This window comes from Haemaphysalis longicornis, unplaced genomic scaffold (assembly GCF_048455015.1).
Source record: "Haemaphysalis longicornis isolate Haplotype H1 unplaced genomic scaffold, Haemaphysalis longicornis Haplotype H1 scaffold_12, whole genome shotgun sequence".
NCBI classification, from domain to species: Eukaryota; Metazoa; Arthropoda; class Arachnida; order Ixodida; family Ixodidae; genus Haemaphysalis; species Haemaphysalis longicornis.
The window spans coordinates 19,592,344-19,809,332 of record NW_027526225.1 but is presented as its reverse complement, the minus strand read 5'-3'; the positions used below and the strand labels follow the sequence as shown (position 1 = coordinate 19,809,332).

Here is a 216,989-nt window from a genome sequence, read left to right as displayed (position 1 = left end):
CCCTTTCTTCAGAGTACAAAATAAGTTCGTTTCAGAGTTATATATATATATATATATATACAGAAAATGTAGCAAGGGCGAGGGCAAGGTAAGAGGGGGGAGAGTTTGTACAAATGGATCATGGTTGGTGGGTAGCAAAAGAATGAAGAGAGAGCGGGAAAATAAATTATAAAAAGGATAATAACAACACACAGTCAGGCGGCATGAACATGGGAAAAAAAAGAGGGAGAGAGAAAAACCAAACACAGAGAAAAAATAAATAATTAAAAAAAATAATAAACACACAGGTAATTTTCCCCTACCCCGGGGCAACGGGGGTGAAAGAGGGGTCAAAACAAGCAAAAAAAATAAATAATTAAAAAAATAATAAACACACAGGTAATTTTCCCCTCCCCCGGGGCAACAGGGGTGAAAGAGGGGTCAAAAAAGAGGGAGAGAGAAGAACCAAACACAGAGAAAAAATACATAATTAAAAAAATAATAAACACACAGGTAATTTTCCCCTCCCCCGGGGCAACGGGGGTGAAAGAGGGGTCAAAACAAGCCAAACACAGAGAAAAAATAAATAATTTAAAAAATGAACGCACAGGTAATTTTCCCCTCCCCTGGGGCAACAGGGGTGAAAGAGGGGTCAAAATCTTGAGAGAAGAACCAAACACAGAGAAAAAATAAATAATTAAAAAAATAATAAACACACAGGTAATTTTCCCCTCCCCCGGGGCAACAGGGGTGAAAGAGGGGTCAAAATCTTGAGAGAAGAACCAAACACAGAGAAAAAATAAATAATTAAAAAAATATAAACACACAGGTAATTTTCCCCTCTCCCGGGGCAACGGGGGTGAAAGAGGGGTCAAAACAAGCCAAACACAGAGAAAAAATAAATAATTAAAAAAAAATCAACGCACAGGTAATTTTCCCCTCCCCCGGGGCAACAGGGGTGAAAGAGGGGTCAAAATCTTGAGAGAAGAACCAAACACAGAGAAAAAATAAATAATTAACAAAGTAATAAACACACAGGTAATTTTCCCCTCCCCGGAGCAACAGGGGTGAAAGAGGGGTCAAAACAAGCCAAACACAGAGACAAAATAAATAATTAAAAAAATAATAAACACACAGGTAATTTTCCCCTCCCCCGGGGCAACAGGGGTGAAAGAGGGGTCAAAATCTTGAGAGAAGAACCAAACACAGAGAAAAAATAAATAATTAAGAAAAATAATAAACACACAGGTAATTTTCCCCTCCCCCGGGGCAACGGAGGTGAAAGAGGGGTCAAAACAAGCCAAACACAGAGAAAAAATAAATAATTAAAAAAAATAATAAACACACAGGTAATTTTTTCCTTCCCCGGGGCAACATGGGTGAAAGAGGGGTCAAAATCTTGAGAGAAGAACCAAACACAGAGAAAAAATAAATAATTAAAAACATAATAAACACACAGGTAATTTTCCCCTCCCCCGGGGCAACAGGGGTGAAAGAGGGGTCAAAATCTTGAGAGAAGAACCAAACACAGAGAAAAAATAAATAATTAAAAACATAATAAACACACAGGTAATTTTCTGCTCCCCCCGGGGCAACGGGGGAGAAAGAGGGGTCAAAACAAGCCAGGCACAGAGAAAAAATAAATAATTAAAAAATAATAAACACACAGGTAATTTTCCCCTCCCCCGGGGCAACAGGGGTGAAAGAGGGGTCAAAAATCTTGAGAGAAGAACCAAACACAGAGAAAAAATAAATAATTAAAAAAATAATAAACACAAGTCAAGTCAAGTCAAATTTTATTGACCAGATACACACAAGTGTAGCTCTGGATGGTCTCCTGGGCTAAAAGCTGCAATGAGCAGCTTGACAGGGGCCCAGGAGCCTTTGTACATAATGGCAACAATCCAACATTGACAATTTAGAAGAAAAAGAAAATAAATTACGGTACGCTTACATCTCGCTCGAAGTAACGAAACAAACACAAAAAAATACCGATACATTCTCACTGACCTAAGTAATGTTCATACAATCAATGTACACTCATACATTGAGAATTCTATACAGGGACATAAAACATACATGCGTCATAAGTACGCAACGTCACAAGCAATAAAATTTTATAACACAAACACACTAAGGTACACATGGTAAGTTAATAAAATACTCGCGTAAACACTTGCGACTAACGATACTTACATTTTTATATTTATTAAGTAGCACAGGGAGGTTGTGTTTTAATGATTGCATTTTGTATTGTGTACGAAAACGGGGAACGAACCATGGTTCAGGATCTCTAGTGTGGACAGCTGTATCGTGTGGCCGTAGGGATGATAACAGTATTAAAAAATCTTTTAAAATACATTGGGAAAAGAAGAAACAGTGCATCAACCTGTAGTTATAGTGGTTTTCAAATCGAATGATATTATATTTTTGAAATAGTTCTCGAGTGCTAGCCATTCGGTCAACACGTGCTATATGGCGTAAAGCTGCTTTCTGAAGCACAGTGATTTTATCTATATTATTTTTTGTAGCCGAACTCCAAACGAAACTGCAGTAGTTAGCCTGAGATGCAAATAGAGCATAGTATAGTTGAATTTTGACATTAACCGGCACCAATGCTCTACTGCAAGATAATGCGGCCACCGCGACAGATAGGCGTCGACACAGAGATTGTATATGACTATTCCAACTCAGATTGCAAGTAAGTATAACTCCAAGAACTTTATGTTCGTCAACAAGCCCAATGTCCCTGTCACAGAGTGATATTTTCTGATGTAAGATGAACCCCTTATTTTTAGGCCTGAAAAGCATAGCCTTCGTTTTTAGTGGATTTATTTTAATAGAGTTTGACTTAGACCATTTGTGTAATTTCTCCAAAGTGTTATTACATTGTAGCACTAGGAAGTCAGGGTCACTGCCAGTAAAAAGCAGGGTGCTGTCATCTGCATATATATAGTAGTGTGGAGTGAGGTCAATATTCACTACGTCATTAATATAGATATTAAACAATAACGGACCCAGTATACTACCCTGTGGTACACCGCTTTGCACTGGGAGAGACGATGAGTTTTGATCCCCTATACATACGCATTGAGTTCTATATTTTAGGTAGGATGTCATCAAACTTAGGGGGCTTCCGCGTATGCCGTAAAACGAAAGTTTATTGATTAAGATATCGTGATTAAGGCAATCGAACGCTTTGGTAAAATCGATAAAAAGGCCAAGCGAAAATAATCCAGAGTCAATATTTTGGGCTATACGCTCTTTAAGTGCTAAAAGGGCGGTTTCGGAAGATCTTCCCTTCCGAAAACCGAACTGCGAAGCAGTGAGTGTTTGGTTCTTATCAAGAAAATCGGTTACGCGGCAAGAGATAATTTTTTCTAAACCTTTAGAAAAAGTGGGAAGCACAGATATCGGCCTATAGTTATTCTTATCGTTTTTATGACCGCCTTTATGAATTACACGAACTCTAGCTTCCTTCATATCATTGGGAAACGTACCCGATTCAAGAGCTAAATTATAAATATAGGACAATACTGAAGCAACTGATTCGAGGACATACTTTACTGGTCTGATTTGTATATCGTCCTTGTCTAAAGCTTTGCTGTTGTTTAAGCTCCTGAATGTTTTGAAAACTTCAGTTTCGTCAGTCGGTTCGAGGAACAAGCTATTTATGGAACTGTGTTTTAGCGTGGTTAGATCCTGATGATATTGCTCATCAGATAACGCTGCGCTTACAAAGTGCGAATTGAAGTAGTCGGCAAGTTGCGTTCCGCGAAATTCATGGCCATTTACGTTTATCGTTTGAAGAAAATGGCTTTCTTTATTTCGACCAAGAATAGTATTCATGACCTTCCATACTGTATCAGGGCGTACTCTACCATTGCTGGTTAAGAGGTTGTTATAATACACTGCTTTGGCTTGCTTCAGTGTTCTATTAAGTTTATTCCTAATTGCTTTAAATTCCTTCAATTTTTCCTGCGAACGTGTCCTCAAGAAAGTATGGTAAAGGCGGTTTTTTTTTTATAGCTTTTTTATGCTCTTGCGTTATCCATGGCTTCCTGAGTCTTTTCGAGCGTTTAACGGTAGTGAAAGGAAAATGTTTCCTATAAATGCGGATGAAAGGTTCGATAAAACTTGCGTACGCTTCATTGACATCCCTTTTCTGCATCACGCAGCTCCAATCATACGTGCTTATTTCCTGTTTAAATGATTCTAATCCGTTCTCGGAAACCAATTGAAACGTGAATGAATTGCTGGTATTTCTTTTGTTTGTACCAGGGTAAATCATAAACACCGGGCAATGGTCACTAATGTCTGACGAAATTGTTCCTGCCGTTGAAATATCAGCATTAAAGTTCGTAATGAGCAGGTCAAGACAAGACGAGCTCGAAGGTGTAACACGCGTAGGCGTGGTTATCGTGCTCATGAAGCCAGACGAAAAAAGCCTCGTAATAAATACGTGTGAATAATTGTTATCATTAAGAATGTCGATATTAAAATCACCTCCACATACAAGAAGAAAACGGTTGAGGGAAACATATTCCAGAAGCCCGTCAAAGAAATTCAAAAACCTTTCAATGTTTCCAGTTGGGGGGCGATATACTGTTGAAATAATTTAATTGCCAGTTTTTACCGTTATTATTTCGTAATCCGGCATTAATGAGCAAAACTTTGGTACTACTTCACAGTGGCGACAATTTATCGCGTAAAGTGCTACACCGCCGCCTCGTTTACTTGTTCGGTTCATGGAAAAAGGGTGGTATCCGCTTATGGTAGGCAGGCCAACATCATTTTGACACCACGTTTCCGATACCAATATGAAGTCAAATTTAAAACTGAACTGGTGAAGTAATAGATCTATTTCATCAACTTTGTTTCTTACAGAACGTGCGTTGAAGTGTAATGCAGACGCATTGGAAGGTTGAAACTGTTTAACTTGAGAGGGCGAGGCAAGTTTGAGATAGCGCATTTTAGAATTGGTCTGGTGCGCTATCTGCTGCGCTCTTTTCAGCAGATCTTTTCTAGGTCCCTTTCGTTATTAATCTGTATCATGCGCGAGTCGTCCGTCTTTTTCGCAAAAATTTTTCCATTGAATGTCCAGGCCGACTTCCACGCATATTCTCGTTTCCTGCTGACGGTCATGCCTAGCAGTTTCTTAAGAGCCGGGCAGAGGTGTTCGTTTACGTATATTGGCTCGCTGTTTTGCAGTTCCAAGGCATCATTTGTGAGCCGCGCTTTTTTAGCCTTCTGTAGTATCGCATTGCGCTTTTCCCTTGACTTGAGCTGCACAATAATGTTGCCATTATCGGAGTTCCGGACCGGTACACGGTGACAGCATTCAACGTCGAGCTTCGTTATGGGCTCTTTGATAGCTTCGCCAATCTTTGCTACGACCGCAAAAGTATTCTCGTTCTCGCACTCGACAACTCCTCGGATTTCAATGTTCTTGTTTCTCGAGTACTGCTCTGACTGCACAACGCGGCTCTCCAGTCCTTCAGTTTTACCTTCTAGGTCGTGGTACGATTTCTGGAGGGCTTTATTTTCGTTGTTAAGTGCGACATTCTTTTGTTGCTCTTTCTTTAACTGCTGTTGAAGCTCCTTGATTGAAGCGTGGGCAAACTCTAGGCTTTGAGTGATTGCTTTGTGTTCGTTTTTTATTTCTCTTAGATCGTTGCGTAGTTCTCTTTCGACAGAGTCTTGAAATACCTTCATCTCTTGTTTCATTTCATCTTTAAGGCGAGCAAATTCAACTTTCATTTCCTCTTTCACCTTGGCAATGTCTTTGCTCATCCTGAACAGTGGTTACACGCAACACTCCCAACAAAAGAACAACCATTTTTGGCAGCAGCAGCGACGACTACATTAATGACAATATCCCTTTAGGCAATAGACTGACCTGCACGAAGAAGAGCGTTCAGCGTGGCCGTACTGTGCGTCGCCGCTGCTGCCAAATGAGGGGCAGCTGAAGGAGCACTCCTTTTCTATCCGATGAAGCTGTGACGTAGGGCTCGATGCAGCAGGTGATGGCCAGGCTGATAGTCTCGCCCCTTGGTCGCCGCTGGGCTATCACTGTTGCTTCAGCGGGGGCGGGCATTACCCAGGTAATTTTCCCCTCCCCCCCCCCCGGGCAACGGGGGTGAAAGAGGGGTCAAAACAAGCCAAACACAGAGAAAAAATAAATAATTAAAAATAATAATAAACACACAGGTAATTTTCCCCTCCCCCGGGGCAACAGGGGTGAAAGAGGGGTCAAAATCTTGAGAGAAGAACCAAACACAGAGAAAAAATAAATAATTAAAAAAATAATAAACACACAGGTAATTTTCCCCTCCCCCGGGGCAACAGGGGTGAAAGAGGGGTCAAAATCTCGAGAGAAGAACCAAACACAGAGAAAAAATAAATAATAAAAAAAAATAATGAACACACAGGTAATTTTCCCCTCCCCCCCCCCCCCCGGGGGCAACGGGGGTGAAATAGGGGTCAAAACAAGCAAAACACAGAGAAAAAATAAATAATTAAAAATAATAACAAACTCAGGTAATTTCCTCTCCACGGGGGCACAGGGGTGAAAGAGGGGTCAAAAAAAAAGGGAGAGAGAAGAACCAAAAACAGAGAAAAAATAAATAATTAAAAAAAAATAATAAACACACAGGCAATTTTCCCCTCGAGGGGTCAAACAAGCCAAACACAGAGAAAAAATAAATAATAAAAAAATAACAAAAACACAGGTAATTTTCCCCTCTCCCGGGGCAACAGGGGAGGGGAAAATTACCTGTGTGTTTATTATTATTTTTAAATATTTATTTTTTCTCTGTGTTTGGTTCTTCTCTCTCGCTTTTTTTTCCCATGTTCGAGCCGCCTGACTGTGTGTTGTTATTATACTTTTTATAATTTATTTTCCCGCTCTCTCTTCATTCTTTTGCTACCCGCCAACCATGATCCATTTGTTCAAACTCTCCCCCCTCTTACCTTGCCCCCGCCGTTGCTACATTTTCTGTATATATATATATATATATATATATAACTCTGAAACAAACTTATTTTGTACTCTGAAGAAAGGGAGTCCTCTCCCTGAAACGTCAGTAAACTTATTTCTATTTTCTACGTCTTTCTCGTTTGTCTCTGCCTCTACTAACCTTACGTTTTTCGCGCTCTATGTGAGTTTTTATCTGTTCAGACAATATATATATATATATATATATATATATATATATATATAGATATATATATATATATATATATATATATATATATATATATATACCAGACTTGAAAAAGGCTGGTTTCCAGCCGAAACGTCGTATTAAATATTGTTATGTTTTTCGTGGTGACTCTAATTTAATATATATATATATATATATATATATATATATATATATATATATATATATATATATATATGACTGTGTTGAACAACAACAAAATACCGGCTCGATGAGTTAAGTTATCACTGAAATTAGAAAAAAGTTAGTAGTTAAAACGAGTCAAATAAAAATACAAACAAAAATTAAAAATGCTGCTGTTCTCCAAGGGCAGGGTGCAATTGCAAAGCAAACTTTAAACAATTATGAGATATTATAAAAACAGATGAAGTGGCGACGATTTACCACCTACTTCCCCGCCCAGACTTTATGTTGTCCTAGTGACTATTCATAGAGCCACCGCCAACTGATATGACGGTTGGATATATTTTCTGCCCTTTCCTTTTTAAAGCAAAGCTAGGGCCGCTCGGTCACGACGTGAGAGGCCACGTCCAAAAACAGCCGGTGTCTAATAAAGTTGTTTCTGTCTCTCTCTACCTGTACCCCCCAAGGGTTCTTTCGTGACCGTTGGTGTCACCAGAAAACTCCAGCGAAGAGTAAAAGATTTTACTGTCATCGCCGGGAATCGAACCTGGAACTAATAGACTAACAAAGCGAGAGCCCGTTGTCTTACCGATTTAGCTACGAGCCCACGTTAAAACGGGGAAGACAGGTGGTGCACTCACCAAGCACATCTACGGGTTTACCGTCTGCGTTCTCGCTGAATGCCACGTGAAACCGTCACGGGACCACTAACGCCCGTCTAGCGGCCCTGTGCGCACCTTGCTCATGTGCTAAGAGTTACAAAAATTAACGGAAGTTCCCACCAATGCATGGCATCCCACTTCTAGTACGCCAATGTGCTAAAGCCTGTGGCCTCCAGTGTTCACGTAAAAATCAGCTACATTGTCGTCCGCCCTCACGCCAAATCAAGGAATACATTCAAATACTCATTGATGGCCAGGCCATCACTCCAAGCCCCAGAATCAAGATCCTGGGCCTACATTTCGAGGCTAACACCAAGAGTGACGTCTCCTTGCAGCGCCTCAAAAACAGCATTAATCAAATCATACACATGGTTAGGCGAGTTGCCACCAAGAAGCGAGGCCTAAAGGAATCCGGTACCTTTCGATTAATTGAAGCTTTTGTCCTCTCGAGAGTCACTTACGTCAACCCCCTGTCTTCTTCTCGACAAGGAAGACTAAATAATGATTAGAAAGGCGGTCGAGCAGACCATTGGTCTTCTCATGAGTGCGTCCACACAGAGGCTGCTTAGCACGGGACTCCACAATACGGTGGAAAAGCTGATAGAAGGGCATTTTTCTAACCAGAAGATCCGACTCAGAACTACGGTGGGTAACCGCATGCTTCACCAGGTTAGCTGGGCAGCCCAGAATGTCACTCCCCTTGACGTGCTCCCAGACTCTTGGTGACTAAAATAAACATGCTCCCTTTGCTTAGAAATATGAACCCCTCACATGACGAGGGTCACCGAAAAGCACGGGCTCAAGCGCTAAACACCACCCTCGGTGGGGATCATGCAGTTATCTACACAGACGCCTCCAAATATTGAGGGCAGCAATACGTCATCATCGTGGCTACCTCCATAACCAACCTCCTTGCGTGTACCTCGCTTAGGACTCAAGAAATGACGGCAGCAGAAGAGGCAGCCATCACCTTGGCTCTCACTCAACCAGGGGTTCGGAGGGTAGTCACCGATTCCAAGCAAGCCTACTGGAATTATCAGTCGGGTTGGGTGTCTTGACCTGCACTGCGCGTGCTAAAAAACCACTCCCCAAACCGTTCCATACAGCTCATCTGGACACCCCCTCACGCTTGAATAGAGGGCAACAAATATGCCCACCAAACAAGCCTGCGCTTTTACCTCCCGTGCTACGGAGCAGCACGAGGACAATCACCCGCTTGTCACGTTCAGGGAGATAACCCAGCAGTATCGCCTTCCGAGACAGACCGTACCTTCGCCTTACCCTGACCTTTCCAGAGAGCAACAAACTACCCTACGGCTCATACAATCCCGGCTCCTTCCCAAAGCCTACTCGTCTTCACTCAATGCATCCGAATCGCTACGACGCTGAATGTAAATTTTGCTCAGAAGTAGGAATACTCCGCCCCGTAATCGGTGTGTGCGACTTTAGCCCTGAGCACCCTCCTCTCTTTCCGTCAAATACCCAACAAGAGCAATGGGAGATGCCGCTGTCCAGGCCCTCTCTACATACCCAGCTTCAGCGGGTGGACAGAACACAGGCCGCACGGACTGCATATGGGCCCCACAGAAGAAGGAATCACTCCCCAGGGCTGCACTCTGGGCCGTTCAGAAATCTGAACAGAATGTTTCTTCCTCCTCCTTCTCTGCCACAAGTCTGGTCGCCTCCGTCTGTGGCGCAGAGACGGAGAAGTCAGATCGTCTAACACCGGGTCGGAGCTTACTTTGATTTTATAAAAAAAAGTTTCCACTATTGTGCTACACCCATACAACTCAACCAAACACCGTTAATGCATCATGCATTGATTTAACCTTACCATGAATATCTCTTTTAGGTAATAAATGGTGTGGTTAAGTGCATTTCACTTCTCTCTGGTTTTACTATTTGTAAAGGGATGTGAGTGAATTTAAGTGACGTCGCATGGGTAATCGTTATGGCTGCCGTTTACGGCTTTGCTTTCCAACCACATTCACGGGGTGGATTGGCGCGATTTTTTTGATGTGCTATTTTCCACTGGGGCTAGGGTACGAGAGAGAGGAATAATTATAGAAGGTATGAGAAATAGGCTCCGGTCTTTTCGGTACAGGACGTTTCGGTACAGGACGTTTCGGTACGGTCTTTTCGGTGCACGGGCGTTTCGGGACACGGACCTTTCGGGACACGGGTGTTTCGGTACAAAGACGAATTCCGGCGAGCGCTTCAGGCTGCGCGCGTTGTCGACGTGGTGTTGCAAGCACGCAATTGGTACCTATTTATTACATATGTTTTTGTTCCCAATTCTGCGTTATTTTAGGCAAGGAGGTGGTGATACGGCCTTGCCAGAAAAAAAAAAAACGCCTGTTTATGTATTGAATATCATACACAACCTATTGTTCATTATTTTTTTAGCGACTTATTATCACCAGTATTTTATAGACCAAATCAGAGACAGTATCGTTGTGTTTTTCACCTGTTTTTGACGAATTATTATCACCTGTTTTTTTTTTATCGAGAATGAGTGAGATCAAGTATTTTTGTATCACTTTGTGCAGTCCCTACGACACCAGCTGCGTAAATTAGTGCCACCACACGGGGAAAGGAGCCTGTGACGGGTGGGTGCGAGAGGGACTGCAAAGCCAGGATGCCTCGTGCACGGGTTCCCCGAAAGCCAAACATTTTTGGGGGCGTGCCTTACTGCCAGCTTAGGTTCGCCGTGGCAACCGCGAGAGGGACCGGTACGGCAAAAAGGTTCATAGCTACGTTTTGCCTATTTTAGGCAAAAAGCGAAAATTTCTAAGCTGCAAGGTGCCAAATTTTCGATGTCTGAAATCTTCATTCGTACCTCTTCGCTGATCCGAACTGAAGATATAGAAGCATTTCAGGTGGCGAGCACAGTAATTTGGCTCAGCTAACGCAGTAAACCGTTCATCGGGTAAAGTTCTTTGAAATATGGGTAAATCGTTGAGCGTGATGCACCAGTACAGGTCTATGTTGAGTGACGGTCAGCAGTATCGGCCCACTCACATTTTTGATACTTTACATAACCTAAATGGTACCGTCACTGTAAATAAACTAACCGCGTAGGCTCAAGTGGGAGTCGCTTCCGAAGCGTCAATAAACCTTTATATCCCTCAGAGTATTGCGCACCAGCCAGGTAAATTAACGCAACAGCTGCTTTGCCCCGCTTTATAAAAAAACTGCATGGATGACGAGAATTAATGTGGCATCCTTTAGTGTTTTCTCTTTAACCACTATGCGGGGGTTGCTAAGGGCACACAGGCTTTGATGAGAAAAAAAGAAATTAGCAAAGGAAGCACGGGAGGACAAACACGTGCGACGAATTATCGGGTGTTTGTATACATCATTTAACTTGCTTGAATTCGATATATCTAGCAGTTCGAGTATTCTGGTGTGAGTAGATGAGTAGATCGTCAGGGAAATTGGCAGCGACTAACACCTGAGCTTGAACCAATGCGTCCTGCAATAAAAAGACGGGCGTCTCCCCTGGGGACGAAGCCAGAAAAAGATGAACCCCGGCCCGAGCCATTGCGCTTCCGCGGGGTGTTTGTGCCCAGAGTGGCCTGACAGATCCGCTGCCTTTACGGCCCGAGTACGTTTAAAGTACCCGCGAATGTATGAAGCGAGCTAATCAACACAATCACAACACGTTATTCAACAACGCGTTTATAAAATGCTACCTATAATCGTATCACTTTAGCCAGGCGGCTGAATCGAGGGACATACAGACAGGCAGTCAAACTGACATACAGAGAGGCCAAATTTTCCGCCATTAATGAACCCAAGAAAGACTATCGTCTTTAAAAATACTGATGGTGCGGAGGTGCAGGTGCCATTTATCTCTGATAGGAATAAAACCCCACCAAATTATGGCAAGTATAATTTCTGGCAGAACGGTGAAAATCACAAACGAACAGTCCTCGCAAAAATACTATATCGACGTAGGTTGCAGAAAACGTTGCAGATAGCTTTCAATATTATACCAGAGACTTTTTAACTTCTAAATTACGAATACAGTACGCCCAGCATATACTGCTAATGACGATAAGGCCGGGACGGACGCATGTACAACAGGTGCCTTCAGGAAGAAATTGATAATAACTCGGTATGTGCATTGCGTCCTCGGCGTTAGAAATACCCAGCTTCCTTAGCCCCTTGCGGTGGCGCTTAATTACGCAGCTGTTATTGTGGTTTCTGGAAAGGGGAGAAAATAGTTACTGTCGCTGATTTTTCATAAAAAACGAGAGAAAATACATGATGATACTGTCGCTAAAGAAACGAAGTAATGAACGAGCTATACTATGCTTTTTCTGGCTACTGTTACGCAAATAGTTAGGCATTTTTTGGCAAGGCCGCATAAATTTACCTGGCCTAAAATAACGCAAAAATACGAGCAACGACAGTTGTAATAAACACCTTCGATTTGCGTGCTTGCAACTGTCATGTTAACAACGCGCGCGGATTTTGCTGCCTCCAACTCTCGCTCGAATTCGTTTTCGTACCGAAACGACCTGTACCGAACCGCCCTGTACCGAAATGTCCTGTACCGAAACGCCCGTGGCGGCTCCGGTCTTTTCGGTACAGGACGTTTCTCTAGAGGGCGTTTCGGTACGGTCTTTTCGGTGCACGGACCTTTCGGGACACGGACCTTTCAGGACAGGGGTGTTTCGGTACAAAGACACATTTCGGCGAACGCTTTAGGCTGCGCGCGTTGTTTACGGGGTGGATGCAAGCACGCAATTCGTACCTATTTATTACCGATGTTCTTGTTCGCAATTCTGCGTTATTTTGCGAACAATTCTGCGACAGTATCATTGTGTTTTTCACTCGTTTTTTGACGACTTATTATCCCGTTTTTTTTCCAAAATCAGTGAGATCAAAAACTTTTTTTATCAGTTTGCGGAGTCCCTGCAACAACGGCGGCGTAAACGAGTGCCACCGCACGGGGAAAGGAACCTTTGCCTTTGTAACGTAATGGCGAAGAGGTTCCAATTTCTTTGCTTTCTGCGTTTGTGGGCGTTACTTTCTTTTGATAACGCAAGTACTTAAGGCGTTATTAGCAATGCATTACTGAAGGCACCTATTGTATCTTGCCTCACGCTTCCGTCCCGACTTCTTCGTATAGTTAGCAGGGACTGCAGTGGGTTTATGGTGTTTATGAATCAAAAGTTGGAAATGCAGTGTTATAGCGCTGAAAGCACACTGGGATGTTTGCTGCAGACTACATACAGATATTCATCTTCGCAAGGACTCCTCATATGGAATTGTTAACGTTTTGCCGCAGAGTATTATAATTGCCACAATATGGTGGTGATCTGATACCAATATCACCTGCAGCTCCTCATCATCAGTACTTTTTTGTTCCGCTCAACAATACCCATTAAAAAGACGTTCACAGAAGCACGTGTCGGCGCGACATTATACATGGTGTAGAAAAAGGGATACGGCCCGTTCGTCACATGACCTTTCGTCATAGGCCGGTTCGTAATAAGCCGTTTGGTCACATAGGGTCATTCGTCATAGGGCGGTTCTACACCTGGGAAAGTTCGTTATAGGTGCGCAAAACGAATGTCCACGTGATTTTTTTGTACGCAAGTGGGTCTCAGCGAAGTAGGTAGGACGGTTCGACACAAAAGAAAGAAGCGAGGCACATGTTTTCTTTTTTTCTCTCTTTTCGGCCGTGCATCTGGGAAAGTTCAGCAAAGAATGCAAGCCGGTGTGGGCAAGTAGGGTGGTCTTGGTGGGTCAAAACTCGCTTCAAAATCTGACCCCGCGGTGACGGTTATCGGGCGCCCGTAAACTGTCAAAGCGGGGCTGATAAGAAGCTGCTCTACACAAGGACTTGTCAATAGGCTCCGTGCGCTGGTATAGTGGCGACACCAGCGCCTGAACAACTAGCGGCATCTACGGCTACTGGAGGCATTAATCAGATGTTGTCATTGCTTGCGCCCTTCCCCGTATTGCCTGTGCTACGCTGCGATGACTGCTCAAACCAGCGCGCTCGTTTTAACGGTTTTAGAGAGATGGAATATATTGGCTCGTTTTCTTTTTCATATAAGAAAACCTCAAAACGTGGTCTCCAGCTAGACGCCACAAACGATGTTTAATGCATCCGGGAGGAGCTAGCGAACGCAACAGAGCCGTCCGATGTTTCCAGCAATGGCGTTGGGCACATGCCAGACGTGACCCTGGGCTGCGACTTTTAGTTAGAGGCGGGTACAGTGAATCGTTGTGAGTTCTGTTGTAAACACGTGGCTCACGCATCTCTGCACTTTATTATGAGTTCATTGAGTCTAAGCGAGGTAGTCGGGGGAAGCTGCACGCGCAAAGCCGGGTGCCACGGCTCGCGTAGACATGCCGATGCAGTTGCTATGTTCGTCAACTCATAACTGTGAGCACCGGGCAGCTATTGCCAAATTTTAGCGCCGTTATCAACGCCGGTGTTCCAGCTCTGTCCGAATCAACGAAATGTTAGTCGCATGGAGTTGGCCGCGATATCTGCGTCAAAGCAGCCGCCGAGGCCGCACGGACAGAACCTCCGCGCTTACAACTAGGAAGGGGTAAGCAGCAATGAACACCATAATACCGAAGAGGAATAACCGATACAGATTGGTAAAGCATAAGCAACACGTAATGCTAAAATGCCGCGGAAGCATAAGCTAAGCGACAAAAAGAAAAAAGAAAACGCCCGACACCGTCACTGCTTCAAGATGACTGACGCGCATATTAATGGCCCATTCGTTTAGCTGCGGTGGTTGCCTGTGGGATCACTGCAGTTTCGTGTCAACCGTTACTGTGCGTCTTATTGCGTAGCACTCAGGTAAGATTGGCGCGCTGTTTTTGTTCCTGATGAAGTTCGCGTTGCCTATGCAAGTTTCGCCGGGCGCCGGCTGTCGCAGGTCCCCTGCGAAGTTGATGGCGGGTGTGCACAGCAACAAGATCCCAGAGTATAAACCACATTCACACAAAACAGCAAAACGAACGCTTATGGCCTGAAGTCGATCGGCGTTGTTTACATTGCCCGTCGCACTGCGCGGGTTCATCGCTGTCGCCTTTCCGCTTCATTTCAAGGGAATCTAGATAAACTATTTTTTCGTCAGCCTCCTCGCGACCTTTTTAAAATGTTGCGGAGCCGTAGACCCAGCAATAGTACAGAAATGCGCATTACTAGCTCGACTTTTTCACAACGACTGCGGAATCTCCGCTCAGTAAGCCACTCTTTCGGGGTGACCAACATCTGATTTTCGACGGCGCCGCTGTTCGGTGCGCTGCGGTCGCGCTCGAAATATCAGCGCACGGAGCCTATACTCTTTCGGCCCGGCACGTGGCTGAAATGTTTCGGCTGGTATCGGGAGGGAGGTGCGCGCGTGTGTTGATCGGATGACTGCAAAGTCCGGGGTGAGGGAGGTCACTCGAAAGAGTTCTGCTTTAGCGAGTGACCACAAATTTGTGCACAAAGAGAGGCTCGCGTCGCGGCGGCCGGACTGACGAGTTGTAAGGGGGCGGAGAGAAGGAAAGAAAAAAAGGGGACCCCCAGGAATTTAAAATTTGGCGTCGCGCGCTTCGAAGCAGCGACGAGGCAGCAAGTAGAGATAGCCCCAATAAATGATTGTTTTCTTTCCGGGAAAGTGGCGTATCAGCGTTCGCTCATGACTCCGCCGGCAGGATTGCTCTCATGTAAGTTTTTTTTTGCTTCACTTTCTATATCGATTTTTTTGCTATATCGAACTATTTTACAATCCTCGCGCTGTTCGATGTAAGCGGGCTTCACTGTAGATACTAGGCGGTCTGTAGGAGTCACCAGACCACCGGATGCCGCTTACTGAGGGATGCCTGCGCGGGTGGGAAGCGGGCCCGGCCTAACTCGTAATGACCGCTATTGTCACTGTAAAAAAAACAAAAAAAAAACACGATGGCAGGCGGGGCAGTATAGCGTGATCCCCTTGTAATTTTTGTTTTCGAAGTGTGAAAAGCACTTCAGTGTCATGTGTGAATGTTGTATTACTAAATATATGGGAATGCTTCACAACAACACAAGTTGGTGTGTCGCCCGAGTCATTTTTATGAGGACTTCTGATAATTCAAACAAAATGGGTACGGTTCCTTGGAGTTTCGATTATCGCGAGTCTGTACTGTATATTATCGACTGGCACCGGCAACACCGCGGAATATTGGCTTCGCAATTTGGCGTCGCTACAGGCTGTTTCAAGTGGCATATACGTTCGAGGTGATCTGAATTAGCGTGTAAATGGTTGTGACAAACAGCCTTGCTCGCCAAGCCCAAATTACATCCATGTACTGCGCAAGTTGTTAATTGAAAAGGCTGATAAGACGGCGAGGGTCAGCCATTTTGTTTAGAACGTATACTTCGCTGTAACGTACCAACCATAACCTGTTTACAGTGAAAAAAAGAGAGACCGAAAGCATGTGTCCTAATAACTTTTGGAAGCAACCGTCCCAGACTGGTTAGACTGTTATGATGCAGTGTAGAAGGACAATAATATAGGTAGAAGGATAACTAGAAAGCGCAGGGTATGCCCGAGATTGAGGGGTAAAGAGGGCCGGTAAGATGTATAGGTAGGAGGATGAAATAATAGGGCATGATGAGATCATTCACGGTAAATAATCAAACGCTGACATGGAGTCGGGGCAGTTGGCGTCCGTCGCGTGAGACATTCAAATTGCAGCAGTCAATGAACAGTTGATTACTGTGATTTGCCATTGCCAAAGGATAGCGTCTTACGCCACGGACAAGTTGGCCCGTGAAGCGACATCTCGCACTCCTTTTCTTAAAGTGGCTCCAGACGAATGGCGAATTGTAAAAACCATCATTAAAGAGCACTTCAGATCTCTTTGGTGACCACAACATCAACCTTGTGTTACCAAAGGAATGGAGAGGACAGAGGCATCCATACTGTTCCGCACCCGGACCAACTAAGCGCGGACACCGGCGTGGCTTCATAAGCTGAACCTTATCTCATCACCTCTGTGAACAACGTGTTGTGTAACAGATGACATCAGACATTTTCTTATGGACTGCGGAGAGCATGCGACGGAGATATCAGCTTCGTTTAAAGAACTTCGAATGAGAGCCGCGCCGCATGCCTCTTTGCATGTTCATATAGGACATTGGATAGCCAGGAGAGACATTTTGCGCTTGATTCTTGGGTTTTTAAGTGACACACGCCTTAGTGACTCCTGGTGATTTCCCTCGCATAGCGGCAAGAAGGTTTCGATCGGGGCAGCAATTGCCGGCATATCACGCAAGGCTAGATCCACCCGTCAATAAACATCATCAGCACAACCACCACGACGCCATCCAAGGCAGCGCTCCCTCAAGTAGGAGGCTGTCGCTTGAGAATGTATTTCTCCAATTTCCTGCCAGTTGCCATAAATCACCCACATTAAACCACTTACGCTGTTTGAAGAACGTCTGTGATCGCGGATTAGATTTTGACTGCATCGAGAGCATGAACATACGTCAGTATATACGGTATATCCCCGAGGTGCTCTCATCAAAAGCAGAGCGACTTTATCACATCAGCAAGCGTTGTTAATAGACGCAGTTCATGCGACTGCGTTGCGTCTCACCGGTGACTTTGTTTAGCAAATCTCTGGTGTTTTGTTATGGAGGGGGTTTGCTTTCATTGACTGCTGCCAAAAGAAAGGAACACTCCAACATCAATTTGGGGATTTTATTCGCTATCTTACTTTTCCGTATGTTGAAAACGAATTTGCTACTGGCATTATTGCGTGATACTTTGTTCAGACAAACGTTGCCGTCCTTGTGGTGCGATGTTAGCAGAACTGAACAGTCAACGGAACAGTTAAAAGGGTCATGAAGACAAAATGCTGCTTGTATCAGTTTCAAAGAACCAGGTTTTCCCGCTCAATTTAATCCAATCGCCATACAATTTAATCCAAGCGCCAGTCAATTTAATCCAAGTGCCATCTAATTTAATCCAAACACCATCTAATTTAATCCAGGTGCCAGGGAATTTAATCCAAGTGCCAACCAATTTAATCCAAGTGCCAACCAATTTAATCCAGCTGTTGGAAGGTTGTTCAGGGGTGTTTTGTGCGGCATTAGGCGAGCTTTGCGGGCTTTGATGCCTGTGGTGTGATGAAAACGTGGGGTTCCTTGATGTCTTACGTGCGAAATATCATATGAGCGTAGCTTAATGGACATTTACGAACATCCGCAAATCGGGAGAGCGGTCTCGTTTGATCCGTAGGTGGCGTGGGGTGATCGTCTGCGAGATCGTCAGAAGTGTCGTCTGCTCGCGTATTGTTACCCCAGCAGATTTGCCAGCGCATTTTTACGCGAGCAAACGACGCTTCTGTCGCCAGCAGGCGACATTTCTGACGATCTCGCAGACGATATTATAATTCGGAAATATTTCTTAACACTGCAAAAAAGCATTAATGAGTTTTTACCAACGAAATGTCTTAAAGCATTATTACGCAAGGAGCAGACGATAATTCTGACGCGCGTTACACTACAGTTACACTACGCTGGCAAGTCGGGTGGCGTAACAATACCGGAACAGACGATACGTCTAAGAAACTCGCAGACGATCACCACACGGCACCGACGGAGTAAAAAGACCGCTGTCCTGGCCTGCGGGTGTTTGAAAATGTCCCGAGGAAGACCGAAGAAAGCACCGGGTGAAGGAAAGAAGAAGTACAACTCCGTTTCAAATGTCGACAGAGCCCGGATAGTTGAGGTTTATCGGCGTGGTGGCGACTTAAAACTTCTCGCTGAGACGCTTGGCATAAACGTCAAGACGGCTAGATCCATTGCAGCAACGGACCGCAGCACCGCAAGAAAACGTGGCGGTTCGTCAAAGAAGTTCGACATGACCGTCGTACACGCGCTGACCGAGATTGTTGACAATAACCCATCTTTCACGCTTTCTCAGATTCGGTCTGCCCTCATCGAAACCATGCCAGACCTTGAGATTAGTTTCTCCAGCATCGACCGGTTGTTAGATGGTCACGGCTATTCCCTGAAGTTGGCCACGCTAAGACCGGTAGAGAGAAACAGCCCGGAAGTCAAGGCGAAGCGCCGGGAGTACGCAGAATGGCTTCAAAATGAAGGCACGACGGTGTCACGCTACTACATTGATGAGACCAATTTTAATGTGTGGTGTGCGCGGAGTTTTGCAAGAGCGAAGAGAGGTGCTCCAGCCGTAAAACTTGTGACGGGCACCAGAGGGGCAAATGTAAACATCCTGCTCTGTATGTCGGCCAACGGCATCGTCCATTGGAGTATCGCCGACAAAGTACACTGGGCAGGCTTCAACGAATTTCTTGAAGAAGCGTCACAGCAAGCACATGAACAGGACCCCGACGGCGAGGCGGTCTTTATTTTTGACAATGCTCCAGCCCATCGACGGGCGGAAGTGGCGGCTTTGGCCGTGAGCCAACACACGATCCAAAGACTGCCGCCCTACAGCCCTTTCTTCAATCCAACTGAAGAGGTATTTTCGAAGTTCAAGTTCAATGTCAAGGCCTACCTAGAGGAACATCGACAGGCGCTCCTGAACGCGCCAGCAGGTGTGACAAAAAAACAACACCGGCGCTCCATGCTTGTCAACGCCGCGAAAGAGGCCATTGAGAACATCAGTCGCGTTGAATGTGCAGCGTATGACAGACACAACTTTTCGTTTGTTCGCGCTGCCATTAACATGGAGAATATGTAACCACATTCGTACGATCGCTACATAATACAACTCGAGATATCGCGAGGTGTCGTAAGACTGTTCACTTGTTCCTTGTGTGCTGTAATGTGAAAGACCCACTAAATAAAGAATTTCTTTCACATGGTCGAGTCATATAGCTGCTATGACCGCATGCAATTTTATAATATGCGCGGATCGTGTGTCATGAAAACGAGTAAATTAAAGGGGCCTATTTCAAATCAGTTAGGCCAAAACCGGGTAACGGCAGTATCGGCTGGGGGGGGGGGGGGGGTGTAAAAGTGATGAGATGTCTAAGTGATTATTTACCACTCTCAAGTCTGACTACAACTACAGGTTTTCCGGCTCAGGTAATCAAATGTCCATAGAATATTTAATTCAAGCGCCAACCACTTTCATTTCTGCGCCAACAAAATTAATCCAGGTACCACAAGAATGTTCAGGAGAGTTTTGGGCGAAATTGGGCACAGCTTTGCGGACTTTGTTGCGAGTGGTGTCGTGAAAACGTGGTGTTTCTTGATCCATTATGGGCAAAATGTCTTATGCGAACAGCTCAATATACATTTACCAACACAAGCAGACCGTTGCTGTGAGCTGGTCGTGTGCAACAGTGCCATCGATAACACACGTCAGAAGTACCGTCTCATCTTCGCGTAACAATGCATTCATAACTTCATTTGATAAAGACACATTACATAAAGGTCTTTTGCATTTTGATTTTCAAGAATTCATTGCTTTTATGCAGTGTTAAACAATATTTACGAATGATAATATCGTCTGCGAGATCGTCAGAAATATCGCCTGCTGGCGACAGAAGCGTCGTCTGCTCGCGTAAAAATGCGCTGGAAAATCTGCTTGGGTAACAATACGCGAGCAGACGACACTTCTGACGATCTCTCAGACGATCACCACACGCCGCCTACGGATCAAACGCGACCGCTCTCCTGATCTGCGGATGTTAGTAAATGTCCATTAAGAACACCACGTTTTCATCCCAACACGCGCATCAAAGCCCGCAAAGCTCGCCGAATTCCGCACAAAACACCCCTGAACAACCTTCAAACAGCTGGATTAAATTGGTTGGCACTTGGATTAAATTGGTTGACATTTGGATTAAATTCGCTGGCACCTGGATTAAATTCGATGGCGGTTGGATTAAATTAGATGGCACTTGGATTAAATTGGCTGGCGCTTGGATTAAATTGTATGGCGATTGGATTAAACTGAGCGGGAAAACCTGTAGAATCTGGTAACTTACTCAGCTTTATGACAGCCACGAAAGACGTTTATCAACAACAACAACAACAAAAAAAAAACCGTAACAGCTACTGAAAAAGTTTCAAATTTCTCACTACAGTGATTGAATGTTTATTTATTTCGTCCGCAAATGTTTTCGCCCTCAATTGTTACAGACGTATTTGTTGAGTACCCACGTGTAATGGCGTTAGCGGACACGGGCGCTGCCGTTTCAGTTATTCATGCCGACCTTCGCCATGCCCTTAGAAAAGTCACAACGCCGTTGGGTGGCTTTTCGCTACGTACCACAAACGCGTAACACATCCATGCGTCTGCAGCGTGCACGGTGCGAGTGACGATTCAGGATGCTTTGTTCATTGTCGAGTTTATCGTTCTTCCTTCTTGTTCCCATGACCTCGTATTGGGGTGGGACTAGCTCGCTAGTCACCACGCCGACATCGATTGCGCCAGTGCGGAAGTTGAATTTGCACCAGATTGCGACGCGCACCATGATGAAACAACTGCTGCTCAAGTGGTCGTCAGCGAAGATACGAAAATTCCGCCGCACTGCTATGTTTCAGTGCCGCTGCATTGGGTGTGCACTGCTGAGACAACCGTGCTTTTTGCGCCGTCCGAACTCTTCAGCCGACGGAGACGTCTTCCGCTGCCGTCCGCTCTTTTAACCACCCATGCTGGTACGAGCCGTATGCTTGTTAGTAACTGGACCTATGATGAAATTTCCCGGCTGCAAGGGGAGTCTGTCGGCTGGATTGAGCCTGTCGAGTCCAGTGCTGTCATCGATGTGGACGATGATACTACCATCATCACTGGTGTCGCAGGATTGACTGCTACATCCGAAGCAGAGGTTTTACAATCCGACGTTTTAGATGAAAGGCATCTCTTAGTCGACCCTCCGTCGTCCGTCGGCGTCCGGCGTCCGCACCTCTCCTCCCCGTCCCCCTCTCCACGCCAGCTATGATAACGCCGCTCTCCTCGCCGCTCGGCTCGTCTCCTGCCGGCTCAGGAAGACACCGGCAACACTGTCGCTCCAGGAGCCCTAACCAGCTGTGATAACGCCGCTTTCCTCCTCGACGCTCGGCTCATCTCGTGCCGGCTCAGGAAGACACCGGCAACACTGTCGATCCAGGAGCCCTAACCGGCTATGATCACGCCGCTCTCCTCCTCGCCGCTAGGAGCGTCTCATGCCGGCTCAGGAAGACACCGGCGACACGTCGCTTCAGGAGTCATCTCGTGGTTGGGGCTTTGTCCCTCCCTTGTTGTTGCGCCGTCCACACCCCCACTGCGCGTGCGCGTCTCTCCTCCATTTTCCTCTCCTCCAGATGTATAAAAGCAGGTGCGCGCGCTGCGCGGCGTTCAGTCTGCTCCGAGACACCGCCTGCGCCGGTTATGCTCCGGTGTGGAACCTACACGGAACCCCCCCGCTTTGCATCACCACATAGTTCCCTTCGGGGAGATGGTGTAATGTTTTTAACCAGGCTATCGCTGCGGATCTCACGCCCACACAACGAGCTCAACTGCTGGCACTACTCCACAGGTTTCGGTTGTCCTTTGACTGCTTGAAAGCTCCGCTAAGTAGAACATCAACAGTCGAACACACGATAGACACTGGGTCGCACCCGCCGCTACGACAAAGACCTTATCGCGTTCCCCAAAAAGAACGACGTATACTGGGATGAAAATGTGCTTGATCGAGCCGTCATTCGCCCCTTCAACAGTCCCTGGGCGTCTCCCGTAGTTCTTGTGATCAAGAAGGGTGGTTCTAAACGCTTTTGCGGCGACTATCGGAGCCTCAGTAGGATAACCATGAAGGATGTCTACCCTTTCCCGCGTATTGATAGCGCCCTTGACAGTTTGCAGGGAGCCGAATATTTATCGTCACTCGACTTGCGCTCGGGGTACTGGCAGGAACCTATGGCAGAGGCTGGTCACGCAAAGACAGCTTTCATAGCACCTGACGGACTCTATGAGTTCAATGTCATGCCGTACGACCTTTGTAATGCGCCTGCCACTTTCGAGTGCATGATGGACAGTATTTTGAGCAAACTAAAATGCAAAGCGTGTCTATGCCACCTTGACGACATCATCGTTTTTCTCCGGATTTCGAGACACGTTTACGCCACCTGGAATAAGTTTTGACTTGTCTTGCCGATGCAAAGCCGCAGCTCAACCTCAAGAAATGTCGCTTCGCCACTCGGAAGCTCACTACTTTTGGGCCACGTCGTTTCGAAAGATGGAGTTATGCCCGACACGTCGAAGATTATGGCAGTTCCCAAGTTTCCAAAGCCGACATCTTATGAACGCCCTGCGGAGCTTCCTGTTTCTGTTCTTACTTCAGGCGCTTCGTCCGCAGCTTTGCGACCATCGTTGGACCATTGACGCAACTTTTCTCTGGTACCTCTAAAGACCTCACTTCGTGGTCCCCTGCTTGTGAAAACGCGTTCGTGACGTTGCAGAAGCTGCTTCCGTAGCCAACTATCCTGTGGCATTTTGACCCGAAAGCGCCCACCGAGGTTCATACTGGGGCTATTCGATTTACAGTCCCGGACTCACCGCGGATAGTCCGTGGGCAGTCCGAGGATTCGCCGAAGCCATAGGGATACACGGGAAAATCGAATGCCGTACTGCTTCTCGGGGAGTCCGCGGTGAGTCCGAGACTGTAAATCGAAGAGCCCCACTGATGACAGCGGGGTTGGTCTTGGCGCTGTGCTTGCTCAGCGAAAGTCTTGTGTGTGAGTGCAGGCTTCCCTGGATGTTCAAACTATTTTTATCTACATACCTTCACCATTAACGCTGAGTAGGCTGATGTGACAACTGGTAAACCAAGTGGTACCTCATAGTTTTTCTTGATGCTGGTATTATTATTCTGTAGAAATTCACAGCGTCGTTCACGGATGTTGCAGGTCAAGATCGCGCCAGAAATCGTATGCCATGGGCAGCACGATTTATTCCAGCTCCGGGAGAGCAAGTCTTGCTACGTCTGCGCCGCAGTATGGGCCTTATGCAACAAACTAGTACTAAGAGCAAACTTGAGCGCAGTTATGGCTGTAATGTTCCCGTACCGGGGCTATTACAGCCACATACCTTGTCGGTACGGAGCTCTAATGGTCCCGTACCGAAAATCCACATTGCTTCGAGTAGGGGCAGTGTGCAGGCACTAGAGGTGCGCGAATATTCGAAACATTTGAAGAATATTCGGTTCGGCCTCGAATCGAATACAGTTGAACCTGGTTGTAACGAACCTCTATGTAACGAATTCATAGATTTAACGAAGTTTTTTTTTATTCTCCATAGCCAATCCCATTGAAGCCCACGTGTTTGCGACCTGTATGTAATATGGGAGAAGTGCATGGCAGCTGCATCTTATCGGTACTCACCTACGAGGCAGAAACTTGGAGGCTCACTAAGAGGGTTCAACTTAAATTGAGGACGACTCAGCTCGCAATGGAACGGAAGACGATAGGTGTAACGTTAAGGGACAAGAAGGGAGCAGAATGGGTCAGGGAACAAACGTGTGTTAAGGACATATTATAAGAAATTAAGAAGAAATAGACGTGGGCAGGGCATGTAATGCGAAGCCAATATAACCGTTGGTCATTAAGGGTAGCAGAGTGGATCTCTAGAGAAGGCAAGCATGGCAGGGGGCGGCAGAAAGTTAGCAAGAGAGATAGAGAGAGAGAGAGAAACAACTTTATTTTATTTTTTTTCAGAAAGCCAGAAGGAGAAGGACTGGGATTTGTTTGCCCTTCTTTTCAGTGGTCGGCCAGGAGTCCTTGACCCCTGGCGGCTTCTTCAGCTTCTTGGATCAGTAGTTGCTGTAGTAGTTCTTCGGAGCTGAGCAGCGCCGCCTCGCATTGCTCATGAATAAAGATGTTTATTCTTTGTGTGTCTTTTTGCTTTTCTCTGCATGCCCATATAATGTGTTTGAGGTCTGCCCTTGGCCGCATGTTTTGTAGAGATCAAGAAGTTTGCGGGGATAAATTGGTCACAGTTAGCAGAGGGCCGGGATAATTGTATAATAGTGGGAGAGGCCTTTGTCCTGCAGTGGGCGTAGATAGGCTGATGATGATGATGATGTAACGAAATATCGCGGCAGTTGACCTTGATGTAACAAAGTGTTCAAGATCATCAGTCATTGTTTTTGCCACTTTTACTCAAAAATCGGCCGCAGAAAAGAAGTATTCGCGCGTCTCTACTGCTATCTGTGCTGTTGGTTCATGGGCAATGAGTTGTGCTGCCAGAAAACGAAAAGTTGTGCCTTTTCAAGACAAGCGCAAACGCTTAAATGCCGTCTGCGCCGGCGAGAAAGGAGAATGTCGCCGCCTCGTACAGTATCCCAGCTAGTACCCTGTCAGCAAATCTGAGTGCGTTAAAGAGCATCAAGTTCGCAAAAAGGCACTCTTTCAGCGCAAGTTTGGTTGTTGAAACGCGTTAAGGCGCAAAAAAGTGCCAAAAGGCAGAAGTGATACTTAAGTAACGTTTTTGAACGCGGGGGTAAGTGACTTTGCTTTTCCGGGGCCTAGTGTCGCGCCTAAGCTAATGCGAAAGGAACAGGCGCAACTTGCGCAGTTTTTAGCTGTGAAATAGGTCCATAAAGGGAGAGTTCACCTTAACTGATGTCTAGTATTTGGGCTTCGTTTCTGCTGCATTCACGGGAGCCTTTTTTCGAAACCTGCTTTTAACGAAAAATTTAACGTAACGAAAACTGGCGAGCTTTTGTAAACTTTGTTACATCCAGGTTTAACTGTAACACTAATTCAAAATTTCGAATAAACTCTTGGAGAATTTCGACGTTCGAAAACATTTGCTGGCGTTCTCCGCTAGCCGTGGCGGGCTTTTTCGCATTGCTCTGGTGACGTGCGGCAAAAGAGCGAAGGTGCATTTAGGGAGCGTCTCTCACCTTTTTGGCACTCCTGATAACTTGGACGTGCTCAAACAGCCCTGGTCGGCACTCTCTAGATAAGACCGTTCAGCTGCAAACAAGCCTCCGGTTTTCTGAGAAAATGATGGGCAAATCTGATCTTTTTTAAAGCCTGCGATGTTCCTTTCTTTTTCTACTTGAAACTTAAAAAAAATCGTGAACTTCTCTAGCGTGTAGCTCCTACACACCAAAATAAAGCGGGCTTGACAAAAAGGCCTTGACACCACCTAACTCGCGAAGGGGGTTTGCCGGGCACGTTTAGTACACACCCTTTAAGGGGAACCCGTATTTAAGATTCTGCTTCGGAAGGGGGGGGGGGTGCATTTGTGGTTGAAGCGCTTTTAAAAATAAAATTCATGTCTTGTTATACAGGGAAATGTACCCGCCAGTAAGTGCAAAGCGCGGATGCTACCCCGACGCCATCAATGTATGCCGATGAGGAGTGAAAAATCAGGTGAATTTTCAATGCCTTTTCTTTCATGCCGAGAACCTACATGATAGCACGTTAAACTGCCGTCAATGTTTTTCACAAGATAAATGTGTCAATCTCCAGATAATTTACTCTCGTTACGCTAATACTGAAAGGCTTGTGGTTTAGGTCATCACAAGAGATGAAAGTTGCCCCCATATAAATTATAATATCATATTTAAAGCTGGAATCAGCAGTACAACTTCTGTATGCTTGTATTGTGCCATTTAAGATTTGCCAATCATGTTAAGTGGGCCCTTTATTTTTCTACGAGCGGTAACTACTGAAGAATGCTTGAGAAATTGCGAATTGCAGTTTCCTTCTCGGAAATCGCTAAATTCTCATTGATTCGAAAATACTCCCTTCGCTTCGCAACTACTCAAACAAAATCATTTTTTTCTTCGTACTCACATCCAAACCACAACTTACTATTCCCACACCCCTACTAGACACACGCAGGAAATTGTAAACAATTTTTCTTCTTGCCACGACCTACCTGTTCGCTAGCTCGTAGTTACCGTGATTGAAACGCATTGCAAAAAAAAAAAAAAAGGAACGGACTGCTTCCGTCTGTATTTATACGAACCGTTTCACTTGAGGGCCTTGCTGAAATCGCTCATCAAAGTGCGCATTGGGCACCGACACCAAAGAGAGAGAGAGAGAGAGCTCTTGATTAGAAGAAAGGAGAGAGGTCTGCAGGCATGAATTCGCCTACATGCTACTCTGCGGGGATGGGGTGGAGGAAGTAAAGGCCCTAAAGGGAGTAGGGCGAAAGAGAGGGGAAAAAAGGAGAGGTAAAAAAGAAGGCAACATGGAGTGTTCCGTGGGTCACGTAAAAGTCCAGGTGTTCTCACAGGATGACGATGTGGAGTTGTACAGTGTCTCTGCGACGCCGATGTCGTGTAAATAACCAAACAGTGCATCTAACACTTTTCGCTGGGATGATGGAGATGACCATGGTCCAAGAAGAGCTTTCAGTGATAAAAGTCCATTGTTGAGGCACTCGATCTTCTTGGCGAGGTCGTTCCTTTCCTGTTTGTACGCCGGACACTCTAATAAAACGTGTTCAGTAGTTTCTGGCAAACCACAGTTATCACAGTAAGGGTTTGTGGTTTGACCGAGGCGATGTCGGTAGGAGTTCGTAAGTGCTGCGTTGAGGCGCAGCCGATGGTAGAGCGTCTCAAGTCGACGTGGGATTCGCTCTGGGAGCCTCATTCTCAGGTCAGAGTCTATGTCATACAGAAAAGGGTGGTGAGTTCTTTGGTACCTGTCTGGGGTACACTTTGTGGTACACTGTGCTACCTCTCTGCGTACACTCTGTGGTACACTAAGACAGCAGATGTCATTGACTCACGTTCTGGTTTCTTTCGCGACAGGCCATAACATGGATTGTGGCAGAACTAGCGGTCAATCAAATGATGTCCGGCAGCTATTTGAATTTCCCGCGTCGTATAAACGTCATGATCCATACATTCGACTCTTCTTCAATCTGGATGAATACGAAGCGTGTACAGGCACAGCCAAAGTTAAACGAAACACGAGTTTATAAGTTAAGGGAACTTCTTCTGCTATATACAGAAGCAGCAACCTTCACGTGAGTGTGTCTGAGTTAAAAGCCACTTATTTGATATCGAACTCGCAGTGTAGAAGTTTTCTTGCGCTCGTGAGCTTGTGCTCGCTTTTTAATAGTTTCTCACCTTTTAGCTCATGCGATGCCGCACCATCGACTAATAAAAGTTTTGTATTTCCATCCCTAGAAATAAAATATTTTATTCTTTCCACATCAGTATAAAAATTTTGACCTTCAAAGAAGTTTTGTGAATGCAAAGTACGAAAGTAGCAAATGTTAGTGTAAAGCGTGATGGCGGCTGCACTGATAAGTAAATAAGGAAGCATTGCGGTATTTCGGTAATATTTATTGCAACGGTAGTTATTTTAGGGGCGAAGCACCTTAGGACCTCGCTTTGTCCGTGGCTTGTCCTTTGGCGTCCGTGTACACAGTGTTGCGCATGCGCGAGGAGCATTGGATTGAATTGGATTGGATTAAATTAAATTGGATCGGATTGGATTGGAATTGTATATACTGTAAACACGCGTTGTCATTTATTTACACGTGCGAGTGGGCAATGCCACGGGTGATTTACGCTAAGAACGATCCCCAGTGCTTCGCCCACTCATGCGGATTCACTTCTTGGAGATGCGTGAATTTTTTCGTGACTGGCACAGTCGTTCGTGTTTGGTATTGCGAAAATTCTCTTTATGTCACAGATTTGAGATATTCACAAAATAAAGAAAAAAAAATTCGTTGAGAGTCGTTCTCCTGGCGGTGGCTTCCAGGTGTAGCAGCTTGGTCGTTTTTTTTTGTTTTTTTTCGCATTCCAGTCATCCGGGCACTTTCAAACCAAAAGGAATTCGTACTTCCTGTACAATTTCCCACTGATGTCAACAGAATCGCCTGCAGTAAAAGAGAACCACCTTAAACTTGCCACCCTGGAGTACAAGTATGTGTTAAAACACAAAATGCAACTTAGTTCAGTCAGAAAGAACTAGCTTTTGGTTATCAACTCCGCTCATCTTCAGCCCTGAAAGACGTGTTTTAACAGAAAAAATTGTAACAATATTGAAAAGTTTTCAGATTTCGCGCTGCAGTGACGTAATATGTACAGGAGTGACGTAGTACGAACCAGCAATGAAAGCATCGTTTACAGTGTGTTAACTGAACGTTAGTATTCATGATATGATCAAACGGAAATAGAGGCCGCATTACAATGACAAAGTCATGTTTTTTGGCGGTAGCGTAGATTGGCGGACACCTATCGCTCAAACAAGATTGTGTGACGTCATCAAAAGCTGCGGGAAAGTGGCTAAGGAGTCGTCACTGGTGCATACGCAGGGTTGTTCGTTTTCGGGTTTAATATTTTTTTTTTTAATCGGGGATAAGAATGGGGTGCTGTTTTTGAAACTGATAATCGGGGAGAATTGTGTTGTGTTGTGTTGTGTTTTATGGCACATAAGCAACTTAGGCTATCATGCGCCAAACAGAAGGTTTTGTGTATTTTGTGGATAATAACGGTTACATCACGTTACAGCTTTACAGCTTGCTTAGAATCCCTGCTTCCTTGATAAAACTAAAAACGGAGGAAATTTTAACAAGTGCGTTTTCTCCTAAAAGTAGACTGGGGTGAAATGGAATGTGTTCGTCGTAGAACAGCCTAAAATGCTTTTTTCTCAGGACCTCAAATTTCGTACATGAGAGTAACATGTGGTTTACTGTTAGCTCTTGGTCGCATTCCTCACATCTCGGTTTATCTTCTTTCATTAGAAGGAAGTTATGTGTCAGGTGTGTATGTCCGATGCGGAGACGACATAAAATGACTTCTGTGTAGCGCTCCTCATGTTTGCTTGATTCCCACTCTGCTATGGTGGGCTTAACTATGTGAAGTTTGTTGTCTGTTTCGTTATCCCATGAGGACTGCCATGTTTCTCTGAGTTTACTCCGTATAAATTTCATACAGTCGCTATGAGGAATATGTACTTGTGTTACTGTTTTACTACCAGCCTGCGCAGCACATGCATCGGCTCTCTCATTACCATTGATCCCAACATGGCTAGGAACCCAGCACAACTTAATTTCCTGTCCCTGTGTTTTTGCTGTCACTAAATTGTGTATTATGTCTCCTATTATGGGTTGAGCTGCATTTTTGTAATGTAGGGCTGTGATCGCGCTGAGCGAGTCTGTGTAGATAACACTTTTCGGAATGCTTTCCTTCCTTATTCTTTCCACAGCAACAGCAATTGCATAAGACTCCGCTGTGAAAACCGAGGCGCACTGAGGTAGTCTGATCACCTTCTCCCATTTACCTTGTATTATTGCACTCCCAGCATAGCATGCTGTTTTGGAACCGTCTGTGTAAAATGAGGTGTAGCCTTTGTATTTTTCGTTTAGTGCCAAAAACTCCTGTAATATGTGTTCACGCGGTGTCTTCTTTTTTTGAAAGTGTGTCAGTGTAAAATCGCACACAGCAGGGAATGTATACCAAGGTGGTAGTTGTTTTGTTCTATGGGCAGTCCCAGGTAATGTGTCCAGCATACCAAGTTCTTGGCATTTCTCTTCAAACCGAAGGAGCAACGGTCTAATAGCTTGGGGTTTGTTATTAAACAGTGTCCTAGATGGGCATTTCGTGACTATGGGATAGCACAGATGTTTCGGTAGTGAACGGATCTTTAGGATGTATGAGCACGTGAGCATGAGTCTTCTGTATGTAAGTGGCGGTTCATTGGTTTCAACATAAAGACTGCTAATGGGTGATGTCCTATATGCACCAGACGAGAGTCGTAAACCTAAATTATGTACGGGATCCAGTCGTTTTAAGTAGGACTGCCTTGCTGAGCCATACACAATGCAACCATAGTCTAAGCAAGAGCGTACAACGGAGCGATAAACTTGTAGGAGGCATGACCTGTCGGAACCCCAGTGTTTTCGAGACAGAACCTTAAGTATATTTAGAGCCCCGGATGCTTTCTTTTTCAAGATATTGATGTGAGGCAGGAAAGTGAGTTTTTTGTCAAATGTCACGCCGAGAAATTTGTGTTCATTTTGTATGGGCAAATTTATTTCTTTTAGGTGTAGGGTGGGGTCTGTCTGCAGGCCTCGTTTGAGTGAGAAAAGAATGGCGACTGTTTTGTGTGGTGAAAACTGGAAACCATTTCTGTCTGCCCATGTTGTCAGTTTATTTATGGTCAACTGTACTTGTCTCTCGCATGTCGTTACATTGGACGATGTGCAAGCTATTTGAAGGTCATCAACATAAACAGAATACATAATCGACCTTGGAATTATTTTTGATATGGAGTTCATTTTGACAACAAACAATGTTGTGCTAAGAATACAGCCCTGAGGGACCCCGTTCTCCTGTACGAAATTCCTCGACAGGGTTGAGCCCAGGCGCACTTGAAATGAACGATTTGTCAAGAAATCATTCAAGCAGTTCAGCATTCTTCCACGTATGCCTAATTCTACTAAATCCCGCATTATTCCAAACCTCCATGTAGTGTCATAGGCCTTCTCGAGATCAAAAAAGACAGCAAGACAGTGTTGTTTGTGTATAAATGCTTCTCGTACGGCATTTTCAAGGCGGACAAGATGGTCAGTTGTTGAGCATGCTTTTTTGAAGCCGCACTGGTGAATGTCTATAAGTTCATTTGATTGTAGGACAAAATTTAACCTGGTATTCACAACTAGTTCAAAAGTTTTGGCCAGACAGCTCGTAAGGGCTATTGGTCTATAACTACTAGGGGAGGTTGGCGGCTTTCCGGGTTTTAAGAATGCTACAATAAAAGCTTTTTTCCAAGCTCCCGGCATTTTTCCCGATACCCAAATTTTGTTAAAAAACTTCAAAAGTGCTTCTACAGCAGGACCAGACAGATGAGCGAGCATTTCGTAATGTATATCATCTGGCCCGGGGGCGGTCTGCTTACCAGCCAAAAGAGCTCTCTTTAATTCTTGGAGTGTAATTAAACTGTTGTACGTTTCGTTTGTGCCACCAAATGTTGGCAGTCGTTTCTCAGCTGTGTTTTTATACTTTAAGAAAGCTTGTGTGTAGTGTGCGGAACTTGATACTTTGGCAAAGTGTTCACCCAGTATATCTGCCTGTTCTTCTATGCTTGTTTGCACATCTGGTGCTGTTAAAAGGGGAAGTGTGTAGGGGGAGTACGTCCCGTTTAGCTTATGAATTTGCTCCCATACCTTCTTTGATGTTACGGAGCTGTTTATGGACGAGACATAATTTTGCCATGAGGCTCTCTCAGCTTTTCGGCGAATGTACCTTGCTTTAGCTCTTACCTTTTTAAAATTTATTAAATTTTCCTGGGTTGGGTACCTTCTAAAGACTCCCCATGCTTTATTTTGCTGCTTTTTTGCCTCCTTACATTCTTGAGTCCACCATACTTTGTGGTTCTGCCTCACCACTCCCGTGGACTGTGGGATAGCTATGCGTGCAGCATTAACAATGCGGGATGTAAACACTTCATTCAATTCGTCAATACTAAGAGTGTCTGAAAAAACTTGGTCTAAATTTGCTTCCGAAGCAAAAAGTCCCCAGTCGGCAAACTGAAGTTTCCACCTGCGTGGTTTCGTCGGGATAATAGTTGGTGAAGATGTTACGCTAATGAGTACAGGTAGATGATCGCTCCCATATGGGTTGTTTATGATATCCCATTTAAAATCGCTAAAAACAGATGGTGAACTAAAGGATAAATCTAAGCAGCTCATCTTTCCTGAGCTTGGGGAGCAGTATGTAGGCTTACCAGTATTCAGTAAGCAGACATTATTGGTCAAAATCAAATCTTCTAAAATCTGGCCTCTTACATCAGTTTTTTCACTTCCCCAAAAGGATGAGTGGGCATTAAAATCACCTACTATTAGGAACGGTTCTGGTAACTGATTTACTAGGTCTTCTAAATCAAGCAGTGTTACCGTGAGTTGTGGTTCCAAGTACACACAGCAGACTGTGATTGTTTTGAATACAAGCATGGTGGCAGCTACTGCTTCTAGCCTAGTTTTCAGTTTATGTTCTTTAGCTGCAATACCATTTTGCACAATTATGGCGACACCACCAGAGAGCCTATTCGCCTGCTCTCGGTCACAACGAAAGACCTGGTATCCTTTCAGTATGTTCTTATGTTTAGGACCCAAGTTTGTTTCTTGAACGCACAAGACTGCAGGTGAATGAGTCGCGAATATTTCTATCACGTCATTTAAATTATTTAAAAGTCCTCTACAATTCCAGTGGACTAGGAATGCCATGTTATTTTTGTATCAGGTGAAAACTACGTTTTCGGTCCCGTGATACGGTTTTTGCCTTTCTTTCCATTTTCAAGGGAGTTCCGCCGCACCACCGAAGTAGACGGCCGAGAACCTCCCTCAGTTGTGTCCATTGTCTCCTCCGAGACGCTGGAGGTTCGTGCAGAATGCACGGGTGTTGAAGTGTTGGACCTAGCCGTGTGGGCAGAGGTCTTCGGGACTGCCAAACCAGGGGTCCGTGCAGCCCGCTTTGGGGGTGGTGGAGCAGCACTAGCTGCTTCCACCGGGGGCGCGGGGGGCCTTGCTTCAGCCTCACTCTGTGTGGCTTCAGCAGGCGCCGAAGACAGCTGTGATGCCGCGCCCTGTTGCACCACAACGGAGTAGGATCGGGTATGCGCTGGTGTCAGTCGCCTCCGTGCTTCACGAAATGTAAGGTTTTCAGTCACTTTCAGCGTGATAATCTCTTTTTCTTTTTTCCACGCTGGGCAAACACGAGAGTATGCTGCGTGGTTGCCCTTGCAGTTCACACACAGTTGTTGTTCGGATTCACAGTTCTCAGTAAGGTGTTCATTGGAGGCACATTTGACGCAGGTGTCTTGGCCCCGGCAGCTTAGCGAGCCGTGACCGTATCGTTGGCACTTGTAGCATCGGCGAGGATTTGGAATATACGGTCTCAGTTTCATTTTTGTGTATCCTACCTCTACGGATTCTGGAAGTATGCTGGATGCGAAGGTAAGGACCATGTGTTTAGTCTGGATTTCTTTGTTTTCTCTTCTGATTTTGATTCTATACACATTTGTGACGCTCTGTTCTTTCAGACCTTCGAGAAGTTCCTCCTCAGACACGTACTTTAGGTCGTCATCGGATATGACTCCGCGGACCGTGTTGAGTGACCTGTGTTCGCTTATAGTTATAGGGATCTCACCAAAAGATGTTAGTCCTGGCAGTTTGTCACACTGGTGTTTGTAGAGCAGTTCGAGTAGGAGGTCTCCATTAGCTAGTTTTTTTACTTTGTAGCCTTCGCCAATGGTGGCAGTTAGGGTTTTTGCGACAAGAAATGGTGAGACAAGTCGGGCAGTTTTCTCTTCATCGTTGCTGTGAACCACGTGGAAGCGTGGGAAGTTCGTAACGTTCTTCGTGAAAAACTTAGCAGTTACGTCGGTGCCCCCTCTTTTACGAGAGGGATCAGTTGTGCGAAAAAAAGAAGCCATAAAATGAAAAATCTGTTCGGCCATGGTGCCAGCCGCCCACCATGGAGCCCAACAAGGGGACGGGACAGGAACTCGCGAGCAAGTCCTGCCCACGCCAGCTGTACACCACGACTATAACCTAATATGGCTGAACTCAGGGTCGTCCGCCACACAAGGTTAACCCTAGCCGCCAGGAAAAAGGGAAACTGAGAAAGAATGAGACGACAGGAAAGTTGTTAGAAAGGAGACAGGAAAGCGAAAGGTGAAGGGAAGGACAGGAAAAGGCGACTGCCGATTCCCCCCGGGCGGGTCAGACCGGAGGTGCCGTCTACGGGAAGCGGAGGCCAAAGTGGTGTGTTGCCTCCGCCAAGGGGCCTTAAAGGTCCAAGCACTCGGCGTCGGCTCAACCACCAGGACCCTCTTTTCCCCGGTCACGGCGCTGCCACGCACGGCTAAACGTGGGTGCTCGGGGTCCGTGGTGTCGCACAGTACACGCAAACATCTGCTTTAGCAGATGCCCCCTGCGGGGATAATCGGGGAGAAATCAGGTTTTTTTTGGTGAAACCGCTCCGAAATTCGGGGTTTTTTTCGGGTTAAATCTACAGATGTACGAAGTAATGCGCTCAGTTTATTTTAGGTGTCACGAGGTCCTTAACTCTAAGGCGTTAAAATTGGGGTTTGCTTCAAGCTGGTAATCGGGAGGATATCATGGTTTTCTAGCAGATATTCTCCGAAATTTCGCGTTTGTTTGGAAAAGGTTCAGTAATGATGGCAGTAAAGAGCATCGATAACTTCTAAGAAATGAAACATTTTATTCACAAAAAGCTGGTCACCGATTTTTTACGAATCCTTGCTTACGTACAGGTGCCGTCAGAAGTAATTGGAGCACGCGAGCTGTGGCCGAACCGCATGGGAGCGCCGTGTAGCTACACCGGCGGTAAACGAAAGGAGCAGAACACGCATGCGCGCCTGCCGACGGTGATAGCCCCTCTATACTTCTCAACCCACTTCTTTTAACGCGGCTTCGAGCGTTTTTTGCAGCATACTGGTCTCGGCGATGGCGCTGATAGCAGACCCACCTAAAACTAACAGAAAAGGAAAATTGTCACTCCAGATCCTTGCGATTGCGACTCTTCTCCAGCAGCTCGCGTGCGCTGATAGTGTGAGCACGCTGCCAGATCCCGCCTATGCTATCAGCGCCATCGCCAAGACCAGTATGGTGCAAACAACGCTCGAAGCCGCGTCAAAAGAAGTGGGTTGAGAAGTATTGAGGGGTTATCAACGTCGGCAGGAGCGCATGCGTGTCCTGGGGCGGTATTCTCGTGCTTTGTCCCTGTTCTGTCCCTTTCAAAAGTGTCCCTTCTGAGCGATCCCTGATTGGCTAAAAGAAAACAACTGGATGGGACGTAACGCAAGCGCGGCGGACCCTCTGCGTTTGACCGCGGCTTTTTCAAACAGGCGATTTGAATTTCTACAGACGGTTTTTGGAAGCAGTCATGAATGCGCCGATTATCGCCTTGTTGTTGGCTCGCCGGCGGAACAAGCAACCGAGAAGCAATGTAGACGCGTTCGATATGCCCCGAGATGCATTCCGCCAGCATTTCCGCCTCTCAAAGAGGACCGTGCGGTGGCTGTGCGACGAGCTCCGGGACAAACTTCTTCGGCGGGCACCGGGGCTCAGCGTCGAGGAGCAAGTGCTATGCGCCCTTCGTTTCTTCGCTACCGGTGGCTTTCAGTCAGCGGCGGGTAACGAAGAAACGATATCGCTGTCGCAGCCCTCCACGAGCCTGTGCATCATACGCCTCTACCACACAGTGAAATAAAGGATCATCTCTGAGCTAGCTAACGGTCAGCAGGTGCAATGGAATAAACGATCGTCTGCGAGCTTGATAGCTGCCGATCATACGACCACATTACACAAGCACTCCACATGACATTTATAACCTTTTATTGGTACTTTGCGCATACACATACCAGCCTAATGCTCGTAGACTTCTCGCGCAACAGGTACGTCGTTAAGAAACGAAAATTCCCCCCTCTTACACATTTTTTCACTTGTAGAGCACCACAAAAATGTCAGCGACGTAAAGCACAATTCCAGGTCCTCCGAAAAGCCCGCGTCGGCATGCCACAAGTGCGTCGATGCCAAAATACGTAACTGGACGGTTGTCTTGATGCACGGACATTGTCACCGACCTCAAAACGGAGTCCAACCGCGAAAAAATGAGCAGCCGCAGCATTGTTTACACTTCGCTGTCACAAGAAAACATAGAGATAATCAAGAAAACAGCTGACTGCAGCTGCCATCTTTGGACATTCCTCCCCTTGCGGAGAAAACTTTCAACGTCGCAACAAAAAAATTTAATGCGTTTAGTTTTTCAAAATACGTTCAAACAAACAAATAAAAGATACTCTGATACGGTTTCAGTTTTCGTTAAAATGTGCTTGCAAGAACAGTTACGATATTTAAATGAAAGGCCCACTACTTAACCGGAAGTACGTCACGATGAAAGCGACGAAAAAGGGACGATTTCAAAAGGGGCAGTTACGAGAATACCGCCCCTGTCTGTCTGAAAAACTTTATTGCTGATATATACAAGGAAGATGTTTGAGGTGGCCCGGAGGACGCCACCTCTCACAATCACTAGGTAGCGAGGCGTAGCGAGGCAGCCACATACCAAGCGCCTTAAAAATTTTTCCGTTCTATTTGCCCAAATTTGGCCCCCGCAGTTGTAAACAAGTAAGCAACATTGTCCATGGGCTCAAGAAAAATGACTTCACTTCCTCCACACTTTTTGCAATGCATTGGGATGCTAGGGGCCTCTCCTGAGTATTCTTTCCTCCATGGCTTCTCATTACAGAAGCCCATTGGCGATCGCCGCGGCTCGGGCTCGGTCGACCAGGGCCTTCTGGCTGACCAAGTCGGAGCAGCCGAGCAGGGCTGCCTCCCAGTCCTCCCGGGTGGGGTTGGGTTTTGGGGCGAGGTTCGGAGTTGATTGGCATGCCCACACCATGTGGAAGATGTCCGAATACTTCTCCGCACAGTACGGGCATTGTCCTGTATAGGCAGGATCAAAGTGTTTTAAAACTGCCGGGCACAGCAGTGTTTTGGTGAAAAGACGGAGGAGGGTGCGTTCCTCTGCCTTTGTAAGGCCCTTAGAGGGCTTAGGATAAATTGCGTGGCCGAATAGGTATAATTCAGTAATTTCTCGATAAGTGAGTGCCGGTTTGGGTTCGGGATCCATTTCGGAAGGGTCTGAAGACGTTGCCCGGAGAGTGAGCGCACGGGCAGCGGCGTCTGCCGTTTCGTTGCCTTCGAGGCCCATGTGAGCAGGAGCCCATACGATCGTTCGAGACGCGGGGGGCACCCGCGTCTCGAACGATCGTATGGGCTCCTATCACGGGGCTCGTGATAGTCGCTATTTTGAAGGATGCGATACGCAAAGTAAGGAATGTACCCCTGTTCAATGTTTCTGCAGGCCCCTCTCTAGTCGGTGATGATGATGCCTCGCGACTCCTGGTCTGCGTTTGCTAGCGCGATGGCGACTTCCTCCGCATGTGTTATGTGTTGAGCTCTGAATGTTAGGCCATTCACCGCGACGTTTTGGTGGACGACTGCGGCAGTGTACCATCCCCCATGGTGAGGGACGGAGGCGTCCACGTAAAAGATTCCGTGTTTGTTCCCATAGTGGCGGGCCAGTGCCTCCGCCCGCGCCAGGCGCCTGCCACTGTGGTCGTCACGTGTCATGTTGGCCGGAAGAGGGCGCACGTGCAGGGCGTATCTCCAGTCTTCGGGGATGCGTACGCACTCTTCCGTTAGTGTTGTGTGGTGGATGTGTAGTCGGGCTAATAGGCGGCGTCCCGACGGCTTCTTTGAAAGTCTTGTATATTGATTAGTCAAGTGTGCCTCCCAGAGCTCCGCGAAAGTGTTTACCATCCCCAGGCCCGTGATGGACTGGTTTGACGTGTTTATCGGGAGGTCGAGGGCACGCTTGTACATCTTTCTGAGAATCACTTCGAGTGCGTTCTCGTCAAAATTGCGCAGGTAAAGGTAAGGCGTCGAGTAGAGGACTCGACTGATCACGAATGCATGCGCCAGCCGCAAGGCCTCTTTGCACCGTAGTCCCCCGCGTTGGTTGGAAACCCGGCGGACCATCCGGCCCACCTGGTCCTCCACCTTACGCAGTTTGGCTATTGTTGTATCTACCCGTCGATGTTTGTGGATAAAGAGGCCAAGGAATCTTATCTCATCGTGTTCGGGTATCGGGCCGCTGGCGAGGGTGACTTCCATTGTGATGGTGCACTTAGGCGACGGGCGAATGTGCACAAATGCGTATGTGGACGGGGAGCATTGAAGGCCGCAGCGGCGGGCGTAGGCGTCCACAATTTCCGCCGCTTGCTGCAGGTTGGCCTCAATGTCTCCAACCGATCCGTGTTTAGCCCAGATGGTAATGTCGTCGGCGTACAGCGCAGGCTGGACGCCTTCGACCTTCGCTAGCTGAGCCGGAAGTTTCATCATAGCCAGATTGAAAAGTAACGGCGAGAGGACCGCACCCTGTGGGGTTCTCCTCGTTCCCAGTTGATAGGGGCCATGTTCTTCGTCTTGTATTCGGATGAAAGATTGACGATCCGAGAAAAATTGCTTGATATACCGAGAGGTGTTATGTCCACAGTCGGTCTGGGAGAGATTTTGCAGGATAATTTCATGTGTGACGTTGTCGAAAGCCCCCCTGAAGTCTAGGGCGAGTATTGCCTTATCGTTGAGGGGGTATTCGACAGGGTTGAGAATTTCTCGGTCGAGTTGAAGCAGAACATCCTGCGCGGACCGGTGCGGGCGGAAACCGAACATGGTGTCTGCGAATGCAGTTTGGTTTTCCAGAAACCGAGACAGCCTGTACCGCACCATGGTCTCCATCAGCTTTCCCGCACAAGACGTGAGGGAGATGGGGCGGAGGTTGTCTGTGTATGGCTTCGCCGGTTTTCGGAATGAAAGTTACCAGGGCGGTCTTCCATTCGATTGGGAGGGGTGCCTCACCAATCCAAATCGAGTTGATGAAAGCGAGGAGGATCTCATAGGCGGGGTCCGGAAGATTAGCAAGCAGTTTCAGAGTTATCTTGTCCCGGCCCGGTGCCGTCCCTCGTTTCATTTTAGCTAGGGCCGCCTTCAGGTCATGCAGCTGGAACAGCTGATCCAGCTCCGCGTTCTCGGAACCTGCATACGAGTAGGCGGGCCTTCGGGGGTCCTGCTGAGTGCAAAGATACTGGTCACGTAGTTTGCACGCTAATTTCGAGGTATCTCCATCGAAGTTGTGAATAGCTCGTTGAAGATGTTCTTGTGTCTCGGCGCGGGTTTGAGTCGGGTCAATTAGGGCGGGGAAGAGGCGCAACGTGCCCCGGCTAGACATTTGTCTCGCCGCCGTGTTACAGCGGTCCAGCCAGTTCGAGTCGGCGAGTTGGGCCGCGTACTCTGCCGCTCGCTGGGTGAGCTCTGCGATTCGAATTTTAACCTTTCTATTATGTTTTGGGTGGCGCCATCTGCAAGAGGCTGTGCCGCGCCTCCCAGATATGCAGAAGGTGGATGTCCACCTCCGGCGTTGCCTCCGAGAGTTGAATTTTAGTTTAGTCTAATTTAGTTTAGTTTAATTTAAGTCTCCGCTTTTCTCGAAGCTACAGTTCCTGGTGAGGTCAACGACGTGAGGATAAATTCCCGGCGGAACATCTTGGCGATCGACGTGGAGCATCGGAGTGCACTGGAGGTTTTGCGGAAGATCACATCACTGCTTGACATAAAAGTGCGAGTCCATGCCACTCCGTAGGGAGACACGACGATAGGCGTCCTTTACGACGTCGATACGTCTATCCCCGAGAAGGACCTACCAATACTGATCAAACCTGCGGATGAAGGTATTGTCATCAGACAAGTAAGCCGCATTGGTACATCAAGGTGCCTGAAGATTGTTTTTAGGGGCGACAGCCTTCCCGCCCATGTTAAGGTGGGTCACTTCCGTCAGCGTGTCCGACCTTATGTGCCGAAACCCCTCCAGTGCTACAAGTCCATGAAAATAGGCCATGTCGCTGCAGTCTGCGGAAGCGCCACTGTATGTCCCAAACGCGCTGGGCCGCACAAGGCTAGCGACTGCAGTGAAGGCACCCTGAAGTGCGCCAACTGTGAGGGACCTCATGATGCCTCACCGAAGAAGTGTCCATGCATGAAGAGGGAGGTTGCTGTCTTGAAGCAGATGGTGAGGGACCACTCCACGCACAAGGAGGCTGCTGCGACGGTACGACAGCGGCGGCGTCACCGGTCTCGACGCCGGAGATCTTCAAACAAGGCTGGCCATTCTCCATCGAACGCCTCTACGCAAGCGGGTCCGCCACTAGTTCAACTACTTCCACCACCGCTACCCCCGCGGCCGCCGGCAGCCCCCCCCCCCACCCCCCCCGCCCCGCCTCCGCCGCCTCCGGCCTCGCAGGATTCGCCCAGTTGTCGCAACGAGGTAGAACAAACCTCGCCGGTTGACGCGTGGCCCCCGCTGTCACCGAGTTTACCTCCTTCTGAGCCCCAACGCTCAGTACAGAAGACAGTCGCGAGATCTCCCACCCCGACTTCGTCTTCAGATCGGCAAGTCGTCGCGGTCCTGAGGTCCCTCATGAATGCCATTCGCACATTGCTCACCAGTCTGAATACACCTTCTGCGTTGAGTGCACTTCAGATACTGGAGGCCCTGGATCCAGTACTTGCAAGTCTCGGATAAGCAAGCACCACGGCGAACGTACGTTCTTCATTGAGAGCGGATATCAAGGAGGCTTCCATTTTTCAGTGGAACGCCAGAGGACTAATGTCGCGTTTTTGAGATCTTCGCCAGTTTGTCTTTATGAAATGTATTCCTATACTTGTCATCTGCGAACCGAACATATCCAAACCTAGTCGGATATCTTGCTATGAACTTTTTTTATCAGCTACACTAGGGGAGCCCAGCAAAGTCGCAGTCTTCATCAGGCGTGAACTGTCCTATGTTCACCATTTTGTGCAACCTTACAGGGGTAATGAGTACGTCTGTCTTACCATCAGAAAGCGCCAGCTCACTTTCACTCTGGTGGGTGTATACCTACACCCGACATCTCGCTTTCAACGGAAGAGGCTGGATGACATATGAAGCACAACAACGGGTCCGTGGGTAATTACCGGTGATTTCAATGCACACCACATGCTTTGGGGAAGCCCAGACACCAACAGGCGACGTCGGAGCTTAGTATCTTTTGCCTCAGACCATGGGCTGCGCCTACTAAACGACGGAAGCCCCACTTATTTACGTGGAACGAAATACTGTAGTTGCTAAGACTTGACGTTTGTGTCACGATGTTTATCGGCACGTGCACAGTGGTTCCCAGACATAGAAACTCGTGGAAGCGACCACATTCCAACCTATTTAAAGATAAATGGATTACGAAGTTCCTTCGATACTAATGTTATTCGGGTAACCGATTGGTCGAAATTCCAATCAAGGATGGACGAAATTTGCCGGAGCGATGAGCTTGAAAGTCTAGAGACCGTCATTGAAAGCACACTCCAAGCCTGCAAGCCTTCCGTCCGGCTGTCTCCAAAAGTGACCGAGTTTGACGTGGAGCTGGAGCGCCTTCGTGCTGTTCGTCGCCGCGCCGAACGAAGATACCGGCGAACGAAATGTATCGAAGATTTTAAAAATTTCAGACGAACGCAAAAGAAGATCCAGCGACGCACTGCCCAAGTGCAAGCACAACGTTGGAAATCTTTGTGACATGCTGGACCCTCGCAAGCCTTTGTCGATGATATGGAAAACTGTGCAAGGGCTAATGACTCCTGTAGAGCAGCGCTCCCAATTGAAGGCCCCGGGTATTCACCAGAACCGCCGAGAGCTCGAAGTGGCCGAGGACTTCTGCATGAGGATAGCCAGTGGAGCAGGCCCTTCTGGACTACTGCTCGCCAGTGACATCCCTGCATGGCGGGATTCAAGGATGGACGTTCCATTTAGCGCGGAAGAACTGCATGCGGCATTGGCTGCATGCAAGCGATCTTCGTCTCCTGGGCCTGTTGGAGTCACATATGCTGCTCTCCGTCACCTTGGCAAGGATACCCGACAAGCCTTGCTGGAATATTTCAACGACCTATGGTGTGATGGTTCCGTTCCTCAAAAATGGAAGACCAGCCGCTTCGTTCCGCTCCTGAAGCCTGGAAAATCTATGCTGGATCCAATGGCACACCGACCAATTGCACTTGCAAGTTGCGTTGGAAAGCTGATGGAGCGAATCATTCTCGCACGTCTGGAGTGGTTCCTGGAGCGTTACAATGTCTACCCTGATGTCATGGCTGGATTCCGTCGTGGACGCTCATCCATTGACTGCGTGCGTTATTGATTTGGTGACTTTTGTGCAGCAGCGGAAAAGTGCGAAGCGGATATGTGCTGCGTTGTTCCTCGACGTTAAAGGGGCCTACGATAACGTGGAGCACGATGCGATTCTTAAAGTACTGCAGGCTGTGGGGCTCGGTGGCCGGGCCTACCAGTGGATACGGAACTACCTAACAGAGAGGTCATTCTTTGTTATGATTGCAGATGGGCCGACATCAGCTCACTATACTCACCGTGGTGTTCCCCAAGGAGGCGTCCTGAGCCCAACACTGTTCACCACCACCACCACCAGCCTATCTACGCCCACTGCAGGGCAAAGGCCTCTCCCATTATTCTCCAATTACCTCTGTCATGTGCCAACTGTGTCCAATTTATCCCCGCAAACTTCTTGATCTCATCTGCCCATCTAACTTTCTGCCGCCCCCTGCGGCGCTTGCCTTCTCTAGGGATCCACTCTGTTACCCTTAATGACCAGCGGTTATCTTGCCTTCGCATTACATGCCCTGCCCACGTCCATTTCTTCTTCTTAATTTCAACTAATATGTCTTTAACACCAGTTTGCTCTCTGACCCACTCCGCTCTCTTCTTGTCCCTTAATGTTACACCTATCATTTTCCGCTCCATTGCCCGCTGAGTCGTTCTAAATTTAAGTTGAACCCTCTTAGTGAGCCTCCAAGTTTCTGCCCCGTAGGTGTTCAACCCTGTTCAACCTTACACTAATTGGCCTGATTTCTCGCCTTCCAAGGAGAGTTCACGCGTCGATATACGCCGACAATATATCTGTTTGGGCAGATGGCGTGACTCGTCGGCATGTGCGCGCCCGACTGCAAAATGCCGCAGTCTTGACGACCTCATATCTACACGGACAAGGGTTGGAAATATCCAGAAGCAAGTGCGCCGTGCTTCCTTTCGCACGAAAGCCTATGCATGCATACCCTTTTGTATATTAATGGTGAAAGGGTGTCTTATGTGAGAAATCACAACTTTCTCGGCATAGCTGTCGACAGAGGCCTTTCTTGGAGCGCTCATGTAACGTTCTAAAGAAGAGGCTCTCTGCAGTGGTGCATGTGCTCAAACTCATCGGCGGCAAGACGCGGGAAACACCACTGAAGTCGATGTTAAAGCTCTACAACGCGCTGTTCTTGGGCTATCTGCGATACAGTGCCCCTGTCCTTTCTGGAGCGTGCCGCACAACTACTCGGTCACTTCAGGGTATACAAGCTCAGGCCCTGCGTACCTGTCTTGGCCTACCACGATGTACATCCACAGCAGCGACCATTGCCTTGGCTCGAAATCACCCTTTGGCAACCTTTGTGGACGTTGAAATACTCAGGACACATATCAGGCACCTCGCCCGTCTACCTGATCATCACCTCGCGGGAATACCAGCGACCCGTCCCCGGGCGTCGTTCGCAAGGGTAGTAGCTGCCCACAACACCAGCATTCCATCAAACTACACGCCGGCGATGAGACCGCTCGTTCCGCTGTGGTGTGTGATGCAGCCCCGAGTGTGCCTAGATATCCCAAGAGTGACAAAAAAACGTGATCTTCCACTTCCGGCCCTGCAACAGCTCGCTTTGACGTACATGCACGAGACATACAGTGACCGAACCCATGTATACACTGCTGGCTCGGTAACATCGTCGGGTTCTGCCGGAGCTGTTGTTATACCACGACTGTCACTGTGCAGCAAATTTAAGATAGCCAATATTACAACATCCACGGATACAGAACGTACGGCCATCCGTAGCGCTCTTCACACCATCGAGCAAAGTTCGTGACGCAGATGGGCTATCTTCTGTGATTCGAAGCCTGCACTTCAGTCACTCCAGTCAGCGCTGTGCCGGGGACCTCACGAACAGCTCCTGACAGAAATAAGAATGGTGTACGACCGTGCTGCCCGGCGGGTCATGATGTCACCCTACAGTGGCTTCCTAGCCACTGCGGCATTATCGGCAACGAAAGTGCGGACGCTGCCGCCCGGCTGGCGCATCAAACAGCGACAACTGTGCTCATCCCATTGTCTAGGACGGACGCAGCTAGGGCCCTCCGCATTCTTGCCCGGGAAACAGCTATCTCCCAATGGTCTCCAGAAGATTTCACATGTGCACGCATTGGTGCCTTTGACCCGCACCTGCAACGTCCCCTTCCGCTAGGCCTCCCACGGTCTGACGCAACTCTTCTTTGCCGTCTCTGGCTGGGGGTGGCATTCACAAATGCTTACTCGTACTTAATAGGAATGGCAGCAAGGGCGGACTGCGAAACGTGCGGCACATCGGAGACGATACGCCACGTTTTATGCGAGTGCCCACGCTACTCGCCTGCAAGGAAGAAGCTGTCATCAGCACTGAGGAACTTAGACTTTCGGCGGCCATTTACGGAGGAGAAGATTCTGTGCAACTGGCCTTCTCAGTCATCCGCTCAGAAGGCGACTAAGGAACTATTACGTTTTCTACGGGCGACGAACTTGAACACTAGGCTATAGACTGAGAGCCTCCAGTGTCAATCACTGTCAGTGCCTCAGTGCTGGGCATACGTGTCTGGTCCAACTTTTCCTGTTTTTTTTCCTACCTCTTTTTTGCCCATTTCCTCTTTCCCACGTGCAGGATAGCAAACTAGGCTCTAGCCAGGTTAACTTTCCTGCCTTTCTTCTACATTCTTCCTTCCTTCCTTCCTTCCTTCCTTCCTTCCTTCCTTCCTTCCTTCCTTCCTTCCCTCCTTCCACGGAACGAAGGTGTGTAACCATTCCTCGTGCCCATGCGGGGTATCCTTGTTCGTGAATAGAGGCCAAATTGATGTAACTTTGCCGGAACTTATTCCAGTCGGGGAGCCGAGCTTGTGCGTGGGGCCGTGCCAATGGTTTAGTCCTTACGGTGGTATTGATAAGGCAGTGGTCACTACCGAGGGTTTCCTCGGTGTTGGCCCATCCTGCGTGTGAAATATTTTTGGTAAAGGTAAGATTCGGACACGTATCCCGGGTCACGGAGTTACCCACCCGCGTTGGATATGCAGGGTCGGTGTGGAGAGTCAGGCCCAGCGTGGACGCAAGTTCCGCTAGCTTGCGTCCCCGCTTTTCCTCACGCACGTACCCCCAGAGAGTAGTTGGCGTTGAAATCGCCCACAATCACCAGGGGCTCCCTTCCCGCAGCCTTTAGAGCGCGGCTAGAGTGCTACGAAGGTTACATTTTTTAGTCGGGGGGAACAGCAGACGTTGAGTATGTGGAGTGGTACATCTTGTTTCTTGAATGGAAGAAGTGTCACCATCACATACGAATATTCAGTTTGAAGTTCCAAGTCGACTAAATTAGCTGTATAATTTTTATGCACACATACGCAGGAAGAGGGGTCCTGTTGGAAGGTGATGTAGTTTGTAAGGGTGGCGCCGCTCCCTGGCTCCTGGAGGGCAACCACCGCCGGAAGCGAGTCGAGAGCTGAAAGGAAAAGTCGGAGATTCGCCTGCTTTGCGCGGGAGCGGAAGCTTCGACAGTTCCACAGGACAATTTGCACAGGGGTGGTCGAATTGGTTCTTCGGGAGCGCCTGACCTTAGGGCTGCTCGCCATGGTCAGTTAGGTTGAGGCGGGATTGTAGCGACGCTGCTCCGGAGCCAGCTCTCGCGGTGAGGGGGGTGTCCTCTATACGGGAGAGCGAGCAGCTGTCGTCATCATCTGCCTCTGTGAGGCGTCTAGAAGCTTTGACAGGGCGGCCGGATACGTCCTTATAGGGACCGCCGGTCCTGCGCGAGGGGCGCAAGGAATGCGCAATTTGGTGGGCAATCATCGTGGGGATTGTCTCTTGCAATTTGGAGATGGCGTTGACCATCAGCAAGATTTGGTTTGCCATGGCGGCGAATCGAGCGTCTATGGCCCGGAATTGGGCGTCGAAACAGGCCTCGAATGCAGCCTCCGCGCTTGTTGCCGCTTTCGGCGCCACGAGCTCTTCCATTACCTCAGCCGCGGGAGGGGAGGTGGGAGAAGGAGACTGGTTGATTTTGGATTCCAATTCGTTAATTTTCTTTAGCAGCATCTCGTTTTGGGACCTGAGTGCTGCTATTTAATCTTGCTCGGCGCTCCGCGCCCTTGGGAGGGGAGTGAGAAGGGCGGTGGAGGAAGCAGCCCCACCCGAACCGCCCACATGGAGTCCGTTTTTTGACAATAGACAGTTTTAGTTGAGCGTACGCAGAGAGTTGCGCGCGCACGTAGCGGAAGCGCTGCGCGCGCAGCGAAGTTCACGCGAAGACCAGTTTTAGTCATAGAGTTTCATACAATAATAACTAGAGGGGAAACTGGCGCTAGTGTCAACGCGAATATGGCAGCGGCGCTTACGCTTCAATGGGAATGATGGGTAATTGTGGAACCGGATTGCGTAGGATCGAAACAAGCTTCTGGCTGCGCAAATTGTGTTTTTTGACAAAAAAACTCTTATTGTCCGGTTCTCCGTTTACAAATTACATGGCGAACAAAAAAGTTAGTGACAAGAAATTGGTTTTGTACGAAATAAAACGCCGCGTTAAATAAAAAGCAGACGCGGAGTCGAGGAGGTTTGCGGAGCAGGTTTGCCATTTGCCGCCAACTACAGCAGGACGCGGACTTCTTTAAAAACTACTTGTAAAAAGTTTCGGCACTGGTGGTTTGTAATAGGAAGCGAAAAGTTTTGTGCTCATAAAAAAAAAAGAAACCGATTACCTTTGGAGAAGTTATTCTTGCCTGAATTAGTGACATTCATCAAGCTGCGTTCCTATCAACCGCCGATACTGCTGGTCTACGTTGTAGGAGCCGGCGTTCGCACGGAAGGTGTGGCTGTTCCAAGCGATTCGCAACCGTCGTCAGCTTCGACAATACATTGCTCTGCCGAATAAGCAGCGCCGCAACTCCTTATTCGCAGACAACTTCACCGCACAGAGCGCCGTCATTTGTGTTTTCGTGCTCGCTGTGCCGGCAACGAATTGATAACCCACCCAATTCGCAACTCTAGTTAAAACTTTCTACTCAGGGTGGCGTCAGTGCGCGCGCGGCATGCAGTTCAAGCAGAAACGTATTTTTGATAGCTTCTTCCAACACACCGCATAGGCAAATGCGTTCATGTAAATCCAAAACGAAAACGAAACTGCCTGCAATCCATAGTAACTTCCGCAAGCCATTGAGCGCCAATCCGAATCCACAACTACCCATCACGCCCATTGAGGCGTACGATCGCAGCGCCAGTTTCCCCTCTAGTTATTTGTATGAAACTCTATGGTTTTAGTTGAGCGCACGCAGAAGTCGATGCATGGATAAACCAGTAGCGTGAAAAAGTGCGCTTTGTGCGTCACGCAGCGCCACTAAACGGCATATTGGCGAACCATAAATGCCGTTGCCGGCCAGCGCCAGGCCTATCCCAAGCCAGCAGAAGCCGTAAGCCGGTTTGGGGCGAGTCACTTTCGTTTCGCGGGCTTTTCCGCGAATCGTCACTTTCGCGGGCTTTCCCTGTTAGCGCTTTCGCTTTCTGATCTCCTTGAACGCGATGCCTTCCAGCATTCTTTGCGACCGCTTCACGGCGTGGAACCTGACTTGGTCCGAAATAGAAGATTATATGCTGACCAGCGAAGAGAAGCGACTGCTGAAAGGGGACCTAGCTTACGCTCGAAGATATCGATTACGAACTGAGGCGCGGTCGCGAGTCAGAACTGCTGAGGTACCGGTCGCGGTCTGGACTGCTAGACATCAACCGGATCGAGCGCAGTCTTTTTGAACAGCAGTTCAGGTTTCAAAAGGACGACATCGATGTGCTTGTTGAGGCACTTCTGATACCCGAAGTGGTGGTGAGTGCACAGAAAGTGACCGTGCCGGGCCGCGACGCTCTGTGCTTAGCACTTCGCCGCCTCGCCTACCCGAATAGGTGGTGTGATTTGCAGAACATTTTCGGGTTGCACTACTCCGTCATGTCTAGCGTGACTTCAAAAGTGCTGAAGCACATAGTTGGCACATTCGGCCACCTTCTGAAGGACTGCAACAACCACACCTGGCTGTCGCCAAGCGCTCTCGCATACGTAAGTACGCTTTGCTATTTTACTTGCATACTCTTGCTTTCATAACGCTGCAATTTCACTTTATATGCCCCTCTTTCTCTCGCGCACACACGTACAAGGGCTGTGCTATCATGGCCTTGCAGCACCTAGTCAATAAGCGACTGTCCATTTAAAGAGGAGAAATAAACGTTTAATCGAGCAGTTTGTGGGTTAATTGCCAGGTGGGGAACCTCCTAGTCCAGGAAGCCCAGGGTCTTGGCGGCCTGTCTCGCCCGTTCTACCATATGTTGTTGGGGATCCGAATAGGAGCTGGTCAACCGACCCTCCCACTGCTCAAATAGCAATTTAAAGGAATGTATTTTCAGCGTATACAAACAAGGCCGCCTAAAACCCGAAGTGTGCAAGCATCTTCATTAAGTGTAAACTACGAAATGGGTAAAAAAAGGCACCAAAGCCAGCAAGTGCCTTATTATTTTTTTTTTGCATTTACATCATCAGAACCATCAGAACATCAGAACCAAACCGTACACTAATACTGTTATACAGACAACTGCTTAACCTGATTCGAGTGCATCAGCTTTGAAAAAGCAAAGTGCCAAAGCATATTTTGTTTTCTGTTGCAGGCTGTGCAACGCAAAGGTGCGCCCCTAACCAACTGTTGGGCCTTCATCGATGGCACCGGCCGCCTCATCTGTCGGCCGAAGAGGAACCAGAAGGCGTACTTTTCAGGCCACAAACGGGTACATTGCCTGAAGTACCAGTCGCTGATGTGCCCAAATGGCATTATATGCCAGTTGGATGGTCCGTACCCGGGAAGGCGGCACGATGCAGGCAATTTGGGTAGACTATGTTGCATTCTCATATAAATTATCACAGCCGTTCGATTGCACGCACGAGGTGCGGCTTGCGACGTTGCCCAAAACCAGCGTCACAAACCTAGTTTTTCGTGAAACTGCCACGGAGCCACTGCTACGGGACAAACGCGCATGAAAGGAGCCGCGCGATTACATTTTGTTGGCGCGCGCGCCTTAGTGTATTGGATTTCCAGAAAAAAAATCATATTACCTCAACGCTACTTGCAAGGACATCAACATACAGAGGAGGTCGGTATTGGGCTGCTAATGGACCCCCATGAGCCCGAACAGCCCACTTTTGCCGTTGGTTTCGAGCCACACGACCGCCGTTCAAGATCACTAGCAAGTTCTTTATGGCCTGCTTGATTACCTACTTCGCTTGATGGGCTTGTTTTCTGGTGAAAGAAAAACCCGTAAAATAGCATTCCTACAAACCCCTGAAAAGCGACTTATAGGTTACAACAAATAATTTTCTGATTAAGTTTTTAGTTCCAGCTTTGTAGAAAAATGAGGTCGAAGTCTAAAACGGATCGCACATTTAACCGCATTATAGACATGTTTGCATCCCTATATAAACATGATGCTGTGAAGAAAAATTTATTGGGCGTGAATTGAGTAATCACCACGTTAACACAAAAAAGAAAGAGATCAAGAAAGGTTGAGTCAAGTTCACTTTATTTACAATATGTGCAGCCATGGAAAGCGCCTCGTTGCCTCAAAATCACACCACCTTCCGTGATAGAGGCTTGTAGGCAAGCAGGGCCGTACCCAGAGGGGGGGTTTGGGGGTTCAAACCCCTCCCGAAATCTTTTCCTGGCAGCACGTCAACAATACTTACTGTTGCTTTCAGCAAAACTACCCCCTTCCAAAAATTCATAACCCCCCCCCCCCGAAAAAAATTTCTGGGTACGGCCCTGTAGGCAAGTTTCATCCGCTCTTCAGTTGCATTCAGGTCTCCGGCTCAGTTTGCCAGCAGTGGCTGCAACAATTTTTTCAGAAACACTCTACAGAGTTCCTCGGTGTAGCCTTTATCATCCCTGTAACATGTCGGTTCATGCCATTTTGCAAGATGGGGTAGACGTGTTGATACCAAGCGTTGGCAAAGCTTGCCAATTCGCCTGACCTCTGGACACTTCATAACTTTTCCAACAAAGTTGCAGGTGAGCTTGGAGAGACCAGTTACCTGCATTGTCAGGTATTTCAGCGTTCTGTTGTCAAGGCTTTTGACTAACCTGTATACCGCTTCAGTCGGTTTCGTAAGCTGCATTAAGGCTTTGCAACTGAGTCGGGAAAACCGTTGGAACAGCTGTTGGAAGCAAAATATTGAGCTTTGCGGACTTCTGATAGTCACCATCGACGAAATGAACTGTCATTTGGCTCCCACATGCTTGCTTTTCCAGTTATCCCTTCTCGACAAATGTTCTTTGGCATTGATTTATGGCGCTGTTCGTTGCACGGAAACTCGTGGTACCGTATTGGTGGGCCTTTCCTTCCTTTTGTAGCACGCAACAGTTGCGCGGCATAGTGCTGTGTACTACACAAGAAGGGCCTCGACACGTTTATACCATTTATACTGCCATGTATGCGGTCGCACGGTCTGCAAGCGAAATGCAGAATTTCTCCGACAAAAACAAAAAACTTGTCCCGTACTGATTCGCGGCGCCTTTTCAAAGGGAGAGCCGGGGGACTTGTCCCGTAGCAGTGCCCCCCCCCGATAGAGCGGTGGCAACTGTCAACTTTCGCTTCACGGCTCCACCTTTTGTTTGCCCCGCGATGTAGCAGGCTCCACCTCATGCGGAGCAGCTGTGACATTAGTATTCAAGGCGTCTTACTTGTGTAAGACCAGTTTAATCTGCAAACTGGCCACACGGTTCCTGTAAACATTTTCCTTTAATTAATTAATCACTGATTCAAAGCCTATTTAATTTGAGAAAATTTCAACTTTCTTTCAATTAAAATTAACAACACTTTATAGCATTGTTAAAAAAATTCTTTGGGGCACTTATTGAAAGGACTTGCCTTCAAACCTTGAGTGCTTTTAATTCTTTGCTGCAACATCGTATTTGCATCTTCTTCCTCGCTTTCATTTTTTTGTCTTGGCACGTATTATTTCAATCAGCTTTTTCGTGCTACACCATGTATGCGTCTTTGCTTTCGTTTCTTTGTCTTATAGAGCAAGCTATGTCAGCAAGCAGGCTGGCAGAGTGTCGAACGGAACCAAAACCAGAAATGAAAAGCAAAAAAAAAAACAGTATTTTTGGCTGGAACAAAAATGAAAACGGCGCATGATTTATTATTTTGCTAAGGAGTGAAACCGAAAAGAAAATTCAGGTTTTCCAGCATTCCTTTCAAATGCCATGAAGAGAAATGGGAGATTGGCACCCCCCTCAAAATTGCCTTTCATCTTGCTGGTGTGCTCTCTTCTTGGGATTGCTTGCTGCCTGATTCTATATTCTCTCCGTCTGTTTTGATGGTTAGTGCTTGGCTCTTGGCGTGAGCACCACACTAAGCTGGCTGCAAAGCAGACTCTGCAGCAGTGTTTATTTATTATTCTATTGATTTTGTAGCAACGATATTGGGTACATATACCACCATCAGGCCATTGGGGTACCTTTCACAGGCAGGTGTAAGCCATGTGGATACGTGCCATCTTATGTTCTGCAAGGCTGTCCAACTTACCCGTATGGGTACGCGTTCACGCTTATGTCCTCTAGAGAAGAAGCACCACAGGAGGCTTTTGACAAGCGAGAACGGCCATTATCTGTACACTCAGACCTTCTTGGCTCTCGTCTAAAAATAAACCGTATTAGCAATCCACCGGAGCGTCAACTATCTACCTTACACTTTATTTATTAACATACCTTCATTATCCCAAAATCATTGTGTGGGCTGAATAAACACATGTCACAAGCATGGCATAACAATTGCAAAAAAGAAAAAAATAGTGTTTGGCATGATTGCACTTGCATGTACATATTGCAGCTAAAACAACAGATTACAGCGGCACACCGAATGAAATCAGTTCAAATCATGTTTATGCCCGAATGCAGTGGAAACTGTATTTCAGAACTGGCATAACAGCACTGTCGGGCATAGCGTTTCACTCTTTATTAGTTTTAAGAAAAAATTACGCTTCGAAGCCCGAACATTCACTAAAGTTCCTGCTGCTGTCTCTGTCTGTGTGTATACTTAGGAAGCGGGGTGAAGCTACAGATATCAAACTGCTGCTATATCTTCACGTTCAATCTGTTTTAAAAAGGAACCCGTAGAGAACGTGCACTGGATTTTTAGATTGTTGCATTAGACAGACAGTTTTAAACTTGCATCACTATTGGCATATTTATGCCAATTAGTAAAAAATGCAGAACACTATTTAAAATTGCCTCCAAGTTATTCATGAGCATTTTAGCGTTTCAGCCCAAGAAAAATATTCAGGTATGCTGGTTCTTCAGAGGGTTGGAGTGTTCGCACCTAACAAGTGTACACTTATCTCAATAGAGCGCCCCTAAACAATTCGCTCCCAGAGATCCTTTTAGCTACGATTCGCAGTTTTGTAAATTTTGTGAAGTAAGCATAATGACCCTTAGTGTTCCTTATTCTTGTCCGATACCCCAGGCATGCATGTGCCACAAAAAATTGAAGGATAACTTTTTTTTCTATGCTGGCAATGGTTGGAAATAGCATAGTCTAAAATCATTTTGGTCACAGTACGCTTTTAGTATAATTATCATCTGACTAAAGTGCGACTTGGAAGATACCATCAGCTCAGTGTTTTGGCCTTGCATGCATGCGCTTTTTCCGTAAACTGTGTAGGGCCATCTGAAAAAACAGGTCATAAAACAGGGCAAATGTCATCAAATCACATTTTTCATTTATTTGCTCATTACTGCACCTATTGTTCCTATCATTTACCCTGGTGGCTGTCTTTTTGCACAGGAATCCTGAAGGACAGTGGCCTGTACTTTAAGCTGGAGCAGCTTGTGAAGGATGATTACTATGTCATCTACGGCGATCCGGCGTATCCCCTGCAGCCACTCATCATGAAGCCGTACGGTGGGTTCAGCCTGACTGCAGTTCAGGAAGCCTTCAACAAGGGCATGAGCTCTGTGCGGCAAGCTGTCGAGTGGGGGTTTGGAAAAGTTGTAAACGAGTTTGCCTTTCTTGACTTCAAGAAAAACCAAAAACTCCTTCGGCAGCAGGTGGGTGAGATGTACAAGGCTGCTGTGATCCTAACTAACTGTCACACATGCATGTACGGAAGTCAAGTGTCAATGTACTTTGACTTAGAGCCACCTCACCTGCAAACCTATCTGACGCTACGTGCCACTTAATTGTGGAATCGCCACCATTTGTTTTCCCCATAATGCCCAATTGAAATTTTTTTACGTTGTACTGTATGGCGGCAGCATATGTTTTTTGTTCAGTACATCAGGCTACCTGACACCCGACTACATCATGTTTAGTGGAGGAGTACACGAACAATTAATTGTAACCTTTTTCTAATGCTGTATTGTGTGGCAGTAGCAGATTTATTTTGTTCAGTACCTGAGGCTGCGTGACACGTGGCACTGTCATGTATAGTGGAGGATTTTGCAGACAACCAATTGTAACTATTTTTTTAGTGGTGCACTGTGTGGTAACAGCATGTATATTTTATTCAGTACCTCATTGATTGATTATGAGGTTTAATGCACTGACACTACACAGGAGATTAGGTGCCCTATAGTGGAGGGCTCCAGATTAATATTGACCACCTGGGTATCTTTAACAGGCACCGAAATCTCAAATACATGGGCGTTTCGCTTTTCGAATCCATCATTTTGTTCAGTATGTCAGACTGCATGACACCTGACTGTGTTGTGCATTGTTGATCGCTTATTGGAATAGAGGCTGATATATATTCTGTTATTGTTTTAGGCTGAATGTCAGAGCCTTGCCAACCACGTAATGGTAGCAGAGCATATGCTGCTGTTTTGAACACTTGATGCTTGTTTTGAAGTTCATTGTGGTATCTGTGTAGTACACTGTCATGGTATAAGTTCTTGTTGAAAGCTTGACAATTTTTTTTAACTGGCACTAGTATTGCTTGTCCATTCATTTGGTTTCAAAACAAATGGTTGAAGTGGGATATAGTGTTAGCAGTTCCTGCCCTGGACTGCACTTTGAGGAGGTGGTCCCATTTTGTAATGCTGTAAAAAATTTTTCGCAAAGTTGTTTACCATGCCTGCTCCTTTTTGCATTGTTTGGTTGTAATGCATAGCTTTATGCTTTCATTATTTGTCTTGCAGGTAGTACTCAAGTGGGTTTCTTTTTCTGGGTTTCTTTTTCTGAGCAGAACTATGTATGTATAAGTATGTATATTGTCACGACAAAACAATTGATGACGGCCAGTAGGAGAGAGAAAAGAGGGTATTTCGGGAAACTTGTGCCTGATGCCTGGCAGCGGTCACACCAAGAACACGCGCTCACGTAGGGGCACGTTCTCGTCTTTTTCACGGCTTAGGCAGTGATGATCATACTTGTGATTTCCATGATGAGGATGAGGATGATGGATACACGCCAGAACGGTGCACACCGGCTCCGGACAATTGGCGTCTGCGCTCTATTGCTGGTTACACACGTAACAATATGTAGACAAATATTCATTTTTATACAGTTGAACCCCTTTATAAGAGACACATACCGGGGAGCAGTTTCTGTCTCTTATACGAGATGTATCTTATAAGCAGGGAGCCATGTTTTCACTTACTAATCAGGCCCTAGTTCAACGTGGGCACCGTATGACTAAAATAAGCTCAAAAGAACGCTGCAGCATGTTGCAAAAGATTCATTCTAATTTATGCTTGGCCCTCAGAATTTATGAAACAGTTCTGAATCTTTGCTTCATGACTGTATTTACACTGTTTTTTACAATCGATTCTACAAGCTTTTTTTACTTTCACATACGACGAGGCGTGGACACCTCGTCCTATGATTGTTTTTTGACAGCACCTGTGTTCTGTGTGATTTTGTGTTGTAATATTATTCTTTCGCACACCTCATTTCTCATACTCTCCTTTTGGCTGCTTCATAGTTTTTACTTTTTTCTTCATTGGTGATAGCGATTGCCCTGTCACAGACAGGCGTACCATGATATACATCCCGTGAAATATTTGCTGATGTTGCAATGCTGCTGACACAGTGTGTAGGGAGCTGAGGAGCTCTATCAGGCCATCTGTGCCTTTAGTCCCAGTCTCCTCTTGCATAGCTGAGAATCAAAGGTTTATCATGTTATTGACAAATTTGCTTTGCTCAGATAGCACAGTGTATGTATATGCAGTGGTGGAAGTTGCACTTGTGTATAAAGATGTGATCCACAGAAGGGTATCTAATGTATTTCACTTATTCAATCCACAGTAGCATGTTTTGAGAAATAGAAACGTCAACTTTCATTTTTATTTTTTCAGGTTTATGTACATGGGAGTTGAAATAAAAATGAGGTCGAACTTCAAATGCATCAATGCTGCAGAAGTGAATAAACAATTCTGTGACAATTTCTCGTCACATTAAAAAAGTTTTGGCCTCAACTACTTCTTTTGAATGAGCTTTTCTATAATTTCTAGGAAGGCTTTTCTTTCTTCGGCCCTTTCTGACCGTTCAATTTCTCGTTCTTCAGCACGCAGCCGGCGTTCCTCTGCACGCTCTATAGCACGCTCTTCTGCCATGTGCTGTCTCATCTCCTCCATCTGTTTTCGCATTTCATGTGCGACACGAAGTTCGCGTTCAGCCGCATCCTTCTCCAGCTGGAGCCGTTTTTCTTCTAAAGCGATGCGCTTTGATTCTATTGCGGCTTCCTTCTCCTTAATTATAATTTCATGCCGCATCCTCTTTTAAAAAAACTCGTAGCGAGCCTCTTGATCGTTTTTCCTTCTTCCTGAAAGGAAACGTGTTACAAAATGACTTAAAATGAGGCACAAAACGAAAATTGGGTGCAAGCGAGATGCTGCAGTTAACAAGAGCAACAAAGAACACTGATGTAGAAATCTGAACCTGAAAGCAAATGGCTACTATGAGAACAAAATAAACAAATGTTGAGACTGGAACCTTAGTGTAAAATCAGATACATGACCATTGTTACAACCAGAGGTCTAATAGGAGCCCTTACCACGAACCACCTCGTTTCGTGTAGGTGTCGGGCCCAAGCTAGCAGCAGGGTCGGGAAGCCGGCTTGTGCTTGGTGTGCCTGCTTGGTGTGCCTGCTCCGTTGTCATAGGCACCTGGTTCACCGACAGTGCCTGGCTTGCTGGGTCTGCCTGGCTGGGGCTGTTCCAGGGGGTCAGGTCCTGTTGGTCGTCTGGGTGTTCATCCATGTGCTGAACCGTGAAGTCGTCTTCAGCATGGTTGCTGCTGGCGTCGTCGTGGTTCACAATTCGGTTGAGCACCTCCGTCGCTGTCTCAGTGCCATTGGTGCCTGCAAACAAATCGTACAATGTAAGCACCTGCTGCATCGATGATTACCAAATGCAGCTATAGGTGGCTCACAAACATGAATAGTATTCATCTCTCTCTCTCTCTCACTCTCTCTCACAAGTGCACACACACACACACACACACATACAAACATAGAAATCTCAAAAAATGAGTCAATGAACAAGGACGCAAGTGAGTCCCCTTGTGAGGAGAGAGAACATTTATGGAAAGCATTTATGGTGTTCTTGTAGGAGTGGGATCGCTTTAAGTAAGCCTCTTGAAGTATCTGCTCTTTTCTTTAAGTTTTAAGCAAACAGACAGAGTTCTGTCAAAGATGTTCGCATTCATCACTTCAATTAAGCAGCATTGATGAACCGCCAAAAATATATACCCAAGGCACCAGCAAAAAAAAAATGTCATGATGTCACATTTCACTTTTGAGAAGCTCATCGTATTAAAGCCAGATACTCAGTTTCATTTTTGGGGAGGACGATAAACCGCACGCTGGTGCAACGGTCACCCAGCCGTTGTAGGTTGCAAGCCCTTACAATTTCACGGGTGAACAAAAACCTCCACTTTATCATGTTTTGCATGGATGCAATATTCATGACCATTTCTAATCCTTCCATTTCCTGACAAGGGGTTTCCTAGGCACACTAGCGGCTGGAATGTACCCGTAAGGGGCAGCAGCTAGTCTTATGCCACTGTGAATGGGAATACGTACGTGTAGGTTTGCAATTTTACGTCCAAGGAGTGTTCCACTTAAGTTGACATACGTAAGGTTAGCACACATTTGTTTGGCGCAATTTCTACATGAGTTAGCTTTCCTGCACAACACCGCTGTTGTGCAGGAAAGCCAGGAAAGCTCGAATAGCAGACGCTTTTTGCAAACCAATCGAAGTTTCGATTATTAGCGTAACTCTAACGTTTACACTGTTAACGAGGCAAGAGCACGTAAGTAACTCGGTGACAGTGGTGTCTCAGCATATCGCAAATGGGTACTCACCAGCGCGGCGGGTGTCCGCGTTGCGAGCCGAGTGCTGCGCGGCGAAGATGTCCCTCGACTGCGCCGCCGAGATGCGCACGGAGGCCGTCGTAGATGCAGCTTGCTGCTCCCGTGTGCGTACTGCCCGTACTGCTGGTGCAGTGCTCGTTCTACGAGGGGCACGAATTCGCACTCCGTGCTCCCGCGCCATGTCGAGCAGCTCCTGCAGGAGGCTTTCCCGTTTCTCATAGTTTTCCTCGGTTCCCGACCTACGAAAAGATGTCATGTATTGGTACACCGGTAGTTTTAGGCACCTTTTCTTAGCGTAAGCTACAGTTATGCAGTCACCGCACTCACCTGCGTAGGTTGGTCCGGTCGGCCGATGCGTACTGCCCGAGTAGCAGCTCCGTGCGGTCGCGCACAGCACGGGCCGTGAACGGCTGCTGAAGCAGCTCTTGCATCTTGGATGCTATTTCCGTCCACTCCATGGGGTCTTTGAAAGGATTTAAATTTCGAACGTAAGCTAACATTTCCAAATCGATATGTATATTAAACCGAATCCGAGCTGTCCCGTTTGAGCCGTTCCGTGGGGATGCCATGTTGGAATGTGAGGTGTTCAAGTGGTTGTGTCCGGGCTGTCGCGACTCGCGAGGGAGACCGGAGGAAACGAGGGGTGTCGTTAACGAGGCCCCTCGGGCCCCGTTAACGACACGCAAAGCCCGCAAAACCCGCAACGCAAGTTTCCCAAACTTGCGGGCGCACGCAAAGCGCGCGGCTGCCGCTTACGTACTGCGCATGCGCTCTCGCGCCCCCGCAAGTTCCCTGCGTGCGCAGAGCTCCTGCGTGCGCTCAACTAAAACTGTCTAATACCGCCCGTGATCCCGGCGATCGAGACGCTTCTCCAGCAGCTCGCGAGCGCTGAAAGTGTGTGAGCGACGCTGCCAGATCCCGCCTCTGCTATCAGCACCATCTCCAAGACCCGTATGCTGCAAACAACGATCGAAGCCGCGTCAAAAGAAGTGGTTTGAGAAGTATAGAGGGGCTAGCACCGTCGGCAGGCGCGCATGCGTGTTCTCCTCCTTTAGTTTACCGCCGGTGCAGCTACACGGCGCTCCTATGTGGTTCGGCCACAGCTCCCGTGCTCCAGTTACTTGTGACGGCATCTGTACATTATCATCTGCATGCGCAACATGTCGGTCGGTCTCCATTCAAGACCTGTCCTATCGTTGAACATATCTCAGCTGTGAAGGTTCTCTCGGCATCACAGCTTCCATTAGCTAGGCACAACAATTTCAGTACAGCATTTGATTCTCTGGGGAAGCGAGCGGTAGAGACATGTCAATACTCAAAAAGTTCGAAAGCTGTGTTTGTGGGGCTTACTTCCAGCAAGTATTGGTTGAGAACGGCGGACGGTCAGCCGACGATTGTGCAGATCGCTACTTTGAAAGGGAGCAATTCGGAAAGCAATTCGGGGAGCAAATCGTAGAAAAGGTCCAAAACGGGTTTCACCCCAAAACGAACAACCCTATGCATATGTTTTGTTTCGTACTTCAAATAATTGTTTGGAAACAAGACAAACAAAACAAGTCTTAGAGAACAGTTTTTGGCAACATCATGACTACATCACAAGCCAAGTAGTAGTCAGGTTCCATCTCAAACTTGACTACTAAATATTAAATTCCAAATAAACAGGCACAGCCCCTAAAATACTTTATAATCTGTAAGGGCCTAGGGAAACATTGCTTGAAATGCTAATGGAAATAAGCATACCCTGTATGCAGTACAGAAGTTAGAAGACTTAAAATGTAGCAACGGCATGATCCGTTGTACTCTTGTTATCGTACCTTGTGGTTCGGTCGGGTATGTCTCCTGGCCGAAGGTGAATGGCTCTTCCACATGCTCAAAGACCTCTTTCAAAAATGCCGTCCGATTATAGGGCGTGTGCTGCTCCAGGGAATTCTGAAGCGACTTCAGGAATAGCTCCCAACGGGGCAGGTAGTAGCTGCAGGAAACGCCAGCACACAAGACGACGATAAATACAAGCAGTCTCAGCAAAAACGTAGAGATTTTGGGTGAGTAGTTGGAACTTGTGAATATGGGGACGGCCTGTCGTTTGTGCAGGCAAACAAGGACACTTTCACAATATCTGTTTTTCTTTAACTACCCTTCCCAGTAAATTCAATGCATCCAGGTCTTTCATTTTATTCTCACGTACTAGGGGCGAAGCCCCTTAGGGGCTCGGACTGTTGGCGTCTCGTGTCGCCGTCATAATCGTCGTATCATGTAGTCACGGTACTAGAACACCGGGGAAGCTCGTTTGTGCCTCGCGCTAGAACGTAACGCGTACTAAAAAAACATCGGGACACTCGTTTACGCCTCGCGCTAGAACACTTCGTACTTCAAAGACGCGAGACTTTTACAGCGAAGCTGTATACCTCTACCCCCCAATGGTTGATTCTCCGTTGGCAAAAACGCCAAGGCGCCAAGAATACACTTATACACTGCATGCTTCGCCCCTCCAAGGTTTCATGGTAGTAGACATGGCCGGGATTTGTTTTTTGCAGCCCTCATTTGTAATGTTTTGCTTACGAACCTGCCTAAACTATCTGATTTTTAGTAGCGAGTCTTAGAAACATATTCCGCAATAATTACCAGTATTTAGAATTTATTGATGTAAGACCAGTTACACAGCCCCCCGAATGCTTGGAAAAGGAAAGAAAACCAGCGAAATTCCGTCACCATCAGCCTTGCTTTGGGCGCAACATTGCCACCACATTTCTTCTTTGACAATAATCGACACTCACCTGCGTACAAGTCCTGACCACTGTTTGGCCGCGTAGTCTCTAATCTGAAATGCGAGTGGGATGCGGACAGGCAATGCGAACCAACAAAACCACTGTGAACAAACAGCTATGGTAAGCAGCCTGTGAAGCTTACCTCTCCCTTCGGTCCCCACAGGGTGATCTGGTTGCGCGCGTTGTATTCGTACAAGTCAGACTCCTGTTATGAAAGAATAAACAAGGCCAGACATTTACTTTTTAAAAGCCAAGCACAGTTTTCGGACACACGACAACAATATGAGTGCGATCTAAATGATTTTAGCATTACTGTGATATCAACTAACAAGCTCAGATATGCACATCAAGGGAGCATTTTTAACCGGTAAGCAGAAGGGGAAGTGGATTCATGTTATAATTTGTTCACAGGTTTGTAGTTTATATGGCCTAATAACACAATTCGGAAGACTTTGCAGTGTTAGTAGAGGCTGCCGCATCTTTTTGCACAACATGACGGTGCGTTGATGATACCATGGCCGAAATTGTCAGGAAACAGTTGCGGCTCCTTCTTCAGCCGCTACCACACCACCGATAATTCTGGCCTGACATGTCAACCACCGTCCCTTATTATCAAAGTCCTTTACGTAAACGACGTTGATAATAAGGGAGGAATGAGGAAGATAATAAGGGACGAAGGAGGAATGCGTATACGCATTCCTTTTTCAGCCCTTTGTGGACTGTGTGTCCGCAATAGAGACACCTTACGTGTGAAAACGTAACAAATTTTAGCAGAACAAAATACAAACTTAACTGCATTCCTAGTGAATCTCTCATCATGGCGAATTTATGGTAAGAGCAAATTTTGCAGCGAAGAACATCTCACAATTGCGCAACAAACAGCCAACGCTTGACAACTAACGGCCTTACTTCGCACTTCGGCCATACGTGTTTGGAGTAAGATGGCAAGTTGGGCTAGTTGGAACGCAGGGAACGCAGGGACAAAAAGGAAGGCTGTGCGTCGTCTACTCTTCCTTTTTGTCCCTGTGTTCCTTGCGCTGTTTTTCGCATGTTTGGATCATTTCAAGTATCCTTAGATATCTGGCGCCGCAATACGCATGGGAGGAATTACACTGAATGACAGTTACATAAAACATTACCGACGATTATTATACTCCTAATGCGAAATTTCTGTGTAGCGTGAGCTGCAGTCTTCTCGGTCACGGCGTATAGCTGCTGTGCCTCAGGAAGTGATCGCGTGATCAGCGAACGCATGGCGGCGCGTGCTAGTGTGCTGTTATCTCGCAGCGCGTCGCCACCGCCGACCATGTTGTAAATCGGGTTTGAATCTCCCGCGCAAATGTCACGTGGTTCGCATGAGCCACGAAACAAAGAGGACGACATAGGACCCATGTACGTGCAGCACCTAGTGCGGTCTGAGCTTCTGGGGCTCCGCCACGGCATACTGCCCTTCCCCTCACAGTTTCGCCATAATTTAATCTTCCGCTTCCTTTCTGTCTTCGTTGTCCCATTTGTTCGCTCGGTTACGAGGCACGGCGACGCCGTGAAACAGCAGTAGCAGATGCTTAAGCGCTGCGTACTTAACCGTGGACCTAAGGTTCGTTGCTTAGTTGTTTGGGGGTTGTTGCACCAGATGGCGCTCGCCTTGCAAAATATGCCAGCAACTCCTCCGCCTGAGCGGCACCTGACGCGTTAAACATGTGGCTGCTTCACGATAAAACAATAAGTCACGTAATTGAGTGAACCGTAGAAAACTAATAAGACGTGGCACATCTCTAGCAGTTTGTAATGCCAATTTGAGAAGACGATGTTGTTCAGCCTGGCGTGTGAGGCTGCTGGGTTGCGTATCGCTGATAACAAGGTCGCCCGATCTGCAGCATACCCCGGGCAGCACATCAGAGTGTGTTGTGCACCTACCACCGCAAGTGAAAAGCACCGAGGCGATCGTACAGTGGCCATCTTGAATTGCCCAGCCGTATATTTTGCTGAGCAAGTGCGGGTGTGATACAGTAAAGATGCTTTTCTCTTGTTAGTCTCTTTGTGGGTCGTTTTCGAAGCGGGAAACCTGCCGATTACAGTTGTATGTTTTAGGAGCGAAGCAGGTTAGCGGCTCGAGCTGTCGGCGTCACCTGTCGTCGTCGTCTTATGTCGTCACTGTAAGCCAAGTTGTCAAACAATGGTAAAAAAACAAGTTAATAATGAATAAAATCCGTTCAAAATAAACTAACATGATTTCACTTGATTTAAAATAGAGGACTAATCAGGATTTAATTGCATTGATAACAGAAATTTGTTAAATTCTGTCTCAGAATTGGTTTCAAACGCCAGGTTTTCTCCTGTTAAGCATACTTCTTAGCATGCTGTGGCGAGTGACATGAAGACAACTTACGGCCAGTCTGTCCATATCGAATTGCTTAAATCCGGTTAAACGCAAGAGAGGGCGCCACCGCCTCAGCAAGCGCGCGATTGCTCCTCCCACCAGCGCTCCTTCGGTGCCGAATCAGCGCGCGCCGTTTGGCAAGAGAGAGAGAGTTACAATCTTTGAATACACTTATACACTTCATGCTTCGCCCCTTCCCAGGTTTCAGGTTGGTGGAGTAGCCCGGAATTTGTTTAAAGCGAAGCTTATATGCTTCACTGGTGGCGTTGAATGCCAAAATGCACTGCAGAAAAGCCAACATTACACAATTGGTGGGTACTTAATTACAATGATGATGATGATGATGACGGTGATGATGCACATCAAGCATCCAGGAAAAAAACGCTTCCAGTGGTGGGAATCGAATCTGGGTCCCTCACGTTATGAATCCGAGGTATTGCGCAATTGCGCAATTCCGATTGCGCAATTCCGACATTGTCGAAGCAGGTTGGTTTTTTGGACTTTGACATTGACTCAGGGTGCACGAAAAGAAAGCTCCACATTCTAACCACCTTTCCCTCAAGAAAGGGGCATTGAATTCTTTGTGGGTTTGACATTGTTGGCGATAGTGCAAAACAGATGCGTTTTTATCTTTTTGTGTTTGTTTTACTTTTATTGCTCCTCACCTTGACTCCGACCTTTTCTACCGGTTTTCTTTGTGTTGTATTTGTGCTCTCATGAAAGCGCTAATCGGGGTCATGTTATATCTTATGCTTTTCTGGTTTTATGTAAGCTTATTTTTAACGAGAAATTTGTTCATTTTCACAAAACCCATTCATACTTCAACATTTAGGGAAAAGAACGCTGTAATTTTCACTACTGTACTTGTGTTTTGCCTTTTGTAATTTTCATTAGTGTACTGGTGTTTTGGTTTTTGTAATTTTCACTACTGTACTTGTGTTTCGTTTTTTGTAATTTCACTACTGAGTGTTTTGCTTTTTGTATTTTCACTACTGTACTTGTGTTTTGCCTTAATTCTGCCCAACGCAAACATTTATGCTCAGCACTGTTGGCATATAGGACGTGCCAGCAGTTGTGGCGGCCTGGGAAGGCCCCGCCTATATAAGATTAGTCCTTAGGCTCATTAGTAAGTTCGTGGTCCTGATCCCTTTTGACGCAGGGCGGGCGCATCAAGCGCCACAGGAAGTTAAAACACACGTTTGGACATGGGGAGAAATTGTCAAGAAATTGTTGCCACCCGTGGTGTGGTGTTTGGGATCGAGTATTTGCCCCAGCACCACCAGAGCTTTTCCTGGCACAGTAGTTCTCTTCTGCACCGTCAGGAGGCACCACGGGTGTCAAAGAGTACACAGTGCACACACGTACTCTGTGTGTACGTGTGGAAAGCCGGTCCCACATGGCCGGTCTGGTTGTGGAAGTAAAATGAGGCTGTAGGCAGGTCCGGCGGGTCGGTCATATATAAGGAATATAGATGGCACAAGTTGTTTTTCAGGTGACGAAAAACAATGCGGCAAGGAGAGCGTGGATAGAAATTCAATCTGAATCCCGTAAAAACCTGCGTTGCTAGTGAAAAAGTGCTACGCATTGGAAGAAACTTTCTGTGGCGAATTACTCGAGCACTAAGCGAGCTATTTGCGCACTCTTTTTATATCAAAGTGTGAACAAACCAGTTCGGTACCTCCTTCGTAGTTCCCAAGTTTCTCGCATCTCTCAGCCATGTTCCAAGAAGGAAGTGGGAGTCAGATGCCAGCAAAGTATCAAGATCAAGCAGCACATTCATCATCTGACCAGCGAACTTCCTGAAAAGCGAAGACTAATGGTTGTTTTGTGAACTTATACAACGAAAATCCTAATGCACGTACTAGTCGCCCATTGCACGACTGGCTCACGTAAAACGCAGTTCCACACTAATTTTTCCTTTTACTAAAGTTTTTCACACAATTGGCTGAGGCTGGGAAGCTTGATGGACATCAAATTATTTCCCAGATCTCCACGCAAATAGATTGACAAAGCCTCTTTATACAAAAAACGGTTTTAATTTGCTGTATTCGGTTGTTATTCCTCACTCCGAACGCAGGTCGCAGTGCTGGGACCATATGACGTCTTACTGCAGGGTATCGTTTTACAAACCACAATTATCTAAGGTGGTTCTATTTGTTCGATTCAAAAACACGAAATCTGCTGCATCCCGCTCAGGTTTATCTCTGCCTGGTATAATGCAGGATTCTTTAAAGGGAAAGTTCTGAAGGGTAGGCTCTGAGTTCGAGACTGCGAAGAGCCTCATTGACTACCTACACATTTCCTGATCATGCGAGAAAATGGGCCTCATTGCATTCACATGTCAAAATTGGTAAAACTTAAGGGAATGTTCTTTTGATATCATTTCATGTCCTGTTTAAGGCACTCGCTATCTAATGACCATGCACAAATGAAACATCTCTTGTGGCAGTCCTTCAAATTAAACGAACAGGTCATAGCGATATTGTCGTATTCTTCACAAAAATGGAAGCATAATTATGGAAACGTACACCATTCTCAACGAATGCTGGCCAAATTTTGGCGCATGTCGAAAGTTTTTTTTACAAAAAGCTGCAGCGGCAGTTATGGGAAGCTTTGTGTGCTGTTTTTTTTTCAGGTGCACTAACTCAATCTAAGAAAATGACATGGTAAAAATTTTAACCCACCTGAATTTGTTTTTCATCTTCCGCAAGTAACATTTTCTAACCTGAGTGTAGATATTGTCAAACAACAATTGAAGCGACTGGCGTGTTACGTCTACCAAATCATATCTGAAAAATAAAGATCACGTAAACTATTACAGCACTTACACGTAATATCAGGTCACTCCTTTTGGTTGGCTGAGCCCCAATCCACCCAAAATCGGTGCGATCAAAAACGAAATTTGAGCGAACTTGAAGGCCCGGTACCTGAATGGCCACCAAAGGACCAGAGGTAGGGGAACTGGGATAAATGGAAGGATAAGGTAAGAAAGATGACAGGTGTAACCTTAAGGGACAAGAAGAGAGCGGAGTGGGTCAGGGAACAAACGCGTGTTAAGGACATATTAGTAGAAATTAAGAAGAAAAAATGGACTTGGGCAGGGCCAGCAGGAAAGGTAATGCAAAGGCAATATAACCTTGGTCATTAAGGGTGATAGAGTGGATCCCTAGAGAAGGCAACCGCGGCAGGGGGCGGCTAAATGTTAGATGGGCCGATGAGATCAAAAAGTTTGCAGGGATGAATTGGTCGCAGTTAGCACACGACCGGGGTAATTGGAGATTAATGGGAGAGGCCTTTGCCCTGAAGTGGGCGTAGATAGGATGGTGGTGGTGATGATGACGATGATGATGATGATGAATGTAAGAAGATTTGGGGGCGCAAAGTGGATTCGGACAACGCAGGACAGGAGCAGTTGGAAGTCGAAGGGCAAGACGTTCATCCTGGTGTGTGCAGAAATCGGCAGATGATGATAATGATCATAATCATCATCAGAAGCAGAAGCAGCAGCGTATTTAAGTCCACTGCAGGACGAAAGCCTCTCCCAGTGACATCTATCTGCTCCTGTCCTGCGCTGTTCGAGTCCATTTCCTGCCTCCGAAATTCCTTCATTTCTCCGTCGAGTTGTTGGCCCTTCCCTTCTGCTATACCCGTCGCCATGGTGTTCCACCGATAACCATTGCATCTAACTTAATTTCTTTTTCTTAATTTGGAGTATGATACCTTCTTCTCAAGTGTGTTCCCTGATCCAGGAAGCTCGTTTCCTCTACCTTGGCGTTACTCCGATTATTCTTCGTTCCATGGCCCGTTGAGCTGATCTAGGTTTGATTTCTAGTTGTTTATTAAGGCGCCAAGTTCCTATTAAAATAACAACGACGAAGATGGTGGCAATACTGTGAACTGTACTATTGCTCTACTACATATGATCGGAGCTGAGGCGTTGCATTAGAGAAAAGCAAAAGCATCATGCTGCCATTGTTATTGCCCAGTCACTGCCCACTTTTTAGAGCCATATCATACGCTTGGCCTAGTTATGCACGAATTTCCTCAGCTTCCGCAGTGAAAAGTCATTCGGGTAAGTTACTCTGAGAATAATTTACTGGAGTATGTCGCAATTCAGTTATCAGGCTTCAGTTCCGCATCACTGACACGTACAACTTGATTTTCGAGTTGAATTTTGAGTCCCATTCTCACAGCAGAATTATGAACACCTTATGCAACCAGTTCTTATCCTAAAACTACTCTACCTGACAATATTAATGCACCTGAAAGTGACATTACCACTTTCAGTGAATAGATTCAGGAGGTTTTCCTTTCTCTTTTGGGACATGCTGAGGAAAGGCCAAACTAAACATAGCAGGGAGTATGTTGTATGGCTCTTTGCTGAACGGACGGAACACGGGCTTGTATTATTTCCGCAATGAATAAAAAAACAGCACCAGCAAAATATGCCAGACAAAAACAAAATCACACAACAAATTTTCTATCCCGCCTGCGCGTTCTTCAAAGAAGTGCTTTGAATTTGAAAATGTGTACTTCGTAGCTATCGCAAAACACACGTCAACTGGTAGTCATACGGATGTTTACCCGGACAGTTGAGTGGAAAGTATAGGTTAGACATGCCTGAACGTCGCTTGCGGCGCAATGTCAGGATCGTTAGCCGCGTTTAATAGATGTTCCCAGGCAGCATAGACATCGCTTGGATCATACCATGTCTGCAAAACGTTGAGGAAAATTTGTTACAACCCAACAACACACGTCAAATCTCATCTCACCTTATCGCAGCACTAAAAGTAAAAAAACAAAGAAACTCAGCGTGTTTCCATATGTAACATGTCTGACCAGTTCAATTTAAAGGGACACTGAAGTGATATGTAAACATTGCGGGATTACTTGCGCAAATTGTAGTCCGGAGTCCCCAGGCCATGTTTCGACCACCCTGGGCGCGTTTACGCGATTTTATTTAGTAGAAAAATTAATTCGAAAATGCTGTCCTCCTCTCTTTACGCTCGCCCATTTTCTGCGGCGTTTTCGTGTGACGTCAGGAGGGGATAAGCTGGCAATTGGCTGAGCTACTGCACGGCTCCCCGGCCTTCAGACAGAGTCAGTCGGCCCAGCGTTTCGTCCGCCGGCCGCCGACGGGTCGTCGCAATTCGTTCGCTCAGTTGAAACGAAGCCAGGACACGTTTGTGAATGGTAGAATTTGCCTTTCTTTACTTGGTTAGTTTGTACACTGTATCTAGCTCCAAGTCAAGGCGCTTCACACAAGCGCTGCACAAGCGCACATGCGACGCTTCGCTGACTGGTATGCCAGTAGGAAAATATAAGGCCTCTTGAAGGCGGGAGAAGAGTCAGCGAAGTCAATATAGGTACTAAGGAAATAAAATCAACTGATATTTTTACCGTACAGCGTAAAACTAGGGTGCGGGAAGCACTTTGTTTGCGCTGGGCGAACAAGCACAGCGGTCAGCAGCACGACTACGCATCTGATAACGCTTTTCCGTCTACGAAATGCAATTGCTAGACGTGAGCTATTGTGGAAACTCGGGCGACGCTTACTGCACGAGCGCAATACAAGAAATAGTCACTTAAGCTGCTTGAAATGCCAAAACTAAAGAAAAGTGTAAACTGGTGGTACAATATATACCCTATATTACCAGCGCCAGCCGAAACCGCTCCGTGGCCGAGCGGTCTGGGTTGCTAGGTATGCCACCGCAAGTATTTTGAAAGTCACGAGTTCGAATCCCCGCGGGTACGTGCTTTTTTTTTTGTAAGTTAACTTTTTTGTTTTCCGCCGATGTTTTCTATATTGAGTTCACCTTTTTTTGGGCCGCAACGTTCACGGCTCCACGAACTAGTTCACAAAACGCGCGGAGGCTGGCACTGGCGCGCTAGCGAGTTCTCGTTGGCGTGCTGTTGCCATAAGCACCGACTGCTTGCAGGCAGTGGGCACAGGCCAGAATGAACAGACCCTTGGTCTGGTGCGAACACGCTTTTTACGGTACAGGCATGAGGGAGGCAAGCTCCAAATATGGGGGAAAAGCGCATGACATTTGGGCGTCTGCGGGTACGCGGAGGGCGTTCCTGCACTGCGTAGGTTTCGGCTGGTGAATGCTACGATTCCAATCCGTCCTAGGAGGCTTATCTTTATGCATTTTTACAGCTGCCAACATGGCAGAAGCGCGGTACGATGATTACTGAGATATTGAGAATGCCCATCCAACAACGCCAACGGTTGTGTTTTACAGAACAGAAACCGAAACCGAAACTTGTTTGGTTGCTCACCATGGGCATCGTCCAATCACGGTGCCCGCTCCTCCCAACGTCACAGCCTTAGTTGGTGCGGCCGCCGCAAACCGCGCATGGTAGTTTTTCTTCTTTCGCGCTTTGTAAAATAATTACCGATTTGTCAACCGAATAAACGATGAAAAGTGTGCTAATTTGAGCCAGTCTACGCAGTGCAAGCAAAAACGGGAGCTTGACAAATTCACTTCAGTGTCCCTTTAAAGCTTGTACTATAACTCTGGCACAATGACCACGAAGTCTGAACTTCGTCCCTCAGTGAAGTAACAGCACTTTATTTTTAATATGAGCATTACAATCTGTCAATGAACGTAAGTGGTCGCATTTTGACTACTGCGGGCAGCCATTATTGCGCAACGTGAATCTATCCCCCGATGTTCGTGTGCTCTACTTCCCTTCAGGCCAGCTACATGATAACATCCAGCACTTTGGTAATTTACCGTAAATTAAAGAAAAAATGGCCAAAAGTCCTCCTCTGAAAAATTTTCCTCCACACTTATCATGGAGGGTAGAACCTTTGAATCGTTTGCACTGCCAGGATTAAGGATTATCCTACCAGGCGGTTCCAGGGATATTGAACGCGCCAGGCACAACTGCAATGACGGCTTTTTTTTGCAGATGAGTTACGCAGAAGCCGTGAAGATCTGGTTTTCAACATTATCTTGCCGAGCTAATGCATTGGATCTCGGTTTTGCAAAACCCCAGCTTGCGAATTTCCCAATTCACGAAACGTTCGGATTTGCCCGTACTGTTATTGCTTTTTCCCCGATTTTACGAAGTTTCGGATTTAAAACAACAATTTTGAGATCTGAGTGACTTCAATAAAACATGGTTCAATTTTTCGCACAACAAACTTGGCTTATGCTAAACAAATCTACTAAGATTTTTAAAAAGTAGCGCGCTTAGTACACAATTTCTGAATATCAGATTATGTGGGGAACAAACGCAGCACTGCATAGACAGTGCCTATGAACCACGTCTCGAGTATTTTTTAAATGCACGTGAGAACACTGGTACAGGCCCTGTTCTAAACCGTATGAAGTGTCTATTTGCATGAAGGGTTTCGTTTCGTGGTTTGCATAATTTTTTGACGTGTTGTTATTATTACATTCTGTAATTACTTGTATTACGCCTGTTGTGACGATGTGCCTTCCACATGTGCTTCATTTGTAAATCAACTTGCTGAAGATGTTTTAAAATGTTCAAAAATGGCATGAAGTTCATTGTTGTTGTTTCCTTGCAAGAACGCCTGCAAGTCCCCTCGCACCGAATGCCCTACTGGGCCTGTAAGGTATTTTTCGTAAATAAATAGTTGAGGGCCGCTGTTTTGCCCACATCTGTTTTGGTGCAGCTTCGCGTCCATTACGCGCTTCCTTCGCACGGCTTGATTAACTTGTTCGACACCCCCTCCAGGGTAACCCGCACCCGACGGAATTAAGTGGTCGTACGGCAAACATACGTTAAGTATTGGTTTGCAGAGCGGGAAAACAAAGTGTACAAACCACCTACAGACATCTGGCCGCTAGAGAAACGCTACCTTTTGAGCACTGCTTGCCACGACTAGGACTCCGTTTTCTAAATTGTGAATACCAATTCGGTTGCGTTTTAGGAGGTATTGCAAAAGGAGAAAAGGGCAGCTGGTTCCGATAAAAAGCGATTATAAAAGTTCCCTCCTCTTTCTCGCAATTCTCAAACTTAGTGAACTAAATAGTTTAAATCGGTATAAATGGGAATCACTTAAGCTCACATGTCGAATTGTTTCGGTATCTGCGCTTGTGTCGCGCGGTGGTGTAGCCCCAAGATAGCACATAAGAATGGCTAGGTTCCCCTGTCTAACCCTGCGAAAGACAGTCGTCTCCGTTTTCTTTCCGCCGACGCACGGCCGGGCTACAGCGGCGGCGTCCACTGCTCTAGCCCGGCCGTGGCCGACGCTGCTGCTGCGTTCGGGACGCCGCCCCCGCGAATTCCAGGTAACGGCTGGCAGATTCTGGTTTCACTCTTTATAGAGCCACGTGGGTGAATTGAGGTGACTTCGCATGGGCAATTGGTGTGTCGTTTACAGCTTCGCTTTCCAACCACCTTCACAGTGTGGATTAAGCCAATTTTTTAAATGCAGAGCATTTCAGTAACTCACGATGTCACCCGCGTTGTCCCGTCGTAGTCCGCACCGTCGCTGTCCGCACCCCTCCCCCTACACTATATAAAAGAAAATACTATCCGGCGCCAGGTTTCGATCCCTCGACCCTGCGGGCGGAACGCAATGTAATGGTACTCTACCCACTGCGGGACACAGAATGGGACGCTACGGACGCGTCTTATATCGTTGACTCATTCAAATTACTGCTGACGAGAGAGCGCTCGTCAGCAGTTGCCACAAGTGCAACAACATTAACGTAACGCAAACTACTTAACGTCGTGCGCCCCCGGAAATGCTCTGCATTTGATCGTGCCCCTCGCGAGGGGGATGTTTATACAGGAACTCCTACTTCTAGCGGACTCCTGGCGCCCTCTTTCTGCCATTGTAGAGACTATGAGGTGGTCTTCGAAGGGCGCCAAATTTGAATTCTACAAAATTTCTGCTTGCTTTTTTTCGATTGGAAATTTCGCGGCAATTAAAGCATCTTTCACTCCCGAATGAACACTGAGATGGCTTCGGGGCAGTTGAACTTTATTTTAATTATATGTATTGCTGTTATATGTTTCCCACCTGCATGGTCCATCGTGACCGCAGTATACTGTAAATAAATAAACAGGCCATTTTCATTTACTAAACAAGCAGGTATTCGCGTTGTTGTGTGACATAGAAACAATATAGGTACTAAAAAGCGCTCATACTTTAAGTGCAGCCTGTATAATGTTATCACTCAGGTGGATTTAGGGGATTCATATCTGAAATATAAACCAACGGTACGCGCTTACCTTGTTTTTCAGGCGGAGTGAAGGCCGTACCACGACGGCATATTGTCCGTGATCCTTGATAGCTGTGCTCGGCTCCAGACCGTAAACGCTTCCCTAGAGTGAATAAAAATGATTTGATCGATTGATGTAGGGTTTATCTCCTTTGATAGCGAGAATGTTTCGCCCCAACGCCACTATCCTAGAATAGTCTTCTTTTATCTGCAGTGTTCTTGATCTAATTCGACGGTTCAAAAACCACCCACGCCGAAAGATCAATGCCCGCAGAGCATCCGATTCCCGACACTCGCTTGCTCACGTCACTTTGTTCACTGCTGCTTCGCCGCCTCTGAATTCTTTCAGTTGTTAGGGGAGCACAAGTTCACACTAATAAACTTGCTTTTCCTTCAAGACACCTGCGTCGTCTTTGGCTACGTGACAATACCAGATGGGCACGTAAGACAGCGACAGGGACAATCAGCGGGGGGTACCATAGTATTATCCGGTAATCTAAAAATAATAATAAAAAATAGTCTATGAGAATGTTATCCCGAATGATCAAAGCAGACAGGCTCACCGCAAGCCGGGCCCAAGCAGACGACGCATTTCCGTTCGCTTTGCCATATCTCCTCAACGCGTAGTTCTCTATCCTGCAAGAAATTTATGGAACAGTTGTAAATTATCATCCAGCTACAGTACAAGTGCATCCTGTGAAATATGAGTTTGTTTCCCACGTGACTGTGTGTGCTCTGGTATGAATGTACAGTCAAGGCAAACGGATCAAGAGTCCGTAGACAAAAGCGAATCTCTTTTACGCTGCGTAGCAAATACTGCAGGTGTATGAACAGTTTTAAATTCAGAAACCCTAACGCAAGCACATGCTTGATAGTCATTGGCTCGAAAACTGGGAAATTCGGGTAAATTTATGCGCCCGTGCTATGGCTACTTTTGACAGAACTTGTACATCACCGTTCCAACCAATAAAGCCTGAAGTTTAACATTAAAGGGTAGCCCTAAACAGACTGAAATCAATCAATCAATCAATCAATCAATCAATCAATCAATCAATCAATCAATCAATCAATCAATCAATCAATCAATCAATCAATCAATCAATCAATCAATCAATCAATCAAGTGAAATTGCATAAGAAACTATTTTACCATTTACTAATGTTGACGGGGGAGCTTCTCCAGGCATTTTCATTCATCAATTCAAACATCACTTCGTTTTGGTTGATTCCTTCCGCCGTCAGACCGGTTCCAACCATTGTGGAATCATTCGCTTTGCGAGCAGCGAAGGGGCCCTGAATAAGAGAAGGTAATTGCAAATGTCAGTGGGTACATAGGCGCCCGACTCTGCAAGACACCTCAGAATGCATATTGTAACGTGGCGGCAGGACAGACGGCATGAACGATGAGACAGTCGAACGATCTATTTACAGATTATTTACATGGCGGCCAAGCCAGAGCCCGCGCAGGCAGAGCGCACAGACAGATCTTCTTCGTCGTCGTAGGTTGGGATTACCGAGCCACGCTGCGTTGCCCTCTTCATCGTCTTCTCGTGACAATATCTTGTGGTTTCCCTAACCGAAAAATTACCGTTCATGGGGTAATTTTTCTGCTTTACTTACATTGATATTCAACGGTTTCATCTCCCTGGGCAAAAGCGCCGAGAAGCGACGAATACACTTATACACTGCTTCCTTCGCCCCTTCCCGGGTTTCACGTTAGTGGAGATGACGCGGGATTTAAAAAAAAATAAAAATTGGCGTTCAAAAATACCTGCGCGCGACAATCGGACTCAAAACTCCAAAACCTCGGAACCAAAACGAAGCGCCTCAATGAATGACGGAGGCTTTGTTTAAACGCAAAGTAGTCATCTTGCTAGAAATTGAAGAGAGCCGGGCAGCGTCCAGTGCATAAGGCGTCCTGGAGCCGGGTGTTCGCAATTGGAAAAAACAAACGGACTACATTTTTAAGTACAGCCGGTAAAACGCTTGTCTATAACAGCGATTTCAACTTCAACCAGCTACATCCGAAAACTGCCGAAACATACTCGTTCCAAACATGTCGGAGGCAAAAGCGAAGGGCTAAGACTTCAGAATTCCGCAGTAGTTTTATACAAATCCCGCTCCGGCGGGGCAGGATAGGGCTGAGAGTACGAACGCTGTGTTATAGACAAGCCTTTTACCGGCTGTACAGAGCTTCACGGAACGGCTTTAGCTACACACAGCGTGTGCCGATTTATGTTTAATAAATGTATTGTACAATTCTGAGGCGCATGTTAAGGGCAATATTTCATGTACGCGGTGGAAGCGCGGCCAAGATATTTTAGATGCAAGGCATCTCTTGCACTCGGCCTGTGCCTCCATCCGGCGTGCGTCCGCAACCCTCCTCCTTTCCCCTCGCCTGCCAGCTGCGTTAGCGCGTTCTCCTCGCCATGCCAGCTGTGCGTTAGTGCGCATGCCTGTCTCTCTCTCATCACTCTCTCTCGCAGAGCGGCTATATAACCGCGGTAACTGCAGCGCGCTCCTTAGTCGCTCCGTCAGTCGCTCTTGCTGCTACTGCTCCGACTGCTGCTCCGATGAGTTGAAATGGACACTAACATGCCTGCTACCGCGTAATTGGAAATGTACGTGTGATTGAGCATCATTTAAGGTTCGCTACACTTCAACCACATTTGGGTAACCAACATAACGGAAACGCGAATTGAACCCCGTGAGATGCCTTGCATCACCCCAGGGTTCCCCTCGCGGAAGATGGTGGCAATTTTTTTGTGCGTGGATTCGTATTTCAATCGGGGCTGCGTTAGAATCTTGCAAATATGGAACATTTCTACGTCTGCATTCCACATGATATTTGATAGATTTCATTCAGCGCACATTTGACTAGGAACAAAATCAAACAGCGGACTGGGAGTATTTTTGTTCAAGTAATTCCCCCTGCGCCACCCTTTGACGTATTTTCTGTGAATGCGTCAGTGGGTGTCCGCTGTTCGTTTTTAATTGCCATCAGACTGCACGTTCTACTGTATGCTGTATCTCAGATCATATATTTGCGTTCCACGCAGAAAAAACAAAATAGCTTTATTTTTTTTCTACATAGTAGCAGTCAATCAGCGTTATTATTAAATAGCTACGGCCCAGCATGTGCTCACTTACCTCATTAACGGACTTCAGAGAGCCGTGCAACCCAAGCACGCCTCCGTAATTGAGCAGCATGTTCCAGATGAACGGCTGGCCGTAAAACATCGACAAATTTTTGTATGCAGGCGACACTTCAGCACTCAAGTCGAGAACGAGCATTTTACCCTGCAAAATAGGGAAAAGTGCCACTTTGGTTGATTTGTTCTGAGCTCAGTCAACTCCAATAATAAACAATCAGGAAATATAGTTTTAAAGAGAAAATACATAGAATTTGCCGTTTTCAAAGTTGTGTGTGCCTTATGTATGCTGTAAGTCAGTATAACAAGAAACGTATTCAAAACGCCTGTGCGCAGTTTATGCGGTTTCCCCTCCAATCTGCGAAGAAAGTGTACCAATAGCAGCCATTTCTGTCAAACTTATTTACGGATATTTTTGCCACCAGTAAAACATTGTTGTTGATTTGCGGTTCGTTGTTTGGTGAAGTTGGTCAAAAACAATGTACACTAAAAGCACGTAATAAGGATATAAACGATAGAAAATAGGCTTGCCAATAAAACTTAAGTTTACCTGCATTAACCAAGATGCCAGACAACTGCAGTTATTGTCTGAGAAGCTAGAGCACACTGGCGAAGTGTCAATATTTGCTGTGATTTTTAAACCTTTGTAAGAAACCAACTAGTGCTAGAGGCACGATTAGGAAGGGCATTCAAGGGACCTTGCAACACTTTTGATAACCGCTTTCACTCTTTCCTTCGCGTCTGGAAGCACTCCGAAAGCTATAGCTATCGCCAGTACGGAGCGGCAATGGGTGATTTGCTCGTCGCACCAGATACGCCTTCCATTTATGCTTTATTTTTGGGGTTTTATTTTTAAAGTTGCTATCGAAAAGCGTTCATTGCTGCCACTTAAGAAAAACCAGCCAACAGCTGCTACATGGCCTTAGTGACGTAATCCGGGCCGTCGAAGAACGTCAAGACCGGGAAAGAGAGAAAAATATTTTGAGCGAGTTTCCAAGTTATCTTATGGGTATAGAGCAGTAATTTTTGACTGAGGTACTTCTTGATCCCCTAATCTAAATACTGGGTGTGTTGGGTGACTAGGTTGTGCAAGCATTTAACTTTAGAAAAAAGTTGAAGAAAGTGTTGCAGGGTCACTTTAAAGCGAAACAAAGTTACTCTCTAATAGCAGGAATAAGATATATGTAATGAAGGGACAGGTAAAGCACTTGTTTTGCAACAAATGCTCTCATAGAGCGAACTGTCTACTTATCGCGAGCTGTCGGCTGCTGCGAGTGCATTGTTCCAAAGTCATTGGACTAGCATACCGGTAAAACACACGCACAAAATATACTGTGACGCAGCATAATGCAGTTTGTGCCGGGATGTTTTTTCCGCAGTACTGCGCATCCTCCTTCAAGCACTCGCGACATTTCGAGCCAGGGAGGGACGCCTCAGAGGTAAAAAAATAAGCATCAACCTGAGTGGTTTGGTGAACCTATCAGTCCGTTCATCTTTATGTTACAACGCCCGAGGTACATTCAATAAATACAACAAATATAAGGTGCTTACAACAGATATAATTCTAGAGGTTTTCTTTTAGAGAACGAACAAGATAACGATTCAGCGCCTAACAGTGCACGAAACCCAGTGAAAGCGTCCAGTATTAAAAAGACATAAAAGTTCAAGTTACAGCAACGTACAGTCGAACACGGATATATCGAACACGGGTATATCGAATTATTGTCTATATCGAACTCATGAATTATCCCCTTGAAAACTCTGTGTAAAAGTATAGGAATTCGTACGTTTATATCGAACGGTATTTTTCCCGACATTGGGTATATCGAACACCGCACGAGCTGGAAGGTGCTCTTCGGCGGTCGCTGCACCCCCGATTTCCGCGGTCGCTTAGTGCCTTCGCCGAAACCCAACAGGGACAGAAGCCGGGGCGGGGCGTCGGAGCGTCACGCTTGCCTTCTCATGGATAACTGCTCGGCCAACCAAACCACCTGCGAGCTAGACAACATAGAGCTCAAGTTTCTGCCTCTGAACACAACAGCCAGGCTGCAGCCGCTCGACCGCTCGACTAAGTCGTTCAAGGTTGGGTACAGGAGGCGACTCCTCGATAGGCTTTTGAAGAACCTCCGCGTGGGCACCGAGGTTAAAGTTGACCAGTTGGGGGCCATACACATGATGACGGGTGCTTGGAACAGCGTAAAGCAGAGCATGGCCAACTGCTTCCGGAAGGCAGGCTTCGTGACCGCCAAACATTCGGAAGCTTGCGAAGACGACGACGACGACGAATAGGGCATGGACGACACGTTTCGCGAGCTGTCGTCCCTTTTCCCGGCTACTGTTCCAGCCGGACTGTCTGCTGGCGACATCGTGAACGCTGACAGCAATGTTTAGGCTGTTGCGAGCGTCGGTGACGAGGATATCCTAGCTGCGGTTGCAGGAACCCAGGCTGATAGCTCGAGTGGAGAAGATCGTCCGGACGAGGATGCGGCTACACGATCGTACTCCGCCGGTAAACTGGCGGCTGCGTTCAGCTTGATTTTGCGTAGTTGCGGCGACATGGGAGGAACTGGGCTGTCACACCTGGATAGCCTCGAGAATATCGAGACCAGCGTCTTTAATTCCATGTACAGGACGAAGAAGCAGGCCAAGATCAGCGATTTCTTTTCACGCAAATAAAGCATCCTGTTGCGTCGTTAGTGCGGAATTAGTTGTCATTCTTGAATGCGCCGATCGGTAAGTGGCCCTCCGCCACAGGTGAGGTCTCAGAGCCCATATTTTTTATATCGAATTTTTTATATATCGAACTATTTCGCGATCCCTTTGGAGTTCGATATATCCGTGTTCGACTGTATACCAATACCGGCGTGAAACAAACAAATATTAACGGTTTTAAAGTCTTTTAAGCAATGACATGATTTCTACGCTTTCTCTGACACGACTGTAAACAGAGAAAGCAAGCGAAAAGAAAAATGTAACTCGGCTAGATATTGTCACGTAGCCAAAAACGGCGCAGCTGTCTTGAAGGAAAAGCAGGTTTATTGGAGCGAACTTGTGCTCCCCTAACAACTCAAAGAATACACAGGCGGCGAAGAAGGAGTCAACAAAGTGACGTGCGCAGGCGAGTGTCAGTGATTCGAATGCCGTGGCGTGTGCCCTGGGGGTATTTATCTTTCGGCGCGACTGTTTCTCGAAACGTCGTATTACAATGAGAGCACTGGAGATCAAGGAAGATTATTCAAGGCTAGCGACGTCAGTCACTATCCCTGCGGGATGAGATAGCCCGTGCGGCATTAAAAAAAAGAGAAATGCACTTTGCTTGGAACACTGATAACACAGCCGGGCGCGGCCGCGGATGGAAAAAAAGAAAACAGAAGTATGCAAACAGAATGCCTGGTTCGCGGCAATTTCATCGCGTAACCTTGCGGGCCTTTAACATTGCTAATGGAGGTACGGCTTATGAAATGTTGATGGTAGTTGCTGTTTTCAATGAAGGATATTGCCAAAGATGACAGCATTTCATCTGTCATAGTCGATCCTAACTAAGCCTTTACGAGTCCTCATTTAGAGAAACTTTCCTCCGCTGTCAACACTGAACCTACAGTAAAGCAACACTGTGGAGACCCACGTGTGTAAAAGCGTGGTAGACACCACCACGCACCCCACTTTTTTTTTTAAGTGCGAATGCACTTTATAAGCGACCCCAAACCTTCCACCGCCGGCGGCGGCGGCGGCGGCGGCGGCGTCCGCAGTCCTCCTCTCCCTAGCAACGGCGTGGAGCGGAGAGGAGCGTCGGTAGCAACGGCGCGGTGACGTCACTTCACCACGTGACCACGCTCGCTCCGCCTCCTCGCCGTGGCTGCGCGGGTGCGCGCCGCTCCCCGCACCGCTCCTCGCGCCGTGACGTCATGGTATGACGTCACAGCGCGCCTCCTCTCCCCAGCAGCTGCCGCGCGCCTCTCTCTCCACCGTGACGTCACACTCTCTCCTCTCCCCCTCGCTCGGCTGCAGCTGCCGTGCGCCGCTGTCCCTCTCCCCTTGCGCTCGCCTCCTCTCTCAGCCACCTGGCTCGGCGCGCTCGGCGCGGCGTACCCCCCTATATATGCAGCGATAAACTGCCAGACCTCCGTGGGTCGGCTCGCGCGCGCTCACGGGCGAATGCCAACGGATTTTAACTTTACTCCCCCTCATAGCATCACCCCGTGCATTCGCACTTAACCATGTTCACCCTCGGGGAAATTCTTGGGAGTTTTTGCTTTTCGCGAACCAAAAACGGACGCTCCGTGCGTCTTCTAAAAAGTGACAACGGCGTCCGCTTTTTTTTTTTACGAAGAATGCGCCCGTAAAATTACGAGATTTTTTTTTTTGCGGTACCACGCACGCGCACATCCTCGTTAGTTGATAATTATAAGGTTTAACGCGCCGAAGCTACGCCTGGTGGCGCGCTGTAGTACAGGGCTCAGGAATAATGTTAACCACGTGGGAATCTTTAATGAGCGCCGAAATCTCGAACACAAGGGCGTTTCCGCTTTTCGTCCTCATCAGAAAAGTAGCCGCCGTGGCCGGGCATTGAACACGCGTTCTTGGGCTCGCCTCCTCATTGGTTAAACGTGTTGCGCAGAGAAAACAGCAGCGAAATGCGAAAGTGGAGGTCTTTGTAACTAGCGAACAGATCGGACCCGCTTTGTCTCTACTAAGTCCTGAGGCTATTAAATAAACGAACAAACAACAACACAACAAAAACAGCGGAAGCGCTAGTTCCCGGTACATGTATCCCAAGTAACACATTGACAGAAGGACACAGTTTCAGCGTTAACCTTTCATACTTAATAGGAATGGCCGCAAGTGAGGAGTGGGAAACGCGCGGCAGGCCGGAGACGATACGCCACGTTTTATGCGAGTGCACAAGCTACTCGCCTGAAAGAAAGAAGCTGTCGTCAGCACTGAGGAACCTGGACTCTCGGCGGCCATTTGCGGAGGAGAAGATTTTGTGTCACTGGCCTTCTCTGTTATCCTCTCAGAATGCGACTAATGAACTTTTCTACGGGACACGAACTTAAACAGCAGACTATAGACTGAAAGTCTCCAGTGGCAACCGATGGACTTGAACGTTGAGTTCTTCTGCGCTGGACATACCTGTCTGCTCCAACTTTTCTTCATTCGCTTATTTGTCTTTCTTGCCTATTTTTCCCCTTCCCACGTGCAGGATAGCAAATTAGGCTCTAGCCAGATTATCTTCCCTGACTGTTTTCTACATCCTTCCTTCCTTGGTGACAGTGGAGTTGAGACATAGTTGGGCTTTTAAATTTAAAATGTCACAGATATTACATTTATAATTATCATTTTATTTGGTGCTCAACAGAATGCCTCGGCTGTGGTCCGGGGGGAAGAAAGTTTGGCGCACCACTTTTCTTCACACACATGGGAACATGTCTGGGGGGGGGGGGAGTGATTGTTGTCAACATGAGCTCAACCTGCTCAAGTAACGTTGGAGACCATGCGAGGTTCGCAAAGATAGATCAGGTTAGTTGAGCCTAATACAGAAATTCGGCTTCCTCTCGTACTTTTAAGGGCGTACTTCAGTTTTTTTTTCAGTTTCTCATGAAAAGCTTTCTCCACACGCCAGTAATTTTAGCATTTCTGCCTTTCTTTTCTTTTGCAGATGGCAGGTGTAACCACGGGTTGCCATAAGAAGGCTTTTTTTCAGTATGTTTGCAACACGGGACGGAGGAGATTTCAATCGAAGCCACGGAATCCCGGGCTAGGAAGGCCTTCACCGGGGCGAGGGCCATAACACCAGGAACTGCTCGGTAAATAAAGATTCATTTGCTTTTTCTCTAAAAATAAACCAAACCAGACGTTAAAATAATGCCTGATCCACGAAATGCGACCTCTCTTTCGGAAATATTATAGACCATTATTGTCATACTATTGTCCGATATTTTGTCCTTGTCAATGCACACACCAATAATACTAGCAATAAAATCGTTCTTTATTCAAAAATAAGATCAATTCAATTCCGTACGTCACTTGCTTGCACATCAAGTATAGCTTACTTTTCGGGCCGATAACTTCGCGACAAGGCGTCCGTTCAGCACAAGTTTTGCTCTTGAAACAAGTTAAGGCGCCGAAAAGTGTCGGAAGGCAAAAGTTTTCTTTAGTTATGTCTGTGATTACGGATGCCATGACTCGTAGCCTCCTCAGGCCACTTCTGGGGAGGCCAGTTTCCCCTTTGCTCCCTCGTTTAGGGATGATGCACCCAAGAAGTCTCTTCTTTTGATGGACGGAACACAGGGAGCAGGGTGGAGTGGCAGAGAAAGGGAAGGGGGCGTTCAGTGCAGGTCGGCGCCCCCGTCTCACTGGCATTCTGTGCGACTGGTCGTCCAATTCTAAGACCGGCCCTGTTCGCGCGCCCCTACCTGCGGCGCATTAAAGCGCTAGACACATGGACGACTGGTGCACGCGATTCGCACGCGACTGATCGTTACGACGGTCGCCACGACTAGTCGTACGCGTGAATTTGAGACACATGCTCCAAAGTGCGCGTGCGATGCGTCGTCGCCGTCGCTCCGCCCACTGTTTTCGCTCCATGGTTGCGTCCCTGTCTAGGCGCATTCCGGCCGATTTAGAGATGTGCAAGAGAAATCCGAGCAGGGAAAGAAAACATTTATCAACTGGAAGTGAAACTGAATGCTGCTATTACGTTATACATTGCATTTGTATATGTTAAGTACGGCGGTGTGGGAACATTTAGCGCCCATGATTCCGCCCGGCCATGCTGTAGGTACCGCTGGCAACATGTGTCTACCAGGCGGACAGCGCACGGGTCGGCGGCGGCGGCCGCGGCGGCGGTGAGCTGTTCCCCACAAAATACAGTCTAGTCCACTTATAACAATATCCAAGGGCCAAGGAAATCCCATCGTTATAACCCATAATTGTTATAAGCGGGTTGCGAAATAAAAAGAAGGAACACAGCTCAAAACATCTTATTCGCATGCCAGCAAGGCCGTACTACTACTAATTTGCAGAAAAGAAGCCACAGTCGGTCACCTTTGTTTGCCGCGTGTGAAGCTAGCGCAAATCTTTTCCAAGAGCATTTATAGGTGCTTCACCTAGCTGAGGTAAGTACCCTTGGAGGAAACAAAGTCCCCAAGGGACTGTGTCACGCATTGGGCCTCCTACGAAGACATACCTGAGTAGGCTGCGCAACCGTGTCCTTAGAGTCATCACTGTTGCACTTTTGGTGCAAAATATAACCGAATTCAATCGTTATATCCGATATCGCGGCACTGGGGCGTCGTAATAAGCAGTTTATTTTACCATAGAAAGAATACAAAAGTTGACGGTGCAATAGCTGTTCATCGTTATACGCGATATGTTGTTATAAACGGTATCGTTATAAGTGGACTCGACTGTACTCGGAATTGCCCAAAATGGCGCCTCCTCGGGGCTTTGAAAGAAACTTTCTTAGCGACGACACCTTCGGGTTCTCATTGGCTGTGGCCCCACGACGATCGCAACGATGGCACGAATGCATCTGGCTTGCCAGTCGAACGTCGTGAGCCTCTTCCGACCAGCGAACGACGCCGAAATGGGACCTAACGATCAATCATAACGATCAGTCGCATGCGAATCGCGTGCACTAGTCGTCCACGTGTCTCGCGCTTTATCCTCTTTTGTGTGTGCTATCAGTTGCAGAGCGGTTCTTACCTGTGGAACGCTGGTCAACAACGCTTCCGCTCTTTTCGGAGTCCAGAATACAGGGTCGCTTATAAACAGCCACCCTTGCATCACCCTAATGCGGGAAGCAACACACAACGCAAGAAAAAAAAAATCAGAAACAGCCTTTCACCTCATTTGCCCTTCTACTAAAAATAAACTGAACGAATGATGCCAGTATACTCGGTGACAACTTAAGAACGGCACCGAAATTAGCCGCTGTGCCTTATCACCGTAGCCGGATGTTTCTCCGCGCGGCGCAAGTAGGGCGTTACTGGGAATATTTTGAACCTGGTGTGAGCCGTTCCCGTGATTTTTTGGACTTATTATGCTTATAAACGACTCCAGTGACGACAAACAAACTGCGCGAGACAAGGCAGACGATCTCACGCATTCATAGCAAACCCCTTTCAAAACGCGCGCGCACTGACATCACGGGTCCGCCGCTTTGGCGGAGTGATACACTACATGAGGTGGTGCCGTTCTTGAGTTGTAACCGAGTATAGCACTGGTTATGTTTGCTGCGGCATGAACTCCAAATATCCGACTGTGGGAATTTATTTCAGAGATAACCAGTCAAGTTTCGACACTTTTTGCTTGAATTATCAAATCAGTCCGTCATGTCTTTGTATTGTCTCGCGTTTTGCTCGTACTAGCAGCAAACCAACCAAGCTGCGTGCAATTATGGCGTCTGCTTTACCGCAGCGGTGTGTTTAATATAGAAAGTTTCTTACCAAACAGCATCTGGATCTGCTTCCGTGAGAGCTTTGTACACGGCCTTTCCGGAATTCCGCAGAAAAGTCAAGTTTCTGGAAAACAAGTGAGCTTAAATAGGCGCACCGTCAAATGACTTAGGGTAGTGCTGACAATGTTGTGAAACCTTTCAAAGGAGATTTTAAACATTCAGGCGGCGAAGAAGGGAGTTTTGAAGTAGTGCATCGATCGCTTGGATTTTGGCGAGCATCCGAAACGTTGTATGCGATTCGAATAGTTGTTGCTATTTGATTAGCATTCCGTTTGAAAATTTGAGATTAACCATCTTCGAACATTCGGTACGGTCAAGTATTAGTGCTTGAATCGACTGATAAACAAGCCGTGGTGGGATGGCGTGCTTAAAAACCCCCCGTTATTGTGAATCATGCCAGCGTGCCTGACTGGGGTCGTATACAAACACAAATAGGAATTCAAGTTTTTTAAAGGACGGTAACCTTTTTTGGGCTATCTTGAACGCAAAAAAATTGTCAGCCGCGGGGCCAAGAGTTAAAATGAAATCTTGAATGAAATGTGTAAATGGTGCGGTAGTCTTGGGCACAAGGGCCCACCAGGCTAATTAAATTTCAGAAAAAAAATTCTTCGAATCTTTACGAATTACAAAGGTCTTATAATCAACCTAAGAAAAGAACCACTTTTTTTTTAAATATAGCATGCTTAGAGCCGATCAGGTATTTTCTCTAAATATACTATAAATTGTGTACAACGACAAGTTGGCCTTGGCAACTGGCTCTGCATCAACTACGCAGTACTCACTCCGGCGCAAAAAAGAAAAGAAGGCATGCGCCCAAAGCAAGGACAAACTACGGCAGGCAAACCTTCTTGTTTCAGAGCGTCAGCCTAATTATTAAAACTACAGGAATAATTAATTTCTCTTGCGCTCCCGGTGTTGTTAAGAAAAAATAAACCAATCCATATTAGAAAATAACCTATGCTGTACTTCGTAGAATCCTAATGTGAATTTGCACTGTTACCGTGAGAGTGTATATGACGTTTTGTTTTCTTTTTATATTTGACTTTCGCATGTTGTTGCGGATCTTGGAGGCAATGATGATTATATAAATTATTTTATAAACCTCTAAAGAAACAGATTTAGTTATGTAAATATTTAACTTGGTAAATGGTGACGTATGTCACAAGATGTTTCTTCTTTTCTGAGTAATTTGTGCTTCATTATGTGTGTACTTTATAGATGAGAGGATGCAATGGGATACACATATGCCGCTAGTGCTGTTTCAATTTGTCTCGTATTTATCAATGTATGTAACCTTGCGCCTGCGTCCGGGGCAGTCACCTCGTCAAGCGGCCTCAACCAGCGGCTTCTTGCGGCTGCCCCCTCCTCTGTCAAAAAGGAAAATAAAGACTTTTGACTTCGACTATATAGGCAAAACTTTTCCAAACCACTAATCTGAGAGAGGGAGGGAAAATAATGATTTAAAAGGGAGCTGGCTACTTCCAACTTTGGAGTAATTAAAAGGTAGAATGGTTGCCTTAATGAACCACAAGGTTAGCACAAGTATATTCAAAGAGCAACGGCTGAAAGATCACAGGCGTCCTCTGTAGTATATATACTATAATATATAATAATATACTATATACTATATACTATAAATAATATACTAATATACTATAATACAGTATATATAACTATAATATATCTGAAAACACGCTTCATACTTTTCGCCATTATTCCGCAAAAAAGACAACATTGGGCATAATTGAGGCAAAACAAAATGTAGCGTTTACTCGGATTTTGAAGTTTGGAGCAAATTGTGAAGCAAATTTAATTTCTTATTCTGGTTTGGTCTCAGTGCTTTTAAAGGGACACTGAAGTGATATGTAAACATTGCGGGATTACTAGCGCAAATTGTAGTCCGGAGTCCCCAGGCCATGTTTCGACCACTCTAGGCGCGTTTACGCGATTTTATTTAGTAGAAAAACTAATTCGAAAACGCTGTCCTCCTCTCTTTACGCTCGCCCATTTTCTGTGGCGTTTTCGTGTGACGTCAGGAGGGGATGAGCTGGCAATTGGCTGCGCCACGGCTGCGCTACTGCACGGCTCCCCGGCCGACAGAGCCAGTCGGCCCAGCGTTTCGTCCGCCGGCCGCCGGCGGGTCGTCGCAATCAAGGAGGTTAAAAAAAATTGCTTGGTCGTAATTCGTTCGCTTAGTTGAAACGAAGCCAGGACACGTTTGTGAATGGAAGAATGTGCCTTTCTTTACTTGGTTTGTTTGTACACTGTATCTAGCTCCAAGTCAAGGTCGCTTCACACAAGCGCTGCACATGCGACGCTTCGCTGACTGGTACGTCAGTAGGAAAATATAAGGCCTCTTGAAGGCGGGAGAAGAGTCAGCGAAGTCAATATAGGTACTAAGCAAATAAAATCAACTGATATTTTTACCGTACAGCGTAAAACTAGGGCGCGGGAAGCAATGTTTTGCGCTGGGCGAACAAGCAGAGCGGTCAGCAGCACGACTACGCATCTGCGAACGCTTTTCCGTCTACGAAATGCAATTGCTAGACGTGAGCTACTGTGGAAACTCGGGCGACGCTTACTGCACGATCGCAGTACAACAAATAGTCACCTAAGCGGCTTGAAATGCCAAAACTAAATAAAAGTGTAAACCGGTTGTATAATATATACCGTATATTAGCAAGGCGTTGGCGTCCCGCTCCGTGGCCTAGCGGTCTGAGGCTCCAGCAATTCACGGCAAATGTTTTGCGAGTCACGAGTTCGAATCCCCGCGGGTACGTGCTTTTTTTTTTTTGTAAGTTAACTTTTTTGTTTTCCGCCGTTGTTTTCTATATTGAGTTCACCTTTTTTGGGGCCGCAACGTTCATGGCTACATGAACTAGTTCACAAAACGCGCGCAGGCTGGCACTGGCGCGCTAGCGAGTTCTCGTTGGCGTGCTGTTGCCATAAGCACCGACTGCTTGCAGGCAGTGGGCACAGGCCAGAATGAACAGACCCTTGGCCTGGTGCGAACACGCTTTTTACGATACAGGCATGAGGGAGGCAAGCTCCAAATATGGGGGAAAAGCGCATGACATTTGGGCGTCTGCGGGTACGCGGAGTCTCGGCTAGTGAATGCTACGACTACAAGCCGTCCTGGGAGGCTTATCTTGTGCATTTTACAGCCGACAACATGGCAGAAGCGCGGTACGATGATTACTGAGATATTGAGAATGCCCATCCAACAAAGCCATTGGTTATGTTTTACAGAACCGAAACCGAAACTTGTGTGATTGCTAACCTTGGGCATCGTCCAATCACGGCGCCCCTCCTCTCAACGTCACAGCCTTAGTTGGTGCGGCCGCCGCAAACCGCGCATGGTAGTTTTTCTTCTTTCGCGCTTTGTAAAATAATTACCGATTTGTCAACCGGATAAACGATGAAAAGTGTGCTAATTTGAGCCAGTCTACGCAGTGCAAGCAAAAACGGGATCTTGACAAATTCACTTCAGTGTCCCTTTAAACTTGAAAGCAAAAAAAAAAAATGCTGCGGTCCTGATGACCTTCCGATTGTGTTTCTTTGGCATTATGCCGAATGCATTGCCGAATTTCTTGTTGTCATATTCCAAGCGTCTTTGTTAACTGCAACATTACCGCGTGACTGCAGGATAGCTAGAGTCATCCAAATCTTAAAAAAAGGGGATCGACTAATTCCTGATAACTACCATCCTATATATTTAACTTCAACATGCTGCAAATTAATTGAACATATCATAGCCTACAGTATTATTGAATTTCTTGAAAGACACTCGATTCTAACAGGCTTCCAACGTGGTCTTAGGAAAGGCTATTCGACTGTGACTCAACTGGTCCCCGTCACACACGAGTTTGCGAAGGCCCTTGATAATAATGTCCAGGTAGACACAATTTTTCTTGATCTTAGCAAAGCATTTAATAAAGTTCCGCATGACAAATTAATTCAAAAATAAAAAAATTATAAATCTTCTAGAAAGTTTTAGCATTGGTGTCTAGGTACTTGATGAATAGAGAGCAGTATGTTTTGATTGATGGTCATACCTCGAGCTGTCTTGCCGGCACATCCGGAATGCCCCAAGGTAGTGTTCTGGGGCCATTGCTTTTTCTTTTATACATCAATGATATCGTCACTGTAGTTTGCAGATGACTGTATTTTATTCCGTGAAATCTCAAGCATGCAAGATCAAATAGAACTTACCATAAACCAGGACAATATATACAGTTGGTGCAAGGAATGGGGCATGGTTGTCAAGCCGAGAAAACTGTTTCCCTCCACATAACGCGTAAAAAATCTGCATTTGAATTTCAGTACACACTGGGATCGTGTGCTGTGAACCAAGTCAACAGCTTCAAATATTTAGGCGTAACGTTTACTAATAATCTTTCCCGGAACTTGAACATCGACAACATCTGCTCCTCCGATTTTCGAGAACTGTGTTTCTTGAGACACAAACTTCGTAAATCGCCTCCAAGTGTAAAAACTTCTTTGCTACCATTGATACGTTAGACCAAAACTTGAGTATGCTGCTGTAGTAGGGGATCCGTATACCAAAAAAATTGGCCGCGTATCTTCTCCTTTCGTTGCAAATGTCGTCAAAAGATGATAGTCTTTATCGACTTTTGTCAAGTAAATGCCTCCCTTCGCTTTCCCGCTCACCTCTCATGTTGTTCCTCTTGCGTCGCGCTCCTCCCAAGGTAAAGACGCCAAAGGTTTGCCTAAATCATTTTAAATTTCCCGCGTTCCACTGCTCCAAACCGGGTGTCCCGATGCCGACGCTGCCGTACGGCGAAGACGCGCGTGAATCGAGGCGCCCTACTTCAATGTTTATAGAACCGCGTTTCCCTAGTCCACGTGCGTTGCAAGCAGAACGTGGAACCTATCTAGTGGAACCTTTCGTAACTGTTGCCGGTTGATTTCTTAAAATGGCACCAGAAGCTATAGTAGCGCGGGCGACAGCAGGCGACGGAGTAGTGAATTTTATTTCTGCAGTTGATGAAGTACTTACTTTCGCAAAAGTCAAGCATGTATGATTGTTTATAAAGGAACACTGCAAATATCACTTCTGTATTAATTTCTTGTCTTATATTTGCGTAATGTCTTGTTCTCCTACAACAATGTTGAAAAGTATGAACATTACACCGGACTTAGACCGGTACATTTAGCTGTGACTATATAAGACTATTGCGCAGGCATTGTTTTACTGTGGCCGGGTGGCTGAATCGAGTCACAGACAGATAGACGGACAGACAGACAGACAGACCAAAATTTCTGGGTTTAGGTAGCCCAAGAAAAAACTATTGTCTTTAAAATAACATCGATAAATTGGAAAACATTCAGAGTTAGGTTCATTTTTTCAAAATTGCGTCGCACAGATTCCCCCTCTGAATTAATGATTGCCAATAAAATTCCCAAGTTTCAGTTAAGAAGACAGAAACTTCATCTTGATTTCCTCTGCTCACGTACTAACCATGAATTGGATATCGACCCCTCCCTGTATATGTCCGCCCTGACTACAAGACACACGCAGCAGCACCACCCGAGATCACTAACACCATACCATGCGCGTACTGATACTTACAAGTTTTTATTTTCCCACGTATCGTGGCTGAGTGGAATTCGTTACCGAAACATACTCGTTATATTCTGTATAACCCTGTTTTTTGTTATTGTTGTTGCTGTTTGTGTCTTGGCATTTGGCAATTTCAATGCAATGTAGGCCGTTTCATTTTTGTCCCTTTTGCTCTTTTTGTAATACCTTTTGTAATTGTGATATTCAAGTGTTCGTCCTGCCGGGGGTACAACTGTGGTCTGCAGTATTAAATCAAAATAAATAAATAAATAAATAAATAAATAAATAAATAAATAAATAAATAAATAAATAAATAAATAAATAAATAAATAAATAAATAAATAAATAAATAAATAAATAAATAAATAAATAAATAAATAAATAAATAAATAAATAAATAAATAAATAAATAAATAAATAAATAAATAAATAAATAAATAAATAAATAAATAAATAAATAAATAAATAAATATTGGTTGGGACGATCCTCCTGTACCGGACTTGCGCCGTGCGTGAGACTGTAAACCACTTGCTGTGCGTCTGCCCTCGATTCGCTGCTGCGCGAAAAGCGAGCCCCCTGTCTCGTGTACGTCATGGAGGCAGGCTCGAACTTGGTCATTTTCTTGGACCTCGGGCCAATAGTGTTGACAGTACCTTGGATACAAAAGTTCTGCTCCAGTTCCCACGATACTCTGAACTCGGCAAATATCTCTAGAAGATCATAGACAGCGCAAGTGTCTCGCGATGTGTACTCTTTCGCGCTGCGGTGTTCAGCTATTTATTTTTCTTCGGTTGGTGTTGTTAGTTTTGCGCCGTTTACTTTGCATTTTTAGTCATCGTTTACATTGAATATTTTCTTTTCAATTGTATTTTTTATGTAAGGACTCTGCTAGCACCATTCCCTTGTTTCTCGCTTTTAACATTTCGTGTTTGTATTCTTCCTGCCGTACCCCTAATGTCTAACTTTCAACACTCATCATTGTAGTCCCCCCCATCTGGCGTAGCAAGCCTTGTTCCTAGCAGAGCTGACCTCACCAGTTTCCATTAAGGAGCTCTCTCTCCCTTTCTCTCTTCTCTCTTCGCTCCTCTTTATCTCTTTCCTCTCTCTCTTTCTCTCTCTCCTCTCGCTCTCCTCTCTTCTCTGCTCTCTATCTCTCCCCTCACTCTCTCTCCTCTCTCTCTCTCCTCTCGTTCTCCTTTTTCTCTCTTCTCTATCTCCTCTCTGTCTTTCTCTCTCATCTTAGTCCCCCTTTTTCTCTCCTCTCTCCCCCTCTCTCTTTCTCACTCTCTCTTACTCTCTGTCTCTCTCTTTCTCTCTCGTTTTCTCTCTTCTCTCTCCCTCGCTCTCTCATCTTTCTCCTTTCTTACTCTCCTTTCTTACTCTCCTCTCTCTTTCTGACTCTCTCACTCACTCTCTTTTTCTCTCCCCTTCTCTCTTATCTGTCCCTCTTTCTCTCTGTCTCTTCTCTCTCACTCTTTCACTCTCCCCCTCTCTCTCAATACATAAGTGGTATTCACAGTATTCTTTTTATTAAAAATACACGGGTGCTTGACATTGGCTTTATAACAATAAATACGCTTTGAAAATAAAGTTTTGACCCAAAAATACAAAAAGAGCACGTTGCAGGGCGGTAGAAAACTCCTCTTTCAACGACACTTGCTGCGACGTGAGCAGATACGCGGCCAATATCTTTCTTTAATTCGTATACACCGCAGACCGATAATACATGCCCTTGAAATCCATCATTACATGTATTGAAAAATAAACTGTGGCGAAAAAAAATATTCGGTGCTTGATTCAATATTTGAAGTCAATTTTCTTTCCAAGCGCTTCTATCCGATAGAGGAAATGCGCCGTTGAACAACCCTACAAATTAGTGGTCATTGATTAGCGTTAGACACTATTATGTGCGCGGCATGCCAATAAAAGCTTTACCATCCTCTCCTAAAGAAAGTTGAGAGAAGGGCGAGAGCTATCTCACATCAAAACCGCGCCAAAAGTGCGTCAAAACCTTTACTTGAAAAGAGCGTCCAAATCGATCGTCTAACCTTCAAAGTCCCAAATTGCAAACAAAGAACGGACACATGCGACGGTTTTCAGCGCACTAAGTAAACGCATCTACGAACGATCTAGATGTATACCGGTACGCGGTTTATGAGACGATACAAAGGTATACTATTTTGCTCCAACGTGATAGATCCGTGTATTGTCTTATCTAGAACCGTTGCTTTTTCGCGATTTTCAAGTAATCGTTTTGACCACTGGAAGCCCGATTTCACGCACGCGCCGTGTGTCCAGAGACCTTACAAGAGCTTTCCGGTCGACCAACGGGTCCACGGGGAAATGCATTAGTTGTTTGACGGGACGCATCGATCCCGCCAAGAAAGCTGTCGCTTTCAAAGTGGCAGCAATGGACATAAGAAAATGACACACAATAGTGCCCAACTTACGCGGAGGGTGGGTTGAGCTCGTTGAACAGATCAGCGTTGTAGTAATGGTCCGTGCCGAACTCTTTAATGTACTGGAAAACAAGATTTAACGTGAATGCTGGAAGTCGGCTTAGCATAGTTTAATTATTTTGAGAAAGCTGTTTGAGGTAAGGCTCTGGGTAAAATATCGCAAAGCAGAACCGGATTTCGCACAGGTCATAAAAATCTTCCTGTGGGCTTCTTTGGTGGCACAAGGAAACGCCATGCACAAAAAAAGCATAACGTTCCACGACGTGCCATGAATGCATTTCACTGAAGCCAGCTTAGGTGTCACAAACATACGCCGGAAAATCACGGAGAAATGAAAAAGAAGTTTCATAAGCATAGAACAAACACAGCAGCTACTGCTACATCTTATATAACTTCTGTGCCTTCTAAGCTCGTGTCCAGTGTTTATACGGTTGAAAATGTCAGTGGTTAACAATATTTACGCTTTTCTCCAAAGCGTTTTATGTTATGTTTAAAAGCAGAGCTTATGTCATACCTCATCGTAACAGCCAATAACATATCTGCATGACATCGTAATTTACGTCCCTACTTAGTGTTTAACAGAGACAATTGACACGACAAAGAAAAGCGAGTCGAGTAATGGATAAACGTTTCCTAGAGATATTTGTATTTGACATTAGGGGTGTGCGATAATTCGAACATTCCTAATATGTAAGCGGGTGACGCAATATCTTATACGGCTTCGAATAAATTTTTGAAATATTTCGGTGTTTGAAAACATGCACCCACGTTTCCCGTTAGCCGAGGGGGGCTTTCCCGCTGTGCCTTGGTGACGTGCGGCCAAACGGCGAGGAGAAGGTGCTTAAGCGCTTCTTATCTCCTTGTAATTGGGCAAACAACGCCTCCATTCGGCTTCTGTCTTTCCATCCTGACATCCTGACCATGTGGTGGGGTCAAACCGCCCTGAACTTTCTCGACAAGGAAGCACAGCTCTGTATTGACTTCCACTCTTGTGAAGTCGATTGTTCTTTTACACCTGTAATATTCCTTTTTTTATATTGGACATGGGCCAAAAACTGGCGCAGCTTGCGCTAGTGGTGCGAGCCTAGAGAAACGGCAGAGCTGGCGGCCCCTCTCCCTTCGTCGGAGACCCGGCTGTTGCGCCTCGCATGAATTTCCGGACTGAAAGTACTCCATGACTGGCAGGCCCGCATCGTTTTGTCCACAGCCTTTCACATCTCTCACAAAGTGGACCGCGTCAGCACGCGCGGAAACTGGCTTCACGAAATCGGCGTCTGTAACGCGAGCTCGGCGCCTGTGGTCCCCACTGCAGGCGCAAACGCACGTGAACTGGCGAGGAGAACCGCACGCGAGAGATCACGCCACGAACGCTGGACAGAGTGTTCTAGAAGGGCGAGCGGGCCGACGCCGGGCGCCCCTCACGAGGCGCACACTCAAGTGCGATCGGTATTTTTTCTTGGTATTTTTTGCGAGCTTCTCACGTGGGGCGAGCTCACGCGCAAGCCTGGACGACGCCGGGCGCTCCTCACGAGGCACACGCTCAAGTGCACTCGGCTGGGCTTTATGTTCTGGTAACGCTCCACGGCGTAACGAAAAGCTTAAAAAGCTCTGCTGTTAAAACGACGAACTTGTCTATCTCCGCGCTCCTAGGCATCGAAATAAAGTTTATTGACAAAGAGGCGTTGACCCCGCGGCACTGCGGATGCGGCCGACCAATCCCGCAGATGTTATGAGGCACTTGCTTTTGTTAGTTTGTTATCACGCGCTTGCGCCAACTATGGTGGCAGCTATTTTATAAATTTGTATAAAGCATCAAACTTCCTTCGCATACCCAAGATTCCTGGGTATACCATAATTTACCAGAACTGTTGGGTAACCAAATATAACCATAACCAAAAATGCACCATAACTGTCGGGTGACGTTAAGAGTTTAAAAGATCAATTATAACAGGAAGTGGCTTGTGTTAACTCCTGTGTTTTCATTCCACTCACCTCTTGCACAAACAACTTTCCGATAGTGACAAACAATGTCTCGTTCGGGTACACGAACGTGGGGCTGGAAAACACAAGAACTCGGCAAGGTAAGTTTTTATGACTCACGCACAATGATTCTAGTTTAACCACAGAAATCCAAGTACAAATAAGAAATTATTTTAGGTATAATGCAAGTTACGCTAGATTATTGGCTCATGCAAGGAGTGCTCATTTTTGAGACAACGTTTCTATAAATTCGGACAAAGGTATTACAAAGTTCCCACAATTCAATTTTGCAAAAAAGAAAACCATCTTACCAAGCATATTTGTCATCAAAATGTGATATCCAGCATGTCCTAGTCATTTTTGTGTTGGGAAACAATCTGTGTGTGTTGGGGAGAGAGCAGAAGAAAAGCGAAAAGTTCTTTTTTTAAATTAGCTCTGAGACATGCAATGACCTAAGGAACTAGTACAATAATTCTAGTGTTACATTATATGGCATACATAAAACATTGAAACTGCAGTTTCTAATCTTGCAATTCGTTTCTCATTTTACAATTCCACGCGCGTTTTGTTTTTTCAGCAACAATTGGCAATTTTCGGCCCAGCTCACCACTGGCTACTTCAGCGATCCGTATCCACATTTAAGCTCATGTTCTTTCCGACATTAAAAGGACCATTGCCAGAACGTACACATTCAAGGTGTGCCATACACACAGCAATTTCACTTTAACTTTGAGCAAGTGTTAGGCGAAGGTTTTTTTGTTCAAGGACAGACACACGCACGCACACGCTCGCAAAGTTACTTCCTACATAGAACACAGCACAAAACTCTTGTACTCCATATCGAAAGTAACTCGGTACCCTTATTGCGTATAAAAGATATTTTTACGATGCCTTGCGCCGTTCCAAGCACATTCCTCCATTCGGGCATTATCTGGCTAAACGATGGTACGATCTCTTTCTAGACGATGTCGTGAAAAGTCTGTGCTCTCTCAGACTCTAAACATTCCACCAATATTTACTTTGTTCAGGTTCTACACAAACATGTATATCGGCGAACCATTAGTACTGAGACTATGTATCAGCAACAGAGAAATGACCATGCGTTTTGTCCATTCTGTGCCACCAAGCGTTTTTAGAGTATCTTCGAGGCAAGCAGCCGCCAACTGACAAGAATGTATAACACCCATCACCCCGTGAAGATTGCAAACAAATTTGTGCCCTCACAGCACCTATACTCCGCGCCATCTACCTTGCCCTCCACCCCGCCGCATGGAATTTTCCCCCTTCCGCCCTCACCCCATACGTCTCTGTATATAGGGGTGAACTATTTCCGGACCACCCTCTGAACCCCACGCATTCCTACGAGCAGCGGATGGCTCGGCTGGCTAACACGGACCTCCACATTCAGCAAGAACTCGCGAAGAGTACGTGGACAGCATGCTGAATCCAGGCCATCCACTTCTACCACACGGGCACCCCACGACACAAAATCGTTGTGTAATCAAAGTTTATGCAGTCAAATCAGTCACAATCTCCGCTGTATCCGGGCAAGCGACTGGCTATCCCAAGGCTGTTCACAGAGTCGCATATTGAGGTATCAAGATTTGAAAGCCCCAATAACTGGTCCAAAAGTCGTTTAGCAAGGATGGCTGAGTGGCTCAGTACTTAAATCGACTTCGAAGAGTCAGATAAACACTGCGCAAGTACGTTACGAGATTACATTTCCGAAAGCACAGGCCGGCGTTCTGGATTATTTCAGCTAATTCACACACATTGTTGTTTTTAACAGTAAAAGAGCGGTGAAAAGCGGTGTTTCGTTCGCACCATACTCTGGAAAGATTTGGTGACGTCAACTTTGATGACGCACTCGAATGTCACATTAGACTTCGTCGGTCTAAACATTTCTCAGGAGGGAGACGGGAGCCAGAGAAACACACGTCTGGCAGATTACAAACTTTCTGCTGGCAGGTACACACTTATAAGGCACAAATAAGCCTATCATTAACGATTTAACAGAGTGTGCACCACCCTAGACTACTCTCCGTCATGTTAGCGAAGCAGGATTACATCCTTGCACGCCGTAACACAGCCGCACATGCTACACTCTTGCTAGCCGGGTCCCCATATTGGCGGGTACCTTCGTTTTAATCTTGCAGAAAGTGCAAAACCTGAATGCTGCATAATTTAGAATTGTGGGAAGTGACTGTCCAGTCCTTGTTAGATGTCTTGCAGATGACATAGCGTAGTTCTGTGGCCTCCTGCGCACCCCTTAGCGTACGAGTGTCCTGCTTGACGCTAACCGTATAATGGGCTACAGTGCGTTTCACTATGTGTTACCTCCCTTACGCTAAATCTGCACGAATAGCGCTACGCTACACTAGCGGCGCCGCACTGCATGGCACTGCGGTAAGAATTCACTTCTTTGAGCGCAACTGCGCACGCCCTTTGTACCACATGCTTACTTCTCCATAGCCCGTGGAACATGACCGGCAAAGGCTGGCAGCACTGGTGTCATGCCAAACTCGCGCATGCGCTTCAGGATGCGATGCTGCAGTGCAACTTGCTGGGCGTGCCACGATTCCGGAAGTGGACCACCGAAACCGCGCAAGTTCCCCATTCGTTGCCTGCACAGAAGGTGGTAAAAAGGCGGCATGCGGTTTCAGTTTTATTATCTTGTCTGAGCCAAGACGCGAGGGAAATAGGCCCGCGAAGGTGTACATGTGACTGCTGCTCAACAAATGGAATTATTCATGGTAGCACAATTAAATTTGTCAAGCAGGATAAAGACGAACTGCATGCATTTACTATACATCGCTATATATAAAAAATTAGCAGTGGCTTAGCTTGACTACGCCAGGATATACGTAGCGTGAGCTAAAGTTCAGCTGGTTATTCTTAGGTTTCCTGGTTGTCTAGGATTAGCTAATTATCATGCTTACTGCTGCAAAAACGATTTACAATCCAATCCAATCCAGTCCAGTCCAGTCCAGTCACTGCTCCTCGAGCATGCGCAGTACGGCTCTCCAGGAGCCACGCGAAACGGCTATCAAGCGGCTCCGGCGCAGTGAGAGACTTGGCTACTGTGCAACGGAGCCGACAGCTGGGCACGCGCCGGCGGCAGTGCGTCTGCCGCGGCTATGACATCACTCCTCTGGAATGCGCAGACTGGCGAATGTGGAGACCCACTTCTCTACACACCCGTACTACAGATGGATTGGATTTCCAATACAATCCCATTTAATCCAATCCAATCCAATCTAAGCCAAGACAAGCCAATATAATCCAAATCCAATCCCATGGAGGAAAAAAAAGCTTTCCAATCTCATGCTATTCGCGCTTGCGCACTACGGCCCTTCACGGCCCACGCGAAACTGCTCAACCTCGGCCAGTGTAGCTTACGCTACAAAAGAAACTCCGCCTCGAGAACCTCACCCACCTGGGTTCATCTCTGCTCTACGTAAACTCCCTGCTGAGGTGCTCCTAAACAAGTACAAGTACCTATAGCTAATGCCAGCCATGCACCCGAAGCCCTACGCAAATGGTACGCGCCTACCACCACACCACGCAGCCAAAAGCGCCACTCCGTTACCAAAGCTTACCTGCACAGCCTCATTTGGTCTTTCCCTAGAATAACTCGCTATCGAAATTTCTCTCGCCCCAACGATCCCAGAATACGCATAAATCCTCATTCCGTGGACACGCCCACACTTCACGTAATCGCACGTCCGAACTCTCGAGAAGTCTTGCTCGGGCAGTATAGAACGATGGGTCTGCTTCATTCTTTCTTTACCGATATCCACAACGCTCATCCTTCTCACAGTAGACTCACGAACAGAGCAAGATGCTCTCGATTCTATAGCCCACTTCGTCGTCCCATAATTAAACGAGCTTCTTCCAATGAGCCTACAGCCCGCCTTGCGTCCAAAAGTCGCTCTTCTCTCTCTTTATTTTATATTAGTTGAATTAAAAAGACACACGGAGACAGAGTATGGAGATATAACAGAACAGGCTCCACAAACCTCTCCCAAAAACGGAGTAAATGAGGCCCAGAGTAGCTGTGAAACCAATTTGGTAGTCACCCCGATAGAATCGGGTGGGTTTATAGCACCGCAAAATGGTTCTCTCTTCATCCGTCTCTATTCAGGTGTGAAACGAACGCTGCCTTCCCCCTGGAACGACACGTGGCGTTTAGAAACACTCTTTACACGTTTCGGTCGCCCTTGGCATGTGGGACTCAGTAGTTCCGTCGCCACTACCGCTTCACTGCGCTGCACTAAAGTCGCAGGTAATGACCCTCCAGACGTTAAATCATCAAGCTAGCGACATCATAAGGTGCGAAAACTGCGCGGGCATTACGCTCTTCACTCGTGCGCTATTCGACCCTTATGTTGCCACTAACGCTTTTTTTGTAGCGCAAGCTACGCTGGCCGAGGTTGAGCAGTTTCGCGTGGACCTTGACGGACAGTGCTGCGCAAGCGCGTGGAGAAGTAGATTGGATTGGATTTGGATTGGATTTGAAATCCAATCAAAGTGTAGTACGGGTGTGTAGAGAATTGGGTCTGCACATTCGCCTGTCTGCGCATTCGGAGAAGTGACGTCATAGCCGCGGCAGACGCACTGGCGCCGGCGCGTGCCCAGCTGTGCGCCTCCGTTGCGCAGTAGCCACATTTGACGCTGCGCCGGAGCCGCTTGATAGCCGTTTCGCGTGGCTCCTGGAAAGCCGTGCTGCGCATGCGCGAGGATAAGTGAGCGGACTGGACTGGACTGGATTGGATTGGATTTCCGAACCTTAGCTCACGCTACGTATATCCTGGCATAGCCGAGCTAAGCCACTGCTAATTTTTAAAGCGAAGCTCTCCGTGCCTCGCTGGTGGCATTCGATGTGGTGCCCGAACGCACTGCAGGAAAGCCAACTTCAAACACTGGGTTTCACAAAAAGTTTCCGGTGGCCGGAATCGAACCTGCGTCCCCCGCGTTATTCAGCCAACGTTTATCTGATTGCGCCATTCCCACACGGTCGAAGCAGTTTGGATTTCGGACTTCGACTCAGGTTGCACGGGAGGAGGCTTTGCGTTTTAAATGCGGAGCATTTCTTAGTCGCACGATGTCACGCTTCGGCGTCGGCGCCGTCCACACGCTCACTGCGCATGCGCGTCGCGTCGAGGCGCTGGTGCGCGTCTCTCCCCCGTACCCTCCTCGCTCTCAACAACAGGTGCGGCGGTGCGGGAGGAGCGCGTGTACCCCGTGCGCTCCGTCGCTCTCAACAACAGCGCCGGCGGTGCGGGGCGAGCGCGTCTGTGCGCGCATGCGTCATAGCTACCCGTGCGCTGCGTCGCGCTCAACAGTAACGGCGGCAGGGCGTGTACACGTGATAACGGCGTGGTGGGTGCGTGGAAAGTTCGCGCGCTTGTGTACGGAAGTGTGCGCATGCGCGTCTCTCCCCCGTGCTCCTCTCCCTCGAACGTGGGCGGTGTGTATATAAGCGGCGGAGCGCGCGTTCGGAATTCAGTCAAGGGCGTCTTTGCTTGGTTTTCGCTTGACTTGACGCTTTGCTTGACTCGAGTAGATGCGATGGAAGCAACGTCTTCACCAGTTACGCAATCGCATGACCGCTCCTAAAAGACCCCTTGACAGTGCACTTTAGCGACCACAAAGCAGTCATCCTCTTCGTCCAATACAACCACGGCACCAAGCAATAAAGACCGACTTTAACTTTACACTCCTTGCCTTCGCTTCTCCTTCATTCAATAAATAAGAATAATAAAGACGAAATAACAATTAAGCATTCCCAAACCATACGCAATTACGCAACATTCACGCGATACCCCCACCACTCTGCGACGCATTTACTCGAGTTCCCCCGTGGGAAGATGCGGGCGGTTTTTTTTTTTTTTCAACCATCTTTGTCTTAAGACAGGGGCTTTTTAACGCGCCACGCGTTTAAAACAACGTACCAGGTCAAGAACGCAGGGCCAGAAAAGAAGTCATCCAGCTGATCCTGGGTCACGCCGAGCTTCAAAAAAGTCTGAAAAACAAGCATGGGATTTTTTTTCAGCTTCGTCTGCTCCGACAGACTTATTTCTCCCACCCAGCAGACAAAAGGCATCACTATGCCAAGGGGGCATTAAAGGTGTTGCAAATATGTTCACCCCGCGCGTAATTAGTATGGTTGTGTTGTGCACATTCATGCTACCAACACGTTTCCATGTGTAGAAACGTATCGAAACAGCACCCCGTACATTTAGTAGCACGACAGGCTAATATTTAGTGATACGAGAAGATAAGACCACTATAGATGCCTGCACGTCCGCTGTCAGTGCACTCGGACCTAGATGTGAAACTGTCGCTGGACACTGTACATTTTGATTGGATATAATGGATGAGTTGTATGCTCATTTGGAGGAAGGAACAGCTGAAATAAACGAAAGAGGAATAAACGGCCGAGCTTTGCTAAGGGAGCAGATGTTTGTGTCACCAATGTTTTCTCTGTAAAATGCGTGAAATAAAATATTTGAAATTGAAATTTCATTTACACGCGTACGCACGAACATCCATCCATCCATACATACATACATATATACATACATACCGCACACACATACATACATACACACATGCATGTAAACATACATACACACATACACATGCCTACATACATACACACATGCCTGCATACATACATGCATACATACACACATGCCTGCATACATACATACATACATACATACATACATACATACATACATACATACATACATGCATGCATACACACATACATACATACATACATACACACATACATACATACACACATGCATGTAAACATACATACATACATACATACATACATACATACATACATACATACATACATACATACATACATACCTGCATGCGTACACACACATACATACATACATACATACATACATACATACATGCATGCATACATACATACATACATGCATGCATACACACATACATACATACATACATACATACACACATACATACATACACACATGCATGTAAACATACATACATACATACATACATACATACATACATACATACCTGCATGCGTACACATACATACATACATACATACATACATACATACATACATACATACATGCATGCATACATACATACATACATACATACATGCATGTAAACATACACACATACATGCATACATACATACATACATACATACATACATACATACATACATACATACATACATACATACATGCATGTAAACATACATACATACATACATACATACATACATACATACATACATACATACATACATACATACATACATACATACATACTGTGGGATAAAAGAGGGGTTAAAGTAGGTCAGTTAGTTGCCCCACGCAATAGCAAAGCCGGCGACGAGCGAGACTAATCAGTCTGTCTTCTCGTTTCTCCCAGCTAGCAAGCTATCTCCCACCCCGCGAGTGCGCGCTGTACCGCGCCAGCCGCGGCGGGCCGTGGCTCGACGGAACAAAGGAAGCAAGCGACAAGTGTTTTCGCTCATTGACATTTATTACTAAAGAATAAACATACAAAGAGCATGCAGGCTAGCTGGTTGACGGCGAGGATGTAGTTCCTCGCCCGGGCAGTTTAAGGGAATCGAGAGGTTAGACTCACCGCGACAGCAGTCATCTCCGGGGGCGCCTCAGCGCGCTCGCGTTTGCCTCGCTGGGACGCCGATGGCAGTCATTGTCGCCGTCCTTTTTGCCCGAACCTCGAAGGAAGGAGGTCACCAGGCGCGTCCTGACGTCTCGCTTCCCGAACTCTTCTCCCGCATCCCGCACGCGCTCGCCGGCCGCAAGACACTCGTTCGGCGAGGAGGTAGATCCCCCTAGCCGACGTCTCGCCAAGCAAGTTCTCGCGAGGAGCAAGCAGCGTGGTGAAGCCGAACCAAAGGGAACGCGCTAAGATCGCGTTCCCGCAATACATACATACATACATACATAAATACATACATACACACACACACACACACACACACACACACACACACACACACACACACACACACACACACACACACACACACACACACACACACACACACACACACACACACAGGCTTATGGGGTATCGAGGCGGCGCATACGGCAGCTGGAGATTTTGCCGTCCGAGTTACCCCTAATCACGGAGCGCAATTCAATCGAGATAGCCTTATTACGCCAATTCGTATAGGAAAAGGTCTTTTAGTAAGAAAATCCTGGGTGAAATAGCACAGCTTGTCTGGGAGAAAAAGGCTTGGGAGAGTTCTCAGGATGACGTTATCGTAGGCCTTGTGGATGTCCATGGCAAGGACTGTCCGCACTTTGTGTGAACGACCGCCTAGTAACACCATTGACGACAAATGGCCAAGCCCATCCTCTGTACCCAGACGAGGTCTAAAGACAATCTGGGCCGGGTGGTACCATAGGAAGATGTACAACAACCATTGAAGGCGGGCGCATGCGCTCCAAAAGCTTGCAAAGCGTGGATGTAAGGCGATTGGGCTCAAATGAGGAAGAAGATCGGGTGGCTTCCCTAGTTTCTGTATAGGCACAATGTCAGCGTGAAGCCACTATTCTGGTATTTACTCATCTGAAAAGCCACATTCGGGGAGAAATTGGGCTTAACCCGATTCTCCTGAAACATGTTCGGGGTGCGAGCATTACATAAAATCGGGTTTTACCGGGAAGCGTATAACCCCATAGGAGCACATTATTGCAACACACGAACGCACGTGCGCGCGCGCTACCCTCGACCCCACAAGCGGCGCCAAATCGCGTTAAAGTAGTAATTTAGCCCGGATGTTCTCACAGGGGGTGTCCCGCGGAGTAATCCACGGGGTCGCTCACATAGCCGAATCGGTAAGGCATCGCACATCCAATCGCAAGGCAAGGGTTCGTTGCCCACTGTGGACGCGTCATTTAAAGCGAAGCTTTCTACGTCTCACCCATAGCGTGGGTCGTCTGCGTGAAAATGCGCTGCATGAAAGCCAACATTACGCAATGGGTTTCACAAAACGTTGATGATGATAAGCGAAGACACTTGAAGGGCCTCAAAAGAAAAAATGAACGCTTCTCGTAGTCGGAATCTAGCCTAAGTACCCCGCGTTATGAAGCCGACGTCTATATAATTGCGCCATCCTGAGACGGCTGAATCAGTTCGGATTTTGTCTTTCACTCAGGTGGCATAGGAGAAAGCTTCGCGTTTTAACCAACTTTCTTTTTAGGGGCTTTCAATTTTGTAGCGTGAGCTACACTGGCCGAGGTTGAGCAGTTTCGCATGGCTCCTGGAGAGCCGTGCTGCGTATGCGCGAGGATCAGAGACGTCACACGGCGCACAGAACGTGGCTCGCTTCCCGGCGTCTCTCACACACACCACGCGCCCATCGTCTTCGCCGACCTCCGTTCCGCACGTTGCGGCCCGGTCTACTTGATGATCATGCGAGGGGTGGCCAGGTGTGGAACCAATTGCTCATGCGTCGCAGCAACCCCGGCGTACGCCTGTGGAACTAGCTTAGCTATGGGGCGATTGGTGACGCTGCGCCGGAGCCGCTTGATAAATATACATGTGTCAGATAATGCGTATACCGTGTGTGTGTCATTGAAGCAGCAGTAAACATGATAATCAAGCAAATCCTAGACAATCAGGGAAGCTAAGCATAACCAGCTGAACCTTACCCCACGCTACGTATATCCTGACATAGCCGACCTAAGCCACTGCTAATTTCTTTCCCTGCGCCCAAGGTTGGATTGGTATCGGCAGTCCTGCTTTTTGCGGCCAGGTACGCCTGGCTCCAGCCGTCCGGGGTGCAAATTAAAGTGTTGCTGTTATTATTGTCTCCTACCCCGCTTCTTTTAAACCTAAGCGGCGAGGTGAAAGGGTGGCTTTGCCGCTTTGCGTGTACACATTTCCTAACTTCTTCGCATAGCACGTGCTGTTAGGGGGCTTTTCGCAGAACGCAATTGACATGCAAAAAAGCCACCTGCACAAGAGGTGCGTTCAAAAATGGTGTACGAGTGACATTCACCGCAAAAACAAATTAGTCAAAAATTCTGTTTGCAAGATAGCAAGATCAGAATGGTTGGAGGGGATATTTTCAAAGTATAAAGCTAATACATATAACTTTATTTTTTGTCTACGGATATCTCAAACGAACCGGTTGCGATGAATTTTAAATTTTTTCACTGCAGCTGCCTCCAATGCTGTGGCCTGAAATACGTTTGCGGTGTGAAAAATGTAAAGAGGTCGATTAACGCTATCGACGACTCCTTAGCACCTTGCGGAAACGCGCGATTGGATGCGTGGTGCTCAAGCGAGAGAAAGAAACCGACAGACAGACAGACAGACAGACAGACAGACAGACAGACAGACAGACAGACAGACAGACAGACAGACAGACAGACAGACAGACAGACAGACGCAAAGAAAAGGTATCGAGTTCGTGTTATAGAGAGGGGGCCCTTGCAGTTATTTGCTTCAATGCATAAGGAGAACCATGACCCCAGTTAATTTGGAGCTAACACTTTAAATCTCTGGCTTCTTCAAAATAACTCTCGGTATAAGGAAGATTCATCGGGGCCTCACCCTTCTCCAAATTTCCTCCTGACCGTTAAAGGCGAGGGGGAGGTTGATGCCATTCAGCGCCATCCAGTCGATCTCCTGCTCCCAGCGTGTCCAGTTCCACCACACCATGGAGTAGCTGGCCGTGCACACGTTCTCGTAGTAGCGGAACCTGGAGATGGGGAAAACGAGTCAGACAACAGATCGTGCGTCATTCGCCTCTGTGAAGTAGGATGAGACCGACGAAGCTCTTTTTATTTAACCCATGCCACAGAGGTTACACTGAATTTTTAAACAAAATATAAACACATCCATTGTCTTGGTCGGTGGTAATCATGACAACATTATATATGCACGCACATTTATTGTCTTGTCTTTCTGGTTTTATATACAGGGTGGTGCCACGATAATTGGAACACTACAAAAAAAAATCCTGAGCGAACCGCCGCTCTGTTCGCGCTCAAACTTCACACGAAGGTCGTATTTTGTAGTCTATTTTGTTTGACACCGGGAACAGCGACGATACTTACCTGTTTTTTTCTGAAAACAAAATAAAACCGATTTTCGCCTGTGGGAAAATAGCGGCCGATTTGAACGTGCGATCCAGCGCAAGCTGCTGTTGGAACGACGGCGCCACCTGGGGTATGCAGAGCGAAACGCACGTTTGGGGTTCACGGTAGGAAGGAGCCAAGTGGTGCAGCAGACGACCAGAAAATGCGCCCTGGAATGAGCTAGCAGACGATCGGAAAACCCGGTTTCACATTTTCTGGTCGCCTGGTGGCAAGTATTTACGGAAAACCAGTCCGAGTACGAAGGCAAGGTGGCCGCGGTACGAGCGAGAGACAAATCCTCGTCTTCCTACTTGTTCCCCGGCAGCGCTAGGCGCATAGCCGGCATAGCGCGGGCACATTGCCCCAGGGTCTCTCAAGCGGGAAGCATGTGGTTTCGCTACATCTTCTTCGGAACAATATACTTGGTGTCCCAGCTATCATGCACCAAGATTTTAAAAAAGAGCAATGGCGTTACTCGAAGAAAACCTTGTGCGCCATGTTTGCAGTACTGTGGAGAAGCGGACAGTAATTTTTTTCAGTTATGATATTTAACTCATTAATTATAATTAATGATCTAACTCGAGAATTACAGTCCTAATCAGTGAAGTATCAATGAGGCACTTGTAGGTACCCGCGAGGGGCATCTAACTGCGGTATTTTCAGCGTCGAACTAATTGCGTACCCATTTATTCTGACTGTTAAAGAAAACCCACGAAATATGAAAAATACCACGTGACGGCGCCTCCGCGCGCATTGTAAAGCAGCGTCCCTAAACAAGCTGATTGAAAGCAACTGCTTCGCCTGTCACCCGCCCCAAGAGACAGCGCATCACCTTGATAAAGGCATGCATGGAAGGAGCAGCAACCATAGAGTTTCTTGCAGTACGCAATTAGTTCGATGCTGAAAATACGGCAGTTAGATGCCCCTCGTGGGTACCTACAAGTGCCTCATTGACACTTCAGTGATTAGGACTGTAATTCTCGAGTTATATAATTATTACAATTAATTAGTTAAATATCATTAACGAAAACATTACTGACCGCTTCTCCACAGTACTGCAAACATTGCGCGCACTAGGCTTTCTTCGAGTAACGCCATTGCTCTTTTTTTAAATCTTGGTGCATGATAGCTGGGACACCAAGTATATATATATATATATATATATATATATATATATATATATATATATATATATATATATATATATATATATATATATATATATATATATATATATATATATATATATATATAGGGTTTGGAAAATGAGGGGCTCGTTAGGAAATACAGAAAGAAATGCCGGCAGTCTACAACGCCAAAGAAGGCATAGGGGAAGGTTAGACAATTTTTTTACCGTTAGTGACGTTACATTATTATTAATTTTTTATTAATTACGTGAGAAAGAAAGAAAGAAAAATACGCGCCCAGAGTGGGGACCGAACCCACGCCTTTCGATTAGATCTCGAATGCCTCTCTAAGGAGCAGCAGACAGTCTTTCGCCTCATTCAATCTGGATCCTTCCCCCACCCAACAAGGCTACACCTCATGTTCCCGGAACAGTACTCGGCCGAATGCAAATTTTGTAAAAAACCAGGATCACTCCGCCACATAATTGGGGAGTGCGACTTCAGCTCAGAAAATCCACCCCTCCTCCATCCCCCCGCCCCCTCTTTTAGAGAGCAATGGGAGATTTTGATGTCCAGCTCCTCACTCGCGACCCAGCTAGCGCTGGTCGACCGGGCGCACGCGGCCATGACATCATATGGGCTCCAGTGAATAAGGAACCACTCCCAATTTAGACGCTCAATAAATGTATTCTCTCTCTCTCTCTCTCGAATGCCTTACCAATTCGGCTATCTGGGCGACTGTTTTCTGCTTCACTTTCTGGGGTATTTATATTTACTACAACTGTATCTGACGCTTGAGGGTGGTAGCCAGCGCCACTCAGACTACACGGGGAGAAGGGGACTTTCTTTTTCAACCCCGGGGCGTGACGCGAACGTCTACAGCCTGTCATGAGCGGTCAACTGGCGGGAAACCCTCTTATGCTACCTTGGCATAAACGTTGCTTGGCATCAAGGCATTCGAGATCTAATCGAAAGGCGTGGGTTCGGTCCCCACTCTGGGCGCGCGTTTTTCTTTCTTTCTTACGTAATTAATAAAAAATTAATAATAATGTAACGTCACTAACGGTAAAAAAATTGTCTAACCTTCCCCTATGCCTTCTTTGGCGTTGTAGACTGCCGGCATTTCTTTCTGTATTTCCTAACGAGCCCCTCATTTTCCAAACCCTATTATCGCGCGAAAAGCTTAGCGAGGGCCTCGGTTCTGGCAGCCTTGATGCCAAGGTAGCATAAGAGGGTTTCCCGCCAGTTGACCGCTCATGACAGGCTGTAGACGTTCGCGTCACGCCCCGGGGGTTGAAAAAAAAGGTCCCCTTCTCCCCGTGTAGTCTGAGTGGCGCTGGCTACCACCCTCAAGCGTCAGATACAGTTGTAGTAAATATAAATACCCCAGAAAGTGAAGCAGAACACAGTCGCCCAGATAGCCGAATTGGTAAGGCATTCGAGATCTAATCGAAAGGCGTGGGTTCGGTCCCCACTCTGGGCGCGTGTTTTTCTTTCTTTCTTTCTCACGTAATTAATAAAAAATTAATAATAATGTAACGTCACTAACGGTAAAAAAATTGTCTAACCTTCCCCTATGCCTTCTTTGGCGTTGTAGACTGCCGGCATTTCTTTCTGTATTTCCTAACGAGCCCCTCATTTTCCAAACCCTATTATCGCACGAAAAGCTTAGCGAGGGCCTCGGTTCTGGCAGCCTTGATGCCAAGGTAGCATAAGAGGGTTTCCCGCCAGTTGACCGCTCATGACATGCTGTAGACGTTCGCGTCACGCCCCGGGGGTTGAAAAAGAAGGTCCCCTTCTCCCCGTGTAGTCTGAGTGGCGCTGGGTACCACCCTCAAGCGTCAGATACAGTTGTAGTAAATATAAATACCCCAGAAAGTGAAGCAGAACACAGTCGCCCAGATAGCCGAATTGGTAAGGCATTCGAGATCTAATCGAAAGGCGTGGGTTCGGTCCCCACTCTGGGCGCGTGTTTTTCTTTCTTTCTTTCTCACGTAATTAATAAAAAATTAATAATAATGTAACGTCACTAACGGTAAAAAAATTGTCTAACCTTCCCCTATGCCTTCTTTGGCGTTGTAGACTGCCGGCATTTCTTTCTGTATTTCTTAACGAGCCCCTCATTTTCCAAACCCTATTATCGCACGAAAAGCTTAGCGAGGGCCTCGGTTCTGGCAGCCTTGATGCCAAGGTAGCATAAGAGGGTTTCCCGCCAGTTGACCGCTCATGACAGGCTGTAGACGTTCGCGTCACGCCCCGGGGGTTGAAAAAGAAGGTCCCCTTCTCCCCGTGTAGTCTGAGTGGCGCTGGCTACCACCCTCAAGCGTCAGATACAGTTGTAGTAAATATAAATACCCCAGAAAGTGAAGCAGAACACAGTCGCCCAGATAGCAGAATTGGTAAGGCATTCGAGATCTAATCGAAAGGCGTGGGTTCGGTCCCCACTCTGGGCGCGTGTTTTTCTTTCTTTCTTTCTCACGTAATTAATAAAAAATTAATAATAATGTAACGTCACGAACGGTAAAAAAATTGTCTGATCTTCCCCTATGCCTTCTTTGGCGTTGTAGACTGCCGGCATTTCTTTCTGTATATATATATATATATATATATATATATATATATATATATATATATATATATATATATATGTATATTCGAACAAACAGAATGGGCGAGAGTTCTAATAAGCGAGTAAATTCTTTAATATCACAGAAAATACTTGGGGAAAGCGCACCGTTGGTCTTAAATATGTATGAGTGGATAAGACTCACTTGTTGAGCGGGACAACAATTCGATCTTGAACCAAAGGTGGCGTCCCCGAGGCCGTTTTCGTCTGGACGCCCGACCAGGACACATGAACGTTGCAGTATTTCTTCAGGTAATAGTAAAGGCCAGTGGCCACGGCGACGCCGCTCGTTCCCGCTATAGATACGCTGTTGTTGAAGGTGTCGATCTGCGAAGTAAAGGACAACTGCAGTGAGAGTATCGGACCTCTTCAAAACGCTTTTTTATTTCGCATAGTGTGACAAAAAGCAGGAGCAAGTGTCCATGAAGACAAAATGCGAGTTTGGTTCATTAGAAAGCTCGCTTTTTAATTCTAATGAAAGGGAGCGGAGTCTCCCACAGTCCATGGAGTACTATATTCCATAGCAAAGGGCTCAAAGGAGAACCCTGCGGGTTGCCGCAATTTTGCCGCAACTTCGAACAAATAATCGAGATATTAAAGAAAACAGATGAAGCAGTGGCGACTCTCTAGCCGCTCACCAGCAACTTTCTTTGACGTCACTGAACACTTTGACGTCACTTTGACGTCACTTTGACATCAGCTCCATTCGATTCAGACGCGGTTCCCTGCAACGCCTGCACCGTTGCACTGTGCGCTGCACCAAAGCGCTCGATTCGCCACTGCAGGAATGGTGCCGCGCACCGCATCGCTTGATTGCTCACGGTGCAGCAGCGGTGCCGCCGTGGTGCAGAGAACCGCTGCACCTGCTACGGAAGAAGTGCAGCAATTCGGCGCCGTGAGCGTAGGCGCGTTGTGGGTTGGCAGGCGGCTACCGGAAGTTGCGGCGACCGCGTGAAAATGTCCGTCGAGCTCGAAGATGCGTGGGACAAACTTTTCGTCGCCGCTGATGCGCACGACGCAACCCAGATGGCCGTAAACATCCAGTTGTAGAGGACGACAGGCGAGTATGATTAGCAGACGATTATGCCTGCACCTCGCTCGATTGTAAACACGCAGGGGTGCTACTGACGGTGCAACCGTGATTTTCGGCACCGCGGAACCACGCTGCTGCACTGCACCGGCACCACAGAACTTTCTCTGCAACGTTGCCGTGCACCCTTTCTGAATCGAATGGAGCTTTCATGTTTGTGCGATCGGTGGCCGCCAAAACAAGCCCCCACCAAGAAAGATGACTGGGTTATTGTAGTGGGGCTTCCAGTTTCATTTGGTCGAACCACTAGAGTGCTAACTTGCAGCTAATGCACTGGTAACTACGTTTTTAGTTCTGGCTCATGTTACATCAGTCGTGCCCATAACATGTCACTGTAGCGGGAGATTTGAAGATTTTTGAAGATTTATTCCGGTTTTTTTCGCTTCAAACAAAGTCTTTCATGCATGGCGCTGAGTGATTTACCAAAGTCTAGTTATTTCAAATTAAACTTGCCTTTTGTCTTCAAGGGACTTGGAGCCCTTTTTTAACTTTTTTCCAAATCTTAAATGCTTGCAGAACGTAGTTCTGCAAGCAACGCGTCCAGCACTTATCTTGGGGATTGCGTAGTACCTCGGCGAAAAAATTACTGATCTATGCCCATCAGGTAACTTAGAAATTAGCTCAAACGAATTTTCCTCTTTCTCAGAACCATGACCATACTCCCGTGATCCTTCTTACAGTATCATGATTTGCATAGCTGAGACAAAAGGTCGCAAACCTACCTAGTCACGTGCTGATGCTCTTATATGACGGATGTTTTAGTTAACACAGTGACAGCGTCTCTGCTACCTTGCTACACTGCCGGCATGGCTGCGCGCAACCGCAAATTGCGTTCGTTCTAACAACGGTGAAATTGTACAGGTGCCGTCAGAAGTAATTGGAGCACTGTAGCTGTGCCCAAACCGCATAGTGGCGCCGTGTAACTGAACCGGCGGCAAACGAAAGGGCGAGAACACACATGCGCACCCGCCCACGGCGATAGCCCGCCTATGGATTTCAAACCACTTCTTTTAGCCTGGGTTCGAGTATTCTTCGCAGCGTACTGGTCTCGGCGATGGCGCTGAGAGGAGAGACACATCTGACAACATTTTTGGCACATTTCCAGTGCACGCGAGCTGCTCTCACAGGGATCTGCATTGAAAATGTTTTTCTTCAAATATTTTTAGGTGTGTAGGCTATCAGCGCCATCGCCGAGACCAGCATGCTGTGAAGAATGCTCGAACACAGGCTAAAAGAAGTGTTTTGAGATGTATAGGTGCATGGGCTATCTCCTTCTCCAGGCGCGCATGCGTGTTCTCGTCTTTTAGTTTGCCGCCGGTGCAACTACTCGGCGCTCCTATGTGGTTCGGCCACAGCTCCCGTGCTTCAATTACTTCTGACGGCACCTACGTACACGGTTACTGCGTTGTGTCAAGCAAGGAACCGCGTTAGTTATGAGGAATCAGCCTGTCATTTGCTAGATGTGCGCCGGGTGCGCAGTAAAACATCGTCTGTGTAGAAGACGCACCACAAACATGTCTTGTCGCTGGTCTTTCGGTCTGGCAAAGACGTGAAGCGTGATCTGGGACTGCCAGTGGGGCACGAGTCTGCGCAGAAGACCTTCCACGGCTGCCTGCTGATCAGCCGTAGAGTACGACGCGTCAGCTGCGGGAGACCGCGACCCCCAGAGGGCACTGCCTGCAGTCATAAAGATAAAACGGCACTGAAATGGTCATCTAATGAGCAAAAACTTACAGGAAGCCAGTGTCTCGGGTAAAAAAGATGTTGCACGAAAGCGAAAACACCAAACACTGGGGTGGCACCTGTTAACACCCCCAACTGCGTTTGCGTGTACTCCCCTATTTATCCACACACACACACACACACACACACACACACACACACACACACACACACACACACACACACACACACACACACACACACACACACACACACACACACACACACACACGCACACACATATATATATATATATATATATATATATATATATATAGAGAGAGAGAGAGAGAGAGAGAGAGAGTAAAAAATGGGTATAGCTTCTAACAAAAATGTTTATTGGTCGACGTTTCGATCGGATGCCGATCTTTCTTGATCGGCATCCGATCGAAACGTCGACCAATAAACAGTTTTGTTAGAAGCTATTATACCCATTTTTTACTATTTGCTACGGCAACCAAAGACAGCCCTTCTCGCAATCTATATATATATATATATATATATATATTGTAAATGGGAATAGCAGTCACGACGGTAGTTGATCGTGGGGGTTTATTCAAGGCGTCGCGTAAGGCAACGGGACGAGCGCAGGTCCAGCCGGTATGAGCTCGTAAGCATGAACGTCCGAGTCGGCCCTTCGTCGTCTTCACGATAATCCTCGGGGCATACCCGATATGGCAAATGGCGCTTCGGTATCTAATATTGTTGTGCAGCGTTAACTCTTTTTGTTACAATTGCCCCCGATGCAAAAGGAGCCATCCTGGCTACTCAAGGGCACGACGAAACTAGAGGGTCGTAGTAGGGCTTTAACCGATCCACGTAAACAATTTAACGCCCTCGGCGGCGATGATCTGTAGTTCGTGCAACTGGTTCCACAAGGTAATTGACGGGCGGAGTCCGCTCAATGACTCTGTACGCGCCATGGTACTTGGTGGTCAGTTTTGGGGAGAGACCGGGTGTTGAGCAGGGCACCCAAAGCCACACAAGGGAGCCGGGATCAAAACTGCGATCTTTGACGCATTCGTCATGACGATGCTTCTGGCGCTGCTGATCGGTCAATGTAAACGAACGAACCATGGAGTCGACGGCATTCCTCGGCGCGACGAGCATGGTCTGAAATCGGCGTAAATTCACTTGCGTCGGGCTTGTAGGGGAGTATCGTGTCGATTGTGCAGGACGGCTCTCGCCCATACAACAAGAAAAACGGCGAGAATCCCGTGGTCGTCTGTTTTGCCGTATAGTAAGCAAATGTTACAAACGGGAGTGCGAGGTCCCACTTCGACTGGTTGGCAGACACGTACATGGAGAGCATGTCACCGAGGGTGCGATTGAAGCGTTCCCTGATCCCGTTCGTTTGTGGATCGTATGATGTGGTAGTCCGATGAACGACGTGGCACTCAGAGAGCAGGGCTTCAATAACCTCAGACAAGAAAACCCGCCCTCGGTCACTGAGAAGCTCCTGAGGTGCCCGTGTCGAAGAACAAAGCGGCGAAGCAGGAAGGACGCTACGTCGCGAGCCGTGGCGGCCGGAAGAGCATCTGTTTCGGCGTACCGAGTAAGGTGATCCACGGCGACAATGATCCATCGGTTTCCGGCTGCAGAAGACGGAAGTGGGCCATACAGGTCGATGCCCACACGTTCGAATGGCTTTGCTGGGCATGGTAGTGGCTGCAAAGGACCGGCAAGGCGGGGCGGCGGCGATTTTCGGCGTTGACATTCAGGGCAAAAGCGCACGTACTTGCGCACGAAGGTATACATGCCACGCCAGTAGTATCGGAGGCGAAGACGCTCATAGGTCTTTAGTACGCCAGCATGACCGCAACTTGGATCAGCGTGAAATGAGGAGCATATGTCGCTGCGCAAATGACGGGGTATGACCAGCAGCCACTTTCGGCCGTCGGAGCAGTAGTTGCGGCGGTAGAGTAGCTCGTCACGGAGGGCAAAGTGAGAAACCTGCCGGCGTAGGGCCCGAGATCCCCCGGCAGGCGATGTACCGGAGAGCATCCCAATAAGAGAAGCAATCCACGGGTCCTTGCGTTACTCGGTTGACATGTTGCTGACTGCAAGAGGCGACAGATCACTTGAGGCAAGGCAGGAAACTTCAGCAGGCACGGGTGAGCGTGAAAGAGCATCAGCATCGGAGTGCTTGCGACCTGAACTGTAAATGACCCGGATGTCGTATTCTTGCAGTCGGAGAGCCAACCGGCCAAGACGACCTGATGGATCCTTGAGGGAGGAGAGCCAACAGAGCGCATGATGATCGGTGACGACGTCGAATGGGCGACCATACAAGTACGGGCGGAACTTTCCCAGTGCCCAAATTATCGCCAAGCACTCCTTCTTTGTTACAGAGTAGTTCGACTCGGCTTTCGTCAGTACACGGCTCGCGTATGCTACGACGTACTCGACAAAACCGGGCTTTCGCTGGGCAAGCACAGCACCGAGGCCGACCCCACTAGCATCAGTGTGGACCTTGGTTGGGGAGGACGGGTCGAAGTGCCGCAGTATCGGCGGGGATGTGAGTAGACGCCGTAGCGTCACAAAGGCTTCGTCGCAGGAGAGTGACCACGCAGATATGTCGCTGGCACCACCGAGGAGCCGAGTTAAAGGCGAAATTATGCTGGCGAAGTTTCGTACGAAGCGTCTAAAATACGAGCAAAGATCGATAAAGCTCCGAAGCGCCTTTATAGTGGTCGGCTTCGGAAATTCGGCTACGGCTCTCAGCTTCGTATCATCTGGGAGGATCCCGTCCTTCGAAACGACGTGGCCCAGGATCGTCAGTTTGCGCGCAGCAAAACGACACTTTTTAGATGCAGAGCATCTGATTCACTCGCCTTGTCCCTCCGGCGTCGTCGTCGTTGTTGTCGGCGTTGTCCACCCCTCTGCCATTCTCCTCGCCGCGCGAGCTGCGCTCTCCGCCGCTCTCCGCCGCTCACCCCCTCTCCTCTCCGATAACGAACACTCTTTCGCGAGGGGCTTTGGATTGGATTGGATTTGATTTGATTGGATTGGATTGGATTGGATTGGCTTGGCTTGGCTTGGCTTGGATTCGGTTGGATTGGATTTGGATTGGATTGGATTAAAGTGGACTGTGTTGGATTGTGTTGCGTCATAGCCGCGGCACGTTGCGTCATAGCCGCGGCAGACGCGCTGGGGCCGGCGCATGTGCAGTACTCTCTCTTCCGCGGTTTCTTCTCCTTCGGGCGCGCTGCGCATATAACCGGTGTTCCGTTCTCCGGCGAAGCAACATACACGCTTGGCTCAAACACCTAGAGTCCACGCCGCTTTACAAGTACGCCAACGTCGTCATCGACTGGGACCAGCTTACGCAGTCCCCTCAACGTTATGCGCGCTATAAAACGCGTTCCCTTCGCCGCTCCGCCTATGCGTCGCATCTACACAGAAGTTCCCGCGAGGGGAGGTGGGAGTTTTTGAGATTCAGCTGCAGCCCAGCTCTTGCAAGGCACGTCAAAACTTGCTGCAGGTGGGCGAGGTGCGTTTTGAAGTCCGAAGAGAAAACAACGACGTCATCCAGATAGCAAAGACACGTCTTCCACTTTAGCCCGCTCATCATTCGCTCGAAGGTGGCAGGAGCGTTGCAAAGCCCGAACGGCAATACATTAAATTCATAAAGACGGTAAGGGGTAACAAAAGCAGTTTTCTCTCGATCTGCTTCCGCCTTAGGGATCTGCCAGTACCCGGATCGAAGGTCTAACGACGAGAAGTATTCTGCTCCCTGCAAACAGTCGAGGGCGTCGTCGATGCGGGGGAGGGGATACACGTCCTTGCGGGTTATGGTGTTCAAACGGCGGTAGTCGACGCAAAACCGAATGGACCCATCTTTCTTTTTCACAAGAACAACGGGTGACACCCAGGGACTCTTGTAGGGACGAATAATGTCACGCTGAAGCATGTCATTCACGTGGTCTTCAATGATGCGTCGCTCTGCCGGTGACACACGATACGGTCGTTGTCAAAGCGGGGAATGCGAGCCAGTATCGATGGCGTGGCTCACAACGGACGTGCGGCCAAGAGAACTTTGCCCACTACCGAAAGACGAAGAAAACTGGCTCAGAAGTGCAGTAAGCTGGGCTCGTTGGGTGGCGTCCAAACTTTCGTCAATTGAGCGGCAGAAAATGCCGGAACATGTTTCGTCCCGTGTGCATGGAGTAGTAGTGCTCAGCTCGTCGACTTGGATATGGGGCGCATCATCAAGAAGCTCCGTAACAAGACGGGGATCGACCGGCTCTACAAAGCCGAGTGTTTCGCCGTGTTAAAAGGCGCACGAAGTCGTCGACTGGTTCATAATCATCAGTGCACTCACGCCATTGCAAATTGTCAAAAGGGCGAGGGGTAGCGGAAGACATCTGCGGCGGAAGAAAATGTCGGACGGCGTAAAAAGCACCGTAGCCTCAGGAATAGATGTGCAGGAAAGAGGAACAAGAACGGAAGAACGGGGTTGGACGACAGTGTCTTCGGCGATGACCACCTTGGCGTTGGGACCACAGAAAGAATCTTCCAAGAGAGGCGAAAACTCGACTTCGGCAGGTGCACACCGTATGACGGCATGATGGCGCGACAGAAAGTCCCAACCCAGGATTACATGAGAGCAAGACGGCAATACGACAAATTCAACGGTGTACAGAATATTCTGAATAACGACACGGGCCGTGCAGGCTGCTATGGGCTTAATGTGTTGTGCACTGGCAGTGCGCAAGGATAGTCCGGAAAGTGGCGTCAGAACCTTTCGAATTGAGCGGCATAGGTCGGCGTGAACGACAAAAACAGCAGCTCCAGTGTCGATTAGGGCAGTAGTGGGGATACCTTCAACAAACACATCAATAACATTTTCGGGCGGGACGTGAGGACTTTTAGCTTTCGCGGGCGACACAGCTCTTGCCTCGGGAACTGAGGCTGTTAGTTTTCCTCCCCAGTGCTGGCAGAGAGGCGCGGCATAGGTGACAGCGAGCGACGACGTGGAGAAGGAGATTGGCGGTTGGTGGACGTAGTAAAGCGGGCAGGCGGCAGCGACGTCATCGGCGGATCAGAGGCGACTGGGTACATTGGCTGCGGAACAATATACGGCTGGGCGTAAGTGGGGTCGTAGTACGGAACCTGTTGGAAGGTGTTCGGAGGCGGCATGCGACGACGGCAGTAGCGAGCTACATGTCCAGCAATTCCGCATACAAAGCATATAGGGCGATTGTCCTGCGTACGCCACGTGCGCGTAAGAGGACTACCCACAGCCGTTGGAAGACGGCTCGCCGGCACGACATTCAGAATCGCATTGGTCTGCAACGGACGCAGTGGCACGGCATGCTTGGCTGGTGGAGCAGGCGGGTGCACCACTCGAGGGTTGACCGAAGGAGCAGGCGGCGGAGGTGACCTCCCTGTAGCTTCGACGTATGTTAAGGGGCCGGCGACCGGTGCTTGGTAGTGGGCAGTTGGTAGTGCCTCAGCGACCTCTTTTTGTACCACGTGCCTCAGTGCAGGAGCTAGAGGGGACGATGGTTCCACTTTGTACGGCAGGAGGGACACCTGGCGAGCCACCTCTTCCCGAATAAAATCTTTTATCCGGGTGAACAGCGTCGGGTCCTTTGTGTAGGTCGCAGCCAAACTCGGCAGGGGCTCCACCTGAGCGCAAGCTTGCCGAGTTAGGGCCCGTTGCTTTCGAAGCTCCTCGAAGCTCTGACACAAACGTACGACGGCGGCTATCGTTTGGGGATCCTTGGACAGCAGCATCTGGAACGCGTCATCGTCCACTCCTTTAAGGACATGCCTGACCTTGTCCGTTTCCGTCATCAACGGGTCGACCCGCTAGCACAAGTCAACCACGTCCTCTATGTAACTGGTGACTGTTTCCCCGGCTTGTTGGCCGCGTACACGCAACTGCTGCTCGGCATGAAGCTTGCGTACAGCTGGGCGGCCGAATGCTGCCACAAAGCGGGTGCGGAACGCAGACCAGGTAGTAATGTCTGACTCATTATTCGCGTACCACCGCCCGGCGAGCTTATCAAGGGCGTAAAACACGTTATGCAGCTTAGTCGGATCATTCCATTTGTTGTAGGCACTCACACGCTCATAGGACGACAGCCAGTCTTCGACATCAGTGTCGTCCTCGCCAGTGAACATGGTTGGGTCCCACTGTCGCATCGCGCAAGAGCAGATCACGGGTGCGCCCGATGGCGCAGGGTGCTGGCTGGTCTCTCGGTGGTTCATCTCGGGCAGTGTCCGGTTGCGAAGCTCCAGTGTGCAACGAAGACCCTTGACCGCCACCACTTGTAAAGGGGAATAGCAGTCACGACGGTAGTTGATCTTGGGGGTTTATTGAAGGCGTAGCGTAAGGCCACGGGCCGAGCGCAGGTCCAGCCGGTATGAGCTCGTGAGCATGAACGTCCGAGTCGTTCGTCGTCTTCACGATAATCCTCGGGGCATACCCGATTGGGCAAATGGCGCTTCGGTATCTAATATTGTTGTGCAGCGTTAACTCTTCTTGTTACAATATATATATATATATATATATATATATATATATATATATATATATATATATATATATATATATATATATGCGTGCGCATGCGCGTGTGTGTGCGTGTGTGTGTGCGTGCGTGCGCGTGCGTGTGCGCGCACGTGCGTGCGCGCGCGACGAGAAATCCCGTAACAAAACACATCAAAGGTGCCGTCCTTATTTCCAGTGATATTCGGCTAGTAATCGAAGGAATGTAGAAACGCCTTCAGAATAAATACGTAGTAGTTTTGTGTACAAGCCCGTTTTGTTGTACCTAGCAAAGAAAAACTTTCCAGAAATAACACATGCCCTAGAGTGTGGACCCATTCTCAATTTCAGTAGTGAAATCTGTTGAGCGCGGCAGTGATAACTGACTTTTCAATACGGTATGAGGGTTTTGTTTATTTTAAACATCTATTATTCTGCCAGGAAAGGGTTACTCATATCCTGATAATTTGAGTGTATGTTCCAACGAGGACGTAACAGTCACGCATGGGCGTTATTGGTACGCATTTATATCCTCAATATTAAGCATACGTTTAAGGATACACAATCTTGATTGATTGATTTATGATTGGGTTTTGATAGCACAAGGCCGACTGGGGCAAATAGCGCCGAAACAGTTTTATATATGAGAGATGAACAGGTAAACGCTAAAACCTGTTAGAAAAACAAAAGTGACACACAATCTTGATGCCCCACGCGCTTGAACTTTTACACAGGTAATGTTCCTGCAGTTGTATTGAGCACGTGTTATAGTAACATCGACTACCGCTTCGTGTAAAGCAGTATACAAGCTCAATTACAAATGGTGTCATATTACGAATGGTAATTTTGATGAGTTTCCGAGAACGTCACTAAACATTATTCAAGGTCGGAAAACACTGAGAAAAAGACCTGCAAGAATCCTCATGATCGTCCCTCCTAGGCCTTGACTGGTGGCCCGGCAGGTAAGTCCTATCTTTAACGCTGTGTAACTGGTGACCCACTATTTCCAGTCGCATCACCAGCGGATGCTGATCGCAAACGCCAAAGAGTACCTGTTTGGCTCCCTGTGGCGACAGAGACAAACAGGTGAAGAAGCTGGTAGGCGGAAACACAGAGAGACACAGAGACAGAACAAAAACATAGAAGTTCCATCGGTGCATAAAGGAAAAGGTCAATAGCCTCACAACATTTAAAGACGTAGTTTTAGGCGAACCAGATTGCTCGTACCTTCGTAGTTTCTGTGTTGCGCATGTATCTCCTGACTAAGCTGCGTAGCCAACATAGTCCCGCATTTTGCAATATTTGTTCCGTGGCCTCCGCGATCGGCTAACGGCGGGGCGCCGTTGCTCCGGCCGTCCCATTCGGCGCGGAAGCAAGGGGAGCGGTGGAATTTTGCTAACTCCGACACACGCCGCGAGGCGGCGCCGTTAGCCTAAGGTTGAAGCGAGGCTCGTCTGGCCGACGCTGCCTGCGCTATGAGTTGTAAATCACCCTTTGTTGTCACGTTTTCGGGATAGAAAACTTGAATATATGGTCTATGTATTTTGACTCGATCCTACAAGTACAAAGTTGTTTAACGTACGTTGTTTAACACCCACGATTGCCTCTGCACGCAGCTTTAGTGGTCGTTTGCTTGAAAGGCGAATGCCGAGAAGGGTTCTGTCATCTCGGGCAGAGTGAATGTCAGCGTGCTGAATTCTGTTTTCGCTGTTACATCATTTTCGCGCGATACCGCTGTGTGAAAATATGCTTTTTTTGCCTTTTAAGTTGTTTCGAACGCTCTGGGTATCCGTTGTGTGTGTGTGTGTGTTTGTGTGTGTGTGTGTGTGTGTGTGCGTGTGCATGTGCGTGTGCGTGCGCGTGCGCGTGCGTGTGCGCGTGCGTGTGCGTGTGTGTGTGTGTGTGTGTGTGTGTGCGTGCGTGTGTGTGTGTGTGCGCGCGTGTGCGTGCGTGCGTGCGTGCGTGCGTGCGTGCGTGCGTGCGCGAAAACAGCGTAATACCGCTAAGCTCTCGTGTAATGCTTATAGGCAGGCGACTACGATAGTCAAATAATCTGTTAGGCTCCCACGGGTACGAATCAATCATATTTTTGCGTTTTATTTAATATGCTTAGGGGTTTCAAGTAGCTACTGCCATCACGCTACCAAATTATTAGCCGTGAGTGAAAAAAGTCGTGATATTCCGCGGTGCCTTTCATATCGCTATCGACTCTACATATGTATTTTTTCGAAAGACTGTTTCTGAATTTATAGATTTGCTAATTTGTTGTCATGACATATTAAGGGCATTATTTTTTTCGGTGAGCAGTTCGGCTGATCACTAATATCTGTATGCACAACATCGGCTGTAAGTAAGTTGTTCGGGATATTAGTGAATAAACACATCAAGTGGAGAACTATACCAAACATAACTCGGGTAATGATTTTTATAACATTACTTAGACCACGTCCATTTATGGTAGACTGGAAGTCTCTCGGTACGCTTGTATATGCAAGCATGCATGCCAATAAACGGCACCAGCAAGTTTACCCTGTCTATTGCGGAAGAAATACCGATAGCCATTTGGACAGTATACACTTCAGATGCTGAAGTGTACGACGTCTCTGTTAATAGTATCGCGGTAAAAGTTACGCCAAACGTTTCAAGTAGTGTTGCCATGTCATCTACTTTATCTGTCAAAGACCGCACGTTTAAAGGAGAAAAAAGGAAACGACATAGTGGGTATTTTCGTGTTTACTAATGGTTGGATTTCGGTCGGTTGAATTCCCATAATTTGATTCTTGCTTGGAACGCACGGAATATGCGTTCCGTGCATTCCAAACAACATGTGCGAGATTTTTAGAAACAAAACCGGAAAACGTGTTGTGTTTTGGAACCATGCGTGACTACAAAAAAGAATACTGCTGTGCAATTAATTCACTTATGCATCACCCCGGGCATAGTCCGCGTCAAAACTTCAAAGCACCAGTAACTACCCTAATGGTACCAGTAAGTACTTCTACCTTTCACCTGCATTGGTGTGCGTAACTTTTTTATTAAACATCACACACAGGCGGCGAAGGCCGAGTTTTCGTCCTCTGCACCCGCCCGCGCCAGGGAAAACGACCTTAGGCTACGCGCGCCGCGGTGCGGCGGAAAACGGCGAAACAGCCTCTTCGGAATTACGCTCTCTCCGGGCGATTGGAACGGCCGGAGCAACGGCGCGCCGCCGGTAGCCGATCGCGGAGGCCACGTTTATTCATACGGACGATCGCGTTTCTGTTGTGGTCCTCTTGTTTGAGCTGTCCTTTAAGTTCTAGCCGCAAAATACTACCTCAAACAGCCTCGTCCGGATTAGCTGCTACCACGAGCTCTGCTTCTCGACACGTTCACGCAACAGGTAGCCATTTTCTGAGGAAAATCTGAAGTGGAAAGAATTAAGTGCGTTTTAATTTTGCGGCGATTTAGAGTTGGGCACGCTCAAGAAATAAATTGCTAAGGGTCCTTTTGGTAAGTATCGAAGCATGAAAGGCGAATATGAGCGCAGTTCAGGGAGTGCACATAAGAAAGTTTCGGATAATTGGCGATTAAGAGTACTTTCAATCTGAATAGGTGAACTTAACTGGGAAGTACTGCAGATCTATTCTAGCGCACACGCACGGGGCGGGCCGCTTCGCGCCAGCTTCCTGCACGTCTTACTCTCCTGTGGAAGAGACTAATCTAAACTCCTCCACCAAAGCGGAGCAGTCATCTTCAATACGTCGTCAATACGTCCACATTGAAATGTCCATCAGAACAAGGGCCATCTCATCGAGCTTGTCGGTGCGTTTAATTTGCTAATAAGGAGATGGGCAGCGGAGACTGCAATGCGGACACTATTGCGAGCAGTCAGAGGGGGCACCTGTAGCCAACTCAGTGCGGGGAAGGAAAATATATTAGGGCGGAAGGGCGAAAGTACAAAGTCTCTCCATCGGCCGTAGTCAATAATCAAGACGGGCGAGCACAGCTCCGACGCAGTACCATAGCACCAGATGTGCACAGCTCATTTAGCGTGCATGAGTGTCACGCCCCCTCTAACGCCTTCTCCGCAGGCCAAACCTGCAGAACGGGGATGCGCGTGCGCGATGGATGTGAAAGACGCTCTCCGAAACAGCGCTGGTGAAGCAGTTCAAGAGAAAAGGTCCAAGACGTCGAACCACGCGTGTTTCTAGACGAGAACACAAAAGACTAGCTCATGGTTGCCATTACGCGTTGTGTATACCCGGGTGAATGTGAAATACTGACAAGCGTATTTGCCCGAGAAACTTGGTCTCTATAACTTACCTCTTGAAAACCTACTCCATTTGTGTATTTACACTGCTAGTTACCGATGTTAATGCCCACTGGCTTTTATCTCGAGAAGCACTATGTCACATAAGTGTGTAGTGGTATCATCATCACCAAAGCAGCGCCCATCGTCAACATCGCCTACGCTTCATCATCATCATCATGGACCGCGGGTGGTTGCGTGAGCAGTCCGAGCCACGCTCAGAGAATAAAAATCACGTCCGGGTCACCAGTTGTAGAGCGCCGATCAGGCGCCGCCCTGAAACCATTGCCCTCGACAGGCTCAAGCCCGCCCGCATGGCTAACGCCATTCTGGATCCTCCACAAGAGCCTCTACATACAGGCGCTCCTCAGGCGCCCCACGTGCATACCGGAGCCCGCCACGTTCATTGACGTGTGCCGCTCATAAAACAACCACCACAGACAATTAATTGCGCCGGACATTCTCACGTACTTAACAAACTACAGCCGCTCTCCTGTGCTACGTCCTGAATTCCTCTACCGCGCTCCGCGCTTGGGGGAGGGGGGGGTCCCCTGTAGCCGCATCATCATCATCACCACAGCAGCGCCGATCATCAACATCGCATATGCTTCATCATCATCACCATCAACAGTGGGTGCTTGCGTGAGAAGTCTGAGCCACGCGCAGAGAATAACAATCAGGTTCTGGTTGCAGGAAGTTCTCTGGTGCCGTCTCTCTCCATGATGCACTCTCTACAAGCTTAAAGGACCCTTTTTGGCAGGTTACCGGGAGTGCAGAACTATGTGCCGTCTGTCATAATGATAAAAGTTACGAATTATCACCGGAACGCCAATACTGGACAGCTCTACATGCACCTGGCTTCTCCCTTAATTGTCGCAGGCTCGCATAAAAATGCCTAAGAGCTTCGAGCAAGAAATGAATACGAGCATGCCAGAAAATCAGCTTGGGCGTGGAAGTTACCAATAGGAAGACATTAAACGTCACACTCCATCGAAACGTAAACAGACATAAGTGCTTACGAGAGTGACGGGAGTACAGAGCCCATATCTTGGTATGTGAAGCAGGATCAGTAGTTAGATGGTAGATACCCAGGTTGACTGCCACAAGCACGAATGCAAGGAAACCTATGCAAGCACCGACGTGTGCTGTACGCGAGAGCATGCTGACGGATGCCTTCAAAGATTGTGGTGAATGTGATGATGATGCCCTAACATTTTTGGTCAAGTATCTACAAGGGGGATTGGCCATGGCTGACTCGGTTGAAATTCGTGACGATCTCGAAATAAAATTTATTTCTTTACAGACAGAGGCCGTAAAATGAAACTTTATTAAGAATAAAACCCGAATTACCCCTTATTCAGCACCATTCAGGATTTCAAATGGCCTGAAGCAGGAATAAAATCTTGAATACATTTATATATATATCCCTTTTCGCATACCCAAAATTTCTTGCACTAAGAGATAATATAAGAGGAATCAATAAAGTCAACACATGTATATATATATATATAGGGGATCGTGACTTTCACGCGAATCCCTTCTGGCTAGCTTCCCATCGCGGCCGGCGTGCACACGCGACGGGAACCATACGTGAGGGCGCCAGCGACCGGACGGTTTGTTGTCGCCCTGGTGGAGGCGTTGACCCTTTTCCCCTCTGCCTTACCCGAGAACCAGTTCTTCCTCGATACTAGCGCCACCAAAAGGCGAGGTCTGGTGGGTTGTCGCATGACGAGAGGACGCTCTCTTGTCTTGGGGATCCGGTAGCGCGCGGACGATTCGACGCGCTGGTCCTGACCTAGGGAACGCGCCACAAAGGACGCGTCCGGGCGAGCTGGGAGACTGCAACCGCCCTCGCACTGCGCAGCGCTCCGCTACTCCGGTATGCCATGGGTGAGTCGAACCATCTCGATCTCTAGCGTTGTTTATTGCCTCGCTCCCAATGTTACCGTTATGGCCTACGATCAGTCTGTATGCAGTGTATTTGATTCGCACTTTGCAATAAATGCTACCATTGATGTTTTGCCCTCCCCGCCTCCTGACTTTGTCTTGTCTCTGCAAACAACGGACCTGTCCGCAGCCGGCGCTCCCAAGGCATGTTTGCTGAGCGCGGATGGCTGCGGGGTGGGAAATCACTTGTGTGTGAAATGTAGAATCCCACAATATACATATATATATAATTCAAAAATAACTCCTGAAGAAGAAAGGTTCTCCTTTCGGAACTGTTGGGAACAATAAAACCCTTGTTCAGTGTTTTCCAAGTGTCTACTCCCAAGTTTTGACCTATTGCTACGGTATTACGGAACTTCTTACCTGTTATATATATATATATATATATATATATATATATATATTATCAGAAAAGAAATCTTTGAACAAGGTAAAAGCAAGATTGTTGCCAACGTTTCAGTAAAGCGACTAGCTTTCGTGAGGGCAATCTCTCGCCTGGCTGGCACGCTTTATATAGAGGTAGGTCCCCAGGTGAGAGGGGAGAAGGAAAGAAGAAAGTGAAATTTAGAAAGCGGATTGCTTTGGGAGTATGTCGGGGGAGATATTTTGGGGCAAAGAAGGTTGTATAGTTTGAGCCGCGAAGTAGGTCACAGGGAAGTCAGCCGGGGGTTGATATTCGGGGAATTTTTGGAGAGAAAGGATCAGAGGGTGTTTGTTGACCCGCCGCGGGGCATACGGAAAGGTTCTCAGAACCGCCGGAAACAGACCAGGCGGTGAGAGTGGGGTCCTTATCAGAAACTATCTGCAAGCATCAGGTCAAAAGAAAAGGTAGAGAAGGGGGGAATTAACTAGGTCAAGGAAAAAAGAAAAAAAGAGAAAAAAAACAGGAGGGAAACCACACAAACCCACACACAAAAGAAAAAGCAATGACCCGGCAACTGAAATGGCACGTGTCACTCACGGCAACATTCCTGGAAGAGGACTGTCCTGAAACTCAACAACGAAAAGATAAAGTTAGAGTGACGTACGGGGCACAAGACCACCCGGAGTAAAAAAATGACATAAATAAAATGGAATTCCAAAAGCAAAGGTTGGTGGGATGCGGGCGTTTACCTTGTTCAAAGTTTTCTTTTCTTATATATATATATATATATATATATATAAATATATATATATATATATATATATATATATATATATAGATATATATATATACACGCAAAGTAGAAGTACGCTCATCGGAGACTTTATTTCCAACGTTTCGGCCCGAGACAGGTCTTCCTCAGGAATAACAGATTTGGGTGAAATCGTACGGACTCAGAGTGGGGGCGGCGCCCCGAAACACAAGCCACATGGGAAACAAACACACAAACGACCACACACTCCATACAGAGCTTATTGTGCCAAAGTCAAGCGACAAACAGAAAAAAAAGAAAACGGAAGGAGGAGGGAGCAACAAGGTGGCAAGGAGGAGGCAAGAAAGAGGCAAGGAGGAACACACTGCATGAACGGTTGGTAGTTAATCCTTGTTACCGGTGAGGCGCATGTAAACTCAGTGCTCGTGGCAGCGTGGGCTTTGTAGGTTTTCCCTCTGGGAGACACCGGATTTTTTTGGGCCTTTCGCCACCCGTGAACTCGTCGCATTTCCTGTTATCCCCACCACTCGCGTTCATGCAATGTGTTCCTCCTTCTTCTTAGCAACTAAGGACTCTACGTCACGACTATATATATATCCATTATATATCCATTATATATATATATAAAACCTAATCCATTTGTGTATTTACACTGCTAGTTACCGATGTTAATGCCCACTGGCTTTTATCTCGCAAAGCACTATGTCACATAAGTGTGTAGTGGTATCATCATCATCACCAAAGCAGCGCCCATCGTCAACATCGCCTACGCTTCATCATCATCATCATGGACCGCGGGTGGTTGCGTGAGCAGGCCGAGCCACGCTCAGAGAATAAAAATCACGTCCGGGTCACCAGTTGTAGAGCGCCGATCAGGCGCCGCCCTGAATCCATTGCCCTCGAGAGGCTCAAGCCCGCCCGCATGGCTAACGCCATTCTGGATCCTCCACAAGAGCCTCTACATACAGGCGCTCCTCAGGCGCCCCACGTGCATACCGGAGCCCGCCACGTTCACTGACGTGTGCCGCCCATAAAACAACCACCACAGACAATTAATTGCGCCGGACATTCTCACGTACTTAACAAACTACAGCCGCTCTCCTGTGCTACGTCCCGAATTCCTCTACCGCGCTTGGGGGAGGGGGAGGGGGGGGGGTCCCCTGTAGCCGCATCATCATCATCACCACAGCGCGCCGATCATCAACATCGCCTATGCTTCATCATCATCATCAACAACAACAACAGTGGGTGCTTGCGTGAGAAGTCCGAGCCACGCGCAGAGAATAACAATCAGGTTCTGGTTGCGGGAAGATGTCTGGTGCCGTCTCTCTCCATGATGCGCTCTCTACAAGCTTAAATGACCCTTTGTTGGCAGGTTACCGGGAGTGCAGCACTATGTGCCGTCTTTCATAATGATAAAAGTTACGAATTATCACCGGAACGCCAATACTGGAAAGCTCTACATGCACCTGGCTTCTCCCTTATTTGTCGCAGGCTCGCATAAAAATGCCTAAGAGCTTCGAGCAAGAAATGAATACGAGCATGCCAGAAAATCAGCTTGGGCGTGGAAGTTACCAATAGGAAGACATTAAACGTCACACTCCATCGAAACGTAAACAGACATAAGTGCTTACGAGAGTGACGGGAGTACAGAGCCCATATCTTGGTATGTGAAGCAGGATCAGTAGTTAGATGGTAGATACCCAGGCTGACTGCCACAAGCACGAATGCAAGGAAACCTATGCAAGCACCGACGTGTGCTGTACGCGAGAGCATGCTGACGGATGCCTTCAAAGATTGTGGTGAATGTGATGATGATGCCCTAACATTTTTGGTCAAATATCTACAAGGGGGATTGGCCATGGCTGATTCGATTGAAATTCGTGACGATCTCGAAATAAAATTTATTTCTTTACAGACAGAGGCCGTAAAATGAAACTTTATTAAGAATAAAACCCGAATTACCCCTTATTCAGCACCATTCAGGATTTCAAATGGCCTGAAGCAGGAATAAAATCTTGAATACATTTATATATATATCCCTTTTCGCATACCCAAAATTTCTTGCACTAAGAGATAATATAAGAGGATTCAATAAAGTCAACACATGTATATATATATATATATATATAGGGGATCGTGACTTTCACGCGAATCCCTTCTGGCTAGCTTCCCATCGCGGCCGGCGTGCACACGCGACGGGAACCATACGTGAGGGCGCCAGCGACCGGACGGTTTGTTGTCGCCCTGGTGGAGGCGTTGACCCTTTTCCCCTCTGCCTTACCCGAGAACCAGTTCTTCCTCGATACTAGCGCCACCAAAAGGCGAGGTCTGGTGGGTTGTCGCATGACGGGAGGACGCTCTCTTGTCTTGGGGATCTGGTAGCACGCGGACGATTCGACGCGCTGGTCCTGACCTAGGGAACGCGCCACAAAGGACGCGTCCGGGCGAGCTGGGAGACTGCAACCGCCCTCGCACTGCGCAGCGCTCCGCTACTCCGGTATGCCATGGGTGAGTCGAACCATCTCGATCTCTAGCGTTGTTTAATGCCTCGCTCCCAATGTTACTGTTATGGCCTACGATCAGTCTGTATGCAGTGTATTTGATTCGCACTTTGCAATAAATGCTACCATTGATGTTTTGCCCTCCCCGCCTCCTGACTTTGTCTTGTCTCCGCAAACAACGGACCTGTCCGCAGCCGGCGCTCCCAAGGCATGTTTGCTGAGCGCGGATGGCTGCGGGGTGGGAAATCACTTGTGTGTGAAATGTAGAATCCCACAATATACATATATATATATAATTCAAAAATAACTCCTGAAGAAGAAAGGTTCTCCTTTCGGAACTGTTGGGAACAATAAAACCCTTGTTCAGTGTTTTCCAAGTGTCTGCTCCCAAGTTTTGACCTATTGCTACGGTATTACGGAACTTTATATATTATCAGAAAAGAAATCTTTGAACAAGGTAAAAGCAAGATTGTTGCCAACGTTTCAGTAAAGCGACTAGGTTTCGTCAGGGCAATCTCTCGCCTGGCTGGCACGCTTTATATAGAGGTAGGTCCCCAGGTGAGAGGGGAGAAGGAAAGAAGAAAGTGAAATTTAGAAAGCGGATTGCTTTGGGAGTATGTCGGGGGAGATATTTTGGGGCAAAGAAGGTTGTATAGTTTGAGCCGCGAAGTAGGTCACAGGGAAGTCAGCCGGGGGGTGATATTCGGGGAATTTTTGGAGAGAAAGGATGAGAGGGTGTTTGTTGACCCGCCGCGGTGCATACGGAAAGGTTCTCAGAACCGCCGGAAACAGACCAGGCGGTGAGAGTGGGGTCCTTATCAGAAACTATCTGCAAGCATCAGGTCAAAAGAAAAGGTAGAGAAGGGGGAATTAACTAGGTCAAGGAAAAAAGAAAAAAAGAGAAAAAAAAACAGGAGGGAAACCACACAAACCCACACACAAAAGAAAAAGCAATGACCCGGCAACTGAAATGGCACGTGTCACTCACGGCAACATTCCTGGAAGAGGACTGTCCTGAAACTCAACAACGAAAAGATAAAGTTAGAGTGACGTACGGGGCACAAGACCACCCGGAGTAAAAAAATGAAATAAATAAAATGGAATTCCAAAAGCAAAGGTTGGTGGGATGCGGGCGTTTACCTTGTTCAAAGTTTTCTTGTCTTATATATATATATATATATATATATATATATATATATATATATATATATACATATAGCGAATCAGAATAGGAAATGAGGGGCTCGTTGAAAATAACACAGAAATAAGGGTTGGCAGTCGAGAAAACCTCGGAAAGCAAAGGGGAGGATGTGGTAGATTATTGAAACAGATTAAGAATTTGGAAAGAAAGAAAGAAAGTGAAGAAAAAATGCCCGCCAGGTGGGATCCGAACCCACGACCTCCAGAATACCGGTCTGGTGCGATAACCACTACGCTACCGGCGGGGCGATTTTCCCATTCACTTTCTGGGGTATTTATGTTAGGTGTGTTTGTTTCCTGTGCTTGGGGGTGGTAGCCAGCGCCATTCGGACTAATCGGGGTGAAGGGGACCTTCTTTTTAACCCCCGGGTCGTGACTCGAGTGTCTACGACATGTCCAGAGTGGTCGACCAGCTTTGAACCCTCTTAAGCTCCCTTTGGCAACAAGACTGCCAGAACAGAGGCCCTCGCTATGCATGTAGCGAATCAGAATAGGAAATGAGGGGCTCGTTGAAAATAACACAGAAATAAGGGTTGGCAGTCGAGAAAACCTCGGAAAGCAAAGGGGAGGATGTGGTAGATTATTGAAACAGATTAAGAATTTGGAAAGAAAGAAAGAAAGTGAAGAAAAAATGCCCGCCAGGTGGGATCCGAACCCACGACCTCCAGAATACCGGTCTGGTGCGATAACCACTACGCTACCGGCGGGGCGATTTTCCCATTCACTTTCTGGGGTATTTATGTTAGGTATGTTTGTTTCCTGTGCTTGGGGGTGGTAGCCAGCGCCATTCGGACTAATCGGGGTGAAGGGGACCTTCTTTTTAACCCCCGGGTCGTGACTCGAGTGTCTACGACATGTCCAGAGTGGTCGACCAGCTTTGAACCCTCTTAAGCTCCCTTTGGCAACAAGACTGCCAGAACAGAGGCCCTCGCTATGCATGTAGCGAATCAGAATAGGAAATGAGGGGCTCGTTGAAAATAACACAGAAATAAGGGTTGGCAGTCGAGAAAACCTCGGAAAGCAAAGGGGAGGATGTGGTAGATTATTGAAACAGATTAAGAATTTGGAAAGAAAGAAAGAAATTGAAGAAAAAATGCCCGCCAGGTGGGATCCGAACCCACGACCTCCAGAATACCGGTCTGGTGCGATAACCACTACGCTACCGGCGGGGCTATTTTCCCATTCACTTTCTGGGGTATTTATGTTAGGTATGTTTGTTTCCTGTGCTTGGGGGTGGTAGCCAGCGCCATTCGGACTAGTCGGGGTGAAGGGGACCTTCTTTTTAACCCCCGGGTCGTGACTCGAGTGTCTACGACATGTCCAGAGTGGTCGACCAGCTTTGAACCCTCTTAAGCTCCCTTTGGCAACAAGACTGCCAGAACAGAGGCCCTCGCTATGCATGTAGCGAATCAGAATAGGAAATGAGGGGCTCGTTGAAAATAACACAGAAATAAGGGTTGGCAGTCGAGAAAACCTCGGAAAGCAAAGGGGAGGATGTGGTAGATTATTGAAACAGATTAAGAATTTGGAAAGAAAGAAAGAAAGTGAAGAAAAAATGCCCGCCAGGTGGGATCCGAACCCACGACCTCCAGAATACCGGTCTGGTGCGATAACCACTACGCTACCGGCGGGGCGATTTTCCCATTCACTTTCTGGGGTATTTATGTTAGGTATGTTTGTTTCCTGTGCTTGGGGGTGGTAGCCAGCGCCATTTCTGGTAGCCAGCGCCAACCCTTATTTCTGTGTTATTTTCAACGAGCCCCTCATTTCCTATTCTGATTCGCTACATGCATAGCGAGGGCCTCTGTTCTGGCAGTCTTGTTGCCAAAGGGAGCTTAAGAGGGTTCAAAGCTGGTCGACCACTCTGGACATGTCGTAGACACTCGAGTCACGACCCGGGGGTTAAAAAGAAGGTCCCCTTCACCCCGATTAGTCCGAATGGCGCTGGCTACCACCCCCAAGCACAGGAAACAAACATACCTAACATAAATACCCCAGAAAGTGAATGGGAAAATCGCCCCGCCGGTAGCGTAGTGGTTATCGCACCAGACCGGTATTCTGGAGGTCGTGGGTTCGGATCCCACCTGGCGGGCATTTTTTCTTCACTTTCTTTCTTTCTTTCCAAATTCTTAATCTGTTTCAATAATCTACCACATCCTCCCCTTTGCTTTCCGAGGTTTTCTCGACTGCCAACCCTTATTTCTGTGTTATTTTCAACGAGCCCCTCATTTCCTATTCTGATTCGCTACATGCATAGCGAGGGCCTCTGTTCTGGCAGTCTTGTTGCCAAAGGGAGCTTAAGAGGGTTCAAAGCTGGTCGACCACTCTGGACATGTCGTAGACACTCGAGTCACGACCCGGGGGTTAAAAAGAAGGTCCCCTTCACCCCGATTAGTCCGAATGGCGCTGGCTACCACCCCCAAGCACAGGAAACAAACATACCTAACATAAATACCCCAGAAAGTGAATGGGAAAATCGCCCCGCCGGTAGCGTAGTGGTTATCGCCCCAGACCGGTATTCTGGAGGTCGTGGGTTCGGATCCCATCTGGCGGGCATTTTTTCTTCACTTTCTTTCTTTCTTTCCAAATTCTTAATCTGTTTCAATAATCTACCACATCCTCCCCTTTGCTTTCCGAGGTTTTCTCGACTGCCAACCCTTATTTCTGTGTTATTTTCAACCAGCCCCTCATTTCCTATTCTGATTCGCTACATGCATAGCGAGGGCCTCTGTTCTGGCAGTCTTGTTGCCAAAGGGAGCTTAAGAGGGTTCAAAGCTGGTCGACCACTCTGGACATGTCGTAGACACTCGAGTCACGACCCGGGGGTTAAAAAGAAGGTCCCCTTCACCCCGATTAGTCCGAATGGCGCTGGCTACCACCCCCAAGCACAGGAAACAAACATACCTAACATAAATACCCCAGAAAGTGAATGGGAAAATCGCCCCGCCGGTAGCGTAGTGGTTATCGCACCAGACCGGTATTCTGGAGGTCGTGGGTTCGGATCCCACCTGGCGGGCATTTTTTCTTCACTTTCTTTCTTTCTTTCCAAATTCTTAATCTGTTTCAATAATCTACCACATCCTCCCCTTTGCTTTCCGAGGTTTTCTCGACTGCCAACCCTTATTTCTGTGTTATTTTCAACGAGCCCCTCATTTCCTATTCTGATTCGCTACATGCATAGCGAGGGCCTCTGTTCTGGCAGTCTTGTTGCCAAAGGGAGCTTAAGAGGGTTCAAAGCTGGTCGACCACTCTGGACATGTCGTAGACACTCGAGTCACGACCCGGGGGTTAAAAAGAAGGTCCCCTTCACCCCGATTAGTCCGAATGGCGCTGGCTACCACCCCCAAGCACAGGAAACAAACATACCTAACATAAATACCCCAGAAAGTGAATGGGAAAATCGCCCCGCCGGTAGCGTAGTGGTTATCGCACCAGACCGGTATTCTGGAGGTCGTGGGTTCGGATCCCACCTGGCGGGCATTTTTTCTTCACTTTCTTTCTTTCTTTCCAAATTCTTAATCTGTTTCAATAATCTACCACATCCTCCCCTTTGCTTTCCGAGGTTTCTCTACCCAGGTCAATTTGAACCCAAATGCAAACATTGCGACAGCCTGGCAAGCATGGTCCACATGATATGGACGTGCCCACAGATATCCGGTGGCACACATACCATAGACACTTGGGAGGCTCTGATGCTCAGCTCAGACCTAGAAGGCCAACGGTCAATCATCAATCAAGCTCAGGCAGCCGCCAGGTCCCAAGGGATACTGGCCGACTCCTAGCAAGGGTATTAAAAACCCAGTGATTGATACTAAATAAAAGTTTTTTCATTCATCCATTCTCGACTGCCAACCCTTATTTCTGTGTTATTTTCAACGAGCCCCTCATTTCCTATTCTGATTCGCTACATGCATAGCGAGGGCCTCTGTTCTGGCAGTCTTGTTGCCAAAGGGAGCTTAAGAGGGTTCAAAGCTGGTCGTCCACTCTGGACATGTCGTAGACACTCGAGTCACGACCCGGGGGTTAAAAAGAAGGTCCCCTTCACCCCGATTAGTCCGAATGGCGCTGGCTACCACCCCCAAGCACAGGAAACAAACATACCTAACATAAATACCCCAGAAAGTGAATGGGAAAATCGCCCCGCCGGTAGCGTAGTGGTTATCGCACCAGACCGGTATTCTGGAGGTCGTGGGTTCGGATCCCACCTGGCGGGCATTTTTTCTTCACTTTCTTTCTTTCTTTCCAAATTCTTAATCTGTTTCAATAATCTACCACATCCTCCCCTTTGCTTTCCGAGGTTTTCTCGACTGCCAACCCTTATTTCTGTGTTATTTTCAACGAGCCCCTCATTTCCTATTCTGATTCGCTACATGCATAGCGAGGGCCTCTGTTCTGGCAGTCTTGTTGCCAAAGGGAGCTTAAGAGGGTTCAAAGCTGGTCGACCACTCTGGACATGTCGTAGACACTCGAGTCACGACCCGGGGGTTAAAAAGAAGGTCCCCTTCACCCCGATTAGTCCGAATGGCGCTGGCTACCACCCCCAAGCACAGGAAACAAACATACCTAACATAAATACCCCAGAAAGTGAATGGGAAAATCGCCCCGCCGGTAGCGTAGTGGTTATCGCACCAGACCGGTATTCTGGAGGTCGTGGGTTCGGATCCCACCTGGCGGGCATTTTTTCTTCACTTTCTTTCTTTCTTTCCAAATTCTTAATCTGTTTCAATAATCTACCACATCCTCCCCTTTGCTTTCCGAGGTTTTCTCGACTGCCAACCCTTATTTCTGTGTTATTTTCAACGAGCCCCTCATTTCCTATTCTGATTCGCTACATGCATAGCGAGGGCCTCTGTTCTGGCAGTCTTGTTGCCAAAGGGAGCTTAAGAGGGTTCAAAGCTGGTCGACCACTCTGGACATGTCGTAGACACTCGAGTCACGACCCGGGGGTTAAAAAGAAGGTCCCCTTCACCCCGATTAGTCCGAATGGCGCTGGCTACCACCCCCAAGCACAGGAAACAAACATACCTAACATAAATACCCCAGAAAGTGAATGGGAAAATCGCCCCGCCGGTAGCGTAGTGGTTATCGCACCAGACCGGTATTCTGGAGGTCGTGGGTTCGGATCCCACCTGGCGGGCATTTTTTCTTCACTTTCTTTCTTTCTTTCCAAATTCTTAATCTGTTTCAATAATCTACCACATCCTCCCCTTTGCTTTCCGAGGTTTTCTCGACTGCCAACCCTTATTTCTGTGTTATTTTCAACGAGCCCCTCATTTCCTATTCTGATTCGCTACATGCATAGCGAGGGCCTCTGTTCTGGCAGTCTTGTTGCCAAAGGGAGCTTAAGAGGGTTCAAAGCTGGTCGACCACTCTGGACATGTCGTAGACACTCGAGTCACGACCCGGGGGTTAAAAAGAAGGTCCCCTTCACCCCGATTAGTCCGAATGGCGCTGGCTACCACCCCCAAGCACAGGAAACAAACATACCTAACATAAATACCCCAGAAAGTGAATGGGAAAATCGCCCCGCCGGTAGCGTAGTGGTTATCGCACCAGACCGGTATTCTGGAGGTCGTGGGTTCGGATCCCACCTGGCGGGCATTTTTTCTTCACTTTCTTTCTTTCTTTCCAAATTCTTAATCTGTTTCAATAATCTACCACATCCTCCCCTTTGCTTTCCGAGGTTTTCTCGACTGCCAACCCTTATTTCTGTGTTATTTTCAACGAGCCCCTCATTTCCTATTCTGATTCGCTACATGCATAGCGAGGGCCTCTGTTCTGGCAGTCTTGTTGCCAAAGGGAGCTTAAGAGGGTTCAAAGCTGGTCGACCACTCTGGACATGTCGTAGACACTCGAGTCACGACCCGGGGGTTAAAAAGAAGGTCCCCTTCACCCCGATTAGTCCGAATGGCGCTGGCTACCACCCCCAAGCACAGGAAACAAACATACCTAACATAAATACCCCAGAAAGTGAATGGGAAAATCGCCCCGCCGGTAGCGTAGTGGTTATCGCACCAGACCGGTATTCTGGAGGTCGTGGGTTCGGATCCCACCTGGCGGGCATTTTTTCTTCACTTTCTTTCTTTCTTTCCAAATTCTTAATCTGTTTCAATAATCTACCACATCCTCCCCTTTGCTTTCCGAGGTTTTCTCGACTGCCAACCCTTATTTCTGTGTTATTTTCAACGAGCCCCTCATTTCCTATTCTGATTCGCTACATGCATAGCGAGGGCCTCTGTTCTGGCAGTCTTGTTGCCAAAGGGAGCTTAAGAGGGTTCAAAGCTGGTCGACCACTCTGGACATGTCGTAGACACTCGAGTCACGACCCGGGGGTTAAAAAGAAGGTCCCCTTCACCCCGATTAGTCCGAATGGCGCTGGCTACCACCCCCAAGCACAGGAAACAAACATACCTAACATAAATACCCCAGAAAGTGAATGGGAAAATCGCCCCGCCGGTAGCGTAGTGGTTATCGCACCAGACCGGTATTCTGGAGGTCGTGGGTTCGGATCCCACCTGGCGGGCATTTTTTCTTCACTTTCTTTCTTTCTTTCCAAATTCTTAATCTGTTTCAATAATCTACCACATCCTCCCCTTTGCTTTCCGAGGTTTTCTCGACTGCCAACCCTTATTTCTGTGTTATTTTCAACGAGCCCCTCATTTCCTATTCTGATTCGCTACATGCATAGCGAGGGCCTCTGTTCTGGCAGTCTTGTTGCCAAAGGGAGCTTAAGAGGGTTCAAAGCTGGTCGACCACTCTGGACATGTCGTAGACACTCGAGTCACGACCCGGGGGTTAAAAAGAAGGTCCCCTTCACCCCGATTAGTCCGAATGGCGCTGGCTACCACCCCCAAGCACAGGAAACAAACATACCTAACATAAATACCCCAGAAAGTGAATGGGAAAATCGCCCCGCCGGTAGCGTAGTGGTTATCGCACCAGACCGGTATTCTGGAGGTCGTGGGTTCGGATCCCACCTGGCGGGCATTTTTCTTCACTTTCTTTCTTTCTTTCCAAATTCTTAATCTGTTTCAATAATCTACCACATCCTCCCCTTTGCTTTCCGAGGTTTTCTCGACTGCCAACCCTTATTTCTGTGTTATATATATACATATATATATATATATATATATATATATATATATATATATATATATATATATATATATATATATATATATATATATATATATATATATATATATATATATATATACACGCAAAGTAGAAGTACGCCCATCGGAGACTTTATTTCCAACGTTTCGGCCCGAGACAGGTCTTCCTCAGGAATAACAGATTTGGGTGAAATCGTACGGACTCAGAGTGGGGGCGGCGCCCCGAAACACAATCCACATGGGAAACAAACACACAAACGACCACACACACCATACAGAGCTTATTGTGCCAAAGTCAAGCGACAAACAGAAAAAAAAAGAAAACGGAAGGAGGAGGGAGCAACAAGGTGGCAAGGAGGAGGCAAGAAAGAGGCAAGGAGGAACACACTGCATGAACGGTTGGTAGTTAATCCTTGTTACCGGTGACGCGCATGCAAACTCAGTGCTCGTGGCGGCGTGGGCTTTGTAGGTTTTCCCTCTGGGAGACACCGGATTTTTTGGGGCCTTTCGCCACCCGTGAACTCGTCGCATTTCCTGTTATCCCCACCACTCGCGTTCATGCAATGTGTTCCTCCTTCTTCCTAGCAACTAAGGACTCTACGTCACGACTATATATATATATATATATATATATATATATATATATATATATATATATATATGTGTGTGTGTGTGTGTGTGTGTGTGTGTGTGCGCGACGAGCAATCCCGTAAGAAAACACCTCAAAGATGCCGTCCTTGTTTCCAGTGATATTCCGCTAGTAATCGAAGGAATGTAGAAACGCCTTCAGAGTAAATACGTAGTAGTTTTGTGTACAAGCTCGTTTTGTTGTACCTAGTAATGAAAAACTTTACAGAAATAATACATGCCCCAGAGTGTGGACCGATTCTCAATTCCAGTAGTAAAATTTGTTGAGCGCGCCAGTGATGACTGACGTTTCAATACGCTACGGGGGTTTTGTTTATTTTAAACATCTATTATTCTGCCAGGAAAGGGTTACTCATATCCTGATAATTTGAGTGTACGTTCCAACGAGGACGTAACAGCAGGAAGTCACGCATGGGCGTTATTAGTACGCATTTATATCCTCAATATTAAGCATACGTTTAAGGATACACAATCTTGATTGATTGATTTATGATTGGGTTTTGACAGCACAAGGCCGACTGGGGCAAATAGCGCCGAAACAGTTTTATATATGAGAGATGAACAGGTAAACGCTAAAATCTGTTAGAAAAAGGTAAGTGACACACAATCTTGATGCCCCACGAGCTTGAACTTTTACACAGATAATGTTCCTGCAGTTGTATTGAGCACGTGTTATAGTAACATCGACTACCGATTCGTGTAAAGCAGTATACAAGCTCAATTACAGACGGTGTCATAATAGGAATGGTAATTTTGATGAGTTTCGGAGAACGTCACTAAACATTAGTCGAGGTCGGAAAACAGTGAGAAAAAGACCTGCAAGAATCGGCATGATCGTCCCTGCTCGGCCTTAACTGGTGGCCCGGCAGGTAAGGCTTATCTTTAACGCTGTGTAACTGGTGACCCACTATTTTCAGTCGCATCACCAGCGGATGCTGATCGCAAACGCCAAAGAGTACCTGTTTGGCTCCCTGTGGCGACAGAGACAAACAGGCGAAGAAGCTGGTAGGCGGAAACACAGAGAGACACAGAGACAGAACAAAAACTTTGAAGTTCCATCGGTGTATAAAGGAAAAGGTCAATAGCCTCACAACATTTAAAGACGTAGTTTTAGGCGAACCAGATTGCTCGTACCTTCGTAGTTTCTGTGTTGCGCATGTATCTCCTGACTAAGCTGCGCAGCCAACACAGTCCCGCATTTTGCTATATTTGTTCATACTGACGATCGCGTTTCTGTTGTGGTCTCTTGTTTGAGCTGTCCTTTAAGTTCTAGCCGCAAAATACTACCTAAAACAGCCTCATCCAGATTAGCTGCTACCACGAGCTCTGCTTCTCGACACGTTCACGCAATAGGTAGCCATTTTCTGGGGAAAATCTGAAGTGGAAAGAATTAAGTGCGTTTTAATTTTGCGGCGATTTAGAGTTGGGCACGCTCAAGAAATAAATTGCTAAGGGTCCTTTTGGTAAGTATCGAAGCATGAAAGGCGAATATGAGCGCAGTTCAGGGAGTGCACATAAGAAAGTTTCGGATAATTGGCGATTAAGAGTACTTTCAATCTGAATAGGTGAACTTAACTGGGAAGTATTGCAGATATATTCTAGCGCCCACGCACGGGGCGGGCCGCTTCGCGCCAGCTTCCTGCACGTCTTACTCTCCTGTGGAAGAGACTAATCTAAACTCCTCCACCAAAGCGGAGCAGTCATCTTCAATACGTCGTCAATACGTCCACATTGAAATGTCCACCAGAACAAGGGCCATCTCATCGATCTTGTCGGTGCGTTTAATTTGTTAAAAAGGAGATGGGCAGCGGAGACTGCAATGCGGACGCTATTGCGAGCAGTCGCAGGGGGCATCTGTAGCCAACTCAGTGCGGGGAAGGAAACTATATTAGGGCGGAAGGGCGAAAGTACAAAGTCTCTCCATCGGCCGTAGCCAATATCAAGACGGGCGAGCACAGCTCCGACGCAGTAGCATAGCACCAGATGTGCACAGCTCATTGAGCGTACATGAGCGTCACGCACCCTCTAACGCCTTCTCCGCAGGCCAAACCTGCAGAACGGCGATGCGCGTGCGCGATGGATGTGAAAGACGCTCTCCGAAACAGCGCTGGTGAAGCAGTTCAAGAGAAAAGGTCCAAGACGTTGAACCACGCGTGTTTCTAGACGAGAACACAAAATACCAGCTCATGGTTGCCATTATGCGCTGTGTATACCCGGGTGAATGTGAAATACTGACAAGCGTATTTGCCCGAGAAACTTGGTCTCTATAACTTACCTCTTGAAAACCTACTCCATTTGTGTATTCACACTGCTAGTTGCCGATGTTAATGCCCACTGGTGTACCACTGTAACTGCTTTAATCTCGCAAAGCACTATGTCACGTGAGCTTGTAGTGGTATCATCATCATCAACAAAGCAGCGCCCATCGTCAACATCGCCTACGCTTCATCATCATCATCATGGACCGCGGGTGGTTGCGTGAGCAGTCCGAGCCACGCTCAGAGAATAAAAATCACGTCCGGGTCACTAGTTGTAGAGCGCCGATCAGGCGCCGCCCTGAAACCATTGCCCTCGAGAGGCTCAAGCCCGCCCGCATGGCTAACGCCATTCTGGATCCTCCACAAGAGCCTCTACATACCGGCGCTCCTCAGGCGCCCCACGTGCATACCGGAGCCCGCCACGTTCATTGACGTGTGCCGCCCATAAAACAACCACCACAGACAATTAATTGCGCCGGACATTCTCACGTACTTAACAAACTACAGCCGCTCTCCTGTGCTACGTCCCGAATTCCTCTACCGCGCTCCGCGCTTGGGGGAGGGGGGGTCCCCTGTAGCCGCATCATCATCATCACCACAGCAGCGCCGATCATCAACATCGCATATGCTTCATCATCACCACCATCAACAGTGGGTGCTTGCGTGAGAAGTCTGAGCCACGCGCAGAGAATAACAATCAGGTTCTGGTTGCAGGAAGTTCTCTGGTGCCGTCTCTCTCCATAATGCGCTCTCTACAAGCTTAAAGGACCCTTTTTGGCAGGTTACCGGGAGTGCAGAACTATGTGCCGTCTTTCATAATGATAAAAGTTACGAATTATCACCGGAACGCCAATACTGGACAGCTCTACATGCACCTGGCTTCTCCCTTAATTGTCGCAGGCTCGCATAAAAATGCCTAAGAGCTTCGAGCAAGAAATGAATACGAGCAGGCCAGAAAATCAGCTTGGGCGTGGAAGTTACCAATAGGAAGACATTAAACGTCACACTCCATCGAAACGTAAACAGACATAAGTGCTTACGAGAGTGACGGGAGTACACAGCCCATATCTTGGTATGTGAAGCAGGATCAGTTGTTAGATGGTAGATACCCAGGTTGACTGCCACAACCAGGAATGAAAAGAAACCTATGCAAGCACCGACGTGTGCTGTACGCGAGAGCATGCTGACGGATGCCTTCAAAGATTGTGGTGAATGTGATGATGATGCCCTAACATTTTTGGTCAAGTATCTACAAGGGGGATTGGCCATGGCTGACTCGGTTGAAATTCGTGACGATCTCGAAATCAAATTTATTTCTTTACAGACAGAGGCCGTAAAATGAAACTTTATTAAGAATAAAACCCGAATTACCCCTTATTCAGCCCCATTCAGGATTTCAAATGGCCTGAAGAAGGAATAAAATCTTGAATACATTTATATATATATCCCTTTTCGCATACCCAAAATTTCTTGCACTAAGAGATAATATAAGAGGAATCAATAAAGTCAACACATGTATATATATATATATATATATATATATATATATATATTTATATATATATATATATATATATATATATATATATATATATATATATATATATATATATATATATATATATATATATATATATATATATATATATATATAGGGGATCGTGACTTTCACGCGAATCCCTTTCTGGCTAGCTTCCCATCGCGGCCGGCGTGCACACGCGACGGGAACCATACGTGAGGGCGCCAGCGACCGGACGGTTTGTTGTCGCCCTGGTGGAGGCGTTGACCCTTTTCTCCTCTGCCTTACCCGAGAACCAGTTCTTCCAGGGGCTTTAGTTCTTCCGCGATACGAGCGCCACTAAAAGGCGAGGTCTGGTGGGTTGTCGCATTACGAGAGGACGCTCTCTTGTCTTGGGGGTCCGGTAGCGCGCGGACGATTCGACGCGCTGGTACTGACCTAGGGAACGCGCCACAAAGGACGCGTCCAGGCGAGCTGGGAGACTGCAACCGCCCTCGCACTACGCAGCGCTCCGCTACTCCGGTATGCCATGGGTGAGTCAAACCATCTCGATCTCTAGCGTTGTTTAATGCCTCGCTCCCAATGTTACCGTTATGGCCTACGATCAGTCTGTATGCAGTGTATTTGATTCGCACTTTGCAATAAATGCTACCATTGATGTTTTCCCCTCCCCGCCTCCTGACTTTGTCTTTTCTCCGCAAACAACGGACCTGTCCGCAGCCGGCGCTCCCAAGGCATGTTTGCTGAGCGCGGATTGCTGCGGGGTGGGAAATCACTTGTGTGTGAAATGTAGAATCCCACAATATACATAATTCCAAGTGTCTGCTCCCAAGTTTTGACCTATTGCTACGGTATTACGGAACTTCTTACCTGCTATATATATATATATATATATATATATATATATATATTTATATATATATATATATATATATATATATATATATATATATATATATATATATATATATATATATATATATATATATATATATATATATTATCAGAAAAGAAATCTTTGAACAAGGTAAAAGCAAGATTGTTGCCAACATTTCAGTAAAGCGACTAGCTTTCGTCAGGGCAATCTCTCGCCTGGCTGGCACGCTTTATATAGAGGTAGGTCCCCAGGTGAGAGGGGAGAAGGAAAGAAGAAAGTGAAATTTAGAAAGCGGATTGCTTTGGGAGTATGTCGGGGGAGATATTTAGGGGCAAAGAAGGTTGTATAGTTTGAGCCGCGAAGTAGGTCACAGGGAAGTCAGGCGGGGGTTGATATTCGGGGAATTTTTGGAGAGAAAGGATGAGAGGGCGTTTGTTGACCCGCCGCGGGGCATACGGAAAGGTTCTCAGAACCGCCGGAAACAGACCAGGCTGTGAGAGTGGGGACCTTATCAAAAACTATCTGCAAGCATCAGGTCAAAAGAAAAGGTAGAGAAGGGGGGAATTAACTAGGTCAAGGAAAAAAGAAAAAAAGAGAAAAAAAAACAGGAGGGAAACCACACAAACCCACACACAAAAGAAAAAGCAATGACCTGGCAACTGAAATGGCACGTGTCACTCACGGCAACATTCCTGGAAGAGGACTGTCCTGAAACTCAACAACGAAAAGATAAAGTTAGAGTGACGTACGGGGCACAAGACCACCCGGAGTAAAAAAATGAAATAAATAAAATGGAATTCCAAAAGCAAAGGTTGGTGGGATGCGGGCGTTTACCTTGTTCAAAGTTTTCTTTTCTTATATATATATATATATATATATATATATATATATATATATATATATATATACACACGCAAAGTAGAAGTACGCTCATCGGAGACTTTATTTCCAACGTTTCATCCCGAGACAGGTCTTCCTCAGGAATGACAGATTTGAGTGAAATCGTACGGACTCAGAGTGGGGGCGGCGCCCCGAAACACAAGCCACATGGGAAACAAACACACAAACGACCACACACACCATACAGAGCTTATTGTGCCAAAGTCAAGCGACAAACAGAAAAAAAAAGAAAACGGAAGGAGGAGGGAGCAACAAGGTGGCAAGGAGGAGGCAAGAAAGAGGCAAGGAGGAACACACTGCATGAACGGTTGGTAGTTAATCCTTGTTTCCGGTGACGCGCATGTAAACTCAGTGCTCGTGGCGGCGTGGGCTTTGTAGTTTTTCCCTCTGGGAGACACCGGATTTTTTTTGGGCCTTTCGCCACCCGTGAACTCGTCGCATTTCCTGTTATCCCCACCACTCGCGTTCATGCAGTGTGTTCCTCCTTCCTCCTAGAAACTAAGGACTCTACTTCACGACTATATATATATATGTATATATATATATATATATATATATATATATATATATATATATATATATATATATATATATATATAAATATATATATATATATATATATATGTGTGTGTGTGTGTGTGTGTGCGCGACGAGCAATCCCGTAAGAAAACACCTCAAAGATGCCGTCCTTGTTTCCAGTGATATTCAGCTAGTAATCGAAGGAATGTAGAAACGCCTTCAGAGTAAATACGTAGTAGTTTTGTGTACAAGCTCGTTTTGTTGTACCTAGTAATGAAAAACTTTACAGAAATAATACATGCCCCAGAGTGTGGACCCATTCTCAATTCCAGTAGTAAAATTTGTTGAGCGTGCCAGTGATGACTGACGTTTCAATACGCTACGGGGGTTTTGTTTATTTTAAACATCTATTATTCTGCCAGGAAAGGGTTACTCATATCCTGATAATTTGAGTGTACGTTCCAACGAGGACGTAACAGCAGGAAGTCACGCATGGGCGTTATTAGTACGCATTTATATCCTCAATATTAAGCATACGTTTAAGGATACACAATCTTGATTGATTGATTGATGATTGGGTTTTGACAGCACAAGGCCGACTGGGGCAAATAGCGCCGAAACAGTTTTATATATGAGAGATGAACAGGTAAACGCTAAAATCTGTTAGAAAAAGGTAAGTGACACACAATCTTGATGCCCCACGAGCTTGAACTTTTACACAGATAATGTTCCTGCAGTTGTATTCAGCACGTGTTATAGTAACATCGACTACCGATTCGTGTAAAGCAGTATACAAGCTCAATTACAAACGGTGTCATAATAGGAATGGTAATTTTGATGAGTTTCGGAGAACGTCACTAAACATTAGTCGAGGTCGGAAAACAGTGAGAAAAAGACCTGCAAGAATCGGCATGATCGTCCCTGCTCGGCCTTGACTGGTGGCCCGGCAGGTAAGGCTTATCTTTAACGCTGTGTAACTGGTGACCCACTATTTCCAGTCGCATCACAAGCGGATGCTGATCGCAAACGCCAAAGAGTACCTGTTTGGCTCCCTGTGGCGACAGAGACAAACAGGTGAAGAAGCTGGTAGGCGAAAACACAGAGAGACACAGAGACAGAACAAAAAATTAGAAGTTCCATCGGTGCATAAAGGAAAAGGTCAATAGCCTCACAACATTTAAAGGCGTAGTTTTAGGCGAACCAGATTGCTCGCAGCTTCGTAGTTTCTGTGTTGCGCATGTATCTCCTGACTAAGCTGCGTAGCCAACATGCATAGTGCCGCATTTTGCAATATTTGTTCATACTGACGATCGCGTTCCTGTTGTGGTCCTCTTGTTTGAGCTGTCCTTTAAGTTCTAGCCGCAAAATACTACCTAAAACAGCCTCATCCAGATTAGCTGCTACCACGAGCTCCGCTTCTCGACACGTTCACGCAATAGGTAGCCATTTTCGGGAAAAAATCGGAAGTGGAAAGAATTAAGTGCGTTTCAATTTTGCGGTGATTTAGATTTCGGCACGCTCAAAAAATAAATTGCCAAGGGTCCTTTTGGTAAGTATCGAAGCATGAAGTTCATGGAGTGCACATAAGAAAGTTTTCGGATAATTGGCGATTCAGAGTACTTTCTATCTGAATAGGTGAACTTAACTGGGAAGTACTGCAGATCTATTCTAGCGCACACGCACGGGGCGGTCCGCTTCGCGCCAGCTTCCTGCACGTCTTACTTTCCTGTAGAAGAGACTAATCTAAACTCCTCCACCAAAGCGGAGCAGTCATCTTCAATACGTCGTCAAAACGTCCACATTGAAATGTCCACCAGAACAAAGGCCATCTCATCGAGGTTGTCGGTGCGTTTAATTTGCTAAAAAGGAGGTGGGCAGCGGAGACTGCATTGCGGACATTATTGCGAGCAGTCACAGGGGGCACCTGTAGCCTGTAGTGCAGGGAAGGAAAATATGTAGTGCGGGGAAGGAAAATAGGCACCTGTAGTGCGGGGAAGGAAAATATATTAGGGCGGAAGGGCGAAAGTACAAAGTCTCTCCATCGGCCGTAGCGAATAATCAAGACGGGCGAGCACAGCTCCGACGCAGTAGCATAGCACCAGATGTGCACAGCTCATTGAGCGTGCATGAGCGTCACGCCCCCTCTAACGCCTTCTCCGCAGGCCAAACCTGCAGAACGGGGATGCGCGTGCGCGATGGATGTGAAAGACGCTCTCCGAAACAGCGCTGGTGAAGCAGTTCAAGAGAAAAGGTCCCAGACGTTGAACCACGCGTGTTTCTAGACGAGAACACAAAAGACTAGCTCATGGTTGCCATTACGCGTTGTGTATACCCGGGTGAATGTGAAATACTGACAAGCGTATTTGCCCGAGAAACTTGGTCTCTATAACTTACCTCTTGAAAACCTAATCCATTTGTGTATTTACACTGCTAGTTACCGATGTTAATGCCCACTGGCTTTTATCTCGCAAAGCACTATGTCACATAAGCGTGTAGTGGTATCATCATCATCACCAAAGCAGCGCCCATCTTCAACATCGCCTACGCTTCATCATCATCATCATGGACCGCGGGTGGTTGCGTGAGCAGTCCGAGCCACGCTCAGAGAATAAAAGTCACGTCCGCGTCACCAATTGTAGAGCGCCGATCAGGCGCCGCCCTGAAACCATTGCCCTCGAGAGGCTCAAGCCCGCCCGCATGGCTAACGCCATTCTGGATCCTCTACAAGAGCCTCTACATACAGGCGCTCCTCAGGCGCCCCACGTGCATACCGGAGCCCGCCACGTTCATTGACGTGTGCCGCCCATAAAACAACCACCACAGACAATTAATTGCGCCGGACATTCTCACGTACTTAACAAACTACAGCCGCTCTCCTGTGCTACGTCCCGAATTCCTCTACCGCGCTCCGCGCTTGGGGGAGGGGGGGGTCCCCTGTAGCCGCATCATCATCATCATCACCACAGCAGCGCCGATCATCAACATCGCATATGCTTCATCATCATCATCATCAACAGTGGGTGCTTGCGGGAGAAGTCCGAGCCACGCCCAGAGAATAACAATCAGGTTCTGGTTGCGGGAAGATGTCTGGTGCCGTCTCTCTCCATGATGCGCTCTCTACAAGCTTAAATGACCCTTTGTTGGCAGGTTACCGGGAGTGCAGCACTATGTGCCGTCTCCCCTGGCTTCTCCCTTATTTGTCGCAGGCTCGCACAAAAATGCCTAAGAGCTTCGAGCAAGAAATGAATACGAGCATGCCAGAAAATCAGCTTGTGCGTGGAAGTTGCCTATAGGAAGACATTAAACGTCACACTCCATCGAAACGTAAACAGACATAAGTGCTTACGAGAGGGACGGCAGTACAGAGCCCATGTCTTGGTATGTGAAGCAGGATCAGTTGTTATATGGTAGATACCCAGGTTGACTGCCACAACCAGGAATGCAAAGAAACGTATGCAAGCACCGAAGTGTGCTGTACGCGAGGACATGCTGACGAAGGCCTTCAAAGATTGTGGTGAATTTGATGATGATGCCCTAACCTTTTTAGGGGGATTGGCCAGGGCTGACTCGGTTGACATTCGTGACGATCTCAAAATAAAATTGATTTCTTTACAGACAGAGGCTGTAAAATGAAACTTTGTTATGAATAAAACCCGAATTACCCCTTATTCAGCACCATTCAGGAATTCAAACGGCCTGAAGCAGGAATAAAATCTTGAATACATTTATATATACCTATATCCCTTTTTGCATACCCAAAATTTCTTGCACTAACAGATAATATAAGAGGAACCAATAAAGTCAACACCAAACGCTTGATTGGGCGCTTCAAACGCAGTTGTCTAGCTGCCGAGGAACGTAGACAGGCGAGAAAAGAGACGATGACAACGATGGCGATTATGATGTCCACCACGGCGTCTCGTAGCCGCAAGAGGGAATGCGCCAGCTAAATTTTCTGCTGTAAGTCAGTGTGAGGGGATAGGTAAAATTGTATTTGCAAAACAAACAAGTTAACTGGTGCCGCGAGAGTGTTCCTTAGCCGAATCACCTCATAACGTCCCAATTCTTAGCAACCAAATATACCTTCCACATTACTGTAACCTTCGGTGAAGTTACCGATAAATTAAGCTTACTCCTCCCAGAATTCATATACAAACAAGTTTACAAAAAACTGGAAGCATCATATTACTAGGTTCTTCACTGAATTACCTAGTGAATCCATATAACCTCCCTGAAACCTCGTGGGGCGGGCGCGAAACATAGGTACTGTTTTGAGCGATTGCTCTTGTCCCCTGTGGATTTAGGGGATCATGGAAGTGGTCGACAGCGCATTGGACAATAATCGCAAGAAAGCGCAGCTACCTAAAATATTGTAGGGGTGAAGCCCCTTGGGGGATGGGGCTGTCGGCGTCTCCAGTCGTCGTCTTAATCGCCGTCTGAGTTAGTCACGGTACTGAAACACCGGAAAACTCGTTCACGCCTCACCCTAGGACGTAATACGTGCAAAACAAACACCGGAACACACGTTTACGCGTCGCGCTATTGAGCTTCGGGCTTAAAATTCAAGAGACTTTTACAGCAAAGCTGCATACCTCTACCCCCAAATGGTTTCATCTCCATTGGAAAAAGCTCCAAGGAGCCAAGAATACACTTTTAGGAAGCAGACTCGGTCTTTGTGGTTGATGAGGCTTCCTACATTTTATTGGAGAGAGCGTAGGCCCGGCCAGGAGTGGCAGTGGTGCAGCCATGCAGCCGCCCAGGCGCTCGGTCTTGTTCGATCTGTGTCGCGTGTCACTGCTCACGCGGCCGGGCAAGCCCTGCTGATGGTGATGGTGGGATAATGCAGATGATGAAGGCTTGCCCGGCCGCGTGAGCGGTGACGCGCGACACACAGATCGAACACGACCGAGCGCCTGGGCGGCCGCATGTCTGCACCGCTGCCACTCCTGGCCGGTCAAGCCCCGCTGATGATGACGGTGGGATACTGCAGATGATGATAGTGGCGCTGCTAGAAAATGAGGTGCACGGCACTACACACTAATACACTGCATGCTTCGCCCAGGGTTCGTACAGGCTTCAAAAGCAAAAATTCAAGGGTTTTCAAGGACTTTCAAGGACCACAAAACACATTTTCAAGGTCCCCGTCTAATGTTTTATCTGAGATTATTTATAACTTTTCCAACACAGTGCAAAAGTTTTTTATTGCACAATATCTAAGCACATTAGTGCACATTTAGATAGGTGCTAACGGGTTTGTAAATGCTCCCCCAGCTTTATTTTTTTATTTCATGGCTGGTAGTTAGAGGTTTTTCTTTTTTCTTGGTGTTTTGCTGAGACTGATTGATTTCAAAACTTAGTTAATGCTGCGTGCATCTCCTGCTTTGTCAGCAAGAGTATCAGCTGAAATTAAATCAAGCAAGTGTTGCTTCAAGGCAGGATGAACTATGTACACGTCCACCATTTTCACGTAAAAGCAAAGGTCGACGGAGCGTATGAGTATATTCTAGGCACTATAGTATGAGGAGCAGCAAACATGCAATGAGCAACTGTCCATGGACTAGATGGAAGATGCAAGATAGAGAACAGAAGCTGGCTTTCAGTGGATTGTATCGTGATATAGATTGGATTGACAAGTGCCTGCTCCTAATGTTGCTTCGTAATAATGAAAATCTACCAAACTTGTAATTTCACGCAATACACTGAAACTTGATTGTTACAATGTTTTTTTTTACATTTGTTAACACCTAAAATCCACGACAAACACTAAATTCTTGTGAAAAGACTGGGCCATTGATTCTCTCTGGAATAATCAAGGGTTTTCAAGGACCACTTAAAAATTCCAGGATTTTCCAGGCCTTGAAATTGACACTTCTAAATTCAAGGGTTTTCAAGGTTTTCAAGGACCTGTGCGAACCCTGTTCGCCCCTCACCGCGTTTTAGGTTAGTGGAGATGGCCCTGGATTTTTTTATCATCTCTTCCTCGCAATCCTGACTAAACAGTGACCCTCTTGTTTTCATTTTTTATTTCTTCTCCGGTTCAAAATATTCGTATTACTACAATTGTAAGAACACGTTCATGATGTAAATTAGCACGGATATTACAAGTTTACAAAAAATTCATAAAGAAAAGAATGCTTTTTGGCCAACTGGGAAATTTTATTGAAGCTTCAGTCTGACGACGACAAAGTTTACAAGGAGAACCAAGCGCGAAAAACTGTTTATCTATAAACATTCTGAGAACACACGATTGTCCAGAGATCAGGCGTGTTTCCTCGCACATGGACAAAAAAAGAGAAAAACCGCACAGGAAGGGATCCTTATTTTCTAGACGGCTCCGTTGGCAATCCAGGGATCAGTATGTGACATGCGTTGAGGCTTTTACCATCGAAGTTGTTTTTGCAACGTCGTTCATCCTCCAAAATGGCCAGCACTAGCTCCACTCTTTTAAAGTGTAACGAGATGCACGGCCCTTCTTATGCAACATCCATCCGCCTCTTGAGAATACATACAGAAACTCAGTTGTCTGGCCTAGGAAAACTCTTTTCGAGCATACCGCCTAGGTCCTACCGCAACCCTGCTGCTTTCTTATTCGCACAGCGCACGGTATCCCAAACCTAAATGTCGCTCAAAGGTATGCATTTTGCCGAGTGGACCAGTGCAACATGTGTTCTATGGGCCATCTATTTCAAACGGCATACAGTGGCTCTTCGCCGTAGCCAGCATCACAGAGAATCTTTATGTGCTGACCCATGAATGCCCATGTGCAGACAGCCGCCCACGGCCTATTAAACACGTTCAAACACTTGAGAATGCCCAAGCCTAGGACTACGGTTCAGGGCTAATCTTGGTCTAAACGGTTCGCTTTCGCAGCATTTTGCTGTATTTCCTGGTATGTCCAATCACTGTTTTCTAGACTGTGACACACGAGATTGTTTATTCTCAGGAACAGTTTAGGAAATATTTCCCTATCTGCTCGAACCGTATTGAGTTCCAAGTAGCTCTCAAACTTTCCGATGCAGTTTTGAAAAGGAGACTCTTGTCTAACACAATATCTGGCAATACATCTTCGCCCTAAGCAGAAATCAAAGACATCAAAATGTCCAGCGCCTGAATTACGGAAAAACCCTTAGGTGGACTGCTCGTAGGACCGCTCTCTGACAGAGGTCTCCTGTCTGTACTTGAAGTCGGAGTTTTCAACATTCACACACCAGCACATAAACATTGTCTGTGATGCTGGATACGGCGCAGTATTACTGTGCGCCTTTTGGAATTGACGGCATATAGAAACAACTTTACGCTGCCATTCGGCCACACTGTACATTGTGTGGATTTTATTGATATAAACGGCCTGCGGAATAATTATCGAAGAAACTTTCGCTCTCTTGCTCATACAGAAGCACAGGATAAGATCACAATGTAGGGTGTCTTCGACCCATCTCCATCTGGATTTCACTTCGGGATGTTAAACTAAACACCTATGTCACCGAACGGATAATATTTTGGTATTATATGCCTTCTAGGAGTGGTAAATCACTGTCCGTCTGGCTTACGAGAACGGCGTACAAGCAGATCCCCGCGTCTGTTATTGAGAACTTTTAGCGTCGTAGCCCGTTCGAGGCTCGGGATGTCGGCATCTCCTGTCGTCGACGTCAGCATCTCATGTAGGCTAGGCCTGATAAAACCCCGCGACATTCGTTTCCAAAGCCTCGCGTTACAGGGTAACGCGTACGAAAAGAAAAGTGTATAATAGATAAACCCGGTTCAAAATAAACCAGCATAAATTACGATTTGTCGAACGCTCTCTGTTACGCTTCAGTAATCGTAAAGCACAAACAGAAGCTTTTTGTAGTCGTTGTAGACTTGTTTGTAGATTTTGTGTTTGTAGAATTTATGTTGCACTCATGTACCCACCGGCTTTCGACGCTAGGCAGAATTGGGTCGGGTGGTCGGTCGAAGCAAAAAAAGCACAAACACCTGGCGCAGCTCCTCGTTCATCACCGAGAACTTCAGCAGGCTTTGCGCCCACCCGAACAAGAGCGCCAGGAGCTGTAGCGATCGAGGAAGGCCAGCTGGAGCTGATGCAGCTAGCATACGCTCAAGCCTCTCCTCAGAGAGGCCTCAGCGTGGTGCCGGGATGCGCTTATAACTGGTGCTACCTAGATACATGGTGCCAGCCCCTTCCTTCTGGACGCCATCTGCCCTGCTGCCGACTGGACCGCCTCTTGGACATTTGAGGACACGTCTTAGGAGGTTTGTCAAACACCGCCCAAGGCCCATGTCTTCTACTTCACGGCCCCTAAGGACGTCACCGTGGATGACCTGGTGAATGGCCTCGAGGAAATCGTAGGCCGTTATGGCCTGGACACCCTGATGCACATAGGTGGTTTCATGTTCTGCGCAGTGGCTGCTTCGGCTGCTGCTGCTGCTCGCAAGATCGCCGATAAAAGAGCCGTCCTCGTGAACGGTTTTTTGTGTCCTGTGGCCTGCATGGGGCCACAGGTTGTCTACGTGACGATGTACCTATCAACCCCGTCGTTAGGAACGCGGATTTCGCTGCAGCACTCAGAACGTATGAAAGGTCCTCAACGTCAGCCAGCTGACATGGAGCAGTCTTCAGCACATCAAGACCGGCAAGCGACAAGGCTGTTCCCAGCTTCACGAAGATACAAGCGTCCAAGGCCCAGTTTGAGTACAAAGGTGTGCGAGGGGTATGCGCCCGCTGCGGTCTGAGCGGCCACCAAGTTAGCGACTGGAAGACCCCTGGTACAGCCGCTTCTCGGAGCACTGCCACGACGAAGTCGATTGTAACGCCAAGTGTCGTCCCTGAAAGGGCAACCATGCAACCGCGGACTGCCTGCGGCCCGGTCTTATGCGGACGCTGCAAGCAATTTCTCCGAGACGCCTTGTGCGCACCGAAGTCAGCAGGCTGCCGAGATCGCAAGTGAATGTCCTGAAGTACCCCCATCCCCCTCCAGCCAGCCAGAAGAGGTGTCAAGTGGTAGTATCAAAGCTCGTATAAGGGCAAGCGAATTTCCTGAACTGCCCCGGACCTCCTCAAGCCAGCTGGCAGAGGCGTCAAGCGGGAGCACTGCTGTGGGTGACGCCACGACGATCGAGAAATCTGCGAGCGACCGCCAAGAGATGGACTTCGAGGGCTACACGTCGCTTTCGGAGGAGGCGATTGCACCTGCTGGGGATGCCACCCCATCGTCTTCGAGGAGGAGGAGGATAAACATCTTTATTGAGGGAAAAGGTTGCGTGGACTCTTCAGGAGGTGAAGTCCTCAGTCCAGGACCCCATATGCCTTGCCAGCCGCTACAGCCCGCTCCACCAGCCGAAGCTGGTCGGACAGGCATGAGCTGGATAGGGCGCGCCTCCAGAGCTCGGGAGAGTTGTAAGGATTCGGCTTAGGGAGAGGGTGGGAGGGGCATCCACCAACCATGTGGAAGAGAGTACACTCTGCTCCACAGAAGGGGCAGCTAGGGGACGTAATTTCTTCGGAGTAGTGGCAGACTCTTTTTGGGTGGGGAAAGGTGTTTGTTTGCAAGGCACGGTAGTGGTGTGCCTGCTCGATAGAGAGGTGTCGGTGCGGTGGGGGAAGGGTGCGTCGGGCCAGGCGTAGATGTTGCGTCATTTCTGTATATGTCAGGAGGGGAGTAAATCTCTCCGAGGCGGTGTCTGCACTCCTCGTGCGGCGTGTCATTTCTCGCGCGAGGTCGTGCGCCATCTCGTTCCCATTCACTCCCAGATGGGCTGGAGTCCATATTATGTGGATCTGTCGCTGCGGCGGGTGGCGGAGTAGCATTGCGCGGGCCGCAGCGTGAACGGTTCCGGCCTGAAAGTGTCGGCAGGCCTGTTGGCTGTCCGTCACAACAGTAGTAGCCTGGGTGGAGCAGATGGCAAGTGCGATTGCCGCCTCTTCAGCTTCAGCTGGTGAAAGTGTTTTGACAGAGGCAGTGATAGCCTGTCCTCCTTGGGCGGGGCTTACTGCCAAGGCGAACGCTGGATAGGAGGAGTATGCTGCCGCGTCTGTGAAGACCGCGTCAGCATCTCGACTGTACTGTCGTGAGATGGCCTCCGCGCGAGCCTTGCGCCGTCCACTGTGGTGCGCAGGGTGCATATTACGCGGCAAGGGTTGTACTTTAATGAGTTCTTGAGTAGGTCGGGGGAGGGGCTCTAGAAGGGGGCCATTGTAGCCCGGTGTATTTATTCCCAGTCCTGAGAGGACCTGGCGGCCCGCGTTGGTTAGAGAAAGCCGTCGGTATTGTTGTAAAAGATGTCCTTCAACTAGTTCAGACGACGTATTGTGGATACCGAGTTGAAGAAGTAGCAAGGTGGATGTGTTTGTGGGAAGGCACAGTGCGCGCTTGTATGATTTTCGAATTATTGCATTGACACTTTCTTCTTCGTGCTTGTTGAGAAGTGCATATGGGATCGCGTACGTGATGCGGGAAATAATGAAGGCGTGCACGAGACGTAGCGCCGCATTCTCCCCGAAGCCGCGCCTCTTCGTGATGATTCGGCGCAGCATATGGGATACCTGGTCCGTAGTGTGCTTCAGCCGAGTTATGAGGGTGGAGTTCCGTTTATCTTGCTGGAAGACCATCCCAAGGATCTTGATTTGAGGAGTGGGGCGGATAATGTGGCCCTCGAGGTGTATTTCGACCGGTGGAGGTGGGTCACGCTTGGGTCTTCCTGGTTGGACCACGAGTAGCTCAGACTTTTGCGGGGCGCACGAGAGTCCGCAGTATTTGGCGTACTCAGTGACCACATCGGCCGCTTCTTGAAGGCGAGCTTCCATGTCCCCCCACGAGCCTGTGCCCGTCCAAACTGTCACATCGTCGGCGTAGAGCGCATGCTTGGTGTTCGGAAGAGCTGCAAGGCGTTGTGGCAGTTTGATTAGGGCGATATTAAATAGCATCGGGGAGAGCACTGCTCCTTGTGGAGTGCCTCTGCTCGCCAGGTTGATGGGGTTGGACTTCGCTTCGCCAACGTGGAGTACCGCTTGCCTCTTAGTAAGGAAGTCTCGCACGTAAGTGTACGTGCGTTCCCCGCAATGTAGCTCTCGCAGGTGGGCCAAAATGACTGAATGGGACACATTGTCAAAGGCCCCCTTGAAGTCCAATGCCAGCATTGCCGTGGGGGAGTGTCGGGTGGCAGGGGTCATGACCTCTTCTTTAATCTGGAGGAGAATGTCCTGGGTGGAGAGGTGGGGTCTGAATCCAAACATCGAGGTTGGTATGAGGTTCCGATCGTCTAGGTGACGCTGGAGGCGAGCGAGGACGATATGCTCCATGAGTTTACCGACGCAGGACGTTAGCGATATAGGTCGTAGGTTGTCAATAGAAGGGGTCTTGTTCGGTTTGGGGATGAGGTGAACGTAGGCGAGCTTCCATTCTGCAGGGATCTTGCCCTCTCGCCACACTCTATTGAGGCACGCGGTGAGGGACACGAGAGAGTCGTCATCGAGATTGGCTAGTAGCCTGTTGGAAATTCCATCAGGACCTGGCGCGGTGTTTTTCCGTATCCGGGACAGTGCTGCTCGTACCTCCGAGATGAGGATGTCTTGATCCAATGAGGGGTTCGGCGATCCATCGTAGTCTGTGTGGCTCTGTTGCGGACCGGGCGGGAAGAATTTTGCCTCGAGGTTCGTTAAAAGTGTGTCGGTTGAGTGATTGTGCAGGAGGGCTCGTAGTTGGTTTGATGACGTTGCCTTCGAAGAGGAGGGGTCCAGGAGGTAACGAAGAATTTTCCAAGTTTTTGACGTGCTCACGTGGTTTCCCATGGCGTCGCAAAGGGAGAGCCAACTCTCACGGCACAGTTCGCGTGCGTATTTGGCCGCCTTTTCATTGAGCTGCGCAATGCGGATGCGGAGTTTTTATTGTGCCGCTGCTTTTTCCAGCGCTTTTGCAGGCTGCGTCTAGCTTCCCATATGTGTAGAAGGTGCGTGTCTACGCAGGGATTGTCGGTATTTGTCTTTATGTTAGTAGTAAAAGCGGCCTGGTCCTGAATAAGTTGGGCTATCCATGCGGAATATTGATCTTCCTCTGCCGGATCTGCGGTGTCCTCTGTGCTGCGCGCTGACCTCAGTTTTCGGAAACCGGACCAATCTGTCAGGGCAGCACGTCCCACTGTGCGGACTAGCTCCGGGCCTGAAATGATTAATTCAATAAGGAAATGATCGCTGCCCAGTGCCTCTTGCTTGTTTCGCCATACGCACGTCACCTGCTGGTTGCTCAGGGCGAGGTCTGGCGTAGTATCGCGAGAGACGCTTGTGCCCGTGCGAGTGGGTATGCTGAGCTCGTTGAGTATCTGCCACGCCTTCTCGTCTACGTACTTGTGAAGGTAGTTGCCCCTTGGATTAGCGTAAGTGTAACCCCAAAGGGGGTGCGCCGCATTGAAGTCTCCACTTACAATGAGTTGGTGCTTCCCAGCTTTCTTTCGCGCCAGTTCCAGCGTGTCATTTAGGGCCTGCGGAGAACATTTGGGCCTGCAATAGACATTAAGGTGGAAGATAGGTAAGGAAGTCTTTGATGCCTTGGCGGGGAGTAGTTCTAGTAGTACGCCTGGGGCTCCTGCTAATGGAAGGGAGTGCTGTATAGCGGTGATAGACCTGGATACCAGCGTGTGTAACACCCGCGTGCCATCCGCATGAAAAGTGATATAGCCGGGGAGCGAAGCGTGGGTGTTGCTTTCTTGCAATGCGACAACGTGTGGAGGTGTTTCTTGTGTTGTAATATACTGGATCAGTTCTGAGCGTTTTTCGCGGAATCCGCGGCAGTTCCACTGCCAAACAATTGTTTCGCCGCGGCTCCGACTATTCTTATTAGGAGGACCCATCTTCTTCCATGGCATCTTTGGGTGGAGGAGGAAAGGAGGTAGTGACGCGAGTGCACTGAGGCATAAATGCTTCCATTTTCGAGAGGCGTTCTTCGAAATTGGTATTCATTTCTTTGAGGGCTTGCATGGTCTGGTTCAGTTGGTCAGTAATAGTTTGTTGCGAGGCGGTCAGCTGCTGTAGCATAGAACGTATTCCCACCACCTCGTCTCGAGTGATAAATGGCGTGGGGTTTGCTGGCATCGCCTGGCCCGAAATTGGTGGGAGGGTTGTGGGAAGAGGGGGGGTTGCATCACTGCCCGGTGGGAGGGAAGTTCGGGGACGCTTGATAGCGGGAGAAAGTTGTTGCGGGGAGGGTGCAGGGGGGTTGGCTGCTGTTTTTGTTAAGGACGCACGCAGTTCTGCAAGTTCCTGTCTGAGAGCCGCGTTCTCAGCTTGTAATTGAGTTATGAGTGCGCCATACTTATTATCAGCTCTGGAGGCCGCTACTCCTGCCCAGCTCACCTTGGGTGCGTCCTCGTGGCGTGGTTCTTTGTGCGCGGAGCTCCTGTTGACTGAGGAGCTGGCCGAGCGTTGGTCTCTGGGTGGCTTGCGTTGCGTCCCTGGGGTCTGATCTCGATTGCGTGCCTGGCTGGGCGCGCGTTCCTTGGTGGTTGACCGTCCGTGTTGTGGCCCTCGACCGTGATCTCGGCTCGGTCTTGAGCTCGAACGGTGAGGTCCCCGGTTGCGTCGCGAGCCAGGAGAGGGGGAGCGCGACCGGCAGGGCCCATCCGATGTGGACTTGTTCGGAGTTTTCTTGGCCTTGTACACTGTGGGCAGGTACCGCTTGGGGCAGTCTTTAGATGCGGTGGTGTGTGGGCCTTTACAAAGCCCACACCGCGGTGTGCAGATGTGCTGAGGCTCGTTGAGGGGGGCACCGCACACGTTGCACTTGGGCGTGGCTGGAGGAGAGGGGCAAACGTCCGCTCGGTGGTCCGTTTGATGACAGAGGGTGCAAAAGGCGACCGTGCGGCGATAAGGGTAGCATCGGAGCAGGGCTTGGTTGACGTAAACGTAGTACGGCACTCGCTTGCCTCGAAATGTTATGACGAAGGCTTTGGACTCTCCGAGGCGACGAGCTGTGAGAACCTCGTATCCGAAAGCAGTAATGAGTGACTTGACGTACTCTTCTGGATGTTCTTGTGCGATGTTGTGAATGACGCCACGGCAGGAATTGTCCGGAGTGATTGGGTAGACTGAGACCTCGTGTCGGTTGCCGAAGACCACAATCTTCTGGAGGCTTTCGAGCACTCGTGCAGCTGCTGGAGAAGGTGTGCTGACGACTATGACGTTCTGCTCTGCACCAACGCGGAGCTGGAAAGGTGCTGGTGTAGTGGGGAGCCCGATCTCCCGAGCGATTGACGCAGTGAGAGAAATGGGGTCCGCACGGGAAAGCTGGAGGCCGTTTCTTGGGCGGATGCCTATTTTGAAGTCGTCCGATGGTAGAGGTGGTTGCCTTGGTTGACGCGTCGACGGGCGATGGCGGAGCGCTGGTGTCGGTGGCGATTCGGGAGTAGACTTCGACGGGGAAGGAGGACGTCGCCGGAGGGAGCGGCGTACTACCTCAATCCATGGGCTGGATATTTCTTCCTCGGTTGTGGTTGCGGGCGGGGATGTAATATCTATGTCGTTGGCTTCCATCATGTCTTCAGGTCGGTTTGAGGGAGGTGCCAAATTTGCATTTGGACCGTCGGTGGGGGTGCGCGCTGACGCCATGCGCACCGGCAGAGGAGCCGGCGGCGTGGTTGCGTCGCCGGTGATGTTAGGCTTAGCGCGTCTGTCCTCTTGAGATGCTTGTAAAATTACGACTTTTGGACTCACAGGGATGTAGATGGTATCCTCGTCTTCCTGGTGACGTTAGGAAGAATGTCCGGTAGTCAGTTTTAGTCGCCGGGGTGATTTTTCATTGACATTAAACGATTTCAGTGGAGCCGACGTGACGCTCATTCGAACACCCCGAGCGGGCACCATCGTCTTCGACGCACACCTCCCTCTTCACGAGTCTGAGCTCCACAGCTCTACCAAGTGCAGCGACACCACCGAGCAGCCTCAACGCAAGCAAGGGCATGCCCCGGTCAAAAACCACGTTCTTTTTAGAACCTCCAGAGGCTCGTGCAGCCGCCGAAAGGAGACAAGCAACCCGGGACGAGCACTGTTTTCTGAATAAATCACCACCCTCCAAGACGGCGCTTGCTGCAAAGCCGCCTGCCATGGGCCTTCATACACCCAGAACAGTGTTTTGCTTCCGCCAAAGATCAACGACCCCCGTCTGGTCAATCCTATCAGCCAGGACAGCGACCTACTGCACTCCCCATCCCTCCTGGACTGGCCCGACTCGTCCAAGGGGAGTCTGTCTTCCTCCACGGACTTATGTGATGCGGATGACTCTAAGAAATTGTGTGTTGAAGTGTACTCTGACGACAGCGAAATGTACATGGGAGCGTCAGCATTAACTAGCGCATTAATACAATCATGGTGGTGAATTTTCTTCCCCCGACTGTCCAGGGGTTTCGAAGCTTTGACAAACAGAGATACATTGAATTATGCGTGGGTTCAAAACGTCGACGTTCTCTTCCTACAGTAATGTAATTTCCGCTCGCCGAGCGATGTGTTTGCTTTTCGCGAACAGTTTTCAGTAGAGGCGTTTCTCGCATTGGCTGATCTGGGAGCTTAGGGGTGGAGTTGTTTTACTGCGCGAGGGCCTACTTCGCAAGGCTCACTGCAGGTTTGGCTTTGACGAGCGCGTACTTGCAGGGCATGCCGTGGTTGTTTATGCAGTGGCGCGACACTTCTATTCATCAGCCTTTTTAGCATCTCTATGCATTCATGGTGGAACCATACCCCACCTTTTAGTAGGGTACTTTAACTGCGTTCTCGATCCTCAGCGAGATGTGGGCGGTCCTGGACAGGGGAAACCTTATGTCGCACGCGGACACTAAAGGATCTTGTAAGCCAGTTCCAACTCCGCGACGCGTACACTCTAAGAACTCGAGGAGTGCTGGGCACTCTGTCTAGGAGTAAAAACTTTTGTCCCATATTTCACTCCCTTTGGAAGCATTGGGCGACTCTTCCGAGGAGTAGCGCGTGGCGGCCGAACGAGAGGCGAAACACTCCCCGTGGGATTTACTTGCTGCTTTCGAAGCGGAGTACTTGAACTCTGTGTGGGAATTGCAATGCCATCTCCAAGGCAGCGTTCCGTCACTCCCTTTAGGCGTAAATAAGCTCTATTGGCGGCGTTCCCGGATACTGCAGACGGGTACTACTACTCTCTCTTGGAAAGCATCTCGTTACGCCTCAAGAGCGTTCTGCTATTCCCCGCGAGGCAGCGTGCTTTCGCTCCACCTGCTACTAGACCCCCCCCCCCCCTCCCCACGATGGTACTATAGGCAGTTACAAGCAAACAAAACAGGACAAGCTATTTTGAAACATGGAAAAGAAGAAAAAACAAGCTCAGACTTTATTTTTCAAAATACCACAACAATCGGTTCATTCTGCAATTTAACACAAAATGCAATTTATTGGGAATTAAAATATCACGGCATAAAAACGGTTCGTACTCCACATGCACACAGGAGACGTAGCGCCTATTTAGGATACATCCAAGAAAAAATTCACGAATAAAAATGCAGCAAACCAATTGAAAACACTGAAATACAAACATTAAATTATGACAATAAAAATGACATTAACATCCACAAATTAAAAAGGTAATGGCATTAGCACGAAAAGCGTCAGTAGAAATACAGCAGTGGGAGAATAGTTAACAGTATTAACATAAAACAAAATGGCCTTAGTACATCAGTGAGTGCTTCACATGGACTGAAAAAGCCAGCTCTTAGTTAACACACAAAAATATTTACAAATAAATTTTGCGAAAGAAAAATCTGGGACTAAAACAATTCAGCGTGGATTACTATTAACGCATTACAAGGTGCAATCAACACAAATATAAAAGTCATTGACACGGCAACTTTGCAACAGATATATTTTGGTGGTACAAAAGGGAACCGCAGAAAACATTCCCACTGGGTTTTTTAGGCGGGTGGTTCTCAAATGAGGATGCGCTAGTAAGATTTAAAAAGGCATAACTTGGTATTAAAAACAAACACGTTCGAGCTGACTGCTTCATAATGTTGGTGGCGGCCTTCAGAACAGTACCGACCAGGGCACCGTGCTTGAGCCAAAGTAACGTCTACAGAAGCAAGAAGGTGCGCTTCGCCTTTGAAGCGTATTACACAATGAACGGCCAAAACACAGACAGCAGCAATGGGAACCCATCCACGATGTCCAAGGGTGTGAGGAGAAGTGTCTTGAATGCGACGGCCACTGCTGCTGACGCCTCGGGGATCTCTCCCTCTCTCTCAAAAAAAAAATCTTCGGGCAAGTAGCGTCTTCCCGTGGTTCCTACATAGACAGAAAGAGGGGGACAGCAAAGATAAGTTCTACAATGAAAAAAATATTAACGAGTTTGACAACGTTAAATGAAGTTTATTGGGTGATAGATTAGTTTTTGCGCCGAGAGCACGCACTTAACCCGTATTGTAATGCCATACTGCTTGGCGCAGTAACCAGTCTAGATGCGGATGTGGTGACCTTGGATGCCACCACGCTCATTGTACCACTTGGCCAATGTCATGTCAGACAGCGCGCCCTACTGTCTGCCTACGCACTGCGCCCCAAACCCATTAGTGCTTACGTGTCCGTAGCTTCAACTGTTTACCCCGCTATCGTTCCCGGTATAAAAATATTGCACAAAATTTAAGGAAACATAACTCTTTTTGTAAGGTTATAATCCCTGAATAATTTGCATTGGATTTTGTCCTCAGCCGACTGCAACGTAGGGCCAATTATACGTCCACAAGACTAGTGTGGAAACGTTGCTAATGGGTCATATAGCTACTGTTTTCTTCATTCTCGAGTACGCTTCGTTGCATGCACGCTGCAGATCGCAACATTTGATGAGAACCAATAGGCTCGTTATTGAACGATCAGAACGCTCGAACCACGGCGACAACCGACGCGAAAAAAGTGATGTAATGGGTACAACAAACAGTGTGGGCGACAGCGACAAACGAAAAAAAGTAATGCATTGCTGCCAATGCCCTTCTTCGTCGTTGCTGCCGCTCGCTTGCGGGCTGCTTCTGTCCGGGAGTAAACCCGCGACGGCGACGGCCCGTCGCCTGCCGCCGTCGCCGCCGTCAGCGGCCTGTGTAAAACATTTTCGCTTGTTTGTGTCGCACACAATACCTGTTTGCCGTACACATTGAGTGAGGTTTCTCGCGTCGCTCATCGCCTTAGACGCATGTAATTACCCCTTAACAGTGCGGTGAGTACGCCACGAAAAGTCCCATTTCCGTCCATCCTGCCCTCAAGCAAAGCGTAAAAAAACTTGTCTGAACAGCATTTCAGTCTGCTGCTGTACGCGCGGCGGTCACTAAAATTATTGTAATTTAGTGACTACCACACGCTAGACGCGCTTCTATCACTCAGCCTATTTATTGTACGCAATTCTTTGGAGCCGCGCAGGTAGCCACAGCTACTGCACGGCCGCCACTCTAAGCCTAGCCGCCGAGCTATGAGTACAGCGTAGCGCTGCGACTACTCGCGCGACCATGCTTCCTACCTGCGAAAACATTCCGCAAGGATACCAACACTTCACGAATCACAGGGATTGAAACGGTGCAAGAATCGACGCTGTTTGCACACGGGTACTAAAGCCGCCCTTCAAAACTAAGCAACGGTCAAAATCAGTCACGAAAACGTTAGGACTAACCGCTCCCGCGGACCGAAGTACCGATAGTAACTCTGCTTCGTTAAATACACAAGACAAGAATACGAGGTTAACTAATGGCTTACCTCTACTTCCCGCCAGCGTTTCTTCGTCCGGTAGATAAATCCAAGGTCGTAATAGCTGCGAAAGATCCCAAGCTCAAGGCGCGAAGCCTGCGACGGCCGCGGATACAGTCCGGCCATAGCGCGCATCGCTACACAGTGCGCACTGCGCATAGTTCCGAAATCGGCCTCAGCGCTGTCGCCGCTGTGATGTTCGTCCGAAAGAAAAACTACTACCACGCACGCACGCACGCACGAATGAACGAACGAATATACGACTTGCTCGCGTGCGCATGATGTCGCGCTGACGCACAAGCGGCCAGCGGTTAGCCAACACGCGTTGTATACTGTGTCCAAGCAAGTATGACGATAAGGGCAGGTCCAACTTCCCATGTTGCACGAAGCGTCTGCTTGAAAGCCCACTTCGTTCGTAGCACATTGACATCACGGTCTGGCGCGGCCTGGGCGGCCTGTAAGTCGCCCGTCCGGCCTTGGCGGGTTCACCGCCTGTGTAGGTTTTTGCAGAACACGCGCACTTCGTGGCGCGCTGAAGGTGCCTTTCTCACGCTTGCTCGGGCGGTCCGCGCACAGAACAGGGAGGATTTTAGAGAAGCAAAGGTCTAGCTTAAGGTCCCTGAAAGAACTAAGGTAGCGCCAACTGCTCCCTCCTTCTCCGCTGCCCTCCTCTTTTTTCTCTCCCCTCACCCGCGGCGCCGCCGTCCCTTTAACTCCGCGGCGGGGCCGCCATATTTGTTGGCCACTTGAGAGCAGACGCCCTCGCTACGCTTCAGGGCGCTCGCTGCAGTTTGCTCTTGTTTTCGCGCCGAAATCGCTCTTTGGTAGCATTTATAGGATTTATAGAGCCCCGTTAATTTCTAGAGGATTTCTAGAGCCCCGTCTAGAGTTAATTAATCATGCAATACGTTTTTTCACCGGGCGCGGTCGTTTACAGCCGTTATTAATGGAGGCGCCTGGACAGAATTGTTTTGTGCTGGAATATATTCTGGCAGATTTGCACATTGCACTAACACAGGGATACACCCGAAAGAAATTCGAAAGAGGACAAATGTCACGATGATTATCAAGAGAAAACAATAAATCACAAAAATGAATTGGTGCCAGGAGGAGGAGGAAAAAACGTTTTTATTTGAGCCGACAAAAAAAAGAAGCAAATAGATATTTTATTGGAACAAACGTCCGTAATGACGTGCAGGTGGCTTGTGCTACTGACGTGGCTTCCCGTGAGAAAAAATGTTGGGAGTGGCATTTGGGTTTAGTTTTTTTAACGCCAAGCTTCTCCAATATCCGTTGCTCAAATTGATCCGTGAAAAAATCCTATTGAGAAGGGGAAAAAAATGTCGCCACCGAGTTTGAGATGCGCCACAAACACTCCGCAAATATAGGCAATAATGCATTGCAGAAGGGAGTTAGTGACTGTTCTACCGTAGCATGGTCAAATTCGTGTTCGTGCATCTGCTCAGTGCCGCGTCCGCTCAACTCGCTACACTAAACCCGTTTAGCAAGCGCTTTGCTGGACAAAAATACGTCTGCTGAAAATAATATAGTCGCCCAGTGTGTTTTGGTTCAAATCGCAATGACTGAATACGCTGCGCCATTGACTACTACGATGAAGTAAGCGCGCACACTGCAAATGTACGGCATCGCGTGTAATGCAAACGTAAGTCGTAATTAACGTTCCTCTGTGCATACACGGAAGAAAGGGCGTACAGCCGTTACGGTGCGAATATGCATTTGAAGTGCTCATTCAAACGTGCGCGAATTTAATAAAGCGATAACAGAAATTGCGCATCAAACGTACGTCAACGGCGCGAATATGCATTTGAAGTGCTAATTCAAACGTGCGCGAATTTAATAAAGCGATAACAGAAATTGCGCATCAAACGTACGTCAACGGCGCGGTCACTATATTAGCTGACCTTAAATTGTTTTACCTAGCCGCAATTTTTTTTTCTCGAAACAGCCTCAATTTGCGCCGCACCGACCAAGCCCATATTACGCAGCAAATCACTCCGATGTCATAACAACGGGATTATAATACCACCCGGGTAGCTAACACACATAACATGACTTCACGCCAAAAACGAGCGTACACGCACTCGGAACGCACACGATACATGGTCAGACGCAAGCTGCCGTCGGCCAAAACAAGCATGGATTCAGGTGAACAATTCTCGCGTCACGAAAACCTTACGACAACTGACTGAACATGCTACGCCGCTGATATTGATGCTGGAAGTTAAGCGCGCACATGACAAATACACGGCCTCTTATCCAAACCAAAGCTTACGACGGGACGAACTCGGCGCTGCGCGCAATGCCTACTCAGAACAAAGCGTGGACGACGGTCGCGAAGGGAATACGCATTTCTTCGTAAGTGACCGCTCAAGCTCGCGCAGAATTTAACAGAGCAAGAACAAGCATTCAGAAACCTACCTCGCAAAAGAGTGATGGTAGCGTCGGCCTGAAGTATGCCCGTTCAAATCTATGCAACCAAACTTTTCTCCTTTCTGCGTCGCGTTTCCCGGACGGAATAACGAAGTCTTCTGCCCTGCCTGACGATATTCGCGCTGCCTAAGGCACAACACATCGACACCGAGAAGCAACCTAAAACGACACCGGTGCGACATTTTTTCGAAACGAGCAGCTAATTCTTACTTTGCTATTAGCTAGCGCCTACGATAAAGCCGGTACTGAAGCACGGTGGCGACGGTGGCTCGGAAGCCAGCAATGGCGTCGCAGCGGCGGCGTTGCGCAATGTCCCAGCCGGCGAGGCATCGGCGAGGCGACCCGGCGGCGGAGCAAAAAAAACAAAACCACGTGACTTTTCCCTTGGCCAATGGCGCGCGGCGTTCGCCGGCGAAAAAGAAAATGGCAAAAAACGAAGTAAGAGAGGAGCGCGGGCGAGGGCGAAAGGCGGCGAGATCTAAAGATGGCGCTACCTTAGTAATTTCAGGGACCTTAGTCTAGCTTTGCCTGTAGTGCCAGAAAAAGCGTAGTGGCGGCGTCGTGAACTACCCAGTACGCCCGCTTGATGGCGCTGTAAACACGGCTTTGTAAACATGGCGGATGCTTTTTGCACAGGCCGCTTGAGCTCCTTAATAACATGGCTGCCCTCGTACGGCGGCCGCCGGCTCGCTGCTCCACGGCCGGACTCGACTCTCCTCCTCCCGCGCGCGAAAGGGGCGTCGAGTCCGGCCGTGGCTGCTCCTGCTGGCTGGCACGCTGGTCGCGTGTTTACTTGCGCCGCGCTAGTGAAGTGATGTTACGCCAGGTGACCAGATGGCCTCGACTGGCACAGACCACAGTGAGCAGCAAGTGAGAACAAATCGTTTATTGACATCCGCAAGTTTACAGAGGCCAGGACATCATTTCATTTCGATCGCTGCAATTGTACGTCGCTTTCGTGACAACATTTTTTTTTTTTTGCCATAACAACTCGTTCACTTGCGCTAAGATTTCGAACGAAGGGCACAAATGAAGTATTGACGGCGACAACGGTTTCCTTTGCACCGTCTTTCTAGCGGAGTGCATAACACTCACCTTCTGTTGGAAGAATCGAATATTCTGGCCTCGACAGCTGCCTTCCGATGCGGAATTTCCCACATTTGTCATTCCACAAGCACTCAATTCCCGTGTTTTGCCAGTCCTCTCAACAACTGATGGACGCAAAAGCACATAACAGCAATAACAGTCACGAAACCGGTGCTCCGCGCACATTGAAACGGTCGGCCGTTGCAGCGGTTTCAATTTGAATTGGCGGCTTTGTGGTTGCGAATTCAGAAACGAGGTGGTGCACCAGTCGGCTGTTCGTAAAAAGTTGCGTACATTTTTGCTCAACGGATGTTTGATGCGGAACTTGTTAATAGTATTTTGAAATAACACATTGTAAGCGAACTGTGTGGGCTCTTTGAGTCACGGAATGAATGTTTTGTATTCTATACCAAAAGTAACATTTTGCCTGCGCCGTCTGGTGGGCTTGATGGTCGAAAACAGCGCTTTAGGTTGGTCACGTGGGGCGTCGATTTTTACGCCGCCTATAGTGAAGACAGGGAACGTCCAAGCTTGAGAGGCCTGGTCCGCGTTACCTGATCCCCCGGATGTATGACGCGTTACGTATCGTGATCCACGCCTGCGCCGCCGCGCGGGGGGGGGGGGGGTCACCATTTTTCTTTGCTTAACAAAGGCGCTGAGTTCCAGCAACCGATCGGTGTGTACGCTTTTATCGTCGCTCGTCAGCCGACGAGATAGTTTTCACCGTAGAGGGTGTATTTGAGATGCCCTCGCAGTGATATCGCCTGTTCCTCACAATCCGATCTTGCAGATAGGCCCCATATTGTTGTTCATACCAGTTATGTATACGGATTTCCTTTATTTAACCTAGTAAAAGCTATCGTATGTACATGCCTATCTCGGCGACACTAGCCACGGTTGTTGGGTCGCGTTCGTGTTGTGCGTGCAGCTTGAGCTATCAGAAGAGCGCGGACTTCACTTCTTGCAACACCATTTTTCTCAATCGATCTCAGATTTACAATCCGTTTTTTTTAGCTCGATTAGGCGCGGGACAAGCGTACGTCTATAGATCAAACTCTTTCAAAGCGACCGTCTGCAGCGGTCCGTAGATTAGTTCCTTCGGTTTGCCGCCTGCCGCCACTGAACGCTGCGAGCAATCGTTACACGAATTCATATTCTTGCACGTTTAGAATGCGCGGCAGAAGTAATCGGGCGCTTTTTACACAACCGCTTTATATAATATATTCGTATGCAAATAAAACATCGCTGATGAGTTGGTGTGCGCAGATGGCAGGAGTGCATCTCCATGCTTACTCTCGCACTGGACAAGAATGAAATTGCAATTCTACTCTTCACTCTTAGTCAATTCCTGGTTATACGATCCGCATGCAGGCGGGCCGCCGCGTCAATTTAAAGCCGCTTATAAAGCGGCAGTTCAGGCGGCCTCGAGCACAAGCGGCCCGCAAAACACGCGGCCCACCGAACACGCGGCCCGGCGTTTAAGCGACCATATTGAGGGCCGCCTAACTAGAGGGCCACCTAAATCCCGGGCCATGTGTTCGGCGGGCCGCTAGCCGTAATTTTTCTACCGTAGCCGTAATTTTTCTATTAGCCCGTTAGGCTAATATATTCCCGCTTACGAGCGGCCCCCAAATCATACGGCCCCTCAAATAAGCGGCCTTGTTGCTTTTCATAAAAAAAAGAAAGAAAAACAATCAATGCACTCAGCCAGGATCGGTTCTATCCGTTTTTTTTTTCGTCCGCATTGACAGGCCAACGCCAGCACCCCGTGGTGAATGCTCTAATATACGCTACGTTATACAAGACACACAAAGTATTCATAACCACATTCACGTAACCCTACGGGGAATCGAACCTGGGTCTACTACAACACATCAAGGGGCGATCAAGAGGCAGACATCATAACCACTGCGCCACGACCCACCGGCTGCTGGGTAGTGCAAGCGTGGGCTTATAAGTATTCTGCATGCTGTTGCGCGTCAAGCATGAGTCTTAAATAACACATTCGGCGGCGGGTGGCTTTCTTTAGACCACCGTTTTTGAATCGCTCTACCAAAGAGGCATAATACTATATGGTTTGCGGGAATTTAAGTACACTGGTACGAGCGGAAACCTTTTGTCATGCTGTGTGCCCGTTCCAACAGTATGATGCGCCGTGCGGGGATTTATTCAATCGATGCAAACGGAATTGATAACAGGTATTCTGCCTGGTTACCGAAAGTATTCTTGGCCATTGGTGGAAAGTGTCCCATATGACAATGCTTGCAAATAACTAACACGTAAGGCGCACTGTTGTACTGCAAATAAGAGCTGTCTCGTCACGAGTGGCAAGTATACCAAACATGAAATGGTGTACTGAATTTTTTCTGCTCGTCGTAGCTCTTCTGTTTTTGTAATAGGGGTGCGGTAGTAAAATACGCATCTGGTAATGTAATGAAGCAATATTAAATCACCCACTCTACCTAACATTGTGTCGCGACGCCTGCAGAATTGCTGCGTCGACGCCCAGGTAAAGAGCCGTTGGGAGGCCAGATACTGCGTTTTCTTTTATGGATCGTGAGCACACAACAAATATCTTAGCGTTTTCTCGCGCAGGCCAGATAAGCGCCCGGCCGTGTAACTTGTAACGTCCTGCATTTCCAGACAAATGCTGGTTTCGCGGAAGTTTCACCTTTATTCATTATAATATCGTAAATGAAGATCATTGGTCAAACAAAATTTTGAGAAACTAAAAATTAGGAAAAATATAAAACAATGAGAAAAAATGGCGACCTGTAAAACGATTTGCATTTCCACAATAATGCAGATTTAGCTGAAATTACGCTTTTAATCGTTATCATAGCGTAGATGGAGATAATTGGTCGAACAGAATTATGAAAAACTAAAGAACAAGGACAGTAAAAAATACGGAAATGCTGAGCCTTGTTACGCCCTTCATTTACAAAAAATGCAGATTTGGCGCAAGTAAGTGATTGATAGGGTAAATGGAGATAATTGGACGGACCGGGCTTTGAAAAACCAATAAAATTGGCTCTAACAGACTTACACTCAAGAGAAGCGCCATAAAAATGCGGCGCATTAGCAGACAATTCTCGGAATTCGTGCAAATTTTTTTAAGTGGCCTCGTTTCATTCGCGCTTCCGTTATTAACGAGTTATATTATTGTACGCCGAAGCGCAAGGTCGCGGTTCAGCATTTTCAATACTTTCAAGGCAGTTCACCAAAACCATAGCACTTGGGGATGAACGCACCCTAGAGCATCGAAAGTTTAAGCCGTATAAAACAATGCCACAAATAAATGGGTTGCAATGGCTGCAATTTCCCTAAATCATTTTTAAGTTGTGCCCTTCTGGAACATCTTCATGACCTGTTTTTATGCAATGAGGTTTTACCTTCATAATCTCAGTATATTGCAACCTGATTTATCAGGCCTCAATGCGCATACCACGAAAAAAAACTCCCGTTATTTATAATGCCATGTTACAAGTAAAGCTGTAAAGCAAGTATCTGTATACCTAAAACCTATCCGGATGTTGAACTGATAGTTTATATTCATACAAGCTTGGGACACGAACAGAGAACTGAGTTGGGTAGGTAACTGTTAAGTATTTTGTCATTCTCGAATTCATGAGCATGCACAAGTGTGAGATGAAAATTACAAAATGAGAGCATGTCGAAGTAGCGATGTTTTCTTTTTATTTGATATCCAAAATACAAATATGAACACAAATGACTTATACTGAAATAACAAATACAAATATTAGCAGATTGCCCTTATGGAACACACAAATGAAAATATTTTTGTGCAAGAGCAAATAACGGCCTGTCAAGATAAAATTTTTGTTTTTATTTATAGAATTTTCAGCAGCTTGCTGTTTACAAAACAGGGAGGAAACTCGTCTTCTTTCAGGCTACTGACTGTATAACGCCCAACGTTTGGCCTAAAGCTGACGGGTATCTCATGTCCTTCATGCAATATAATACCAAACAAATAAAAAGTACATTCTCTGGGCTTCAATTATGGTCCAGGTACACCACTTCCGATGATGTAGATGGCCTTTGTAGAATCGCCCCAAGCAATCTTTGGGCCGGGAGCTGCTGCTTCTGGAATTTCGCATCACTGGAATTGAAACAGCGTTGTAAACATCTCAAAAACGTTGAGTCACGGGTTGCAATTTGTTGTGTTGGCACTGCGTGAAGAAACGGCAGGTGAATAAGTGACCAGGTACAAAAGGGTGGCGTTATTTATCGGTGGTAAAACAGTATAGCCTGAAGGGGCGCAGAAGTATTACCAACGCGTTAGCAGATATGCGAAAATATAAATCAGGTAAGTGCATCGCTGTAGTTTAGGCAATTATTTCTTTCTTACTGCTTGTAGATTCAAACGCACTCCAAAAGGATGTTTTCTTCATATACATAGGAAGGCCGAGCGCTTTTTCAGTGCAAAGGCGTGCGATAAAACGTTGCCATAATTTTATATGACGGAGACACGTCAATTGCACGTCGAGAAGAAAGTCTGTTCGCTGTTACATACGGAGGGTAATGTGCCCTAGTTTATTTTTATGTAACAATTGGCACCAATAGTATGGCGCAAAACATTTTATTAAAGATGGAAGAAAATTGCTAGCAATATCTTTTGATACAGCATAGGTAAACTGCGCGCACCGAGCAACAGCCAGCTCATCTGTAACAACATTAGAAGCCACAACTTCGAGCGACCTCCACGCCGGCGACGCGCCGCGTGTGCGCTGCCAATGCTATCATGTTTCTGCAAAATGCGAGTTGACACTCCAGACAGACGACAGCTGTGGCGAACACAACAAGATCGGTGCTGGTGTTACTCATACATGTTGCTTCATGTGAAAACTTTACCACTTAAACGCACCGTAATGAACTTTACAAATCGCCGCAGAAGCCAGACTACTCAACGCGCCAGAAAAGTCACGAGTCGAAACGATGACGCGAAAACCTAGTTATAAAAAAACGTTACATAACTTTTTGCTACGCCTACCGAAAATGGCAAGCAGTGGCCATGGAATATTGAAAAATACAAAATTCAAGCTGGGTTTTATGTGCCTTGACCTGGACAATGAAACGCATGGAAAAATGCAATTTCTTTACGACACCACGGTACTCTTTACGGCAATGGAAGTGCATCACATGTGCAAGCGTTTTCATTTTTCGCCTGGATCCCAAAACGGCCGTCGCACAGGGAAACCAAATCATCTCTATAAAGCCCTTCAAATTTACCGTACAGCCCCGGGTATCGGAGAACGGTTTTGGCGCAGGCTTCTTACGACGACTAAAAAGGCATAATTTCATGGCCTTTACTAATTGTCTGCAAACACCTATTTTTTACAGTCTGCGCCCCCCACCCCTCGGAAAAAAAAACAAGAAGTCCAGGGATCTATCCTTTCGTGTTCAACCGGGCTATGGCCGCAATACACACACGAGCCGGCTTGAAATGTCGTCGCTGTTCGGCTTGCGTGACCGGTGGCCCTAATATTCCCATCGCATTTGCAGTTGTTTCCACTGTTGCACGAACCTCGAAGCACACATTCGATGTCAGCGGAAGCGAACGTGGTCAAGGAAACGCTCGGAACTAAGTATGAACTACACAGAGCAGGAGTCAAAGCGCGGGACCCCAACTTGCTCCACGGTCAAATTCCTCGCACGTGCGCGATAGAGACAAATCACCGTACGACAACTCGCCGCGCGCGAACTTTTTTCCACTCCTACTGCGCATGTGCGCGCGAGACATTTTTGAAGGTTTTTCGGCTTTCGCCGCGTCGTCGGGCGCGCGTCGTCGGCCACCGCAAAAGTAGCTCGTGGGCGATTGTGTGAGGAGGAATACGCGCATGCGCCGCAAGCCACACATATCGCTCGGAGCTTCACGATTGCCCCCCTTTTTTATTTTATTTCTGGCGTCAGGCTGTCTGCTAGTTTATAGCCGTGACACTGGCCGTTGGTGCAGCATATAAGCGTGATGCAACCACCTGAGGTTTTGTCACGGAAAAGAAACCTGTCAGGGCCTCTTATATCACGGTATTGAGACTGCCCACCGCATACAACTAGGACGCCATCCGGGACGCGACTAAGAGTGTTCGTACTGGAGATGGGAGACGATGCGCAGGTTTACTCTTCACTGGTGCGGGAGCAGAACTGGGGCTGCACTCCGCCGCGCACGAGAAGAGTACGCGGTCAGTTTTGCTCTCCTCCTCATGGGGAGCGAGCATTGCATCCAACTCCCCGCAGCTTTCGAGGGGAGTCCACCGACGCTTGCAAGAGTACAATGACGGTTGGACTCTTCAACTGCTCCCCCGATTTCTTAGAGTGTAGGTGCCGCTGCTTGGTGAAAGCTTTGCCGCCACGTGGGAGAGGGCGCGGTTGGGCCGTCGGTTGAATAAGTTGTACTTCCCGCCCTATCTAAGCTATGACTCAGAGCGCTGTGACGTGTTCTCGTTTCTTGCGGGCACTCCCCGTATCTCCGATCACAAGCCCTTCTTATCGACTGTAAACCTCGGCGAGTGTATGCGACGTCACCAGATGTGGCGGATGGACGAGAGTTTGCTTACACTTGAGGTTAAGGGACGCGTTGCGCCCACCGCGTCGCGACTCGAAGAACCCACTATCAGGGGATGAGTTAAAGTTCTCCTGGCGCGACGTGTTGGCCCGGGAGGGGACAGCGTATAAAGGCCGCGTCATGCCCGCGCTCAACAAAACACTGTGGAGGATTCGGATCGTCAAAAAGGGTGGCGCTTTTAACTTCACCAGGCGTGACTACGTCAATGTATTGAGGGCGCGATATGAACACTTGTTACAGCACTCCTCTCGCGCTGCTAGTCGTGCCCAGTGTTTAAGCCTGCCGGTTTCAGACCCATCCGTGTTACGGTACGTCAAAACAGGCTCGCTTGACGGACCAGTATTGGCTCAAGTGCCAGAGGTTATGTTTTCGGATGACTCAAAAAGCGCTAATAACGACGACATTTGGGAGGTGTTTACGGCACATTTTTCTCGCCTGCCCACCTCAGAGAATTCGTTGCCGAATGAATTCTTTGAGAAACGCCTACCGACTTTTTGTGGGCGCTGCCCCTGGTACCCGATGAAATGGCGAGCAGGTCGGTTTCGACAGTGGAGCTGCATCAGTGCGTCAGACGCCGAAACGGCGCATCAGCGCCGGGCCGTGAAGGCATCCATGCAAGGTTCTACAAGACCTTTTTTTCCGTTCTTGGGGGTGCGCTTCTTGCCATGGTGAACGGCTTTCTTCTTCATGGAGAGCGGCCTGAATCCTTTCGCGAGGGTCCTGTAGTACTGATAGCAAATCCCGGAGAAAGCCCAGAGAGAGACCGAGGTGTATAAATACCATTAACGCTCCTAAACACAGATTATAAGATTGTTCCCTCCGATCTAGCCCGCCGAATGAACCATGTACCCCTGAATATCTTAAGCAGCGCGCAAACGTGCAGCGTGCGGGGTCGGTCATTTTTTAATCCTTAGCCGTCACCCGCGACCTATTTGACTTCGCGTCGAGAACCGGAAATTCCGGTTGCTTTATATCGGTCGATCAGGCGAAAGCTTTCGATAGAATGGAGCACCGGTATATGCTCGGTGGCTTAGGTTTCTACGGTTTGCCGCCAGAGTATTTGTCTTGCCTTTGGGTAGCTTACCCGAACGTGACCCCCCGGCTACTTGTTAATGGCTGCCTCAGTGAGCGATTCACAGTTACGCACAGGATCAGACAGGGTTGTATCTGTTCCCCCTCCTTCTTTGCAATATGCCTGAACCCCCCTCTGCGTCGCGTGGCAGCGTGTCCTTCCATCCGTGGCTTCCCGCTTCCCGGTCAAGCACAGATCAAGGTCTTTGAATATGCCAACGATGTGTCCCTTTTTCTCCGGGTTGAGGACAGCTTGCGAGCGTTTATAGGGCGTTTTTGAAGTATGGTGAGCTCTCTAGATCCCGGCTGAATAAGGGAAAACGCAGAGCACTACGATTTGGGTCGCTTGCCAGTGACCTCGCTGGAGACGTAAGGTGGGTGAAAAAAGTTCGGGTGCTAGGCGCAGTCGTCTACGGCTTTCGAGAAGTTCCTTGTGAGACGAGGAATGGTCTGCTAGACACGGCTGACAAACGCAAAGGTCTACAGTCAACTTTCAAGCTGTCGCTCTCTGAGAGGAGTTATATCATTATATAGGTCGTGCGTGTCAGCCGCGTTGTTTTATGTGGAGAGGGTGGCTCGGCCACCTCGAGACACAACGCTTCTGCTGGCCACATTATTATAGACAATTTCTGGGCTGTCAAGACCCAGTCAGTTGGCCCCGCTCTTGGCTATGCCAAGTTGGCCACGCAGTTGGCCATGCCTGAACACGACATCAAGTGTTCTAGCGTTTTGTGGTGTGTGGGAAATGGTAGATGATGCACTCGGGGCAGGCTCTGCTTCGCTACTTCTTGGGTACTGCTCGCTTGTTGTTTTATGATGAGCCCAAAACCGGACATAAAGCTGTGCAGCTGCCGGCTTTCTACAGGTACCTTCCTAAAACTCTTAGAGGCTTTCAGTCCGCAACCCAGATGTGGATATTACAGCCTCATCTGTGGCTGATATATGCGAGAAATTGGCTATTGGGCAATTGAATGATAGTTAACGTCAATGGTGCTGCCTGCAGACGTTCGTAATTTCGGGTGGCTGCGTGACTGGAGAGCCCTACCGACGTTTGACCGTCTTGCAGCATTTGGGGTGGTTCGCTCTGCCCGGTGCCTGAAATTCGAATCCTTCTATGGCTTCTGGAGCGACAGTGTTGCCGGTGTCTTCCTGGGCTGCACGACATGAGGACGCTTCCCCTTTAAGGGATCCTGGAGCGACGGCGTTCACGGTGTCTTTCTTGACCGGCACAAGACGAGCACGATTCATGCGTCTTCTACACTTCATCGTCGTCGGCAGCGGCGTGCGCCGGCGAGTCTCGGTGGGCCATGATTACAAGCAGCCCACAACCATCCGGGGAATGTTGTCACAAACACTTCCCCCGGATAATTGCGTCCGCTAGCAAAACCAACGAAGGGCGCGAGACAACAGTTATTTATATTTTAGCAGGGTGGCCGGCCCATGAGTTTTCACGTGTGCCGACATTGCTGGGGTGAATAAATTCACAACGGAGATGCTCGACTACGTTTTGAAGTATATAGGTTTACTGCACAAACAAAAATTACGCCACCTCCCATCGCGGGAACCCTGGTGTGATGCGACGCTGAGGGGGTTCAAGCGCAAGCGGAGAGCAACCGTCGACCGAAAGACCGCCGGAGAGTGGCACACCGGTTATATTCTAGGCACTATATATGCGCAGCGCGCCCGAAGGAGAGGAAACCGAGGAGAGAGAGAGTACTGCACATGCGCAGCACCGCGCCAGCACCGCGCGCAGCGCCGCCCACCGGCGGAGTGAGAGCGCGCTGGGCCGCACACGCTCTCACGCGCTGGCGCCGGCGCCAGTGCGTCTGCCGCGGCTATGACGCAACACAATCCAACACAATCAATTTTAATCCAATCCAATCCAAGCCAATCCAATCGAATCCAATCCAATGCCCCTCGCGAGAGTGTTCGCTATCGGAGAGGAGAGCGGCTGCGGACAACGGACGCACGCAGGAAGGATAGGGCCGCCGACAAGAGATGCTCTGAGCGTCGCATCTAAAAAGATGACAGAGCACCACCCGACCCAAGAAAAAGGAACCTTCACACTGCCATCGGCCTGTGCGCGCACCACACTAATCCGCCGTACACCAGGCGCACGCGTGCGCGGGGAGATTAGCGCACGGCGCTAACCAAGTAGTAACACAACAAAGGAAACCCAAATACACAGGGGCCCACTATGGCGACACTCGATCCACCGTGGCCTACGCCTTAACCTTCGACCTCGGACTCATAACTCAGACAGCTGTACGCGACACGCGAAACACTCTAGAGGCAAACACTTGTTTAAGCCTCGACAATGCAACTACAAAAAACACTAACAAGTAGGCATCACGCAAAATACTCTAGGGGACAAACATCGTTACCCCCGACACAGCATTCACTATATGACCCTAGCAGCTCTGCAAGCTGTACACAATACGCGAAATGACCTCAAACATCCTTACCCTCGACACCGACAATTCGTATACACACCCCACACAAGAACCAACTCTCAACTCGTTAGTTACAAGTGACGCTAGAGAAACAACCAGAAGGATGCGGATATCTTAATCCGAGGCAACAAACAAAATACGACGGGAGGGGCGCGGTAAAAGAAAGTCTCTACGAGGCAAGGAGAACACGCGGGTTCACCTGCGGAAAGTCACGACGAGGTGGAGCCGGCCTCGCCAGGCAGCCACTTACGTGTTTCGGGGCTCCGGGGTGCAGAAGCTGGTCGGCCTTGGGACTCGTGACGACGGGCGAACTCGAGCGGTAAGCCGAGGCATTGGTTGATCCGTCGCCAGCCTACCGAAGTACTTCCGCTAAAGCGGGATTCACACGACGGAGAAACCCTCTCTTTTTGGCCCGCGGGACCCGCTCACGTGACCGGTTTTAGGCTCCTCCCCTCGGTGGGGATAGCCCGCGGTGGCTCCGCGAAAGAAAATGCCTCCGCATGTTTTCGCTCGACGGCGGTGGCCCTCGGCGGGGAATGGAACCTGTTCCTCGGCGCTGTCGTCTGCTAGTCGCTCCCGGTAGCTCCACACGTGTGGATGCACCGCCAGGCCGGATAATCCGGTCACGTGCTGTTGACGTCACATATCCGTCCGCCTCCGTGAGAGGGTTTCTCCGTCGTGTGAATCCCGCTTAAAGCGCGTCACCCCCGGACCCTTCCCCGCGCCGCACGTTCAAGAATCTCAAGCCGACTGCTCCCAGCGACCGCTTGCGCTCGCTTAACTTCCGCCGGCCGCCGGCCATCCCGTAGACCTGTTCCGACATCTTCCCCATTGTTCCTCCGGTTCCCCCCTCCCGGGGCCCCCGGCCACTCGCCACGATCGCTCGCGCACGTCCGAGCTAGCGATCATGACGTCCCCCCTCGCACCTGCACGTCCGCTGGAATGTGGCAGCCCGCTTTTGTCCTCGCAGCAGGTCCCGCGAAAGAAATGACGCGAGTACAAAGCCGAAGAGTGCTCCGGATTCCTCAGCGAGGCGCAAAATGGCCGAACCCCGTCCGGGAGGCCATCATGTCGGCTGCCCGAATATAAAAAATGGAGGGCCTGGCCTGTAGTTTGTGACAAACGTGCATCGACCTCATCTTCAGCAACTTTAGGGTGCATCCACTACAGCAGCCCTTGACTTTACATTTCACAGACGATAAGGCGGTCATATTCAAAGCGGAACGCAAACAAAGCGGAACGACGTCACCTACATTGAACATGATGATGATAATGCTTAGTAAATAAAGGCAAACTCATACGACGTAGGACGTCTCTCTCTCGCCCTTTAATGCCTCTCAACTCTAACACCCCCCCCCCCCTCCAAACAAATTACACCATCTTCCCGTAGGGAAACCTTGAGCATTAGCTGGTGGCACTGAGTGAAGAATCAGTGCTCATGCTTTGGTCGAATGGCTTCATCGAGTCGCCAATAACACCGTGCAATGCTGTATTGTGTCTTCATAATAGGGTGTAACACTTGCGTGCTGAAGGGAGTTGTAATCTTAGAGGCCAAGACGCCGTTTAGGCAGCCTGGCTGAGCATGCCTCTCAGTACGGACATAGACATGAGTATTGAGTAGAACTGAGGTGTGTGAGCTCTTGTGGCTTTATGTTCACTCCCACGCGTGAACAATGGTGTCAGGACCTTGTACCACGGACATTATTGTGAACAACCTTCGGCTTCGTTTCCTCTGTAGTGCATTGTGTATATCTTGTGCCCTGTTGACCCGTGTAGTAACTAACTACAGCGGGTCCTGGCTGTAATTAGTTTTTAATAAATTCTCTTTTCGGACTTTGTGCAAGTAACAATCTGGTGACCTGCTGCTTGTGGGCCGAGGCCCACAAGCAGCAGGACCTCCGGATTTGGACCCCCCTCGACCCGGGCCTGAACCCGCTGCCACCGCCGTTCTTGGACTGAGCCTGGTGCATTTCCCTGGGCCCGGGGAGCCTGCCTCAGGGCTGGACAGTGAACCGCTAGCTTGTGCCGAAGCTCCAGGCAGCCTGCCCCCCCCCCCCCTCCCGGCGTCGCTCAACCGGCCCTCTTATAGAGCCTTCCTAGCGCTTCCATGAAGTTCTGGGCCCCGCCTCGAAGGAGCACTGCTTTGAGTTCAGTGCTCCCAAGAAGGCAACCGTGGACGACATCATTGACACAATCTACATGACCGTTGTCCCTGAGGGCCTGCGGGCGCGCACGCACCAGGGCGCATCTCGATTCTGTGCGGCGGTGGCCTCGGCTGCCGCCGAAGAGAAAGCAAACGTGGCCTGTGAGCTGCCCGGTTACGTGCGTGGGGCCGCAGATCAACTTTATGGTGGTTCTGCGCCTCAAATTGTTTATAAGTAATTACAACCTGGGTGCTTCGCTCGCTCCTACAAATTAGTGATCAGCGTGCACGACCTGACTTTCAAGGGCCACCCGAAGGTGGAGAATGGCACCCGAGGCATCAAAATGGAATTGCGGAAGCCTGTTCCCAATTTTATCTTCGTCCGAGGGTGCGAGGTGAACGTGTAGTACCGGTGGGTTAAGCGGGTCTGTTCACGGTGCCGCCAGCCAGGCCACAACCGGGGCGACTGCCAAGCCTTCTGGTTCGACCGGTGCCAAGCCTTCGGGCACGAGGCGGATCAGTACACCGCAGAGGGCCGCAACTGCGGGGGCCACCACCGGACCGCAGACTGCCTGAAGCCCGGCTCCTAGGCCGCAGCCCTGGACGAGTTCCCGGCCCTCCCAGGCAGTGCAGCGGATCATCCAGGAGTTAGCGATGACCCTGACAACTACGTAAAGGGCTTCGAGGCAGCGCGTGAGACCCCAGACGGCGACAACAATAACAAATCCGTCTGTCTCGACGACGTGTCTTCGCCGCTCTCTCCCTTCAGGAACAGTGACAGTGTCACCGAGAGCAGCGCAGAACATACTGCGGAGCCACCTGCAGCCCCAGAGCCCCAGCCAATCAGCCTAGGACTTCAAACAATGGCCACGACAACACCCCTTCCACTGAGAGAACGCGCGGTACCCAGCTGGGTAAGCGCTAATACCGCCAAGCCGGCTTCGCCTGGCACGAGTGGCTCGGGACTCCCCGTGGACCCGTCCTCAACGACCAAGTCAGCCTCTGCCCCCTCAGAGGCGCCGGCGACCGCGCCCTCGGACACCTGTGTGCAAACCCCCGCCAGCGGTTTAGCCCCCATCGCCGTCGACCAAGGCATAAACCTGAGCAAGGACACTGCCAAGCGCGGCCCCCCACAGTGACGGCCGGCGAGTCTCGACAGCGCAAAGGACACTAGAAAGAAACCTCGACAAACCTGATTACGCAAGTAGCGTTATACATTAGAGCGTTTTAGTGCAGCTTTTGTTGGCTTTGCGTATGCTAAACGCTAAATTTTTTTGCGTAGAGACACGCTAATGCATACGGCGGTATCTGTCGAATGTTTTGCGAAATGACTGGCCGGCTGATCTGCAAGTCGAGTGCCGAAGTGCTTGGACATTTTACGGCTATTCAAACAAGTGCAAAGAAACGCTTTCCCGTTAGTAATGAATGTAACACGGCCACAGCACGACATGAATATTCTCTTACCTGAGTACGTTGCATAAAGAAAGAGTTGAAGTCCCGCGGAACTTGTTTCATGCAATGTCACCTAACGCCTTGAACCGAATGCCCGTGTTTACCGCATACGTTTTATTCAACATCAAAACAATCCAGAGACGCGTTTCGAAGGACCACAACGTCACCACATGCGTTGCACGTCTGAACAGCGATTGACCGGTGATAGGTTGCCTCCTCCTGCCCGTCGTAAATTCGGCACTAACCTCGCACGCGGTTTACGGGGTCGAACAGCAAGTCACAGCAAAAGGCTTTTAGCCACGCACACTGTAAGGCGTCCACAGAATAAACCGGACCAAGCGAGCGGCGCGCGATAACTATCGGCGCGACACCTTCCGGCACAGCGCCTGCTGTCGAGATAGCGGAGGGCGCATGCGTGTCCCTCCCTATAGTTTGTGCATGTCAGTTTCCTTGATTTCGGCTGCAGCACTTCGTTCCTGTCGAATGCGACACGCGGCGGCGCCTTTCCCGGCGCACCTACCCAGCGGGCGTGATGCTTGGCAGCAGCCGGCAGCGTGCGACATGCGCTGGTACCGCGTAACTGTGCGTTCATCTGAAAATGTTTGTTCGGCGCTCTTCTTATCATTTTATTGACTCGAACGCTAACTGGCGTTGAAGAAAGGCTGCGATAAAGATGCACACATGACTGAACCAGTGCGGGTCGTTATGCGACGAACACACAGTTGATAGCAAGAACTGAAAACAGCGATGGTTTATTCGCTTCAGAAAAATAGACCGAAATACACAACTGTCGGTCTGAGTGAATTGCTATCGAAAAGCAATTAGGCGTTTCCTTCTATGTCACCCATTGGACAGTGATAGCTACGAAGCGTATAAAGCACGTAACCTGTCCTGCATAAAGTCATTTCTCTCTCTCTCTCTCTCTACTCAGCGGGAAATTTGCCGCCTTACCGGGAGGACTAGGACTTCTGTAAGCCGCATTATTCAAGCCTACCGCGATGATCAGGGCAGACTTATTGACGCTGAGCGCAGCGGGTGGCCTAAAGTCACCAGTGAGGAGCAGGAACTACTGATTGTCGCAGCCGCTGTGGCAGATCCCTTCCTGTCTGCAAAAGAAATTCGACAGGAGCTGTCATTGAATGTCTCTTGCGAGGCAATTCGAAGTCGCACGATGTGCCTCCGTTGCTCGATTGGGACGCGGGACGGCATTCTTCACGAATATGGCCATGCAGGACGGGTTACGTGCTTTATACGCTTCGTAGCTATCACTGTCCAATGGGTGACATAGAAGGAAACGCCTAATTGCTTTTCGGTAGAAATTCACTCACACCGACAGTTGTGTATTTCGGTCCATTTTTCCGAAGCGAATAAACCATCGCTGTTTTCAGTTCTTGCTATCAACTGTGTGTTCGTCGCATAACGACCAGCACTGGTTCAGTCATGTGTGAATCTTTATCGCAGCCTTTCTTCAACGCCAGTCAGCGTTCGAGTCAATAAAATGATAAAAAGAGCGCCGAACAAACATTTTCAGATGAACGCACAGTTACGCGGTATCAGCGCATGTCGCACGCTGCCGGCTGCTGCCAAGCATCACGCCCGCTGGGTAGGTGCGCCGGGAAAGGCGCCGCCGCGTGTCGCATTCGACAGGAACGAAGTGCTGCAGCCGAAATCAAGGAAACTAACATGCACAAACTATAGGGAGGGACACGCATGCGCCCTCCGCTATCTCGACAGCAGGCGCTGGGCCGGAAGGTGTCGCGCCGATAGTTTTCGCGCACCGCTCGCTTGGTCCGGTTTATTCTGTGACCGCCTGTACATACCCGATGTGAGTTTGAGTCGTACGTCGCTCGAGCAAGATAATCTAGGCATGGAAAGCACTGCCCACCCGCAGAAGCACAACGTAGCATTTCATCGCAAACGCGCCTACAAAACACACACACATACAGACACACACACACACACACAAACACACTCGCACACGCACGCACGCACACGCACACACGCGCACACGCGCACACACGCGCGCAGACACACACACTTACACACACACACACGCACACACACACACGCGCACGCGCACGCACACCCACACCCGCACCCACCCACACACGCACACGCACACGCGCACACGCACGCACGCACGCACGCGCACACACGCGCACACACACACTCACACACACACACACACACACACACACGCGCGCGCGCGCGCGCACACGCGCACACGCACGCATACCCACACCTACCCAAACACACACCCACACACACACACACGCACACGCGCAAACGCGCGCACACACACTTGGCATTTTCGGAAAATGGGTTGCTTAGGAGGTGTTTAGGTCATCTAATACCAACACTATTCCGACTAACGTAACAGTGTAAATGGTTAGTGTAGACTTACAATCGAAAAAGCACAGGATAGCAGCTGACCGTCATTTCTTTATTCCGCACTAAATGTATTTGTGTACTGTAAGTTTGTGGCAACGTAAATGTGCTGCAGAACCTCGAATGACGCCAACCTTTTCGTGAATTTTGAAATTTCAGCCACACGGCAAATTTTGGGATGACAGCAAAAAAGAAAAAGAATACGGAAGTGTGCAGCTCTTGCTGTTCATTAAAAATCATTGGGTGGTTTGATATAATCTAAAATTCCAATACTGCACCCTTCATAGGCCAGATGTAGCTTCAGCACGTAACACCCCCAGCTTGAATTAATAAAGGCATATTAGACCCCTTGAAACACAATGTGCAAATGATAAAAAACACAAATGTGCAGGAAACAACTTCACACAGAAAGAACTAAAGAGTACTGCCCTGAGTGCCCGTTCATAAATAAAAGCTTTTAATGAGCTTTTGCGCTGGTTAGTGTCTGTTTTGCCCTAGAATAATACTAGCCTCATTGAACTGCTGGTCATGAGTAAATGCCCCACACGGGTTGAAAAGCCAAGTGGGCCAAATCACCACTCTTAGTGGTCAGTGCCTGTTTCCTGAGTGCAATCGCTACTGCATTTTGCGACACGGAGACCGAACAGTATACCTTGATTCAACACTTTACACGCAGTAGTTTTTCTTCTTCTGCATGCATATAGGCCTGGGCATGAAGGAAAAAAGGTGTTGCCATTTCGAAATCCCTGGTTTTATTGGAAGCACTTGTGTACCTGTGCAATATTTCTGTGCATATATACTGCTGGTGGCGACACATGATACAGAGCTGAAACTTGGTGCCTTACAGAACAACTAGAAAGCACATTTAGGTCTGCTCATCAGGCCATAGAGCAAATAATGTTAGGAGTCACACTGATCGACAGGAAATGCGCTACCTGGATCAGAAAGCAAACTAGAGTAGAAGTTCAAATAAAGAAAAAGAAATACACTTGGGCTGGCAATTTAATGAGATGAACCCACAAGTGGTGAACAATTAGGATAACAGAGGATACGAATAGATTGGTCTACAAGAAAGGGAAGGCCATTAGGCTGGTGGAGGGGTAATATTAATTCTGGGATAGACTCTGTACTCTCGCAGGGCAGGACAGGAGGGGTTGAAGGTAAACAGGAGAAGCTTTCGTTGTGCTGTGGACCCGAGTAGGCTGATGATGATACGTTCTTTGTGATAATGAATGGCTCAGAATTAGCACGTGCTTTCGTCCTGTGCTTTTGCAATCGAGAGCTTATGTCCGATGTCCGTGCTGTTTTGTTATGTTTTCCAAGTGCCAATGTACCTAGTAACATATCCTTTTGCCAGAAAACGTTTTCGAGCAAGAGTTAGCTCCGTAAAATACGCTTGAAGAATTTATTCCTGTCATTATTAGGACTGACAGGGTTTCACTATGGTAAATAATGTTGATTGTGAACAGTTTATACTCAATCTTTATGCCCGTGCACATTTGACTGCTCATATACCAGCACGAACGGTAGAGAAAAGGATAACTTTCACGTACATGTTTGCGGCTGATGACTATTCTGTGGTCATGCAAAGTTTGTTTGCTTGGTATTGTTTGACGAATACTATTATCTATAGCTGTGCACGTAATAAAAGCTTGAAATTTGAAACTAAAAAATGCTGGAACAAAATTTTTGTTGTCCTATTTCGGTGCTATTGGTACCTAGCAATCATGGGAGCATTAATCATGTCCCCATTAATCAATCAATCAAGGGGGAAATAATTTACTCATCGTTGGCATTCTTATGCTGAGCTTTTTTTAGTTGTGCCAGTTTGGCTTTATTGAAACCAGCACGACTGGCTACCACGATGACCCAACCCTAGTGGCATCACAGTTTTGGGCCAGGGTTGCCTGATCCACATGGCATCAGTTCTGCACAGTGCGTGATAGAGCCAGCAACATAGTGCTAGTTCTAGCTAGCCATGGAATGGTGCGAGTAGTTCCAGCTTCAGGTTATAGACCCCTTGCGTAAAGAGGCGCCTCTGGTGCCAAACAGATGCACTAGGCCGTGCCGCCATGTTTCGGTCGCGAGCAGACGACTCCTGCCCGACTGTTATGACGGAGAGCGGTCTGCTTTTGTTCTACACGGCTAACTTGATGTCAGCGCTGTTTCTGGCACGTGAAAAATGGTGGAAACCTGCTGCGTACCGTTGTGCCACCAACGCGGCTACCGCGACGAGAACGGGAAAAAGTTAAGCCACCAAACAACGATGTCAACGTGAAATGTGCACGCGTGCATGCGCTGCACGTGGAACGGATACCCGTTCCGATGTCCGTACGGACAAATCCCGTCTCGGAGACACTTGAAAAATCTTCAGGAGTGGAGTTTCTTGTAATCTTGCTCATCGCTACTTTGCAATGCCTTGATACGCACTAAACCGAAGCGCCACTTATCTCTGGTCTGTTTGAAGTGCAGCACGCAAGCGTGTACAGTGTCGTGGTACGAACAAAAAGCTACAATGCAAAATTTAGGTTAGTGATTTCCGCTGTGAATATTCGTGTAGGGTTACGTTGAACTTTGGTAGCTATTTTCAACAAGCTAGTAAAAGTATAAGCGCCACAGTTACGTGTAGTGGGACCACGCTTTGTTTTGCAAGTGCGCATGGAGGCTACGCGCGTTGGCGCTCTTAAACAGGAGGCAGTTTCTGGCTTATGAATGGCACTGACGGTCGTTTGGTGTTAGCTTTGATTCACGCATGACACGGTGCACCGCCGACGTTATAGCGCGTGCAGTAAGCTTCGTCGACGGTCGAAAATACTGGGTCGTTTGTTATTACGTGTACGCGGCTTTCGGGCTGCACAAAACCCACCGCGGTAGCTCAGTGGCTAAGACGTTGTGCTGCTGAGCACGAGGACGCAAGTTCGACTCCCGGCCGCGGTGGCACGTTTTCTTATGGAGGCGGTAAACCAAAAACGCCCGTGTGTACGAGATTTTGGCGCACGTTAAAGATCCCTAGGCGGTCGAATTAATCCGGAGCCCTCCACTCCGGCGCGCCTCATCGCCTGCGTTGCTTCGGCGCGTTAAACCCAGAATCAATCAATCGGGTTGCACAATGTGAACATCGGCTTGCATGAAATTTGCTTGCTTGTCGATATTCATCTGCTGTCACCACTTATGCTATGAAAATGTTTTACTGTGTGCCTGGCCGTTACAGTTGCGCCTTCCTAATCTTTAAAAACTTTTCCACCAGGTCACGTATCACAAATTCCCTGCAATCAAGAAGGTTCTGAAACAGTGGATTATCGCCATCAAGCGAGACCCTGGCACCTACTTCAGCATTGAGCGGACAACCAAGGTGTGTTCAAGGCACTTCACAGAGAACGACTTTGTCCCCAATGTGGCAAGTGGGCGAAGATACTTAAGGGAAAATGCTGTTCGATCAATTTTTCCATTTTTAAAGAAAGTTGTACACCGACCTCCTCCCAAACGACAGCCCCTGCAGACACTGCACATGCCACAAGACAGCACAGATGTTGCTTGCTCCGACAGTATGTTGCCCGACCAAGACCGGTTGGAACTTTCAGGCACTGCAGCAGAAAGCAGTGTTGTGCCTGCAAGCACAGACGACTCACAAGCCAGAAGTTGCTGTGCTTGCAGAACAGCCGTGACAAAATTGAAGCAAGAGCTGGCAGAAAAGAATTTACAACTTGCCGAGCTACATAACCAGGTCGGGGTACTCAGAAATTCCAGTGATACACTTAGGAAAGCAAATGAAGACCTGCAGCAAGTGTTCAACCAAAGAAACGAAAGTGTCAGGAAGGCAGAGAGGGACCTCGAAAGATCAAAAGAACAAGTTGTCTGCCTCCTGCGTAGGAACCAAGAGCTCATAAATGCGCATGCTGTTTCAACCAGGGAGCTGGAGAGCAAGTTGTCGGAGGCTAGCAAGCAGATGCGAAAGTTTTGTGTAGAGCTTTTTGTAGACGATAACGAGAAGATGCAGTTTTACACCGGACAGCGGAGCTATGCCCATTTCAAGCAACTGCTGGAATACGTAGGGGCAGAAAGTGACAGCACCTCCTCGGACCATCCAAATGCGGAGGGAAGAGGCCGCAGACACAAGCTTTCCACCGAAAACCAGTTCTTTTTGACGCTTGTCAAGCTGCGAACTCGGTTTTTTCACATGCACCTGGCGCATATCTTCGACATCTCTACGAGCACAGTGTCTAGAATTTTCTCAGCCTGGATTAACCTGCTCTACATTAGGCTGACGGAACATACCTGGTGGCCACCACGAGATGTTGTAGACTCAACAATGCCTGAAGCCTTCAAGACGAAATACTCAAGTACACGTGCAATTATTGATGCGACAGAAGTTAGGTGTGAAGTGCCAAGTTCTTCGGTTCTCCAGTCTGGGACATATTCGAACTATAAGTCGACCAACACATTTAAAGGGCTCATAGCAATTTCACCAAACGGGCTGGTTAGCTTCGTCTCGGACCTATACATGGGGTCTGCATCGGACAGAGAGCTTGTCATCAAAAGTGGATTCCTAGAACGAGAGTTTACGGATGGAGACACGGTGATGGCGGACAAGGGCTTCAAGATCAAGGATCTTCTGGAGAAGAAAGGCGTTGGGCTTAACCTCCCATCATTTCTCAACAAGGAGCAGTTTACCGAAGCAGAGGTGCGCGAGACGGCAGACATTGCATCCTTGCGTATTCATGTGGAGAGGAGAATTCAGCGCATCAAGACGTTCCATATTTTTGACAAGGTTATTCCCCTTTCTCTTGGTCCTATAGTGAACCAGATATGGGTTGTCTGTACTTTGCTGAGCAACTTCCAGACACCCATAGTGAAGGAACTGGAATGAAATAAAGACACGACTGTAAGAATGCTTTTATATTGTCAGGGGATGGGTTTGCACGAGGCAAGACTCATTTACTGATACTGCCAGCCTGACTGCCAGGCCTTAGGCAGAACAGGAGTACAAATCGACAGTAACAAGGGCGCTATAGTTTACTGTATACATAAAGAACAAGAAGCACAAAAAAGGAATCCAAAACAAATTACAATACTTTACTAAAAAAACTGTTTGTGGAAGCAGAAAAAGAGAAGAAAACATAAAACAAAAGCGCATACCTATAGGTAAAGGTACGAGCGACACATTTTTGTGCACCAGTGTAGAATTGTTGGCTAATAACTATTTAAGGAGCACAGCAAGATGACCAACATTGCCACAAAAAAACCTACAGAAAAGTATGCATTTACACATCGCAAAAAAGGGCAACCTGATGGACGTGAAAAAGAGCCTGTGCTTAGAACTGCGTTTTTCAACGCATGCTATTGTAGACACCAGATTTCTAAAGCACACAGAACACAAACCAAATAGTGGTGTGCACGGAGCATAAAAAATGGCCTGAAGCAAGAATAGTGAGACGGAAATTTGCGTATAGAGTAGTTTCATAAACGCCTCCACAGTTGGGCAATTTACTGTACACCAAGGCAGGGAATTCCAACTTGTGATTGTTTGAGGAATGGAGCAACATTGGCATACATTTGTGCTGCTGGTTCCTCGCAAAATATGGCAACAGCTTAAAAATAAAAAGCATCTAGTTGTTGCTTCAAGTTCTGCCAGGCTTCCTCATCTAACCTAATCCTTTGAACCGTCAAAGTTCTCCCCATACAAATCAAAACCACACAGATAACATGACCAACACTGCCACACCAAGAAAAAAACAGCAGACAGAAACATGCGTTACCACATTAAAAAAAAACGACAACTGATACACCAGCGAGCTGTCTGCATGTAGAACTACGCTTTTCACAGAATGCTATTGCAGACACCAGATTTCTACAACACAATGGACATGCAGATGAAATACAGCGTTGTGTGCGAAGCAGAATTAAAGACATCGTAAGGATGCAAGAACAGTGAAAGGGCAAGTGTGATCAAGGGTCACTTCATGATTGCTTCCACAGTAGGGCATTCGATTGTTTGAGGAACAATACGTTAGTGTGACAGCTTCCGTGCAAAATATGGCAGCAGTGTATCAAAATAAAAGACGTCGAGTCGCCGCTTCATGCTCCGCCAGACTTCCTCATCAAACCTAATCCTTTGAACCGCCAAGTTCTCCCCATAAAAGACAAAATCGGCCCACGTCAAACGCGTCACACCCATCTGGCCAACTACCTGAGCAAAATACAGGTGGTCTTCTTTCAGGTGTGGATGGCGACTAGCGTCAAAAACAACACAACTGTTGGCAGAAAGCAGCTCGGGCACGTCCGCATTCTTCAGGGTGTAGGGACACTTGATTTCAACACACCCCCACGGTGGGTCTTCCAGTGGGTCAAAAACAACAGCATCCGGAGATGCGCCGAGCCAGGGGCACTGGGGGTCAACAAACCGCCCTGCACTCTGAAGGTGGACGCTTCGGCCTCTTTGCTTCAAAACAGCCTCGTAGCGTCGCAGTGCCTTGCCCTCGTTGGTGATGCCGTGTCTAAAAAAGGGCTCAGAATTAGTTTATTCATTTTAAAAGTAAAATGATGGATTTTTTTGTGAATGACATTCAGTTTATAAAGCCCAATGGCAAAATAATCCTATACAAAAGGTGAATCATGCATGCATATTAGCCTGCCTCATGTGCATCAATCCTATCCTTGAAGCCTGTTATCTGATGCTGCCTCAGACCTGCTGTCTGAGCTATCATTTTTCTACCGCAAAGAGTGCACTGAAGAGAATGTGCCCCATCTACTTATTACAGCAAATGCGACTTTAGTGTCAGTAACAAGTTATAAGGATGAAAAAAAAACGAATTGGGAATTAAATGGGTTATGAAGGCAAATTAAAAGTTTGGTTCATTACAAAGACTGCTTTATCCTAATGACAAATTTTTGTCTAAAGCATTGAAGAAGTAATGGAGATATCAAAGAAACCATGTGGAGCAGTGGCGACTCCCTAGCTACTTTCCCGAAACTTTTTTATCTCTTTACACAATCTTGCGGGGCTGGTTCGGGTCTAGTGCTCAGCTTTACGGGGCTGGTTTGGGAAGAGGAACGAGCTCTTTCGAAATGGCCTCATATTGGCCATACAGAATTACTTTTTTTAAAGCATACCTGGCCCGTTTGCATTTCCCCCACTCCCAAGGACCCCACTACAACCTGCTAAAGTAAAATAAAGCACAACTCTCTCCCAAGTGTCTTGAGAACCAATAGTGTTGAAAAAACGAACCGATCGCTGTAGTCATTGCATTCCATTGAACCGACCATTGCATTGCCCGATTTTTTTTAGCCTGTGCTATTCATTCTGTCCAATAAATCTTGCAGAATATTGTTTGCATGATTTTCCAAAAATATGACACTCTCACCTAACAGCAGGGACGTGCGACAAATTCTTTGACGAGGTGAGCCGGCCAAGTGCCCCGTCGTTCCACTGGGCAGTCCGCAAAAGCACGTTGCCGAAGTTGGATGCTGTCAGACGGTAATACCTTGCCTCACGCCATGTACTGCTGTCTCGCTGCCTTCGGGTGTCTCTCTCCAAAGCTTGTGCTTGAAAAGGTGTCAGTGTTATTTTCTGAAACAAGCAGAATTTCACATTCAATTAAAAAGAGCACACTACCATAAACAATACCTGCAGCATGTCATAGCCCTTGGGCTTGTGTACAAGTTAGCAGTTTCGTGTTCATAGATTTTTTAGCTTGGTTATTGCCTAATGCACAACAGATTTTTTTACAAACTGGAACAGCTTGCACCAATCAATTCCCAACACTACAGCGCTAACGAACGAAAAAGAGGGAAGATTAGAGAGGTGGTGACCAACAAGACATACAGTGCGTAAATTATATTCCTGTCCTTAGCTGAACTTGAACTGATTATGCCCCTCACTTTCGTCCTACAATGCACGTTGCACCTATCAGCAAAACATTCCACACGGAGCCCCACACGGCAATGTAGGTGAAGCATTGGGATATGCCCATAATCCATGGTTTGGAAAGAACTACCTTATAAACCGAAGTATGGGTCCAGTGCGACTATAGATTCACCCTTCAATTTCAGGGGAAAAAAACAGGTCAAAGACGGCTTTATATGACCAGGGTAGATGAGACGTGTGTGCAAATTTTTCTGCCAAGTCTCCACCTATATTATCATTTTCACCGTAGAAACATGAATGCGGTCATGGCAGCCTGTTGGCGTGCAAGAGCGATCACTAATAAATATGTTCGAGGGGTGGCATGCCATCCAGCCAAAAACAACGAACCTTTAGAATGTCTCCTTGTGCACCAAGGCCGGCAGGTTGCTACCGTCGAACGGCTTCAGGCCATCAGCAGGCTCCCCCGGCTTGAACTGGACAGGCACCTCCAACTCTGCACACAGCAGTGCATCGAAGCCGAAGGGGACAAGTGGTTGCTGGTATGACAAGGGAGAGCCGACCAGCACATCACCGCATTTCGCAGTGCACACTCCTGCACGATTTACTGCTGCCAGCACCTTCACTAAAGCTGTCTCTCCGTCCAAGGCTCGCAGGCCATCTGCAAGTTTTGTAATTGCCTTGCGTTTCTGGTCGACACTTCGCTCCGATGCCTTACTTAGGTCCAAACGGGACAACAAAGGCATGTCCTGGCCACCTTCACCGACTCTCCGCCAGTCCAGATCTTGCACACTGCACCCTTTGATGGCTTCGCCCCTCGGCCTTCTCCATCGCTGCGGCAGATCTGTACACGAAAGGTGTTCTGGGGCCTCGCAGTACCCCTTCTTTTGAAGGAGGACAACCACGTTCAAAACGGCTTGGAGGTGGCTGCAAAATCCCTTGCCAGCAGGGCATTCACAGAAACCATCCACCACCTGGCCGACTTCATTCACGGTGGCAATCACAACGTATGGAGGCTTTGTTTTTTTTTGGCTCCGGTAGCACCGCGCCTTGAGCAGGAACTTGCCATTTCTGCAAAGAATTATTGGCGACAAAAGAAGAAAATTATACACACTTCTGGGGGTGGCGACAGTGGCAGGTAATGGGCCGTCACTACGCTTGCTTTTTGCTGGTCAGAAACAGCCCACAAGCGAGCGGCAGCGACGATAAAAGGCATTGGCAGCACTGTACTAATTTTTTTCGCTTGTTGCTGTCACCCACACTATGTTTGTTGTTCCCTTTGAGTTGCATTTTTTGTGACGCTTGTCCCTAAAAGCGTATGGTTGTGTTAGGCTCTTATGATAGCATAGAAGAGTCACCCAACAAGATTTGTGTTACCTGGGTGCAAGGTCTCGTTCCATCCCTCATTGCATTGCAGCGGGAATGCCATACATTTAACTGCTGGACAAAGTCTAGTACCATAAGCCGCACTATGTACCTATGAATTTTTCTAGAAAAAAATATTCAAAGTAAATAGATACACAGGCAATTCTGCGGCAAGTGGAGTCTACTACTTCCTGTAACAGTGGGCAGCAGCACGTAAAAGCACGTTCTTCCGTCACTGGAGTATCGCCCCTACCAGTCGCGGCACGCAGCGGATTGATTGCACCATAAGCCGGGGTGATCAACCCCAAATCACGATTCTCCGGTGGCTCAACTGCATTTGCCAAACAGTGCTCATTTGAGAGAATAAGCGCAAAAAACAAGACACGTGGAAAGGAACACACAGGACGGCGCGCTACTAGCAACTGGCGCTAGTAGATTCTAGTTGCAAGTTGCCAGTAGCGCGCTATAGTTGCTAGAAGCGCGCCGTCCTCTGTGTTCCTTCCTACGTGTCGACTTCGCACTTATACCCGGAATGTATCACCAACTCTCCCAACTTTCAACCGTGTTTAAGCTCATTTGTGATCTGCTAAACAGCGGCGGGTGCCGGAGTGCTACGCCAAAGCGAACAGAGCAACCGCCTGTCTTCGCTTACTTCGTTCTCACCCGTAAATATCAACATGTAGAACACACTGTAAAATCAGGCTAAGGCTGCGATGCGTAATAAAAAGGCGACGACATAGCGGAACCGAAATGTTTTCAGAATGCACGTACGCGCAACTGAATAAGACCCATAGTTCGACGGCGCGTACACAACACATTGCTTGTATTAACTGTCTTAACGCTTGTAATCAGGCCCGAAACGCTACTCACATTTCATTGTCGTAGTTGGCACATACTGTCGACGCCACGACGTAGCTTTCTGTGACCAACTTGTAGCTGCGTCCAGCGCTCTTCTGTGTGCCCGAGACCGACACCTTGCGACTGAGGTCGGTAGGGGACAGGGGCGGCAGGCGAGTCAAATCGCCCGTCCATCCCGTCGCGGGGACGCTCATGACGAGGCACAAGATTTCCAATTGATAAAAAATCACGTTATAATGTCAGGATTAATATGCTTGACGTTCGCTGACAGAAAGATACCGCTACGACTGCTAAAAGGCTGACCGTAACATGGCGACTTCTATCCCAGAAACCCTTGCAAACCGAAACTGACGAAACGCCCGCCGCCAGAGGGAGCATTTATGAAAGGGGTCTATAGCGTGCAATGGAACTATTAGCAAAAACAAACGTGCATATGCAGGAAAAGAGGTGAAAATAGGAAAATATGTGCTATATAAATTTGCATTCAAACCACTAGTGAAACAGGGCCTAAATATCCGATGTAATGTCAGGCCTAAGCCTCTGTAGGCCTGGAGACGTGTTTGCTTTTAATTCTCTCAAATGGCAGTGCTTTGTGCGTGACCCTTCTGGATGCAGTTTGGCTGGCCTCACACAAGCAGAGTACCCTGACGTGTCCCACTCACTATGTAGTACATCGTGCATATGGCCCAAAAGGAGCAGCTCATGCTGCCAAGCCCACAACACAACATTGCACTGGGTACGTTGGTGAGTGTTCCATACTCTTTTCTCATGTGCAAACTATGCATGCGACTTAACATGCATTATCCGTACCCATTGGTATTCAAACTTCCTCGACAGATCTCTAGGTACACAGCATATCCCCAGCTTTGAAATATTAGGGTCAGTGCTTCTTTAAAAAAATTGAAAAGAACTTATTTATGGGGACTTCTATGTAGTGGGTAGCAACCGTGGTGCATGTGTCTTCTTTGCGGTTTTTTCTTTAGACTGTTTAGAGCTGACTTGATTAAACCAGCCGAATGCAGTTGTGCTTGTTCATTTCCGCAGTACAAAACACAGGATAGAGGGACGAGAAAACGCAGGAGAAGATCTGAACTCCAACTAAACTAATCTTGTTAAAGTTGCACAAAACTGTCTACCAAGCATGTGTACAAGGAATGAGAAATTTAACCCAGTATTACCTTAACTTTGGTTTTGTTCGCCTACTGGCTGTATATTTTTGGGTAACCTCAATACGCTTGGTATAGTTGAACTTCAAGATGTGAGCATAACCGTGCATTCTTATTATTTTATGTTTTGTTTTCCTAAAGGCATTCAAAAAGCTGCCGATGCATAGTGTGTAGCTTACAACAAAATAATTATCAGTACTTTTTACAGTGCCAGTGAGCGTGTCCCCATCATACAACAGTGGTCCAGTGGACATCTGTATTACCTAAAGCATATTGTTGGGCTTCACGCGTTTACCAACTTGTTACAACTGCACATTACATGACAGCAGACAAAGGCAAACAATGGGAAAGACAACCGCATAGTTGTGTGTGTATACAGGCACACAAAGCCATTCGGGTGGTCTGCACAGCCCTCATAAGTGAACACAAGTCATTGGTGCTTTTAATGAATATCTTTTTTAAAGCAAACCTTTAGAGTTTTCACTGATGGAGGGACGTTATAAACACTCGCCAGAAAGCCAACTTTCTCTATAGATGACGAATGATCGTGGTTGAAGTGGGAAAAAATGCTTCCTGTGCCTGGAATCATACCTGGATACCTCATGGTATGAAGCAAGCATCTATCTGATTGGTCCATTTTGATATGGTTGAAGCCATTTGAATTTGGAGAGGGGTGCATGGACGTGCAAAATACGAAAAATATTGCACCCCGTTATGTAAAAATGACGATGGTTGAACCCGAAATTTTTGTGATAAGAAATCAAATCGCAAAGGGCCAAAAGTCTAAGCAACTGCAATCTGAAGCCCAAACCAACTGCAAGTCGAAATCCAAACTCAGACAACAACCGAAAATCCGTCACGAGGAAGCTTCATGTTCCACCATCGCTGTCCTTAGATGGAGGGGTGTATGTTATTTGGCTAGTAAGCTGCTGTTCCCAGAATTCAAATTAACCTTTTTCGGACTCGGTCATTTTTTGCTGGTGCTAAGCATGTCTAGTGACATGACGTGGCTTTTTATAGGATTTATATGGCGGAGCTTTAGAATGAGGGGTGCGAGGGGTAAAGAGAGGTGGCGCGGGAAAGGGGAGGGTATGGTCTAAAACATTTCGGGGGGGGGGGGCGGGCCCCCTGGACCTCCCGTCTGCGTACGTCCCTGCCAGGTGCACCGGTAGGCAAAGCGACACAGACCAGAGATTCTGCCAGCCGTTACCTGAAATTCGCCGGTGCGGCGTACAGAACGCAGCAGCAGCGTCGGCCACGGCTGGACTAGAGTGGTGGACGCCGCCGCTGTAGCCCGGCCGTGAGTCGGGTGAAAGAGAACGGAGGGGAGCGTCTTTCGAAGGGTGAGACAGCGGAATCTAGCCATCCTGATGTGCTAGCTTGGGCTGCACCACCGCTCAACACAAGCGCAGACACCGAAACAATTCGACATGACAGCTTAGTGATTCTCATTATACAGATTCAAACTAGTTAATTTAGAAAGTTTGAGAATTGCGAGAAAGCTGAAGGAAGGTTTATAACCGCTTTTCGTCAGAACCAGTTGCTATTTTCACGTGTTGTAATACCTCTTAAAACACAACCGAATTGGTAGTCACCAAATTAGAAAACGCTGTCCCATTCGTGGCAAGCAGTGCGCAAAATGTACCGTTTCTCTAGCGGTCAGATGTCTGTATGTGGTTTGTACATTTTCTTTCCCCGCCCTGAAAACCGATCCTTAAAGTATGTTTGCCGTACGACCACTTAATTCCGTCGGGTTTGTGTTACCCTGGAGGAGCTGTCGTACAAGTTAATCAAACCGTGCGAAGGAAGCGCGCAGTGGACGCGAAGCTGCACCATAACAGGCCCAGAAAAACCGTCGCTAAAGCAGACGACAAAGCCGTACCGCCGATGCCGCCGCCGGCGAGCAGGCACTTCCGCGCGGGGAAGGCTCGGTTAGAACTACTAAATAAGCTACGCTTAAGAGTAGCGCCACTTCGGTGGTGCGGTGGCCATCTTGGTTCCTACCCAGTTCCACCGGGGTCGTTGAAAACCGGAGTTTCAGTTTCAGTTTCGTGCCGGCGGCAAAAAAATTTGGCCGCCACCACCACAACCCCGTTTCAAAACGGTGGACTTGGTTTGGCCCGCTTTTTAAAGCTTTTATTTTTTTTTTGCGATAGTATGCCCTTTGGCATAAAATCTTAGAGGTACAAGTTGGCACCCGTTTCCCGGAGGAAATCCAGAAGACAGCGGTGGTGGGGCCCCCACAGCCATCGGTGCAGATCAGGAGGTCTCCCAGGATGCAGGCCTGTGCCGCGAAGGTGTCTGGATCTCGCTGCACTAAGGGAAGGGCACGTCCATAGTAGGTGGTTGGTGTAGGCGTCTTCGGCAGGAACCGTACAGAAAGGGCAGGTGTTGGTAAACGGGGCATGGTATCGTGGTGGCCACGCCCGGGTTACCGCAGGAAATAGGGCCACCCCAACTCGAAGTCTACGCAGCAGGACCTCCTCCCAGCGAGCGAGCCCACTGGGAAGGTCTGTTCCACACGGTGGGATGAGAGCGCGTGTGGCGCGACGCAGATCTTCCTTTAGTTGGACAAATTTTTCATGTGGGTCCGTTGTCAGCAAGGGCAGCGGTCGTGGAACCGAGGAGAGGTGGCAGGAAGTATCCGCCGCAATATGCGCGGTGATAGTATTACGCCGGATCCACGACAGTCGGAGAGGGCAGGGGTATGTGTCCAGCAGTTTATGAATCTCTCTTGAAACGGACGAGTTGGAGGATACACGGCGCAAATCCCGTATGGCCGCCGTTGAGTCCGTGTACATTTGTAGAGTAAAACTTCCAGGGGCTTGAAGTGCTGGTAGTAGCGCTTGCAGTCCGTCCCGGATGGCTGTAAGCTCCGCTAGCATAGAAGGCCATGTGCGAAGTGATTCATAAGCGCAGTTTTGGTTCGCTTCTGAATGAGAGGGACATTGGATCGCCGTAGTTAAAACGCAGTCTTGGGCCCCAGCGTCCACAAATGCCTCTACAACCTGGGGCTGGTTCGCAGCCGCTCGTAATGGTGCGCCCGCGGTCTGCGCGTCTGCGTTCCCGGTCGACCGACTGTGGAGTCTAGTTAGCGGCCTGTTGTCAGTCACTTGATGGTATAGCCAGGGCGGCCTAGTTACAGGGTGGGCTGGAAAGGCGGGTAGAGGACGGCCCATGTAAATTGCCAACGCCGCTGCCTCCGCAACAAAATTAAGTTTGTGCTGGCGGGCGGAGCGGCGCTGATGTAGAAGCTCATCCAGGGTGTTCAGTTGAGCTTCTGCCTGAAGAGATGGTATGGGCGTCATTTGAGGGAGGCAGGTGATTGTCCGCATTGCAGCTCTATTAATTGATTCAAGTCTGGCCCACTCCGCTTGGGTCATATGCTGGAATTGAGCCTGATAGATAAGTCGAGGCTGAAGTATTGACCGCACCAAGAGTCGGGCTATTTTGAAGCAGGAGCACCCAGCCTTTTGTGACATGCGTCGGATAAGGTGCAGCATTTGACCTGCTTGTTGGCGGGCAGATCGAAGCCACAAGGCAACTGACCGTGACGACGAAATTTCCAATCCCAGCACGCGAAGAGAGGTAGCAGTGCGCACAGGCTGGCCGGATAGTTGTAGCGCGATCGGGGATATCTCCAATCTACGACGGCCCCAAGCATTGGCAACGGACAGAAGGGCTGTCTTCTCGACTGAAAGCGAGAGTCCAGCGTATTCACACCACTTCTGTGTGTCGATTAAAGCTTGTTGCAGGCTCGCGGCTTGTTGAGACAGGTCTGGGTGGACAGTCCATACTGTAATATCGTCCGCGTACACCAAAAGGTGTATGTCTGGCATGGAGCCAAGATGCCAGGCAAGTGGCAGCATAACTACGTTAAATAGGAAGGGTGAAATCACCGATCCCTGAGGCACTCCACGGACGGGCATAAAATGGCCATAACTAGCTCCACCAATCCGTACTGAAAATGATCTTTTAGTCAAGAAGGTCCGGATAAAAGATCGGACCTTTTCCGGCACAAGTAAGCTTTGGAGAACTTCCAGGATAGCCCTGTGGCTGACGTTGTCATATGCCTTGTGAATGTCCATGGCAAGCAACGTCCGCACTTTGCGAGATCGGCCGCCCAGTAGCACCAGTGATGATAAATGCTTTTATTGCTCAACAGGAACACCTAAATTTACCACCCCACGAAATGTATGCTTGTTAGTTTAAATTTGAGCTTTTTAAACGAGGGTGAAGTCTTTGGCAGCACTTCAGTGCTTAGTTAGCGCAACTGGGCTGAGGACATATGGTTTAACGATTAACCGTTAAAGAAATCGCTTGCGAATACTTTAGTATAAACATTGGCCGTCGGATTTCTTTTACACATGATGCACGTTTTTGACATGGCCTGGTGTCATTATAATTATATGCTGTTTTGCATTGAAAGCAAACTTTTACTCAAACTGTGCGACTCTAGAACGATTACACGAGCTCTACTGTGGCAAAAACTTGCTGCTTGATCTGTTGTGCCATTCGCAGTATACGAAAGAAACAACATCACTGTGCATATGGCTATGATTAGAGTCAAAACAAATGCTTTTAAGCGTGGCTTTAGTGGCTCTGGATGCGATGGTTCCACTTAGAGCCATTAAATAAGACGTATTCAGTGGCTCTAGTTCCATTTCCTTGCAAGCTATGCCTCATTACCTACAACAAATTTGTTGTTCGTAAAAAGCTTCACAAGTCCACTTTTGTAAGAATCAACTCGGGAATCCAAGTAGATATCACTAATAAAGGAATAAAGGAGTACTTACAGTAATAATAAACACTATATTAAACAATGCATTTCAATTTTGTGCCAGACAGATGGCAGGTGGCTGATTACAGCAGGTTTCCTTATGCAGTAACTGGAGAACTGCACTTGGTGTAAGGCTAGCTCGGCATATGACCTATGCGTTTAGGTTAGTAGCACATCACTGGCTGACACTTAGTGCAGTTCTCCAGTTACTGTATAAGGAAACCTGTGGACATTCAGTGAACATGACGGCATAGCAAAAGTTTTTTGTCACGACAAACACAACGAAATGTTAAAACAGTTGTTTTGAATTGAGTTGGCTGCCATTGCAGAGAGATTACATTGCGAAAATTGAAGCCTACAACATGAAAGCACTGGCATGCACAAGATACCGCATCTAAAACCAAGTCTACTGATTGTAATATTTTATGAAACTGATGCATACACACAGGGTTTTCAAATCTATATACACAGAGATAAATGTGCACTATCAGTGAGTGGAAAGGTGCACAATACATTGGACAGGCTGGGTCAAACAGACATTCGTACTGTAATTGTGGTGTACACTACAAGAAAAACAGTTTTGTCATGCAGGAGTGAACATTTGGTACAGCAAGGCCGGCAATACCTGTCCTGTAATAGTGCTCTGTGGCTACTAAGAGACTTATACAAATCATTAAGCAGCCGAGCGGTAGGTATCCTAAAGGTTAAATTGTCTAATTCAATAGGCATAAAAGGCACCAGACATTTTTTTTGAATTAAAATTTAAAAAAATGTATACACTTGAGTGATATCTTAACAGGTATAGTATTCTTTTAATTTTTATTATTTACATAATACTATAGGCCGGTCTAGCAGGAGGGGGGCATTAAAATAAGCCCAATTACACAGAATAAAATAAGGCATTGAAAAATCCTTTCGAAGCACAGTATAGGAAAAAAAACACCAGTCAAAACGTTCGATCAATAAATTCCATTACGTCATCAGATGTTGCATTAGTTACTTTTTAGCAACTGCAACTCTCAAACATTTTATCCTCTTAATTTCAATGAGTAGAATTTTGAAGATAAGTTCCATCGCTGGCGGTGGCAAAATGAGGGTAAATTTGCCCTAAGTCCAGTGACAAAGCCCGTAACGAATCCGTATTCGTTCAAAAAGCAGCAATAACGTGGGTAACGGAATACAAATATCTGGGAATATGGTTAGACGAAGGTCGGGCGTATCTAATTACTCATGAGGAGCATTTAACAATAAAAGTAGAAGAAACGCCTCTATCATTAAGCACAGAGCACTGTGGGGATACAACAAATATGAAGTAGTGAGAGGAATCTGGAAGGGAGTAATGGTACCAGCACTCACCTTTTCAAACGCAGTTGTGTGTGTCAAATCAGAAATTCAATAAGGGCTAGAAGTAAATCAAAGGGCCGTAAGTCGATTGGCATTAGGAGCACACAGTAAAACAACAAATGAGGCAGTGCAGGGAGACATGGGATGGGCATCCTTCGAAGTGAGAGAAGCACAGAGCAAAATATGTTTTGAAGAACGACTTAGAAATATGGATGATCAGAGATGAGCGGCCAAAGTGTTACGGTATCTTTACATAAAAAGCGTGGACACACAGTGGAGGAAAGGAACCAGAAGGCTCAGGACAAAGTATATGAAACCTGGAAGTGCAGGTGAAACGACCAAAGCAATAAAAAATAAAGTGAAAGAAACAGAGACAATGACCTGGAAAAAGAGGATGGATGCGAAGAAGTCCTTTGATATCTACAGGATCGGGAAGCAGGAGATCACAAGGGAAAAATTATTCGATAATACCAAAGGGAGTGCATTGCTTTTTGAAGCCCGGGCGGGTTGCTTGCGGACAAAAACGCTTATCCGCGAGCCGGTACAGGAAGAACTATGCGCAGGCTGCGGAAATGAGCCAGAAACCATACGACATATTGTAACGGAGTGCAGAAGTATCCGTCCAGTCCTCAGTGAGGAAGACATCCAGCTTCCGGAAGCCGTTGGCTTTAAGGTTAGCGGAAAAGTGAATTGGACAGCAGTAGAGGTTAGTAAAAGAAGGTTAGAATGCTGGTGGGAAAAGAGCAGAGAACAATCTTGGAAGACATGGGAACAAAGAAGTCAAACTGCACAAAAATTACGTAAGAGTATTTTCTTTTTATTTTGATATTTTTTATTTATTTTGTTTGTACTTTTTGGTGAGGTGATTGTACAGTGCGACTAATTTCGCTGTGCAATGCCGCCCCGTTACAAAGGAGAAGCCACTAAGCATCATTATTATCATCATCATCATCGTGCTCCGGGTACGCATGGAGGCGGGAACGCCTGCTGCTCCGTACAATTTTTAGGGGCGAAGCTCCTCTTGCTCGGGCCCTTTCCCGTCCCTCGTTGCTGCTGTATACGGCACGGCACATTAATGATGATTGTGGCAGGATCCCCCTAGGGATTGGCCAACCAAAGATTGGCCGAAGAGGACAAAACGTTCAACGCGTTCGTTGCTACCCAACAAGGAGAAGAGGAAGAAGAAGAGGTTGTCGTTCGTCACCGGCGAGCTCAATTCACGAACCGGGGGTACACAACACAAGACGCTCTGCAGAAGGCGACGGCCAAGGTGGCTAAAATGTCACACACCGAATTCGCCAACTTACCCATGGAGATTCTTATCGTTCAAAACAACCCCTACATAACCACCACAAACATCGACGTCGTCGACAGGCTTGCCAACGGAGTGGTGGAAAGCTTGATGTGTCGAGTCTATATATGATGTGCGGGCGAATGTTTCACGCTTTTACCGAAAAGCATTTTTGCTTCGCCCCTCTCATCATCATTCACTTCGTGGAGACGGCGGAATTTTTTTCATTGCAAAAGGGACCCGCACTCTCTGTTGGTTTTTCCCCCGCACGACACACGTTACCTTCTAGTTTACTGTACCCGCGGGTCAGACCAATGCTAGGCGACTGCCTGTGTACGTCCTGGGCAGAATGTCGTGTCTTGTCTTGTGATAGGTGTAGCCAGGAGAGCTTCATTGGGATGTGCAGGTTGTCAACCATCCCTAAGCCTGCCCAGAGCAGGCTTTGGACGAACATATCAACGCCTCGGCAGGACGCATCTTCGTTGAGATGTTGCTCGATTTTGAACGGAAGCACTGCCGATGCATTTCGCTGCAATTCCTGAGCTATAGGCCGAAACAGAGACAACTGACATCCTATCCCTGTTCAATGCTTGGTGATGTTGTCACGATGAGGGTAGGATTCACTAACACATGACGTCATGGAAATCATTTCCTTCCTAACCAATCATGGTGAGCACGAGCGAGGTTAGAGAACGACAAATTGGAACAACTCACCGTTTCTTTCTTGTTGCGTCAGGTATATTTCACGTATATGCTTCGCAATACCTAATAAAAACTGAGCGTTCGCTTGTATTTCAAGTTCGAAAAGTTTCGGACACTTTCTTTGATTATTTGGAAATAAATGGAATATATAAACGGAAGAGATAAATAGAATAAAGTCACACGTCAATTTCCCGGCTTCTTTTCCTACACTCTGACATACCCAGCAATGACATAGCTTCGGTTGAGCTTTGAAACAAGCGACAACAGCGTATTTGTGGCTGAAAGTGTCAGGACAACGTTATAATTTGATGTCTTGCTTGATTAAAAGCTGGTCAAAAGTGTGTTATTCTTTCATTTATACACCTGTGCTGCGAAATAGGCACGCGGGAACAGGGCAGTATGTAGCTGTACGTTATGGAGTGATTCCCAATAGAACTACAGCTCGGATCCTGCTACCGGTTCACGGCTGGCGTACTTCTGTACCTTTCAGTGTAGTCAGACGCAAACATACGCGTGCGAAAACGTGTTGAATCCAGGGCGAACTGGTTGGGTGAGTCGTTTTACATTGTTGGTAAGTCGTTCGTGGAAAATCCCGGATGAATTATTGCAACGTTTCGTCGAAATGCATGCTTCCTTTTATCACCTGGAAACATGGAGGCCTGAAAGCTTTGAATAAGAGTCGGGGCTTGAAGCAACACCGACGTCTGTTAAACCACCACAGAAGCAAAAATACAAAATAAATAAATAAAATAACAATCGGAAAAACCAGCATGTCAGTTATTAAATCAGGTCAGGTCAGTCAAGCTTTCCGGCCAATACAAACGTTCTTGAAAGCTAGGCAGGCGACAAGAGTCATGAGAGCTTTTTCAAGGGGTGTAGGCCCGTTCGTCACATGGCGTTTCGTCATAGGCCGGTTCGTAATAGGCATTGGTAATAGGCCGTTTGGTCATATTCGCCCCGATGATGATGATGATGATTAGTGGCTTTCCCTTTGAATCGGGGCGTCCGTTGTCAGCAACCGACTTGCCTGTTTTATTACGTTTACTTGCCCTACTCCCAGCTAACCTATAGATTTGCTTCCTCCCTCCCATCTCTCCCTCTTTTCTGTTTTAAACTCATCGCTCCCACCCCCCTTTTTTCTCCCCTCGCTGTACTAAATTCTCGTCCGCATGATTACTCCGCCTGCGCACCCATCCCTTCCCTACTTTTCCTCCACCACCACTCCAGTCGCCTCTTCGTCACCTCTATGGCCTTGACGTTGAGTTTCCCCCTCGCCCCAAATCCCAAAGCCTCCGCCAGCGTCGTTTCCCCCTCACCCCGCGGTGGCCGTATCTCTGTGCAGCTCCTGACAATATGGTCTATAGTTTCCCGATCACTGCCGCAGCATGCACACGTTTCATCCTGCTGCCTGTAGCTACCCGTGTATGCCCGGGTTCTCAGGAACCCTGCCCGTGCCTCGAAGAGCAACGCACTGCCTCTCGTATTGCCATAGAATCCCTCCTTCCTAATTTCCCGTTTCTCTGCCCTATAAGTCTCCAGGGTTTTTTTCGCTTCCATTCTCTCTGCCCACTTCGTCGTCTCTGCTACCTTTACCTGCTTTTTAACTGTTGTGTAAACCCCGCTGTCCCCTACCGACTTTCCGTACCGCTTGGTCAGCTGTCTGGTCCTCTGTTTCCACCGCGTGTCCACGCTCCTCAAATACAGGTACTTAAACACCCTCGCGGCCCATTTTTCGTCCTCCATATCACGAAGTCGCTCCTCAAACTTTATCTTGCTCTGCGCCTCCCTCGCCTCGAAAGACGGCCAGCCCATATCCCCTTGTACCGCTTCATTTGTAGTTTTACTGTGGGCCCCTAGGGCCAATCTGCCTACCGCCCTCTGATTTACTTCCAGGCCCGCTTGGGTCTCTGACTTCATGCACAGAACCGAATTAGCGAAAGTTAATCCTGGTATCATGACCCCTTTCCAGACTCCCCTTCCCACCTCGTATTTGCTGTATCCCCAGAGGGCTCTATGCTTCATTATAGCCGCGTTCCGTCTTCCTTTCGTCTTAAGGTGAGCCTCATGCGCCTGCGTGTAATCTTCGCTATTGTTCAGCCATACTCCTAAATATTTATACTCTTTCACCAATGGTATTTCTACTTGCTGCACTGATACTGTTTTGTGCTCCTCGCCGTCATTAAAGACCATGATCCCCGATTTTTCTCTGCTAAAGGATAGCCCTAGGTGCGTCGCTTCTTCACCGCATATATCCATCAAGCCCTGCATACTTATCCGGTTGTCCGCCATCAACAGTATGTCGTCTGCATACATTAGTCCCGGAACCCGTTGTTCCACCACCTGCCCGTTTTTCATGTAGGACAAGTCGAACCCCATCGTGCTGACTTCTAGCTTCCTTTCTAACCCCGTCATGTAGATCATGAACAGCAGCGGAGAGAGAGGACATCCTTGTTTCAGACCCTTGTGGGTGTACACAGGCCTATTGTATGTTACCCCCTCCCACACTATTTGCACTTGGTTCTCCCGGTATAGCTCCCTGAGTAAGCTAATGAATTCTGCCCCAACTCCCTCGTCCTCCAGGATACTCCAAAGCCGCCCCCTGTCTACATTATCATACGCCGCTTTAATGTCCAGAAAGGCTAACCACAAAGGTCGGTTTTGCATCTTCGCCACCTCTATGCATTGGCTTACCACAAATAAGTTGTCGTCTAGTCTTCTGTCCTTTCGAAACCCATTTTGAAGCTCCCCTATTATCCTATTATCTTCCACCCACTGCTCTAGTTCGAACTTCACTGCCTGCATTGCTAACCTGTACAGCACTGACGTGACGGTTACTGGCCTATACGAGCTTGGGTTTGTCCTGACTCCTTTACCCTTGTACACTAAGTTCATCCTGCTCATTTGCCACGCGGCCAGTATTGCCTTTTCTTCTATCCCTGTTCTGATGGCTTGCAGTAGCTTTCCCTTGCTCTTCGGTCCTAACTGGTTAATCAACTCCATCGGTATCCCATCCGTGCCTGCTGCGGTGTTCTTGGGGACCTTTTCCTCTGCTCTTTTCCATTTCAGCTTGTCCCCATCTATCTCCAGACCTTTCGGCCTACCCGCCGCGACATCTCTGTGTCGCTGCGGGGCCTCTTCATCCACCTTACCGAACTTCTCCGTGATGATTTTGTGCAGGTATGCTAATGCTTCCTCTCGCTTGAGCATCTGCCCCTGCTCGTTTTCTATAGTACCACCTTCTGTGGGACTCGTACGTTTCCCTAATGCCTGCACATGGTTCCAAAACCTTTTCGGCGCGTCTCTACCCCTTCCTCGTATTTGCGCTACCCATCGCTCGCTGTCCCCCTTTATTTTCGCCTGCACTAATTGCTGCACTTCCTGTTTCATTTGCTTATACTGCTCCCATTTTAGGTCCACCTCCTCCTTATGTCTCCCCATCCTCTTGGACTGCCTGTGCTCTCTAGACGCCTGTTTACGCCTCTCTATCGCCGCCTTTATTTCTTTGTTCCACCAGCTTTAGGGTGTTTTTTTCCCTCTCCATCGATTGGCCCCCTCTGCCTTGACTATTTTTTTCTGCATAGTCTTGATGAGCCTGTCATATTCCCACTCTTCTCCAGGATTTCTTTCTATGTCAGCCTCTATGCTTTTGGCTATATCCGCAATTTGTTTGCTGTTTAACTTTGTGCGCTGCCCCGGTCGACCCGTTTTTTCGCCCCCCAGTTTCCCAAAACTCAGGTTTATGCGCTTGTGGTCACTGCCCAGACTGTGGCCCCCTTCCTCATCTATGGTCATGCCATCCAACCATTCATAAAGTCCCTCTGAAATAAGGCAGTAGTCAATACTCGACTGTCTCCTACCACACTCCCACGTTATTTGACCCTCGCATTTTTGTTCCCTATTTACTACGATCAGCTTCTGGTACTCACACATATCTAGCATTAGATTTCCGTTGAAGTCGGTGTACCCGTCTAGATCTTCAATGTGGGCGTTCATGTCCCCTACCAATAGTACCTCCCCGGAACGTTTCAAATCTTCGATGTCCTTTTTTAGACACGCCACCAGTTTTTCGTTTTGTTCTTTGCTATCCTTACCCGTCCACAGGTAAGACACCCCTAAAGCCATCTCCCTACCCTCCACTATCCCTTTCATCCACACATGTTCTTTACAGTCTTCTTTCACTCTCTTCCAATTAGTCCCCTGCCGTACCAGCATACCTACTCCTCCGCCTTTTCTCAATCCCGCCGTCCTGTTACAACCTTCCCATACATACTCTCCGATTACCGGAGGTTCCTCCTAGTCCCGTAGGTGCGTCTCGGTCACAGCGTATACCTGGATATCTTCCTCTTCTAGCTGCTTAGTAATCTCCATCCACTTCTCTCTTTTGCTGCCACCCTGCATGTTTATGTACGCGATATTCAGTTTCCCCCCTCTCTTCTTTACCCGCCGTCGTCGTCCCTTTCGTTTGCCTGCACCGATCTGCCCCGACCCCGCTATCTCCCTTTGCTCCTTGCATTTGTCTACGCCATCTTCGCAAAGGCCTGTGGGCCCCCTAAAAAAGCCACAGTTCGCGCCGCGTGTCGTCTTCCGATGGCTGCTCCCACCTGCCCGTTGAAATGCACTCCGTCACGCTGGAACGCCCTTTTCCGGCCCATCCATCGGACATCCCTGTTGATGTCTACGACAGCGAAACTCAGCTCCTTGCCCAGCTCCCGTATGTCTCGGTTTACCGCTACAACTTCCCTTTCCACATGTATCCCTCTCCCAATTATATCTGGTACTGTGCTCACGACGACCTGCACATGTGGGCACAGCTCCCGAAGTTCCTTTACCCCCTTTTCTAGCTGCTTGCGCACTCCCGCGCCCCTTCCCTGCAGAACGTCATAGGTTCCTCCTGCGATAATCACTAGGTTCTGCCCCTGCATATTTTCCCACATTTTATCCTTTGCCTTTTCTAACACTACCCTGACCGTCTGCCCCGGGAACACGCCAACCTGCACTCTCTCGTCCTCCCTCACCCGGCCTCTAATCTCCATTTCTGAGTACCGCATGTTGGAGTCCCCCGCCACGATCACCATGCGCCTTTCTTCCTTTTCCTGGCTGCCCACCGGCGCGGACACCTGCTCCCGCACCGGCTGAGTCAGCGCCAGTCCGGGATCGTCTTCCGGCGTGGCGTCTTTGTCCTCCTCCTCCTTTCCCTTCCCGGGGTCAAGCACTGCCGACACATCTGCCTTGTGACCTGCTTCATCGTTTGTTGGGATGTCACCCTTCGTCGCCATTTTGACCTCCATTTGCGCCAACCTCGCTTCGAGTGCCTTCCTCTGCTCTTTTTCATCCTTCAACTCCTCCTGTAGCTCGCCTACCTTAACTCTGAGCTGCTCCTTTTCTTCCTCGAGCCGGTCGAGGCGCGACGCTAGCACACACACTCTGCACATGAATTCCTGCCCTTCCGCGTCCTCGACCGACTCGAATCTCGTCTCCTCGAGCGGGTATTCGTGCTCGCACCCCGTGCACATCACACCCGGCTTCTTCCTCTGAGGCATGGTACTGCCCGTCCAAGGCGTGCCCAACTCTGGCTTACTTCGCTGCCGCGTTCTCGCGCGCTCCCTTCCAATCTAAAAGTAAGCCGCCACGTGCGATTGTTTCCTACAGCATCAATTCTTCTTTCACGAATTACCAACGCTTACAAACCGCCACGTGCAACAACCACGCGACACCTCTGATTCGGTCTCTTCCCTACGCTAACAACTACCGCCCCTTTCAACTAACCTACATCTCTCTCTAAAACATGGTCACTCTAAAAAAGGAATAATAAATTTGAAACACCTAATCCGTTTTCGTCGTCGATGCCTCCGCCGCGCTCTGTACGTCCGCACACCTCGACATCTCAAGCGCGAACACAGTCCGGACTCCGAACACAAAACGACAGCCCGAGCGCGAACACAGTCGGCCCCTGGCGGCGGTGGGACGAACCGCTCCTCGTGTGGATAGCGCTCTCGCGTCGTCTGCTTTTTCACGTTGCGTGCGGCGCAAGGCGCGTGCTGCACACGACAAAACAACCAATATGTGCGCTGGGACCCAAACAAGGCGTCACGGGCTGTAACGGGGTAGTAGCGGTATGTGCTTCCCAAGGGCACAGTGATGAAAGTACCATTCCTTTCGGTAAAACTTGAGGGAAGGAACCGAAGTTGATGAAAGGGAGACGGGTATTGTTGTCAACAATAGTGACTATAGTATGCGGCATAGTAACATTGCGTGACAAAAGCACATCCAGAATAGGTGAAGTTTGGCAGTAAGCGATGACATAGTTAGCTCTGCTTGCGCATTTCCTCTAGAAACGCAATAATCAGCGGCCGTTGCGGGTTAATGCGCTGGTTTAATTCCACGAAACATCTTCGCCGTGGTCACCGCTTGAGTGTGAAACGTGTTATAAACATTGCTTCCACACATTGCACTTTTCTTATTGTTGAGTGCAGTCGTCTGCCGTTTCGGGAACGTCGAAGGGTGCTTTTTTGAAGGTGGCGTGGTGATAATTTAAAGGGACACTGAAGTGAATTTGTCAAGCTCCCGTTTTTGCTTGCACTGCGTAGACTGGCTCAAATTAGCACACTTTTCATCGTTTTTATGATTGACAAATCGGTAATTATTTTACAAAGCGCGAAAGAAGAAAAACTACCATGCGCGGTTTGCGGCGGCCGCACCAACTAAAGCTGTGACGTTAGGAGGAGCGGGACCGTGATTGGACGATGCCCAAGGTGAGCAACCAAACAAGTTTCGGTTTCGGTTTCGGTTCTGTAAAAAACAACCGTAGGCGTTGTTGGATGGGCATTCTCAATAACTCAGTAATCATCGTACCGCGCTTCTGCCATGTTGTCAGCTGTAAAAATGCATAAAGATAGGCCTCCTAGGACGGCTTGGAATCGTAGCATTCACTAGCCGAGACCTACGCAGTGCATGAACGCCCTCCGCGTACCCACAGACGCCCAAATGTCATGCGCTTTTCCCCCATATTTGGAGCTTGCCTCCCTCATGCCTGTATCGTAAAAAGCGTGTTCGCACCAGGCCAAGGGTCTGTTCATTCTGGCCTGTGCCCACTGCCTGCAAGCAGTCGGTGCTTATGGCAACAGCACGCCAACGAGAACTCGCTAGTGCGCCAGTGCCAGCCTGCGCGCGTTTTGTGAACTAGTTCGTGGAGCCATGAACGTTTCGGCCCAAAAAAAGGTGAACTCAATATAGAAAACATAGGCGGAAAACGAAAAAGTTAACTTACAGAAAAAAAAAAAAGCACGTACCCGCGGGGATTCGAACTCCTGACTTGCAAAATACTTGCGGTGGCATATCTAGCGCCTCAATCAACTCGGCCACGGAGCGGGCTACGCTAGCATTGGTAATATAGGGTATATATTGTACAACCAGTTTACACTTTTATTTAGTTTTGGCATTTCAAGCAGCTTAGGTGACTACTTGTTGTTCTCCGTTCGTGCAGTAAGCGTCGCCCGAGTTTCCACAATAGCTCACGTCTAGCAATTGCATTTCGTAGACGGAAAAGCGTTCGCAGATGTGTGGTCGTGCTGCTGACCGCTGTGCTTGTTCGCCCAGCGCAAAAAAGTGCTTCCCGCACCCTAGTTTTACGCTGTACGGTAAAAATATCAGTTGATTTTATTTCTTTAGTACCTATATTGACTTCGCTGACTCTTCCCCCGCCTTCAAGAGGCATTACATTTTCCTACTGGCGTACCAGTCAGCGAAGCGTCGCATGTGCGCTTGTGCAGCACTTGTGTGAAGCGACCTTGACTTGGAGCTAGATACAGTGTACAAACTAACCAAGTAAAGAAAGGCAGATTCTACCATTCACAAACGTGTCCTGGCTTAGTTTCAACTGAGCGAACGAATTGCGACGACCCGTCGGCGGCCGGCGGAAGAAACGCTGGGCCGACTGACTGTCTGAAGGCAGGGGAGCCGTGCAGTTGCGCAGCCAATTGCGAGCTCGGCTCCTCTCGACGTCACACGAAAACGCCGCAGAAAATGGGCGAGCGTAAAGAGAGGAGGACAGCATTTTCGAATTAATTTTTCTACTAAATAAAATCGCGTAAACGCGCCCAGGGTGGTCGAAACATGGTCTGGGGACTACGGACTACAATTTGCGCAAGTAATCCCGCAATGTTTACATATCACTTCAGTGTCCCTTTAAAGGATAAAAGTTTAGTGCGCGAGTATTTAAGGGGGTTTTTTTGGTGAAATTAAGCAGTTGTGAGTTTGAGTCTGTCATGTGGCATTTCGTGCGTCATTTTCATATATATAATTTTCAAATCCGACATGAATCACCTTGTCCAGAAACGTTTCTCACTCAGCATAACCAAATGCCTAATATGGTCACGTCTTAACCTCTTAAGGTAGACCTAAGTTTAAAGAAAGAGGAGAAAACGCGTAATATAATGCACGTTGTTGCCCACATGTGTGAGGGGTGTGTGCCATGACTCGCTGTTTTCTTTTTTTAATTTCTTCCCACAATGCTTGCTTTCAGTACAATTTTGAAAAAGGCGAGCCACCATTCCTGGACAATCTCGGACCAAAGGGGGGTTATCAGTTTTGAAAATACGTGTTAAAGTACGGCTTTTTCACCGCTACAGAACACGACGCCTAGTGTAGTTTCGATTGTAAGTAATACTGATAACCATAGTTTGGCTTTTCGCGTTACATGCGTTCTCTTCTCGCTGCTCTTGCGACGTTGGCAGGACCCCCCCCCCCCCCCCCCTTTCCCGAAAAAAAAAAACTACATGCACAGAATTTAATTTTTCAACCGATCCTCAGAATTAAATGCCAAGACAAAGGTGATATAGAGTTTACACAATAAAGTAGTTACCGGGAACCCGTTGCGCTGATTCGCAACGAGAAATAAAAAGCTAATGTTTTACTACATCTGCAACAGCGCAACTTCATTTATTGCCATCTTTAGGGTTCGTAAGCGACCTTATACGCAAGAATGCAAACACATCTCGCTGTTGCAGGCACCTGTTAGATTTTAAAAAGAACGCAAATGGTCAACAGAGCAGCTGTAACAGAAAAATTCTGCTCACTGTGAGGTCCCAGAAGCTTGGTTTGCACACTGTAAACCTGCTTGGCACTTTGCGGAAACCTAGCTAAACATGAGATGTTGATTGTACTGCTTTGCATTGACAATTCAATTCGCAAGTTCACTTGCAACGAAAGCCGTAAATAAGTGATCCGAAACCGTTATTCATCAAACCTTCCTTCAGAGTCGCTAAAATTTCATTTAAAAAACCCGTTAGAGCGGTTACTTTTATATGTTTCCGCTGATCAAAATTCAGTAATTTTATGTTGCCTTTTGAACACACACAAAATATCGTAAGCTCTTATAAAGGATTTCGGGGCAGTCAAGTAGTGTTACCATTTCAGGGCATCCCACAAATGCAAGAATGCGTCATGCTACCAGTGAAAGCGATTGAGATTGCCATTGTAAACTGAATTTCAGAGATTGAGGCTTCCTGATTTGTTTCTATTTATGCTTTTATTGAAGGCTCAAAGCCATAGTCTGGAAAAATCGAGCTTGCTACGAGCCACAGCGTACAAGTTCATTGTCACAATTGCGGCCATTCTGAGATTCCCGATGAGTCGTCGCTTTTTTTGGCGTTGTAATGAAAACTGACTGCCACTTCCATGCTATACATTGAACGTTGAAGAACCGAACTACAGCATACCACTCTTGTTTGCACATTTCGTGCGCCCATACGGCGAGAAAAAGGCACGAAGCGCTCCCACAGTGTGCATTCTTACGGGCCGCTCAGCGGGGCATCCACACTAGCAGCGAGACGCTGTCGCCACCTATATGTCGATCTCGCGGCGATTGGACCATCAAATGTGGCTTTTGTTTACGGCTTAAACGGATTGCACGGAGTTTGCACGGCGGGTGATTATCAGAAATCGTGCTTTGTCACGAGCGCGTTTGAAGATTGGCCAGTGCGTTTTAGACGTTTAAGTTGCGTCATTTGTCATCAATTGTGTTTTCACGGTGTATGAAGAAGGCTCCCGTGGGAAAATATTGTCTTGGCCTCTTCTATCGGCTTGTACAATAGTGAACTCCAGTTCGGACCGAACACTCCCGCGACTGGGCACCATTGCCTGACGGACGCTTGTGGCCTTCATTTTTGTTTTGTGCTAAGTTCTTGTCGCTGCTAGCGGGCATCAAATGACGAATTCGTGGCTACGACGCTACGCCCACGCCACAGGTGGGTGTGGCTTCGGTTGATTGATTGAATAAACTTTTATTAAGCCTGCAGAACTACCGCTGACGTCGAGACGCTAGCGCTCGTCGATCGGGCCTAGATCATGAAGAATTTCAAGCTCGTTTTAGCTCTTGAAAAGTGCTCTGCATTGGTTGTGCAGTCGTCTGGCGACATACCCCCGTTTGCGACGACTTAGAGGCGACTAGAAACGCAAACTCCAGCTTTGGGGCGCCCGCTATTTCAGCAAAACAGCGTGCGGGCTAGACGCAAACCCAAAACCCCAAGGACGGCTTGGGTTCTGCGCATGTGCAGTACGACGCCCCAATACGCTTGGGGGCCCCAGAGCGTTGGGGCCCCCTATTCTGAAACTCCCTAATGTGTCCCACGTGATTCCCCTTCTCGAGACCTTTAATTTGGTAGCTCACAAGCCCTAGTGGCGTCCCATTGACTTTTAACCCAATTTTGAATCACGTGACTATCTCATGACTATAATCAAGGAGCAATTTTTAAATTGTCCCACGTGATTCCCCTCATCGGGACCTTTAATTTGATACTTCACAAGCCCTAGTGGCATCACGTTGACTTTTAACGTAATCTATGACTCACGTGTCTATCTCATGTCTATAACCAGGAAGCAATTTTTAACTTCCGCACGAGATGCCTCTCATCGACACCTTTAATTTGATACCTCACAAGCCCTAGTGCCATCACTTTGACTTTTAACCAATCTAGGGCTCACGTGACCATGTCATGACTACAACCGGGAAGCTATTCTTATTTGCCCCACATGATTTCACTTATCGAGACCATTAATCTTATAACTCACAAGCCCTGGTGGCATTACTTTGACATTTAACCCAATCTATGACTCACGTGACTATCGTATGAGTATCAGCGGGAAGCAATTTTGGATTTCTCCCACGTGATTCCCTTATCGAGACGTTTAATTTGGTACCGCACAAGTCCTAGTTACATCAATTTGACTTTTATCCAAATCAATGACTAACGAATAATGGATGAAGTACCTATATTAGGTAATTAATTAAACCGAACGCGTGTCGCACGGACCTAATTTCTGACAAAAAATATGAGTTTTGTATGACTAACATCATCACGGTAACGAGAGGTTGGCCTAATTAACAACACTGAAACACGCGTTCTCCACGCGTACACGAAAGAACATGCCCCGACCATTTTCGCTATTTTATTCCGCTAGTGGCGCCGTTGAACGGCGCCAGCAGCGCCACCTGTCCTACGTTCGGGCCCGTATTGGGTTTCTAGAGTGAGGCATTCTGCCAGTTTCTCCTAAAATTTCAAATAAGTGAGCCATTTAAATGCGATCCTTCATACCCATGACACCGTCCTCTAATTCAGTATAGTAATTAGGCGAGAGTGCTGGATAGTCACGTGACTGTTTTATTGCGCAGTTCTTAGATCGTCTGCTAACTTGGCTGAAAATACACTGCGCCCGGATTTGTAGTGGTTGCCAACTAAATTACAAACCGCTTGCATGTGTTCTGCACTGCCTGGGTCCTGGATTATATTGCTTGGCGCCTGGATTATATTGTTTGGCACTTGGATTATATTCACTGGCGCTGGGATTATATTGACTTGCGTTTGGATTATATTGAGCGGGAAATCCTGCAGAAGTTCTTGCAGGGTTTCCTGGGTTGTGTCATCTTCCAGACCGTGGATCACACCACGGCCGATGTTGGGTGGTGGCTTCATGTACGGTGCAACCTCGTAGTCTGCACTTCCGAGACTGAGCCCGATTGCCAGCTGAGCATTGTTTGTGCTTGCCACCAGCAAGTTGCGGCCCGGTTGAGCCTGTACAAAAACTTTGTTGAGGAACGGCTTTTTCGAAATGGCGCTTGATTCAGCGAGACTTGCCGCAACTGTTCGGGGAGCCAAGGACGCTATACTCAGAGCAGAGCGCGGGCGGTAAATGACTATGAAGTGGTTGTTAGGAAGTCGAGGTGGTGGGGCGACGCGCGTGGTTGCACCAGTTTTTGGGTCGTCCTGTAGATGACGGGGCGGCTGCTTGGAGGCCGACGATAGATGGCGGTTTGGCTGCTTGGCTTCAGGTGTTTTAGAGCGGGCGGCGAGCACCGTCTTCCAAGGATTTTCTGGGGTAATTGTGCGCCCACTTAGCTCGTCAAACTCCATAGTGGCGGGGGATGTCTGGTGGGACGTTGAAGCGTCTCTCTGGTCCGGCGTTGTGGCAGTACTGTAGGTGACATGATAGACGCAGCGGTGTCGCTAGGGCTGGAGACGAGGCCTAGCGTAGCCGGCGAGAAGGGAGACCATGAAGTGGCCGATACCTCTGACCTGTCCAGATGGCCGAAGAAGCCGCCAGGGACCAAGATCTCCTGGCTGACTAACGCGGAAACGAGAGTCCAAGCTCTCTACTTCTGGGCAAATAAAGTTCTCTCTCTCTCTCTCTCTCTCTCTCTCTCTCTCTCTCTCTCTCTCTCTCTCTCTCTCTCTCTCTTTCTATCTCTCTTTCTCTCTCTGACCTGCTTGGGCCTCTGGGGTCACTCGGGTGTCCACGTGTTCCAGAAAACGTACCTGAACTGCTAGTTCTTGCCGTATGATGGTCAGAGACAAAGGTCCGCTATCGTAGCCAAATAAACAGGAGCCGAAGTGACTCGTGTGCGGTTGCGTTGGCCCCGCTGGTTGCGGACCTCCAAGCTGCTTAGGTGACTATTTACTTTATAGCGCTGATGCAGGAAGCGCCCCAACTTCCCAAAATATCTCATTTGTTGAGACTCCGTTGCTTAGACGGAAGAGCGTTCGCAGATGTGCGGTCGTGCTGCTGACCGCTTTGCTAATTCTCCCAGCCCAAAACGTACTACCCGCACAATGGTTTCAAGCTGCCCGATAAAAGTATTGGTTTATTTTAATTCCTTAGTTACTATATTATGTTCGGTGACTCTCCTCCCGCCTTCAATCGGGATTAGGTATGTGCGCCATCAGTCATCCTGCAAGGGCATGTCATGTGTGCTTGAGTGCAGCGACTTCGACTTAGAGCTTGGTACGTTCCACCAACCAACACACTAAACGCACATTACTCGAGGCACAAATCGTGTCGTGGCTTAGTTTCAACTGAGCAAACGAATTGCGACGATCCGCCGGCCACCACTGACTAAACGATGGGCCGGCTGATTCTGTCGGAGGGTCGGCAAGCCGTGCACTAACGCAGTCAAGCCAAGCCATCTTGTTTTGACGTCATATCAAACGTCACGAGAAATCAGCAAGGAGGGTGCGGAGAGGAGAGCATTTTGGAATTGATTTTTCTGCGGAATAAAGTCGCGTAAACGTAGCGAGCATTGGCGAAACAATGCCTGAAAACTCTAGACTGGAATTTGCTCTAAAAATACCGCAAAGTTTACAAATCCCCTTAGTATCCCTTTAACACTACATTTTTTTTATTTCAGTCCGTGAGTGCTGCACAGACTACATGCTCCGTCTGATTGTCATCTATGAAGGGCAACTTACAAATTATAATAAACAAACTTCCTTCAGCATCAAACATCGGGCCTGTTAACGCAGATGAGCTACCTTCCTAGGCTTAGAAATAAATGACTGGGATCTGGCCGGGTATGGGCTTGACAAGATAGACCCGGGCTTTGCTCACCTATGGATGCCCGGCCCCGGGCTGGGACTGAGCTAGCTTTTACGGGCTCGGGTCGGACTCGGGCCTCATAAAGCCGGCGGCGGCCGGGCCCCGGCTTACAAATTAGGCCCGTATAGTGCTCTAGTAGAAGTATTTTCGGATTCGAGATCGTTCGACAAGATTCGAACTTTTTCAGTTCTTTATAAATCAAGGCGTTACATTAAAATCAACATCGGTATTCTTTTAAGGAGGTTCTGAAGTTGATTTTAGGTTGCCAAAACGTTAAAGTGGGCGAGGTTTTGCGCTTGTTTGAAAGAGCCCCGGCAAGCTTTGGCCTCGTCAAAAACATCTCCGCGATGCACACAGACACTTTGGCGCGCGGAGGCTGCGAGGTGCCCCAGGCCGGACTTTTCCCCTCCCGTTGGGTTTACCCTACGAGGTACGCGTTATGTGCCACGACTGGCTTGGGTCAGAAGGGTTGAGGTTTCGACTCCGCGCCAGCTAAACAGCTGAATGCTGGTGCTGCTGATTTGAGGCTGCCTCGAAGTGCGCCCGCCACAGCGACGGAGGCTCACCCAGCCCCCACGGCTCATTAGAGCTGTCGCTCCCACCTATCACAAGCGAACAAAAAATGGGGGGCATGAATTCTTCACTCTTCGAACGGGTGTACAAGCACGTTGTTAGGCTACGTAGTGAACTCGCCAGTCCACTTACGGAGAAAAAGTGGTAGCGAGAGACGGCAAGCGGGGTCATTTAAGTTTGAATCGTAACGTTTCAATCGTAAAGTTCTGATCGTAAATAAGTTTCAATTGCAACGCTTTTGGGCATACACCCCGAAGCTCTCGCCTGGCTTGCAAAACGAAGAGCGCGAATCTCATCACCATACAATGGACGCATGGTTTTATTGTGCTTATACTGCGCGGTCCGCCTAGCCCTTTGTGTTAAGCACGACCAGGGCCCGCAGCGTCGGCATGGGTTATCATAATCACCGGAACCTCGCTCCTTGCGGTCATTGCGTTGCAGTTTTAGCAAAACTGTGGGTAAAGGGCAAATGTATGTTCCGACTCTCAGCAGCAGCTTTTTATCGGAATGTTTAGCAGGAGCAACCGCAAAGAAGACGGCCTTGGGAATACATTAAGCGCGGCCCCTTACGGGCTGAGCATCAGCCGTTTGGCGAGGGGGCGCAGAAAAATAACAAAGGCATAGCTAATCCGGGGATCTACAGGGAAGTCAGGGGATGCACAGGGAATTTGTCGGTTAAAAAAACGCTTTTTTAAGAAACATTCTACTGGCAAAATTTGCAAGGTTAACTCGCCGAGGGGTGGGTGGCTTAGACCTTCGTTCATTGTGCCTACTTGTCTTCGCGCTGAAGGAACCCAACAGAAGCGGCGCCTCCCCTCCCAGCCTTTTTTTTTTAAGTTGGGGTCCCTCTGAACATTCTGGAATATTTCTGATAACCAATTTCTGCGAAAGAAATGGATGCGGCTCAGCTCCGCTAAACTTTGATGTTCAAATCAAAAGCTTGGTTAGGTCTGGTATAGTCTTGATTTCGCATGGTTAGCCTTTGTTTAGCTGTATTGCCGACCACATCTCAAAGCCATTCGGTTCCATGCAATGTTCACAGGAGGAGGCCGTGCGAACGCGGCGTTCATTCGTGGCGAACGCACCGTTGCTCTCGGACAGGCGCGAGACTATTCATTTAGCCGGAAATGACCCAGTGCCACATGCACGGGAGGCGGCGCGGTGGTTGGCTGCCTCGGCCGCAGCGGCGGTGGCGACCGCTGTCGGCGCCCGCAGGCGCCAAGAGCGTCCCAGTGAATCACGGGGTGCGCTTTGAGGGGTGGTCATTTGAGCATCTTCACGAAACGGCTGGGAGAAAGTAGTAAAGCGTTGCTTTAAAAATAAAAGCAAAAGGAGCGGAGGGTGGGGTGCTGGTGCGGCTTGGTGGAGGGTCAAATTCCCCTTTGGCACCCCCCTAACGACGCACCTTGGATGGAGTGAAGGTCAAAGGGAGAGGTCTATGTCGCACTTCAATTGGTTGTGGACAGTATTGATGATGAATAGCTCTTCCCGTTCAAATTGTGTCTTGAAAACATATCTGAAGAAAGCAAAGTGACCGCTGTCTTTCCTGGCACAAAAAGCGTGGCTCGGAAAACAAATTCAGGACGCCCCTTCGCATAGAAAACAGGACGCCCACCCATAACAATTATCGACTGCGCGCCATCACGGTCATCTGCTCGATCCAGCGACTCCGCATA

The 216,989-nt window shown here is 47.8% G+C and overlaps 3 protein-coding genes and 1 pseudogene across 3 annotated transcripts; 1 reads left to right on the top strand and 3 right to left on the bottom strand.

Moving 5' to 3' along the window:
• Positions 1-37,198: 37,198 nt before the first annotated feature.
• LOC144161885 (uncharacterized) lies at positions 37,199-46,643 on the bottom strand (annotated as a pseudogene).
• On the top strand, positions 46,537-56,392 carry LOC144161524 (uncharacterized). The gene is made up of 6 exons (XM_077692183.1): positions 46,537-46,552; positions 48,356-48,756; positions 49,359-49,575; positions 53,526-53,788; positions 54,878-54,888; positions 56,245-56,392. The coding sequence occupies exons 1-6, from the start codon at positions 46,537-46,539 to the stop codon at positions 56,390-56,392; spliced, it is 1,056 nt and encodes a 351-aa protein (XP_077548309.1).
• Positions 56,393-56,451: 59 nt separating this feature from the next.
• On the bottom strand, positions 56,452-158,101 carry LOC144161523 (uncharacterized). The gene is made up of 27 exons (XM_077692182.1): positions 158,002-158,101; positions 156,499-157,331; positions 155,382-155,627; positions 154,107-154,353; positions 111,532-111,701; positions 109,080-109,261; positions 104,655-104,802; positions 99,998-100,068; positions 96,506-96,667; positions 94,355-94,420; positions 94,056-94,119; positions 92,055-92,125; positions 84,009-84,083; positions 83,266-83,350; positions 75,557-75,706; positions 73,557-73,699; positions 72,971-73,043; positions 72,418-72,510; positions 67,819-67,910; positions 65,883-65,987; positions 64,877-64,997; positions 60,961-61,023; positions 60,828-60,871; positions 59,868-60,025; positions 58,381-58,516; positions 58,045-58,292; positions 56,452-57,039 (listed from the first exon to the last, which is right to left on the bottom strand). Exons 1-27 carry the CDS (start codon positions 158,099-158,101, stop codon positions 56,717-56,719), a joined length of 4,269 nt encoding a protein of 1,422 aa, XP_077548308.1. The 3' UTR covers positions 56,452-56,716.
• A 27,726-nt stretch (positions 158,102-185,827) lies between these two features.
• LOC144161522 (uncharacterized) lies at positions 185,828-191,785 on the bottom strand. Its single transcript, XM_077692181.1, has 4 exons — positions 191,604-191,785; positions 189,782-190,439; positions 188,869-189,074; positions 185,828-188,001 (listed from the first exon to the last, which is right to left on the bottom strand). Exons 1-4 carry the CDS (start codon positions 191,783-191,785, stop codon positions 187,515-187,517), a joined length of 1,533 nt encoding a protein of 510 aa, XP_077548307.1. The 3' UTR covers positions 185,828-187,514.
• Between the last annotated feature and the right edge of the window lie 25,204 nt (positions 191,786-216,989).

Coding starts and splice junctions, on each gene's coding strand:
- LOC144161524 (XM_077692183.1), top strand. Junction 48,757..49,358: donor CGCCAAGCGCTCTCGCATAC/GTAAGTACGCTT, acceptor TTTCTGTTGCAG/GCTGTGCAACGCAAAGGTGC. Junction 49,576..53,525: donor GCACGATGCAGGCAATTTGG/GTAGACTATGTT, acceptor CTTTTTGCACAG/GAATCCTGAAGGACAGTGGC.
- LOC144161523 (XM_077692182.1), bottom strand. CDS start 158,101: ATGCCCTTGCTTGCGTTGAGGCTGCTCGGTGGTGTCGCTGCACTTGGT. Junction 157,332..158,001: donor GGTGTGCGTCGAAGACGATG/GTGCCCGCTCGG, acceptor GCGTTGGTGCAG/AGCAGAACGTCATAGTCGTC. Junction 92,126..94,055: donor GAAAGTTGTTTGTGCAAGAG/GTGAGTGGAATG, acceptor CTTGTTTTCCAG/TACATTAAAGAGTTCGGCAC.
- LOC144161522 (XM_077692181.1), bottom strand. CDS start 191,785: ATGAGCGTCCCCGCGACGGGATGGACGGGCGATTTGACTCGCCTGCCG. Junction 190,440..191,603: donor GCCAACTACGACAATGAAAT/GTGAGTAGCGTT, acceptor AATTCTTTGCAG/AAATGGCAAGTTCCTGCTCA. Junction 188,002..188,868: donor TCGCACGTCCCTGCTGTTAG/GTGAGAGTGTCA, acceptor GCCCTTTTTTAG/ACACGGCATCACCAACGAGG.